This window comes from Callospermophilus lateralis, chromosome 17 (genome assembly GCF_048772815.1).
Source record: "Callospermophilus lateralis isolate mCalLat2 chromosome 17, mCalLat2.hap1, whole genome shotgun sequence".
Lineage (NCBI taxonomy): Eukaryota > Metazoa > Chordata > Mammalia > Rodentia > Sciuridae > Callospermophilus > Callospermophilus lateralis.
In genome coordinates, this window is record NC_135321.1 from 15,941,323 (window position 1) to 16,229,680 (window position 288,358).

Here is a 288,358-nt window from a genome sequence, read left to right on the forward strand (position 1 = left end):
CTCCCCTGTTGCTATTCCCTGGTTTAAGCCGCCGTCTCTCCTTACCTAAATTATTGCAATGGTCTCCTAACTCTTCCCATTTTCTGACTTCTCTTCTCTGGAAGTCTTTTTATAACACTCCTTGCTCAAAGCTTTCTAAATTCTTCCAATCTCATAATAGCAGCTGAATGACGAAGAAACTAAGTGGACAGTGAATCCCACTCTTATGCATAATCCTTTACAATGACCTTCAAGGTCATGACCTTGTCTCTGCCTGAATTGCATCTCCTTCTCAGCAGCTCTGTGGTCCCTCAAGTCTAACCACACTGACCTTTGCTGCTCCTCCAACTTACCAGGGCCTTTGCACTTGCTGTTCCTTCTGCCTGGAAATCCTCCCCCCTCTGATAGCCTACCTTGCTCCCCTACCTCCTAGCTCTTTGCTCAAATTCTTCCTTTTCAGAAAGGCTTTCTCTGTCCATCATTTTTAACATTCCAGTCCCCACAGGACTTCCTTCTTCCTCCTCTGCTTTATTTTTTCTCCATAATACTTAATGCTATCTGAAATTCCACATATTTTGCTTATTTTTCTTCCTCCCTTAAATTTTCTAATAATGTAAGTTCCAAGGACGCAGGATGTTTCTCTTTCTTGTCCACGGATCTGTTCCCAGGACATAGATCAGGGATTGGCACCCATCAAATGCTCGATGAATATTTATTGAATGAAGACATAGAACAACTGAGCCGGGAAAGACTTTAGACATCACCCATTTGGCCTCTGCTAGTCCTCAGATGACAGGAGACACCAACACATATAAGGACCACTTCTTTCATCTTGTATTTTTTTTCCTGCATGAGCATCCTGGGATCTCCTACGTTGCCAAAATATTTGGGACCTGGACCTAAAAATCTACATTTTCTTGTGTCATTTATTTTCATGAATAAAATAATGAGAACCCTTGCTCTGTGCTCTCTAGTTGAATTCAACAGCAGAAACACATGCATGCAAGGTTACCTGAAAGAAAAACCTCAGCCAGTGACTGCAAGTAATGTTCCTGGGCCAGCAATGATAGTTGTCATCATGGTACATCTCTTGAGAAACTCAAAGTGGGAAGATTCATCTTTTTGGAACGTTCCCCAAATGCTGAATGCCTTTGTGCACGGTGTAAAGTCTGGGGTTAATGTCAGTATGCCAAGGGCATCAACAGTCTGTGAGTGTGTGTGTTTAGTGATACAAATGCATTGTCAGGTGAGTCTTTGTTTAGAAAGTGGTGGGATGTGGATGTGGGGCTCTAGCCAAGGCTGGATTACTAGCTTTAATGCCTTGCATATATAACACCCAATAAAATGTTAACATTGATCAGCATCCAGCAACATTCACTCTTCACCCGACTACAATCTGCCTTCTGCCCCTGGCACTCCAAAAAAAAAAAAAAAAAAAAAAAAAAACACCCAACTCTCATTCTGGTCTCTGGTAGGAACCAAGCAAAGGTCCTTCTTTTTAACTTGACTTGCTTGCTGCGTGTGACAGCATGGGACTTTCTTTCTGACCTCCACATCAGTTTTCTGTTCTAGCTTCTTCCTGCCACTCACTCCTTGTCATGCTTTGTGAACTTCTCTACTTACTCTTTCAGTGTTGATGCTACCCAGGGTTCTGTCTTCTTTGTTTCTGGGAAATAGTAAGCTGTGTGGACAGCCCCAGTTTATTACCCCATTCAAATACCTCGTGTTCTGGGTGGTTCCACTCACTGAATATAGCAGTTTACCACATCAGAATGCATTTGGGAGGTGAGAAGTCACAATGTGCTCAACACCAGGGATCCACAACTCCCTGGGAGTTCACCACTTCTTTGGACCCTGTAAGGACCCTCTTGTCTAAACATTCCAGCTCTAGACTCTCAGTCTGAGGGAAAGTGTAGAAACATCTCCCTGTGAGCAGAATATGGTAGGAAAGACCCTCTGAGAAGCAATGGATTCAAGAATAAAACTTTGAGAATAAAATTGAAAACCACAGAGGACATTTTCCATGGAATCAACTTATGCCACTTAATTGTACTTTAATTTTTTATTGGTACACTATGATTATGCCTAATAGTGGGATTCGTTGTCCACTTAGTTTCTTTATCATCAACTTTACTTCTGGCACCTTCTAACACAGCAGGCTCCTTCCCTCCTGATGGCAGAGAGCAAAGGACAAGCAAGTACTTAGTAAGCTCCTGCCTCCTACACTCCTTCCAAGGAACTCTTTTATGGACCACCTTTTTATTTAAAAATGCTTCACAGTGGTTTATTCATTTAGTCACTAAATATTAGAAAGTAGAAAACATAACATTTAAAGCATAAGAATGTGAAAAATGATCTCTTAATGCTGTGTTTCCTCTTTGTTTCCCATGTTGATTGAAAAGGCATCAGGTCTGCACACAATGCGTGACGTACATCCATAGGCAGAGCTGGGCCCTGGCAGGGACTGAAGCATCTGATCTTAAAAATTGTTAAATTTGAGAGTGAATCATCAGGCTCACTTTGGGTCTTTAATCCACTATTGAGCTCTGAGCAACTGTTCCCTGTGCCACCAGGTAGGAGCTCTAAATGTCAGGCTGATCCTGCTACAATCTGTTTCTTCCTTTGTGAGAAGTCAGAATCTACCTGTCTGCCTGGAAGTCCACTGATCCAACCAGGAGGGCTTGAGAGTGATAACCAAGAGGGAGGGGGAATGTCTACCAGCCACAACAGGTTCACCAGATGCTGCGGAGGAAGCCAGGCGTGCCACAATGAAGCAGAGAAATAACAGAGGAAGCTCCCAGTGATCATCAGGGGAGGAAGAGATTCAGATGTTCCCACATCAGTGCACAAATCAGGAAAGGGAGGTAAAAATCGATGGGAGATTTTAATGAAGGGAAGAATTCTCTCTCACCCATGGGATTGAAGATTGGAACTTACACAGGAATACGGAGGCTGAAAGTTGTGTGATTATTTTTTTCCCAAATGTGAATACTTAGGGGAAAGTCTGCAGTCTGGTTATCAATAAAGTGATTTTAAAGATTATAAAAGAGAGGCAAAAGACCCAGAATAGACAACATGATATTAAAGGAGAAGAATGAAGCTAGAGGGCTTATCGTATCTGACTCAATGCTTACTAGAGAGGGAGGCACGGATGAAGGACTAACCAAAGTGATCAATGCAATAGCATAGAGGGCCCAGAACCAGGCCCCACGAATACAGCCAATGGCCTCTGGTGAGGAGCAAAGGCAGCACAATGGGGGAAAGATGGTACTTTCAACAAATGGTGCTGGAACTGCACATCCACCTGCCAAATACACACACACACACACACACACACACACACACGACATCTTCTACAAAAGTTAACTCAGAATGGATCCTGGACCTAAGTATAAAATGCAAAACTATAAAACTCCTAGGAAATAATGTAAGGAAAACCTAGAAGACCTTGGGCATGGCAATGGCTTTTTAGATAGTACATGAAAGGTGCAATCCATGAAAGAGTTGGTTGATGAGCTGGATTTGTTAAAATTAATAACTTCTATGTAAAAGACAATGTAGAAAATGAAAAGACTAGCCACAGACTAGGAGAAAATAATTGCCAAGGGGGGGGAGAGAGAGAGAGAGAGACAGAGACAGAGACAGAGACATCTGAGAACTCTTGAAACTCAACAGTAAGAAAGTAACCCAATTTTTAAAAATTGGGTAAAAAACCTGAAGAAACTCTTTACCAAAAAATATACAGAAAGAAAATAAATATGAAAAGACGTTCAACATCGTGTCATTAAGAATTTACAAATTTAAAATAATGAGATGCCCACTACATACCTACTAGAATGGCTAAAATCCAAAACACTGATAACAACAAATGCTGGTGAGGATGTGGGGCAACTGGAATTCTTATTCTTTGGAAGGCGATGTGACCGCTTCTTACAAAATTAAATGTCCTCTTATCATAAGATCCAGAAATCACACTCCTTGATATTTATCCAAATGAGCTGAAAACTTATGTCTATACAAAAATCTGTACATGAATGTTTACAGCAGGTTTATTCATAATTGCCAAAACTTGGAAGCAACCAAGATGTCCTTTGGTATGTGAATGGATAAACTGTGGATATCCAGACAGTGGAATATATTATTCAGCACTGAAAAAGATCAAACTATGAAAAGACACTAGGGAAACTTAAAAGCACACTGATTCAGAAAAGCCAACCTGAACCTACATACTGAGTAAGAATAGTTAATGGTCAGCAATCAGAAGTGATGGGCCCAGTTGAGGTTTTGTTCAAATGCAGAGACCACACCAGGAAGCTAATGGTAGAAATACTTTTGTGCAAGGCAAGGTCTATTTCAAATGTAAAAGACCATGGGGCTCCTCTGTGGGAACTCTCCAGCCAACTCCTTTGTCCCAGAGTGGCAGAAAAATGGAGGGTGGGAGTGAACCCAGATGGGAGCTTCAGGAAGAATTAAAACTCAGGCTAAAGGGTGCAGACAATACTTTTTCAGTGCCTGTTTAACATAGATTTTGCTCCATGCTCTGCTCAAGACCATGTAAGCCCCTAAGCTAGCACACCTAAATGGGGTTTTCTGCCCTCTGTCCCCCTCCCGCAACTCAGAAGTTCTCCCTCTTCTCACTTAAGTAAATCCTGTTCCACTTACTCTTCCCTTCCTTTATTGTCCGTGGATTTTATTCTTCAAATTTGCAAGACAAGACCCCAGAAGGAAATTGGGGAAGCAGGGAATTCGGTTTCATCTCAAAACTCCAGTTTCAATATGATTTCAACTATAATAACATTCTGGCACACCATGGGTAAGCTAGTCGGTGGTTGTCAGGGGTCGGAGGTAGGAAGAGATAAACAGGTGGAACACAGGGCATTTTAAAGGCAGCAAAACTACTATAATGGTGGATACCTGCCACTGTACAGACATTTCACCCACAGAATGTGCATTTCCAAGAGTAAAGCCTAATATAAACCATGGACTTGGAAAGATACTGATGTCTTGTCAACAGTTGTAACATATTTCTGTGCTCGTGGGATATGTTGATAATGAGAGGTGCTATGCATGTGTGGGGTCAGGTAGCACAGAGGAAAGCTACTCCCTATTCAATTTTTCTACGAATCTAAAGCTGTTCAAAAAAATAAAGTCTATAAAAAAATAAAAGCAAAATCCTGCAGCATGGAAGAAGCTACACACCTGTAGGAAAATCTTGAAACCTAGAAAGAGTCATATGGCAGAGAGTGTCTGGGTGGTAACTGAAGCGGGAGGAAGGCGGAGGGAATCCTGCAACAGAAGGCCCAGCCTCAGAGAGCATGTGGAGGAAGTGTACTGTTCTGTGCTGGCACAGAACTGGTGCAGAGGCAAGATTCAGTGTAAAAGGGGTTTCTTTTCACTTATATCATCCTAAAAATTCAAGTGGCTAAAAGTAGAAGCTCTGGGAAAAAAAATGTCCCTGCAACAGTATAGCAGAATTGAAAATTCAGAGAAAATGTAGGTGGAATTTTTTTTGGCCAAAGAATAGGAAAGAATGTTCGAGAGAATCTTGAGAAGAAATAGTAAAGCTGTGTTCACATCCAGGCATCCAATAAACTCTTGACTTTCCCTGATGCTAATTCTGGAGATAAGGAAATTGAGACCAAGTTAGTTTCAGACTACCTAGGTAGTAGGTGAAGGCAGGGCCCTATCTATCACGGGACTTAAAATCCCTCTTCCTCTCCTACCCTATCCACCCTATGCCTTTTATTTGAAATGGAAGAAGCCTGCTGAACCCAAAGAGTGGTGATGGATGAATCTTGGCCCAGAATTTCAGGAAGAGGCTAAACTGATTGTCCAGAGCCCTGGGCCAAAGGCTGCTTCATAAGATATGGTGCTCAAACAGAAACCAGATGACCACTAATAGAGAGGTGAGCATCAGTTTCGAGTAGGAAATGGTGGTGAGAAAGGGAGAGGGTGGCATGTAGACACAGTACGTTTCTGGTTTTTTCCTATCACGCAATCTGAAGATGACGTCATGAAGACGAGAAGGAAGCTATGAACAGCCAAGCATCCTAATCACATTTATTCCCAACTAATTTGTGCAGAGGTCTGTTTCTTGGTGGTTCTTCACGCTGCCTGCACATTAGCTACCTAGGGAGTTTCTGGAGAGTGGGAATGCCTGGGATTGCTTCCCTTTAAACTTAAAGATTCCCATACCTGTTTACTTAGAAAGATCAGACTTCTTCCTCTTCACATCAGGGCTTCATTTGCCTGGCTTTGCTGTGACAGAGGCAGCTCCAAAATTTTCAGTCATTTAGTGTATGCACCATTGTTGGAGTGTGTAGGCATGTACACTCGGAGTTGTGTTTTTGCATAAGATTAACACATTGATTGTCAAAAGGAAAGGGGTAGAAGGGCAGGGCTGCAGCCTGTGGGTTAGGAACTCGGAGGTCTTATCATTAACCTCTAAAAAAAAATCAAAAGCAAAATCTGAAGCTTATCCCATAGTAGACACATTGTGGTTCTGATGGAAATCTAAATAGATCTTAAACATGGTGTAGTAAATGCCATTTAATTTCTTTATATGCACCCTCTTAGAACACAGTGAGGTCTCTATGGACCATCCCTAAACCAGATGGTGTCCTGAAATGTGATTTTTATGCTTTTGTCCACTTTTCAGTGATATCACCTGTTTGGCAGGGGTCTAACAGGCAACTCACCATGATGTGTCTAAGTTGTAAAGAAGAAAAACAGTTGCCTAATTGGGTGAGAAACCGTCCCATGGCATCAAAAGCAGCCAGTAAGAGGTTTTATCTGATAGATAAATGACCAGCTGTGATATGGTTCTTGGTTGTGTTCCAGATATTGAGGCTAAACTGAGATTCCCAGAGAAAAAGAGCTTGCCTTAACCAACTCCTATCACTTCCACTTTGTAAGGACCAATAGCATCAAAGGGGTAAAAAAAGAAAATCTTTTTAATCTATTATAATCAAATGGCACCAGCCGAGCCACATTAGGACTCAGGTGTTAGGCATGTTCAAAGAATTCCCCCAAAGCTCAACCATGTTAAGAGCCCTTTTTTTATGTTAACCAACTACAGAACCCTAGATGATGATAAAATAATAAAGTATTGACCCAACATTTTAAAATTCTATTTTTAGTTAAGGGCAGAAAAAAAAAATCTATTTTTCTTAAGAAAACCGTTTATTAAAGGGCACAAGAAAATAGTGTTTTTAGAAAGTATTCTGTAAATATTTTTTTCTTTCACTTTGCTGATTTCAACAAGATGGGGCCCATTATTGTTGCAATAGCCTATTTAGTAGAGAGAAAGGATTAGAGGGCAGGCTGCCCCCAGCGGAGTGCTCCTGCTGGTCTTTTACTGAATCAGAGGCTCACTGGGGAAAGGGACTGTATGGGTGTGTAATATGCCACAGACTTACACCAAAAAGGAAAAAAGTACTCCAGGTAATATTTATTGTATGCTACGTACTTGCCAAGCACTGTGCTAGCAGTGTTCAGTGTATTATCTACTTATTATTCATGACAGTCTAGTTTGGCAAATATAGTTCTTATCCCCCATTTAAAACTAAGGGAAGGTAAGCAGCTTGCTTGAGACTGCCTAAGCAGTTGTTATGATATAGAGTGTGCCCCAGAGACTTGTGTGATGAAGGCTTAGTCCCCAGTGCAACAATGTCCAGAGGTAGATCTTTTGGAAAGGGACTGGATTGCAAGGACTCTGACTTTATCAGTGGATTAATCCACTGATACTTGACTGGACTGCTGGGAGGTGGGTGGAGATTGTAGACAGTGGGACCTGGTTCAAGGAAGTAAGTCACTGAGGACACGCCCTGGAAGGGTACTTCTTGTCCTGGGCAACTCTCCTCTGCCATGCCCCTCCACCATGATGGTCTGGTCGTCTCAGGCCCAGACAATGCAGCAAGCTGGTCATGGACTGCAACCTCTAAAACCATGAGTCAACATAAATCAATTCTCCTCCAAGTTGTTTTTCTCAGGAATTTGTCAGAGATGGAAAGCTGACTAGCACAGTAGTTGAAACTTTTACAGAGTCTAAATTTTTGAAACCGAATTAGAACCTAAAAGAATGAAGCAGCTTTGTGAGGCCTGACTGGCTGGATGTCCATGTCCTGTAGTTCAATGAAAAGAAAACATTCTTGTAAAACTAAGAAATCTATTTTAAAACACCCCTGGCCACCTTTTTATTCCCCTAGTACTTTGCGGTGTAGGCGCCAGTGGCCTTAGCATCACCCAAGAGCAAGGCAGAAATGCAGAATGGTGGCCCCTCCCCAGACCTCCTGAGCTGGAACCTACTTAGCCATTATCAAGGGATCTGCATGCTCTGGAGAGCTTGAGAGGAGCCGCTCAAGCCTGCCACCGGCTTCCCCTCTCAGGGCTCTGCCCTTGCTGGAAGGCTCTTCAGGACTGACGGGCCTCACTCTCTCTCATGTCTCTTTCCTGACCTCCATATGAAAAATGGCATCTCTGTCACCCTCTGTCTGTTTACCCCAATTACTCTTCCTTCATAGCAATGATCACTATTTAAAATCATAGATTTACTATTCCTTCCACCCACTGCACTGTGACCTGAACTAAGACTGGGACTTTGTACCTCCAACACCAAAGACAGTGAGTGGCTGGGATGTAAGTGCTTGCTAAATATTTGAATAAGAGACTATCTTAGATGCAGGACTATCTATAGTACAAATACCTAACTTACCAGCAGAGATCCCTGGGAAATGGAAAGGAAAATGCCCCTTCACCCTTTTGTAGTTTTTTTCAAAGGTGTACAAACTGCTTTTCCAATTTATTAAACACTTTCAAATAATGGAACAAACCACCTCAAGATATATCACCAGAAAATCAGAGCAGATTCCTTCCTTCTAAAAAGTTTTAGGAGTTATGGTCAAAATTACACCTTAATAAACAAGGAGCCATGTCCTTTGATGAGCCTACTTGTTTCCATCAGAAATGCCACTAGATGAAGCTGGGAATTTATTTTGAAAATCAGACATTATGACTATAGCACGTGGATTGGGCCTTGTCCCTCAAACTCGGCTTCAGGTGACTACCACAACAGTAGAGAGACTGAGCAGATTCTAATCAGAGTCCACAAAGAAAGCCATTTTCACTGATGAATCATTTATTTGGACAAGACAAAAACGTCTCCACAGGGTTTCCTTTTATACAGAAAGTGGAACATTTCAAATATATTAGTTTTTCAACAGAATTCATTTCAATCTGGTCCCAGGAACTGCTGCACACATTAGGATTCACGTTTTAGTAACACGTATGCGCCCATTACAGCCAAAAGAGCGTACTGTAAACAAAAACAAAATGGAAAATTACTGAGGTCTACAAGTAAATTTGGCCTGTGAACTTAAAAGGTAAAAACAGCTATTTTAAATAATAAAATGTATTCAGATAAAGTCTGAATAAATAATAAATGTATTCGGATAAAGTCTGTTCAATACTGGAGTGATGACAGAATCAAAAGATGACCTCTTCCCTGATGGCTTGTTCTCCAAATTAGCTGTTCAATGCATGATATGGTTAAAGGCCCCCAAACAGGTCAAACGCTCAACACACAGACAGTGCAGTGCTTGTACCAATGCAGGACTCCTATTTCTTTTCAAGTGATTTTTTTAAAAAAATAGAAATAATGTTTCTGTTGAAGGTGTTAGATAAACGTCACTGGTTTTATTGTCCTACTTTTTTGTATGTTTGAAAATTTCCATAATAATAAGTGACAACTATATAAGTGCCATTTTAGAACACACTCTGAACTTAAAAGGTAAAAGCAGTTATTTAAAATAATTAATTTAAATGTTAATTTAAGTGGTTATGTTAATTTACAGTTAATTACAAATACTCTGCAGAAAAATTAATGGCAAAATAGCTAAAGAAGATGACCTCTTTACAGTTGTACAAGTAAAAGCTCCAATATTTAAAAATGAATAGGCACAGACACACACATAAATTCCTACCTTAAATTTTGGATAGTCATTCATTATTATGGTGACCATACCAACATATGGTAAAAACCTAAGTTGTGGGAATAAAAAGGAAGAAATATATAAATTTATGTTTATAATGAGGATAGTGACAGCCTTAGGAACACATCTTCCATGGACACATCACTGACTGGAGCTGTAGGGACAGCATTCACCCCTGTCTCACATGTTTTATCAGTGAAATGCATCAGAGCTAATAGCTGGGACAACTGTCTCAAGCAAGCACAGATTTGACCTAGGAATGGCACAAGTCTTCATTTGCTACACTTAAGATCATCAGTTGAACCGTATGTTCATCCAGAATAGGCAACTTTCACAAATCTTATTTTTTCAAAGGAAAAATAAGTTTCAGGTGGCCAATATGAAAATTACTGTTAGATAAAGCTTTAAGGCACATACATAATTAGTCTGTACTTTAAAAAAATATTTTCATATTTTCAGCTGGTGATTATGCTGACCAAATTAATATCAATATGGAATCAGTTCCACCCAGTCTCATCATCCCTAATGGGAAACAAGCTAACACACATACAGTACCCTCCAGTCAAGTCAGAAGCATCCACCTCTCTCTGGTCCAGAGCCTTTCACCAGAAATACAGGGAAGATGACCTGAAATTCTCCTCATCTCCCCACAGATACTTGGTAATGCAACAGAGTGGTTAAAGGGATAGCAAGAGGTCTTAAGCCACAACCTGATTAATAAAACTACCTCTCACACAACTGTGGCCAGTGTCTCCAGCATACAGCTATGAGACCCAGAAAACAAGAACACATTTCTAACAAGGTTAAATATAAAAAGGATTATTGAAAGGGGAAAAAAAATCTCCTTTTTTTTTTAAATAAGAAGATACAACTGGGCACAGTTGTTCATGCCTGTAATCCCAGAGCCTTGGAAGGCCTAAGACTGGAGGATCACAAGTTCAAGGTCAGCCTTAGCAACTTAGCAAGGCCCTAAGCAACTCAGTGAGACCCAGTCTCTAAATAAACCTCAAAAGGGCTGGGATGTGGCTCAGTGGTTAAGTCCCCTTGGATTTAATTCCCAGTACTCCCACCCTCACCAAAAAAAAAAAAAAAAAAAAAAAAACACTTGCTGTGACAATTAGAAGCAGAACTCACTGCTGGAACAATCATATAAAATTAATATTAAAAGATTTATCAAGAACTGTTTTCAGGCTGGGCGTGGAAATCCCAGTGGCTTTGGAGGCTGAGGCAGAAGGACTGAGAGTTCAAAGCCAGCCTCAGTAAAAGCGAGATGCTAAGCAACCCAGTGAGATCCTGTCTCTAAATAAAATACAAAATAGGGCTGGGGGTGTGGCTCTGTGGAGTGCGCCTAAATTCAATCCTCAGTAAAACAAACAAACAAAAAAACTGTTTTCAGTGGGGAAAACAGATATGACATCATTTAAATGTCTGCCACACCCTAGCCCCAAAAAATGTCTACCAAAAGATGCTTGGTTATAAAAGCTACCATTATCAATAGCACAGCATGTAGCCATGTAAAAAAATGGAGTCATGGGTTTAACACAAAAAAGTTTTCCCCACTTCCTTCTAGGTAAAATTATATATGCATCCACACACACCTATTAGGCACAAAGTGTCCAGAACATTCACCAAAATGTTAAGCAGTGGTCATCTCTGGGAGGATGAATTGTAATTTAAAATTCACAAATAATCAATCTCTATGTGAGGATATGATAGAGAGTTAAACCCGTGATGAAAATAATGTACTTAGAATTCAGTTTTAGATCCTAGGGAGTTCTAAGTTTTCTTTGGTCTTCACAGACCACACCAGAACTACTAGAATGCTCCTGACACGCCATGTTTGCAATGAATGATTCTATTATCCTCTAAAGGTAGTTTCCTTCTAGATATTTCCCTGGCTCCTGAACTGTCTATACGTCTTGAAAGCTGGTGCTCACCCTCGGGCTCTTCCCACCACGTCCTTCTTTTCCAGCCAGTTCTGGCCTTCTTTGTATAAGCCTCTGTCATCAACTTCATTATTATCTCCTTTAGTCAGAAATTTGATGTCTCCATTATCTCTGAAAAGCAAAATGATGTACTCTCAAAAATTATTTTTAACACAGAACCATTAAAAAGAATTAGTTCACATACGACATTATGGTCAGACATGAGAAGCAGCTGAGGAATACTTGATCTTCCATTGATCTAAGATGACTGCTTACAGACAGACATTCAGATGAAGCACAAATATAATGACAATTCTGTGGTTTAGATTCTGAAACACTCGAGTAACCCTGACAACCAGGAAGCACGCACGGCAGAGTACCAGGGATGGGGAAGGCAAGGACTGGCTTCCAGTACAGCCACGCTAGAGCCACTTCTTGCCTCACGCCTTCTTGGAAGGAAGGAAAGGCTAGCATCTAACCTGTTTTTCAATCTGGTAATAAGGGTATTCATCGGTGAGCAAAATATGTGAACAATCTCTGTGCAATTCTTTCAAATCCAGATTCACAGCACACCGAGATGCTGCTCAGGGGGAGCTTCTCCAGGCTTGGTCCAGTCACTCATCTCGAGTCAGACTAGGTCAGAAGTCAGGACATGAGGCTGACTTAACAAAGGGGTTGTACCTGAACTGTTTCTATTTCTTCTTAGACCTCATGAGCCAATTAGTCAACATGCATTATATTATTTTTCACTCTAGACATAAATTTGGTCCCCAAAATTACTTGACTTGAGCACAAAGTAAATCTAAAAGCAACTATGCTCTTTGCTGCCCTCAAACTTTCCCTTGTCAAGCACAGGATGTATTAATGCACACTTCCTTCACCACTGAGCAAGCTGGTGTAAAGTCCTGTTGGCAAGGAAATGAGAATCACCATGGATGGGATTTGTTAGGCATTCTAAACTGGCGCTTAGGTGGCCTTGATGCTAAAACACAGAACCATACAGTCTGATGCTGTAAAGAGGCTGGTCCTTCAATAAGGCAAATGAAAAAACATACCATTATAATGAGATAAAATATTTAAAGCCCACAAAGATTTGAAACCATGTCCAAAAGAGCGTTTTGACTTACAGTCATGGTTATACAGGAAACTGAGAAGATAAACTCCTGGCACTTCTCACAATTCATGCAAATTAATTACCAGTACCATTTCCTCAACTTTGAAATGTCTCATCTTCAGAAATTATTTTTAAATCAGGTGAGAGTACTGCCACGTCATGACTGAATGTGCTTCTTCCTCAGCAAGTAATAAGTAGGCAGCACCAACCACTGAACAGCACCAGTGCAGGGACACTAATGAAAACAGAGGGTCCCGATGTTCAACACAAAGTGCACTGAACATGTTAAGTACCAATGTCTTTGGGGACACCTGGAAACAGTGAATGAAATGAGAATCTAATACCAGAAGTACACAAATAGTTTCTCTCTCTCTCTCTCTCTCTCTCTCTCTCTCTCACACACACACACACACACACACACACACACACACACAGAAATGTTCCATTATTTAAAAACACATATAAATACCTAAATATAATTCTATAAATCATGTAGATAAAAATTCTACACTAAGCTACAAAAAGGGAAATGAACAAACAAGTATATAAAATGCTACATTTTCAACTGTCTCCTGGAAACTTTCTATACTTGAACTAGAGGTAAATGTTTGGTTCCAAAAAGGAAACCAAACCTTATTAAGGTCTGAAGTCCTCCCAGCACCTTAGGGAAAGGCAAGGTTGTCTGTAGGAGAAGAATTAGTGCAGGGTGTGCCATGACCAAATAATGAGACGAGATGGGGAAAGGAATTTTTATCCATCTAGGGCTAATAATACTGCTGAAAATGCCACTTTGGCCAAATGTACAGAGAATCAGCTAGCTTTTTTGTACTTCAGAAAATAATTCTTTATCAAAAGAATCCTGTTACAATGTGATTTGATCCTGTTCAAGACTCCTTCAAATAACTAATGTAACACATTCCACCTAATATTTGTGTAGTGATTTGACTTTTTAGGTGCTTTTGTGAACATAAGTTCATTTAATTCTCATAATCACCATATGAGTTATTGTGGGCAAAATATTATCACTCTTGCCTTACAAACTGAGGCAGCTGGTCCAAAGTCATTTGGTTAGTAAATGGCAGAACTAGGAACATAATCCAATGCTTTCACTACTTTTTAATTCACCATCTACCAAAATTTACAAAAAAAAAAAAAAAGAAAGGCCTCTTTACTTTTCATGAACTTTGATTACTCTGTGAACTATTGGAATGTCTCGTCCTTCAACTTTAAAAACGACTATTTCACCAGCTCTAATGGGGTCTTCCCGGAAATTTGTGAGGAAGAGAAGGTCTCCCCGGTGAAAGGCCGGCTCCATGCTGCCACTGGAAAGAAACACAAAAGTGAACATCAGTGTCACCCAGTGTTCAAAAGGGAATGATGACAAACTTACCAGTCAGAGCCGAAATTCCCATCAACAGTCTGCAAGTCTCAGATGCTCTAAAGGGTTTCCATCCTGCTCTGGAGACAGGATAAGAGAGGAAACAGTTTCCACCTAGCTTGTGGCAGGCAAGGGTCCCAACAGGCCCCTCTGCAGTTTGCATTAGGGAAGAATGTGGACTCTGCACAGTAAAAGCTGCCAGTTTGAGCCTTTAACAAGCCCCATCTCTGCCAATCCGGGACTCCTCACTCCGAACTTCAGGCCAGGACCGCTGGCTAGTGCCCTAGGGCAATTCTTTCATTCCTTGATACCCCAGCACCCAGGACAATGTTACTTGTTTAAGAAAAGAAAAACAGAAAAGTGACTAAACCCTAGGGAGCAGGACCTGTCCTACAGCCTTGCTGAGGGTTGGAACAAAATTTGAACCCTGGTCTTGCTTATTGCAGCAGCACCCTTCCAACCAGGTCCTTCCTAAAAAGGCCCAGTGTTAATAAGGACTGACTGATTTTGATGTGGAGGTCAACAGATAATCCCCCATGCTACCTGTTCAAACTCATGCCAAAGCGTTTGGTGGATACAAAGTAAGCTTAACCTACTGGGAGCTAGAATTTAAAAACTGGATTCATTTCCACATGCTCCTGCTTTGTTTTAATGTATGAGAAAAGAATAAGACCTAGAAGTGTGCCTGGACTGGGGCAGGTGGCCAATCAGCAGACAGCAACACCGGTCTAGCTGGAAAGAAAGGGGAGGAAGCAGTGGGCTGCCAAGGCCACAGAAATGGCCTCAAAGGCAAGCGCAGCACAGGAGGCTGCCCTCCTCTCCATTCCTCCTGCCCCCTGAACTTCCAGGGGATGCAGGAGGGAGAAAGGCCTGTCACTGAGCCCCTGCAGGGAGCTTTGTTTTAAAAAGAAACTGAGGCAGGATAGAAGAAATAAAGAGAGGGGCAGAGACGAGACAAAAGGAAGGACGAAGACTATAACTTTAAAGTCCTGCGGCATACCTTTCTAGGCCTGTCTCCAAGTTAATTCTTCTCCCAGGCCTGTCGCTTCTAAAGTTCTGGGAAATCTATAAATCTTAATTACCATAAATTCACCCACTTATGAAAACTATCTTGTGTACTGTTAATTAGCTATATAGTAAATATATTAAGCAGAGAGAGACAATATTTTAAGAATCATATAATGTAGGGTACTTGCCAACATTATCTACTGATGGATAACAGAGACCATTACATGGTAGCAGGCCCCGGGGAGGAAAAGGGCACTGGCTCCTGCACTGGTCAGCTGTGACTCTGCCCACATGACTGCTGCACTCCCAGCTAGAGCAGTGAGCCCCAGTGATCTGAGATTCAGTGGACATGACTTCATAGACTGCATGAAGTTGACTGAAATATTCACTCACTCGTCTAAAATAAACACGCTGTACTTTCGTAAGCATACTAGTTTCCAGAAAATAGCAGCCATCTACAACAGTAGCACTGAAGCCTGAAAAGAGAACAGGCCCTTGCTGGGCACCAGGGAGATACACACATCCTATCCATTGCATGAAGAAGACCAAGAAACATTATTAAAATTAATCATGTTTAAAAATCAATTTGCACACCAACAAGGCACTAATACCATATTGCTAAACTGTCATTTTGAAATGGATTAAATGTACCAGCATAACATGATTAAAACTATAAAATGTCTTTTGAAAGGGATAAACATTTTCAACAAAAGTCAAGAAAAAATGAGACATTCTCAAAGCAGATATCAATAAAGAAAACTCTACTAGTTTATTAAATTAGAATCTTTAATCATAGCTGTCACACAGGTTCTCGCTCAAGGCACCCCATCCTCAGTCTTGGCTAAGCAATGTGACAGAGCCCAGGGCCAGCTGGCGGGACCTACCTCAGCACCACCACGATGGGACTCTCACTGCCCGTGAGGACGATCAAGCCTTTCCATATCATGAGTGCAGAAGACACAATCATGGCAAAGTTTAAAACCTGGTAGTAGAGCTGGAACGAGAAAAGCCAAGCTCAAAGTGAAACCAATGGCAGAATATTCATCAACCCAAAGCTGGAGACCCACTTATGAAATAAAACAAAAAAGATGTGATTTTACGACATGGAACTAATTTAAACAAGGTAAGAAATCAGGTAGCATTCCAACTTTCACCCATGAAATAAGTCCTTCAAATAGAGTCTCTCCTTCAGTGAGAAAAAAGGAAGCAAATCAGAGCTATTCATACTGAGGGCTTGCTTTTTTCAAGCCCTGGTGAGGCTCTGCTAACCACTCTCAAACCCCTCAGGGAACTTGCTATACAAATTCCACCACCAGGGCCTCCAGCTCTAGACTAGCCACAGGCCACAGTTCTCTGAAAAAAAGCATGTGCCTAACCCTCAGAGGCTGTGTGAACCCACCCAGAACTACCCTTCAGTAGCACAGCCAAAGACAGCCTCAAGTGAAAGGGTCACAGTACTTGGCAATGAGGCCTCTGCACCTGAAAATTACCTGTTGAAAGGAACAGAACCTTTAAATATCCACATGTTAAATTTTCCAGACGCATCTAAAAAGGTGAACAGCAAATATTTGGTTGAGACACCTACAAGGTGGGATGATGGAAATCAGCATGGAGGTTCCTCAAAAGAGTAGGAAGGCAACTACCATAAGACCCAGGTCTACCACCCCTTGGTATCTATCCTGAAGAATTAAAGCCAGCAGAGTACAGCAATACACGCATGCCTATGTTTATGCCAGCACAATTCACAACAGCCAAACTATGGAACCAGCCTAGGTGTCCATCAATGGATGAATAGATACAAAAAATGTAGCATATATACACAATGGAGTTTTATTCAGTCATAAAGAAAAATAAAGTTATGTCATTTGCAGGACAATGAATGGAAATTGAGAACATTATGTTAAGTGAAATAAGCAAACTCAGAAGGTCAGTGGTTGTATGTTTTCCCTCATATGCAGTAGCTGGAGAGGAAAAAGGAAAAGAAAGACGTTGGGGGGGGGGGGTCTCATGGAAATCAAAGGGAGATTAGTAGAGTAGAGGAAAGGAACCAGGAGGAGGGAGGAGCGGAAGAAAAGGGGAGATACTGGGGAATGCTGTTGGCCAAATTCTACTGTTATATCATGGGCATGCATGAATATGTAACGATGAGTCCTACCAATATGTATAATTTAATGCATCAATAAAAATATTTTTAAAAACACAGGTGAGGAAGTCACACAAGTCAATATATAATGGCCAGTTGTCAGCTAGGAGAATGATGTGTTAAGCTGCCCTTGGCCCACTTCAGACCACTTCTGAGCTTGACAACCCACAGGTCTTACTCTTGCTCCCTCCCTGCTCCACAAATGCTAAAACACAGGTGTTTCTGAAGACTGCTGCCTGCCACACCTCCCAACTCTTGGGGACTAAGGGGCAAAGCAACACTTGCACACAGCCCAACTCCCTTTGAACTGCAGCAGTATTGTCAGCCAAATGCTTATCGTCCTTCAAGATGCTAAATGACTAAGTCCTCTGTACTCGTTCTACCCAAAAGGTAAGCTCCAGAGGGCCTGGCCTTCCCCGCCCACAGGAAGGTGTCTGACTCTGGTAGCTGCTTCAGTCTTCCCACTACCAAATCCTGTGTGTGTCGCAGTGATTTGTAGAGCCATGTGGATCCAACTCAATCCCAGACCGCCTCATCTTCAGCGACCTTCTTGCCCTACACCCCGCTGGACCATGCACATGTGTAGCAACACACCTATAATGGCAACTGCTCCAAACAGATACCTCTCATTCAATGATCCCTCCCACCTGGCTGCACAGGCCTACTCTCCTGGCACCTGGGCTCACCTACATGTTAGTTCTCTGGTTCTTTCAGGACCTCCATCCCTCACGTGTGCTTTCTATTCTTGGCATACAGCATGCAAGCCGCTCAGGTACAGTGTCCACCTTCCATCAAGCCTGGAAGCCCTTACTTCCAAAGGCTTCTGTTCATCCCTCCAGCGAGTGAACTTCTAGACCCTCATCTGGAAGGAGACCTTGGAGTAGAATGGGGAGGACAGTTAGAGGGTCTCACGCTTCTGTTTTTTTAATTTACTTCAGCCCTCCCTCCCCTTCGCCTTCAGCTTCAGAGACATCTGCTGCCATCAATTCTTGAGTCTATGAGGGTTCTGCCACACAAAAAGTGAAGCACTGTTCCTCATTCTCCCCCAGGGCCACACAGGATTTTGGCTTTCTCAGGCAATGTTGGTTACCATTCCTCCATGTGTTCTGCAGCTTCTAGTATCTGGCTGATCTTCTTTCCTTGCCTGCCTCCTTATCTTGGAATAGCTGATGACTTCCAAAATCTTCTTACTGTAGTTCTAGTGGTGCTTCAGGGGAACTGAAACTAGATCAGTCAGATCCCCATCTTACCTTACACATCAGCTCTCCAGGACATCCTTTAAAACTGGGTTTGGAACTAGAACCCAATCATGTTCTGAACATTGTTTCCTCAAATACCCAAATTTAAAATCAATTGAAACAGAATGTGGGGTATGGGCTCTTTTTGAGGGTTGAATGTAGTTTAAGAATAAATTCTGGCATTCTATTGCAAAGTAGTGTGTACGGTATATTTAAAAATAACCAGAGAGAAGATTTTGAATGTTTTACTACAAAGAAATGATAAAGATTTAAGATGACAGATATGTACTTACCCTTATTTGATCATTACACAATCTATACATGTATTAAAACATCACATTGCACTCCATAAATCTGTATGATTATGTATCAATTAAAAAATTAAACTACAATTTTAAACATAGTTTAAGTGGTTTAAAATACAGTTTTAAAAATGCACAGGACTGGATAAATGTGGCTAAAGACACTCAGGAAGAGCTACTAAGGAAGTGCCATGTCATTTTTTTTCTGGATGTGTAGACCTCCCTTTATAGCAGGGGCTCTCAAACATTAGCATATACAAGAATCATCTGGATGCCTGATGACTGCATTTCCAACAAGCTCCAGGTGATGCTGAAGCTGTTTGTCTGGGACCACGGCTCTATACCATTGGTTCTCAACCTTGGCTGTACTCTAGATTCAAGTGGGAAGCCTTTCAAAAGTAGGATACCTGGCCTTCATCCCAGACCAACTGAATCAGTGATGGGGAAAGGGAACATCCATGTTTCATAAACAGCCTATCCAGTGATTCTGATGCATAGCAAAGGCAGAGCCACTGCTCCTGCCCATCAGCTTAAGTTGCTCCATCTTGAACCCTTCCTCTACTTCACATCCCCCTTCACCTTTAACACTCTTCTCTTTCACAGCCAAACTTCTCAAAAGAGCACCAAACCCAGGCAGAAATCTGAGAGTTCACTCTTTGAACACTTTCTTCTCTGTCTTCCTGCCCATTCTTCCATTTCCATCTGAACCTCCAAATGAGGCCCTAGTACCATCACACTACCAACTCCCAATCCTGAGATTCCCAGCCACCTATCTGACACTTGCATGTCTTTAAAGGTAGCTGAAACTCTACATGTCAGAACTGAATTTTCCTTTTCCAGAAAAACTTGCACGTCCAGTGTTGTCCAGTTCAATAAGTGGCATTGCCACCTAGTTGTTTGGAGACACTCCCTTTCCATCCACTCTCTGCAGTTTACCTTCTAGACATTTCCAGAATGAGTATAGTTCTCTCTATTCCCACTACCACCATTCTCATCTAAGCCACAAAGAGAGCCCATGGAGCCCCTGCAAGAGCCTGCCATGGGTCTCCAGAGATCCACACATCTCTCCCAATCTATCCTACACTTAGTACTTTTTTTCACATGTATGTCTGGTCATCTGGTCACATCAATGCTCCACTTATATCTTTTCAATTGCCTACCACAGCTCAAAGGATTAAGACCAAACCTCAATTTAAGCACAAAGGTTCTGTGTGACAGAGCTGGGAAGTACCCCTATTGTCCAGTTTCAACTCGGGAAGCTCACGATGCCCAGATGAACTTGTTTTATCTGTCAATGCTCCAAAAAGCATGTGCTTCTTCCCAGTCCAGGCTCTTTACTCAGCTCCTTCCTCTGCCCAGAAGGCTCTCACCCTGGACCCCATGGCACTCATTCATCTTTAAGTCCCACTGTAAACACCAGTGTCCATGAGAGGCCTTCCCTTATCTGCCAGACCAGGAGTCAGCAAACTTTGTGTAAAGGGCCAGACAATAAATATTTGGGGTTTACAGGCCACGTGATTATCAACCAAAACCACTTAACTCTGCCACTGTAGCCAGAAAATACCCAGAGACAATATATAAAAGAAGGAACATGGTTATGTTCCACATGACAACTTTATTTATAAAAACAGGAAGACCACTAGAGTTAGCCAATCTTTACTGTAGGTCGGCCTAGGTCTTCGTATTACATATTCTCACTGCATCCTGTACCTCCCATATTCAACACAGTTCTGGCAAAAAAATAAGTGCCAAAATTGTTGAATAAATAATGATAAAATAAAACATCTTTGATACATGGTGAACACAAATGAACCATTAGTAAGAAAAACACCATGGGGCTGGGGATATAGCTCAGTTGGTAGAGTGCCTGCTTTGCATGCACAAGGCCCTGGGTTCAATCCCCAGCACCACAAGAAAATAAATAAATAAAATAAAGGTATTGTATCCATCTACAACAAAAAATACTTAAAAAAAAAAAAAAACACAACAAAATCCCAACAGAAAGAGGTGAAAAACGTAAAACTGTACTTTTCCAAAGAGGAAATACAAATGGCAAATAAATATTTACAATGTTCAAACCAAAAATCCTGCCTGTTTCCCCTCCCACCCAACCCCACACCCCAGCAAATTTAAAGTTTTTATTTTTTTAATTGTTTTTTAAAGCTAAGACTCAGTGTGGTGGGGATGCAAGTTGTTTTAACCATTCTGAAAGCAATCTGGCACTAGAATCAGGAAGATACTCTTTTTTTTTTAATATTTATTTTTTTTTAGTTATCGGCGGACACAACATCTTTGTTTTGTATGTGGTGCTGAGGATCGAACCCGAGCCGCACGCATGCCAGGCTAGCACGCTACCGCTTGAGTCACACCCCCCAGCCCCAGGAAGTTACTCTTGACCAGGTAATCCCACTTCTGGGAATTCCATTCAAAAAGCAGAGAGGGAAGTATGACCCGAAGATGTTTATCACAGCCAACTAGCTAACTTGTTTGCTTTCTCTGCATTATTTCTGATAATGTGGAAAAGGAAATAAATTACCAACAACAGGGAAATAATTGAGTAGAAAAATGGCAGATTACTCTTCCAAATAATGCATAAATAACTTCAATGACTTGATCAAACACTTAAAGGATGTTCAGGAAAAAAATGTAGGCTTCAGTAGAATCTCAACAAACCATAAAACAAACACAAGGAAATGCTCCATGACTCTACCAGAGGCAATCTTAGCATGATAGAATTATGAGTCATTGAATTTTCTTCTTTAAACTATTCCCTATTGTTTAAAATTCCTATATGGGCAGGGATTATGTCCAAAACCTAAGGGGGGAAACGTGTTAAGAGGAAGTGCTATTTGAAAGAAATTAAAATAATCACTTTGAAGAGTGCAGCAAACACTAAGACATATTCTGATATGATGTAAAGTAGGAAAAGCAAAGCTTGAAATTGCCTCTTGCCAATATTACAACTGTGAAACATGTAATTTGAGATAGTTATGAAGGATATAACTGAAAGTGGAGACATAAAATGCAAACTAAAACAACTGTTAAGGTATTTGGGTGCAATAAATGAAAACAGGAAAGTAAATATAATCCAATATAAAACTACACCATTTTAAACTACTTGGCTACTATGTCAATAGTAAATTATGAAATTATCACTATATTTCCAGAACAAAAAATGGAAACTGAAGTGCTAAGCAGACACTGTTAAACCACCGCTTTTTAAAGTCAAATCAGCCTTGCAAGTCACATCTGTCTAAAGCAGAAGTTGTCACTGGAGTTCACATTCAAAACCTTTCCCACCTGCTGTGCTTGACTTAAAGGACTTGATAAACAATTGTTCTTTCATTATGAATTACAGGTCTGATTAGGAAAGCCCCAAACCATGGTTTTAAACAAAGATCACCATTTTTAGACAGGTTTTTCAAACCATCAGGCTCCACCTGATACAAGAAAATTATAAATACTTGCCACTTGTCTAATAAAGAACTTGTACTAAGAACATATTTTTCTAGTATCATTGTCTATGCTTGAAATTCTTTGAGAGAAAATAAAATCAATTCTTCAATAATACTTCCTTTGAACTAGGCATCTATCTGCCAAGGAAATGACCAGTAGAAAATGGCATACATAAAAACATAATAATCAAACTAAGTACAAAACCACAAATCACAATTCCAACATCCTACTTTTAACCTATGAATCTGAGTGTAGGTTTGACATCCTGGAATCTAGAAACAAAATTTTGACCAAACTACTGGCAAACTGAATGAGTTAGAAAACATACACCGCCACATTTTTGTTTGTATTCCTCTTTGGCTACCAAATTTGTATGCTTAGCACTTAACAACTCTAGCAGAGTTTAGAAGTAAGCCCATACTGAGTGGTTGCCAACCAAAGATGAAGTAGTCACTTTATGCGAGTTTTAAAAAAAACATTTCAGACCAGATATTCTGGCTACAGAGCAGCAGAAATGCCAGTAGCTGTATTTCTTTCTTTCTTCCTCACTGCAGAAACAAAGAGCCCTTGTTTTGCATGTGGCTCTTGCCTTAATTAATAGTAAGCAGGGGCAGCAGAGAAAGGAGGTCCCGATTCCAACATTGGCAAAGCATGCAGGCATGACAAGGTGTCACAAGGATGCTAATTTGAAAGGAAAAAAAGAAACAAAGAAACAAGAAAAAAAAAAAGATAAACTTTAAAACAAAAAGTACCACAAGGCAGTATATTTCAGCTTCTACATTTGAATTAGAAGATTAATAAAATAAGCAATGCAACTAGCTTAAGACAGGCCCATCCCTGAAGAGAGGGAACACCCAGGGCTTCCAAAGGGCAAACGGGGTTAGGGATTGATACACTCACTGGAAGTCTTTCTCTAATAGTCCGCAATTATAGCCATGAGTAATCAGCACCAGTTTGAGAAACATTTTTAAAAATCTAGCCAATAATCTGGATTTTAAAATACAGCTCTGTTTCCTGGAGACTCTTCCTGCAAACAGCATCAATGCTCAGATCATTAGCTTTTGGTGTTTCAAGCCAGTAGTATATTCTACAATTTCTCTTAATCACGGAAACCACAGGAGGTCATCAGCTATGCACACCTAGATACAACCAGATCCTAAACAGTTCTGAAATCCAAGTCACCAAACTCTCCCACTTTGTTACTCTGGTCTGAAATTCTACAGAAAAAAAAAAAAAAAAAAAAAAAAAAGGCGCCCAAAGGAATAAGCTGTGCCTTGCCACAGGCATCATTTTGCCATATAATAATAAATGAAACTGGATCAAAATCATGAGCATTAATACCATTTTCAAAGACAATCAAAACCCCGTAATAAAGGTTGAAGTATCTATCATGATACTGAGCGCAACAGGTCCTCCAAATTCTCTATCTAGACGCTTAAGTAATACATTTTTCCTGGCTGAGAGGGCTTCCAGTCCCTTCTCATTCTTGCCATAGGTTGAAGGGACAAGGACCCAAAGACAGTGATGATGGCCAAGAACTGGCTAAGGAGAGCAGTTTTCCTCTGAGGTCCTATCACGAAGGAATCAGAAATCAATTTCAGCTAACCAAAGACCCCCAGGTAACTGCCTCCCATATTCATGGTGCAGACAGCATGATTCAATCTGAGAGGAAAGTTAGAGAAGACGTCTGGAATTCCCTTTGGAACACTGCTCGGTCCACAATGACTGAGCAGCACCTGTGAGATCACTAGGCACGGAAAAACCTGCCCCGGCCGGGAAGAAACAGCTTTGGGAGGTATCACTGGACAGCTCCCATTGTCAAAAAGTTCTTCCCTTCTGCCTGCCTCTCTGCCACTTCCATGCGCGCGCAATCAGGCCTCTGGATGGTTACAAGGAAATGTGTTCCTCCTCACTGAGGGGCCCTTCAAATCTGCGCACAGACAGCTGTCACTCGCGCTCCAGTCATCTCTCCTCGCTTTCCCAGCGCATGTCATCCACTGCACTGGGCTTCTTCTATTCTCTTCCCCTTCCTGACCATCCTCCCCTCATTTGCTCTTATCAGTGCAAGAAAGCACACATTTGCCCACACGTGGGTCTGGGAGGATTTGAACCCAGAGGCTCTGAAAGCTTCGGGTCGCCACCGGGTCGCAGTCACCCGCAACTGCCCTTGTGCAAACCCTACTCTCCAAACCCGGACTCCCAGCTGCCGCAGCGCACCCCCGGCGAGCCCCCAGCCCGGGCATCGGTTACCTGACGCTTGTTCATCTTCCTCAGGTCCCCAAAGATGTCCAAGCCGGACGCGGGGAGGTGCGTCCCCACGGCGCCCGCGCGTACCATGGCAGGGTCTCTGGGGGCCAAAGCGCCCGCCGGCTCCGGTTGTCACAGACGGCTGCGGAGCACCGCAGGCCCCGCCCACCAGCCCCGCGTCCTTGCGGACCACGTGACCGGCTACATGCTTGGGCGTCTGGGAATCGTAGTCTCGCAAGTCTCGGCCACGGATCCGCCCGTAGGAACCAAGAGGAGAAAAACTACCATGCCCAGAATGCCGCGGGCCGACAGCCTCGGCCAGTGAAGACCCTGGGCTCCCAGAGAGGGCAGCGACTGGGCTCGGGAGCCTTCACCGACCCTTCCGAGGGACTGTGGGGCAGTGGGTGAATCCGCATGTCGTGGGGCAACTCGAGGAAGTGACTGCTCAAGAGAAACTGAATTCCCAAGACTCTGGTCAGGCGCCAAAAGGACACCTAAATATCCCTCGCAATTACCTAGCCGTGTATCTTGGCCATTGGATGACTGCGACACGGGAAGGCGGAGCTTCTGCCTGGGGTCGGACAGTGCAGAATCGGGGTGGGGCCCAAAGTGGGCACGCCTGATGAGCGGGGCCTGAAGAGGCGGGGATTTTGAAACTGCAGGACTCCGTGCGCTGAAAGACTGCAAGAGTAGGGTTTGAATGCAAAGGAGCATCTTTGAATCGTCATGACCAAAATGTGTAGAAACAGATATTAATTGAATGAATAAATAACCACCTAACTCTTATACACAAGGAGTCAGAGACTCAGAAAGGTTTAATGATATGGCCAAGTGGCAGAGTCCGAAATGGAAATCATATTATGAAATGACAAGTCCTACATTACCAAGTCCTAACTTTAGATTACCTTTGATTTATTCACTTACTCGCTTCTGCCTTATTTATTTTGTTCCTTTATTTATAAATCTTCATGGAGCTCCTAATATACACCTAGTTCAATTCTAACACTTGAGAAAAATTAGCAGAAAAATTAGCAAAAATCCTTCGCGTTTTATGAAGGCAAACATAATAAGATAAGCAGATTATAATAGTACCCGAAGGGTAGTGGTGGTGCTGTGGAAACAAACAAGCAGAGAGGCTGGATCCGGATCTCTGGAGGAAGGGAGCATGCTGCAATTTAAAATATGCCAGAACTTGACTTACCATGAAGCTAATAAAAGGTGAGCTTTTAGATGCTTCTTGCATAGATTCTTTCCTGGTAGAAATACAGCCAAAGAGCTTTGTAAAGTTTTCCAAAGAAAGGTACTCAGATTGCTGTTGATTAAGAGTTCTGGGGTTTTTGTTTGGTTGGTTTTGGTTTTTGTTTTGCATTCCAACTTTCTCTCCATCATACTTCTATGGAGGTGGGTACAGTAAGCATTTGGGGATCAAATTAAGGAGAAGTTGAGTTGGAGATACACTTAGTGGATATATTTATGTGACTCATGGTCATTTCCTGTCATCCTAGTATAGAAATGGCTTTAGAAATATTGTCACCCATTGTGCCACCTCATGACAGGAAGTTGCACTAGAGGTGGCATCTGATATGAGGCTATCCTACAACCCCTGGTCTCAGAAGTAGGAGAGGAGAAACAAAGTTTGAAATGTACAGATCCAGAAACTTAGCTGTGTTGCTGAGGGACAGAATGTGGAGCATCTATGCCCAGCCCCACCCTGGTGCAGTGTTTTCCTCTCTGGGGAAAAGGTGAAAGATGAGATGCTTACCTCTAAACAACTACCATGAGTAAAGAGACTCAACACTTGGTAGGCCTTTTTGTAATCTGGAGGCAATATAGATCTCTTTGAGTGTATATTTTAGTCTATCTACAAGTGACCCCTGAGGCTGCCAGTTTTAAGAGGTAACCATAAACCAGGCATGGTGGTGCATGCCTCCAGGGACATGGGAGGCTGAGACAGGAGGATTGAAAGTTGCCAGCCTCAGTAATTTATCAAGTCTTAGCTAATTAAGGAGACCCTGTCTCAAAAATTAAAAGGGGTGGAGCTGTAGTTCAGTGATAAAATGCCCCTGGGTTCAACTCTAGTACCAAAGAAAAGAAAAGAGGCAATCATAACAAGAAAAGGCTCTGCAGCAAATCCAGCTCTGTGCACTTAGATTTCATGATCCAACTGATGCAATAGTAACTCAAAGTGTTGTTGATAAATATGACAGATGTATCAAAACTCTAGCAAAAGAGGAACAGGACAGATTTTTAGGATAGTGAAGGAATTTGTGCCCTCTCCATAAATGACTATATTCTTTTTGAGAAACAACTTCTATTTTGCCATTGGTCCTTGGGAGACCCTGAATGCCCAGAAGTGGGATCTCAGTAGACCATGCAGCCCAAGCTTCCTATCAGGTACTAAGTGTTTTATGCCCCATGTAGCCATTAGGATGAATGGATGGATGAATGGAAGGATGGACAGATGAATGGGGCAGGAATTTATTTCCAAATGAAAATGGTACATAAGAGACCACTCTCAGGCAGATCCAGAGGAATGAGTAACTTGAGTAAGCAGGTGTCTCCAGCTCCTGCAGCCTAGTGCATTGCCTCCTCTCCTTCAATCCCTCCCTCCACTCCCCTCTTGAGGATTACCTCATGTGCAGTTAACTAAGAAAGCAAAAACTCAAGTCTCGTTTATAATTGGGTCTATAAGATATGCCAGTATTCCCAGAAAGTGAGTATTATATAACACAACAGCCCCACAGAAGTGATCCTAAAGGACACCCAAAAAGAAAATCTTCCCAGTGGACAGAACTGCAAGTAGAACACTAGATTGAAATATGGCCAGAAGTCTGGGTCTACAAGTAATTTGCGGAATTTTGTCAATGATTTGACTGGATCACTTTAGATGGGGAAGGAGCACGATTGGAATTTGGTGATGAGGATGTCTTTTTGAAAAAGTATGTGGCTAGCTAGACCTCTCAGAATGGGTACAGCCATGAAGACGGTGATATCCCAACTGAATTCCTACATCTCCTTTAAAGGAGGCACTTAATAACCAGGAAGACAGAATCACATTATCCATGAATATCAGTTTGACTCTTTGGTCATTCCAACACTTGCTCAATATTCCCATAACTTAAGTAGGCTTAATGCAAAGATAGAAGTTTTACATGGGCCAACAACATGGACTTTCCTTCCCTAAGGCTGACCTGAATAATGATTACTGATTGCCCACTGTGAAAACAGTAGAGACCAACACTGATCCCTGATGTGACATAATTTCTTGGTCACAGCAGCCCGTTGTCTGGTCCCAGATTGGTTACATTCGTTATCTTCCACAATGCAAAGGGCAGGGAATTGCACTCACTGATATAGATACATCTGTGCCTATGGACATGCCTTCCTTGCCGCTAATGCTTCTGCCAGCATCATCATTTATGAACTCACAACATGACTCACTCACCATCATGGCATCTCATCAAGGAACTCTTTTCATAGCAAAGAAACATACAGAAATTGGCATGTGGCTAAGAACAATATGTTTTTACTACATACGTTCTTGTCCATGAACAGCTAGATTGATTGAACAGGAGACTGGCTTTACTGAAGACTTGATAGTGGCACTAATTGGAGATGATACTTTGAAACATTTCCATTTTCTCTTCTGGGATACAGCATATGCTTTGAATTGATGACCATTCTATAGTGCTCTCTCTATAGCCAGGGCCCATACAGGGCCCAGAAATCAAGGGGTGGTAGTGAAATGGTTCTTCTCACTATTATACCAAATCAACCATTCTCAATGGTTTAGCTTCCCATCTTGGCAACTTTAAGCTCTGCTAGTTTGGAGGTCTTAAATCCTCAAAAAGGAATGCTCTCACCTGGAAACACAGCAACGAATCCATCAAATTGGCAGAAGAAATGGCCCTCTGATCCCTTGTGGGTCCTTTTACCACTGAACTAGAGGGTATTAAAAAACGACTGATATAATTGATCCTGATTGCCAAGAGAAAATTGGATTATTGCTACATAATGTGGCCAAGGGTGATTATATCTGGAATCTAGTCGATCTTCTGGGATACATTTTAATTTGTCCATGATCAATAGAAATTGTTAATAGAAAACTACAGCAACCCCCCCAAAAAAAATACTATTGAGGACCTATACCCTTCAGCAATTAAGATGTTGTTCCTTTAGCATATAATCCTGATTAGCCAAGGCCCGATTGGAAGTAAGGGAACTATATAGAATAAGTAGTGGAAGAAGAAAGTCATATCCTCTTGAGCTTGTGAGCAATTTTAGAAATGAGGATTATATTAGGGTTGCAAATTTTCATTTTTTTCTACTATACATACACCTTAATTTTTAATATATAACATTTTCTTCTCCCTCCTTCTTCTCATTACTAATTTACATGAAGTTGTTGGAAGTTAATTTCCCAATTTAGTCTTTAGGCAACAGAATATTCAGTGGGGCTAGGTCTGAATTTGAGAAATAATTAATAGAGCCAGTGAGGATACAATGAATGAGACTGTAAATGACCTCATTTTGGAGAAAGTGAGAACTTTGTTTTGCCTTTACAAATATTAGCTATAGCTTATTAGTTGGAAACATAGGGTATTTTTATTGTTTTCCAGAAGTTCAAGTGTGAATAGAATAATATAGATGAAGCTGAGTAGCTAAACCCCTTGCCAGTGGTTAAAAATTATAGTAATTACAAATTACTGCCTCTCTGCAAATCTACCCTTCCTCACCCTGCTTTGTGATATGGAGCCGAACCCTATAAACATTTCTCCTTTGCCTGTTGGTGCAATGCTAAACCATGCCAGTAGAGAGCGCTGGAGGGACACTGGAGGAGGGAGGGGTGCTGGTGTCCCTTTTCTTCCTTGTCCCTGAGGGATGCAGATGCCAGTAGCATTGCAAGACTTGGCGCTGCTCACCCTCCAGCAGGTTGCAATGGCACCTCAGAGACTGGCTACCATTGAGTTTTATAAGCACCTTAGCTGGCTTCTCAGTCACTCTCACTGGCTCCCCAGTGGGCAGGCTCCTCTTGCAACCTGTCACACCTCAGAGAACTTCTCCGCTACCCAGTGGGTGGCACCCTCACCCTCTAAATGGAAAACTCAGCCCCCAGGAGGCAGAGCCTCTCCCAGGCTTCTTTCCTTGGGTTCTGTGCCTCAGCCCCATAGTGATTGTTGCTTTCTGATCTGCTGTTCCTGTATTCTTGACAGTTATTTTTACCTCTTAGTAGTTAATCCACTGTTACTAATATCATTGAATCTTCCTTTTTGGGGTTTTTGTTGAGATCTGTCTCTTGACTGACATAATTAATCATTCAGGAGGCTGCTCCAACCCCCAAACAGTGTCTTACTCAACAAAGTTCGTTGTTCTAGTTATTTTAATCACAAAAGTGACAAATCCCTATTCCACTGAAAAACCAAATTATACACACAAAAAATGAAATTCTCTTCATCCCACTCAACTCAGCATAACCCCGTTCACTTCTCAAAGTTGATGTGTGTCCTTCCAGTCGTAGTCTCTCTCCTCTGATGAATTTATTTCCCTTTTTGCTTTTGAAACAATGTCACAATGGGTGGTGTGTATTATTTATGTGTGTTGGATCTATAAGATGAAATTCCTAGAAACTGAATTATCGAACCAGAGTATGAATACTGAAAATCTAGCTGTCCCTCCAGAATAGCTAAACTAATTTCTTATCCCTCACAAAAGAGGTTTGACACCATGTGATGTCAAAATTGGGAGGAACCAAAAGTCGCATGGTTAAAAACTTTTTGACCTTATTGATGACGAACCCAGGGTCCAGAGAGAGAAATGATTTTTCAGTGTCACAGAATTACTAGATCTGGACGGGGTAGGGGAACTTAAGTCCAACTAGGCTTGAAAGGATTACATTTTAAATAACAGTTAGAGGGGGACTGAGAAAATGCTTCACATAACACTCTTCTAATGATCCTACATTTCAAAAAATAGTCTGTGCTTCTTAGGCCATGGTGATTTGGCAGCCTGTGTGACCCAGCTATTGGCCAATTGTTCTGTTTAGGATTGTAACGTCTTATGCTATAAAAGGGAGTTAGAATCCTTCTGGGTCAAGTCTCTGCCCACAGTTGGCATCTCCTCTGGCAGACTAGACAATCGCAAAGCCTCTGTTGAAATGTTATTGAACAGCTCCTCAATTCCCTAGTGAAAATAGAGCAGAGGCTGACTACGTATCAAAAATCATGCTTCCCTCTCTTCCAGTTGCACCTTTTTATATAGTAGACCTTTACAAACACGGAAGGAGGCTCACCTGATGAAGGTGAACTGGCAGAAACAGGAATACCAGCCTCCCATCCTTCCAGCCTCACACGCCATCCACAGGGCAGGGAACACTCTCAGTACTGTCACTAGAACAGGTTGATGTTGGAGACCCCTCTTGGATCAATTCTTGTTGCTGCTGGGCTCCTAGTTTTGTCGGTTTGATTTGTTCCTACAAAGGAAGTCACTAAATCAAGAGAGATCTCAAAATTCCATGGGGCACCTGAAGAGCCTCTGCCCACCCTTGGCTGGCTTTCAGCCTCTCCCTGGCTCTGTCTTCGCTCCTCGTTCCTCATTCCTCCATCTTCAATTGCACTGTGATAGCAAATACAGGATTTTCACTCTTGTGGGCGGATTCCCTCCCAAGGCCCATAAAAAAGAACAGAGTTGACTTACTGTTGGCTTTACTGTCGCCATCTGGGGAGGAGCACTGGCAATCAAGCCTTCCTTTATTATTCCTTTATTTGTCTATTTGTCTTTGTAGATGGATCCTTTTCTTTATTATATGTTGGAAACCAAAACATAGTATTGTTTTATTTCTCCTTTATGAATGGAGAAGGAAACGTGTGAATTTTCCTTATGAAATTCCATAAACACAGGCTGACCCCACACGTTCTTAGTCATTCCCTGACGCTTTCGATCCCCTTGGGGGAGGGAGAGAGAGAGAGAGAGAGAGAGAGAGAGAGAGAGAGAGAGAGAGCCCAAAAGAGAATTCTAAGAGGTCTCCCATAGGACAGTTGGCTCACTCCCTTAAATATTAAACTATTTGCTCCATCAGGCACTGGGAATTCAGAGCTAAAAAAGATAGTTTTTAGGCATAGCCAATGCTGTGAATGTGTACGCACGATCACCATGCAGAATAAGAGAGGACCTCCGTAGACTCAGAGGTGTACCGTCTGGTACAGAACCCCTTAGCACAGCAGCATGACCTTTGTGAGCAGGAGGGGTGATTGCTCATGGAAATTCAAACACTGCAGAATCTTGGGGATTCTGGTCTGCTAAGGTGTGATGAGAAGATGTGGCACCCATTTAGAAATGGAGCACAAACAGGAAGACATCAGATGAATGACTTGGACTTCGGTGGGGTCCGGCACTTCTGCTGGGAAGGACTCATGATGTCTCAGATCTGAGTCAGAGGCACTTGGTTAATGGTGCCAGACACCAGCTTTTTGAGTCACTCCTGACCTTCTCCATCGGAAGGATATGCTTCAGAAGAACAGCACCTTTACCCAGGGATGTCACAATCCAGGGTAGAAAATGGAGCTGCCTGTCCCTCCTCCACAACTTCTTCTACTCCACTGCCTGAAAGACTCTGGTCAAAATAAGTCATTTCTTATATCACCACCCTCTTCTACCCCAGCTGACTGCTCTGATGACCCCTTCCTCCTTGTAGCTGCTGCAACAAGCCCCAACCAGTGTGATGCTTTGGAATGTGTCAGAAATAGTTAGGGGCGGGGAGGTGGAAAGGAACATGACATTCATTAACAAAAGATGCTCATTTTGATTTTGTGTCTCATGTTACTTGATGCTCATGAAACAATCAAGAGCTCTTAAAATTTGGCCTCAAAGTTTAACTAAATGCTGTGTGTGTGTGTGTGTGTGTGTGTGTGTGTGTGTGTGCATGCGCGTGCGCTAGGGATCTGGCACAGGACCTTGTGCATGTGAGGCCAGCACTCTACCCAATGAGCTACATCCCCAGCCCTGAATGCTTTAGTTTTAAAAATGGTAGGGAGGCATTTTCTCCCTACCTGTTGATACATCAGTAATTTCCACAGGAATTTGAATAGACACAAGAAGTCTGCATCCTGTGGTATGGATCATCCTGGAACAAGACACAGGACATCCACATTGTCCCCAGGCTGTGTTCACACAGAGCAGAGTCACCTTGAGCTACTCTGGGCCCCAGCTTCCCTACCTCTATGGAAACAAATCTGTAGCCTCTAACATTTTGTGGCAAGTTCCCCAATCATAGCCTCCAGGAAACACAAATGTTTAAATGTTATTTTCCTGAAACTCAGAAAAGTTATATTAAAGTCGTCTTCTGTCTGGTTAGCAGCAACAGAACAATCACTCTCGGTTTCATACGTGGTCAGTTTGAGGGGACGTTTAAACTCCCTGCTCTGCCCACTCTTTTCTCCCCAGATAACAGTGAGTTCAGGGAAGTGTGTGGTGACTTGCGGGGCAGATTTTTTGTCTGCTTTTCCCTCTGATCTGTCTCATTCTTGCTCCAGCATCCTTTGAAGTGGAACTTGTCTGGACTGGTCCTCAGGTGTGACCTCTCTTCATAGGGACACTGTCTGAGTCGCCGGCCTCTGTCCTCACTGCCCCACTAAAGTGTCTGAGGCACTGCCATGGCCTCTGGCCTTCCTAGCCACATGCATCATTAGCGGTCTTCTTTGAGTTCACCAGTCCTCTGCCTTTGGGGCCTTTCTTGACTAACTTCCCGAGCTCATCTCTATTCTGTTATCCTACACCTTTGCAGCTCAGGGACATGGCAAGGGAGTTGACACTCAGAGGTCCAAGTGGCACGTTTCCACTCTGGAATTATCAGTCTTGGAGAGGACATGTATTTTTATCCCTCACTCCCCCTTTGGGACTCAGCTGGAAAAGGTCAGATACCAAGATAGCCCTGTAACCTTGACTCAATTTTTTCCTTTCCATGCCTTAGCTTCGAGAGCTTTGAAGGAGGTTCAAAGGAAAATGGGTGATTCTAGACATTTTCCTCTTGAGATTTCTCTGGTCTTATATCTAAATGGTGTCTCTGGACTTAGAAGTCAAGAATTTACCACCTGAGCCTCTGGCTTTATAATAACTTCTTTTTTCACCGAAGTTGGTAACTCATGTGTGGCTGTCTTTGCTGGGACAAGGACTATGTCTTGGGATTGAAATGACACTATTAAAAGAGTGGACATGGAGATGTAAAGCAAAGCTATGGGTCCTGTACATGTCAGTATGACAATTCTATGACTGGGTGAACTAACCTAGGTTAAGAGTGCTACTCATTCAGGAAACTTCCTAAAAATCAGGAATTCACAGATCCTCACTACTTACACTGTTCTAGAATCTAAGGATTTAACAAGCACAAGACAGACAAGGTCCTTGCTTGCATGATACTTTATTCTAGTAAGGAAAGATACTAAACAAACAAACAAAAATAATTAGACTAATACAAAACATTTATAATTGTTATAAATGATGAGAAGTGTCTGGCCATTCCATATCCTAGGGGAAGTACATTTGGAACCTTGAGATCAACAATTACAAAAGCCTGAGATAGATAAGAAACTAGAGGATATGTGTAAGATGGATGTAAGAAATCTGTGCAAGGCAGGTCAAACATCAGAATAGCACAAAGGCATTATTCACATATTGAAATTTAGATAGAATAGGGTGTTTCAATGAGGAAGGGTCCCCTGAAATTGAGATGGTGGTAGGGAAGTAGGGACAAGCAGAATGTCATTTAATGATATATTTTTTCATCATTAATTCAGTTACTTATTCATTAATCCTAAAATCAGTCATGGAGAACTCTAGGGGTTATACAAACAGAAAAATCATGGTCCTGAATCTCAACCCTACAAATCAGAATTAGGGATTTAACTCAGTGGTGTAGCGTATGCTTAGCATTAATTAGGCCCTGATTTACATCCCTAGCACTGCAAAAACAAAAGGAAGAAAGGAAGAAAGAAAGAGAACCTATAAGGAAGGGAGAACCTATCAAAGAAGGAATTGGGACATATAATTAATTACATTCAGGTGCAATGCATTAAATGCACATAAACACATGCATGCACAGATCTTCAGTGCATCCTGGTCTGGAGGCAATGGAAACCCAGATAGATTGAAAGGGAACCAAAAGTGCCCATGGTTATTTGACACTTGCTTTGCAAACCAAACCTTTGGAGGGAGAAGCAATTTCTCTTTTATGGGTTCTAAGGTTCTGATTTTTTTCTTTATTTATTTTTTTTATTTTTTATTTTTTTGTAGTGCTGGGGATCAAACTGAGCCATATTGAGCCATATTCCCAGCCCTGGGTTCTGATGCTTGCAATCAAAAGTCCTGACTTTGAAAATGGTGACGTCTACAATAATTAGATGGTAGTATGAGGTGCTCCGTGGACCCATTCACTAGTGAAAAAAGCAGAACTGGTGAAATTTATTTGAAACAACCATGTGAAGTCTCTGGAAATTGTCAAAAGGAATGTACAACCGATGAAGAGGACCTTATTCAAGAGGACCTTTTAGTGCTCAATAAGAATAGTAAAAGTTAATGGTGTCTGAGCCACAACCCGGTCCCCTCTGCCCAGCTCAGCTTGACAGAAGCTCCACTTCTGGGAGGTAAAGAAGATGGGCCACATGTGGCTACTTCGGGGGGCTGAGAAGTCCCAGATGAAGGCCCCAGCAGCTAAGGGTCTTGTGAGGGTTCACTCTCTGCTTCCAAGAATGAGTCCTGGCTGCTGTCTCTTCATATGGCAGAAGGGACAGAATAGCAGAAGGGCAAAAGGGGACATGCAGGCTCCCTCAAGCCTTTTTATCTTCTCATCTGTAAAGGCAGAGCCCTCACCACCTAATCACCGGCAAAGGCACCACCTCTTAATGCTATTGTACTGGGGTCAAGTCTCAGCAAGAATTTTAGAGGGGCTCAAACATTCAAACCATCCCAGCTAGCTAGTTCACCAGCAAGAACCAGGACAACAGGCAGCTCCCAAGAGCCCTCCCAGGGTCAGAAAAACCTTCCTCTGCCCTTGGGTATATCAAATGGTGCCATCACTCTGGGAAGCATGTAGCAATCCCTCAAATGCTTAGTTTAGACATATAAGTACTGCATGAGCCAGTAATTCTACTCCTAAGTATGTGCCCAAGAGAAGTGAAAATATAAATCCATGCAAAACCATACATGTTGGTTAAATTTAATTTAATTTAATTTATAACAACAAAGAGCAGAAAAAATCCAAATTATCCATCAACTGATGAATGAACTAGTAAAATACAATATCTTGGCGAGCGCGCTTCCGGTGTGCGTGGCCATCACGCGTCGTGTGGTTGCCCCGCAGGCACTTGTCCTGTCTTGTCGACCGCTGCGCGGGCGCTGTGCTGCGTTCCGCGGCCTGCAGTCTCCGTGCGTCCCAGCGAAGGCGGCCCGACTTGAGCGGCAAAGAAGGCCCGGGCGGCTTCAGGAAGAGGAAGCACGACAACTTTCCGCACGGCCAACGCAGAGAGGGCAAGGATGTGAGCGCGTCGTCCCCCGTGATGCTGGCCTTCAAGTCGTTTCAGCAGGAACTGGATGCGCGGCATGACAAGTACGAGAGGCTGGTGAAACTCAGCCGGGACATAACCGTTGAAAGTAAAAGGACCATTTTTCTCCTCCATAGGATTACAAGTGCTCCTGATATGGAAGAAATACTCACTGAATCAGAAGTTAAATTGGATGGTGTCAGACAAAAAATATTGCAGGTAGCCCAGGAGCTGTCAGGAGAAGACATGCATCAATTCCACCGAGCCATCACCACGGGACTACAGGAATATGTGGAAGCTGTCTCTTTTCAACACTTCATCAAAACACGGTCCTTAATCAGTATGGATGAAATTAATAAAGAGTTGGTATTTACAACAGAAGACAGTGGGAAAGAAAACAAGACTCCCTCCTTGGATGCACAGGATAAGCATCTTGTCACTTGGAAACTGAAAGTCACACCTGTGGATTATCTTCTGGGAGTGGCCGATCTAACTGGAGAATTGATGCGGATGTGTATTAACAGTGTGGGGAATGGGGACATCGACACCCCCTTTGAAGTGAGCCAGTTTTTGCGCCAGGTGTACGATGGGTTCTCCTTCATGGGCAACACTGGGCCTTATGAGGTCTCCAAGAAGCTGTACACCCTGAAACAGAGTCTAGCCAAAGTGGAGAATGCTTGTTACGCCCTGAAGGTCCGGGGCTCCGAGATCCCAAAGCACATGCTGGCAGACGTGTTCTCAGTGAAGACAGAAATGCCTGATCAAGAGAAGGGCATCTCCTAGAGCATCGTCCCTGGCTGATCCCAAGAGACCAGTTTGTAAGACTGTCACTTAGCATTTCACTGGACTTTGTTGTGGCATTGGCCTTGAAGTGTTTTCAGTTGTTTGTCTTCTCAGTTGTACGCACACTGTACATACAGTTTTCAGCTGAGGCCCTCTTATCATTTGTGCAAGTGTGGGCACAAGCGTTTGCATGTGTGCCTGTTTGAGGTCTCTGCTGGCTGACCTTCACCATTTATCTGTGCTAGGTAAACATGCTTTGTATTGCTTTTTCTGCGGTACCCCTTTTAATGTACTTGGTGTGAATGTTGTGGTGGTCATTTTTAGTGGCAGCCATTGTAAGTTGGTGGTTTTGTTTTAGATAGAAAAGATTTCTTAGTTGCACTTCTGGACCTGAACTTCCACACCTCCAGAACTGGCTTTGTCCATGGAGCAAGGAGTAAAAACTAAAACCTGTCAACATTTTAAAATTATAAGTTTTGAGGTATTTTTGTGAGAATTTGTATAAAGTTCTGGCTAATTTTAGGCCATTTTGAGTTTATAGCCTTCCAGAAAAAAATGGACAAATGCCCAGATATTAGTGTCTTCACTGTTTTGTTTTCTGCCGTGCTGGGGATGGAACCTAGGGTTGTCGTGACAGGCCAGTGCTCCACCACTGAGCTACATCTCCAGCCCCTCCTCATTTTTTTTCCTTTTGTTGTAGAAGATATGGTGGGGAATTGGAGCTAATATTTTAATGTTTTCAGCGGTTAAGCTGAATTATGTATGTGTATGTAACTAACAATCTTTTAGTGAGTATTTAGCGGGATTTCCCCCCTTGCCATTATTAGAGGCATGTTTGAAGGCTTTCCTGTTCTAGTATCTATTAGAAATTACATTTAGGTAATTGCAATGAAATATTGAAACACTCGAATTGATCCCAACTTTTAAGAGTTGTCTGTGGCATTGGTAAAGTTGCCAAAGAAGATGCATGGTGCACAGTTGGGCAGCTGAGAATGGCGGTGTGGTCTCCGGTGCTCCTCAGAGTGGAACTGCCCTATGGGTGAAGTGACTGCAGCGCTGGCTTAAGATCTAGTTACTCGGTTTTGTTTTGGGAAAGGTCATCTCCGCTGGTAAGAGCTAATCCTTGATAGTGTCCCTTTTCAAACAGTGTCACCTAAATGGATGGTGCAGAGGCTGCTACGAGGTGGGTGGTCCTGCGCCAGGGCACCATTGTATGGGATCAGCTCCTCTGCACACTCTTGTTACTTCTGCCATTTGAATTTAAATAAAAATAAAATGGTAATGGATTGATGAATGTTTTGCAGATGTTTAAAATAAATCTTTTGAATAAAATAAAAAAAATACAATATCTTCATACAATGAAATATTTGACAATAAAAGAGAAATATAATACTGATACATGCTACAACATGGATGAACCTTGGAAAGTATTATGCTAAGCAAAAGAATCAATGTACAGGAGACCACATATTGTATGTCTACATTTATATGAAATATCCAGAATAAGTAAATCTTATATATAGAGAGATCTATAGAGACAGAACTGGTGTGTATGGAGACAGGACAGGGAGTGATGGGAAGCGTGGGAAGTGACAGGGAGAGTGATAGATGAAGAATATAGGGTTTCTTTTAGGGGTGATGAAAATACCCTAAAATTATGTTCATGGTTGCACATCTCCATGAATACACTAAAAGCCAATGAATTGTGCTCTTAAAGTGGGTAAGTTATGCAGCATGTTAACTATACCTCAATAAAGCTGTTTTTTTTTTAAGAGTTCTATAATGCTTTGATTCTCTGTTATTGGCTATGGCCGCATAGAGAAAACCATCACTGCTCCAAGAAGATTGGGTGCAGGGTCCTGGTTAGGGTGCCATAGGAATAGGAAGAAAGCAAGTCACAAGGCAGCCCTGATACCAGGGGTAGGAAAAAAGATTCTTCCCCATTATTAGAGCAGTAAAGAATAATGTGCATTTTTACAATAAACCACACATACCTTAACTTGTGCACTGCAGGTTTCTTCTTAAATTTTCCTTGATTTCATAACAGAATTTTCTTTGGGGAAGTTTTAGAATTTGAATGTACATCTACTCCCTGGGGAAGGACGGTTTTTGGGCCATTAGTCCTCAAAGCAGGTTTTGGGGGTCAGTGCAGGGAGGTGTAGAAAATCCAATGCCCCAAGAGGTAGAAGAGGGAGCCGCAGGTGTGTCCTGGAGTCCTCTGCTTTGGGAGGACAAAGTCTAGAATGGAGCATCCAAACAGGCAGGAGTGCTAGGGAAGAACCTTCTCGGGTGACAGGGGATCCTGCAGGCTGGCTGACCCCAGGCAGCCAGCCATGTGTCAGCAGCAGAACACCCCCACCTGCCAGAGCTGTGGGATGTTAATCCGGGACCAGGATCTTAAGATGTTTCCATAACAACAACGAAGTTGTTCTTGTGAGTCTAGACCAAGTCCCTGATACCAGGCAGAAGGCAATTCCCAGGACAGGGGCTGGGATCAACCAGCAGCAGACCTGGGAAGAAGGGCTTCTCCTGCCTTTGCTCAGGATGAATTCCGGATCCAGCAGCAGGGATGAGCCAGACAGCTCTGAGAGGAAGAAGTCGGACAGAGGCCGGCCCCCCGTGCTGGACCCTGGACTAAGGCCTAGAACTAAGGGAATTTTCCCAGACTAAAAATTGAAAGTAATCATGAGCGTGATGAAAGAGGAGGCCCCAAGTGAGAGTAATAAGTGGAAACGTGAGCTCCAGAGTGTCTGTGCTCATTTTTCTCTGGGCTGAGGAGGGCCCCCTGGAGCAAGGTTTCTATGCTGATCAAGATTCCTTAAGAGGATCCTTAACAAACAACAGCATGTCAAGAGAAGAGCTTTGAAATTGGGGAGAGAAGACTGAAGTGCCATAGCACGTTAGAGATGGATGAGAAAAAAAAAGAAATGAAGGCTCATTTGGGTCGTAAACAAGAAGAGGGGCAGAAGAGGGGAGTAGGGACGGAATTACAAGTGCCTTAAACTAGATGGGGGGCGGGGGGACAGACTTTAGATCTCAGAAGGAAAAGCCAGGGGTAATGAGTTCCTGGTCCCTGGAGGTATACAAGCAGAGATTGTTGGGAAACTATAGAAGAAATTTGTGCATTTGATAAAGAGAAAATCAGGATGAACTCTAAATATCTTATGATCAGAGATTCTAAGTCTCTGAGACCTAACTGGAGGCGCAGTGAGAGCAGTAAACATAGTTAGCAGGAGTCCTTTATGGAGAATGGATTTCAGGAAGAGCAGTTAATCAGTAAGTAAAACAGATTGGAGAGTGTGGGGGCTGGGGGTGGTGGCCAGTTGGCAGAACAGTGGACATCCCTAAGATGGGGTTCCTGCTGCTCCTCTTTTCCTAGGAACTGGCCCCTCTGCTCACTAGCCACAGGCTGCGGAAGCGTCCTCTGTGTTGAATAAGATCCTGACCTCAGCCATATACCTGACCACAACTGACCAGCCCCAGTGTCTACTCCAGTGGACTTCCTGGGCCCTGCCCAGAATGGGCTTCTGCCTGAGCTTACTCAGTAATCCCTTCTCCTGCAATTTTAGATCTGGAAGTCTTTCCCTTGGTGGCCAAGACTACCCACTGCTATGTGTGCTTCATGAACCAGACAAGAAGAGACAATGTGTTTACAGACAGGGAGAAGGAGCCCTGCAGGGATGCCCAGGAAGACAGAGGTTGGAGGTGGAACAAGCCCTGCTCACCAAGTTCCACTGTTTCCCAGCATAACCTTGTTCCCACCCTGGATTTCTAGAGATCCCCTGGTCCTCATAATAAAGTCCCTTTTGGTTTAAGTTGGATAAAGAGCAGTTTCTGTCGCTTGCTACCAAGAAAGTCTTAACCAATTCAAAGCGTTTTTAACAACAGCATAAGAGGAACAGTCGGAACAGAAGGGGGGTGCTGACTTCAGTCACAGACGGAAGTGATGGGCCGTCACACTTCCTGTCTGACTCCCCACAGAGGCTCTGAGGCTGATGCCTGAGAACATGCTCAAGTGCCAATTTACTGTGAAGCTGGTAAATTGGCCATGGAACAGATGCTGTGCAGAATGTGACTTAATTTCATTAGCAACTTTGCATTTGCCAAACAATGTTTTTGCCAGAAGTGCCGGCACATCAGGGTTGTGTGTTTGTTAAAATTAAGCAAGATCCCAGGGAGCCCTGGAGAGGGTCATAGGCTGCCTGGCAGATTGTCTCCCGGCTTCCTGCAGCAGACCCACAGAGCTGAGTTTCCCAGGAGCCTCTGTTGCTCGCTGCCCCCAGCTGGACTGGGATGGACCACAGGGGAGGTTTTCCACCCGAGCATCACTCCGTCCAGAAGGCTCGCTAAGAGCTTCCTAACACCCACGTTTTTCCACAAGTGGCACCGCTCACGCCCACCCCCTACCCCAGAGGGACAGCCATCGCCTCTGCAGTTGGTAGTCAGTTTGCAGTCATTAGAGTGCCTTTCCTCTCCCCTTAACTGCTTCCAGTGGTGTTCAAGCAACTACGCCCTCCCCTCACACAGAGTGGATGAGCCTTAGTTGACTTCTCTCCCTGGTAGCAATCCTTCTTTCCTTTGAAGCAAATGCTCTTTTTCTTTAGGGCCTAATGATAATGGCTTTGGATTTGCCAGAAGGACTGTCTCAGCCACCCACACCTCACCTTTGGGGCGAGACCCCAGTCCCCATCACCAGTTTCACCATCAACAGCTCATGCTCCTCAAGGAACGTGGTCTCAACAAGTTCAAGGCTCTTTATAAGACATCTTCGGGTTGTTCTCTCACCAGCAAACATGCTCACTGCGGCTATTTTTCATCCACTGTGGACTATGAGCATGTATTCACACACGACTAAACATTGTAGGTCACATGTCTCAGTATTGGCCTTATCCCTGAGCACAGAATACCTTCACAATAATTTTGTCATGAATCTGCACTAATAGTATGTTTAGCTTAACAGATTTACATGATCTTTGGTCTAGAAATAATTCCTAGGGTCAGGACTTGCCAGAATTCTTTGGATGGTAAGTGACTCAAGGCAGATTTACCTTTTAAGGAAAGGCAGGTTGTTGAACCTCAGGACTCACATTTCCTATTTTTTTCTCTCTTCCTCTTATGAACACGTTAGTTTCATTCTCCCAGGCTGACTTTTTTCCATGGGGCCAAAATCTAGCTACCTTCCCTGCTTCACCTCCAAAGAGGAAAAAAAATCACCTAATCCAGAGGAGAAGCTCTGGAGTCTTCTACCAGGTTTACTTACCCCTTACTCCAGCCAGGGGTAAGAGGAACCATGACTGGAGCCTCCTCCCCAGCGCCATGATTGGGAGGCTACAGATCCTGGGAGGGGGCTGTTTCCCAAACAACCACATAGTCCCCCACAAGATGGAGGAGGTTCCGGGTAGGACCAGACAACAAAGAGCCACTCTGGGGGTGTCCGTACCATTTCCAGAAGAGGAAGCAGAGGTCGAGAGGCTGGGTGATTTGTCCATCCAAATCCCAGACTGGAGGGACAGTTATAGTTTCCAATCCAAGAGTGAGACAGAGTTCTGACAACTGTTGTTCAATATTAGGGGTTGAATATTTGAGATCACAGCAGTCTTGGAAACTCTGGATTTTTTAAAGAGCCAAATACTCCCAGGACAAAACTTCACATGTGGTAGATGCTCAAATGCACTGAATTCTACAACGTGTCAGCACTTAATTATTTTCTTCTTATTCCAAGTCTCTTGTCCTCTCTTCCCTGGCGTCTATGACGTCATGAGAGGGGAAAATGAAAGACTCAGAGCCCCCCTGGTATAACCAGAATGGCAACTCAGTCCTAGAGCTTTTTACCTTCTCTCAAGCTGCTTGTCACACTCAACTCCCCAAATGCTGAGGAGCAAGCAGGATTCCGGAACAGTGCAGGTGAATCTGCTGTTTCAATGCAAAGCAATCGGGGAAAGAGCCCTGTAGCTGGGGCACAGCAGTGGAACCCATTGCCAGCCTGATAGTTAAGGGGACAGCAGGTATTCTGCTGATGGTCTTCTGAGTGATCTTCCTCTTTGCCTTTGAAGAGGTCCAGTCACATGGCAGTTGTAAGCTTCCCTACAGGACAGACCTTGGGCTTGGGTAGGAAATGCCCAACCTTCCTGTAATTCTATCGTCCTTCTTTTGTCTCTCCTCCCAGACTCCAGTGCCCCAAATTCTCCCCTTGTACCAGACCCAGCCTCAGAATGGGCCCATGTTTCTCTTTCCTATCCCAGCCTTCCTCCCATCCATGACGACCTTGCGATAATCTGGAGATTTTTGATGGGAAACCCGCAGAGACATTATCCTTATCCAAGTCTTTGATTTGCAAAACATCATGAGTGCTTAACTGCTAAAAAGTCAATTGGAAGGACTTCCATTTTGAACAATATGGCAGACTAGCTTTCAGAGACTCAATACAGCACACAAAACTATGCTTTAGCAATGGAATGCACAGTTGAACTGTCAGGAAAATAAAGGAATTATAGATATGTATAAGATGTAGATTCCTAGCAGCATAGAACCTGGATTTTAATGGGCCACATGCACAGGGACCATGAATATCCCAATTTACTTTTCAAAATGTTTAAAAATATAAAATTCTCATACAGTGAGAACAAATCAAAGTTTTATTTAACTCAGTAATGAGAGAAGCAGAAGATGGCAAAACTAGTTCGAGGGGGAGATACCAGAAATCCATGTGCAAAATGGTTCAGGGACACTGGTTACACAACTCTGAAGTCAAACAGAAAGAGGGGAGTGGGGCTCCCAGAGAGTCAAGGATCTATCTTGGGAGTGTTCTAGTTCTTAAATTGGTGGTGGGTATATATTTACTTATTTATTTTTACTGAAACTAGGAAGACAAATTAAATAACTTCTTGTAGGCATGATTTATTTATGATATATTACACAAACACACGTGCACACGCGCACACACACAGTCAATTGGTATGAAAACCAGCAAACCAAAAGAGAGTGAGAGAGCAGAGGAGCTTCCTGGATGCCTGGATGTCCCTTAGATTGTTTAGGGAAACACCTCCTGTCCATCTTCTGCATGCCAGGAACTGCACTGACCTGCTCTGACACCTCCATCCCTCCACATCCTCTTGTGGATGTTCCGAGTCCACGCCTCCCCTGGCTGGCTGTCCTACCCATGAAGGAGACTCTGTCACAGAGACTTGCTCCTGTTACGATTCCTTTGTCCCCCTTACTAGACCAAATAGCTTCTGAGGGTTAGGTCTATGTTTCGTTCAGATCCTTTATCTCTTCAGTGACAAGAACACAAAAATAAATAAATACACACACACACACACACACACACACACACTTTCCTGATTTTTTTCCCCCTCTAAACTGGGAGGACTGTGATTTGGGGAAGAATGGACTTAGGCATGTAATGGTTTGGATCTGGAATGTCTTCCAAAGGTTTGTGTGTTGAAAACTCGGTCCCCAGGGCAGCAATGCTTAAAGGTGGGGCCCTTGAAAAATGTTTGGAGCAGAGGACTCTGACCTCATCCATGGATTCATCCATTGAAGGATTCATAGGTGAGTCGACTCTTGAGAGGTGATGGAAACAGAAGGTGGGATCTAACTGAAGGAATTTGGTTCCTGGTGGCATGCTCTTGGGGACTAAAACTTGTCCTTGGCTGCCTCCCCCCACCCCAACTCTCTTTCCTGTTTGCCATGAGGCTAGAAGCTTTCCTCCACCAAATCCTTCTGCCATGATACTACTACTTTCTACAAGCCTAAATGCAATGGAGCCAGCTGACTCTGGACTGAAACTATGAGCCAAAATAAACCTTTCCTCCTTTAAGTTGGTTTTCTCAGGTATCTCATCACAGCAACAAAAAAAATCTGACCCACATTTTTATTAAACTAATAGCTCATTAGATGCTGCTATTAGTAATAATAGAAGTTCTATCACTGAGCAATCTACAGGGCACAGAGAACCTTCAGGTCCTCCAAAGGAGCCCTCATTGGGGAATACACTGGACCCAGCCTTGGCTTGAGGCAGGCCATGGCATATCCTACCCCTCTGCCCAGGATGAGTCCTCAGCACCATCATTAATTAGCAGCCTTCCTTTTAGCACACCCTAGATTTTATATAACAAATAAAGGAATGAAAGTATACTTAAGTCTTCTTAAAATAAGCCTTATTCTTGGGTGGAGCCATAGGTCTCTCATCATATGCTAAATGTTGTCATGTCAGGAGGCGATATCTGGAATTGTTACAGTCATATTTGTGACTAATCTGAAAATGAAACTAATTCCAAGGATGACAAACTATAGAGATGACCTATCAGTCAGCTGGAGGTAAGTTATGCTGCAGTATCAAAACATCTACAAACCTCAGAAGTTAACAACAATATGGGCTTATTTCTTGCTAACATGACATGTCCAATATGGATGGGCTTTGCCTGGATCTTTTTTCTGGGATCACTTTGTACAGACATCTCCTATCTGGAACCTGTAGATCTCATGATAGAAGGAAAAGAGAAATAACAAAACCTTCCAAGATAGCATTTAATGCTTCTGGTTAGAACTGGATTATCTCCCTAAGCTCACATTTTGTTCACCGAAGGACATCATATGGCAAGCCTGAAGTGAATGGAGTGGCATGGCATAATCTTAACTGAAGGGGTGTGGCAAATATTTTGGAACAATCATTCAAACTCCCTAGGTTGGTGAGAGCCTAAGAATCTGGTCCTTATTGACATCACTGAGTTACACTCTGTTACCTTATAATTTGCCACATCTCTGGACTTACTTGGGAGATATTTTTAATTGTCTTCTTCACCTCTTCATCGTTTAAGCCATAGTTGGTATAGTCCACAGAGATTGCCTCTTCCAAGGACATTGGTTATTCACACATTTTTGTCCTTTAAGCAAGAAAGCTCAAGATTTCTGATTATTTGACCCCACAAACATGACATAGTGGCCCTTAAGTAGCCTCAAAGAAGTCAGGGGATTTTGTGGAGCAAGGCCAGACAGCAGAATTTTCAGACTCATAATTCAGCTAATTTGCTGTACCTGCATTCAGATAGTTGTAGAGGTGTGTGATGAATTTTATTTACCCAGCAAATAATCCCCACCCCCCACACACATTTTTCTAATGCTGAGGACTTACCCTAGGGGTGCTCTAACACTGTGCTATATCCCTTTTTATTCTTAATTTTTGAGACAGGGTCTCATCAAGTTTCTGAGGCTGGCCTCAAATTTGTGATCCTGCTGCCTCAGCCTACTGGGATTACAGGCAAGTGCCACCACTTCCGGCTCAAACCACTCCTGCCCCCTTTAGTTGGCACAGTATAATTATATATAATAGTGGGATTTATCATGCATATATGCATATAATTTGTCAAACAGCCCCTTTTGAAGCACTCCTACCCCACCTCTTCTATGCAGATGCCTGTTCCTTTCAACGTGTGCCTCAAGCTGACTCTGACTAGTGACTGTTCTTCAACTTTCGTGGCCACAGAGAGCCTCCCTGGAGTCTCCAAATGGCTAAAACACCCACCTCCAGCACACCAAGAAACAGAATTACTGTAAGCAGGCTACAGAGATGGGACCCAGAATTGAACCACCTGCTTCCCCCGGAACCTTGACCAGGGGAGAGGTGCAGCCTGGCTTCTGAGTTAAGCCTGAGAATGACACACACGCTCTCTCATCTCTGCCTCCGTGTGTGTGTGTGTGTGTGTGTGTGTGTGTGTCGATTAGCTTCCTCCACATGACACAAAGGTATCTGTTGAGAACTCTCAAGTTTTAGGTTTTTCTGACTCCCCCAGTTCAAGTCCTATATCCCAGGGAAAGCCCGGCTTGGCCTGGCTTGGGGCAGAGACCAAGCCCCAGTCAACTAACCTAGATCAGGGTCTTATGATTGGCCCAGTGGGGTCAGGGGCCAGGTGTGCAAGGATCCAGCAGCTTCTGTGTGAACCACCAGGTTGGAAAGCGGAAAGGAGCAGTTCCCAAAACATCGGGGGAGCTGCCCTTAGCGGATGGGCAGGAGATGCTGGGCAGACACAGGACAGACATCCACTCTGCCTTCCACAGCACCCCAAGCTTTGTGATGTGACTGCATGTCTGCTCACGCCCCAACTAAGCTGGGTCTTGGAGTAGAAAGCGGGTTTTCCCCAGTGAAGACACACCTCAGGCAATGGGGTGCAGTGGAATGACCTCTGACACCTGGTCTAGGCCTGATCCTATCAGTGTGACCTCAGATAACATCCTCATCTCTAGGTGACAATATGCAGAGTGGTGCCAACCAGGAAGCTTGACCAAGCCTCAAGGCTTAGCATTTTATTGAAAGTCCATCACATAGACATCTGCAGAGCTGCCTCCAGCCCCTCCAGAGTTCGATCTAATACCAGGTGATCCAAAACCTCCCCCTCAAGTTAGACTATGTGCTGTCACCCCAAGCCCCTAAGGAACCACACCCTTGCTGGGCATGGAGATCCCAGGAGTTGGAAATCACCTCTTCGGAGTCACAAAGAGGAGACTGCTCTTGGTTAAGGCTGATTCCTCATTGCATCGTCATAAATTTCTTATTAGGTATAAATAGTGCCTCAATCAACCCTGCACCTTTTCTTATCTTACCTTTACATCATGCATCTAACTGGGGATGGAGCCCTTGGCAATCGTAGAACAAATAATTGTACCAGGTCAGTTGAAGACTGACACACTTTAGCACATACTGAGAAGTGGACACTACTGTGCCAGGAATGGCGCAAACGAAAGAGAGAGGCTGGGTATGAAGGGACCTTTCCCGGAATTTTCTCTCGAAAAATTCTGGGAAAAGCAGCCAGTAGTGCATTTCAATTTTGCAGGCAATTTAAAAACAAAACATCTTCGTCCAATTTGCTTTTTTAGTAAGTCTATAGTCATATATTCAAGTTCAAAAAGTACAAAGTGTGTGTAATGAGAAGTCCTCCCTCTCGGGCAGGCAACTCCAAGTGGAATTTGAACTGTTGGAAACATCTGCTTATTTGCTATCCCCACCCTTGTGTCCCTGGAAATATTCTGCTTTCAAGAATGATTTGAGGGAACTTCATTCAGGTTTTGTTTGGACCAAATGAGCCGCATATACAAACGACAGTCTTCATCTGAGTTGTGTGTCCTGCTCTCTGCCAGGCAGGCATGGGGTAGAATTCATTAGAAAATCCTGTCGTTCTATTGTGACCTGGTCACCTTGCTCTGAGACTCTTTCCTGCGTATTTTTGCAAACTCGGGGCAGCTTCCCCGGGATGATAAAAGATGATCTGTCCATGGAGTGAGGGTCTAAACCTGCACATCCCCTTTGCATTCAACACATGGATCTCCTCCTGTCTCTAGCCAGGTGAACTTTATTTTACTTTGCTAAATAACGTGTTTTCCATCTTTTTGCCTTGCCAACTCGAGGCCCTGAGACCAACACATACTTTCAGCTATTCACCTGGAAAATAAAGCAACAGTATTCTAGGTCTGTTCATCTCCAGGAAGCCTGCTGAAGCACCATGCGTCAGGCGGGCATGCTGCCGAGCACACAGGTTAATAGGGACCAGCTTTGCAAACAGCAAAGCCCAGCTGGTGAAAACCAGGGAGAAATGACATTTGCAATTACCTGTTTGTCGGAAGCCGTGTGGAGAGTGTCTGGGGAGCATTTCATTTTGAAAGCACTCCCCGCACGCCCACTGTACTTCTTGGCATCCATTATCAGAGTTGGCAGCAACTGGGCATCTCTTCCCTGTTTCTCACCGTTTGTGCCAAGAGAGCAGAAGACAGGGAAAACAAAGCCCTGAGGGTCGGTTACCTGAACACTGCCAGCTCTCTTTCCCAGCAGAGCTTCTAAAACCCTCAGAATTGTCTTTTTGGAATGCTGCTTGGGACCTTGACCCTACCTAATGCACTGATGCCATAACTTGACCTTACAGTCTTCAAGGGGGATTCGGAAACCTGGCCTGGGTGTCCCTCCTGGCTCCATGGTTTGACTGTACTGATCTGCTAGGGCTTCCATCATGAAGTACCAACTGGGCTGCCTGGGCAACAGACATCTATTGTCTGGATTCCCTGGAGGCTGGAAGAGTGAGATCGAGGTGTCCACAGGTTGGTTCCTTCTGAGAGTATGCGGGAAAATCTGCTCCAGGTCTCTTGCCTAGCTTTTGCCAGCTGTGAACACTCTTTGGCCTCCCTAGGCTTATAGGTGTATTAGTACGTGCATCTTTCATGGCATCCTCCCTGCACGCATATCTGTGCCCCCATTTATAAGGCATGGCCGTGTTGGAACAGGGCCCCCCTTCTCCAGTGTGCCCTCACCTTCCCTAGGTACATCTGCAGTGACCCTGTGTCTACTGTTGTCACATCCTGAGGTACTAGACATTAGGACTTCAACGTTGGAACTTGGGGGAGACACAGTTGGATTGGTAACACCAGGTGAGTGACCTGGACAGGTTTCTCAACCGCAGGTCCTCTACTTCCTTAAAAGTAGGAGCCTGCCTTCCAGTGGACACCTGTGAGCTGCGCATTTGATAGTTCTGCACAGAACCTGCCACATAAAGTCCATCCGGTCTCTTCAAATAATCACAAGGGCTTCCAGATTCATACTCTGTTGTTGTCTGATCAGTTTGGTCTTCAAAAGGTCTTATTTATTGGGTTCTACTTCTGTTTAGAGAGAAATCTCTACTGCTTAAAAACAAACCGATGATCTAAAAACAGCAGCACTTGAGGATGCAGAGTAGTACCGAGGCCAGAAGAGGGGGACCCAAGCTCACCCAGCCCTGTACTGGGCCACAGGTGATGGTGAACAGTGGGCCCCTCACGTGGAGACAGGATGACCCTCCCAGCCCTCTCACTCTAGGGGAGAGCAAGCAAAAGAACTTCCGGGAAAGCCCTCTGTGAATTGTATACTGGAGAAACAGAAATACGAGAGGGAGTCGCTTCTCACCCACACCAGTTGAGAGAACTGTTTGCCAACTCCGCATCCTATTGATCCCAGTAATCGCTGTCTCCATCGCTGCCCACTGATTTATGGGGTAAGAGGCACATGTAATGTCAACATCATTCATTAGATCTCACGCCACCCCCAAAATCAATATCAACGTTTCAGGATGGAACAAGTCTTCAGAATTTGCACCACGCCCATAAATTAAGCAAAGTTCTGGGCTTTGTCATTTCATGCAGCTGAGTGTTGGCAAAAGAGAGAAGAGATGGAGAGAAAAGGAAGGAACAGGTCCAAGGAAATCAGGATCCCATATGTAAGACTTCGGGACTCCATGGCTCCAGTGGGCGCTGGCACTAGGCCGAGAGCTAGTTTTGTGGCCCCTGATCAACCACACCTCCTGATTGACACCTTCACAATCCTCCCAACTTCTTGCCACCGGTTCATGCAGATTCCACTCGCCAGCCCCCTGAGGCTTTGGGTTCAGGTTTTTCTCCCACTTAGGACTGTGCCATTTCTTCAGCTCAGGCTTCACCGTGGCCTGACAGCATTCCTTCCTCGCAGACCCTGCAGGCTCATTCGCCCCTCTCCTTCTGTCCCCTCACTTAGGTCTGACGTCTACACTGTCTCCTGTCCCTAGCTTTAATGTTCTTGGAAACAGGGCCATTGCAGATGTAACTTGTTAGGAGGGGGTCATCCTGGAGTAGGGTGGGCCCCTTTTTCAACATGACTGATGTCCTTATAAAAAGGGGACTTTGCAGACAGAAACATAATCAAGGGGAATGCCATAGGCATTTGTGCATCAAAATGTGGATCTAAAGCCAAGGAACTCCAAAGTTGGCCAGCACACCTCTGGAAGCTCAAGTAAGACCTGGGGAATTCTCCCTCACAGTTCTCCGAAGAGCCAGCCCTGCCAGTGCCTTGACCTTGAACTTCTAGCCTCCAGAACTGTGGGACAGTCATTTCAGCCACCTACTTGGTGGTACTTTACTATCATAGCCCTAAAATCCTCATACCAAAGGCACAGCAGTGGATATGAAAGATAAAGGACAATTTGAACAAAACTGTCTATTGCTGTGTAAGGAATTCAATAGAATCCAGGCGTTGGGGGAAGCTGAGGAGCACATAGTTCAAGAGAAGATTATTTTGCTCTCCAGGAAAGTATTCTCTGCTAGAGAACCAACACACTCATTTGGAAATCAAGCCTTGGGGTTTTAACCAAATTCTAACTCTTACTTCCTTTTGTTAAAAGTAGCATCATAGCTGGGCATGATGGTGCATGCCTGTAATCCCAATAACTTGGAGGCTGAAGCAGGAGGATCAAAGTTCAAGGCCAGCCTCAACAACTTGGAAAGGCCCTAAGTAATTTAATGAGATTCTGTCTCAAAATATAAAGAGTTGGGGATGTGGCTCAGTGGTGAAGTGCTCCTGGTTTCAATCCTGGTATCAAAAAAAAAGTAATATCATCATGTGATCTCAGGTTTCAGTTCCAGTTCCTAGTTCTTCCCTGTATGTGGGATAAATCCCTGGTCAAGCACAGTGGCCAGGTGTCTCAGCCGATAAGACATGAACAGTCCCTGGGCCTGCCAACTAGAGGTTCCCTGTCCTTCTTGTCCTCTTAGAGAGATTTGGCAAGAAAGGGAGAGCTCAAGTGCTTGCCTTGTGTCCCCCAGTTGGTCAAGCCCCAGGGGTCTGGTCACTAGCTCTTGGTCTTCTCCAGGGAACAGTGACTGGAGGATCAGGCCATGGAAAGGAGGAGTGGGGAGGGGTGGGCAGAGCCCTGTAAGCCTCTGCAGAGGGAAGTAGGGAAGGTCTCATCCTGCAGCCAAGGGACAGGTGCCAGCAGAGGATAAGGCCAAGTGGAGGAGCTGCCCACAGTCCGCAGCCTCTGTGCATTCAACCCAATGAGCACCTTTGTCCTCAGGCCTGGAATCTGCTGCCCAGGATTGTCTCCTGGTCCTTAAAGAGTGCTGAGAGAGGGCAAAGCCCGGGGAACTGACTGGCCTTGGTTCAACCTTCCTCTGTCAGTTAAGAGCTGTGGGCCTTGGGCAAGTTACTTAACCTCGGAGTCTCACTGTCCTTGACGGTATTATGGAAACAATAGATCACATTAATTATGAAGTGAATGAGGCAAAATAATCTATCTAAAGGGATTGGCACATCGTCCAGTGTCTGGCTGTCACAATGCACAGACTCCCCCTCCCCCTCTTCTCTCCTCCTTCACACACACATCCTCCTCCTCTGACTGGCAGATCCAGCAGACCCCTAGGCACTGACCTCAGGCGTTGATTTGACTCATTCTATTAGTGCAGTGAGAGAACATGGTTTCTCTGTCCCCATTGCTAAGTTCCAGGGGCAGGGGCCGTGCTGCCTGTGGTTAGAGAATGAGGCAGATCTTCCTGCTGCACATAAGAGGACACTTTTTCCACTTTAACAAAGAGCCACGGAGAGGTGATGTTGTAAGGGTCCGGCGAAGCGTCAGAGGAAGAGACCACCAAGAGACTGATTTTATGCAATAGGCAAGAGGGAGTTTATTGGATCCGGTTCAGCGCGCTGAGGCCCCAGGCCGGTTCGCACAAAAAGGGAGAGCAGCCCAGAGCTCAGAGCAGAGGTTAAGCAGAGCTTAAGTACACCTTTTGGAGAGGGCGGGGGGGGGGGGGGGGGGGGGGCTTTGCATACATCAGAACAAATCATCATGAGGTGCGGGAAAATTGAACAACAACTCTGAGTCATGATTAGTACATTCATTGGCGGGAACAGATTGGACGGGGGTGATTGGTTACTTCTAAGCGGGGTGAACATTTAAACTGATTGATTCTGGGGCCTGAGGTGCCTATGTGCCGGGCTACTCAGAGTCCCAAGTTATTAGACCACCAGAGGAGCCAGTGAGAAAGTTTACTGGGCAGTTCGGGTATTGTCCTAACAGCTACAGAGATTACAGGTTCCGGGGGTAGCAGAGGAATTTAACAATAATAAACATAACAATGGTCTTTTACTTTACAACCCAAGCCTTGCAGTTTAGAAACTTCACAATGTCCGATCTTTTACACTTTAACTCAGGCTCTGGGCTTAGAATCAGCTTAAAAATTTCACCTTTACAATGTGAGTACCCTGGTGACCAGGCAAAGAAACTGCATCCTTTCAGGGCCAGATTGCACCTCAGCTGGGAGTAGGAGAGTGACAGAGAGTGGAGGAAACTGGCCCTCCTGCCTTCCTGAGTGGGTGGCACATCTCTGCTCAGGAGGCCAGCGTCAGGCGGACCCCACCTGGATTACACAGAGTGAAGGCATCTGCCTCTGACAGTTGGGTTTTGGATTATTAAGAACTTACACTGAAGTGTATATTATGGACATGAATTTCAAATATACTAAAAGAGTTTTTAAGACATTAAGTCTTAATTTTCTTATGTTTATGCTATTATTGAAAGAAAAAAATAATTTTTTTTATATCAAAGATTGACCCCAGGGGTGCTTTCCCAGGGAGCCACAACCCCAGTCCTTTTTATTTTGAGACAGGGTCTCTCTACATTGCTTAGGGCTTTGCTAAGTTGCTGAGACTGGCCTTGAATTTTCAATCCTCCTGCTTCAGCCTCCCAAGTTGCCGGGATTATGGCTCCAAATTTTTCTTTTTAATGGAATACCAAAAAAAAAAAAAAAAAAGTTTAGAGTCAATCGTTTTGTGATTTCAAAATCAAAAGTAAAATGTGGATATGGTAAGACATGAACTGACAAAGTGACTGGAATTCAATTCAAACAGACATTTAAATTTGTTTAGAGGGAAAAATGAGTGCATGGGAAAACACTCCTGTAATTGTACACACACATGAACAGCCATCTGTCCCCTCTCTGGGGCAGTAAAATTGTGAGTGATTTTATTTCTTCAGGTTCATTTCTTTTCCTTTTGCTCCCATTGGGCTCTGCAAGTTTTCTGAATTGAGAATGTGTTTCTTTCATAATCAGAAAGAAAAAAGTCATTTTCAAGAGATGTTTGAGGTTGGCCGTCTAAGATGGGGGCAATTAGGCTCACATTCTCCTATCTTTCTACTAATGAAGGCAAGGAGAGCTCCGGGGGGTGTGTGAGTGCTGAAGAATCCCTAGTAGAGAACATTCTGGAAACTTGCGGGTGGACAGACGGTGAGAGGCAAGAGGTGAGAGGCAAGAGTTTGAATGAGCCGAGGGAGGACAGGGCCATCATGGTCAGGGGTGGGTCTCCACCACGTTGGAGTTCCAGCTGTGGGAAGAAGGACGAGCCCCAGGAGCCAGCAATCCCGACCTTCCTCCAGGTGGAGCCATCCACTGGTGGAGCTTGGTCACAAGGCGTCCCTGCAAGGGAGCCGGGCCGTGGTGCCTGCTGGGCGGCCACCTGCCTGGCTAGGAGTCTGCTGTTAGGAAAGGAGAAAATGGATGCTGGGCTCAAACAGCAGCCTCTCGCACAAAGATGGCAAAAAAGGAGAAGATGCAGGGACTGGAAAGTGAGAACAGAGGAAAAGGAAGACTCTAAGTGGAAGGGAAACCTCCATTTGCTGCGGGAAAGCCCTGGGCTAGGTTTCCGCCAGCCCCTGCAGCATCAGCAGGCCCCTGGGAGCTCTTTTGTGCTGGGGATGGGGGTCTGTGGCTGCCCCAGGGAAGGAGGCTGTCCTAACCTGTGGGGACTTACCCAGCTGCACTTCAGACTCAGTGGCTTCTGTTTATGAATCATTGCTTCAGATTTTGTAAAACCATTTTTTCTTTTCCTTCTTATGAGTCCACTCTGCTTAAACAACTTGACCAGACCACTTGAGTGGACTGGACAGGGGTGATGGAAAGTTGGGGACCATCCCCTACTAGCTTGAAAAATACAGCAGACTTTGCTCCCTTTATATAGTGCTTTCTCTTTTTCAAAAGGTTCTTACAGGTGTCTCACTTCCCTCCTTTAACAGAACTGCAAGGAGGAAGAGCCACTGTAATACTAAGAATTATGGAGAGCCAATCCTCTGGGGTCAGACTTCCTGTCTGTCATCCCAGCTCTGCCATTGACAAGCTGTGTGACCTTGGTGACTCACTCAACCCCTATGAGCTTCCCTTTTCTCAAGTGTTAAATAGGACTCTAAGTAGTGTCTACTTGAAAAAATTATTTAGTAAGTATTTCTAACAGTTGCTATAAGGATTAAATGAGATAATCCTATCTGGTATAGGGTATGATGGGGAAACTGAGATTGATTCCAGTGGTTTGCTCCTAGATTCAAATCTGTCTTTTAACTTCTAAAAATTCTACTCTACCTCAAGGCATGGATTCGGGGAGCTCAACAAAACAGGTGAGTGGCTTGCCAGATTTAAAAAAAAAAAAAAACTGATTTAAGATAATGAAGTAAACACAAAACACGTGGATCAGAAAAGAAATCCAAGGAGTGGAGATACCTGTAGCACAGAAAAGAGCCCAGAAGAATGAGACATGGGCAGAAGGGTACAAATGCCTGGACTTCATGTCTCAAACAGGGAAACTGAGGCATGAGGCAGTTGCATGCAACTCCAGAAACTGGGCTGCATGGAGTCAGATCCTCAGGTGGATGCTGGAGAACTTTCTCACTCTGGAAAGTTCCACCCAGCCATCCACCTGGGCTTCAGCCTCCCAGCTCCTGTGGAATTAATTGTCGGGAAGGACTTGGGAGGCTTCTCCCTGGCTCTGCTCAGTGCAGTCAGACAGGCATGGCTGGCGGAGGGAGGAAGGCACACATCACAGTGTGCTCTCCTTCCCATTTCATTGTAATCCCCTCTGGGGGCAGGAGACAGATAACCTTTCAATAATCTGAAATTCTAATAAAAAGAAACCCTCTCTGAAAAGTACACAGTGTTTGGGAGGCTTTGGTATTTAGTAGACTTTAAGGATTTTCATCAGCCCTCCAACTCCTCTGTGTGCTTTGGAGGCATGGAGGAGACTCATATTAGCTGAATCAAAGGTCACTACCACAGAGTTGTTTTTTAGCAAAATAAATTTGACACAGCAAAGTGGAAAGCTGTAGATAGATACGGAGCTGCTCCTAACACCCCCAGGGCAGGTGCAGCTATCATTTCTCACACCCCGCAGGTGCAGAGGAAGGTCTTTCCACAGGTGCTTGTAAATTTTTTTCTTCTCAGTTTTTATTCTTTTTCTACCTTCTCACTCTTATTTCCTCTCTACCCCAAGATTCACCTGGCTTTGCCACCATGCACATCTCCACTCAAGTAATCCCTTGCTGGTTCTCAAACTTGAGAATATATCAGAATTACCTGGAGAGTCTATGGAGGGGGACCCCAGAGTTTCTGATGCCAGAAGTCAGGGAGGTATGGAGCACTGGCATTCCTAAGGAGTTCCCAGGGATGTGCTGATGGTGACGGAGGGACCAGGAATGACTTGCTTAGATAACCTTCCTTCAACGTGTCCCTGGGCCCTGGCTCAGCCAGTGCTTCCAGATATCTCTACACTCTCTTCTTACTGTGGTTATAAGGAGACCTTCATTGTCACTATCACAGCGCTCCGATCAAGACTCCAAGATACACCAGTGCAGCTTCCAGAAGGATCTGTGGAAGCTAGCCTGAGAGCCTGGCAAAGCCAGAGGCAGGAGGAAGTCCTAGCCCCAAAGCCATTCCAGAGAGCGCTTTGACCTTCCTTAACTCCAAAAGTAGTCGCTGGTCCCATGTTTCTCCCTAGTTTGTGACATCTCTGGACTGGCCCTCGACGCTGGTTAGGATCCGAGGTCCTGGCAGCTGGAGCTGAGCAGGAGTCCCAGCCATCCTCTGACCCAGGAATGCCAGAGGCCTCTAAGGGATCTCCACCACCAGGAGCCAACATCCTCCCTCAGTCCTGGTGGGGGTAGAGGGTAGGAGGACACAGCAGGGCACTTGACTGATGCATTGGGCATTAAGGACCCAGGGACACTGATAGGCAGTCCTCATCATGAAAAATGAAAAATAAATAAGACATCAGGTTTTGTTTCAAGCGCCTCGGAGGGAAGGTAGTGGAAGTCACTGAAAGATAGGTTGTTTTCTGATGGAAGTAATATATATTGAAATAATAGCTGTTTCCAAAAGGATTAGGTGCAAACCTTATTTGGGCATTCTATTTTTCACTGGGCTTTCCATTTGAAAGGAAACCACCAATCTCCTTTGACTATCCTATTCCGATTAACAAGTTTTCCTAGGAACCTTCTGATGCATTTCCAGAAGGCTGTGAGGGCCCTCTGCAGGTTCCTCAGCTGCTGCCCTCTTGTGGTCACCTAAGCACATGCCACTAAAGCACCCGTTTGTTCCAGCCCACAGGCGCAGACAGGGCCCAGCACTTGAGTGTGCTCAGTGTTCTCTCTCTCTCTCTCTCTCTCTCTCTCTCTCTCTCTCTCTCTCTCTCCTTCCCTAGTGACTGACCCTCAGTACCTTCTCACCTTAGTGGCAGTAGCCCCCTTACCTGCAAGGTGAAGCTTTATTTATTTATTTATTTTTTAATATTTATTTTTTAGTTGTAGTTGTCAACTTTTTTTTTTTTAAAGAGAGAGTGAGAGAGGGGAGAGAGAGAGAGAGAGAATTTTAATATTTATTTTTTAGTTATCGGCGATACAACATCTTTGTTTGTATGTGGTGCTGAGGATCCAACCCAGGCCGCACGCATGCCAGGCGAGCGCGCTACCGCTTGAGCCACATCCCCAGCCCAAGGTGAAGCTTTAAACCTCATGAAGTTCTGAGGAATACCCAGAGGCCAGCTGAGCAAGGAGAACAGTTTCTAGGTTTGGTCCTGGCAGGAAGTGCCCACCGTCTTTTCCAGCCCAGAAGTTATCACAGTGGAAAATGGGCAGCGGGAAAGCAGCTCCCGTGCTGATGGCTTCTGGATGCACTTCTCACTGGGAGGGGTTGAGACCCACAGTGGTCCTAAAAGGGGACGTGACTCTGAGACTGGCAGTTGGGAAGGCACAGTCAGGGGAAAGGACAAGTTTCACTGCAAATCATTTGCCAAGTGCAGAGAGCCTCCTCCTGTCCCTCTGCGGCTACCTCTTCCCTGGCTTCCTGCAGCCACTCAGGCAGAAACTGTCTCTGATGTTCCCATCTGCCCTGGTCCCTGTCACCACTGACCCACCTGCCCCTGGGTGAAGTCCTACCAATGATCGCTTAATCCTAGAAACTCTTAACCTCTATCTTCTCCATCATGGTCATTACAACCTGCCTATGTGCTTTGTACAAAATTGCAACTGAGAAACCAAATTTCTGCAGCTGGGCATGGTTGACTTCACCACCCAGATGTCTACAGGTCAGACAGTGATGAAGCCAATATTTTGCATTTTTAAAATTTAGTTACAGTTCAACAGTGTTTCTCCAACACTCCCCACAGTTTTGGAAGAAGAGGAGAATCTCTAGACTCTTAACAGTCTCCTGCTGCCCCTCACAGTGGTTGTATAAAAGAAGACCAGGAGGCACAGTTGCCCTCCAGCCTAGAGATGGTAGTGGGGATCCATTCAGGGTAAAACAAAGTCCCCACGGGACTTGGGTTCTGTTGATCATGCTGGACACTGGATTTGCTGTGTAACTTAAAGCATGTTTGTCTCAAGTTCACTCTTTAATAGCATAAGGCAATCTTAAGAAGGGTTTTTTTAAATGTCATAAATCTTTTTTTCCTATTTTTATTGGTGCATCATAGTTGTACATATGGTGGGATTTGTTGTTGCATGTCTGCACACAATATAACAGTATAATTTGGCCAATATTGTTTTCAGTATTTCCCCTTCCTTCTCCTCTCCCCTCCCTCTGGTCTATTTTCTCTGTTCTACTGTTCTCCCTTCAGTTTTCATGAGATTCCCCAGCACCACCACCTTTCTTTTCCTTTTTTCTCTGTAGCTCCCACATCTGAGAGAAAACAGACAACACTTTACCTTCTGAGTTTGGCCACTTTCACTTAACATAATGTTCTCTAGTTCTAACCATTTTCCTGCAAATGACATAATTTCATTTTTCTTTATGACTGACTAAAACTCCATTGTGTATACACCACATTTCTAAGAAGGGGTTTCTACATATCTCAGAAGGTTTTATGAGGCCAAAGGAAGCTATTTCCTGCTCCATCCATTCCCAGTGTGGAGCTGGAGGCCACAGTGTTCCAGGCTCTCCAAGGGCCCTGTGGGGTTTCTGGCCTAGCTAAACCCACAAAGAGTCCTACCATGTTTGCAACATCCGGGACAACAGGGGGCGCCTCCTGGGAAATGTTAGGAGACCGAATGTCATGGAGAAGAAGGTAACATGCTTGGAGGAGCTGTAGGTCCCTCAGGTCTCCCTTAAGCCTCCTTGGCCCTTGTTACCCTTCAGGTACTGAGGAAACAAACCTCTTTGCAGAATCCTCAATGCAGACATATTAGATCATTCCCATCTTTGAAGCCCCCCTCCCACTCCAGCTTCCAGCTCTCCCTCCTGCCTGCCTCAGCCAAACTTCTGGAAAGAATTTTTCACAACCCCCCTACCCCTGCCGCCTGGTTAATCTGCTCATCCCCAAAGCCACCAGAACCTGGAGACTGGGGGGGGGGGCTCTAGAGGCAACCCACATAGTGCCCCACCTTGCACAAGCGACTTCTCCTGTGCCCCAGTTCCTCCAGATGTAAACCAGGATGGTGAGAGCACTTGCCTGGGAGTGAGCTGCAGTTTCTGCAAAGTGCTAGATGAGCCCTCCACATACATTAGCCTTCATTGTCCTTCAAGTCTCAGTTGAAAACTAGTTTCTCAGAAATTCCATCTCTGGCCTCTCAATTCGGATCACGCCGTCATAGTTCTCTGCTAAGTTGTAAACATGGATTTTGGGTATGATTGTTGTTATCCTCACCCAGGGCACTAGAAGATCAAAGAGAGTAGAAATGGCACATTTTCCATATTATATTCCCCACAGTTTGGCACAGTACCCAGCATGTAGCAGGAACAAATAAATATCTGTTGAACATACAAAGGAATGAATGAATGAAAGCTCAGTCCAAAGAATTTGTGCCCCAAGTTCCTGGATGAATTCACCATGGAAGAAATCTTTGGTCACAGGATCCCTGGTGGCTGAAACATCCACTGCGGCTCCCAATGTGAGCCTGTCAGGGACTTCGCTTCTGCATGAGAAAGCTCACTTTGAGCCACAGCCTGTGCAGGTCTCGGAGAAGTTGCTATTTGCATTTAAACATTATACATTCAGACTCAGAGATGTAGAACAGGTTTGTTTTAGTCAGCTACTCCGCCACTGTGACTAAAAGACCCAACCAGCACAATTTTAAAAAAAATTTAAAAATGTAGAGAAGGAAAGGATTATTTGAGGGCTCTCAGTTTCAAAGGTCTCAATCCATAGACAGAAGGCTCCATTCCTCTCCTCGGGGTTCACAGTGAGGCAGAACATTGTGACAGAAGAATGTGGCAGAGGGAAGCGACTCACATGGTGATCAGGAAGCAGAGAGACAGAAATCTATTCTCCAGATACAAATATACCCCCAAACCACACCTCAATCCCTCCTCCTCCAGCCACACCCTACCACCTGTAATTTTGCCTGCATTAAAGTGTAAAATGGTCACAGAAGAGACATCACATATGAAGTTTCAGCAGACCAGAAGAAACTCTTTGCAACTCAAATAATTGACAAAGGATTAATTTTCAGAAAACATAACAGATATCTCAAAATCAGGAATAAAAAGACAAGCACCCAATAAAAATATAGGCAACGGAAATGGTAGGCTATCGGTGAACAGGTAACCAAATGGTCAAAGCACACACGGAAAGGACCAGCCTCCTTGGTGGACAGGCAAATGCAAATTGAAATACTCATAGGCTCCCTTACACAAAGTACCGGGGAGGCAGGAAATGAACAAGGTAACAGAGCCAAGTGGTGGGAAGGCACCTAGGCACTGGCATCTACTATCACACATTACTAGTGAAGGCAAAAACTGCTTTAAAAGAATCCCTTCAGAACATTGTCTGTCATTATTGGTAAGGCTGACTCTGCCATTACTCTCCGTTGCAGTAATTCACTTGCAGGTCAGCATGGGAAAAGAAAGAAGAAGAAGAAGCATAGCAAGCGAAGCAGCAGCAGAAAAAAAAGTCCTTTATTGTGTACAAGCAATCTTTTTATAGTATTGTGAACAAAGAAGGCAGCCTTCCAACATCAATAAATCAGGTCTTTCAGCTAATTAAACATAGCATACGGAAGTTTTACTTTCTAATCAGAAGTGACCCGCTTCTCATGGCTAATCTACTTTCGGCCCGGAGCATGTTGAGCTCTGCTCTTTGTTAAGAACAGATAATAAAATTTTTCTCAGCGCCCTCCTAGCCCACTTGGCAGAACATCCCGTTTGCAGGCAAGTCCTCCCAAGGACAGCAGACACCTCGTTTTCAAGCATGTCCGCTGTTACCTATCTATACCTTGACAGAATATCCCGTTTGCAGGCAGACTCCATCAAGGACAGTAATAGTAACACAGTCACATCTGATTCTCTACAACTCTCCTAAGACACCTCCACAAAGATACAGCCAAGTTTGCAACCGTGTAAAACTGAAGACAATCCAAATGTCTGTCTACCAACTGGTGAATGGGTAAACAATTAAAATGCACATGCACACAATGGAATAGTATTAGCATTAAAAATTAATGGACTGGCTCTATGAACCCTGTTTAATGGTTAAAAAAAAAACACATTTTTGAAAGGACGATCCAGCATGGATCAATTACACAGAGCTTAAAAGCTAAAGAGTGCTACATACCATTTGTAGACATATGCATGTTGTTAAAAAAAAATTCAGAACATGGATGAAACTTAGATAAAAGGGAGGAAAGAAATGGCATGCAGGGGTTCTACAACTGTGTTTATGATATTTTATTTTTTTAACAAAAATGCATTGAGAGGAAACACAGTGGTATGCTAACCTGTATTTAATTAGGATGACAGGGATGTGAGGTATCAATTATGTCATTCTCTAGATTTATTTGAATGTCTGAAATATTTTATGTACTGAAAAATAACTATGTCTGGAAGAAGCAAAACTACAGGGATTGAAAACAGGTGGTTGCCAACAGCTAAGGAGGAGGGTCGGGGTTAACTATAAAGGGGCCCAGAGAATTTTCACAGATGAGGGGACCATTGTATATTTGCTGTGGTGGCGACGAGTTTGTTAAAACTCACAGATAGTACACTTTCTTAAAGGCGAATTTCATTGTATGTGAGTTATGTGTTAATAAAATCAAAAATGAAAAATATCTGCTGACAATGGTAGGAATAGGAGGTGCAGAATCAGACATCAATTAATGTATAAGTTATGGAAAAAGAAATGCTATGAACAATTCGTTGTTACTTGAGATGAACACATTCCTCCTTGTAAGCAATGCATCCTCTAAAAATCCACATTGGAAATGTCGGGAGTCGGTACATCTGTCTATACTGCAGGATGTGCTGAAATGACCAGTGCTTTGTCCATCCAGAGCAAAACACACTTTGGGGCTGGGGATATAGCTCAGTTGGTAGAGTGCTTGCCTCACATGTACAAGGCCCTGGGTTCAATCCCCAGCACCACACACACACACGCATACACACGCATACACACACTTCGAGTCCTTTTCTCCTGCTCAGGTCACCCAAATAGATATGAAGATCCTTCAAGACAGGATTCCCAACACTTATTAATTTCCTGATGTCCTTACAACTAGGTGGCTTTCAGAAATATTGGCTTTGCCTGAATGAATGACTGAAGGAAAAAGATCACTTCTGGCCTTGGCATCTGCTTCTGTGTTATGGGAAGTGATGTCTTCTCCTTCCTCCCTGACAGAGCGATGGTTTTGTTGATTGCTCTCCTTCCTACATGATCGCTTCTCTGCAAATCCCTCTTACTCTCACCCTTCCAGACGTCAGAGCTGTTCTCAGGTTTGTGGTTGCCCTTGGCTGTCCTTCTCATGATCAAGAGTGAGCCACTGAAAAGGAGGGGAAGCTTTCTTAGGGTCAGCAGCCTCCCTGTCTATCTAGGGGTCCCAGAATAGGGACCAAGAAGGTTCTAGGAAAATCAGGCTGCGTCAGTCCCCCTTCTCAGTGTGCACGGTTTGAGCTAGTCCACTTTCAGCTCCACTGGAGAGGGTGTGGCTGGAACGTTTTTGGAACAGCCTCTTAGGTCAGTATGTTGGGCTTTCATCTTGGGCTAGACCTCCCTGGAGAAACTTCCAGCCTCCTGCCTGAGGAGCCAAGGCCTGTCGAGCCAGGGTTCTGGCAGCCTGCAGGACGGGGTATCCATACAGTCTTTTCCTTCTTGAGATTTCAGTGCAGTGCCCACATCCTCCCTTGTGCCTGGCAGCCTCTGTCCAGAGTCCTGCTCTGTTGGCTCAGCGCATCGGCCTTGCCCACCCTCATGATTATAAGATGCTGCTGCAAGTCTAGAGACCTGGTCTGACGAGACTGAGGGTGGCAAGGACGAGGACTCACCCTGATGTCTGCCCCTTCCCTTCAGCCAAGCCAGGACCATCTTTCCCAGAAGTCCCAGGGCACGTGTCCTTGTGTCTCATTGACTTATATTCTATTTGGGGTCGGGGGAATAAAGCTGTAAAGGCTTCCCACCCTTCCAGGTGCCCTTTGACCTCCCAACTTTGAACATTACTGACAGGGGACCAGGTGGGCATTTGGGGAATGATTCCTATAAAATGGATGATACTAAGACCTGGCTGAGAGGGGCCTGCCTATCTGATGAGAAGCTTCCTGGATTAGACTCATGGAAAAGAAGGAAGGGTGGCCTCCATCCCTTTGTCGGCTAATGTCTATTTAGCACTGACTGTGAGCTCATTGGGGCGCTAAGAGGTACAGACACAGCCGTGAACAGGAAGATGGGGGAGAGAAAGTGATCATCACCCAGATCACCTGACCACCCTCCACCCCAGAGCCTAGACTCCCGCTGCACCCAGGGGAGATGGGCCTGTGTCAGGATGGCTGAAAACTACAAGAGCAATTTTCGTCAAGATGCTAACCCTAACCCTAACCTTAACCCTAACCCTAACCAGTGCTGCTCTAAGGCCTGGCTGAGGAGGCACACAGGGCGCGAGTAGGGGCAGAGAGTGCTCTTCTACTTGTGGCATTTGTGCTCTGAATGCACACCGCAGTGGGAGCACCCGCCAGCTCAGCCCACGTGAAGGCTTGGGAGAGAGGCAAGGGGACATCAGCAGGTGTGGGAGGCATTGCCTACCCCTGGTCTATTTGTCTCCACAGGTTGGTACTTGGGGATAAAACGTGGGTGTCAGAATTTAGAAGAATTGGAGGAGGCACCTATCAATTTGTACCTACTCTGCTCTGAAAATGTTATTTTGGTAGATTTTTTCCCTCTGTCATTATATGAATTTCAAACACATACAAAAATGGAGAAAATTGTATAATGAGGTAACATGTACCCATCACCCACCCAGCTTCAAAAATTAATTACATGAGGCAGGGGTGGTGGAACACACCAGCTACTCAGGAAGCTGAGGCAGGACGATCTCAAGTTTGAGGCCAACCTGTGCAACTCAAAATGAGTTACTTTTTAGATTTAAAAAAAAAAAATGTGGCTCAGAGGTAGAGCACTCACCTAGCGAGGCCCTGGGTTTGATCCTCAGCACCATGTATAAAAAAATAAATAGATAGATAGATATTGATAGATAAATAAAGGTATTGTGTCAACTACAACTAAAAAATATTTTTAAAAAATTAAAAGGGGCTGTGAAGGTAGGTCAGTGGTAGAGCACTTCCTTAGCATGCATGGATTCCACCCCTAGTATTGCAACAATAAAACAATTACCCACCTCAGTACTCATTTCTGCCAGTTTCTCCCAAAATTATTTTGAGGCAAGAACCAGATTTTGAATCATTTTGTATATAATTATTTAAAGATGCATCCAAAAAATTAAGAACTTAAAATATATATAACCATAATACCATTACTGCATGAAACATTTGATAAGTCCTTAATATCATCAAATACAATTACGTATTTGATCAATGTTCAAATTCCAATTGTCTGATAAATGTCATATGCCTTTTTACAATTTATTTTAGCATCCAAATAAGGTTCACAGTTCTATAAATTTTAAACTTCCAGGGAATTCTGGTTGAAAGAACAGAATTACACTTCTCTAACACCAAGTTTTACATAACCACAATAGGAGGGAAGGTTTTTTTTTTTTTTCTCCTTCCTTATTTAAAAAAAAAAAAAAAAAATCATTGCAAGGCTGTCAATGGAAAATCATTTCCCCAGGCCCAGGTTTCCAGCCTCATAACTAGAAGCATTTAGCAATTTGGCAGCAGAACAAAGTTGGCAGGTGAGTCATTTCCCCCACGTTGCCAGGTTACCTGGTCAGTGCCACTGGCCCTTAGAACTCCTCTGAGGTCTAATTAAGTTAGAGCGCTCAGGTGCCCGTGGAGCCACCAGGGGGCGCCCAAGGAACTCGATGAACTTCACCATTATCTTAAACCCAAAGTGGCTGCTTTATTATAGACAGAAGAGACAGAAGATGCCAAGTGAAGATTGATCCTCCCTCCTTCAGGTCAGATTTCAGCAGCCAAAGACCAGCTCTCAGGGAAATGTGGTGCTCATTCCCTATGCGGCCTGGAAAAGGCCAAGGTAGCTGTCAATCGCCTTGTCGGAGGATTTGAAGTTTCCAGACCTCCCCACACAGCGGTGGCCTTTCTCTTCAATCTACTTGACAGCAAAGTGCACACCAGTGGCCCATCCCATGTAGAGGAGCACCTGGTAGCTCCACGACTATTAATATGTACATTGATTACCAAGTAAACCAAGAGCTGTATTCTCAGTAATGTTAAACATCTGTATTAAGGATGTAGTTCAATGGTGGAATGCTACCTTAGCATGTGCAAGACCCTGGGTTCAACCCCAAGCACCACCAGAAGAAAGAGATATTCCTAAGTGTAGATAGTTGAGGTGAAGCTAAAAACTCAAGGCCGAGAGCCTGGTCCTCCGGCCTTATGAGTCCTAGAGTGGTTATCACAGAGCACCACAAACTAGGTGACTTAAGACAACAGAAACATATCCTTCCCTCACAGTTCTAAAGGCTTCAAGTTAGAAAGCAAGGTATCAACAGGGCCACACTCTCTGACAGCTCTAGGGAGAGCCCATCCTGCCTCTTCCCTGGTGTTCACCAGCGTGCTTGGTGTTCCTTGGCTTGTACACAGTCATCTTCTCCCTGTGGGTCTTACATTGTCCTCCCTCTCTGTGTGTGTCTGCCTCTGGGTCCAAATCTCCTCTTTCTATAAGTTCACCACTAGGTTAGATTAGTCTTTCAGCCTCATTTAAACTTAATTACCCCTGTAAAGATGATCTCCAAATAAGGGCACATTCTGAGGAACTGGGGGTTAGGACTTGGGCATATCTTTTTGGAGGGACACAATTCAATCCACGACAGGAACCCTGTTGTAGAAAAGATCATGTTCAAGAAGACAGTGATCAGAAACCCCATGAATCATGTGTGCTAATGGGTCATACCACCCAGAAGTCCCAGAGTAAAAGATGTCGTAAAAAAATGTCGTAACAACACACAAATGATCATGGTGTGGAAAGCTACATGTGATTTTACTGAGAAGAGCACGCATCAGAGCCCAAGTGAGCCTCACAAGTCAAATTACAATCAATTCACTACATTGGATCATTTTCTTTTGTAAAAAAGAAAATTGAAGCACGATAACATTTTAGAGCCATTTGAGCAAATAACAATCACGAATCAAGCAGCCCCAAGGCACAAGTGGTCCAGGAGCTCCCGAGGAGGGAGTGCGAGGGGAACAGGCACAGGAGGGAAGCAAACGCAACATGTGATTGGTGACAGTTACAGAGCTGCCTTATTTAGTCTCTGGCATTGGAAAGTCCCTGGTTATATAAGTTCATTGGCTGCTCTGGGTTGATTAAGTTCTGTTTTTCTTTATTATAAATATTTACAAGAAATAGCTCAAGTTAAGTTTTGCTTACATCTGCCAATCCGGCAAGGTTCAAGGTCACTTAGGAAGGTTAACTGGCTTTGTCTACTCTGGACCCTCCAAGCCTGGCTCCATTTTAATTTTACACTATGATCATTGATACAAAAAAAAAAAAAAAAATCAAAGGCAAGCCAAGACCCAAAAAAAGAAATCCAGATTTTTGTTAAAATGATTCAGCCGAGGGCGATTATTGTGCTCCTACAAAAATTATCATAGAACACTCTTTTATTTTAAACACAGAGAACTTGTATGTATTAAATATTCACAAAATCAGATTCACAGCTCTTCTCAGGAACACAGGCATTCTTTGCTTAATGAGGACATCAGGGCCTCTGCTCGTCACCACCAACAAAGGGCCATCCATTCTTCTGGGGTTTAGTTAGAGTGTTCATGGCTCTGCAGGCACCCGGCCACACAGGCTCCACTGCAGTTCCTGCCACGGCCTCTCAATGAACAGTGTCAGGGCCAGCCCAGAGACGAAGGTCAGCACACAGTGTCCAGAGAAAAGATAGAACTGTAAGGGAAAAGGGTACAGCGGATGCAGCTTTACTGTCCAATTCCCTCATGTTTGGATCTTAGAATGTGTCATCCTGGTTATATAAAATGGCTCCGTAGAACAGACAGTCCCAGACATTAAAAACTAAAATAAAGATGTCACCCTGTGTAAAGCCCTTCCTCTTTCTCCCCCAAGTAAAACAGAACAATCAGTCTCTTTGGAAAACCAAACAGGCTTCTCACAAAGCCGACACTTTGCTGTGTCACTGAAGAGAAGAAAAAAAAAAAAAAAACTGTGGTTCTGTGACAGAACTGGGGACTGGGGGCCGGGGGCTAACTCACCATGTTGGAATCAGTGTAGTGAATAAGAGTCTCCTGAAGTGCATTGTGCAGGATGATCAGAACCGGGTGCACCAGGTAGCAAGCGTAACTGATGCCGGCCAGGAAACTCCAGATGTCACAAGAAAGCACCCTTTTCACCAGACCTGGAGGGGACACGCACTGCCTCATGAAGCCACAAGCCCCACTCTGAGATCTTTGGGGGGCCCTTATTCAGCCTACAGAGTCTCTAGGCTCCCCACTACCCCCACCCTATTGGGTTTTTTTTCCTTCCCTGTTGCTATATCCCCAGCATCTAGAACATCACTTGGCATAAAAACAAGTATACAAAAGTACTTTTTGTAATTAAGTGAATAAAAAAACAAGATGGATTCAGAGATAAAAGAATGGATTTGCTCTGAGCAGAATCCAAATTAAGGTGATCCAAGATATCACCAGGCAACAAAACAAAAAACAGTTGGAGGAAAATTAAGTCATCAAAGAACCTAATCTCAGAGAGGTACGCCAAGCACACAAGAAGGCCCCGTGAAGCCAAGAATCTCACACACAGCGGTGAGCCACAACGGACACCAGCAAATTGTTATCACTTTGTTAATGGAGCTAATGCAGATTTTATTGGTTTTGTAGTTTTATGGTTATTTTATAAATTTTTTGAGGCTTTATAAATGTATGTGCTATAAGAACTTGTATCCAGATTTATGTTCGTTTGCATTTAGGTAAAATTAGGATAAAAATAACTGAGGCCAACATGAAAGATCCAAAGAATTTATAGCCCTTTAGAATAAGTCCAAACATAAGTTCAGGGGCCACAGCTAAAAGTGACAGGATTTCAGCCAAAGGAGTAACATGGTCAGGAGATGAGTGGTCATCTAAGGGGACAATATACAGGCTAATGGGACCTGCATGGTCTATGTTGGTACCACCTAAAAATGATTGAAACGATCATTTGAAAATATAGATCCTCCCTCATCCTGAGAGTCTCAATTAGACACTCCTTCAAATGTCACCTAAAGGTCATCAGGAATATACATTTTCTCAAAACTTATCTGAACACTTAGATCTCCTGCATTCACTTACTGATCAATATTTTTTTTTCCTGGTAGTGAGGATTGAACTCAGGGGCACTCAACCACTGAGCCACATCCCCAGCCCTGTTTTGTATTTTATTAAGAGATAGAGTCTGAGGCTGGTTTTGAACTTGCAATCCTCCTGCCTCAGCCTCCTGAGCCAGAGGCAAGTGCCACCGCGCCCGGCCTGACAAATCTTGATACCTTGTAAATAGTGTTGGAGACATGAACCCAGGATAACCATCACACCTGTACCTGTGGATTGACTCGTGCCAGCCCCCTTTGATACAACATTCAGGAATAAACAAAAGGGCTCATTTGGCACCTGGAGGAAGAGAGATGTCACCTTACTCACACTAATGACTGAGAAAAGTCACTAGCGCCACTGTAAAACATAGCTGCAGATTTGTTCAGTCTTCTAACAAGCAAAGTCATTTTTCTCTCATCATCATTTGCATCAGCTAGTCATTCTTGATATAGCAGCAGTACACAGCAGACAGGAATCCCGTGACATTTGCCACAGTACTGTGAACGGCCAGGGCTGGGCCAGGGGCAGTTGCTGCTCACATTCTGAGGTTCTGGGAACTATTCAGGGACATTGTTCCAGAATGGGGAAGGACCTACTGCTGTGGTCAGGGGATCTGAAGTTTACCATAAATGAAGACAAAATAGACAGCAAGAACACAACCCTCTTCCTCTTCAATACCACCTTCATATTTAAGGGAAAGCTTCTAAAATTGGGACATTGGCCTGGGGAAATGGCTCAGTGTTAGACATTTACCTATCAAGCATGAGGCCTTGGGTTCAAGCCCCAGTGCTGTAAAGTGTGTGTGTATGTGTGTGTGTGTGTGTGTGTGTGTATGTATGTGTGTCTTACAGCCAGGCATGGCAGTGCACACCTGTAATCCAACACACACAGGAGGCTGAGACAGGAGGTTTGCAAGTTCAAGGTTAGCCTCAGCAACTTAATGAGATCCTGTCTCGATAGAGAATTAAAAGGGCTGAGGATGTGGCTCAGTGTAGAGTACTTGCCTTGCATGTGCAAGACCCTCGTTTCAATCCTTAGTACTGAAAGATAAAATAAAATGGAATATAACAGAACAAATTATCACTAGATTAAAATTCTCAAAAATTCAAGAATTATTCTAATCAACATCCAAAAGGGAAACTGTTGCTCAGTATCGAAGTGCATCAGCCTTTGACGTTATACTGCCTTGGGTGCTCCTTCTAGCTCGGCCACTTCCCAGCTGTGTGGCTTTCACTTCATGCATTGTGTTCTCCTAGAGAAACAGAGCTCATTATAGGTCTGCCTCTTAGGGGCATGACCAGCGGTACCTGGGGCACCACAGGTGACATTTCCACAGGACCTGGTGCACATCCAGGGCTCCATCAGCCATGTTAGAATCACACCATGCTTCCGGCCCCTTGGCCGAGGCTGATAGGTTTGGGTTCCCAGGTGGGGTCTAACCTCATCCCAGAGATGTTCCCAGAGGTGAAGCTGTCGTGGCTCTGCTGGCCCTGGCTCTTCATCCTCAGGGATTCTGGAAAGTTCAGGGCTGCAACTTTTTGTGGACACTGCCTACCAGCCTCAGTCTTGCCATCTGCTGACCCCATGCCCTCTCTCCCTTCCTATCTCATGCCAAATAGAGAAGAAAGGGAGGAAAACATTAGAGATCTCTAACCTGGAGATTCTTCTTTCCATTTTCACCTTTATCTGCTTGACTCCAGCACCTCAAAAGCTGATTTGACAGCAGTAGTTTCCCGGTTATGGAAGGGGGTCTTGGAAACTTTGACTTTACCTCCTCAGAGGAAGAGGTGAAGGTTCAGGGTGGGTTGACCAGAAGTCTTATCCCCTGGCACTAAGTTTCTGTTTTCTCAGTGCATTTCTCTACCTGAATTCTTTCCAACTTCTAAACTAGCTTTACTGTCTCCAGTAACAACTTTGTCCTCAGAATTACATTTGTACACAGACCAACATAAAATCTAAAACAGTATGTGGGGTGTTTTCTCCAAGGATATACACAAATGGATGTTTCTGAGTCAGTAGGAGCCATTCATCAACCACTCCGGTACAGAGAAGTCTCTCTGGGTACACACGCTGTGGTTTAGATTTGCCACCCTCTGTGAGCGCCAGAGCAGAGCCCAGGGCCACCTCCTACCTCCATAGCCTTCCTGGCATGCAAAGATGACCCAGCCCACGGCGGCAGCCCACAGGGTCCGGTGGAGGGCTTGGTAGACTGCAGCAGCCACCCAAGTCTCAGTGGAGAGATCGTCCAGCACGTATGCCAGAGTGACAACTGTGAACAGGGTCAGCAGGGAGCAAGTCCACCCCAACAGGGCCTGCACCTACAGGGAAAGGAGAAGTGGTTCACAGCCCATTGAAACCATTGTGCATTCATGTCTGCTTGTACAGACTCACTTTTTTTTTTTTTTTTGGTGTTATTTCTGTTGCTTCAGAAACCTCAACTGTGTAAATTGACTCAGGTAGAGGACTCAGCCTGCCAGTTGCCACAGGTGAGCAATGGGTGGGCAGAGAGGTGTGTCTGACTGTAAAGGGGTGGGATGAGAAGGTGACGCCGTGTGGTGATGAAGAGTTGTGCCTTGACTGCGGTGGTGGTTACTCAGATCACCACAGGGGACAACATGGCCCAGAACTACATGTTCATAAATGAATAGAGGTAAAATGGGTGGGTCTATGGATTGTGCCTATGTCAATTCCTGGGTGTGGAAATACACCCTTAGCTGTCACTTGGTACCTGGCTGACGGCTGCACAGGACCTTTCTGTATCCTGTGAATCTACAACCATCTCAAAATGAAGGTTAAAAGAGAAAAAGTCAATTAGGTCATGCTCTAACCTGCTCCTACCACTCCTGACCTCCCATTCTGCCTCTTAACCAGAGGTGGCTCATTGCTGAATCCTGCCCCACCTAAGTGGGAGAGCCCACAGGCCACCTTGCCTGCCTGGACTATGCGCTAGACACCAGGACACAAAATGTTGGAAGGGAGAGTGGGAAGTTCTCAGCTCCGACAGCTCCCTGACTTAAATGCGACTGCTCAGTCTGAGATCATGGATCTTATGGCACCTTTCTTGACCTTTTTACTTCCAAATCATCTTCCACGGCTCTGTCTTGCTTCTCCATGTTCTAGTTCTCCAGCTTCTGTGATGATATCTACAGAATGGAGCCAACTTCAGATCAGTCCACCATCTAGTCTCTTAGACCTTCTAGGGTCTCCGCCTCTTGCCCTAGTTTCCAGCTACAGGGAAGGAGAGGCAAACCCTCAGGGGCTCTGAGCTCTGTCAGCCTAGGATCCCCTGCAGCCCACTGCTAAGTCCTTGGCCTTGACCGCCCTGCAGCCTTATAAAGTGCATCCCAGCTGCGTGCTCTCTCCCTGTCCTTTCTTCTACCAGTAGTGCATCCTGCCTGAACTCATCCCAGGACATGGTGCATGCCCAGCTCCTTCCAGCTTGCACTCGGTCCTTATTTAAACATTCTTAAGCTTGAGTTTGTTCCACCTAACGTGTCCCTGTTGTTCTTCCGCTGTGCCCTAGTTCCACACTCCCTGTTCCTGACACTGGCCCTTGAAGTGGTTCCCCAATACTCTGTCTTCATCTTAACCTTTCCCCTTTTCTCACACTCATCTTCACACCCCACGTAACCTGGACTATGTTTCAACAAGCCTTCAATGGTGCTCTGTTATAATCTACAACTGAATACTCTATCTCTATGGAATATCATATACCCAACCTATTAAAAAGTCACATGGCCGCTTTACTTCTGGTTAAATCCTATCTCTTGTTCCTGCCATGATCAACACAAGAAGATTTTTACAAAGACCAATGTAAAAATGTCTGTGAGGTACACACACAACCGAGGCAAACAAAAGGAGGGTCTTACAGAAGCATTTGGGCAGGAGTTGTATCGTGCTAGTGCAATGGAACTCCTTGCTTCCGCTGGAAAGCAAGTTCTCTTTCATTCATTCATTTATTGAATGGCTTCAGTGAGTTAAGATCTCAGAACCAGGCGCCATAGATTCAGAGGTGAGTAAGAGATGCTGTGCCCTCAAGGAGGAGAAAGACATTGGCCAAATTATATTACTATGTGGTGAGCATGTAGGAACATGTAACAATGAATCCCACCATTATGTATAATTATATGCACCAATAAAAAATATTGTTCAACATACCTCAACATTGTAAAAGCAATCTATGCTAAGCCTCAGGCTAGCATCATTCTGAATGGAGAAAAACTGAAGGCATTCCCTCTAAAATCTGGAACAAGACAGGGATGCCCTCTCTCACCACTTCTGTTCAACATAGTTCTCGAATCACTGGCCAGAGCAATTAGACAGACGAAAGAAATTAAAGGCATAAAAATAGGAAAAGAAGAACTCAAATTATCACTATTTGCAGATGACATGATTCTATACCTAGCAGACCCAAAAGGGTCTACAAAGAAACTATTAGAGCTAATAAATGAATTCAGCAAAGTGGCAGGCTATAAAATCAACACGCATAAATCAAAGGCATTCCTGTATATCAGCAACAAATCCTCTGAAATGGAAATGAGGACAACCACCCCATTCACAATATCCTCAAAGAAAATAAAATACTTGGGAATCAACCTAACAAAAGAGGTGAAAGACTTATACAATGAAAACTACAGAACCCTAAAGAGAGAAATAGAAGAAGATCTTAGAAGATGGAAAAATATACCCTGTTCATGGATAGGTAGAAGTAACATCATCAAAATGGCGATATTACCAAAAGTTCTCTATAGGTTTAATGCAATGCCAATCAAAATCCCAACGGCATTTCTTGTAGAAATAGAGAAAGCAATCATGAAATTCATATGGAAAAATAAAAGACCCAGAATAGCAAAAACAATTCTAAGCAGGAAATGTGAATCAGGCGGTATAGCTATACCAGACTTCAAACTATACTACAGAGCAATAGTAACAAAAACAGCATGGTACTGGTACCAAAACAGGCAGGTGGACCAATGGTACAGAATAGAGGACACAGAAACCAATCCACAAAACTACAACTATCTTATATTTGATAAAGGGGCTAAAAGCATGAAATGGAAGAAGGATAGCATCTTCAACAAATGGTGTTGGGAAAACTGGAAATCCATATGCAACAAAATGAAACTGAATCCCTTTCTCTCGCCATGCACAAAAGTTAACTCAAAGTGGATCAAGGAACTTGATATCAAATCAGAGACATGGCGTCTGATAGAAGAAAAAGTTGGCTATGATCTACATACTGTGGGGTCGGGCTCCAAATTCCTCAATAGGACACCCATAGCACAAAAGTTAATAACTAGAATCAACAAATGGGACTTACTCAAACTAAAAAGTTTTTTCTCAGCAAAAGAAACAATAAGAGAGGTAAATAGGGAGCCTACGTCCTGGGAACAAATCTTTACTCCTCACACTTCAGACAGAGCCCTAATATCCAGAATATACAAAGAACTAAAAAAATTAGACAATGAAATAACGAATAACCCAATCAACAAATGGGCCAAGGACCTGAACAGAAATTTCTCAGAGGAGGACATACAATCAATCAACAAGTATATGAAAAAATGCTCACCATCTCTAGCAGTCAGAGAAATGCAAATCAAAACCACCCTAAGATACCATCTCACTCCAGTAAGATTGGCAGCCATTAGGAAGTCAAACAGCAACAAGTGCTGGCGAGGATGTGGGGAAAAGGGTACTCTTGTACATTGCTGGTGGGACTGCAAATTGGTGCGGCCAATTTGGAAAGCAGTATGGAGATTTCTTGGAAAGCTCGGAATGGAACCACCATTTGATCCAGCTATTCCACTACTCGGTCTATTCCCTAAAGACCTAAAAAGAGCACACTATAGGGACACTGCTACATCCATGTTCATAGCAGCACAATTCCCAATAGCAAGACTGTGGAACCAACCTAGATGCCCTTCAATAGACGAATGGATTAAAAAAATGTGGCATTTATACACAATGGAGTATTACTCTGCATTAAGAAATGACAAAATCATAGAATTTGGAGGGAAATGGATGGCATTAGAGCAGATTATGCTAAGTGAAGCTAGCCAATCCCTTAAAAACAAATGCCAAATGTCTTCTTTGATATAAGGAGAGTAACTAAGAACAGAGTAGGGAAGAAGAGCATGAGAAGAAGATTAACATTAAACAGGGATGAGAGGTGGGAGGGAAAGGGAGAGAGAAGGGAAATTGCATGTAAATGGAAGGAGACCCTCAGGGGTATACAAAATTACATACAAGAGGAAGTGAGGGGAAAGGAAGGAAAATATAAGGGGGAGAAATGAATTACAGTAGAGGGGGTAGAGAGAGAAGAGGGGAGGGGAGGGGGGAGGGGGGATAGTAGAGGATAGGAAAGGCAGCAGAATACAACAGACTCCAGAATGGCAATATGTAAATCAATGGTTGTGCAACTGAAGTGATTCTGCAATCTGTATATGGGGTAAAAATGGGAGTTCATATCCCACTTGAATCAAAGTGTGAAATATGATATATCAAGAACTATGTAATGTTTTGAACAACCTACAATAAAAATTAATTAAAAAAAATATTGTTCAAAAATAAATTAGAAAGATAAGAAGAGACAGAACCAGGCAATGTGCAGGGAGGGATCCAACCCAGCCTGGAGGAATAAGTGAAGGTGACCTATCTGAAAACCTTAAAGGAGCCTTTGAGGATAAACAGGAGTTAAATCAGGTGAAAGGGAGAGGCAGTGGGGGAAGTTGGAGGGTGGAAAAGCACGTTCCCAGCAGAGAAGGAAGCATGAGCATCCACACAGATCAAGAAAGAGCAGATCTGGGATCAGCACACCCAGAGGCAAGAAAACTAGAGAAGAAATCTAGGGAAGAGATAACAGCTTCAACAAAGTTGGCTGCAGAGGTCCTGAAAGCACAGCAAGAGAAATAGTCTGCAGGCTGAGGCGGTTGGCTGGAGCTGGAGGCATGGTCTGTGACCAGGAGGCATCCATGCAAGCCCAGGTTTCCAGCTTGAGCAGTGAGCTTGAGTGGTGAGCCAGAATCACTGCCCACAAGAGAGCCAGGGAAGGAAATATGGACTCAGGGCCCACGGGGAAGGCAAAGGAACAGACTCCCCCTGTCTAGACACCTCCCATCTTGATTCCCAGATGGAACCATCAAACCTGACCAGGAATCCTGTCTATAGAAACTGCAGGGATTTAAAAATCCAACCCACTCTGTCCCCTCCCATGAGGGCCTTGCCATGATAATCTCATGGGCATGCATTCCCAGATCATTGTCTGAACCAAAGTTCTAATGGAGGGGACTCCATTGAGCTCTAAATTGGAAGCTTGGTAACAGAAACTCCTTGAAGAGAATTGGGATCTGGCAAGAAAATCAACTCCTTCCTATCTTTTAGCACAAAGATACATCCACAACACACAGCAGCACAGTAACTTACCCTATAGTCTGATTCCCCCTGCCCATGGCTAGGATGAGTGTGAACAGATGGCTGCACCAACCCAACCAACCCAGTGCCCTTACAGAGAGGCATGGGAAAACCATACCTTGGTCTTGAGAATATTTGACTGATGGTTTTGGTGCATGAAAATGCTCAGAAAGAGGCCCACAAGGAATGGTCCATATCGGCAGTAGGGCTTGGTGTAGTATTCCAAGAAATACATTACAGTCTCATTTTCACTGAAAAAAATACAAGAAAATAAAATAAAAGGTTACGTTTCTTCTAGATATAGAACTGGGAATCTCTGAGATGTCCATTGAGGTAACCAGCAAAACCAAAGGTACATTTGGCCACCTTTGTTCATTTATCCACCAATAGTGACCTGCCTTGAGCTGCAGTTGGCTTGTCCAAATTCCATGCCCAATTCCTAGGATACAGAATGACATCGTTCACTTTAAATAATTGTTTCTGGTGGCTGATACTCCAGGATAGCTCTGAGAAGAGACTAATATGAGGGAAAAGCGTTCTGAGAGGTCCAAGCTGGGCTCTTGAGAAGATACCAAAGAGTATTCTTGGATGCTGTGATTTCCAAGGTATGGTCCCCTGACATTAACAGCAGCATCATGTTTAGAACTTATTAGGAAGTCAAATTCCTGCCTTCCCCTCCCCTGACCTACTGAATAGGAGGAAACTGGTAGAGGAGCCGGCCATCTTGCAATAAGAAGCCTTCCAGGGGACCCTGATACCCGTGAAGTTCGAGAAGCACTACCTATGGAGTGTCTGTCACAGGAAATGTCCAGGTTACACTCAGGCTCATTAAATAAGAAACTCTGGGCATGATACCCAGAGAGGAAGATGGTCAAAGCTCATCTGGGCTGGCAAAGCGCAGCCTCGATTGGGAACCGTGCTTTAAATGTATCCCTGTTCCCCCACCGAAGCTAAACATGCTCTCAGCTCGGACTCCCCTCCCCGCCCATGCACACTAAAATACCTGGGGAGGGCTTAGGAAAGTCAGTTGTCTGGGCTCCATCTCCAGAGATTCCCAAACAATTGGCCCAAGGTAGGGCGAGAAGCGCCAGTAGGATCTAAAACTTCCCAGGGGACTCTAAAGCGCATCCCGCAGAGGGAACCACAGCGGTAGGCATGAGTAAGCCTCCTTTCTCCATCACCTGGACACACCCACAGAGGCAGATGACATTTATGGGAAGGGCATGGCTCTCCTGGTCAGGAGGCTTGCTGTGTAGTCATTCATCCATTCATTTAGCAACACGTCCCGCCCACTCACAAATACACAGGGAGCACTTATGTACCAGGCCTGTTCTGGACCATTTTATATGGGGACGCCCATGAAGGGGACGCTGGGAATGTGACATTTGCACAGACATCTGAAAGAGGTGAAGGAGAAAGCCCTATAGAGATCTTAGATCCTATAGAAGAGCGTTCTAGACAGGGTGTAGGACAAGTGTGAAGGCCCTGTGCCAGGAGTGTGCTGTGTGGTGGAGGTGAGGTCAGTGTGGGTCTGGAGGCAGCAGGCAGGAGGGTGACAGATGAAGCCAGTCACTGGAGGTATCAGCCCAGATGGCTGACCTGCCTGATGCTCTTCTGTGTCACTCTGCTGAATTGAGAATAGATGAGCTGGTGATTCCACAGCGTGGTTATAAGGAAGAATCATACACGTTGCTCATCGGAGAGGAAAAATAGCATCGTGGGTAAGGTCCTAGGTTCAATCACATCCAGGCCATCTGGTAGTAGCCTTGTCACCTCCAAGAGTTAGCCCTTAATTCCTAAGTTCCGGTCCTTCCATCCAACAATAGAGATTCGGAGCAGCCATTCACACACTAGAGGAGAAGCACCTTTTCGCCACGCGGGGGCGCTCCTTCCCTCTGAGAAGCAATTCCATGGGCGGCGGCGTGAGTTCAAGAGCACCCCTCGAGGCAAGTTGAAAGGTTCAGAAGTTTGGAAGCAAAAACGCAACCGGCTTTCTCAAGCAGATGGAAAATTTCCCACCCAGCTTTCCCACGAGCCGAGCCGGTGGACACAGAGCAAGCAGCCTGGCATTCAGCCGCCCTCCCTGGGAGGTCTGGCATGGGCAGGAGAGGGACAGAGGGACAGTCTGGGAACCCTTACCTGGCTGCCGATGGAGACGACACGGGAAGTTTGTAAGCCAGTGTGAGCAGAGCAGTGGCAGTGAAAGATGCCAAGAACAGCAGGGCCCCAAGGAGCACGAGCACACGTTTGCTTCTGCAAAGAAGAGAAGACATGAGGAGGAGGGCCCTGCAGGACCTTGCACCACCCCGTTTATAAAGCCTGACAACCCAGGAGCTCCTGCTGGCCTTGCTTTACCAGGGGGTGGGGGTGGGGAGAACCAGCGGACCAGGAGCTGGGCTGAGGTGGGAGGACCTTTACTAACTGTGTGACCCCGGACAGGGCCTTCAACTCGAGTTTCCTTGTCTAGAAGCTTATGGTGCCGCTCAAAATGAGGCCATGCCAGGGAAAGTCCTTTGTCATCTACACAATACTATACGGATGTAAATGGTTGATTAAAGAGAGAAATGAATTGCTCAAGGCACGTAAGGTGGACACAGACACTCACTCCAAGGACATGGGAGGGGGACAGAGCAGGAAGGGGATCCTGGTGTCCCCCTGCCAATCTGGAAGCAGGCCAGAGATCAATGGGTCTGCACAGTTCTTGTGGAAGTAGGATTGGGGATAGGGAAGAAGAACAAGAAAGCAGGGAAAGCCAGTACAAGGTTTTGTGCTATCAAGGTGCTCAGTTCTTCCAGAATGTTCTTCAGAGCCTCATGAAATGTCTCTCAGAACTGTCCTGGGGATGAAAGAGGGAAGCATTTTCCCAATGTATTTTATTTCCCAGGGGTCAAGGGTGGCCTCAAACAAATTAGTGCTTGTGCACTTTGGGATTTTGCATGTGTAAGACCAGAGGGTCCCTGGAGTCCCAGCTATAATACTGAGAGGTTCTGGTAGGAAAGAAGAGCTTTGAGAACCCAGGCTCTGAGCAAGGTGGAGTCTGTACTGGTTCATAGTAGTAAAGGTTGGGACTAAGAGGCTCTGCAGTTTTGTAGAAATGTCAAACACAGGTGTCTCGATTTTTAAAAAGTAATTCATCATTCTGATTCAAGAGCCCCAAAGACATTCATACCCTTTGGCCCAGTAATTCCTCCTAAGGATATGCTTTCTAAAGAAATATTGGAGTTGGAGGTAAATGATTGCCATGAATATATGCATCAGGCCATTATTTATAAAAGCATAAAATTGGAAAGAATCCAAGTATTTAACAATGGGAGAAGGTATAAGTAAATTACAGTTCATTCAGGAAATGGAATGTTATACAGGCTTTATGATTATGTTTTCTAAAAGCAAAATAGTACAGGGAAATGTGTGGGTCACAAGCTCTTAAATAAAAGATAGAAACATATTTATACAGAACATTTTCATGTATATAATGCTGGGCAGAAAAAAAATATCAGTAGCATAATCACCAAAATATTAACAGTGATTTTGCCTCACCTTCAGTGATGAGAGACTGGGTGACTGTATCTCCCTCTCTTAATCCTAATATTTTCCAATATTTCTTAAATTGAACAAGTACTTGGACAAAAAAAAAAGAATAATAAATCTCTTAAAATATGGCATGAGTAGTCCACAAACTATAAATCTCCTCATGAATTATTGAGGCCATAAAGTATTTCTAAAACTAACAAAAATTAAGATGATAAATATCCAATGTGGGGAAGCAGGTACCCTGATACATTGCTGAGTGTGCTGTAAATTTCTTTTCTTTCCAGAGAGCAATCTACAGTAGGTAACGAGCAGCACAGAATTGCTCCTACCCTTTGACCTAGTAATTCCACTTGGAAATCTGCCCCCATGGAAATAACCAGGAGAAGAAGTAGTGTGTTCAAAGACATTCATTGCTGTGCCATTTATAATCAGGAAAAACTGGGCTCAATCTAGATGCCCAGCCACAAAAATGACATATAAATCCTAAAACTGACAGGTATGCAGGTTCTGTCAATACGTGGAAGTGTTTATAAGAAGAGTTGACGTGGAAAAACCTGAATGGTACATATTACTACATGCTAATTATAACTCTGCAAAAACGTACTGACCTGGGCCATAAAAAGAGAATGTGGAAGAAGGTAAATACAGAGGACATGGGACCTGCATTTCTGAAAAGCTCATTTTATCAATTTAAAAAATCTGCTCTACACACAGCTAGAGCACTTTCTTTAGAGTTTCAAGGGGAAGTTATCCCAGTTAGACTCACTTTCTGTAGACAAGGACAATCACCGGTGTGGTGAGATGGAACTGGAAGTCGTTGGCAAGGTACCAGGTCCAGCCATTACACTGCAAAGAGAAGCCAAAGTGACCTCTTGCCTTCAGGTCTTGCCTGCCACTCCACATCTCCCACCTGCCTGAACTTGGAGGAAGAGCTCAGTAGGTGGTTGGGATGAGGAGCTGGTTGGGGAAGAGAAGGAAATTTGAGCAAGCGCTATTTCACATACCTTGGTCCATGGATCCTTGGAACAAATCTGGATAGTACATTTTACAACATGGAGATTCTGGCAGTTTTCTCTTTGGTTTTTTAAAAAACAGTAGTCGTCTCTTTGAACAGTTGTGGGAACTGAAGTCCATCATGTTAGAGGAATGTGTAAGGTAATTATCAAAGCAGTGCAGTTGGAACTCAGCAGTTGGTGTTATTTTCTTTCCCTTGCCTGGACTTCGCCCCCAACTTTAGGTGGCAAAACTGTGCTCATTTGGAACCACAGCGTGGCTCCAGATGCACTCGGGTGGAAGCCCCTGTGTTCCCATACAGGGTCCACGTGGGATCGTCTAGGCAAAACCACATGGTAGGAACTGTCCCTGGATATTGAGAAATCAGGTAGCTACCTCCACTTTTCCTTCAATGTGAGGAAATCACTGGGGACAGTTTTCCTGTGCCTTGGACCCCAGGGTCCCAGGGTGCTCAGACTTCTGCCAAGGAAGGGGCATCTTTGTCCACAGCTGAAGACAAGCTTTCATGGTGGGGAAAAGCATGAGTAGCAGTCTTGAGGGCCCTGGCACCCTAGCTTCCGGGTATCTAAGGTGGACTTCACTCAAAGAGGTAACTGGCTTCTGTCCTTGTCCCTGGTTCCCATAAATGGTCCAAGGCAGTCTGCTGGGAAGACAGACTGTCTCCCAGGACCCCTGTCACCGATGGACTGCTCATCAAAGCTGCTGGGCATTGGCCATTTTACTAGTAAGTGGTTATGTACAATAATTAGGGACCTGCCACACTTCGGAATTTCTCTATTTTTTTGTTCCACTTTCAAGACATTGGAGGAATTGGTGACATGATTTAATTACAGCTATTTCAGTTTTTTTTTTCATTCCACATTTATTATGAGGACTTCGGGGCTTTGGGGCAGCCACAGCATGTACGGATCTTGTAGTTCTGAACAAGCTCTTTCAGGTCTGGCTAGAAATTGAGTAGAATTTCCGATGGTGAGGGTGTGGTGGGAGGTTCCACCCCAGGATAGGCTCTTGGCGCATATGGTGAAGATGGTGTCCCTTCCTTCGGGGTGAAGGACATGCACTGGTACAGGACCCAGGATGGGGTTGGGGCTGTCACCTTGGGACATGGACCTTGGCGGTCACCCCTCACTAACACTACTATGCCCTCCTCTGCTTCTCACAGCAGCTGCCCCTGTTTAGACTGACACAGCTCCACACCCCCGCCCCCCCGGGAGATGGGACTCAGGTTGGCCCTACCCCGTGACTGAGACACCGGTGACCCACTTGCCCTTACAAAGCCAACAACTCGAGACTCACCGCATTCTGAACAGACACAAAGTTATTTAGCAACAGCAGATTGGTCCACCAAGCTTGCCGGCAGTTATCCCAGTGGAATTTGGGTACTTCCCAGACAGGTCCCCAGGGAACGACAGGGAACAATCCAACCAACAAGCACACTGAGTACAGGTGAAGAGGCTGCAGCCTGGCAGGAAAGAGCAGGAGAGAGGAGGTGACTCTCCAGAGGTCCGCTCAGCCCCGTGGTGGGCGCCTGGGGGACGGAGGGTAGGTGCTCTACAACAGACTGTGTCGGAGGCCAGCCTCCTGCCAGCACACCCCAGCATTCAGGCATCCAGGGGTCCAGAATCACTGCTAAGCTGCTCCCACGTGCCGTGTCAGTGCTACCTCCTGACACAAAATCACTGTCATTTACTCAGCAAGTCGTGGATATCAGCCTCTGTGACTGAAGGTTTTTAGATATTTCTAAACCTCAGACAATCCAGTCCGGTAGCCCTTTCCTCCATTTTACTGATGAGGAGATTAGGGTGACTTGCCCAGGGTCACCCAACCACACAGCAGTGCTGAGATCTGACACGGGTTCGTGTTCTTTCCGCAGGGCCTCATGCAATAACTATCTCCTTCCTCGCTCTCTCTTTCCCTCTCCCCTTCTGGGGCTTCATCTCTTCCTTCCTTCATACCCCTCCTGCTCCCGTGCAGGACCCAAAGTAGTTACGAAGGTGAAGCATAAGACTCCAGCTGTCTAGATCAGTGTGGCTTCAGTGGAACTGGAACGTGACCCCGTCTAACACCCCCCCCCCATTTGGCATTTTCTAGTAGCTGCACTTCACAGAGTAAAAAAAAAGGCACAATTAATTTTAAGATCACTTATTTAGCCCAAAATATTATCATTTCAAACATGTAACCAACATAAAAATGTATTAGCAAGCTACTTTATATTCTTTTTTCTTTTTACTAAATCTTCAGAACCCAGCACATACTTTGCACCTAAGGGACGTCTCAGTTGGCCACTGGTGTCTGGCGCAGTTGGGAGTGAGGTGTGACAGGACATCACATACAGTTCTGGAAGGGATTCTGGGTACACTGAGGTCAGATCACTCTTTTTAAAAAATACATTCTGGGCTGAGAGTATAGATAGTAGTAGGATGAATATTTAGCAAGGCCCTGGGTTCAATCCCTAGCACCACAAAAAATAAAAATGAAAGAATACATATGCAAATGCTAATTCACAATAAGGCAGTGGGCACTAGGGAAGAATAGCGTTACCTTAGATTAGGTAGAGGGAAGTGATGGGAGGGGAGGGGATGTGGGATTGGAAAGATAGTAGAAGGAAACAGGCATTATTACTGTATGTATATATGTGATTGCATGACGAATATGATTCTGCAACATGTACACTCAGAAAAATGAAATTATATCCCATCTAGGTATGATATATCAAAGTGCATAAATGCGTTCTACTGTCATATATAACTAATTAATAAAAAATAAATTAATACAAAAAAATACATCTTGATATTCAGTGTAGTTTTTCTCGGGTAGAGCAAGTAGACCTCACAGAAGCTCTGTTATGGTTTAGATATGAGCTGTCCCCCAAAATCTCACTGTTAGACAATGCAAGAAGGTTCAGAGGAGAAATGACTAGGTTGTAAAAGTCTTAAACCAATCAATGATTTAATCCCCTGGTAGGGATTAACTGAGTGGTAACTGAAGTGGCAGGGTGTGGCTGGAGGAGGTGGGAATTGGGGCGTGGCTTTGGATATATATTTGTGTCAATCAAGTGGAGTCTCTGTCTCAGCTTTCAGTTCACCATGATGTGAGCTGCTTCCCTCGGCCCCTCTCCCCCGCCATGATGTTCAGCCTCACCTTGAGCCTTGAGAAATGGAGCCAGCCTTCTATGGACTAAGACCTCTGGAACCCTAAGCCCTAAAATAAACTCTTCTTCCTCTATAATTGTGCTGGTCAGGTCCTTTAGTCACAGCATTGAAAAAGCCAACTAACACAACCTCAGATCATCTGGGTGCTGCATCAGGGCTGGGTGTGGTGCAGGCAGGACTTGGAGCATCTCCACCCACAGCTGCAGGACGGTGAATCAGTACCAAGCATCAGATCTGTACTGAGACCAGGCCCATTGAGCTCCCGGGCCTCTGGGCAATGAGAGCATCCTACACAATGTCCACTGGGCATGCGAGGAACAGAGATGGAATTGTTGATCAAAGAGAGAAAAAGCAGGTGAGATGTCAAGCACAGACATCTCAGATCAGCTCACCTCAGTGTCTGCTTGGGCAGCAGCCTCCCTGGGGCCTGGGCCTGCCCTGCCAGCCATCTGACCAGAGGCACTGCAGCTGCTCCTCCGGGCCTCTGGCTCCCACCTCCCTGGACGCCCTTCCCACCATCTGCCACCTCCCTCTCCCTGGGGAGAGTGTCCACCGTGCTCCCCTCAGAAGCAGCATTCAGGACAGATGCAGTCAGCGGGGACATCCCTCCTGCCCCACCCCTGCAGTGCGCTCACCCCTTCTCCATCTACCTCCCCTGGTACTTGTGAAAATGAAGGCTCAGAATCAGTGGGTCTCAGGGGGATGGGCCAACACTGCTGGGGGAGGGCAGCTACAGGAAAAGAACCAGAGCATGACTTCTAGTTTTGCCTTAAGTCTTCACATCTGACTTCTCTTCTTCCTTCTTCTTTAAAAGAAGGATGATGCTTTCTGCCTCCTAAGCTTTTTTGAGAATGCAATGAGATAAATACAAAGACAGTTTGACACATAGGACCATAGAAATAAATATGTGCTGCTGCTGCTGTTCCCCCCCCCCCACACTTTGGTACAGGGAATTGAACCCAGGGGCATTTAATCTCTGAACCACATCTCCAGCCCTCTTTATTTTTTATTTTGACACAAGGCCTCACTAAGTTGTTAAGGATGGCTTTGAACTTGTGATCCTCCTGCCTCAACCTCCAAGTCCCTGGGATTAAAGGCGTGTGCTACCACACCTGGAGTAGTGCATTTTTATCCAAGCTTCCAAGAGTTAAAGTCAAAGTGGGTTTGAAAAGTGGGATCCTTGGACCAGGGTGTAGCTTAGCAGTAGTGCACATTGCCTAGCATGCATGAGGCCCTGGGTTCAATCCCCAGTACTCCAAAATAAATTAATCAATTAAATAAATAAAAATAAAGAAAGAAAAAATTTAGATGCATCAAATCACCAACTCCACTTGAAGGAATTTAAACCACAAACATACCCACCCAAGTGCACAATAACATATATACATTGTCTTCTTGCCTAAGACAAGAAGCTTATAAATTACCTCCTTCCCCTCAATGGAACAGGCTAAATGCGTAATGGCTTCCTACAACATAATGCCATGCAAGTGACCTCTAACATCAGCGACACCAAATCATTAAGTAAAAAAGCCACGTGCAAAACTGAACAACATGTAGGACAATGCTCTTAGTGGTGGGGAGCAGGGGGCAGTGCTTACAAATACAAGGAAAGTCTCCACTAGAATTCAACTGTTAACAAGTGTGTGCTGTGGGGAGTGAGGCTGGAAGGGGACCCCCTTATTTTAGTTATAACCTTCGACTAAAGTTAGACATTGTTCATCAGAAGCTATAATATAAAACAATTTTTTAAATGTGACTCTTAGTTGGAATTATCCTGCAGCTCTCCGGTGTCTATGCCCTTCATTTCCCAGTAGATGATCTTTTTCTGATTTGCCCCCAGCAGTGGGGTTTTTTAATTTTCTTATAACTTGCAATAGCTCCCAACTGGTCTCCCCACTCCAGCCCTGCCCCCTCACGTCCAGCTCGCTGTGCTGCAGCCAGGGTGAATCTTGTAATCTGACTGGACCGCTCCCCTGCAGACCCCTTCGAAGGCTTCCATCTTAAAACAACGTGGAAATTGCTCCCCCAGGGCCCCATTTAACATGCCCTCTGACCTCATTCCCTACTGCCCTCCAGGTGCTAGCTCTGCTCCCAGGAGCGTGTCTGGGCTCCTTGAAGTCCTTCCAACACACCAACTGCACCCCTTCTCAGGACTTTTGCACTTGGTTCTCCCTGAGCAATTCTTTGCTTAGAACATTCCTTTTCTTCTTTCAAAGTCACCTTCTCTGACTACCCTTCCAGAAGAGGACCCCACCTCACTTTCCTCTCCAAATGACCACTTTGTGGCCCTCGTCACCACTGACCCGTTCTCCATTGACTGGTATGCTGTAACTTAATGTTGAATATCTATGTGTTGAGTGTGCTCCTCAACGCTGGGAGGAGTTCATTAAAACACTGAATCCAGAACAGCGCCTGGCACACAGTGGACCGCCAATGAGTGAGTGGACGAAGGATCTAGCCTCCTGTCCTCTTGGAGTACTACATCCCAACCAGGTAGAATCAGGGAGTTCTGCTGGCATAAATGACAACACCTGAATGTCCCAGCTCATGGTGGTTTTGTCCCTGGGGACCTCACAGGCTGTGAGTTCATTGGTGTCAGGTTGGAGTCATCTTCTTCCTAGTCTCACTGCAATCTGCCACTTTTCTGGAGTTCTCTGTCCGAGAATACTTCCATCAGGCACCGTGTTGCCCAGCCAGGAGATTCTAGATTTCTCCAGTCCTTACTCCATGTGCCAATCACCAGTCCAAACCCTGCTCTCCTCCCTGGATACTGCAGTAATTTACCCACAAGTTCTCACCACTACTCCACTCCCACTGGGGCTCCTCCTATCCCACTTCTTTATCTGCTTGTAAAAACCCTCCTGGATTCCTCTATCCTAGCTCCAGATTTTTTCTTCTGAAGCAGGTTTCCCAGAGAAACCTGCCAGATAATGGGATCTAATCCCTAATGGTCTCCAACTTTGGCCTTTAAGCCAGTCCCTCTCCTTCAGGAATCCTCAGGGGAAGAACAGGCTGCTAACCCAGAGCCTGTCACCCAAAAGACATTGTGCATTCTGTCCTTCCCAGGAGGAGAGCTAGATTTGATAGCGCGTTGGAAAAAACCACAAGGACCAGGGTAAAAAGCCAACAGAGGTCTACTCCTGAGCTCATCCTCATACTTAACAAATAGGAAGGAAAAAGGAAAAGAAATAAATAACAACAATAACAATGGTAGCTTAAACTTACTGAGGGCTTACTACCCACCAAGCATTTTCTAAATTCTTTACATGCATTATCTCACTTAATCCTTGCAAGAGTCCTACAAAGTTAAGTGGCATTATTTGACCCATTTCAGAGATGAGAAAACTCAAGCAGAAAGGCTGAGATGCTTGCTCAGTCCCACAGCAGTGTCTGAGCCAGAATGCAAGCTCAGCAGTGTGCTATGGCCTCTGCTCTTGCCCACTTCATTTAACTAGCCCTGAAGATGGCTTTCACTATTTTGTGGACAATGTGGTTACCAAGATGGGACTGGAACAGGAGTCCTGAAAGTGGGGTTCCAGCTCAACTCTAAGCAGGACTGAGAAGATGTATAAGTGGAAGGGTTGAAGTACAGATGTTGAAGTCTCCTTTTCCCCTTAACTTTAGCATCGCATTCTATCACCGCCACTTTGCCATCACTGGTTCTGTATTGTGTCAGTCTTGGAATCCTTTCTGCTTCAACCAATCCCCTTCCCACAGGAAGCCATATTTCCCGCCTCCCTCTCAGCAGAATGGCCATTGAGCTGAGCTTCACCCAGTTCCCTTCCTGACTGTGTCTTCTTTTATTTTTATCATTACTGTTCATACTCTGATTTACAAGGTCCAATGTCGGCCAACTCGCAGTCACACTGATTCTCCAGTATCATATAGATATCATGGAAATTGGTAGTACTTTTATCAAAATCTGCTTTCATTAGTTGAGGAATAAGGGTGCTTTTGCCAGTGAAAGATACAAATTTCATGGCATTTGTTCTTCTAGACACACACAAATACACACACACACACACACACTTTTTGTATAGGGGATTGAGTTCAGGGGCACTCGACCACTGAACCACATCCCCAGTTCTATTTTGTATTTTATTTAGAGATAGGGTCTCATTGTATTGCTTAGTGCCTCACTTTTACTGAGGTTGACTTTGAACTCGCCACTCTCCTGCCTCAGCCTCCTGAGCCATTGGGATTACTGGCGTGCACCACCACACCCGGCTAGAACTTGAACCATATTAAACCATCAAAACCCAACTGTATTTAAGGAAGAAAATTATTTTTCTTAGTATATTTTGCTTTGGAAATTCTTTCAAAAGAGGATTAAACACTGAAAAAAAATTAAGAACTTATTATATAGCTACAATAAAGTGAGAAATTATATAAATAAACCTACCTTATAAGACGATTAAGAAAGTATCTGAGTATGACTTTAGGGGTTAGTCCTTTGTCTGAATTCTGTTGAATCTTTAGAAATGACCTTGCACTTAACCAACCACTAAGAGAAAGAAAAGAGGAATTACTTATCAATAATATAGTTCATTTGTTGATAAATTGTCATGACAGTCAGGATAGACTAAGTGATACTGCAGTAACAAAGCAGCTCCAAACCTTAAAGCAACAGTTGTTTGGTTTGTTTTATTTTGTTTTGTTTTGCTCATGAAACATACAACCGATTGCCTGGGTCTTGATATCGCCTTGCTTTGGAACTTAGGCTGATGGAGTTGCTGCTGTCTGAAAGTTCACCAGTGACCTTAGCAGAGAACAAGAGTTCTGGAGGATCTTAACTCATCAGTTCAGTTCTAGTCTAAAGCTGACACGTTTAAAGTTTTCGGCATAGGATATAAAGCACTTTGCCTAACGGCAATACGAGGTGCTACTTGTTAGTCAGAACTAGTGATGTGGCCCACCCAGGCCCAGTGGGGCTTGGAGAGTGAAATGTTGCCAAGTTCCTGGAGGGTGGAGTTCCAGAAATACTTGGTCAACAATACTGATAGCTACCATGTTGGTCTTTTCAAGTAGAAACATCAAGGACTTCCATTTCTACAGTATGGCATCACCTTCAAAGTACTTTCTCCAACGAGATTGCCTTTGCTTCTACATCCACACCAAGAACTACTTCCAATAAATGTTTATTGAGTGAATGAACTCACAGGTCTATTAAGTCAAAGGGAAGACATTATCATTCCTCATCCCTAACAGGAAAAGTGAGATTCAAAGATGATTAAGTGGGTTGCTCAAGATCACAGTTAGAATTCCTAACCGACACGTCCCAGTGGCAAACTCATGACAGACAGAATGTTCAGCAAGAGGAACGGAGGTGGTAGGTCATGGTGCTGAGTTATAACTTTTAGGTGAGCAAGTGCGTGAGTGAGTTGCCCAACCCTGTGGCATTTAGACCCATGACCTTTGTGGGTGTTTCTCTAAGGATCAAATTTATTTCCTATTGCAAAACAAGGCTGCGTGTGTTGGGCCCAACTTGGAAGGGATCCTGGAGGGCTGGAGAATGTCTTCATTCTCTTCCTGCTAGATTTGCCTTTGAAAAGCAAGTTGGATTCAATATAATAGGAACAAAATTTATAGAGACATGTAAGAAAGAGTGCTGCAGGGTGGAAGTAGGACAGCCAATTCTGATTCCGGCTTCCTCTTCATTTCAGAAAAGGATAAATCAGGGCCATCCTTTCTTTTCAGAGAGACTGGGCACTCCTCTCTACAGCCTGGTTGCTAAGCAAAGCCTGGGTCTCACTCTGCGTGTGGGTGTGTGCCACCCAGCCTTCAGGTTCATAAGCAGAGGGCACTGAGAAGCCTGGCAGGAAAACAGGCTGTGGGCAGGATGATGGGCTGCAAAAGGCTACGTCCCAGAGTCCTGAGCAGGATGGGAATGGAGATGTGTGAGGCCAACTGGCGAGGTAGGAAAGGATCCCAAACAGTCATCCACTAGTCACTTTTTTTTTTTTTTTTTTTTTACAGTGCTAGGGATTGAACCCAGATGTCCTCTAGAACTGAGCTACAATCCCCAGTCCTTTTATTTTTAATTTTAAGACAGTGTCTCATTAGATTGAGGATGGCCTCCTCCTCCCGCCAAGCCTCCCAAGTATCTGGGCTCCATTAGTTATTCTTTTCTTTAAAGATATTTCTTAAGTTATAGTTAGGCACAATACCTTTATTTTATTTGTTTATTTTTATGTGGTGCTGAGGATTGAACCCAGCGCCTCACACGTGCTAGGCGAGCGAGCGCTCTACCGCTGAGCCACAACCCCAGGCCCTTCCATTAGTTATTCTGAAAGACAATCCGCAGTCTTTGGTTCTGATGCATAAATATTAGTGACGTGGCAATTAAAACACAGCTTCCATGTAAAACATATTAGAGATTGAATATCTGAAATACTTGGGACAAGGAGTGTTTTCAGGTTTTGAAACATTTGTACATAATGAGTTATCTTGGAAAAGGAATCCAAGTCTAAACACAAAATCCATTCATTTCACACACACGTAGCACATGTAGCTTTGAGGCAGCAACATGTTTAGTGTGCTTGCATTTTGTCTGCAACCTGTCACACGAGGCCGGAGTGGAGATTTCCACTTGTGGCATCATGTTGGTCCTCGAAGGTTTGAGAACAGTTTAGATTTCAGATTTTCAGATTTGGCATGCTCAACCTGCATTCTTAGGTTCTGATTGACACCTTACTTGCTGGGGAGATGTGGACAAATCAGTTCATCTCCAAATACTGAATTTCTCATCTGTAAAAATGTAGATGATATTGTTCCATTGTTCAAATAAAAATTTTAAATAAAGGCAAATGGGACCCTTCTAAAGGAATAAAATACATACTGAAGAAAAAAAGTCACAGAGACAGGCAGTAAAAAAATAGAAACAAAGAAGGACAAAGAAGAAAGAAATGTCTTTCTTTGACTCTAGACGGGAATCGGGATCTACCTCGTTCCCCCATCTGTCATCCCCAGCTCTTCCCCCACCCGCCCTGGGCTCATATGGGGCTTGACCTTAGCAGGTATCAGGATCATTTGGGGGGGGGGGTCTGTGACAGCCCAGACTGCTGGTCCCACCCCCTGTGGGAGTGGGGTTGGGTTGGGCTGGGCCTGAGAATCTGCATTGCTACCAAGCTTCCAGGTGATGCTGATCTGAGCATCGCTGGTAAAAGGCTCAGCTCTCTTCCGCCCAGACCGGTCCTCATGTGAGGAAGGCAGTCCCCACATATTTGGAGTATTCGTGGATGTTTGGCAGTTCAACAACTTTGGCCTGTGGATATACGGATACATGAGGCTACTCGGTGGCTCCTCTGGTGTCTGAGATTCCCACTGATGGCACAAGGATGGCCAGTGGCTTTTCATGCCCTTCATCCTTCCTTCCTACTGGCTGCTTTCCCAGTCTCCAGATTGGTTCTGGCCATCTTGGTTTGTCCTTGCCAGCTTTCCTCCCAGGGTTCAGGCCTGCCAGTCAAACCCGTTCCAGCCTATGGCATGGGTGGGTGTGTGGGTGTGCGTGTGTGATGTGCATGTGCATGTGTGCATGCCTGGTTTTTCCCTTTCAGGGAAAAGAGTTCTGGTGTCTGATGCTGTCTCACAGGCAGACCTCCCCATCCTCCAGGGATCCATCACAGGTGTCCTGTAACTGTGTGTGCTCACCTGTCTGTCCAGACCCCACTGTGCTCTCTGGAAAAGTCTAGTGCCCAGTGACTCCTGTATCAATATTAGATTTTTTGCAGAGAGTTCTGAACCCTGACTGACTGGGCTGCTCTCTCTTGTCACCTCGGCCATCTTCTAGCCTGAGCCATTGCCCTCACAGGTAGGTCTCAGCTCATTCTGCACCCCACTTGCTCTGCATTATAAAGAATTATCACAGCAGAGTCTTGAGATAAAAACAATGAAGAAATGATTCATTTCAATGATTGAGCGGCATTCTATGGCCAGCCTTGCTCCAGGCCCTGGTGACACAGCAGCACACAGCACAGAAAAAAAGTCCTACTGTACATTCCAGTGGAAAAAGAAAGAGAACAAGCAATCAACCAATCAATAGTATGTAACATAAAGAAAATCTCAGGGAAAATGAGTAGAGAATGCTGGAGGGGTTCATTTTAAATGGGGGACAGGGACAAGAAACACTTGGCTGTGAGGGTGACATTTGAGAAGACATCGATGGAGAAGAGAGGGCAAGCCACCGGGAGAGTAGGGAGGTAGGTGTTGCAAGGCTGGATGGGGATTAGTAATCCCTTACTAGTGCTTTGCCCGGCTGGGAGCTAGTTCTCTCCTAACGCCATGGTTCATATACTTTTGAATTTCCTGGGCTTGGAAAAAAAAAATTTTTTTAATGTGGAAACATTGCTCTGTTGCTATGGTTATTTGGCATCTCCATCATGTACCCATGTGTCCCTTTCTCTTCAGTCATTCCCAACACACTATAGCTATGCCCTGAAGCATTCTGTGGATGACCAACCCCCCTGTGTCCCCCACAAATCATACGGCCCGCTCCATTCCTTTTCTCCCTTAAACAGCAAGATGTCTCAAAAGAGCTCTCCACAGTAAGTGCCTCTGCCTCCCCCCATCTTTACCCTACCCTGATGGGCTTCCATTTCCACCACTTCACTGGCCATGCTCCGTATGAGGATACCCAAAGTCTCCAGCTGCCAAGTCCAGGGATCACTTCTCTACATATTCAACTCCCAGTGCTAGGTCCCTCTGACCACACCCCCACCTTGAGCAGCTTTCTTCTCTGGACTTTCTGGTGTCCACAGGGTCTACCTTGTGCCCCCTTTCACAGTCAGTCATTCTCAAACTCCTTTGTGGGCTCCTCCTCTTCTTCCCGGCTTCTAAGGGTTAGGACACCAGAGACCCTGGTATTCAGTCCAGATCTGTCTTTCTATTACCCTCCTAGCGTGATCAGTTTCAATACTATGGCTTTAAACCCCCTCCATCCCAAGGATTCCAAAATCTATGCCTCCAGCCTCGACATTTCCACCCATCCCCATAGTCATATAATGTCAGTCACAGTCTCATGACATCTCCATGTGCATGTCCCAAGGGCCCATGTCCCAAACAGAAGTCTTATCCTTCCCCTCCCTGCTTCTCCTCCAGTGTCACCCATCTCAGTGAATGAGTCACCACAGACTCAGTAACTGAAACCAAAACTTAGAAATGGTCCCCAGCTCCCCTGTTCTCACACTTCACATCCAATCCATCAGCAGGTCCTACCAATTCCACCTCTAACACCGATCTTGACATGACCTTCTCCCGCCCCAGCCTTATTAATTCTTATCTGAAATATGATGAAGTTCATATAATTGACCTCCCCGCCTCCACTCCTGCCCTTCTTGAGTTTATCATTCAAATACACAGGAGCCAGAGTGATGGTTTTTAAAAATAAATAAAACCATATCACTTTCTGAATTAAAACAACCAACTTCCTGATCCACCAACACAAAATCAAACTCCTTGGTGTTCCCATCAGGTCCTCATGGTCTGGCCTGGTCCGTGGTTCATCTTCACCTCCCCCTCCCCTCCCCTCCCCTCTCCCTCACCTCCCCCCAACCTCCACCTCTTCCCCCCTCCCCCTCACTCCCTCCACCTCCCCCTTCCCCCTCCCTCTCCACCTCCCCCTCTGCTCCCTCCACCTCCCCCCAACCTCCACCTCTTCCCCCCTCCCCCTCACTCCCTCCACCTCCCCCTTCCCCCTCCCTCTCCACCTCCCCCTCTGCTCCCTCCACCTCCCCCCCACCTCCCCCTCACCTCCCCCTCTGCCCCCCTCCCCCCCTCCCCCCCACCTCCCCACATGGGCTATGCTCCAGCCTCCTTTCCTCTCCTTCACAGGGTCTCCTCGCTCTTACCCTAGCTCTTCTGCACTAGTTGATCCCTCAGCCTGAAACCTTCTCCTCTGCTTAGCTTTTCCCAAATCTGTCTCCTTCCTGCCATTTTGGTCTCAGCTTCAACAGCACCTCGCCAGGTAGCCTCCTCAGACCTACTCTAAACAGCTACCCACTCCCTCTCCTCCACGGCCCCTGTTCTGGTTTTTTCCTGATATTTACTTAGACTATTTTTTCTTTTGTTAATTACCCCCCACCCCCTCCACACTCACTAATGGAAGCACCAAGCAAGATCCTCATTTTACCATGAAGTAACCTTGGGGCATGGAACAATGTCTGACAGAGGGCATTCAGTCCATAGTGGGTGGTGACTGAATGCACACCCTCCACTGTCACCATCTCCCTGGGAAAGAGGTGAGGACATGGAAAAACACAGAACATGAACTCTGGAGTCAGATTGCCTGGGTTCAGACCCCGTGTCCACTAGAACTCTCTCCCTCAGTCTCAGCCTCCCTATCTTCAAGTGGGGATCTTTAGTGCATGCCTAATGGCTATTACAGAGTCCTCCAACGGGATGGGGTGCTGATCCATGCTACAGCGTGGTCTACCTCAAAAACCTCATGTTAAGTGAAAGAAGGCAGGCACAAGGGCTGTGTGTTGCATGACTGCACACACATGAATTCTCTAGAAAGGGTCAATCCATGCAGACAAAAAGCAGACAGGTGGTCTCCAGGATCTGAGCAGGAGGGACTGGGGAGTAACTGCTTCGTGGGCATGCGGGGTGTTGAAAACGTTTAGGAGCTAGATAGGGGTCATTGCCAACATTACTGAGTGTGCTGAACACCACTGGGTTTTACGCTTTGGTTAATTTTATGTTATATGAATCGCATCTCAGGAAAAGGAGGAAAGAAGGAAACAATCCCTTTATTACACAGGGATATCGAGAGGATTAAGTGAGGTAATGCTTCCAAGTACTTAATACAATGCCTGCCATTTGTTGAACAATTAGGAAATTTTAACTTTGCATTAGTTTAAATAAACACAATTTTAGGAAACATCACATCATTTTCTTCATTTTTCACATTTCACTGTAGTGAGAATTAGAAACTTCATCATGAATCTGCACTAATCTATGGACCAGATTTTGAGAACCAATGAAATAAACAATTTTGATAAAGAAAATTGACTTTTTTTTGTCAAAGGCCCAATTCTTAGAGTCATCCTAACTTGTTCAATGAACCACGGATACTGAAGGGAGTAGCCTGTGACAGCAGCACCATCTATAAAAGGACAGAAGCAAAGGCCCAGGCAGGTAAGTGTGGAAGATCCGCCTTGCTCACTAAGGTGAGAACGGCGATGTGCGTGCACACGGCCCAGAACCAGCAAAACAGAGGCAAATGCAGTTCAACTTGACTACCTGATCAGGAAGAAGGTATCAACCCCAAGATAGAAGGGGCCACTCCGAGAATAAAGGTACAGTGGGTTTTTAAGCACTCTGGTTTTCCATTCAAGCACGTTATCTGTAAAAAACATGAAAAAGCAGGGGGTTTTTTTGTTCGTTTGTTTAATGGAGGAAAGTCACATGATTTCTCATTTCAGAAAAGCAAGAGGAACACCATCAACAGTCAGTGCATTGGGAGGCCCTATGAGCCACTGTCCTTCACTAAGAGAACTTAGACTGGGAACAAAGGTGTTGACTGAAGTCACCGTCACTCAGGCTGTGACCTCCCTTGTGCTCTCATGGACTCTAGCAACGTCAGTCCAGGTGAAGGTCACCTAGGAGACTCCTTCAGTCTGCCCTGGACCAGCCCCCTCTAGGATTCTGATTCATGTGTGGTCCCCTGCTAGAGAGCAGCATGGTTGTGGTAGAGAGTGGCAGCAGAGGGCTGTCAAGAAAGGCTGATTCGATGCCAGCAAATCAGGTTTACTTATGCTTGCCTGTTTTCAGGTAGGAAAAAAAAAAAAAAAGAAGTTACTTTCTGACTATATCAACCATGTCCCAGAGGAAACCCAGCCCTCTGACTGATGAATATATAACACCCAGGACTCACTATGTTTCTGATTATATATAGTCTTTATACCTAGGAGTGGCTCCTCTGAGCCACTCACTACAGAGGTCACAGGCTGTGTCTCTAAAGCAGGGAGCTGCCATGCTCATGTCCCATGGCCCAACTCCATCTCACATGGAAGGTTCTCTCCTCCCTGACAACTCTCAGAGGGAAGGCAGACAGCTCTCCGCACCCAAAGACAGCCACGCGGTCATCTGGCTGGTGTGTCCTGAGATGATCCAGAGGAGACTTAAGACACGGATGCCATTCAGTGCAGGGCAGGTGCCTCCTGGCATCTCTGTAGTCCAGATGGCCGGCATGTTCCTCTGCCAAGAAAAGCACTGCAGAGCATGATCCACGGCTCCTAGAAACCCTGGGCCAGAGCAAAGTTGTTACTGTCCACCCCGAAGGCCAGCCCTATCCACACGGCACCCCTTAACAGGAGCCAAAACACACAGAGATCTTGGCAGCCACCTGAAGCTCTCATTCCAACCCTGGACTGCTCCACTCAGATCTCCGTGGTCCCCACTAGACCCATCTGCCGACTCCTGCACACCTCCCCACCCCCGAACCTTGATCCTCCCTAACAAGTCTGACCCGAGGTTGGTGCCCCACAGAGCCCTGTACAGAATGCACTGTCCAGATGAGGCCCCAGGATGCCAGTCCCTGTCCCCAGGCCTTTACGAAGGTTGGGGGAAGAAGGAAGACATCAGTAAGTAATCCCCTGATCCACAGAACCTGTATTCCACTTGAAGTGGCATAGCTGGTGCTCACACCTTAACTCTGACCTAGGACCGGCATGGAGACAAGAGAGGTGGCACAGTAACAAAGGTACAGGCCTTATAGGTGCTCCTGGCTCTGAATCTGGCTGTCATTTATTAGCTCTGGGATCTCTGGAAAGAGAATTAACTTCTCTGTGTCTGTCTCCACACCTGCAAAATGGGACTCAGAGTAGATCTTACAATCCCAGGATCATCATGAAGAACAAAGGAGCTAATACTCTGAAGAGAGATCAATCCATAGAAAACATGACATCCCAGGTACTGTTATCACTGTTTTAAGCCTTATTGCTTTAGGAATGAACACTCACTCCTAGTTAATTTATTTCCTGCATTTTTTAAGATTTAATTTGACCTACCTTAAGAGCAGATTAGTGGCTGTAATTGTGAAATAGGAATCCCTGATGCTCAAAACAACTTCAAATGACTCTCAGTTTTTCCTGTACAGAATTTAGTGCCTTAAATTGAACATCAATGTGTCTTTGCAGAATTAGAACTTATTCACGAATGAGACCTGGCTTATAACCCAGCTCTGGAAATCTAAATCAATTTCTTAAACGAAAAAAACTTAATTACCTAGCATTTGAGGTTCTAGGGGTAAATCTGAGTTTTCCACGAAGCCACTCACTGTGCAGTACCTCTGCCCAGAGGCCCAGCACTCGCCCTTTCATTTAGGAAAATCATCCTGCACCAAGACTTGGCGATTAACTGCACTCAGCCAGCAGCTTTCTACACCTGGTGTCACCTGACTCCTTCTCGGTTTCCTGAGAAGACCGTGCTGTGATACCGACACAGGACCAGGGCCTGCCAGGTTCCCACAAGTGCTCTAACCTCTTTGATCCTAGTTTCCTCACTTTTAGAATGGACAGTTTGGGTAAGATTCTAGAACAATGCCAAAGGTCTGGCTCAGTCCACCTGGGTGAGCAGGTACTCAATACGTTGTTGTTGTTGTTGTTGTTGTTATTATTATTTTTATTATCTCTAATTCTATTTGGGGATGAACTTAACCATCAGGGTCATAAAAATCATCTGAAAATAACTGGTCGGTAGGGAAGACAGCTTCTCTGATTCCCGTTTGGCTCATTTGTAAATGGAAAGTTCTGTAAACCACAGGGACATGGGGAGGACTGGATGAAATAATGCATGTGGTCACTGGTTCTCAAAATGGGAGTCCCCAGACCAGTGATCAGAACTGTCACAAGTCCTCCAGGTGATTCGGATGCACACTGAGGTTTGACAACCACTGGGTTTCTCTGGTCACCGAGTTTCAATTCAGGTGAGGAACCTCAAGTTTCAGCGGTGGACCGCCTGACACCACGCCAGGTGTGTCTGCCCTAAACCCTGCCGTCTGGTCTGAACCGAGGTCTCTGGGGGCTGGCGAAGTGCTGATGAGAGCCATGCAGGATTCTTCAGTTCCCTTCACTCTGAAATCCAGCTGACCCTGCTGCCTACTCAGCAAGGTCAACGCAGTCCAAGCAGAAGGTCTGAGTAAATCAACATCCTAACCTGTCCCTCTCCTGGTTTAACTGAAGAGAATAAGGGAAAGGGGGATGAATTCAGAGGAGGTAAATTCACATAATCTCATTTAATTCCTTCAACAAGTCCCATCTTGTGCCCCTATTTACACATGTAGAATCTGAGGCTCGTAGAGGTCAAACAATCTGACCAAGGTCACAGTCAGCAATTAAGGCAGGCTTAACTGGGGATCTCTGAGCCTGTACTTTCTGCTATGCTGACCATGCCACCCAACGAAGAGCAGAGAAAAGTCTGGAACCTCATCGTGCAAGAAGTCATCGAGGGATTCCAAACCTGGGCAGTCACCATAATTGCTCTCAAGATCTGACGGGATCATCAGGAGAGTTGATCTTCCGGGTTGATCTTCCAGGGCCCAGCAGGCAAAACCAGACCCATGTGTAGATGTTGCAGGGCAGCAGGACCCTTGCTCAGGAGCTAAACAATCTGCCCTCCATCACAGCTGCATCCTGGGGAGCAGCCAACTGCTTCTGACTTGGCGAACAAGTGGGTACCAGTGACCTTGAGGTCCCTCTCAGCCCCCCTTGGACTATCTCCAGCTTAACACAAATATGTTTTGTTTTTTTTCTCCTTGCTGTGGTTTTTGTTTAAAATGCAAATAGGGGTCAGGAAAAAACCATTGCTATGCTTTCCACCATGGACATGTTCCCTGAAGCCACTTTATCCCATATCATTTTCTTCTGGCCCATTCACTGATTTTTTTTTTTTTTTTTAATTTCTTTTGCCCTCATTCAAGTTAAGGAAGAACACTTGTGTAGCCCTAAAGAGAATCTGCCCAAATGACTCCACGTGTCCTAGAGGCCTTTGCCTGGTGAGGCAGTTCTTGTGCACAGTGTGTGCATGGGTGCTCCCCCCTGCAGATGGACAGGTGCACATGAAGTCAGTGCCCGTGGCTTCCCACTAAAACAAAACACAGAGCATCCCTCTCGAGTCCAGCCTCATGCGACATCTGTCTCCGGCTCAGATCCACTAATCAGCTTGTGTTGCACACTCACCCCTACCCGGGCTTCAGGTTGTGTGTAAATCATGTATTCACCTGAGTGATGGCAGAAGCACCTCTGAACCCTGTTGAGTTGTCCTGAGACTGACCACAGCACAGCCCTGAGCTCGGTCCTGACCTAGTCTTTGATGAGCACAAAAACACACTGGATAATTGTACCCAAGAAATAAAGCGGCCTTTTTGGTGACCTTGCTTTGCCTGGGCACCCGGGTGGGAAACAAAGGCGGACTTGTGAGCAGCAGGGAGCTGGCCTCCTCAGTGACATTTAGAAGCTGCTGAGCATTCACTAGAACCCAGAGGTGGAGGGGTCATTTTCCGACCAAGTCACCTCTCTTGGGTGGTCTTAGGTTCATGAAAATGCAAAATGCCTACCTTTTCCTCCACTCGTGGCTCCTGGGGGAGAGAGACAGGTGGGGCAAGTCGTCCATCGGAACCCGCTTCTTGGCCCCTGGCTCTCTGCCTCTCTCAAAGGCACACTCCCATATCGGGTGGAAGGTGCCCCGGGTGTTGGTGAAGTCCCAGGGACAGGGCCCTGTCCCCTGGCCGCCACGAGGATGGTTCCAGCCAGAGGGAGTGCCAGGCCCAGCAAGGTAAGAAAGCTGCAGGAGAAGACACAGGGCTGGGCCTTACCTCCTGTGACCCCCAAAGGGAGGGTCAAGGAAGGAGCCGACAAACACACCCACTGAGTATTCATAACAAGTATTTTAATAGTGGGGAATGACATTCTAAAGATAGCAAATAATGAAAAAATGACAAGGAGAAGATTAATGAGTTTCACTTAACTCCTTATTATCACTGGAAAAATTATCATAAGCAAACCAAACACGGAGGAAGATATTTGCAGCGATATGACTAAGGATTAATATACTTTATAAATGTAAGAAACTTTAAAAATCAATAAGAACCCAACTAATGCGCACAGGAAAGGGTGAGGAAAATAATAAAAGAGAAAAATACAGCAGTGGATAAACTCAGGGGAAAAAAATCTTCCTCACCAGTTTTTGTTTTTTTTTTTTATGTCATTTAAACCAATTTATTCATTTATCAGATTGATGTCAGTTTTTATAAAGGTGGTTTTCCATGCTGGTGAGATGGGAACAAAGAAGACATGGTCATTCCCACTGGGACAGTAGGAATGAACTGTTCAGGAAAACATGGTCAAATGAGTCCGTTGTTAGGACCTGACAATTCCACATCTTTCTGCTTTGTCCTCAGGAACAATTAAAAATGCAAACAAGAAGGAAAGGGGAAGATACTCACAGGAGAGGCAACACCTCCAAGCAAAGAGGTGCTAAGCTCTGGACTATTCTGGGACAGGACTTGTTTCTCAGTGGTTCTGAAACCCAGCCATGTATGGGTGTGGTCAGCCTTTCCCTGGTACATGTTTGCTTCTTCTTGTGAAGATTAACGGAGACCTCCCTATTCCTTATCCCACTCAGGATACTGTGAAAAAGTGCCACAGATCTGGTGGCTTATGAACCATAGAACTTGATTTCTCCCAGTTCTGGAGGCTGGGAAGAGCAAGACCAAGGAGCCAGTGGATTCAGGATCTGGTAGGGCCAGCTCTAGTTCCTGGCACCTTCTAGCTGCGCTCACATGGCAGAAGGGGCTAGGGAGCTCTCTGGGGTCCCTTATATAAGGGCACTAATCCCACTCATGAGGGCTCCATCCCACGACCTCCTCACCGCCCGAGGCCCTACAGGGTACTGATTTAACATCTGAGCAGCATTCTTAAATGTTGACCACCATCTTATGAGGTAAGTTTCACTTTCCTGTACTTCTTACCCGAACTCCCCCCACCCCCATTAGTGACCTACCCCATGGTACCATAACCCTAAGCCAATCCCAGAAGGAAACCACCCCTTGACTCTGGAAAGCCCCATTATGCCCCAATCCCATGCTCTTCCCACCGGCCTAGCTCTGATGTAACACCCCCGAGCCTATCCCACAGCGCCACAGCTACAACTCCAGACCCCTACCCCACAAAAGCGGAACACCCGAACATCCTGGGGCCTCTCTCCTCTCTATAGACAGGTGGCCTTTACGTGTCAGCTTTGACAAATAAACTTCCGTGGATCCCTGGTCTCCGTCCTTCTCCCCAAACCACTACATTGGGGTTAAGTTCCAACACAGGGGTTTGGGGGACAAACATCCAGGCAAGGCACATTGGCCAGACATGGTTCCGTGAAGGAAATTAGGTAACTAAATGCAGTGGGGGAGGGGAAGTTGATAAAGGGGTCCCAACAAGACCACCGGGCCAGGAGCCTTGGACGCCTCTACTCACAGACACAGGGCAGCAAACGTGTCCAGGGGGAACATTCCAGAAGCACATCTGGCCACACTCCCGGCCGACAAGGAGGAAGAATTTGCTGTAAAGATGGAGAGGGAAGGAGCCAAGAACGAAGTGTTTCTGAACCTCAAAATGTCTACCAAGAGAGAAGAAGAGGCTGTGTTAATACCTGAGTTTACTACGATCCTTTGCACTTTCACAAGTACTTTCTATTATTTTAAAATGAAAGTCTGACATTAGAAAGGGAAGATGGCCTTTGTATACAGATCTTTCATTTCCCTGGATGGATCCAACCTCAAACCAAAAATATACATATTTTTAAATCCTATCTGTAATGAGCACAGACAGACTCTCTTCCTTCTCATTATTTCCTAAACAATACAGTATTATTTATGCAGCATTCACCTGAGATGCTAGGCATCGTAAGTAACCTAGAGATGATTCAAAGCATACGGGAAGATGTGCGCAGTTTCTACGCAAGCACCACGCGGTTTCATCTAAGGGACTTGGGCACCCATGGAGCTGGGGATCCTCGGGTGTCTTGGAACCACTGTGTGTGCTGTAGGGAGAGGGTAGGGGAACCAGGGCACACATATGCTGGAAGCCACAGAGCTTGGCCCTCGGCCCAGCTGGAAGTGGACCGCGTGTCCTGAATACGCAGCCTGTCTGCTCTCCTGCATCCTTTCCTAGCACACCACCCTGGGAATGAGAGCCTAATAATGAGCCATTTCTGGTTCAGATCTCTCTCTGTGAACAGGTCGCCACAAGAGAGAGGAACAAATGCAATATTAGATGAAAAAATACAAAAGGAAGCTGGAAGTCTGGGGGAGGGAACCATCCCAAATGGAAGCTGAGAAGCATTGGCTTAGGACACAGTTAATGAGTCTCTGGAAGAAATCATAAAGATCTTACTAGAAGACAAGCACCAGTGTCTAAAACGTTACTGAGTCTTTAAATCACCTGGCAAGCCTACTAAGGGTCACTCTCCGCCTCCCCTTCCTACAGGCTTCTGATGCAGAGGTCCAGGAGAGACCCAAGAATCTGCATTCCTGCAAGCTCTCAGGCAGCACTTTCCAAGGCTCAGCAAAGGGTGAGGATGTGGTGGGTTTCATACAGCCACGGGGCCAATCATGAATAACAACACATGCTGCTGTTGGTTAAGTGCCTACTAGATGTCAGGCATGTTTTGTTCATTATTTCTAATCTTACAACAACCCTACAAGGGATTACTACATTCCTTATTTTACAGACAAGGAGAATCGGCCTCTGATAAATTCATAAATTGAGCATAGTGATTAAGAACAGGTTCTGCTGGGTGTGTACATCTGGAGTTCCAGCAGCTCGGGAGGCTAAGACAGGAGGATTGCAGCTTCAAGGCCAGCCTCAGCAACTTTCTCAGACACTGCCTCAAAATGAAACTTTAAAAAGGGCTGGGGATGTAGCACAGAGTGCAAAAAGAACGTCCTAGGTTTGGGATCCTGGGTCTATCTGTACTATGTGACCTTGGGCAAATTACATAATCTCTCCTTGACTTAGATCCCCATTCTTGGTAAAATTGGGATAATAATAGTACCTCCCTTCCAGTGTTGTGAATTCACACCCAGCTCTAAATTCTGCCACAGTGGACAAAATCAATGCTTCCGGTGCACATTCCATCAGCCTTAAGTGTCTGTGCCATCCCGGGTTCCAGACCAACACAGGAGACTGTGAAGCCTTTACTAGAAACTTCATTGATCTGTTTCCCACTGACCTCCCACCCAACCCACCTTGCCTCTTCCTTTCCACGGACAGACCAAGCCCTCTCCATGAAGTTTCCTTCCCCCTGTCCACTGCACTCCCCACCGCCCCTCAGGTTGATGCTCACCCTGAGCACTAAGGGTAGGATCAACATTCATTTCTTAATAGTGTCTCCTAATAGCTCAGGTCCACATATGTTCCTGGCTAACTTGCAGGTTTCCCAAAATGAGTAACACTGAGTTGATTTGGTACCCCCAGCACACATGTGCGACATCTCATAAGGCCAGCTATAAAATTGCTCAAGAAATTACTTTCTGGATTAAACTAAGAACAGAAGATGACATTCTGTGAAATATTTTAGATTCCTTTTGAATTCCTCACCAGACAGGGACTTCTGGGGATAATTTAAGGAGTTGCTCACAGCTCCAGTTTCTCAGTCGGCACTGGGGAACCCATTCTGTGCAGCGCTGCTGGTTGGTCTACTAATTCTAATCATAATAGGCAAAGCAAGATGAAATCGGCTTAATAAGGTGCAGGAAAGAAGACAGTTTAAAGTGTATTGTAAAGAGGCCTTAAGCACCGATTCCAAGCCACTAAGAACTCAGTGCTTTTGGCAGAAAGCAGAACAGTGTGATCATTATAAAATGATATAAAATTTCCGACCAGACAGACTTCTAGCAAACCCCTGAGAGTAGAAATCTGTAGCCCTCTGGTGTTGCCTCTGGAATTTGCTGTTTGCTAAACAGACCCTTAGAACAAGGCTCTTCTGTTTCAGCTCTTGTGCTGTCCGCATGACAGGTAGAGTGGCTGGCTTCACACTTACACTTCAGTAGTAACATTTGCAAGTGTTCTGAGTGCAGGGCCCTGGGCTAAGAGGACTAGGAGTCCTACACCACATGACCAACGCCCTGTTGCACTTAAGGGAACTCAGATAATGGAACCAGTCCAGCAAGTCCATGTTAGGTAGTGTTCTAGGTTGAATTAAGTCTCTTCAAAAAGGTGAGTCCAGAATTGGGTGTGATGGCACACATGGGTAGTTCCAGCAACTCTGGAGGCTAATGCAGGAGGATCAAAAGTTGGAGACCAGCCTCAGCAACCTAGCAAGGCCCTCAACCACTTAGTGAGATTCTGTCTTAAAAAAAATAAAAAGTGTTGGGGATGTGGCTCAGTGGTAAATCACCTCTGGGTTCAATTCCCAGTTCCAAAAAATAAAAATAAAATAAACCAAAAAGGTTCAAGCCCTAATCCCTGGTCTCTGGGAATGTAACCTTATTTGGAAATAGGATCATCTTAGATGTACTCAACCTAAAATGAGGTCAAACAAGGTTAGGGTGGGCCCTGAATCCAGTATGCCCGGGAAAATGGGGGACAGAGAGACACACAGGGAGGACCCTCACATGACAACAGAGTTGGAGATTGAAATGGTGTGTCCACCGGCCAAGGAGTGCCCAGGATGGCTGGTGACTACCAGGAGCTAGCAGGGAAGCAGGGGACAGGCTCTCCCAGAGCTTCCAAGAAGCTCAGCGACTCCTTGATTTCAGATTTCTAGTCTCCAGATCTGCCCCAAGCCACCCAACATTCCACACACTGGTCCTGGGAGCCCTGAGAAAGGAATAGAGAAAGTGATACTGGCAGTCCCGGGTCTGAATCTTTGGGAACCGCCCAGAGCTGGGTCTCCCAGTCATCACGTTCAAGTTGGAGCTGGACTCTCCACACCTGGTGCTGTGTATTTTTATTCTCAGGGACTCACGGTAAGTCTGTTGGGTAAAATTGTATAACATCTTATGACAACCACTACACAGTGCTTTATCCCAGCCTGTGGCCACAGCTGTCCTTTCCACCTGCCCTGCATCTCAACCCCCGTAGTACTGTGATCATCTTCAACTTGGCCTTTCTCCTACAGTGGCCCCTCAGCTGGGCATTGCTAAGCTGGTTGTCCCCACATCTGTAGAGGGAACCTTGGCAGCTCCATCAAAAAGCTTCAAGGCAGACCTGACAATCCCTTCCGGATAGGGACCTTCCCTGGGCCAGAGATGCTCTCGTCCCTACCCTGGCCTCTGTGCCAAAGCTGGAGAAAGCCCTTAACCCCAAAGACTAGCTCCCACCAATCCCCACAATCCCCAGGTCGACTCCGCTCACCCAAACCAGGGCCTTCCAGTTCATCAAAGAGGACCTTCTCATCTTTCTCGGGGTGTGAATTTCTCAAAACACCTTTTTTCATTGATAGAAGTTTTCCAAATGTTTCATTTTATTCCAAAGGCGACTCTGGCAGGTAAGCTTAACATGAGCCAGAGAAATTAAATCTCTCAATAAGAAAGATGACTTACTCATTAGATTTAGGGAGTCACTCGCTCACTTGAAATGCATCTTTGCTTCTAGGATACTTAGGGCCTATCCAATAAGAATTGAATTGACTCTTAACAAATTGGGGCTTTGGGAGTTGGTTTTTCTGATGACTCTGGGGACCAAATCCAGGGCCTCACATGTTCTAGGCAAGAACTTTACCACTAAACTACACTTACCAGCTCTTGTTTGTTTTAAAAAAAAAAAAAAAATTACTAGACTAGATAGACAGTGAACCCAAAGCTGTAGGGACAAGTTAGGTTTACCAAAAACTTAGCTGCCATATCAACGTTTTAAAGGAGAACTCTTAATAATGTGTCCCATTAGTTCTCTCTTAGATGACCACAATCAATACAAAAGACATGAGTGGGAAAAGAATTTAGGCTTTCAAGCTCTTGCTCAGAAAAGTCTGAAAGACTTAGAGGAAGTCAAGCCAATTCCTATACAGAGACTAAACTTTATTCTTTCTCCATAGCCAAGGTCAGGAGTAATTATAAGGCCACAGAAAACTAGAGCTAGGTCAACCAGAGAGCCCACCCACTTGCTGCACGGGAGGAAGAGACTGAGCCTGTGGAGATTAAGTGATTTGCCCAGGATCACGTAGCTGGGAGGTGACAACCAGGACCAAAGGCTGGGCTCTTAACACTGCAATGCTCTGGCCTCCCCAGTCCTGGTTCAGGAGCGCCTTCTGATGAAGCGGGTGCCAAACATATGCCCCCCTCCCCACAGCAGAGTGCACACACTGTGTAACCCAAGGCCACCCACCTCCTATCTCGGGCCTGACAGGCAGCAGTGTGAAGCACGACGGTTCAACTCCACATTGTTATTACATGAATGTTCAGCTCCTGTCTCCTCCTCTTCCTTTCTCTTTGCCTCCTGCCTACTCCACGACAATCACTTCTGCTCCCAGCCCTCAGCTCTTTCCTCTCAGTTGAGAGGATTGATTGGGCTGGAAGGTTGGCTCCCTCCCTGGGAACCACTCGTCTTGCCTCTAAGGAGTTGGGGATGTTCAAACTTGATACTGAAATAATAGTTCCTCTTGGACCTACCCAGCCGAGACATCGTCGTCACATCCTCTTCAGCACAGGAATCAGGGACACATATGCCCACACTATAATCGGCTCCATCCTGAGAAACAAACGACACAAAGCTCTTTAATTTTAGTGTTCGCAGCATGTATGCATGATCATTTCCAAGTAATGCTGCCACCACACACCACCCATAAATTCAGCAGATTGGGAGAAGGATAGAAGGGTGTTGGAAGGAGAAAGTTTTCTCACTTAAGACATGGATTTTCCATCACAGAGTGATTCCAGTGAATGTCTACATCATCGGATGCACATATATTTAAATTAAAATGTATCTCCAGATTTAATGGAGCCGATTATTTAAGAAGCAGCCACCGACGGGTTTTGGGTAATCTGACCCAATGAATCTCTCCTCCAGATTAGAAGTCATTAAGTGCTGATTCCCCTATCATTTTCAACACAATTGATAAGTTGCCATTTCAGGGTAGCAGGACACAAGAATCTAGTAAAGATCTCATTAATCAATCAATCTGATAATTAGAATGCCTGCCCCAATAAAGAGAAGATCAAATTATAAGTAAATTCTGGAATGCTTCTTCTAAATGTATAACATTCCTGATTAGGCCTGACCTTTTTGCTGTGATATCAAAACCATTAATCTGCTTTGAAAATGACGTTTGTACACACTGATTAAAGTCTCAAGCAATCATTATCCCAATCCTCAGCAAGACAAATGAGGCTGACTGATAATATCCCTGTCTCCATGGTTAACCACTGCAAGCATTTTATAAGCTTTAATATCAGAGAGCTTGCATTTCTTATTGTTATTTCAGATAATTGGTTTTAGCCACCTAGTAATGTTTCTTTTTTAGTCTTGTGTGACAAGTATAAAAAAACTATCCTGTATTTAATAAAAGGCTGTGCTATTCCTAGGGTTTTTTCCCTGAGCTGTGAAAGGATTAACATGTTTTGAAGGCAGTGAGCCCCACATCATTGGTCAACTGATTTAGCAATGTATTCATAAAGTCAAGACCCATCTGCTAGGATAACCTCAAATTGGTGTTTAGAGCTATGTTTCTGGGAAAAAGGGTTATAGGTAAAGGAAAGTCTATCCTCCTCTGGTATTCCAAAAATTGATAGGGATTCAGGAGCTAGTGCTTAGAACTGTGTTCCAAGCTCCTGGATTTGATACACACCATACCAAGCGGTGTCATATCCCTTGAGAGTAAGGATGTCGAGGAGGGACGTGGGGAGAATGGTGAAAGCCCTAAGAACCCCAAGAATAGAAGACTGAGCTTAGAAAGAACATCCAACAAACCCAAAGAACATGTACAGGATTTTGCTAGCAAGGGTGCTGGCCAGGACTTGAACTTGGATTCCCTATGAAGGCCCTCCAGAGGTCTTGCCCCACACCATGTGGTAGGAGGAATATGTCAAGATCCATGTGGTTTGGGGACAAGTGCCTCAAATAATTCCCCACACTCAGAAGAGGCTGAGCAAGTCTCCAGCAGCTATTTAAATAGTTTTGACTTTTTTGCAAAACATGGCAATAATTTTTGATGTTTTTAATTAAGAAAAGCAATCCGTAGAGTTGTATTGTTTTCTGTATCTTGGTACTCACTTGACCTTCAAGAGCAAGCAGTCCCCGACACTCACCTGCTGTACATAAAGCTTGCAGTACTGCCCTTGGAAGCTCCCTGCTGGGCCCCGGGCGGAGAGGCACTCACTGTATGATCCCAGCCTGTCCACGTTTCCATTAAGAACGTTGCTCCCAAGCTTCCCCACAGAGTCATACACTGAATTTCAAAGCAGAAAAGGTTTGCAAAATTAGCAACCTTATGTCACTTTCAAATGAATTTATAGGAACTTGGCTTCACCTTCTAAACCTATCAGACACTTGTTTGACCAAAAAAGGAGGAGAGACAGATTCACACAGCCTCGCTTATCACCAGGACAGAATGGTGAAGTGCATTCTCTTGCCATTACAGGACCTGTCAGCAGCTGAAAAGATTTTAAAAAAAGAAAGAAAGAAAAGAAAAGAAATCAAACTCTTTAATAAATGCTTTCTGAGGAATGAAAAAAACGTAACTACAATCTGGTAGCTTTTCTTTCTCCACTCACATACTCATGAGAGAATACTCATGTCTTAAAACAAATAAATAAATATGTGTGTCTGATTTTGTGGGATCTTATTTTTGGAGAGAGCTAATTTTTTTTTTTAAACCTTAGAGCAGAAGGGACGAGGGATCAAGCTGCACAGTCAATGCCATTCTCAGCCCTCGTCTTGCAGAGGTCCTCTTTTGCTTGGGTTATTTTTTTTTTCTTTCATTTAAACAATTTATGTCCTTTCATATTTCTTCATCTATTCCTTTCCCTTCCCCAATTTCCCGTATGTTGGAAGTATATGTTTGATGCCTTGTGTTTGAAGCGTATCCTCTCATTTGTAGGTGTTCTTGTTTTGTGTATGTGCGTTTGCCACTTACATGAACAGTTGTGGGTTCCAATATCCTTCTATTTATTCACATGTTGTTCAGTGCTTCATTTTAGTGCAGAGTTTCTAATTGATGTATAGTAATCCATCACTAAGTTTGATTTAGCTATTCTTCAGGTGATGGACACATAGATGGCCCCCACCTATGCAAACACATGGTGATCAATTCCTTGCACCTGTGCAGGCACTCACACACAAACATGTATACACACACACTCAGACCCTAAGTAACAGCCAAATCTATCACACTGTGGGAGCAACAACCAACATGAAGCTGGAATGTGTCAGGCACAGCTTTGAGCACCTTCTGTGCACTCTCTCCCTTGACCCTGGGAGATAACAAGAGAAGGAACCATTGTAATCCCCATTTTTCAGATGTGGACACTGAGGGAAGTCAAGTCCCTCACCCAAGGTCGCGTTACTAGTAAGCGGTGGGGCAGGTAGGAAAACTGAGGCCCAGAGGTGATGGGCAACGTGCACATCATGTAAACGTGCCTCTTAGTGGTTTTTCTTTTCCTTCAATTTTTATTGTTTTCTTTTATATTGTCAATCTACCTTTTTTTTTTTTTTTAAGAGATAGCAAAAACCAGAGCTATGTGTTCAAACTAACTGGTCAAGACTGGAGGTGGGTGTTTAACCCAGTTTAACCTGAACCCTCTGAAATAGACAAAAAGGCCCTATTTTTACTTGTCAGTTTGGAAGATAACTTCTTGTACATAACTAAAAATAATGATATTCCTTAGAGTGAGCAGAGAGAAAACCCCAAATATAGCTCCTCAGATTACCGAGCTCCTCTCACACGGCTGTCTTTCTCCTCACAACCATGACTGAGCTCCTGATGTTTAACCCATTTTGTCCCATGGTCCCTGGTGTTGCACACCCATAAAAACTTAAATATTGGTTTTAAATATAGTATCAATACATAATATAATCATGTAAACTATAATAATAATATAAGAAGAAGAATATGATTATATTAATGCATAAGTTCTACAGTATGATTTCCAGCCTATTTTAACATGCCTGTGTCAAATTTGTTGAAACATCCACACACCTGAAAATGTGGAACTTAATGGATTTTAATTTCGATATCAGGTTGAGATAACTGCATTTTGTTTGCATGTATGCTTTTTTCAAAAAAGTGCTATGCTATTTTGAAAACCTCCTGGCCATAATTGGGCCAAAAAAAAAAAAAAAAAAAATCCCCTTGGCCATTTGTAGCCAGCAGTCATTTTTTAAGCTAAAACTGAATAAAAATGATGAACCATGTCCTTCCCCTCTTTTATTTTTTATTTTATCTTTGTGTGTGTGTGTGTGTGTGTGTGTGTGTGTGTTTTGTGTACCAGGGATTGAGCCCAGGGGCACTTAACCACTGAGCCACATCCTCAGCCCTTTTTATTTTTTATTTTGAGACAGGGTATTTTAGTCACTTTTTTTTTGCTGCTGTAACTGAGAAACCCGACCAAAACAACTGTAGAGGAGGAGAGTTTATTTAGGGGCTCATGGTTTCAGAGGTCTCAATCCATAGACAGCAGACTCCATTCCCCAGGGCTCCAGGTGAGGCAGGACATCATGGCGGAGAGTATGGTGGAGGGAAGCGGCTCACATGATGATCAGGAAACAGAGATAGACTCCACTCTCCAGATACAAAATATATACCCCATAGTCACGCCTCCAATGAACCACTTCCTCCAGCCATAACCTGTCTCCTGTTACCACTCGGTTAATCCCATGGGGATTAATTCACTGATTAGGTTGAGGCTATAACCCAATTATTTCTCTCTCCATATCATGGTGACATCAGGTCTACTGTTTCCCAAGATTTGGATGGAGTAAAACAAGGAACAAACCAATGTGGTCTCCATCCACCCACCAGTGCTCCACTGAGAGACTGTGGAGTGGATATTGCCATTGAGACTGTTTGGTCCTTACGAGTCCAAAGGCCAGGCTTTTGTCCTTCCTCTCCTATGAGCTGCCCCACAGCCTGCCAATAGCTGCTCTTTATGTTGAAGTTTACCAGAGTTGGTACCTGGAGTTTAACCCAAGATTCCTTCCTAACTGATATGCCCAGTGACCAGAAGTTCAATGTCTTAGAATCTGCCCAGGGAAATATGTGAGCATACATTGCAAGATGCTTGTGGTGGTAATGCTTGTAAAGGCCATAAAAATAGGTTGAACCAAGTGAAAGTACCATATTATAGGACAAAACTAGCTTAGTGTTGGCAGTTCAAATAGTTCTCCCTCTCAGGAAATAGTTCAATGAGCATTAGGACTTTTGTGTTTCACAATACCATGCAAAAACAACAACAAAAAAAAAAACAGATAAACATATTATTATGTGGGGGAAAAGATAGTTCAAGAACATCTGCAATCCTGGCTACTCAGAAGTCTGAGGCAGGAGGATCACAAGTTCAAGGCCAGCCTCTGCAACTTAGTGAGGCCCTAAGAAACTTAGCAAGACCCTGTCTCAAAATGAAAAATAAAAAGGACTGGGGTGTAGCTCAGTGATAGAGCACCTGTGGGCTCAATCCCAGTATAGGAAAAAAAAAAGGACAAACTATAAATATACTAAAGAGACTCATTTTTCTATTAGATGTATATATTAAAAAAAAAAAAAAACAAGCAAGAAGAAGGTTCTTGGAAGTTCTACAAAAACATACACCATTGTAACACTTTGTTATCCAGGAAGGGGTCTGGTATTTGAATGACAGAATTAAAAAAACAAAACAAAAACACAAAAACCTTGGAGTTTGTATTGTTTAGATTCCTTTACAGTGTGGGTAGATTCATATATTACTTATATGTCATAAAATATAACTGCAATTTCAAATTAGTGCATTTTTTTACCTTCAATCGCTCCCCGTTGTCTAGAGCGGGGCTTGGTAGAGCACACCCCACCGTTTGTCAGTAGGCTCTGCGGCACACAGCCATAGTCATTTGTTTTCCTATTGTCAGGGCTTTTGTGTTCACAGGGACAGAACAGCAGGCTTGAGTAGTTGCCCCAGAGGATATCTGGCCCACAGAGCTGAAATTCTTTACTATTTGATCCTTTAGAGAAAAATTTTCAACTTCTTATTTAGAGCTGTGATTCTCAATCCTGGGATTTTTTTTTTTTTTTTTTTTTTTTTTTTAATACTAGTGCCCTGGCTCTATCTTTGCAAAGGATGCAATGTGGGCTCGGGCATTGATTGTTTTTCAGTTCCCCAGGTGATTCCCAAGAGCAGCCAGGCCTGCCTACTCTGACCTTTAGGATGAAGTCTGGATTCCCAAGACCAGGCGCTTCCTCAGCTCCATGGTAAGGACGCACCAGGCTGCCACTTGTCTTTCTGCCTGGGTTGTCCCGCCTTCCCCTCTACTGGCACATGGTGAATCATCCTTATCCCGTCTCACCCAGGAAATACTCCAGACTCTTGCTCAATGCATCACACCGTAAGGTATGTCACTGTGTACCTGTCCCCCAAAAAGGCAGGGTCACACCATGTCTTAGTTAATGCATAGCTCAGAGAAGGAGCCCAATAAACACTTGCTGAATTGAATTAATAACTGAATTGATAAAGTTGGTTCAAATGCCCCAAATCCAACTGGGCACACTTGTATTCCCAGCTGTTCTGGGGGCTGAGGCCAGAGTATCACAAGTTCAAGGCCAACCTAAGCAATTTAGCCAGACCCTGTCTCAAAATAAAATTTATAATTCTGGGTATGTAAATCAGAAGTACAGCATGTGTACTTGCCATGTGAGATGCCCTGAGTTCCATTCCCAGTACTGAAAAGAAAAAAAAAAAGAAAAAAAACAAAGGAAAATCCTAAATCCAGCTTCACTGTCCCATAAAACAAAACAAACAAAATGATCATTGGATGCATTTATTAGAAATAGACGAGTGATTTTCTAGGTACCTTCTCCATCACTGATGGGGTATCCCACACTCTTCAACCCAGAGTTTAAGGGTCTGGAACTGTAAGGGTTGAGGGGACAGAAACAAGAGAGGTGTCAACACTGAGCATGCCTTCCCCTGGGGTAAACTCTCGAGGGTGCTTATAGAGGGTACCCAATTCCTCATCTGAGAACAGTAAATTTTAGTTTTTTCTTCCACTTGGCATTTTGCTTTGCAAACTGGTTGCACTTGTGGTTTTTCAGCTCGGTGTGTTTTGTGTGCTATACAAAATTTCAAATTTCAATGACTTCTTTCCTGATGATGAACTCAAATGGACAAGTCGCCCTTTTCCAGCCTCATCCCTAATTAGTTTCTGTCAAGAACCTAAGAGATAACCAGGGCATGGCCACCATCTAAATCAAAATGCACTGTGTCGTCGGGGGAGGGAGGAACAGAATAAACTAATGATTAATCACACCTGCTACTTCAGATCACATGGTAGTTATTCCAGATTTTCATTTTCAAAAGATTAAAAAAACAGCTTGTTTCAATTCTGCAGGCCTAATTGGCAGACGAATCTTTCTCATAAGGTGGCAATGATATGTGGATATTAAAACACGCAGCCAATGTGTTTTGGTTGGATTTGAATGGCAGAAAGAAAGACCTGGGTCGACTGACTTAAATTTTGAAATGTGATGGGGTCTGGGTGTGTGGCTCAGTGCTAGAGTGCTTGGCTAGCATGCACATCATGGTTGGGTTTCATCCCCTGCACCACAAAAAAATCAAGAAGTAAAATGTGACACATTTACACAATGAAGTTAAAGGCAATAGAAGCTTCTGGAATGCTAAGCCAGAAATAAATCCTGAAAGAAATAATCACCTTCAGCATTAACAGCAAATATTTATTTAGCATCTAACAGATTTTTTTTCACTACAATGAAGATTTTTTTAAAACTAGAATGCATAGTTGTTGCCCTATAGTTGATGATACAGGGCACACTCATAAAATGCTGACCATCCTGTGCTGGGGATTTCCTTGTGGTGAGAAAGAGATCTGAACATACTATCAATTTCATGTCCAATTCCCAAGTCAGGCTCTTTGCAAACACTCCCTGGCTGCTCCCTTTGTGTCTGGTCAATGATTAATCTTAGACCTGCAGAAAAGAACAGCATGTATTTTCATTTCCTGTAGCTACCATAACAAATTACCACAAGCCTCATGGCTTAAAACAACAAAAGTTTATTTTCTCACAGATCTAAAAAGCCAGAAGTCTAAAATCTCTATCACTGTGACAAAATCAAGGTGTTAACAGGGCAGCTCTCCTTCCAGAGGCTCAAAGGGAGAATTTATTCATTGCTTCTTTCAACTTCTGGTGACTGCCAGCCTGCTTTGGCTTGCAGCCACATCAGTCTCTGCCTCTGTGGCCACATCAACTTTGTGTGTGTGTCTGTGTCACATCTCCTTATGCCTTCCTCTCTTAGAATACATGTGGTTATATACATGACCCAACTGAATAATCTAGCACAATCTCCCCATTTTAAGACCTTAACTTTATTTGGGGGTTGGGGTACCAGCGATTGATCTCAGGGGCACTCAACCACTGAGCCACATCCCCAGACCTATATTGATTTTATTTAGAGACAGGGTCTCACTGAGTTGCTTAGAACCTCAATGTTGCTGAGGCTGGCTTTGAACTCGTGATCCTCCTGTCTCAGTCTCTCAAACTGCTGTGATTACAGACATGTGCCAGCGTGCCCAGTGGTCCTTAACTTAATCACATTTATAAAGACCCTGTTTTCATATCAAGTAAAATTCATAGATTCCCCAATTAGGATGTAGATAGCTTTGGGGGAACAGTGCACTGCAGCCTACCACAGCAAGAATATCTGATATCCAGCAAACCCAGGAGTTCCATGGAGCCCACTATGTCACCCCCCCCCCCCCCGCTCTAATGGATTTTCTGATTTCTGCATCTATTCTGTTCCAAACTCCAGCACCAGCAGAGGGTCTGGCACTGAGTAAAATACCTTCCAGATTGCAATCTGGGTGGGAGAAGAGGCAACATCCAAAGACTAAAAAACCAAATAACCCATTCCTCCTCTCTTGATGATGAAGAGCAATGGCTAGGGTGGAGCGCTGGTGGCCGGTGCCCACCTATGCAGTGGCCACTTACCGACCACCTCCCCTGACATGGTAATCTCATTATCCCTTTAAGCACCAATGATGAAGGACCCAGATGAGGCATAAAATAATCTCTCCAGGAGATCAACTGTGAAGCCCGAGGAAGCCAGCCATTGGCATAGGAAGCAAGGCATCCTGGCCTCAGGGACTTCATGTAGGAACCAGGGAGGAAAAGGGTTAAGAAAAACTGAGAGCAAAAGTAGCCACTTGGGGAAGATTTTGAGGATGTTAAGAGATGAGAGAAAACAGGAAATGAACAGCCCTGCAGACTGCTTGGGAACCAGTAGGATCCCCTCCTCCATCACTCTGTCCAGAGGGATAAAGTCCAGGAAAATGCAGAAGTCATGGAAGCCAGGGCCCAGTGCAGAGCAGACTTAGAATTCCATGTGAGCAGCTTCTCCAAAAGCCTCGGCCGCAGACAGTGTCAGGAGCGGTCAGCCTGGATTTGATAAACGGCTTCCCACGGGTCAGCGGCATCTCAGGGAAGGGGAGGCCCAGGCCCTACCCAAGATGGATTGGCTTGTTTCTTTTTTTTCCGACCCAGATGATAAATGTGAGCTTTTAATTCTAGAGAGTGCGTTTGACAAGCCGCAGTGAGCTGCATTCATTTCTGTATTCATTTTCTAGAGTTGACCTAACAGATCTCCAAACAGACTGGCGGCTTAGACAAGGGGAATGGATTCTCCCGTGGCTGCGGAGACAAGAAGTCTGAGATCACACGCTGGCAGGCTTGGCTCCTTCTGGAAGCTCCGAGGGAGAGTCTGTCCTGTCCTCTCTCCTGGCTCCCATGGTTGCCAGCCTTCCCTGGCGTTCCTGTGCTTCCAGATGCAGCGCTCCTGTCTACGCCTCCACCACTGCACAGCGTCTCCCTGTGGGTGTCTGTGTCTGAACCGTCCTCATTTAAGGATGCCAAGCGTTGGGGGCCCACCCTCACCCAGTATCACCTCATCTTGACTGCCTGCAAAATCTTGACCCCCATCTCCAAGGAACCAGAGAGTTAAGGCATCATCATATCTTTTTGGTGACAAAATTCTGCCCTCAACACTCTCCAAGTGGGTGGTTTTATAATTGTACTGACATAAAGGACGTGTGGCATGTATTAGTTTGCTAGCATTGCTAAAACAAAATGCCTCAGACTGGGTGCTTTAAAAAACAAGAATTCATTGTCTCACAGTTCTGCAGCCTGTTGTGTCCAAGACCTGGCTGTTGGTAGAGTTGGTCTCTTCCAAGGCCTCTCTCAGCCAGATGGCTGCTTTCATGCTGTGTCCTCAAGCCGGCTCTCCTCTAAGCATGTCTGTCCTAATCCCTCCTCTCTACAAGGGCGCCTGTTGTTGGATGGAGACGTTCTAGTCATCTCATGGTTGTCTCGTTATGTCTTTGAGCACCAATCTCCACATATAGTCACCAGCTGACTTCCTGAGGTTAGGATTTCAACACACGAATATGGGGGAACACAACTCAACACATAACAAACACAAATGACAAGTAATAATGAAATCCACAATATTTCTTAGCATAATTCCACATATAGCCAATTGATCTTCATAGAATCCTTGACTGACTTTTTTCCCCCTCCAAACTCTTGTATCCATAGCCAATCTATGGTTTTCGTTGACCAAAAAGGATTATCCTGACATGAATATTGGTTAGTATTTCTGTTCATCTTAATGAGTCATATGAATATGAAATAAGAAAGCTGTGTGTCAAAACTGCACTCATGTGTCCGAGACGTGCTGAATTAGATGATGGACTGAGTGTTAAAGAATATTACCTCACCTTTCTGTGGTGTTGATGATGGGAGGGCTCAATGCTCTACACATCTTTCAGTCAATCTGCCTTCCTAACCATGCCTCCATCAATTTCTTAAATGGAGACAATCAATGAAACCAGAAAGTGAACTCTAACTTGTAGCACTTACTGACCTCTGTGGTGAAGATACTCCCTCCATGACTGATTCTACCTCCCAACACCATGTCCTGACTGTGGAGACAGAAGGCCGCGAGCAGCAGTGTAGCAGCAATTCAGACAGAAGCAATGTGAGTCGCTTCAAAAGAACTGATGACAGAGGGTGGGGGATGTGGCCCAGAGGTCCAGCACTTGCCCAGCATGTGTGAGGCCCTGGGGTCCATCCCCAGCTCCCCCCTCCACACACACATACACCCAAATAATAAAATGTAGTCCAATAACCAGAGAGTGATGGACGTTGAGCACTTTTTCCTTTTGTTCTGAACAACTTAATTGTGAATTTACATGATTTAACCCTTAAAAACAACGGTTTGACAACCAGCTTGACCATTTAGCAGTTGACTCTGGCAAGCCAGCCAGATGGGCTGTCGCATACTGCTGGACCTAGAAGTTGAAATTTTTTAAGAGCTGCTATAGACTTCCAGAATGAGGGACACACAGCCCGGCCATTTCACAGGTGAGGAAACTCGTGGAGCAAACTGACAGGGCTTGGGTGCAGTCACAGCTTAGCACAGTTCACAGGACTCGAGGACTCTACCTCCAGTCACTAAAGCTTGATTCATTTACAAGAAACAATGGGAAAAGGGACCAAGTACCTTGGAAAAGTTCTAGAGGTCAGATAGAGAAAAGGAATGAGGAAGAAGGCCAGTCAGCAAGTCAGGACGTCCCAGAGGGCACAGTCCCCGGCATGGAAAGAGGTGAAAGTCAAGAAAAAGGGGGCAGCTAACACTACACTGGTCAGAGAGAAAGACAACTGAGAAGACAGTCAGCAGGGAGGACGCCAGGGTTCTTGAACTTGTGAGACTCTGGCCTCAGCCTCCAGAATAGCTGGGAATACTGGGTGCCTGGTTGGATTTGGGGCATTTGAACCAACTTTATCAAAGATGCAGTTTCTATATGTGATAAGACATTTCTGTGGATTATGGAGTTTAAAACAACAAAGTCAAAGAGGAAGACAACTGAGAACTAAAGGGACCAGAACGTTCACTCCAGGGCTCAACAGTAAACAGATATTAAATAGGACACCAGATCCCACGGGGCACCAAAATCAACGCACACGAGAGTATTTGGTGCATTTCTTTCCCATTTAAGATGGTAAACCTGAATCTGCTAAAAAGCAAATGGGAGGGGGCTGGGGATGTGGCTCAAGCCGTAGCGCTCGCCTGGCAGCCCAGGTTTGATCCTTAGCACCACATACAAACAGAGATGTTGTGCCCACCGAAAACTAAAAAAAATAAATAAATATTAAAAAAAAATTCTCTCTCTCTCTCTCTCTCTCTCTCTCTCAAAAAAAAAAAAAAAAAAAAAAAACCAAAGCAAATGGGAGGCATAGTGAAATAGTGAAAAGGAAGACACACAGCCTCGTTTTAGAGATGTAGGCTGAGTCTTCTGTCTACCCCTGAGACCATCCTCTCTGCTCAGATTGAGTCTCTAGACTTCAGTCTTTTGCTCTAGGGCAGCCACGACTCCAGTTGCCCTCTGCAAGACCAAACATCCCTGCATGTAGTCCATGGGCCTTCTTTCCACCGTACTCCTCAGTACCCACCCATTACCCAGAGCCAACACCAGGTACCATCTCTGCACCACTGGGAATGATGTTTTAAAATGTAATTATGTGATATTTAATACATTTAGAAGGGGGTTGTGGTTCAGTTGTAGAGCGTTTACTTTGCACGTGTGAGGCACTGGGTTTGATCCTCAGCACCATATGAAAATAAATAAATATATAAAATAAAGACATTGTGTTTAGAAAAATTTAAAAAATATTTAAAAGGCATAAAAAAAACCCAGACATCTATATTCTTATCACTTATCTTAAAACAAAACTTGACCACTCATTTGAAATCTCATATGCGCCCCATGTATCTCCACCCTTACCACCCCTCCAGGCCTGCCTCGGACTGAATCTGGAAGTTGGTCTCATGTTTTCCTTAACATTTATACTTTGGACACCCAGCCACAGAGAGCCTTCATTTGCATCAGTTTAAACTTATATACTGTATATAATCTTCTGCAACTTGTTTTCTTCCTTCTTGATGTTATTTCTGTGTATCCGTGGGCTGATACATATACCTCTCGTCCCTTTTTGCTGCTGGATCTTTTGTTTTTGGTTATTTCAGGCAAGGATGGAAAGCAGGGCTCCGGAATCTGACGACTGTGGGCTGTGATAATGTGGGCTCAAGGCTTGTCTCTACCCCTTGCTGCAAGTCAGATCGTTGACATCTCTGTGGCTTGGTTTCCTCATTTATAAGTCAATGCTAATAATCCTCTCCCCCTCCTTAAGGGGGGCTTTGGGGACTAAAAGGGACAACTGCACAGGGAGCAGAAGGGGGTCTGCTCTGTCCAAGTGCTCACTAACTCGTTCTCTTCCCTCCACGTGACTGTCAGGAAAACCATGCTGAGAACCAAGGTCAGAAACACACGCTGTGCTCAAAAAATATCAGCAAAATGTCAGAGAGACGATGCCAAGTATTTTCTGGTACATTAGAATGAAAATCGGTCAAAACAACTACAGATAGATGTGTTCATCTATTAGCATAAATTAACAGTCACCTAGGCCACTGATGTTCATCATTCAATTCTCTCGACCACTTATCTTGGGCAATGTTTTTAACTAAAAAAAAAAAAAAAAATGGTTTTCACATATCAGACTCCCACAGATGGAACATGGTTGGTGTATGAGGAGCGTAACTTGTGACTGTGACTAATGATGACAATATGTGCCACCACCTCGTCACCAGAAATCTGAGCCAGCCACCGCACTTTCTGGGCTCTCTTGGCTGGCTTATTTGGCCAGTGTTTGTCACAATGTTCCCTATCAATATCACCAAGTGTTGTAGCAAAACATGATCAATTCCAAAATGAGACTTGAAGAATGGCTACTGGACTTAATTGGGTTTATATTTTATCACCATTTCATTGGATACCAGGACATCTGAACACTATAGAATAGCAACTGTTTCAAATCATGTGTGATTTTGAGTTACCCTACATTCTATCAAAATGCTTTTCCTTATGATATATATTATGCTACTAAGTGGTTTTTCAATACAAAATAAACTAGTTGTGAATTCTCCACGGAAGTGGAAATTGCTATGTTGGTTTATCTGGCTCTAGAAAGAAGGAGTTTTTACATTTTTCTTTGTTAGCGGTTTTCATCAGCCACAGGGAATCTTGCTCCTGGGACAGAGTTATCCCACTAAAAATGAATCCGATTTCCTGACCCTTTAGCTGCAAGAATAACTTTGGGAAATATACACACAAAAAAGAAAAACCAAAACACAAATTGTAGCTGCTTGAAGTCCATACATATCACATGCAAAGAGGCTGGGCTATAAATTCACTTCTGGCCCAAGGTCAGCGCATATTTCAACACACTCATTAGAATCTAGTATCAAGGGCATACATAATGAACAAGAACTTTTTCCCCTAAATAACAAAGCAACTCATTATCTACAGCAGACTAAACATCTAGAAAAAGAAATAAACTAAGCTATGCCTTGGGACAGTAAAATGTTATCAACTTCAATAACAGTAATCAGTAACACAGTTTATAAGCAATTCTCTTCTCATTTGAAGTTGGTTCTCCTGAGAGTTCTCTGATGAGACAGGCAACCGAGCTTTCTGCAATAAAGTCTCCTCCCTCTTTGATTCCTGGTGCCATTTGTAAGCTAAGCCTCTCTTCACTTCTTTATTTGTTCCTGTGTTTTTCATTCTTATGAGTTTGTTCACCATCCTTCTAGCACAAACCTCAGACTGCCCTGCGTCCACCTCCCCAATGGTCCAGGGAAGCCTACTTACTTCTCAGAGCGTATTCTTTGGGCTTCACTGAATTCAAATCAGAAAGGAATTCGTCAGTATCTTGCATGCACTTGAGAGAAATGTTTCTTGCAGAAAAGACAAATGATAATTGAAAAGAGAGCAGGCAAAACAGTAAAGTTGAAGCCATTATGATCTCTCAACCCGTCAGGATAAACCTTCCTTCTTAGACAAAGAGCCTTATATTTAGGAAGCACTTGTCTATGATGTGTTGGGGGTAAATGTGACATTGCTCGCTCCTTAACAAGCAGAGACAAACCCGTCTCTTCAGCCACCTGCAGAGATGAACAAACCATGGAAACCAATTTATACACAACTTGTTATTGTTGAGTAAAATAACTGCTACGCATGTGGGCACCGCTGACCACCTGGCTTCCTTTAGTTATGCAGATTAACCTTTCCAGCTAACGTGGATAAGACTTGATTTTCTCCAGTTAGATGATGTGGTGTATTGTATCTCTCTGGGTTTAAAAATATACCAATGATGTTAAGTGGCAATATTTGGGTTTTGCCCAGGAACGATGATTAAATCCAACCTATGACATGTTTGGACAGATGATAAGCAGAGAAGGGCTTTTCCGTGATCCGGACAGATCATGCATCTGTTGATGGCTCTGCTGGACTTTGAAAGTGGTATCAGCCCTGGAGTGAAGCACTCCCCCACAGGAAGGAGAAGCTATGGCAATAGGACAGATGGACACACATCCACACAAGCGGATTTAGAGCACACATCCTGGGAAGGAAGTGTTGCTGACGAAAGACGGGGTACCTGTGTCCACCAGCCTCAAGGAAACATAGAAAGTGTCGATTGAGATCGCTCTTGATGTAAACATTCGTTCCAGAAAGGCTTTCTTTAAATAGCAACCTCTAGATCTCCATTTAAAAGGTGACGCAATGTCTGGGAATCTTGTTGACAGTGCTGGTTATACATCTGCTCATGGGGGCGGTTGCGACTTGGTGCCACTTCCTGCTGCCTGTGGGTTTCAGAGCGTCTTCCAGCATCCCAAGCCACTGCCTCTCTCCTGGCATGTGCTCTGCTCTCTTCTCTTGGTTCTTGTTCCTACTACGCTCCTGTCCAGCATGCCCTTCTCTGTCCATCCTCATCTGGAGCCGTACCATCCATTCCTATTTATTCTCAGTAGGTGTTGACTCCTCTGGCACGTCCTCCCTGCAGGGAACAGGCAGGGGAACACCCTGTGCTCTGGCTGCCTGGCTGAGTACTCCTGGCTTAAGTACTGCCTGGCTGAGTACTCCTGGCTTAAGTACAGCCTGGCTGAGTACTCCTGGCTTAAGTACTGCCTGGCTTGAGTACTCCTGGCTTAAGTACTGCCTGGCTTGAGTACTCCTTTATGTGCTCACATTGGAGGCATCTTCTGACTGGAAGCTCCAGTAGGGCAGATGCCATCCTCCTTTTATTTTCCTGGACTTCTTTCAGAGGCAATTCATGCCATGATTAAAAGTCAAACCTGTCACTACCCATGTGACCTCTGCAATTAGGCTGTCTCATTGAACTCATCTGGGAAATGAGGATAATGATGGTCTCAACATCCTGAAACCATGAGATTTAAATAACATTTTTAAGCTACTAAAAGAATACTTAACCTACCGAATACTCAAGCAATATTAGCTGTAGTTTTTATATTCTAAATGTCTACTATTTTTTGCATCTGGCTATGTGTTTACATCAGACATCTAGAAAATGTACACTCAAGGGGACCTTGAAGTCATAGCCCTGTCATAGATCCTCAGTGAACAGCAGCTATTGCACTGATGTGTTATTTTTTGTTATCAGGTTAAATTTAAAACAAACATCCAAATACTACAGGCTGAATTGTTAAGGCCCTATTGGGTGGGTAGTTTTCTGAAAAACAAACAAACAAACAAACAAAACCAGATCATTAGATCCAAGTTGTAAAGGTGAGAGTTTCAAAACATTAGAAAAGAACTTTCTAGCCATCAAAATAAGAAGCCAGGCATGGTGGCAAATGCTTGTAGTCACAGACACTTGGGAGGCTGAGGCAGGCAGATCCCCTGTGCTCACCAACTCAAGATCAAGCCTGGGCAGCATGTGAAACCCTGTCTCAAATAAATAAATAAAAGCCTCAAAGATGAACGGGGGTCTTTCAATTGGAGCAGAGGGCTCCAACCTTGGAGGGCTTCTGTTACTGGCTGAACACTGGACCAGGGTGTTAAGAGAAGAGATTCAAGGACTGAATGACCCTTGTGGAAGGGAGGTCTCCCATGACTGAAATCCTCTGTGTTCCCTTCAGGAGTATCTCCTGCTATATTGGTCCATCGGTTGGAGGATGTTGTCAAAATTAAGTAGAATATTTCAGTGCAAAAAGCAAGATAGCATCCAGCCCAGAACTATACCCCAAACAGCAACTTGTGTTGAATAGGGAACCTAGCGAGAAGGGGAAGCTCTGGGAGTGAGATGCAGCAAATTATGTGATGTGCCTGCACGACTATGTCACAATAAACTCCACGATTATGAATAATTACGATGCAATAATCAAAACATAATGAAAAAAAAAAAAAAAGAAAGAAAAGAAAAGGAACCTAATTTGACCACAAACCAGGGTTTATGTTTTGGCTCTTGGAATCTGGTTCAGTCTGGTTCAGTTTCACTGACTGTAAAGTCATTAATGATCCTACCACTCAAATGTTTGTAGTATTAATTTGGAGCTCATAACACAAAAACATTAGACTCTTGTCATGAACGAATGTGTCACCATTAGAGTTCCTTTACTAAGCCCTCTTCCTATCTTAAAAAATGTGTAGAAGAAGGGCATTGGAAAAAACTAGAAGCTTACATAATTTGCATGTTTATGAATCAGAAAAATTTCAATCTGGATTTACTTACAAGACAGTTGCTGACATAGAGTCATTAAAAATAAGAATGATATTGCTTTTAGGATTCAGTGTTAAATACCCCATCTTTTGTCAAATAGGGAAAAAAATATGAGCACAACTCACAAGCACAGATTAGTCATTAGCAGTTCAAACCACTTAAAATGGTTTTAAGACATCATCTAGATAAAAGGGAAAAAGAAAATTTTGCTTTCGGGTAATTAATAGTTCAAGACCCTTCTAATGTTTGCCCCTCACCAAGAAATAAAATTATGACTGGTCAAGGTTCAAGAATACTCAGTCATTTTACCAAGATATGCTAGGCCTCTGTTTTTTGCAGGGCAGTGTACTGAAGGAAAACAGGACAGGAAGATAAATAATGCCTTCCTTCCCTGAAAGCAGCCTTTATCATGTCCTGAAGCAGAAGCCATCAGCTGGCCCATGCTGTTGTGAACACCAGTCGCTTAATTCAGGGGACCAGCTGTGGAAAGGACAGGGCCTAAAGCCTTATCATTTGGCAGTGAGTTTGAGAAAACAAGGATCTGTCTTTGCTGACAAGAATCAAGATCATCTTGATGGAAAAAATGTAATATCTGCTGTTCTCAGGCTGCAGAATGAAAAATGCCTCTTGCACTGAGAAGAAATGGCGACTGCAGATTAGGAAGCAAGCAGAGTTCATGGAAAAGCTTAGAACATTCTTCCAGAGGACGGCAGGCAGCAAACAGGCATATAACACCAGGCAGGGCCGAGGGCCGGGAAGAGCCCCGGGGAGCAGGTGCGTGCTGCTGGCCGGTGAATCATCTGGACAAAGGAACTGGAAATGGTTTTCTGAGCAGGAAGTTTCTGAGCCGACCAGAAAGAAATGAAACAGGCCACATGGGAATAACTGGAGGAAGAGGCCACCAGAAAAAGGAGCGGTGAGGGCCAAGGTCCTGGGATGGGAATGTGAACAGTACATGGGAACAGAAAAGAGGGGGAGGTGACAGGATGTGGCCGAGGCAGATCTGGGATTAGGTCCCACGGCTACTGAAAAGCACACATTTATGTTGGTAAATCTCTTCTAAAATAGCTGATATTGTCATGTCTGCATGGTGGCTTATTCAGAGGGCAGCAAGCCTCTCAGCTTCACGCTGTCCCACCTTGGCCTGGGCACTCCTTGCATTCTAGATGGCTCAGAAGCTCCTTTAAGGCAGCCTAGCTTTCCTCCCTGTGATCAAACAGGTGCAATTCACTCGTCACCACCGTGCTACCATCATGCTGTCACCATGTCACCAGAAGGAACATGTTCAACTGTCTCTGCTTCTCTTTTTTCCCCATATTAAAAAATATATATTTTTTAATATATTAAAAATATATATTTTTTAATATATTATCATAGTCGTAGATGGACACAATACCTTTGTTTTACTTGTTTATTTTTATGTGGTGCCAGGGATCAAACCCAGTGCCTCCCACACGCTAGGCAGGCCCTCTACCACTGAGCCACAACCCTGGTCCCTTCCCCACGTTTCTATTAGTGCATTACAGTTGTACAGAATGGTGGGATTTGTTCTTACATATTCACACATGCACACGATGTAACAGTGTAGTTTGGCCAGTATCATGCCCAGTATCCCCCTTCCTCCCTCCCTCAGTCCCTTTCCTCGATTCCGTTGCTCTTCCCTTGATTTTCATGAGACCTGCCCTCCTTTTTTCTTCCTTTTCCCTCTCTAACTCTCACCTGTAGGTCTCTGTTCTTTGTGCCACCTACTCCAGAGTCAAGTCAGGAGCATGGTTTTGGTTCAGGGTTGGTCTTCATCCCAGGCCAGAGGTTAGGCTGCCAGGGCTCAGGCATGTGACCTTCTGGCCTCCACAGCAGGAGGTTAGATGGGTCTCTGGCCATGATTCATACAACAGCAGATCCCCCAGCACTGGAAGGGAAAGTTCAGGTGCTCAACTGGCAAAACCAAGATGAGTATTGATTCCCCTGCTTACAAAGACACCTTACAGCCTCCACACCGTGGCAGCAGAGGCAGTTCTGTTTCCGACTGACTCAGCCTCAGCCTCCTCTCCCATCAGCAAATCTGCGCCTTACTTGTCCATTTTCACAAGTGACGTCTATTCTCCAGAAATAACTAGTCCAATTAAGCCTGACTCGACCCAAAATTCAGAAAATTACTTGTGGGTAAAACCCTCAATTTCTGCAGCTGAGTTGGAGGTGTGCTGTAGAGTGCTCTAATCCTAGTCTTTTTCTAACATGGTCTTGCAGACGTGGCCTTCCTTGTGTTTAGAAACAGATCTGCCGCGGAGTGTAATTTACAATTATAACTTTGAGAAAAAGCTTGGGGAGAAGCAGCTTGCCATAAAATAGCAAAGCAAATTGAATAATCAGCTCCCTTAAATACCATAGAACACTAGAAATAGTGCTTTATTGCGACTCAGAACTAACCTCACAAGTTGGATTTAGAAACTAGTAAAAACTATGTTCTGGGGAATGCTATTCTGTGTCCTTGATTAAAAATGATCCCTGGGGATAGGGGATAGGATGAACCTGGTGAGGCGACCAGAAAGAAAAGGAAAATGTCGACTCTCCCTAAGCACCCTGTTTGTTCAGACAGCCTACCTGGGAGGTGGCATGCACGTAGGTCTCTCATCCACCCTTCCCTGTTCCGCTGTGCCCAGCGTGCTGGTCTCTATGGGCTATTACCATGGCTTCCTTGTCCTCTTAGTTTTGGTCAGTGGGAAGTGCAGGCAGGAATATTTATGAGGAGACGGCTCCCTGGACTTGTCACCGTGGCCCTGCGGTGGCTGTGCTCTGCCCTGGCCATGGCTGCTGTTGGATTCATAGCTCTCTCACGTCTACTTAGGGTTTTAGACCTGAGGGTTACAACCCAAGCTTCTTTAAAGCATGCTGTTTCCAGATGGGACCCTAAATAAACAAAATCAAATGTGGGGCCCCCCTAGATCTACCCTTTCAAAGAAGGCAGCAAATATAAATAAGCAAATTCCCAGGAAAACAGGCTGATTATGAAGCTTTTATCATCTGAAAGTATTTTTTACTAAAATGTTCACCCAAATCCACCAGGATGGGAAAGTGGGACAATGAGTGAGAAAAGAGAATCCTCAGGGGAAACTGGCAGTATGGTGACACACAACTCAACCAGTCAGGGTCACCACGGGTGAACTAATCACACAGAGACAGAGAAAGGCCTTTTTCTTTGAGTTCTGTGACAGCTCCTCTGACCCAGCTCTCACAAAGGAGGCAAGGCCGGCAAGAAAGAGAAAGAGCAGGCCTGAACCCGGTTTTATTGGGGAGAAGCCATTTAAATGGGGCGAGGGGTCAGTTTTCAGGAGGTTGAGTCTAGCTTCCTGATGTCTTGCCGGTCAGCAGGTTGACTGACATCTTGGAAGGCCACGCCCATCTCATGTGCGGTGTGATGATCAAAGGCAGAGCGAGCGAAAGGGACACCTACGTGCATGGTCCAGAAAGAGCTGCGTTGTCAGTCCAGTCCGCTTTGTCCGCTTGAGATGCTCACAGCTCACACACACAGCCCACAGCTGGCTCGCCCCATCTCCACATTCCCATCGCTCAAAGTTAGGGGGCGCTCATCTCCTATGTGGCAGCTCCGGACATGGCAGTCAATGTGAAGAGAACACAATAGCCAAGTCTCAAATTCAGCCTCACACCCAAACCACGTTGACTGAGGCTGGACTGTTCAGAATGAGTGATTTAGGGGTAATGGTGACTACAGGATTACAACTGGCTAGCCTCAAAACTTCTGGTAGCAGAGAGGCTCTTTGCAGAGATATAGGAAGTTAGGGCTATTAATTTCCCTCTTTGTAGTACTTTTGCTGCATCCCATAATCTTGGTATGTTGTGTTTCTGTTTTCATTTGTTCCAAGACTTTTTTATTTCTTATTGAGTCATTCTTTTTTTTTTTTTTTTTTTTTTTTTTTTTTTTTTTTTTGGCAGCATGTTCAATTTCCATATACTTGAAAAATTTCCAAGATTTCTATTATTACTAGTTTCATATCCATTGTGGTCAGAAAAGACATTGATATAATTTCAATACTATTAAATTTGTTCAGATTTGTTTTGTGGTCTAAACAAATGATCAATTCTGGAGAAATTTCCTGTGTTCTTAAAAACCATGTTTATTCTGATGGTCATGTTGCTCATCTCAAAATGAAAAAGGGGCTGAGTATATAACTCAGTGGTGAGCACTTGCCTAGCACATGTGAAGCCCTCAGTTCAATCCCCATTCTCTCTCTCTCTCTCTCTCTCTCACACACACACACACACACACACACACACAAATTATACAATGATAAAGGAGACAGTTCATCAAGAGGTTATACCAATTGTAAATATATATGCACCAACATCTAAATATATAAAGAAAATATTAATAGATTTGGAGAGAAAGATAAACTAATACTGAAATAGTAGAGGACTTTAACACCCCACTTTCAACAATGAATACAGCCAACAGGAAATGAATAAGGAAACATTGGACTTTAACTACACTTCATTTTTTATTTTTACTTGGGATTGAACCCAGAGGTGCTTTACCACCAGTTACATCCTTGGCTAATTTTTTTTTTTTTTTTTTTTTTTTTTTGGCAGGGGGGCATGAGTACTGAGGATTGAACTCAGCCATTAAGCCACATCCCCAGCCCTATTTTGTATTTTATTTAGAGACAGGGTCTCATTGAGTTGCTTAGCGCCTCACTTTCCCTGGCATTGAACCAGCAATCCTCCTGCCTCAGCCTCCCGAGCTGTTGGGATTATAGGCATGCACCACTGTACCAGCATTAGCTAAATTTTTAATTGAAAAACACTTTAAACAGTTCTTGCTAAATCACCCAGGTTGTCCTCGAACTTGTGTTCCTCCTTCCTCAAGTCTCTCAAGATGCTAGGATTATAGGTATGTGCCACCATGCCCAGTTTCCTCCCCCTCTCCTAAAACTTTTGGCTTTAAGTCCATCTTGGTTAAATAAAAAGCTTAAAGCTCTCTTTTGGTTTCCATTGGCACTGAATATCTTTTCCCATCCCTTCACTTTCAGTCTCTGTGTATCCTTATAAAAGTGAGGAGAGTCAGTTTCCTAAAACAGAGCATTTTGAGACAGGATCACAATAAATTGCTTTAGTTGACCTTGAACTTGCAATCCTTTGGTCTCAGTCTCTGGAGTCAGTGGGATTACAGGTGTGTGCCCCTACACCTGGCTTTTTTTTTTTTTAACTTAATCACTATCTTTTAATTGGGAAATATAATCCATTCACATTCAAAAGTAGTTACTTGTCACTAAGAGATAAGGACTTGCTGCCATTTTGTAATTTATTTTGTGATTTTATGGGCTATACTTTGTTTATTCTCTGCTATCTTCCCTTTTGGTCTTATGGATTTCTGACGCACTGTGCTTCAAATCCTTTCTGTTTAGTGTATCTACTATAGTTTTTTGCTTTACAGAGAAGTTCATATAGTCGTGTCCCAGTGGCTTACAATTTCAATGAGGATGTGAGGTTCATAATTGAAAAAAAAATCATTTTAAAAAAACTACTTCAGTAAAAACAAGAACAGTGGGGAATTAATTTAAACAAAAGAACAAATTATGCCTGAGAAGGGGCCAAGTTTTTAAGGTAACTAAGTGTACGGTTTCTCATTTTAGAAAATTTATGCTAAAATTAAGAATCACAATCTGGAATCTTTACAGCACCTTAAGTTTGCAGGGTCTCTGTATCTGCGTGTGTGCGTGCAAACTAAATGGCATGGATAGCATTGCCCATCTAGCATATCCCTGTTTATTTGCAGACTACCCTTTGGGGTAGGTCAAGTGTTCCTCCAAGTCATATTTTATAAAGTTCTTCAGGCATATCTCCCTCTTTTTCTCTTTCCAAGTATGTATTTGTTTTTTTTTTAAGTACTTTCAGCATGCATATATTAATGTGAATTTTTATATTAATATTGGCTGCCCTAAGTTTTCAAGAGGAAATTTCACTATTGATCAAATATTCTGGGGTGAATCACACTGGTGAAAAGCACCCACCAGACCTTTGGGATGGGACAGTTGTTCTTTGGACTACTTAGTGTGGTAGGAGTTAGGAAATTTGCAGAAAATGTGTTTTGGAAAAAGAAGTGGTCTATGCCATGTAATCTAAGCCTATGTTTTCCCTTTTCTCACTTTTGTTAGGTATCATTTTGCTGCTATTCTTTCTGGAACTCCAGATGTTTTTAGAGACTTTCATGTACCAGGCATGGTATTTCAGAATAGAAAGACTTTCAGGTTATCTTATAAAAGCCACAGTGCCAAAAACAAAAGCTCTAGTATCGTGTTTTGCACATACTTTTTATTTGTTGAATAAATGAATATTTGTCAATATGTACATAACCACATAGAGCGAGCACTAGATTTAGAGCAAAATATTTGGGTTCTACTATGCAAAGCCACTTACCAGCTATGAGGGCTTAGGCAAAGAAGTTAATCTGAGCTCAGCTTCCTCAACTGTAAAACTAGGCTATACAGACCTGTGCAGCCCATCACACAGGTTTATTGCAAGGTTCAAATGCAGAAACATGTGAAAGTGCTATGAATACAACTTAGAGCAATACAAATATAACCATAACAAGTAACAGCAATTGAATTTCAAGTTGAGGAATACTTAATCACACCCTTGGATTGTACCGATGTACTGATGGAGTCAACAAGAAAGTGACAAAATAGCTGATCACCAATGAGAACAAATACGCTGTTCTTCTGAGTGGAAGAATTCTGCAATATCCTGTAGCCTGTCCCAGCAATTAATCACTTCCTAAACTTCATGAAGATGTCAGAGACCCACCATCAATAACTCTCTCACAGAAGCACAAGGGCCAAATGTCCCACGTTTATTTACATATGAAATGTGTGTAATACAGTTATGATGGATGTAGTCATAACACCTGACAGCAGCAAGACCTTTTGAGGAACCGAACGTTGGCTACAGTCTATCATGCAAGTATCTATATATACACAAAAGAATTTCTTTTCTTAGAAAAAAAAAAAAAATACAAAACATGTTCAGGGATAAATATAAAATGCAAAGGAAAACACAAAACAAAACCCAAAAAATGATAACTCCCAGAGAACTATAAACGGAAGGGACAGAAGAGTACCTCTGCAGCGCTTCAATAAAGCAGAACTACGGATGAGAGCTGTACTTATTGAAATGACTGAACAAACCCAGGTGGCTCAGTGCTTCATCTAATGGCCAATTGCAATATGTAGGCTGCTGCGTTGCCAAGTCGGTGGTTGAAGTTGTGCATCCCAACTCTAAGTACCAGAACGTTTGGCAGTAGCACCCAGAACAGGAAACACCAACTGTTTAGACAGCTAAAGGGTTAAGTCAACTGCGACTTTTTTCTCCCTGTCAAGAGTCAGAGAAATACTTGATATTCTTAGTTGTGTCTGTGTGATAGTTAATAAGTTATGTGACAAAAACCTGACTAGACATCTACTGATCTAACTACGGATTTGTAACTTTTACAGTAGTCCAGCCCTTTCGTAGCTTGATCTCCTTGTGCTCTTTAAATCAGCCTTGGACATTTCCCTAGAGAACAATGAACCCCATATTTTCCCCCGTTAGAATTAATTCCTTTCTTCCCCATTCCTCAAAATGGAATTAAGGAAACCCACCACGCTTACAGGATTCTTGGCCTGCTCGGCCACTGCTGGGAAAGAAGGGACCACAAGGCTGCTTTGATCAAGCTGGTGGCTCTGACCGAGCCTTGCCACTCTGAGCTGGAGTGCGGGTGTCCAGCCGCGCCCTGGCCCACTTGGGGCAGGCACGCTGAGGATAGTGCTAAGACACTTAGAAGTTTCTAGTGTTTTTGAGACCCACGATCACCTACAATTTATGTAGTGAATTCTAAAAATTAAAAACACTAAAAAAAGGCATTATGTTAGCCTGTAATTTGTTAACCCATTCAAATGTGTAACATACAAAATGGTCTTTTTGAATTCAGGAACTGCCCCTGTTACTAAGAACTCTGTTTTAAAGAAACAGTACAAAAAAGAAAAATTTTAACCCAAAAAAACTCAAAAAACATTTTCCACTAAATACTGATACAAACATGTAACAAAGAGTATAAAAAGTTATTCATTTAAATATATACAAACTCTTTTAAACTCAAATACTGTTGTAATACTTATCGAGGATATATCCAAGGAGGTGAGGAAGGTACATTGAAAGAGAATATATTGCAACAGCCTAGACAGTACTGTTAACTCTATTATACTGCAAACTTTTTGTAACAAAAAATGTCCTTTTTCTGTCTTTTGAATTCCAATGTGGACAGGGGTTTTCCGGGGAGTGCCTGCGCTATTTCTCGGCGGAGCTCATTCTTTTGGATTTGATGAAGGCCATGCCGTGTGTCCGCATGTGCGTGTTTAAGGCAGCTTCCGTCTCAAAGGTCTTGGCGCACACTTTGCACTTGCGGTCGGACGCCACGCCGTCCGCGGCCTCGTCCTCGGGGTTGGGCTTGTTCTCCTGCTGGCTGTCTTCCCCGGCCCCGTTCTGCTTGGACACGGGCTGCGGCTCCTTGAGCTTGTGCACGATGAAGAGGTGCCGGGACAGGGACACGTGCGACGTGTAGCACAGGCCGCACTCGCGGCACTGGTAGGAGGAGCCGTCCGACTTGTGCTGGGGGATGTGCTCGTGGAACTGCAGCAGGTTCTCGGTGGTGAAGCCGCACACGGCGCACTTGTGCACCTTGAAGACGTTGATCTTGAGCTTTTTCAGGGGTTGAGTGATGGCGCCTCTGGGAGGCCTGAACTCTAAAACCGGCTCTTCCAACTTCCGCTTGGGGCTGGGAACCTGTGAGGAAAAACACAAGTCAGAGCACACAACCGAAAACGCCCTGCTGGGCGGCGGATCAACGCCTTTGGAGCTGCCAGCATACTGTGTGCTGTGGGCTTGGGGACCCTACAAGGTTCCTTCACCCCTAACAGGATGGAGTTCCCAAATTCCCAGGCATTGCTCCACTTGGGGTGGAGGGGGGACGGCAGGGAACAAACAAGTCGCTGCTACTGTGGCACTTCTGATCCAGTGGTGCAGGTCAACCCCAAACAGAACAAGGAATCTAGGAGGAGTCACACCCAGGACGACAAAACAGGGGGTGGAGCGGACATGCAGGGAGTGTTAGGTGAGGGGGGCTGGTTAAGTGAGCCAGGGGAGGCCATGGTGACAAGTGACAGGCAAACAGGGACCTGACACAGGGAAGGGCAGAGGCCCAGATCCACGAAGCTGAGGGTAAAGGTGCTAGGGGGAAACAGGCCTGAGTGCTCAGGTGTCCACTGTGGATGAAGTCAGGGAGGGAAGGGGGACTGTAGAGGACCCTGTGGGAGACAGAATGCTGGGGCTCTTGCTTTCACTATGTGAAGCTGAGGAGCCACTGCAGGGTCCACCTGGCCAGCACCTGCTCCACCACCGGCAATAGCCCTCCATGTCCTCACTCAACTTCCTGCTGGATCTATCTTTTCCCTCCATTCCAACTTCTAAATCCCTGCCTACATCATATCCCTTCACTGCCACAAACCCAAAACCAAGAGGTACTTCCTCCTGAGGCCCAGTGGCCTTTGCCCTATTCCCAGGGCACTTCTCTCACACTACCTTGACCCAAAGCTCCTTCTGCATGTGCATTCTTTAACTTCCTGGGGGAAGGCCAGCGTCTTGTTGCAACCCTACTCTGACTGGTATTCTGATGAGGTTTATCTCAACAATTAACTGACTGAAAGCACTTTGGGGTAAACTGCTTTTGGCAGTACCCAGACTCAGCTGGGTGCCAGGGCCAGTAATGGCTGCTGAACAGTCATCCCTCGATTTCAGGACCACTTGGCACAGCACAATGCCTTGCACGCAGGCTTGTGTACGGGTATGCACTGCAGGCTGACTGAAGTCCACTACCTACTAATGTAAGAACAAGGCACAAATTTGTGATCTTATCTTTTATCCATTCTAAAGAGAGTTAAGGAATTGCTTTATTTGTTATGAGGAATGATACACTGCCAAAAAAAAAAAAAAAAAAAGAATCTAGCTTTAACATATTCCTCTAAAAGACAACTGTTGTAAGTCAACATAAAATTTGGCAAGTTATCTATGCAAGTAGATCCCTCAAGCTGTTTTCCAGAAGGATACAGAGGAACAAAGGTTATCTTTCAGGAGAAGCTGAGGGGTTAAATTAGCCATTATTTTACACCTTTACACATAGTGTAGGTTTTTTAAATCGTGAAACTGTACACACAAATGGAGATTTAGAGACAGAATAGGGAAAGCCAGCCACACAAGAGCCAGCAGCAATGTCTGACCTTGGTGTCTTCCTTTATTTCCGTCTCCTCCTCGTTGGTGGCTTCCGTCATTTCTTTCAGGTCAGGGTCCTTGATCCCGTGCATCAGCTGGATATGCTTCTCCAGCATCAGCCGCTTGGTGAAGGTCCGCCGCGAGTCCGGGCAGTGCCTGCGGAGCACAGGGAGAGAGGCCGCCGCTGAGGAGCGGCACTTGGCACCGGAGGGCTGCACCACCAACCGCACACACACACACACACCTCCCGAGGGGCTGCACCGCACCAGGGGCTCAAAGCAAGATGAGCAGTGCTGCTCTGCATAGTGGGGGCTCCTGGACACTGGGAAAGTTTTGGTTTTTTTCTTTCCTTACCGGACCAGCCCAATTTGTTTCAGACAGAGTATTTATTTCGTAGGTTTGGTCAAAGTAGGACTTAGTTTGTTAATTCTAAATGGTCTTGATTTTTAAATTTTTATTTATTTATTTATTTATTTTTGGAGTTTAGATGGACACAATACCTTTTTTTATTTATTTATCTTTATGTGGTGCTGAGGATGGAACCCGGTACCTCACAATTGCCTAGGCGAGCGCTCTACCACTGAGCGACAACCCCAACCCTAAATGATCTTAATTTTAAAATGTAGAATTTAAAATTTCCAAGTTTCCTTTACAATGATTCAGAGAGTCCCTTCAGAATTTACATCACAATAGATGTGTCAGCCTAAAGACAGTCCCTCTTGGACCCTGTCCTGCTGATATCAATTCTCCCAGGCTACTCTGCTGTGACAAGATGGAACATGTGGCCCAGCCTCCTCATCAAAACAGAGGCAGCGCGTTCACAATCACAGCACCAAATGGGTTGTACATCAGTAGATCAGGACGAAGAAAACTGAACAGATATCCAGGGTAGCTAATTTACTTACGTTCTCATTTAATTTTGGGGAAAAAAATACTAGATTAAAAAGATCCTTTCTTTGAAAGATATGAATTACTGTCATCTTAATGAAACAGGCCAAAAACAGGTTTAAGAAAGGTTAAGGGCCCTGGTGACTATGGATAACATATGTCAAACACCAAGAATACCACAGCAGGGAAGGGGGATGAAAGGCACCGGGGTCTTATTGAGCACCAAATCTGCCTCCTTTGAAAAGGTTTCTGAGGATTTCGCAAGGACAGGACTCAAACCCTGATGATTCCAGCAGCATCAGGAGCTGGCCAGCACCATGAGCAAGCACTATGTGTTATGAAGGGATTTGCTGGCAGTAAATCAGCTGGAGAATCCCAGCCTTTCACCACCTTGGGGTGACATCACCAGGATGGAAACAAAGTAATTGTAAAGGAGACCAGGGCATCCCTCCAGATTCTGACCAAGTGTGTCATCTCCCCCGCCCCCCATGCTGGGGATTGAACCCAGGCCCTCACACACACTAGGCAAGAGCTCTGTGCTACATCCCCAGACTTTTTTATTTTGAGACGGAGTCTCACGAAGTTGCTGAGGCTAGCCTCAAACTTGTGATCCTCCTGCCTCAGCCTCAGAGTATCTGGGATCACAGTCCTGTGCCACATACCCAGCTAGATTCTGATTCTTTTGGCTCAGTCTTGAAACACAGTATTTGTAGAACATTCTCACCTCACCAAGACCACTCCCCGCTTCAATTTCCTTCCTGTGTTTTGCTACCCAGGAAACTTTCCCTCACTCACCAAGTCCCAGCAAACTCCTGCTGATCTGAGAGCCAACCTCACGACTGCCTTCATCACGAGGCCAGCCACCCTCCTGGCTCACGTTCCTGCTGCATTACACACTGGCTCTCTGTCTTCAGGGTCCCCGAGTGCCCTCTCTAGTGAGAAGTGCCGTGTTCTCTCAGCTCACTTCACACATGTTCTGGTGCAGTGTGTGAGGAAGACTCTCCTCTAACAATGTGACGCAGCCTGGTCTTCACATACAAAGCAGTTTCTGACCAGCCACTGACGTGGGATTTGCGTTGGCCACTCCGTGCCTCACATCAGTTTGATCCCAGCCAAGGGTGTGTGCTGGGAAAAGGCTACTTGCCCTAGTGGCAGATGGTAGCCAAAGTGCCCAAGACCTGGTCCAGTACTGAATCCATGACTGGCCCTCTTTGGGCCTCCTCTGATCCCAAGTAAACCACCCCACCAAATCAACGTGGCAAGACCAACCACTTCATAGGAACCAGAGTTAGGTGGCTCATTCATCGCAGGCCAAAAAAACCAACCCCTTTCCCCAAATCCTCAGTAATAAAAATATATGCCAAACAAGCCAGACTCTGAAAATCAAGGGTTGAATGTTTCCTCTCATATATGGAAGCAACAGCAAAATATGGGGAGGAGGTGGAGAGGTGGCTGGATGTCATAGGGTATAGGGAAGAGCAGTGGAGCAGATGAAGGAGGTGGATGGGAGGAGGGAGGGAATGGGAAAGGGGAGGAAACGCAGAATGAACCCAACAAAACCACACTCTGTGCACATATAAATACGCCATAGTGAATTCCACCTTTATGTATAAATCAAAAATAAATAAACAAGAGGAAGATCAGTAGAGGAGAGGAAAGAGAACAGGGAGAGGAAGGGAGGGAAATGGTGGGGGATTGGGATCTGAAATGGAGTAAATCAAGTTCCATGCATGTATGATTTTGTCAAAATGACCCAACTATTATGTATGCCTATAATGCTCTAATAATACATACATGCCACTGAATAACGTGAGCATATACACGGGGTGTGCAAGAAAGTATTCCAGTATTGTTAAGCATGACTAGTGAGGGTCTTCTCGCAGGCGTTGTTCTGTTGAAATTTCAATTAAAAAACCCAATTGAAACACCCAAGGCCAAAACAGAATATAGCTAAGACAGGAATTTAGAAACTGGCGCAGAAGAGGAGGAATCAAAAGTTCCTGGTGAAATATGAAACCCTTCAGGACAGTCCCTCCCTGTGCTTTAGTGGCAGCGACAGCGACTTACGAGCAGGTGTACACCTTCCTGATGCCTTTGTGCTTGATCCGATTGTGGCGGCACAGGCTGTGCGAGGAGCTGAAAGACTTGTCACACTGGCGGCACGGGTGCTTCTTCATTTGCTGCATCAGGAGAGAAGAGAAGGTCACTGGAGACAGGGACGACAGGAACATGCTAGAGGCAAGGGCTCTTCCAGGGGTGCGGGTTCAACAACCAGTACGTGGGAGTACAATAGCAAAATTTCAACAGAACAGTGCTTGCGAGGAGACCCTCGGTGGCGGGAGGGAGGAGCAGCCAGGCTAGGTCTCTTCTCAGAGAGCTGATGATGTCAAAGGCAGTGCATCCCCCTTTCCTGGTCTTTATGAAAACATGCAGAAATGAAGCCCAAACAGAGCACAGCTTCAGATCACTAGTGACAAGATGAGAAGTTTAAGCACTAGCACCCAGATCAAGCCTGTAGGTTCCTACGACCCAACAAAACAAATGGCTCTCTTTCTTTCTGGTGCTCTAGGGCCTCAGCACGCTAAGTAAGTGTGCTAAAGCTGACTTTCTTCTTCTCCGTTAAATCTTTTTTTTTTTTTTTTAACACAACACCTTTATTTTATTTATTTATATTTATATGGTGCTGAGGATCAAACCCAGTGCCTCACACATGCTAGGCAAGCACTCTACCACTGAGCTACAACCCCTGCCCTAATATTAGTTTATTCAAGGTGCTCTAATTGTATTCATAACTTCTATATTCAAATTTTATGAGTTCATTATGGCTACTCAGTGACACTGGGAACAACAAAAATGGAAAAATGATGTGAAGAAAATGCAAAGTAGGTAATTCTGTTTCTGAGATTTTTCTTCCCACTTCTGGGGATTGAAACCAGGGTCTCCTGCATGATATGCAAGCACTCTATCACTGAGTTACACCTCCACTGTTTTGATTTTGAGACAAGTTCTTGCTAAGTTGCTGAGTCTGGCCTTGAACTTGCAATCCTCCTGCCTCAGCCTCCTGCAGCAGCAGTGGTAGCAGCAACTGTTTCTTTGATTTTAAGGCCATACTCGTCCTATTTCCAATGCAGTGAAAGCAGATACTGAGGGAACCAAGGCTTTGAGTGGACTTTGTATAGTTAACTACAGTCAGAGAAAAGGACCAAGTTTTCCTGCTCAATTCTGAGTTAGTTTTATTTTTAAATCTTTAAAGAAACAGCTAATTTATAACCTGGCAAGGTCCCCAAAATGTTCACATAAAACTTTAGTCAAATAACAAATGCAGCAAACATGTGGGAGCCCTTCCTAAGCTTCCTCTCCAACCTCTCCCTTATCTTGGCATCTTTCAGAACAGAAAGCCTTTCTCCTTTGGCCAGAGCCCTCTGCTGAGTCCCCAGCACGGGCCCATTCTGGGCCCTGGGGTGCAGACTCTGACGGCCACTACTTCCAGATGGCTCTTGAGAGTGTGTCCTGGCTCACTGTGGACTCTCCCACAATTGGACATTCCCACTCTGATAACAGGTTTCTTCTTGTTTCTTCTTTTCCAGGTCTTTTTCTTTTGCAGGTGACTCTGAAGAGGTTTGAGGAAAGCCACAATGTCACACCACCTGGAGAAATAGCTGCTTCACCTTTTCCTGAGAGTTCCACCTTACCCCCAAGAGGCATCTGCCTCACACCATCATGCAAAGAGCCTCCTCAACAGCCATCACACTTCAGAAACACCCACAAACCCAAGGTTAAAGGCTGTACAGATCAACCTCAAGTCATGCTGATCCACCTCCTTCAGCTCTATCCTAACACTTTTTTTTATGAAAAAAGAAAAGCCAAACCAATTCTACATTTTAATTCTACAATTTAATTTTATAATTTACCACAGCAGCAGTTCCTTTAGACGTTAACTCCTAAACTCCAAACCCTTCCACAGGGACTCTGTTCTGCAGATACACAGCCTCTACCCCCCACTTTGTTGCCAGGGACATGTTCCAAGTTTCCCAACAGGTGTCTTAAAGCCTCAGGTAGCACCAAACCCCACAGATATCACATCTTTTCCTATACAGAGGTTCCTTGACTTAGAAAGGGGCTATATCCCCATAAACCGATAGGTGGAAAATGCATTTAATACCTCAATAAACCCACTAGAAAGCTGAAATGTAAGTCAAACCATCTCAAGTGGGAGACAATCTGTAAATACATACCTATGAGAGTTTAATTAATAAATGAGTCACAGTGAAAAATTCAACAACAAAATATACAATTATAACAATTTAACATACTGAAAGTTATGTGCATGTAGTCAGTCTCTCAAAAGATCTCATAGTATTTTCACCTTTTCACTTGCATGAAGCATTCTGGCATACCTGAACTGCTGGCGTCACTTATTCTCACACTTTGGGGCCATTACTAGTAAAATAAAGGTTACTTGAACACAAGCCCTACAACCACAATAGTCAATCTGATAACCAAGATGGCTACAAAGTGACAGTTCAATTCCTGGGTGAGATGGAGCTGCCATGACAATCAAAATATGTAACAGATGTAATGGACCTCTAAAACTCCCGCGTGGTAAGGCCCCTCCGACACCTGGGCTCTTAGCAACCATGACCTGTTTTCCAGCCCCCTAGCCTTGTTCACCAGAGCCTGCGTGAACGACTCTTCTCTGTAGCACATTAAATAGTCAGTAAATACTGTGAATGAAAGGATAATGAAGAATAATTCTCCATCAGAAGAAAATAAGGAGGTCTACAAAGTAATCACAAGCTGATAAGGTTAGGACTAAGCACCAAACACAGCCCAAGCACTGCCTATTTTTCAGAGGGCAGGTGAGACATAAGCATGTTTAAGTACTGATGACAAAAAGACTGAAAGAGGACAGGCCAGGAGTCAAGGGCAGGGAGGCGGGAGAGCTCCGGCAGAAGGAAGAGCAGCTCTTCCTGTGGCCTGAGCAGAGGCCCACCCCGAGACAGGTGCAAAGCCTGATAGAGTAAGTAGCGGGTCGGGGAGAAAGAGACCAGGAAATTGAGGGAATTCCTGCCCAGCAGCTTCCAGTTCCAACCTAAAATATATAAGGCACTTTTAAATACTGTGGCCTTCCTTTACTGTAAAAGTAAAAAATGCGTATTTCAAAATGAGAGAATAAAGATGGCCACCCAACCATTGTCAATTTCTAGTAATAGATCCTTCCCATTTCTATTCTGAATATATATACTCATCAGTATTTATAAAAATGAGCTGACGTTAGTTTTTTCCATCTGATCATTTTCACTGATGAAGGACACACATCTACATATATTTTAACATGTTTGCATTCTTTTTAATGAGTGCAGTGTATTACATTGTATAAATGGACATCATTTATTTAACTAATGTCTAACGATGGTTTAGGTGTTTCAACTTCTTCCTGAGAGTCTCTAATCCCAGCTCATTGTTGTTCAACTCTGCCCAAGTGATCCGTAAAATATATTTCCCTTTTTCTTCAAGGCAAGTGATGCTGAACTCCCTCTGTGTACTCTCTGGTCTCTATTTCTTTAGTGACTTACCCAGTCATGTCTTTTATTCAGTTTTCTATGGAGCAAGGACAGGGGAGAAAGGAGGTCAGAGAACAGATTGGAAGATCCATGGTCTACGGTGAGGCCGGGAGATGGTCATGGAGAAGACACTGGAGAGACTGAGTGGAGGAGTCATATGACCTACATGTTTGATGTGCCATTCTAGCTGTCAAGTGCGGCTTCTGAGAAACCAGTGAGGAGGCAGTGAAGCTCAATGGCTAGAAGGTAGCAAGCTGCAGAATTTGTGGATAGGGGAATGGGAGTGACAGAGGGGAGAGCAGAAGGGACAAAGGATCGTTCCAAATTTTTTGACCCAGATCTCTGTTAGAAGAATGTTGCTGGTTACCAAGTAGCAAAGAGTAAGGCGTGGAAGTCACTGGAGACCTCCTCAGTGTGTTGGTCAACAGGGAAGATCAGAGTCTAGCTGGGAAGACACAGGGGAGTGCAAGGACAGAAAACTGCTTCAGGGAGACGTGGTAAAGGGAAGCGGAGGAGAAAAATGGCAGCAGGGAAGGTGGGGTTGGATAATTGTGCTTTATCTACTGTGGTAAGAGGTACCTTGGCATGCTTCATGATTTTGAAAACTATTGAGAAAAGCTGAAGATACTCCTGAGTGGTCCAAAAAGGGGCTGGAGATGGAGGGACACAGAGTCCCCACGGAATGGAAGAGCACAGAGTATGTAAATTCAGATGCAAGAGAGTCTTCACAGCCACTGCTACTTAAGTGTTCCACAAAATCAACTTCCTGGCCTCTGCAACTGTCCACAATCTAAAGAAGACAAGGACATTAAAGAAGACTACTTTTCTGACAGTGGATTAATATCTAGAATACATAAAGAATCAAAAAGCTTAACAAAAAAATTTAAAAACCCAATTGAGAAACGTGCAAATGACACTTTTCAAAAGAAGAAATACAAATGGCCAACAACCATGAAAAAATGTCCAACATCATTACAACTAGGGAAATGCAAAGCAAAACTACACTGAGATTTCATCTCACTCCAGTCAGAGGGCAGTCATCAAGAATAAAAACACTAATAAATGCTGGAGAGGATACAGAGAAAAAGGAACTTTTACACTGTTGGTGGAACTGTAAATTAGTGCAACCCCGATGGAAATCAATATGGAGTTTCCTTAAAAGATGGGGCATGGAACCATCAGGTGTCTGAGTTATTCCATTCCCCAGTATTTATCCTGAAGAATAAAGCCATCATACTAGTGATACATGCAAACCCATGTTTATAGTAGCACAATTCACAACAGCCAAACTATGGAACCAGCCTAGATATTAGTGGATGAATGAATAAAGAAAATGTGAGATAGATACATATACTCACAATGAAATTTTATTCAACCATAAAGAAAAATGAAGTTATATCATTTCCAAGAAAATGGATAGAACCACTGACCATTATTTCAAGTGAAATAAGTCAAACCCAGAAGGTCAAGGGTCATATGTTTTCTCTCATATGTGGAAGGTAGAGAGGAAAAAGGAATTTAAAAGGTGGGGGCTGGGTAGGGATCTCAAAAGAAATCAAAGAGAGATCAGAACAGGAAAGGGACGGGGGATTGAGAGGAGGAAAAGAATGGGAGAAGTGCTAGGGAGTGATACTGGTCAAACTACACTGTCATATTGTGTGTATGTACAGATATGTAAACAGTAAATCCCACCATTACGTACAATTATAATGCACCAATAAAAACATGTGGAAAGAGGTGTGGGGGTGGGGGCAGCTTTTGATCTCCCTGAGGTCCATTCAAACCCTTCCTGACCTCTCCAGCCACCCATGGTCTTCTCTTCCTCCCATCCACATCCCATACACCTACCAGAGCAAACCACTGGGATTGCACATTGTGAGGGTCACTCCTCTGCCTGACACCCATATAACAGGAGTGAGATCTGAGGCCTTGGACTTGACCGCTCCCCAATCCCAACCTCCCTCCACATGCTTTTGCTCAAAATGCTCAGAACTAGGTGTCTACAGGCACTGATCATGTAGCATGCTGTTTGTACCAACCAGATCTATCCTCCTTCTGACTGCTCAGCTCATGGACAAATACCTCCTGTATATTCTTCGAACACCATTCCGGGTAGTCTCTTCTGTGAAGCTTTCCCTGGCATCTCCCATCCCCTGCCAATCTCCCATGAAAGAGTGGCCCTTAAGTCTTTGCTTCTTTGGATCCTAGATATAAGTTTGAGCCCTCTCTTCTACACATCATGCTGAGCTTCAATTTTTAATTCATTTCTATCCTCTAACCTTTTCCAGTGTGGGACTGTATTTCATTGTTCACTCCAGTCACTGGGCCTCAATAAGCACCGAGCTGAAATCTGAATTCAAAGGTCTCATTTAGTAACTAAATATTCCCTTGCGATTCCTCTTAGACACCCAACTCTTACACTAACTTTTGCTTTTAAAACATTTCTCTCTTCTCTTTCTATCAAACCAAAAGCATCTGTAAGGCATAGTTTCATATACATTGTTCATATCAAATTATATGCAATTTGGAAAGTATTTTTTTAAATTAAGGAGAGAGGTACATATAGAAGAACAAACACATTCCCCGGGTTCAGCATGCCAGAGTGTGAATGATGACCTGTTTTCAGTTTCAGAAGTGCACGTCATACCTGTGATATGCAAGTGCCCAGAAGGGAGAAAGAAGAAAGGAAAGGGAAAGAGAAAAAGGAAGACAGGTTGAACATCCCTAATCTGAAAACAAATGAGTGAAAGTCTATGCAAATATTTCAAATTCCAAAAATATCCAAAATCTGAAACACTTTTGATCCCAAACACTTTGGGTTAGAGATGCTCAACCTATAGTACAGACTGATAAATCTGAACAAGTTTTTCAAAAAATCTACAATCTAATCTGTCTCCTATAAAATAAATGAGCTTTTCTACAAAATGGAAATACACTGATTATATGTTATACTTTAATAAAGTTGACTTTTTTTAAAAAATCACTTAACATGAAATATTAGTATACATATAGTAAATGGAAGTTCTAATTTTAATTCAGGTTTAAGCTTTTCATCAGGATAAATAAAAACCAATACTTTGTAGGGAGTAAAGTTTCTCATTTACTCCTATTAGATCAGGATATGGTCACTATGTAGCCACAAAGTGGAAAGATTTCACTCCTGCTATATAAATATGACCTCCAGTTATACCAGGTAAATTACAGGAAATAAACCTGCTTATCCAAGCCACTGTGCTCCCTGAGCAAGTGGTCCTTAACACAGACATGAAGTAGCCTTCTCCTGATATTTGAAATACTGTGAGTCATAAATTCTAAAGTCCTTACTGAGAAAATTCACCGTCTGGGGCACTAGTGAGGTTTTTCAGTTCCAATTTTACTACATCTAAGAATAGACAAAGAAAGGGGTATTTTGATGCACACAGTACAGGAAACTTAAACTGCCTACATGTAAAAAAGCTTGGAGAAATATAATTGTTGCATGCTAAAATTAACTACGCCATCCGGGTTGCTACAAATTGGAACTGAGTAGCTTGGGTAAAATACCTAGGCACACAATATAAATTTAGACCATGGGTCAGTCAACTTTTTCTATTCAGGGATGAAGAATAAACATATTAGGGGGTTGGAGTCATAGCTCAGTGGTAGAACTCTTGCCTCGCATGTGTGAGGCCCTGGGTTCAATCCTCAGCATTACATTGAAAAATACATACAAACATACATATATACATATATAATAAACATCTTGTGTCTATCTACAACTAAAAAAAGATTAACAAAAAACACATTAGGGGCTGGGGTTGTGGCTCAGTGGTAGAGCACTCGCCTAGCATGTGTGAGGCCCTGGGTTCGATCCTCAGCACCACATGAAAATGAATATTTTGTGTCCAACTACAACTAAAAAATTAAAAACCAAAATAAATAAATAAATAAATGCAATCATTTAAACACACACACACACACACACACACACACACACACACACATTAGGCTTTGAAGGCCATAAAATTTCTGCTGCAACTACTCAATTTTGCTCTTGTAGTTTGAAACCAGACACAGCCAATAGTACATGAATGAATGGGCATGACTGTGGTTCAATAAATTATTTACAAAAAGGGATGGCAGGACCATGAAATGTAGTTTGCTAATCCCTGATTTAGCCCATTGTCTCACACTCAATAGATAAGACAGACAAACCACAAAGATGTCGGGGCCTGTCTATTTAACATAGTGGATAATCGATCTAGGTAATCTATTCAACAACGTGGATATCAGTCTAGGTAAACCAAGTCATAACTTACAAAGCAAGGGGAATGCTTTTGTTTCATGGAACATGCTTTGCACAAGTTCTGAGTACCAGCAATACCATTGTCATGTACCTAGACTATTGAGGTAAAAACTTTGAAATGAACATTTTTCATAAGCATGAGTGTTTGTTGCTATGCTTATTTAAAAGAACAAAGCAAAAACAAGTCTCCCAACTTTCTAATTATAAGAATATCGGTTTGCTCATGACATCATACAATTTAAAACGTGGTGACACAGACGAGTAATAAATACACAGTAACGCAAGGCCAAATCCAGAGCCGATGAGAAATAAACACGTGCTGCTCCACAGCGTCCATGTCCAGAACACATCCAGACACTGGGATATGGAAAGTTCTGGAATGGAAGGCTCACTTCCTAACAAAGCTGCAGAAACCAGGGCAATGAAACTCAGCAATGCCTGCCAGGTTTGGTGGGGCTGCCTGGGATGTCCCACGTCTGTCCCCACTGAGCAGTGGCCCTCTACAGTAGAGGTTTGGGGTTCCCACTAGAGATGCTGAACAGCCCACATCTGAGGCCCTCACACAATAGATCCTGACTAACCCTTCCTCCTCCTCCTCCTCCTCCTCCTCCCCACAATCAACATTCAAAAGAGAGGCTGGAGCTGAGTGGTACAGCACCTGCTTACCCGGGGCAAGATCCTGAGTTCAGGCTCCAGGAGAGAGGGGCGGGGGAGGAAGAGAGAAGACAGACAGGGCCTCTGTGGCTTAGGCTGCAGCCTCCTGAGCTCTGGAGCATCTGCCAGGGACTGCGTGATGTGAAGCTCACCCCAGCTGCCCAATCCTCTGCATCTGGTCAGTTTCGTTCCCCCTTCTACTTACAGGGGTTGGTCCTATCTCCAAAATCTCCCTGCTGCCTCTGGGTGCTGCCTATAGAGGAGACCTGGCATCGCCCATCTTCAGAGAATCCAGGCTTTAAGGAGGGCCCGCTGTAGGGTATATGGAACATTGCCTTCTCATATGACTCTTCATAGAATCTTTTTGCCCTTTTTAATTAAAAAAAAAAAATGATCTAAATAGGAAAAGGTCATTGTCAAAGTTTTTTCCCTATCATCAATAGTATTTTATAAAAGGACTGCTATGGGATATTTTTTTAAAAGTAGACTCTTTCTAAATATTATTCATCTCCACAAATAAAAAGACAAAAAAATGAATCATTTCTTTTAAAGATAATTATTTTTTTTTTACCAAATGATCTGCAAGGCATCTGTTAATAACTTTAAAAAGTGAAAAAAAGCACAATTAAACATTCCAAAAGCGAACATTAAAATTCATGAACTGGTTACTTTCTGCATGACGTAGTCCTAACCCTGCATCACACAGGATTTTTCCATTGGTCTAAATAAGTCATTTTAATGAAGAGCTGCTGCTAGGTACAATCAACCAACAAATCCAAAGGGGTAAGGAAAAAAAGGGCTGATGCCCCAGAGACCCCTGGAGTGTTCCCAGGGAGGCGTCCTGTGTGCTGTATGAAAATAAGCTCATAGACAGCTGGGCAGAGGCTCCTCCGTGCTCCTTGACTTGGTGTTGAGCTCCGTTCCAATTCCTTGGTTTGGGGCATGAGACTCTGAGTTCCCCTTCTCTTCCCTGAACCAGCCTGCTAGCTTGTTTCATGTTCTGCAGTGTCATCCACGCACTCCCAGGCATTTCTGGGGACTTGCTGAAGCTGACTGCTCTGAGCCTTTCTCCACGCCCGCATCTCACCCTAGGGTCTGGCTCTTCTGCCAAACAATAAGAATTTGTTCTCCCTCAAAACCTGAGGTGGCTACTTTAAAGCCACACCTGTAAGCTTTGGCACAGGGGCTAAACTCTGAAAAAAAGTCCTGCTGTCCTCCTGGGTCTGAAGTTTGCCCTATCCCCATAAACCAAAGAGAGTAGGAATCCATGACCCTTGTTACTTCCAGGGCCCTGTTTTACAATTCCTTATTAACTCTGTCCCAAATGACCTTTTATTTCCTTTGACACTCCCCACTTGTGGCATGTTAATTTATTTTCTGGCTTTTGAGGGGTTTTTCAAGGTAATGTCAATCAGCAAGCAGTCATGGGTTAAATTCTGAAAAGCTAAAAATCTAACTTGCCAGTTGAATTTAGGAACACTTGCCTTAACAAATTACAAAGGATGGTTGCATTCTTCTACAAGTCCGTGACAGCCTCACGTACGTGGTAGAACCTCAATCCCGTAACAGTATCAGGAGTCTGACCACACGGTCAGCACTGCTTCCATCAGGAAACAGAATCCCAGACCAACCTGGGCCCTCGAGACATGAAGAAATGACTCCCTGTCCCCACAAGACTTGCAGCCACCCTCTATTGCCAGGGATCCCAGAGAGGAAGGGAGCCTGAGGCACAGGAAAATTGGACAGATGGATGATGAGAGGCATCACAGGAAGGGACTCCAGACTGGAGAGATGGATGGAACCAGGGCAGGTAGCAGAGGGAGAAGCCAAGGCTTTGCTATCTAGTAAGTTCCCCTGGGGTAGAGAGCTGCACAGAGAGAAAACTCCAACCTCAAAAAAGGGGAAAGAACCAGGAGGGAAAGAACCAGGAGCTAGGCCCACTGTAGCTGCATGCAATGGAAGCAGAGCAGTGCTGTCTGGGGCCGTGTGAAAACTTGGCCTCTGGCTGTGGTGGTATTTTTAATAAGAAATGTTCTAAGCCAGCAAGTCCTGGTACATTCACCCAAAGCAGACTGTGACGGGAACGAGGCTCATGTTTTTCCTGTCTCGGAAACAGTGCCAGCCCGGCGTCAAGGAAGCCTCCACCTTTTGAGCATCCTAGAAATAAACAGGAAAGGCTGGGGGCAGGAAGCATCTTCCAAAATAACAACAGCCCTGCAGGCAACATACTACATGTGTCTGGATGTCGGTAAACATCTTAGTCACTGTGTTTTTTAAGCACCCAACCTGAACCAGCCACGCTGCCCGCGCCTTGTGGGGAATGAACTCTTTGAGACACGCCATATGAACTGTACTTTGTGTGCAAAGATCCAACCCGATATCCCCAGCCCCAGTGCTCTCAGTGACTGTCCCACCCCTGTTTAGTGAGCCTGCACAGATCCATGCCCTTGTGGGGATAATTCTGGCCAAAGGCTTGCCTCTGCCGGGGGGCAAGGTAAAACCAAAGATGCAAATCTGTGGTTATGAAAAGGAGTGAGCACAGGGCCACCGTCAGCCCTCAGCCACACTGCAAGCCTGACCCAGCCTCACTAGCCCAGCATACCACAAGGGCGACCACTGTGAGCACTGACTCCTTTCTTCTCATCCACTGAGCTCTGGCATTAAAGTGCCAGGATCTTTCTGCCCTTGAGGACATTATGATCTGTTGAAGAAGGAAGACAAAATACAAAGAGGTCATTCCAGATGCAAGAGGGCCACAGCAGGGAATAAGGGAGCCTGGGTGCAATGAGGCAAGGAAGGAGATTTTTGGCAGAAGGTACTGAAGGAGCAATGACAAGGGAGAATATGGCACATGCCAAGCAGCTACAACCGTACTATATTGCTGGAACAAGAACAGGCAACAGGGGACATGAAAGAGGCAGAGCCAGTATGCTCAGGGCTTCAACGCTCCACGTTAAAACATGCAGGAGGGCCCCCCCCCCCCCCTAGTACAGGCAGACCTCTGCTTACAAGAGAGGACCCTGGCAGCTGTGAGGATCTGCCAGGGTGAGTGCTGTTATGGGGGGGTCTAATCTATAGTCAGCTCTCCACATCCATGGGTGCTGCATCCCCAGATTCAACCAAACACAGAATGAGAATACTTGAAAACATGACTGCATCTGTACTGAACATGTATAGACTTTTAACGACAATTTGCAGAGCATTTGCAATGTATCAGGTAATCTAGAGATGAAGTCCACTGAGTACACAGGAGGATGAATGTCAATTACACACAACCACTGTGCCATTTTACATAAGGGACTTGAGCATCCTGAAATTTTTGGTATGGGGGCAGGGAATAGCAGCAGTTCTGGAACCTACCCCTGTGATACTGAGGGATAACTATAGGGGTTCTAATCACTGGGGTCTGGCTCTTTTGGGGGATTGGGCCCCCCAGCTACTCTAGCACTACAAAATAAACAAACAAACAAAAGTAAGCTTATATTAGCTCCTGAAATGCAAGTTATTCTTCAGCATCATCTTCCTGCTAGGGCAGCTTTTACAAGCTCTCCAGCATGGAGAGCTAGTACCCTAAATAGCTTTTCTCTCAGCTGTCAACTGACTTAATTCCTTTACAGCAAACTTCTCCGAGGGCAGGAGAGTAGGAAGGAAGGCGTGTGAGTGTGAAGGTATCACCATTAACCAGGAGAATCTAAAAATAGACTTCACTCCCACCCAGGTCCTGCTCACCTCCCCAGTCCCAACCCAGACAACAGAGCCAGAAAAGAAAGCTCCCTGTCTCCAATGGTGACCAGAGGACCTCTGTTCTGACACCCACTGACAGGCAGGGGCCTCTCCAGTGCACCTCTCCATGTCCTGAAATTCCTCCAGAAACCACTCAAAACCTCTGCCAGGGTCCAAGTCTGGCTATAATCCATTCAGGGCCCAAATACCTTCTAGGTGATCACTAAGAAATAAAATGCAGGCTACTCTAAAATATGTCACGACTTTTCAAGACACCTGCCCCATGCACTTACGATTCCACAGTGCTACTAATCTCAACTGTGACTGAGTCCACTGAAGTGAGGGATCCCAGCCAGGACTCCGACTAGAACATGCAAACCTGCTACCCACACTGCAACACACTCACAGGATGCGGGGAGCCAGCTTCCACTTCCACCTGACACTCCACTGAAACCACTGAACGTACAACAGAAGGAAAAACTTGATGGAAAGGTGCACCTGTATCGAAAAGACTGAATGAAATGAAAATTAGGCCGTTTGTGAAATGGCAGCTGCTGTGTCATGCAAACACCACTGCTAGGCACAGCACCAGACCTCTGAGCTCTCAGCCTGAACCCAGTCCTGGAGGGTCCCTGAGCCTCGCTGCTCTCTCTCAGGGGCCTATTTCAAGGTCCAAAGGAGATAACAGATAACACCACCCAGAAAAGTCCTTGATCTATTAGCCCCTGTCACCGTCACCATCCCATTTTCAAATTTAGCCACAAGTTAACAAAATCATCAACAGTTAGATCTATGTTTCAATGGTCTTCGAACTAAAAAGTTTCAACATCATTTGACAAGTCATTTATGTCCGTACATTAAGTTTTTCATTAAGTCACAAATTAGGACTTGGATAAAACTAGATAAACTATACCATTATAATATCCAATAAAGTAAAAGCAAACCTAATATATATAAATTACAATAATTAACTTTTATTACAATGAAATTATGAAATATATAAGAGGCAAGGTCTAAAAATATCTAAACTATGACAATAAAAAATACTGATGAAATATTAATTTTGGTGGTCAAAATTAGCAAGTTTCATAAAGACAGCAGTGATGAACATTTCTAACACAAAGCATTAACAGATGAACTCTAATTTATGTTTTCTAAGCCCTTGGATTTCATATCTGATCCAAATGTAGAACCAAGTAAGAAGCCACACTTTTCCAACAATTGAACAGGAAACAGAATATTCAACTGCTTTTTCTTTTTGCAGTGCTGGGGATGAACCTGGGGCTTTGTGCATTTATACATGCTACACAGCACTCTACTAGTGGCTTTCAGCCTCCGAAGATGCAACTGATTTAAATACATCTCTCCGAAAACCTTGAGTGATCACAAATAAGCTCGGTACTAAAAAAAAAAAAAAAAAGATAGGAAAAATGGTTTTCCACCTCTTGCTGGAGTAATATGATTTTGGCAGAAAGTAAATATCCCCACAGCTAGAAGATGGCTTAAGAAGAATAAAAATCTCTCATCTTCCCACACTTAGATTAAATAAAAGATCTCTTAGTATTCAGAGTAACACACAACTCACGGCAACAGTAGGAACTATAATGGTTAAAAAAAAAAATGAAAATGAAACCATCCGGCTAAACCATGCAAACTAGACGCTATTTTCATAACCTTAATTAACTGTCATCACCAGGGTAAAGGAAGAGGATAGAAACAAAAGGAAGGGGTGATACTTTCAGTTTCACAAAGATTGGGGGAGGAAATTATGCCCTCCAGATAAATATGAGTAGGATCCAGGTGGAGTAGGGGGGTACTTTAAAAAAAAATTATGTGCAAAAAATACTGTGCAAGTGCAAGACTCTGCAAAGCCCCACAGTCCACCTGTCCCTGACTAGGCTGCCCCGAGCTGGGGAACTAACCCGGCCACCACCTGGGCATCAATGGCTCCACTAAAGCTCCAGGGCTCCTGTTCATTCTCCCCTCTCCTTTTCTGCTACTGCCCTTTTCTTTAATGAACAGCAGGCATTCCAAGTCCCCTGCACCTATAGGAAAAGCAGGAGGTAGGGTCTGTGGCTTTACCTTGAAGGGGTTACAAACTCTTTAGGAACAAAACACCAATACATCCTAAGACCAGGCATTAAATTATACCAAACAGACTTTGAGCTTAACTGCCCCTCTACTTAATAAAGCTGAAATCTCCTACTTCTACAGAGTTGTCCCTTAAATTCACCACCGGGAGAGAACACTGGGTGGAGTCATGTGAACAACAGCACCTGGGATCAACCCTTCTCAAACATAAACCAGCAAAGGAACACAGCCAAGTCACAAAAGAGGGCCACAGCAACACGCTGTATTGGCAGACCCCGGTGACAGTTTCCAGCCCTGGCTACACACTGGAATTAGCTTCACAAATGCTAGAGTGGGGTCCCAACAAGGCCAACTAACTGATGTGGAGAGCAGCTCCCCTGGGAGATTCTAGGGCGTGGCCCTGTGTTCCACACATGACCCCACAGCAGGCAGTGACTTCTTCCTGGAAGTTGTTTCCATCCTGAAATCAGATCAACTGTGCAAAGAAGTGCTTTTTACTGGCTTTGGTTAGTTCAAGGAAGGACTTTGGGACAGTGACTGGTTTAAAACAGCCCCCTCAGATCTCCACCCAGTGTTCTTTCCCTCAGATTGGCTATGGCTCTACTCCATGTGCCACTGCACAGTAGGTGGTCTCACTTCATTCCTATGTCAGAGACTGGAAGGCCACTTTAGCCCTGGGGTCCTTCCGGTTTCATGTATTTACAGGTGGGCATTTGGCCACTGCCTGAATAATTCTAGTGACAGGTGGACATTTCACCCATCCTCGGCTCTAGCTGGCCTGTAATTACCCTGCGCCAGACCTCTGAAGACATATTTCAAAACTCCCTTTGACCCCGAGTTCTCCATTATTCCAGGCACTGTCTCCAGTCTCTCATCAACCTGGTCACCCTCCCCAAGGCCTAGTTTGTTGGCCTGTACCATCTTGGATTCAGTGAGGCAGCTTGCTGCGGGTGGAATATGCTACTTGTCATTCCTTCTCCCTCAGGGCACACAGAAGAATACACTCCTCAGTCTCCTTCAATTGGGCTCTCCTGTGATTGCTTTGGCTAATGACATGTGTGGTGCATCACATCAGAGTAAGAGAGGATGAGTATCAGGTATGGTTCTCCAGTGCCCATCTGCCAATTGGGTACCTATGTTCAAAGAGTGAGGTTTAAAGAAATAGCCTTGACCACTGAGTTTCTAGTGGAAGAGCTGGCTCCCCCAGAGAAGAGGTCAAACCCATGGCAACCCCAGCATGAGCAAACTTTTATTGTATTAATCAATGGGCTTCGGAGGATTATACTGCCACTTAGACTAAGCCAGGGGTTCTGAAAGTACAGTCCCAAGTGTAGCATCACCCGTCATGTGGAACTCACAGGAAGGCAAAGGATTAGGTTCCAATCCAGACCTGCTGAATCACAAACTCTGGGGGTGGTGACAATCAGGAGTTTAACAAGCTCCAGGGGATTTGGAGGTATGTTCAAGTTCTGAGAAGCAACGACTAGGTGACAGTGCCAAATCAGGAAAGGGTACTGGCCTCCTGGATATGACGCCATCTCTGCAGCTGCAAAAATGATGGGCAGTGTCGACAAGACACAAAGACAAAATGTTTTCTCACATAACTTAGCTAAGTCACATCTACCTCACATAATATCTGTGTGCTTGGCTTTTCTTTAGTGAAAAGCTCTTGATCAAATTAACAACTATCTTGTAAAATCCCTCCCAGCTCCATTCCCTATCACGTTGCTCATAGAAAGCTTAGGCAGAACCTGATCCCAGGTGGAAGCTCTCTCCAGCACAGCTTCCACGATCAGCAGTGTATTCAACACTCCATTCAGGCCCTTTTGCATTGTGCTAGGCAGACTAATATCCAGGGAGAAAGTCTGTCGAAAGTTATGCTGACTCCAACTTTCTGGCTTTGGGGTCATTCTATCGACCACCTCTGAGAAGCAAACAAGATTAATTAGATGTTCTTAGTCTCCATCACATTCTTTTTCCCAGTGCTCAGGCAGGACCCAACTACTTTATAATTCTGCGTCCCCCACAGTCAGGCAGACTTTGTACTCTTGTGAATCCACAGGAACTCCTCGTATTAGATGAGCAGACTATTCGGGTAGACCTCATGTTCCATGACACCATGTGACAATGGAGAAGTGGACATCCTTACACCAGCTAGACCACTTGTCAGGGCCTTGGCTCTCTTTCTGGGCATCTGCCCCTTATGAACACTGGTTCTATTTAAAGAAGCAAGTGGAGTTGTGCAGTCTTTTCTGTCTCTTATCAACTGTGAATGTCACATCATTTCCCTCAACAACAGTCCATGTTTGTCCTGCCCCTTCAGTTCACAAAACATGTCCATCAAATATTCCTTCCAGTAGCTTATTCTAATTATAACTGAAAGCATCTGATAAGAGCCTACAAATTGCCAGATATATCACTGCCTCACATTACATAACTGGGAAGTCACTTTGAGGCTTATTACCTTTTCCACCCACACGGTTTCCCCAGTTACAACTTCCCATGCTCAGCAGGAATCAAAATACAAATCTAGTCTCTTAAAATTGTGTTTGCTACCAGGAATGATAGTGTAACCCCAGTGTCTTGGGAAGCTGAGGCAGGAGGATCACACGTTCAAGGCCAGCCTGGGTAATTTAGTGAGATTCTGTCTCAAAATAAAAAGGCCTGGGGTCACAGTCCAAAGGGACAACATCCTCTGGGTTCTATCCCTGCAAAAAGAACTAGATCTGAAAAACAAAAAAACAACAAAAAAAAAAAGTTTACTATCATTCTCAATTGAAGGATCTCTGGGCTCCCAAAAGAAATGGATGACTGTAGGGCTGGGGAAGGGAAAATAACAAATGAGCCATGCACATACTGTGACACCAGAGAGATGTCCTACAAAGGGGTTTGTCAAGAAGTCATGGGAGGGAGGGAGGGGGGAGGGGGGATAGTAGAGGATAGGAAAGGCAGCAGAATACAACAGACACTAGTATGGCAATATGTAAATCAATGGATGTGCAACTGATGTGATTCTGCAATCTGTATACGGGGTAAAAATGGGAGTTCATATCCCACTTGAATCAAAGTGTGAAATATGATATATCAAGAACTATGTAATGTTTTGAACAACCAACAATAAAAATTAATTAAAAAAATTACAATTATAAAAAAATTAAATAAAATAAAAAAAGAAGTCATGGGAGCTGGGAAAGGAACACCCTCTGGTCATTTCTGGGGCCACTTGAGCAAAAGTATAAAAAACAAAAGCAATTGGTTCTGTATCACTGGGGAAAATAATTATTTTTAAGTCTATACAGTTCTTAATAAAAACTGAGCTCATCCTTACAACAGAGTTTCAACGAATAAACACAGAAGCAGGGATGGAAGCAGAAAGTGACCAGGAGGCAAACACCACAGTGGTCACTGTGGAGGGTGGATGTTCAAAGCAGCAGGTGAGAGGATGATGAGAAACCGTTATGTTCTGCAGAGTCTCAAAGTATCTCCCCACGCGGTAATTATTAATAGCAATTTTCAGTACAGAAACCTGTTAGAAACCACCACTACCAAGTGTTCAGGAGCTGAGTCATGTAGTCACCAGGCACAGCTAGTCAGGTTGCACTGAGAAGGGACAGCACTATTTCTGTGATATCCCAAGCAAAACAGACAGCCAGAACTAGTCACGAGAAACAGCAGACAAATCCAATGGCAGGGCATATATCCAATAACTATCATGCTCAAGCACCCGTACTGTTGAGAGATGAGGAAGAAAACTGTCATGGAGGAGACTCAGGATACAGGCAGCTGAATGCAAAGCTGCATCCTAGGCTGGATCCCAGACAGGAAGAGGGACAACTGGTCAAAATGGAATGAGGTCTTGAGTTTTGTTAATAGTACCTACTGATGTTCAGGGTAGCTGCTGCGCTGTGAGCATGTAAGGCGTCAGCAGCAGGAAAGCTGGGTGACAGCTCTACGTACAGAAGCCATTCACCATCTCTGCAATTTCTTCTGTGAGTCTAAAATCACCCCAAAATGAAAAGATTTAAAAATACATTTACATGTTGTGAATTTAGAAAGTCTAAAACATTTATCCTGAAGAGCTTCTTTCATGGAAAATTTAATTTTTTAAAATGTTAGCCTTTGGAGAGGAAATACATAGAGAAAGTGGCTACCTCCTAAGACATTTGATCTTGCGGTTTAAAAGACACTTCTTGGTGAGTATTATTATTTCTACTCTAGAACTATGTAGGATGAAGCTGGACAGGTACTTTCTTATAAAGTCACTACAGGTTATGGTGCCAGAACTCAAACCCAAGTCTGTCCGGCTCCAGAACCCCAGGCTGCTCCCAAGTTACAACACAAAATTGATCCACACCCACACGAGGAAGACCTCAAACGGTGGTAAGATTCCTCTGGTTGCACCTGAGCTCCATAATTCAGTACATGCCACTCTGCTTTAGACTCTTCCGATGAACAAGTTTAGGAATAGTTTCTTCACGAATAGGGGTGGGGTGACCAGGCGGCGAATGAGAAAAGGACTACAATTATCAGATTTCACAAATACAAGTAATTTTTACTTTTTTATTTTACTACCAGCACCGATAATTGCAGAAAGTTTGATCTATCTATAAGAATGACTTCAGATGTTATTTCTTCCGGAGGATCTTAATTTGAGGTTTCTGGAAAGGGTTAATGGTCTGGTGAGTTCATCAAGTTAACGACACAGATGAGCCCATTTTATGGCTAAGAGCAGAGATTTCAAATTTGAAAGAATTTCTGTAGTTAGTAAAATGATCAGATGTCTGAACCTAGCCCTCTGCTGGCATGGGCATGGACTTGTGGCTCAAATAGAGCCCCTTCCCATGGATGCCTGCGACAATCCACAGAAAACTGCTTTCAATGAGTCCCTCCAGGGGCTCCTTCAGCAAGCACAATGCTATAAGCCAGAGAGGGCATGGTAATAAAACAGACTCAGAGGCTGCCTGCCAGAGCTCATCACTAAAAAGAACACCTGAACCTGGCCACAACAACAGAGGATAAAACCAGCTTCACTAAGTGATCCATTTTATTAGTGGTTTTAAGAAATTTCTGTAACCATAACTATTTTAAATGCTCATGTTTTATATATTTTTCTTTTTTAAATGCTAAATAATTCAGCAAGTTATAGGTTTTTAAAATTACACCTTTAGTAAATGTATCTGGCTTATTGTCAAAAAATGTGTTTTGACATGATATCATATTACAACAAATTACTGGAAAAAATTATGAACCACTGAAAGCGGTACCGGGTTAGTAGTTTAAAAATGCCTTAGAGACACAGAGAAGCTAGTCACTGAATATTTTTTAAAATATTAAAGACAAAGTTACAGAATTTTTTCCTGTAATAAGTGAAGCTCTATACAAAATATCTTTTATGAAGATTTCTTGGTTGGGAACTGAGAAGAGGAAGATGGTCAAAAGTAACCAATGAAACCAAAAAAGCCAATGAGAAGCAATGATTTATCTTAACATAAAACTTACACCAGTTGGGCTTAACCTTAAATCTTTTCTCCAACCTATGCCCAAGTAATAATCATACTTAATAGTAGAAATAACAGTGTATTATGGTTAGCAGAAAATGTCTAGATTATTCCAAATTATTCTATACACATATTTATTTTTAAGTCATTATTATGGTATTGAAATCAAGTACATCTTCACAGTTCATTGGTTCAGAATATTTTACATACTTACCCTGATATATAGTAATATTTTATCAGCTAATCCGATAAATATTATGAGCTCCTGAGACCTTCAGCCAAATAGAGTTTTCAATGTCCTACATGTGTACAGCATAGTTCATGTTTACATCTCACCTTAAAGGACTGGAGGATGCTCACCACCTGACATATAGATCTTTCTAGGTCCCTACAACACTAGAAACTGGGAGGTCACTGAAGCCCATGGAACTGCCATTCTAAAGAGGAAGGTAAGCCCAGGGATTAGATGTTTGCCAAATCAGAACACAATCTAGATACATTAATTCAAAAAAAATTTTTTTCAACTTACTACAACGTAGGTGCTGTCTAGCAACTGAAGAAAGGAGGGAAACACAAAGTCTAATGAGAGAAAGAGATAAGGGACGTGCTTTGTCCAGTCTGTTCTGATAAGGGAAGTGTTGTCATGGAAACATTCAGGCAATTGGTTTCATTGGTTGCTTTTGACCCTCTTCCTCTTCCCATTCAGTCTTGGGACCTGTGAGGAATTTCCAGCGGAGGTTGTGGTCCATACTGAGACCTAAAGGACTAAGAAGTTAGCCACCAGAGATTGATCTTTCAAATTAATGAAACATCACCTGAGAAGCTCTACAGGCCCATGAGCAAATGTTGCTAGAAACACTGAAGGTAGTTTGGGAGGGGTGCACCATATGAAGACAGGGTGAGAGGAGGGTGGAAAAATTAGACCTAGCACACCATGTTAGGAAGGCTAGACTCTTCTAGGGTGATGGCAGCACAACACTTTATGTAACAACATGACATAATCAGATCTGTACCTCAGAAAATACTCACTGCCTACAGTGACAGTAATAATCCAGGCAAGAACTGATAAAAGAGGTAGTGGCTATGAGAACGGATAAATGGCTGGAGAAAAGGGTACCAAAGAGATGGCTGGGAGCTTTGAAGAAAGGAGGAATCAATCATCAAACCAGTAAGACACAAAGCTCTTGTGAAAGCTAGGGGTAGGTGAATAGGTGGGTTCTCTGTTGAAGAGCTTCCAGGTAGTTTCTGTGAGTTATGCAAGAAGTTATAACACTTCCTAAGTGGTCGGATTTGAAAACTGGAATTCATGCAAGAAACCACGGCTGGAGACACAGATTTGGATGGTTGAGGTAGAGATGAAGCTGAACTTCCCAGAGGAGTTAAAAAGTTCCTAGGACAGAAGCGTGGTGGGTGTTCCAGCAACTGTGAGAAAACCCAAGAGAGTGGAATTCAATAAGAGCAGAAAATGAGTTTCTGAAAGAGCTGCCCATCATGTGAAACACAAGTCAACAGAAATAAGGACTGGAACGTGTCCAGTGGACTCGAGGAGGAGATCTGAGCAAGACGGTCGGGCGACACGGTGGCGTTGACACACACAGGTGTGACGGCGCATTCCACAGAAAGGGAAGGAAGCTTGACACCTTGCAGGAGGTCTGAGACGGCACAGGCAACTGGACGCTTGGTGTTTAGAGGGAAGAGAGGGGTGTTCTGTCAGAAAGAAGAAAAGAACTGGAGTAGACATGAATGTGCTTGCAAGGGTTCTAGTTGGACACAGGGGTGCAGAACGTGAGCCCTGGTGTGACACATAACACTCTGCGTTTGCACCCAAAGACAAACAGATCTCTCCTTCCCCCTCTACTGTCCCTTTGTTCTTTCAGGATTGGAACTGCAAATTAATGTGATGTTCCTCGTTCTGAAAGGCAGGCTCCCCAGCCCTCCAGAGGCCAACCCCACCTGTTCCCCTCTGCGGACCCGCACACCCAGCCCAAGTGCTCCCAAGTGCTCCACGGAACATGCATACACGTGGGTACACCCCAGGCGAACTCCATGGTTTCAGCGAATGCCAACTTTCACCTCTCTTTTCCAGAGCCATCTCCTCATCTTATTTTCTAGATCTGGCAACTATTAGATGTGCAAGAGAAGGTTTCTTTGGTTTTGTTCTTGTTTTTAATAAAAAGAAAGAATTTGGAAATATTACACACTTGACAGAACATGTACAAGCAGTGAAAGCACTGAACCACAAGTAAATATTAAGGTTGTTCCTGTTTTAACACTGATGAAATCCAACTTGGCACCAAGTGAAGAAGATCTCCCTGAATCACCACAGCAGGCTCTAGAGAGTCACAGTGGGGCATTTACGGAGGGTGGGCAGGAACTGCTCCAAAAGAACCACCCAGTATGTACAATGAATGTGTAAGGTCCTACATTAGGGAAGCCTAAAATCAAGACAATTAAATAAGTGATGTGCCACTAAAGCCAAATATATGCTATAAGTAATATTTTTAATATGATAGAGCTACTGTAGTTAGAACACATACAACAAAAATACTTCTTTGCAATCTTCGATCACTGTGAGGTTCAATAGCATTATCCCACTTGAATGGTTAACAAGGTAACATGTTAGTTAACTTCCTTAGTAGCTCAAATAAATATAAATAAATTAGATCAATAAACGTAATTAACACATAATATAACAAACTTTAAGGAACTATTACAAATTAACTCCCATGTACTCTTGACACAGTACTGTTGTTCTACTGCTAAAGCAACTTTCTTTAAAAATATTATGTATCTGAACCCACTAACCAATTTTAGTGTCCCTAAAGATGGGATAAGATGGTATTATGTTCCTTATGACATGATACAAAAAGAATACACCACCTATAACATATTCTTACCTAAAAACCTCAACCTGGATCTAATCATAATTCTCAGTTATGGGATAATAAAGAGGAACAAGTTAACCAGTGTAAAAAAGAAGCAATTACCCCAAACCAGTATTGTGAGGGATAATTTAAGGAACAAATAACCCAATTTTTCCAACAAGTCAATGGCACATTAAAAATAAAAATAAAGCAGAAGGATTGCTTAAAGAGATTTAAATTATACAACAGCCAAATGCAATATGCAGAGTTTCTGGATCCTGACCAGACAATCAGAAAATGTGAGCACAGTCTACTATCAATATGTAAGTACAGTATTAGATGACACTGAAGATAACTGCTGATTTTCATTAGGTCTAACAAGGGGTGTTTTAAAAATTTCATATCAGTTGGAGATAAATACTAATCATTTAAAAAAAAAAAAAAAAGAAAGAAAGAATGTGAGTATTGCGACTCCGATTTTTCAAGATTTTGAGTTGCAGGACTTCTCCTAGGAGTCAGGGATGAGGGTTTCTCTTCCCACTACAAAGGAAGAACCATGTCAAGTCACACGCACGCCACCAGCGGTTCTCAGCACGTCCACTGCCTGCCTTCCTCCTCTCCCTGGTCGGTCACAGAGCTGAGAGGTAAATCCAGATGCCTGTGACTCTGGTTTACCTGGTTCAGCTTCCTCAGCTGTAAACACGACGTAGTGCACAACTTACTCCTCGTCTTGGGGTGTGCAAGTGAAGGCAGTTAGCAAAAATCACAGAATGAGCCTGGGAGGATTTGAAAATGTCCATTTTACAGATAAAAGAACCGAGGCACAGAGACATGGAGTGATTTTCAAGGTCACGCTACAAATTGCTGACAGAGCCAAGCCAAGAACTGAGTCTTGGAAGGTCGCCAGCTCGCGCTCCTCCTTGTGCTCTTCCCTCTCACTGACCTTCCCGTGTTCCTTCCTCACGTGGGAGATGTACACATCCCTCTGCGTGAACAGGCGGTCACACTCCCAGCACGTCCACCCGGGACTGGCCACTTTCTTGCTTTCCATTGACTTTTTCACAGGAGATGGAGATTTCTTTTCCGATTTCTCTTTCCCATTCATGGACTTGGTGTCCTCTTTGTTCTGGTTTGCTGAATTTTGAGTTGCAGGCTTAATGCTCAAAGGCAAGTTTATGCCCAAGTTTGGAGGCCCTTCAATGCTTTTCAATGTTCCATGCATAGACTGCATTATAAAAAGAAAAGAAATATCATCACAAATCACACTACCAAAGGAAAACGTGTGTAGACTACGCCAATGCTTTACAGACACTTCACCTCCTAATATATAAAGGAGCAAACCTGAGCTAAAAAGACACATTTTAAAAATGTTTATAAAGGAGCATTACCTTTTATGGTTATTGTAAGTTATATATTTCTACTTCAAGGAATTTTTAAAAGTTTACATATCTGTGCCATTTTAAAACTCTTTAAAGATAGACCTCTGAAATGAATCAAATTAATCCTGGTACTCTGTCCTCCCCCATGTTCCAGAGTAAGTCCTTCCTACAACAGACTATTTCTACAGAGCATTTTACTTCCCTTTCTGCAGAAACGTTTAAACAGGCTAATATACCAGTATGCATCCACAAGCTTCAGCTCAGCTTGAACCTGCACTGGAGAGCTAAAGTTAATAGGAACCTTTCTCGTCTTTCCTGGTTTTCACATTCTTGAGATATTTGCAGGTTGGGTTTTTCGGGTACCTATCCTGATCCATCCCTTATTACTAATAGCACTCAGATTTGCAAACTGTACATGATTGTACTCAAAAAGCCTTTTGAAGTCACATAGTTTATTAACATAATAGCAAAATAATCATCTTAACTCACAGGATTTCAAATGTGAGTTAGGTAAAATTAGTGCAATTTGATCTACAGACCAACTCACTTTAGTTTTCAAGTCTGCTCTGAAGACATGGAGTCCAGAGAGAAAAGGAAACAAATCTGAATCTCAGATACAATCTCTTCAGGAGGACTTCCTCTTCCCATCAGGACTTGGGCAAGCACCTCTCCACTCCTGAACCTCTTGGTTACAGAGACTGGCGGTGTGGAAGTGCTCCATGCTCCTCAGCAAGTGTGCATTGAAGACGCCATTCCTTCTGCCTGCTCCAGCACACTCTCAAGGGAAGGTCTTCTCTAAATAGCACCAAGAAGTAGCCTCCTTTATCTAGCACCATCTTTCCCCAGGAGGAAAAGGGGTTCTACTGACTTCCTCATCAGCAGAGGTTACAAGGTTTACTCCCCAACAGACAGCCAGTCTAAGGGTAGCAGAGAAGTCTACTCACGCTCCTCTGGGAGACAAGGTTTCCAGCAGACACAAACCACTCCTGCTGCTTCCCACCATGTGAGCAGAAGATTTGTGTATCTGAATGGCTGTTTTCAAATCAGATTCTGATTTTTTACCTTTCTTAAGCATTTTAAACCCAAAGAAACAAAACTCAAAACCTTCTAAAAAAGGTTTTCCTGAGTTCTTAGGCAAATACATTTTTACTAACTGAAAAGCTGAAGAGAGGGTAAAGTAATAAAATAACATCAAAACCAAAATGTCTTTTTTTTTTTTTAACAATACTGGGGTTTGAACCTAGGAGTGCTCTGCCATTGAACTACACCCCTGGACCTTTTTATTTTGAGACAATCTAAGTTGCTGAGGCTGGCCTCAAATTTGCGCTCCTCTTGCCTCAGCCTGCCTCGTAACTGGGATCATAGAAATGTACCACCACACCCAGCGCAAATGTCTTTTTTTAATAAAAGAAATTCACCTTGGGATGGGGGTGTTGTTCAGTGGTAGAGCATTTGCCTAGTATGTGCAAGGTCCTGGATTTGATCTCCAGAACCTAAAAAAAAAAAAAGAAGAAGAAGAAGAAAAGAAAGAAAGGAAAAAGAACTATAATTTAATTTCTTTAGAATTGATTTTTTCTTTGCTCTTATAACAAAAAAATAACTTGAATGACTGTAACAAAAAGATTACTTCAAATGTGAATGTCAACATGAAGTTGACTACAAAGTCAATGAATCTATATTTGTTAGAACAAAAGAAATAATAAACAGGGTGCAGTGGCACATGTCTGTAATCCCAGCTACTCGGGGGGCGGAGGTAGGAGGATGACAAGTGTGAGGCCAGCCTGGACAACTTATCAAGACCCTGTTTCAAAATAAAATATAAAAGGTGCTGGGAATGTAGCTCTGTAGCAGAGTATCCCTGGATTCAATCAAAGAAGGAAAAAAGGAAAGGCAGGAAGAAATGAAGGGAGGGAGGGAGGGAACAAACAGGGTCAAGTTGGGCAAATAAAGAGTCACCTATAAATGAGTGTGTGGAATGTCCCCACCCACTTCTTTCCTTCCTCACAGACACCAGGCAAAATAATGAATGACACAGCAAAACCTAGACAACGTCATCTTAAAAAGCAGGGCACCCCTACAACTTTATCTTTACCCCAAACATAGACATGCAGAACATTTTAAGATGCACTGAATATACTTGAGAACATCAGTGAACATTCCCACTGGTTTTGTTTCATGCAGACTTGTAAAGGTTTAGATTTTTTTTTTAAATCCTGTCCTTGTGGCCATAGGCCTTTACCACCCCTCTCAATCTCTACTCCTTGGAACCTCATCCACCTCCAAACCTGCTATTAACACAAGGAAGACCCTAACCAAAAAGCCTACAGCCCCACCTGCAGATGCAAAGACAGTCCCAGACAGCAGATCGCTTAGAAAACTCCTTGGAGGCAACGTGTCTCCTCTTTTTCTCTTTCTTTTCTTTCTTTGATTGGTCTCATACATGGTTTGTTAAAATATTTTGTTCTAATTTCAATGACCCCATGTTTTTATCAGTAGCTTCTATTTTCCTGTCTTTGTTAGTATTTATTATTGGAACATTCTTTTATAATGTGTAAAATATCTTAAAAGGATTTTATTGGACTCCCACATACTTCTCGTGCATTTTACTCACAACAGTAAAACCGCCACAACTACCTACACCTGCCTGCAGGAGCAGTCTCTTCTACCAGCAGTGGATTGCTGGTAGAAGTTGACTCTGTATAAACTCACACACAATCAAGACAGGGATCTGCAAGGACTCGCAGTCCATTCACTGACCTGATACAAGACTAGAATAATTTACAGACTTTATTTACTCTCTAACTGACTTTTTATTTTTGGTATTTTAAAAAGAAAACAACTAAAAGAAAAGAAATTGAGTTTATGATGGCATTGGATAGTGCCACTGGGTAGCACTTCCTAGGTGCACACAGAGTGAGCTGCCACCCACCATGGTGACAGTCAAGCAACAAAGGTGAAGCATAGCCTCAGAGACTTAGAAGGCTGAAAACAGATCTCAGTGCCCTTTTGGGAAATAGAGAGCAGATAATCCAACAGAATATTTATTTACTTCATTAGTTGAACTCTTAATAGGTGCCAGGTACCTGCTACATCCTGAACATTTAAGAGTCAATTCACAGGGCTGGGGATGTGGCTCAAACGGTAGCGCGCTCGCCTGGCATGCGTGCGGCCTGGGTTCGATCCTCAGCACCACATACAAACAAAGATGTTGTGTCCGCCGAGAACTAAAAAATAAATATTAAAAAATTCTCTCTCTCTCTCTCTCTCTCTCTCTCTCTCTCTCTCTCTCTTTTTCTCTCTCCCTCTCCCTCTCTCTCACCCCCCTTTAAAAAAAAAAAGAGTCAATTCACATGCAACTTTTATTTGGGGGTGGTGGTAGAGGGGTGGAGAGGACAAAAAGACCCAAGAACATCAAATAGGAAGCAAACTTCTTAAATGCTTAAAACTTGAGCGCTTAAACAATTTCAAGGGGAAACAATCATTTATCTAAATATACCAATATTTGAATGAAGTGATATAATTCATCAGAGCCCCTATTTCTAAATCTCATACAACACAGAGATCTCAAAACCGTAAACTTCACAGTCATCATTTTAGAGACATAAAGAGGAAAACTAATACTTTATCATTCTTATTATTCTTTTAAAATCAGGGCACATTTGCTCCTTTTCATGTTTTTTATGGCGGGCAGATCAGGACTCAGTGAAGTGGACACACGATGACGGCATGTAGGTTACTCATGACAATGACCAGCATCCCCTTCCCTGGACAGTGCGGCATGCTTTACAGCAATCTGCAGTTCAGCTGGGGCTGATGACCAAAGCAAGAATCTGCAATTCACTTAGAGGAGAGGAGAGATGCTCACACACCTTGATATGATCCATCATAAGTTGCTTCTGTGCATATAAAAGAGAACAGTCTGGACACTTGAAAACAGACACCTTCTGGTTTTCAATGTGCTGGTCAAAGTGGCGGTACAGCAAGGTTTGCAGGGTGAACACAGTGTCGCACATGGAACACTTATAGATTATTCTAAAATAGAAGAAGCGCAGCAAAATAAGGTCAGTCAACCTCATCGCTCAAGTCAAAGGAGCTGCTACTTGACATCTGAAGAACTCAGGAGGCAGAAGCACACATACAAACACAATTAAAAGAACATTTTAGCTTTGAAACAAACTTTTCAAGACAACTGGCATCACTCAATCACAGATCTTAACATTTGAGTAAAGATGTATTTGCTACATTTGTTTATAAGTGTAAATTAGTGGCTATTTTACTACTCACAAATCTACAGCTGACATGCAAAAAAAAAAGCATTCTTTTTTTTTTCCTTTTCTTTTTTTAAGGAACTTTTTAGTATCAGACAGGGCAATACAGCTCAAAGGTAGTACCCTGGCTTAGAAAACAGCTTGTTTGATTAAGAGTTAAGCAGCCCACTCAATTCTAATGCCAGAATGAATTGTTACTTGTTACAAGTTTTTAAGTCAGCAGTAATTTTACACTTAAGTGTGAACATTTCTATACCAGTTCTTAACACAGGAAACCCTATGCCAGTAAACAACTATACACTGAGACAAGAAGACAAAAAAGGAAACCCAGGGCTGGGCATGTAGTTCTGTGGTAGAGCACTTGTCTAGCATGTATGAGGACCTGGCTTCTGCAAATAAAGAAAAAAAGAAAAGAAAATTAAGAAAGAAAACCCATGCCACAAGAAAGTTCAGTGTTTCTTGTGCTTTAAATGGCGTGGGTACTCCCTTGGCCACTTCAACCATTTCCACATCTGTCACATTACACCCAGCTCATGCAGCAGACTGAGTCTTCTGCACAGAATCCTTTCTACCTGTCCACATGCTTCACTCAAACTTGGGCAAGACAGGCCACCCCATCCTCCACCTCAACTGACCAGGAACTCCAGCCACAGTAGATCATCCCTTCTGGGTGACTGCTGTGGGTCATCCCGGCCCTCAGAGGAGGCCCTGTGGGAATCTGCTTGTCCTCCAAAGAATGTGCGAACAGGGTACAAAAAAAATCTAGGGAGCAGCTTGGAAAAATGTCAGAGGAAAACTGGCAAACGTAAAGGCCAGGGAGGAGTGAGGAGCAAGGCAAGGCCGCTGCAGAGCTAGAGGAAGGAATGCCCCCTAAGGCCACTCAGGGTCCTTCTTAACACAATGCTTCTCAAGATAGCTTCACACTTCACTGTGCAGTGTGCTGCCAAAACAATTACAGATTTTACTTTTTTCTACACAAGATTTAAAAATTTAAGGGGAGTGGCATATGCTTTCCCAAAGTCCTGCCTGATGTTTTCCCTTCCACCTCTGACTGGGGGTGGGGGGTGAAGACCAGAAGAGACCAGAGGATTTGCAAGACCTTAAATACAGTCCAATAATGGTCCCTATGATCAACTGTCACAAGTGTGACGAGAATTATCTCTTTACTGATGGAATCACTCGGGACTGTGACAGCCCCAATGTTCAATGAGATAAGTGCTTAAATGCAGCGACTACATGGAGATCTTTTTTAAACACTATATTGTAATATGTCAAAATACATTCTACTGTCATGTATAATGAAAAAGAATAAGAAAATAAAACTTTTTAAAAAGATATCACATACAAATACCAATGATATAGAGAGATTTTAACAAAAAGTAAAATAAAAAACACTAGATAACAAGACAGTTATATGATCACATTTTTTTAAAGGTGCAGAAAATAGAAGGCATATAATTATCATCATCTCTGTTGGGTGACAGCATGTGTTCTTTTTACTGTTCTGCTTTGCTTGTTCATATTTCCTTGCCCCCCGCCGCCCGTAATTAGGGTATAAACATTAAAAGAAGAAGAGCTTCAAGAAAAGAACTAAAACTTATCAGCTGGACTGAGAATTTTCTCAGGATTCTATTCTCCCATTTTCAGAAATAACTGTTCCATGAAAAGCAGCACCGCTCTCAGGTTACTTGCTCCGCATTCCTTTGGGGAGGGTTGGTCTGTTCCGTTGTTGTCTCATACTTACTAACAGGGAAAGTATAAAATGAGGTCATTCACTTAGCATATTTCTGAGTCACCTGAGGATCAAGTGGTCAGGATGATACTATAATACCTCCCACAAAATACTACTGAGCACAGAGAGAGATGTGGTGACATGACAGTGGAGGGGCCGGGAGACGGGGAAGGCCACATCACCACTAAGGAGCAGGACAGGTGAACGTGGCCTGCGCAGGCGAGCACAGAATCCCTTCTGAGGCATTCCTGCAAGAGTGCACGTCCTGGGTCAGCTGTGAGAAAACAGCCAAGGGCCGGCAGGTCATTCCCAGGACGACAGGCAGGACTATGATCCCTTTTGGATGGCCATGGCATGGGGCCAGTAGGAGGGTATCTGAGCAACTATTCCAGATGGAGGCCGGGGAAGAAACAGGACAACTAAATCCAAAAGGCGTACCCAGATTAGGATCTTGGACATGAAAAGAAAAATACACTGACGGCCATCTAAGAACTGGAAGACACTGTAATCAACACCTGCTTCCTGAGAGAGGCTTGTGAAAAAGGCTGACATGAGTGTCCTTTCCAGGGGGAGGAATAGAACACAAAGAAGCATTTAGGTCATGATGCCCAACCTCCTAAACATGAGGGGTGACAGGATACGAGAACAATGGGAAGGACCAAATACTGTAAATGAAAACAACCAAGGAACCTGGGTGAAGGGGATGCATAAGTTCTAGTAAATTCTCCCCACGCTGTTGCAGGACTGAGACTATTACCAACTGCTGCTAACATTTAGAAAAATAAATAAAGGTACCACAAAGCTCACAGGCATGATTTTTAGGGATGGACCATAAAGATGGAGCCAACTTTCCAACAATAACCAAGAAGCCCCAGAGAGACAGTCTGCCAGGCAAGGGTGGGAAAGGCTTTAAGACAGGTTAGGTCTCCTTGGTGCCAAGGGAACTCTGTACCTGCGCAGCATGAGGGGACAGAGAGAACCCTGTGTGACGGGTCCCCAGAGTGAAAGGGGGGGTGCTACTGAGTTGTGAAGAGCTTGGGAAGCCAACCGTAAAATTAATCCCGTGTGTAAACCATGCAAATGGCAGGATTAACTATACCATAACACAGAGGGGAGGAAAGAGGAGAAAAGGAGAGAAGAAAGGGAGGCGGGGGGGGGGGGGGGAAGAAAAGAACAGAAAGCTAAACCCAAATGTTCTCATTCAGGTCAAATTTACAATAGCCCAAACTCCCTGGAACACTGTTACACTTGAACTAGGTGTAAAGACATAAATGCATAAAGGACTCTAAGCCTTGAAACTGTTGCCATAAACCCCACATTACCATTGACCCACCAGATGGGAAGTGCACATCACACACCTAACCCCCATACCCAGGCTAGGTGGATTTATACTCGTGCCAGTTCCCAGGTGGCATGCTGACACTTAGATTAGATAGTTTGCTTCATGTTAAATAAACCCAGGGCCATGGTTCAAATTCAGCTGTTCCTGAGACCTGCGTAGTCCTCTACCATGCTGATATCCTAACCTGACATGTCTTTATGTCTTAGGAACTTGGTAAAAATTCTGTCTCTTACATAATTCTAAACTTTGGAGTTCTCATTTCTCCACTGATATACATTTAGAAATAGCAAATAAAAGGAAAGCACAGCAAAAGAAACTGCAGTTAATCAGATGTCAAGGAAAAATTAAAAGACAAAATTTTATCCCTACAAAATACAGAGGTCAACACTGAAAATGCATCTTGAATAATCCAGAGAAGATTAAGGGGTGTCCAAATGTTCCTTTTAGAAAACAGAGACATACACCTGCCCATAAACTGAAAAGAAGCAACAGGCTTCCAGCAGTCCTGGCACTCAGTAAACACTATGCAAGTGTGGTGAGGTCAAAATCCTGCAGGAAGGGGATGGAGGGGAAGGAAGGGGGCATGGGGTTAGAAAGACAGTGGAATGTGATGGTTATCATTACCCTAAGTACATGTATGAAGCCACAAAGAATGTGACTCTACTTTGTGTACAACCAGAGATAAAAAAAAAAAAATTGTGCTCTATACATGTAATATGTATTTGAAGGCATTCTGTTGTTATATATAACAAATTAAATTTAAAAAATAAATAAAAATAAAATCCTAAATTGTGCTTTTCAAATTGAGGTGCTAGGGTTGCAGGCTTTTATGGTGTATTTTCAAATACCCATGTATTCACTAAATATAGTAGGAATTATTTCAGAACTAATCATTAAGAAATAGTGCAAATTGTGTGTGATTTTAGATCATTTGCATAACCACCTGTCAACTAAACACTGCTGGAAGATTTCAGGCTCAAATTTCCTTTGGAGTAGGGACTACTTACTCATTTTGAACTTAATGCCAAAATAAAGCTTTTGGGTCAAATGTAGGCCAAGCAACTACAGGATGAGAAGTTTCGGTGGCTGGAACTGGGGCAGGTGGCAAGGGAAGCACTGTCTCAGGCTCTGGTCACACAGGCCCACAAGCCCCTCGGAGCTACATCAGCAGCACCCTTTGCTATAGACAGGCTGCAAGCAAAGACAACAGCCCAGCCAGGCCACACATCAAACTAATACTAACTTACACTTCATTGGTGTGTGAGTTTTGTTTGCCATTTCATCTGCAAATTTGTTTTAGTTTTATAGTTTAAACCACAATAGTTTATAATCAATTTTAGGCCTGTACTTATTAAAGTATCATGGTAGTAAATCTATTTAAGAAAATATGGGAATAATTTCTTCCTAAGCAATACAGTAGCCTCCTCCCTTTACCCACCAGGTACAATGTTCCAAGATGCCTGGTGGATGCCTGAAAGCCTCAGATAGTACCAAGCCCTATAGTTTATTGCTTTTCTCTCTTAACAGTGCTTATCACACATTGTAGCTATAACGTTTGATGGACAACAGCAAAACTAGCACTAATACGTTTTTTCTTCATAATTTCACAAATAGAAGATTTGTTCTTATGGTAGACCTTAGCAACCTCAACTTAAGATTTTTATTTTCTTTCCCTATTAAGGTCAAAAACTTTCACCCCTTTTTATTTAAAGGTAGCACTTTATGGCTTCTCTTTGGCATATCTGAATTGCCAGTATCACTATATCTGGGCTTTAGGTCCATTATTAAGAAAAACAAAGGTTACCTGGCCACAAAGGTACCTAATTGTGGTGCCTTCCACCAAAGTCCATCTACCAACCAAGTTTGTCACCAGTGACAAACAGGCCAGCAGCATACACGGTGTGGACACAATGAATAAAAGGATGATTTGTGTCCTGACAAAGCAGGATGATGGGAGAGTTTTTATAAATTGTTTATTTCTAGAATTTCCATTTAATATTTTTAGACCATGGCTGTTACTAAGACCAAAGAAAATAAAATGGCAGATGCAGGAAGTAGAGTGACTACTGTAATATCTGCTGCCCTGTATTTTCAGATTAAAACTACTGTGCCAGATTTCAAACAACAAAGTTTCATTTATTTGAAAAGAGAATCAAATAACTATATTCACGTGAGAAAAAGGTTACATTAGTGCCCAGAAGTTTTATTTTTATCAACACCGAAGACGCTAACATTCACTAATCCCCATCTTCATAGTCAACATCTCAAGGTGCACACAGATCCTCGAATTTGCAATTGATTTCACTCTGAGAATCAATATACAAAAGATCAAAGTAAAAGTCCTATTACTATAAAATCAGATTTTAATATTTTTTAGCAAACAGTTATTTCTAAGTATTCAATAACATTTTCCCAAAACTAAATACTATAATAAAAACTAGATATAATAGCGAGAGAAAAAAAATACAGATATTATATCACATACCTGCATTTTCTCCTCAATAATTCCTTGATAAGCAGTTATGGGCAAAAATACACCAATGGGGGGTGGGGTGTAGCTCAATGGTAGAGCATTTGCCAAGCATGTCTGAGGCACTGAGTTCAATTCTCAGCACCAAATACATACAAATAAGTAAATAAATAAATAAAATAAAGGTTCATTAACAACTAAAAAAATATTTTAAAAAAACTTATTTGAACAGCAAATCCAGCCTCATATAATTAGCAAACTCTACATTGCAAATGAATTCAGGAATAAAATGAACACAACCAGAAGCATGTAATCCAGTGCCGTGTCCACAAGTGGCAGAGCCATGAAGGAAGGAACAAATGCTTAGAGCCTACTGCAATCGCCACACAGGACCCGTGAGTTACACTTTTTTTTTTTTTTTTTTTTTTTAATTCTTATATAGTACTGAGGCTTAGAACCCAGTGCCTCATACATGCTGGGCAAGCGCTCTACCACCGAGCTATAACCACAGCTTCAAGCTACACATTTTTCAGATATATCATCTCATCTTCTTCTACAGACCCTGGGATGTAAGCATTACCCCCACTTCAGAGGAGAGAAAATAACAATCAAGACAAGTAATGCACAGTCAAAAGCTATGCAGCCGGCCCATGGTAGAATTCCTTCTCTCCTGTGGGCAAAGGCCCCCTCTGATGAAGGCCACTCCACTATTACTCCACAAAGCAACGATCAGTAAAATGAAGAGTGAGGTGAAGGCAAAAACAAACTTTAATTCTACTCATCAAGGACTTATGCTGGCTCTGTAATTAAGTTCAGTAACCAATGTCTTCTGTTGATTTCATTTTATAAACATTATTGGGAAAAGTGTATCCTATAGAAACTATGTAAAATTTTAAAGTGGAGATGTTGGTGGTGGTGTTACTATTTTCCTAGAAGTTGAAATCATCTTAAGAATAAAATAAATATTTGCTTGTTCAGCAAAAATTTGTGAATGAACATGAATAGTAAGTGACATTTTTGGACAAGGACTTTACCTGGAAAAAACAGAAAAGTTTGGGTGAGCTATGATTTGTATTCATAGAGCATCAAAATCAGCATTGCTGAATAAATGTTTATATCTTAAATGTCATTGAGAGAACAATCACCTCCTCTAAATGACTATTTCAGCAGCGGAGTAAACATGAGAAGCCAGCGTGACTTACTTTGGTTCTCCTATCTTGATGCCAGGATGCTGTGTATAGGAGTGGGAATGTGTACTCGGGGCAGACTTAAACGCCATTGGGCAGATAGGGCACTTGTAGAAGACTTCACAGTGAGAGCCTTGAATGTGAGACTTCAGTGCAGCCACATCAGAGTACACAACATTGCAATGTACACATCTGTCAGAAAAACAACACAGTCGTTAGCACAGAGCACTAAACACACGTGACTTTGCTGTCGAAGAACTGGGTAAAAGGAACCTATTTTATGGCCCCTTTGGGTTTCCAATGGCTTTTTGGAGGTATTTTGTTTTTCTGTTTTCACCAGATTAAACTTATTTCTACATGATTAAGAGGGAAGATCATGAAAAAAAAAAAAAAAACAAACTCAAGTGAGTTTTTTGAGCATCTTTACAATTTCTAGAAATGATGTCCCTACTCCAGACTATTTTGAGACTAACAGACTATGACAACCAGGTCAAGACCCAGGAACACAGCAAGATGCCATGACTCCTGCCTTTGAGGAGGACTTCCAAGGCACCAGGGACTAGGGTTTCCCATCCTTCCCAATATCTAGTGGAAGATACCTCCACAGTCTAAACTGCACACCTTGACAGAGGCCAGAGGCGACAATGAACACTGGTCCCAAAGCCATAGGCCACTGTCTCCCAGTGCACACGGTATAGTTAATGGATGGTAACCCATAGGGTTACATAGGGTGGAGGTCAACCGCCTAGAATTTCTGTCTCCTGAAAATAAATGAACACACCTGCATTTGTTATTAAAATTACATGAGTTATAAGCTTCTGAAAAATCAGCATTTCTTAAAAAAAATTGCCTCCTAGATAATCTTCTTATTTGTTTGTTTGTTTATTTACTTATTTATTTATTTTGGGGGTAGTGAGAAGTGAACTCAGGGGCACTCTACCAGAGCTATATCCCAGGTCCTTTATTGTGAGACAGTGTCTCATTAAATTGCGCAGGCGGCCTTTGAACTTGCAATCCTCCCACTTAAGCCTCCCAAAGTAGATGGTTTTATAGGCATACAACAACTGTGCCTGGCTTTACTTCTTGAATTTCTAAATAATTTGACAACTAGCTCATTCCCTGCTCAATTTAACCCCACAGAAACAAACTATAAAATTAAGAAACATTTCTCCCTTACCTCATCTTTTTCACACAAGAACTCTCAACAACACTTACAACTCCTCCCACATGATGGCAGAGTCTTCTTTGTTCATAACTGGAAACCAGTTAAGAGTGGTCTCGCTGTAGACCCTTAGGAATCTCCAAAGACATACCTCAAATGCAACTGAACACGTGTTCCTGGACATGTGTACGTGAGTCACCTGGGGGGAGGAAGGCTCAGATAGGGCCCACCATCCAAGAAGCAGTGCCCAGGGACTTCTAATAACCTAAGACATCTCTATTCTTAGAAGCTCCCTTCCAAATCGAGGAAAATGTTTCTAAAGTCACACAGACGTGGCATGGTGTGAATTACACGTGTTCAATAAATCATGCCATATTGGTTTTACAAGAATTTTTTTAAGTTGTAATTAATGCATTAGCATTTTCAATGTCTTAAGGCATAATGTGCAGCAACACAGGCACTAAAAACATTACTAACAACAGGAGAATAGAAGAAAAGCTTCGCTATGCTATCTACTGGAACTGTAATTTTAAGCAAAAGAGGAGTCACCCAACATACTCAAATTCTTTTGGGTTAACTTACTGTGTTATCTTGAATAAGTTAATGTTCCTCTGTGGGCCAGTTGCTCATGTGTTAAATGACAAGCATTGGAATATGTCAGTCTTACTTCTTACCTACTCTAGAAGTCTATGATCCCAAGGAAAGGGGGAGACTGTCAAACAGGAAGATGGGTTACTAATGAAAACCAAGAATACACTATGCCATAAACCTCAAATAAAGATCTTCCCATCAGATGCAGGAAGGTGGTGTTCAAAATGCAAAACACCAAGGAAAGACAAAAAGGAGCAAAGATAAAAGCTTAATCCCATGAAGTCAGTGGGACTAGAAGGTTTAATTCATAGAAAGTATGAAGAAGTTAAAGTATCTAAACTACAGGTGGCATTTTTTGAGACAGGAGAAAGTGGCAATGACTCAGTCCAAAAAGTATTATAGAGGTGAAGGGGAAGTCTTCCTTAAGAAAAGAAAGCAGGGCATGTTTAAAGTCCTAAGAAAGGACAATGTTGTAAAGCCTCTGCCCAGAGAGGACAGAGAGGTTCAGGGCAAGGGAAATCAATAGGGAATGCAAATGAGACAGGCTCAGAATTTAAAGGGCTCATAGTTTTACAACGCTACTAAAAATCCTATCTATTGAGAAATATTTGTATACCCGACGTCTTTTATATGCTGGGTACCAATCACGGTTCTTTACTTTTTGAATATTTTTTAAATGTTTATAGTATGCAATCCTATAATAATCCCCTTGTAAGATGTAGAGCCAATGTTTGGGAGGCAGAAAAATTCAGAAAAATACTTGACTTTTATCCATATTCAATATTTTATCAAGTTACCAGGAGCCAGGGTGACCCCCTCAGTATTCAGGAGACGCAACACGAGCAAGAAGAGAGGAAGTGAGGCGGGGGTGCCTGCAGGCCTTCATCCAGGGAGGGAAAACAAACAAAGGAAGGCCTGGGAACCCAGTGAGCGGCTTCTCTGGCTACAGATAACAAGTTGAAAACAATTAACCCTGGAGCCAAAAAGGAGAGAGAGGCACAGCAGGGCCAACCCAGCCAAACATCAAAATGGACCATTATGTACAACAGCAAGAAAAGAAACTTTATTTCTCTTCTAGAGAAGAAATAAACACAAATTAAACTTCAAAATAAACAAACAGAATATTTTTACAGTTCACAAATCCTCAAGTCCAGGGTAGAGGAAAGGTCTTCTATACTTTTTTTTTTTTTTTTTTAAAGAGAGAGTGAGAGAGGGGGAGAGAGAGAGAGAGAATTTTAATATTTATTTTTTAGTTATCGGTGGACACAACATCTTTGTTTTGTATGTGGTGCTGAGGATCGAACCCGGGCCGCACGCATGCCAGGCGAGCGTGCTACCGCTTGAGCCACATCCCCAGCCCCATGGTCATCTATACTTAACACAAACTTTTAATAAAAATTGGAACTCTGTTATTCAAAGCACCACATTTAAACAACTTTGAAGATGGGGCAAAAGCAAAGCTGGATATCTTTTCCAGAACAAGTGACTGCTTTCAGGCTGCATGAGGAGCATTTTAACTTACAAAACATACAAGCAGCAGCTCCTTCCTTGTCTGCTCCACCTAGGTTTGCTTTCATAATATCAGAGGGAGAAGGGAAAAGTTTGAGAGGAGTCTAGACGAGAGAACCAACAGCACCCGTAGAAATGGCAGAAGTAGCGGGGTGCTTTCTACTCTCACATGCAGGGTCCACTAAGAGTTTCAAAACGTGATGATAAGGACAAAGGGTTAGCCTGCGTGGACTTGTGGAAACAGGGACCTGAGTATCTTATTTAGCTCTATAAAATCCCGAGCCACTAAAGGCAGGTACTCCCCCAGTTTGTTCTATGCAGCACAGAGAGAATAAATGAATTTCTATACAATCAGTTATGGACAAAACTGATACAAAAAAAAAGATAAAGAAAAACCCTGGTTTCTGATTTCTAAACCAAAAATTTCCTAACAGGATAGATCCAATCAATAAAATATTTGTGCACTAAAAATCTGAAGGCATGAGCTGAAAATGGAAAGTCAGCCTCGTATTTTAGTATTAGAAAATATGGGGAAAGCCACCCAGGAACCAATGATACCATAACCCAAGTTTAAATAAAGTAAAATCATAAAATCATACCAACTAGACCTTGTTTCTATAAAATACAACTGGATTACAACTAAAAAAAAAACAAAAAAACTACCGCATATTAACAGTCCATTATTAAAGCTACCAAATAACCAATGTTAAGATAAACATACAATACAGTAATACCTCTATTAACAAAGACACTTATCAATGACAAGTTCACTTGGGAAATTTTAATCAAATTGAAATAAAATATAGCACATGAATGCATTTTAGGAGGTCATGAAGTAGAGAATAAAGTACCTCATCACTCAACGCTAACTAAACTAGCCTTGAATTTGCCAGATGTTGTAAAATACACATCTGGGAATCTTCAGAGACACTGAAAGGGACCATAGTTATGATACATAAAAGAGACAAAGGAAAAACCTAGACTCAGGTAAAAGAGAAGGAAGGGAAGAGAAGGTCATTTGAAATGGAAATCCCTTCCAAAAAGAGCAATGTTAGAAAAGGACGTAAACCGGATCCTTCAATGTGGATAAAGTAACCAACCATCATACCATTTCTATCTTCACTAGCAAAGCAGAAGTGTTTAGAGATGCAGAAATGTATATTTTTGCAGGGGTTAAAATGTGAGGAATGTGACAATGAAAGTATGTTTAAAGGGTGCAGAAAGAAAGTCAATCAAAGCCAAACCTCCATACGTGTGCATTTTGGTTACAAGACGTGCACTTTGGCTACAAGACGGGCCCTCTTCCTCAGCTTTGTGTGGAGCAGAAGGGCCAATGTTGAAAGGATTTAAACAGACCAACTCTACTACAAACCAACTAGGACCTGTTAATCGAGGTATCACCACACCACCCTGAGAACTGTGAGCTCAGACCACTCAAACAACAGTGTAGTTATAAGTGTACGAGCTGAACTTGCACATAAGTGAACAATATACTAACCGAAAACCAACTCTCCGCGTGTAGTGCAGACAGTTCTTGGTGACGTGGGTCTGGAAGTGCACCGACCTGCAGATGGCCCCACACTCAGGGCAGGTGTAGGGAGATTTGTGCTGATGGATTCTCTGGTGTGATGCGTAACTGCACTGGTTAGGAAGCAGCATCTGGCAGATAGTGCAAGTCTTCTAAATAAACCAAAGGGGGAAACAGGGTTGGTCCTGCTAAGTTTCTTCTAATACGCAAAGAACCTTGGTTAAACCTCACAGTAATTACACTTCTCTCATTTCAAACACTACTGCAATTGATTCTAAGCCAAAGGGAAATGCAATGGAAAATTCTTTACCCTGTAAAAGAAAAATAATCTCTACTATGCAGTCAGGTTTGTCTCAAAATAGGAGTTCCAATTTTATTATTTTTAATTTGTTTAGCGTGAAGAAAAGTTATTAGGAAAGCTGTTCCTGTGAATTATGTTAGCAATTCAACTTTCATGTAAAATAATAAGTTCATGGGTATGTGTATCTTGACGGTAGTCACAGTTTCCATAGTTCATAAATTTTCTTCAAAATTACAAAAATTAAACAGAGGCTAATCCAGTTTCTTTTTTTCTCCCCGTCACTTCAGTTATTTAAAATCTGAAATACAGGAATGCAAAAGGATGGCCATTAGTTTTCTCTTTGCACTTAAATTCGTCTTAAATGGATGAACTGGCCATAATATGATTTATAATTAAAACCAATAAACTCAAGCCTCAACATGAGTTTAGATATTAAATTGAAATTTTATAGCTTAAGATCTGATTACATATAAAATAAAATGAAAACTGAAATCCTTTTTGTAAAAGGTTTTATCATTAACTATCCATGAAAAACCAAGATCACTATTTTTCTTCCCTTTATATGTAAGTACCAAACATAGTCTATTTTAAATACATAAAAGAAAAAACCTTAAAATGTAAACTAAAGACTTATTACTTCCACCCTAAAAATACACCCAGCATAGCATATAAGATAAAATGTGCTTGAATACTTTTAAACACTCATGCAAAAACAAGTATCTACTATCTTCTAAAATATACAACTTGAATTAAAGTCAAAGTCTCAAAATTTATAGATTTTGCTAAGATTTAAAACACTCTTAATATATTAACAACAGAGCTAGAAAATTTTTAAAGGCTTTTTTGATGCCCTAGGTTTAATCCCCCATAAACCCCTCCCTCCAAAAACAAAAACAAACAAACAAAAAAAACCCTCATATCCTTCTAGCTTTTGAATCAAGCCCAAAACTTAAGATTTAAAATTTAAACTACAGAGTGACTTAGACCAAGAAAAATAGGAAACTCACTTGAAAATTCTCTCTTGGTTTTCTCCTGAAAGGACTAAAGTACAAATTTTATCCCATAAAATGTTTATTATAATCATAAAATAAGAACATTACAGGCAGCTTTGATGAGGTTAATGTCATTTAAAAATAGCATTCCTTTTCTAATAACATATTTCAAAGGTTAAACAAGCCACAACAAGGAAAACCAATCAACAGATTCATTAATTACAACATTCTGTTAATGTCTACATTATCACCAGTAATCATTTGTTTCTTTGAACTAAAGTCTTCTATCTACCTTCATACAGTCATTAATACCAGGCATCTAATTATGATGACTAGTTTTCCACAGGCATCTTAAAATGTCTTGAATTTACTTGGGAATAGAACTCAGATTTTTCAATTTTAAAAAAGTCAAAAGACATTATTTATCTACACATATACACATTTATGCATATATACATACACATAAATTATATGAATGTGTGTATATATAAAATATAGACTGTCCCATTTCACCATGCGCCAAGTGGCAAATTGGGTACATAAATAAGTTTAAATACACCATCTCATTTATTTTTCATAATAATTTGTGAAGTAGATAATATCTCCATTTTACAGGTGAGGAAATGAGGCTTTGCAAAGTTAAGAGACTTCCCTAAGGCCCCCAGCTTTAAGTGCAAGAATCAGCATTTGAACCAGGCTCTATCAATCCGGAGGCATCTTGATGGAGGGGTAGGGAAGAAGTAGGATGGAGGTCACAAGAAATAAACAACAAAAAATGCACATCATTAAAAAACTATTAGCAAATATACTCAGTGCCAAAGATGACCATGTTATGTTAGGATCAGAAATTATTCGTCTTCCCCCAAAGACTCTGTTATGAAAGTAATGTGATTATACTATTTTTATAATAGGAACAAATAACACCTAAAAGGGAAGAAGGTGTGTTTCCTAAAAGCTGAAAAAACTTTTCATCAGGATATAATTTCAACTGGTTACCCCACACAACACAAAAAATTCACAATGTACCACTGAGGTCCTTCACCACCATCATCATCGTCACCACCCTGCCTCCCACCTCCCACGCAGGAGGAACCTGCACTCATCCATTTCCACCAGCTGAGGCTTTTCACTCACTGGGTACAGAAGGCCTGGGAGAAAGGGGGCCAGGAGGACTACAGCCTCAAATCAAAGTGCTTTCACATTCACAATGGCTGAAACAGGAGCATGTGGTCATCTGGGAATCGTGCTGGGACTCAGGGACCTTACCTGTACTTCACACAGACCTATGTGTATTCTTGTGCATACACTGCTTTTACTCCTGAAAGGGGGCAGGGTGGTCTTTTGGTTGTAGACATTCTCCTCCTCCATGCTCACTCAGTACCAGTACTTTCAAACTGATATGACACCATTTACTTAACTGTACTCCCTCCTGTTATGTAAGTGCACCTGTTACAGAAAACATGTCATCCCAGCTCCCGAGACAGTGGTGATGGGTTTTCACAGCACAAAGGGGATATATTCCACTGCTTTTCTGGAAGCTCTGAATTCATGACAAAAATGCACATTCTCTAGATTTAGGGAATACATTTGAGCAGAGAGACAGACAAGGATTTCTCCACAGACTATAAGAATATGGCTTTCCCTTTCTTCTTTAATCAAGGAAAATAAAATATATCTGAAAAGTCTAACTCTTCATTGCACAAAATTGAGACTACTTTACTAGAAGAAAGCAGTTCACCCTGACAGTTCCTGTCTTTTGAAAAGAAGAAAGCGTTTCATGTGTCTCTTGACATTTAATTTACACTATTAGAAAAATGGATATTTTCAATACCTAAATAATAAATAGCTAATTTCTACTTGGGGCAGGTTCATTTGCTCAGGGAACTGTTAAAAGTAGACATTACTTTTCAACAGCATCACATAGTCCTAGAAAGCTATACGAAAACAAGGCTGAAAAGTAATTATGTTCTGTGCTTCATAGTTACTCTTCTTAAGCCTTTTTTAGCCCAATTGTGGCACTAAAACTGATGGCAGGCTTGCAAATACAGGCTGGGGAAAGGGAAGGGGCCGTAATGGCCTGGGAGTCAGAATGTGGAGCTTGGCATTCTCTTCCAATAAGTGAGGAATTGTCTGAGTAACAAGGAAAATAATTCTACATATTTCAATTCATACTTCAGGCAGAAAAACAGCCTCAGGAAGGTACAAAGAGAGGGTGAGAAAGGCTAGAGAAACATGAGCCAACATATCTAATATTTACGCTCAACTTCAAATGGACCAACGCCTGCAACAGCATGAAACATGGATCCAAAGGCCCAACACTGCCAGCTCAGCAGTCAGCCAGATGCTAAGTAAATTACTCTGCCTCATTAGCAGCAGTTCCATGATCTCTGTCTACAATATAATTACCAAAAAAATAGTAATAACAAAGCATACTAGTTTGCTTTCTGGCCTTCGTTTTCATCCAACTTCACAAAAAGAACACAAAGAAAACATTCTGTTTCAGATCTCACTTAAATGGGAATAGCGCTTGCTGCATATACCATTGTTCCCCAAATACCTCTGTCTTCAAGTCAGTGGCCACAATCAAAATCCCTAATAAGAGTTCACTGTTAAAAATGAGCAAATTTACAGAAAGCGTGTATCTGACTAAGATGATCATTTAGGTACACTGAGCTGGTAACACTAAAATACAAACTGGGACAGGACTAGTCAGATCAAAATAAAACTTCAGTATTTCAGAAAGCAGGATCCAATACAAAGAGTCAAGAGTCTTTAGCTCATAATGTCATCAGGGAGGAGCTGGGGTCCTCAGTTTTCAAAAGAAACTGCCTGAGTAGAGTATACCTGGAAAGTCGAACTGGCAAAGACTGCTCAAAACACTTGCTCTGTTGTGTTAATGACACCTCAAACTAAAATGAATGAGCAATCTGAAAATGAGGACCACTGATGATATGTAATTTTATCTGTACTCTTAAAGCTCATGTGGCGTAACCCCAAAGTCTGTTCTTACATGATTCCTAAGCTCCCACCAGCTGTAAAATTCTATGCTTCTATATCCTAAGGAAACTGTGCAAAGTGGGAAGACTCAGAAGCAGCAGTAAGAAACCCTGCTCTGAAACCCTGGTTCTGCCGCTAATTGGACATTTGTTTTTCCAATTGTAAAGAGTAGACCAAAGGGCCTAGCACATGTGGCTGGTGTAGATTCCATAGAAAGAAAACAGATTTTAATGATTAACAGGGTACCACATCCATTTCCAGTCTGTACTTGGCTAAATTCAGTCATGGTTTTATTAAGAGGTAAAGCAATGACATTCCAATGTTTAAATATCAATTATGAAAGCAACAAAAAACTAGAGCCATCAGCTCCTGCCTAGCTCAGGAAGAGGCACAGGCCCCTCCAGCCTCAGTCTGCTGCTCACTCTCTCAAGGTGCCCCACAGCAGAGATTACAAATCAGACAGGTCAGAACAGAGACCCACAACAGGGACAGATTTATTGTTCACTGCCCTGAAGGGCTGAGACCCACCCCTCGGTGCCATCACCTCCTCTGTGTAAATGCACATGGGCAGGCCTGTTTAACCTCAGCCTGTGCATGCTTTAGGTTCCTGGACCACATCACCTGCCATGTGTGATAAAATTCCAAGACTCAGATACAGGCTTGGGAAATGTCTGCGAAGAGGGCTGGGGCCAAGCCCTGTGCTTCAGCCCAGCTCTCCCCAGAGACCTGGGCCAGGGTGCCGCTGAGCACAGAGACGATGCTCTAGGCATTGCTATTTCTGTACAGATGAGCCGCAGAGCATCAGGGGAAGAAGAGCAGGTGGCAAGCAGAACTCAGCAAATGCCACCAAAGCCTTCCTTCAGGCCGTAACCGATGGGCACGCCCTTGGAAGGCTGAGCACCCAGGCAAGGGAGGTGGTTCGGGAAGATGGACAAGCAGAGCCACAACCCACGTTCGCGGAATGGAAGCCCTCACCAGGTTCACTGGGTCTGAAGAAGTACGGGGGAAATAGGACACGTGGCAAAACGGGAGAGAGAAGATTGAAGTAAGAAGGGAGGCGTGCAGGCTTCTTGCAGCTTGGTGTAGAGCACTTGTTTGCCCATAGTCCCTGAGATCCATCGCTAGCACCAGAAAAAGATGGGCCTTGAGTAGCCAGCAAAAGGCTGCCCTCTGGGCTCACCAGAGGAAGAAAGAGGAAGACCCTCCTTCCTTCCTGACTGCTGTGATAGAGGAGGCCGAGGACAAGGAGGCCGACACTGGGCAATTGAGACAAAATCCCAGAGAGTCATACTGAACAGGAAGGAAGCCTAACTCCAAAAACCAGCCCAGAAAAGCCCCAGGTGAGGACATGGTGGACAGGATTCATCCCTGAAGACAGAACCACACTGGACCTCTAAAAAAGGGTGTAGAACTTCTAATTCCGGGAAAGGGGAATGAAAGCACCTTTCCCTATCCTTCCCACTGAGGACTACTAGAAACCCTGAGCACCCACAAAAGGACTCTGGAAGCGGGGAGCAAGAAGGCAGACTGGCAAGGGACCTGGGATGGAGGAGTGCCAGGCTGGGGTTCCCCCATTTCTTCCAGCCTCACATGTCCCAGACTAGAGTGAAGAAGCTGGCAGCCCAGACATGCCAGAGGATAGAGACAAAGCCCAAGGAACAGGAAAGGGCAGCCTCAGAAGAGAAGAAATGCTGAGACAACTGCTCTGCTCCAGCCAAATCCCACAGAAACACTGTGGCCCCACCAAGCTGTGCCAGGCTCCTGCCCCCTGAGACTGCTATGAGCTGGTCCCAATAGCCCTGCCCAGAGGGTGTCAGAGGCGCAGAGGGAAGGGGCCTTGATAATGAGCCTCCACCAGCTCAGGGAGTATTAAAAAAGTGCCCCCAAAGAAATCTCGGGGCCCAAATGATTTCATGGAGAATTCATCAAATGTTGAATTAAACACACTCTCATCCAGAAAACAGAAAACGAAGGATCACTTCTCAATTCATTATATAAAACTAGTATCAAACTACCCCAAACCAGACAAGGACAGGAGGAAAAAAGAAACACTCATGAATACAGATGCAAAACTCCTTCGCAATGCCAGGTGCAGTGCACATCTATAATCCCAGCTACTCAGGAGGCTGGGGCAGGAGGATCACAAGTTCAAGGCCAGCCCGGGCAACATACTTAGTGAGACCCTGTTTCAAAATAAAATATATATTCTTTTCAATCAGTGTGTGCTGGGGGATGTAGCTCATTAATAGAGTTCTCCTAGTCTAAATCCCCAGTATTACCCAAAAAAAAAAGAAAAAATTCATAACAAAATATTAGCAAATTAATTCACAATATAGAAAAATAATAATGTAGCTTGACCAAGTGGGATTCATTCCAGGGATGCAAGGCTGTTTCAACATCTGAAAAATCAATACAATTTACCCCTAAAATATTCTGAAACCAATAAATAAGTTTAAAAGAATCAGAGAATACACAATAAATATACGAAAACAGATAGCATATCTACATGTTTGCAATGAATATACGTACACCAAAAATATGAATGTGTACTTCCAAGAAACAATTTGGCTGGTACATGTAACTCAATGGCAGAGTACATGTCAAGCATGCATAGGACCCTGGGTACTATCCCCAGCATAGCAAACTTTTTTAAAAAAGGAGGAAAAGGAAACCAATAGAACATGAACAGAATTTATATAACCAAAATAAACAAAAAGAGCTAAATACATGGACAGCCTGAATTCACAGACTGAAAAAGTTAACACAATGAAAATTGTTTCTCTCCCAAATTGACATAAAAGTTTAATGCAAGTCCTGTCTAAATCCCAGAAAGACAGAAAGATTTTGGAAGACATAGCCAAGATTATTCTAAAACTAATATGGAAAGGCAAAAAAATGAGAACAGCGGAAATGATTCTGAGAAAGAACAAAGTCTACTGGGTGTGAAGATATCACATGGTCACAGCACTCAGGGCTGGTGGCAGTGCTAGAGGGCAGACAGATGTAGGCTGGGCAGAACAAAAAAGCCAGAGACCACCCGACACAAGCACACCTGTCTGACCAACCCCTGGCACCTGCCAAAGGCACACAGGTAGTTCACTGGAGGAGAGAGCCTTTTCAATAAATGGTGTTGGAGGAAGTAGACATGAAAGAGCAGAAAAAGAAACTTGCTAAGTTTACATCAGATGCGAAAATTAACTCCAGCAGGCTTAATGTAAAACACAAAACTAAAACCCTTTAGAAGCCCAGGAGAAATTCTTCAGGATTTAGAAATTCTTCAGGATCTTGAGTTTCTTGGCACCAAGAGCATAAGCCATAAAAGATAAAAGGGAAAATTAACAAACTGAGCCTCATCATAATTTTTTTTTTTTGCTTGGCCAGGGACTTGTTAGGAGGGTAAGGAGATATGCTACCAACTGGGAGAAAAGACTTACAACCACATATTCAACTAAGGACTAATATCTGGACTCTATCAAGAACTCATGCCAGATGTGGTGGCATACTCCTATAATTCTAGTGGCTCAGGAGGCTGAGGCAGGAGGATCACAGGTTCAAAGCCAGTCTCAGCAACTTAGTGAGGCACTTAGGAACTCAGCAAGACCCTGTCTCTAAATAAAATACAAAAAAGGGCTGGAGATATAGCCAAGTGGTTAAGCATCCCAGTACAAAAAAAAAAAAGAACTCATAAACCTAGTTTAAAAAAAAAATCTAATTAGAAAATAGGCAAAAGATATGAAGAGATTTCACATAAAAGGATATATCGCAAACCCATAAGAAGACATTTACCATCAGTCAATGGGGAACTAAAACCACAATGAAATAACACTATATACCTACTAGATGAGCAAAAATAAAATTTAAAATGGTACCATATCAAATGCTGGCAAAGATGCAGAGAATGGGATGATTCGCACAATTTACGGGAATAGCCACTCTGGAAAATAGTTTCTTAAAAATCTAATGTGATCTGGGTTGTGGATGTAGCTCAGTTGGTAGAGTGCTTGCCTCACATGCACGAGGCCCTGGGTTCAATCCTCAGTACCGCAAATAATAATAATAATAATAATAATAATAATAATAATAATAAAATGTAATCTAATGGCCACTACCACACACGCCAGTAATTACACCCCTGGGCATTTATCCCAGAAAAATAAAAACCTATGTTCACACAAAAACCTGCACACAAATGTTCACAGCAGCTGTGTTCTGAGAACCCCAAACTGGAAACAATGCAGGTGTTCTTCAAAGAGTGATTGATTATGTAAACAAACTGGTACAACCTCATAATACATACCACACAGCAATAAAAAGGGACAAATGGCGGAGGGTCCCCAATTTGCAATGGTTTGATGTATGATTTTTTTGATGTCTAAAAGCGATACACATTCAGTAGAGCCATACCAGGGAGTTTTGAATCTTTTATCTTTTCCCAGGATACACACACACACACACACACACACACACACACACACAGTCTGATATTCTCTCAAAACGCTGGTAGTGGCGGCCAACGTGTCACAGCTAACAGTTAGCCATGCCATCGCAAAAGGAAACCCTCTACAGCACCCTGCTGCTAAGCTAGGACGTTAGGCAGATCAGGAGAATTCTGTACATTTTTGACTTACGCGATATTTTCAACATGATAGGTTTATGGAGAACATAACCCCATCATAAGTCAAGGAGCATCTGGACTGATATAGGCAACAAGCTGGATGAATCTCCAGGGAATTGTGCTGAGGGAAAAGAGAGTCATATACCCATATGGTTCCATCTATATGACATTTCTAAAATGACAAAATACAGAAATGAAACAAATAGTGATCACTAGGCATTAAGGTTGGGGTGGCAACTGGAGTAACTCTTACGGTGATGAAACGGTTCCATTTCTTGACTCATCAGTGTCCACATCCTGTTGTGATACTGTTCTACAGCTCTGTGAGATGTTACCATCAGGGGAACCTGATGAAGGGTACATGAGCCCTCTCTATATTAATGATTCCATGAATCTAAAATATCTCAAAATAAAAGAAAAGAAGGGACAAAGATCCCTGCTGCCAGTGAACTAGCACCCCTTTCTCCAGGCCTGTTAACTCAAGCTCCAAGGCGCCAGCGAAGGGTGGTGGTCTTACTGGTCTAGCCAGGACCCATGGTCATTCCCTTCCAACCCTCGGAACCGTAACAGAGGTGGCCAGGCCAGTTCAGGAAACTACTATGGATGGTTCTCTGAGATGAGTGTGCAGACTGAGGGAACGCTGCCTCCAGACAGATCTCCCAAGAGCCATGAGCTGTGGGAACAAGGCTTTGCTCATAGGGGCCCTACCTCTAAGGGCAGCTGCAGTGAGGCTATGGGGAAGTCCTTACAAATGTAGGTAAGGAGCCCTGAGTCTCTCAATTCACCAATAAGTTACCAAGAGCAGGGAGTTCAATGGAAGATGGAAGGCAACATTTCAAATTCACAGACACAGGAGGCAACACCGCAAAGAAGGGGCTCGGCCAAGGTTAGGGTACTGGAGATGCCACTCAACTCCTAAATTCTGTGAAAAGACAAAAGTATTCTAAGTGCCAATCTCAGGAAATTTTCTTTTTCTTTTTTTTTTTTTACATTTTATTTAGTTGTAGATAGACACAACACCTTTATTTTATTTATTGATTTTATATGGTGCTGAGGATTGAACCCAGTGCCTCACAGGTGCTAGGCAAGCACTCCATCACTGAGCTATACCCCCACCCATCAGAAAGGAAATATTTCTATAGGAAGATTTTTTTTCCCAACTAAGTTTAAGTTCACAGACTGTAAATTGGTCAAGGGCCATGTGATGAGCAGACTGGAAAGACGGACTATGGACTGATCCCCATTCATCTGGTCCTTCTGTCTTACTGCAGCCCTACCGCCCGCTACCACACTTACCCCATGCCACACCTGGTGGCAGCAAGGGTGAGGAGGCCCCAGCTCCCGCATTACAAAGCCAACGTTTCCAGCTTGCCTCCCAGGCAAGCCTAACTGCGAGTGCAGAAGGAGAAGCAGCCTCTCCACGCAGAGCTGGTGCAGCCCAGGCTGCTGAGGCAGAACCAGACTCCCCATCCATCCACGTGAGAACCACAGCTGTGTCTGAGGCAAACAAGAGGTCGTGGGGGGTCTTCTGGGGCATGACTGCAGTGAGTGCTGGGGCACCAAACACCAGAAGAAGGTGACAGGGGCACTTCTGTCTCCCGCCCTGGCTATACAGTCGGATGAAGCTCTACCTGTAAATCCTCTTCTTGGGGGTGCTGAGGCGGTGACTTAGGCAGGCTTAACTGGAGAAAAGAAATGGAATGATGGTCCATATTTTGCTTGATGTTTACCTAACCTTAGAGTTAAAACAGAGTAAGGCAGTTGCTTATTCCTTAGGATTCCAGGTGACATAGGGGACCTTCATGTTTTACCTGTCCCAGCAAAATACAAAAATTTACAGTAAAGCAACCACACACAGGACAGACAGCCATACCCTTTTGATCCCAGCCTAATGCTGAGCTAAAAGGTCAATAGACAACAGGAACGGGGAAATACAAGACCAAGGAAAATGTCTGCATCTTTGCCCATGTCCTTCCATGTTCCTGGAGAAGAAGGGGGTCCCAGAAAAAACAGCCACATCTGAGGACAGTGCCAAACTGAGGACCTGAAAACTAGGGACCTGTGGGAACCTCCAAGGCCAGCAGGGAGCCCACTAACCAGAAACAGGGCTTGGGACAAACACTGTAAACAAACGGCTTTGAGGTTTTCCTTGGCTTCTTTTACTGCATTCTTTTAAGATGAAAACAAATACTACCCTTTTGATGAAGAGGCAACAAGATAAGGGGGCATCCAGATAGAACCCAAGCATCATCGCTAGGCTCCACTAAGTTCCAGCAATCACTCCTGACTACAGAGCTGCTTCTCTTCTGACGCACTCGACAGTCGGAGCCAGGGACACATTCAACATGCAAACCCGCAGGAACACTGTCAAAACTCTCATCACATCTGTTGCCACTAAACTGAAAATCACTGGAAAAATACTGAGGCATTCTCGATCTTTGTTCCCCAAATTCTAAATCCTACAAATAATAACCCAGTAGTTGCCCTTGAAGAACCAATCACCCAAACTACCAGACCACAGCAAATGCCTCCTGATGAACTAGATACCTGAGAAAGACCACCTCCCCGCTGGATCTCCATAAAGACAGGCAGAGTATTAACTCAAACTGGCACCCTTCCCCCTTCAAATTCCACTCATTTGCTGATTTGGACAGTATTATACATTTCTCTAGCTGGAAAGTATTTCTGCATGTGAAATTATTTTCGAATAGTAGGTATATTTGTTAAACATTTAACATTTAACTAAAAGTTGTCTCAGAGAGAGAAGCAAATGACAGAGATAAAAGATGAGGTCCACTGTGAAAGATATTTTACCAATATGGATCTGTACTTCACTACAAAATCACAAAAGCTGCAAACACACACAAAGGTATTCCATGTACACAGTAATGGGTTTTGTCATTTGTGGCTTCCACTCACTGTAGTAAAGAACATTACAGAACACACTGTTGAACCTTCTTAAGTAGACATGCCATAAAAGTACGTATGCATTGGGTATGTTTATGAAAGCCATTTCAGTATTATAAATAATAACAAGTAATTTTTAAATTCCAAAATTGTCACTAGTAACTCAGGAACTGATGACATAACCCAACTTGACCACTTAACACAATGGGATGACAGTATAATTTTATAGCTAAATCCAGACTCCCAACATATATTCCAATGACCAATTACTTAAACCTAACTACCGTAACTAAGCCATCACATACACTTTTTATCTAGCTAAAAGAACCATCTTTATGGTACAACATTGCTTCTATTCTATAGAAACAATCCTTGCTCTCTCCAGTGCTTACCTGCACACGCGCGCGCGCATCCCTGTCCACGTAACTGCACCACCCCTAAAATCAAGCCATCTTATTGAGCACTCACAGCTACAGACCCATCACTGAAACACCAAAATTTAAATGATACTCTACTTGTCCACTCGTATCTGCAGCCTGCTGGAAATGTGTGGCCAGCGACGTCTCGTCCTGGAAGACTTCGTTACACTCCAAACATTTGAGACTGTGTCTACAGAGTTTGGAGGGGTCTTCATCTAGGGGCATAGCTGGGGTGATGGGTGTGCTTGAAGGAGCGGATATGACGGTCCCAGTTATGCCAGACTGGATTTTTGTTACAGTGTGTGTGCCAGCTCCCACAGAACTCGGCGGAGTGGAGGATGAAGCGGGAGTATTGCTAGACGGAGAAACTATCATTTGATCTGCTGGGACTGGCTTTAAAATTAAATGGGAGCACTGCATTACCACTCCTTTCTCCTTATGCCCACGAGCATGGGAAAGGAGGCTGCATTTGTTGTAAAAAACAAGGTTCTTTGTACAATGGTTGCACGTTACTTCGATGCGCACACTACGCCTGTCGTAGTGCTGGGTCAGGCTCTTTTCCAGTGCGAAGGAGTCCCCACACTCCAAGCACTTGTACCCACGCGTCGGTAACGTGATCCCTGCATTGGCGGGAGGACTGAGGTTTGGGATGTAAACTGGGACTGGATTGACACTGCTCAGCACCTTGTTGAAAGCTTCCACCACAGAACTCTGCAAGGACGACACCACCTGGACCCGAGACACCTTTTTGGGTGGTTGTGAGGCCGCTGCATTGATTATTGCCTGCTTTATTTGTTGCTGAGGTTTGGTTAGCACTTGGCGGAGTTCAGAGGTGGCCTGGGCACCCTGAGGCAGAAGGTTAAGGTTGGCAAGGTGCACAGTCTTTGGCACGAGTTTGGCGTTGGCCAGGCTGGATGCCGGGACCACGACAGTTTGCTGCTGGATGGCGTTGGCGGCTTTAATGATGGCACTGCTGGCACTCTGAACAGAGGCAGCAGATATGACTGTGGCTTTCACTGTGGTGTTATTAGCGAGCTTCAAATTGATGACCTGGGACCCTGCCGTCTTGACAGCAGACACAGGGAGGAAAGCAGTGGCCACAGGCTTGATGGTGACCTGTTTAGGGGTCAGCTCTGCAGGGGAAACTGCATTGGTAACAACAGCTGACTGGAGAGGCGCCCTGGGCGGGGAGGAAAGGACAGCAGCAGATGCTGGAGATGAGAGGAGGGATGTCACAGAGGCCATCACGGATGCTGTCTGCTCAGAAGGCTTCTTCACAGAGTCGAGATCGACTTCCGGCAACACCCTGGTCACAGTTCTCTTGATCTCGCCGGAAGACGTCTTGATGGTTTTGATGCGGACCTTGGGGATGGCCGGTGTGGGTCCTGCGGGGGAGGATGGGGAGCCTTTGCTGCTGTTCTCGCTAGACACGCTCCGGGGACTGTCCGGTGGCTTTAGGGAGGCTTTCTTGGTGCCATCAATAAGACTCTGGGATTCGGGAGACTTGTCGGTGGCCCTCGGGCTATCGTGCGCGTCTTTTGGTAACGGAGAGGGTTCCCTGGAGTTGGCCACTGGCTCTTTGCTGCAGTCCGAGGCTGCCTTCTTGGCACTCAGGGCTGCGATGGCTGCTATGCACGAGGACAGCTTGGAGGAAGACTTGGTCTTAGGCGGGGCGACACCAACAAGGCTCACATCACTCTTCTCGGAGCTCAGCTTCCCATCCAGGACCCTGTTCTCAAGCACCTTTTCCGAATTCTCCTTCAACTTATCCTCCACTTTTCTGACTTTAAAAGGTTCATAAACACTCAGATTTATGGAGTTGGTTTCTGTTTCTCTCTTAACTTTGTTTTTTTCTACGCTGCCTGAAGTAGAGATTCCAGTTTTGCTGGAGTTTTCCCCTGCAAGAGCCTTCAGTTTGTCGTAGTCCTGCTGGGGTACGGACCCCGCCAGCACATTCGGTCTGAAGCCTGAACGCACGTCCTCCTTATCAGGGGGGTCGTCCACCTCAATTTTCTCGTCGTCATCAAACTCTTCAGCACTTGAGATGGGGCTGAACTGGCTGAACGTGGAGTCTTTCAGAGTCCCCTCGGAGGCAGGTGCGTCCCCTTTCAAGGACTTCGCTCCATCTTTACTGTAATTGTCCAGCGAGGACGCAGTGAGAAACCCGTTATGCAAGCCATTGCCTGTGGGGTTGTGTCCGTCCTTCTCAGGGCCCTCCGAGGAGTCGATGTTGCGAACATTCTTAACGATCACGCTGACACCCACGTCGGAAGAGGATGGCGTGTGAGAGTCCTCGTCCCCATGGGCGTTCTGCTTGATGTGGCTTTCGTGGTCATCGTGTCCAGACTCAATAGCTGCTTTGGGATCGACCATATCTGGGATGTCAAATGCTGCCAGGAGGTCATCAAAGTCTGGGGTCTTCATATCCCCCATGGTCATGAATTTGATCAGATGTTCTGTTAAAGGAAGATAAAAGAATTCCATCAACTGATGAGGTCACTCTCCCTGTGGGGTTTATACCAACACACTGACGATCACCAAGGAAGCACAAGTTGGCAAAGGCACTTGGTGTAACATTCAGAGAATAGGTACAAGATCCATATTTACAGCTTCAAAAGTAACCTCTCCAAAATGCTACCCGATATCACCAGTGTGACTCCTATCTCAGGAAAAGTCAGCCAGTCAACACTGCATAGGTCAGAAAGGCGGGTTTGGTGTAGCAACTAAAGAGCTGTCACATATAACTGAATTTATCACATTGTTTTCATACACGCTGACTTCCAAACATATTTTGAACTTGAAAGCATTTAATTCCACAGCAAAATTTTCAGTATTCTAGTCACCATCAGACTTGGAATACTATAATAAAGCAAATAGATTATGATCAAAAAACCAATTATAAATTTTAATATTCATCCATCAGAAGAAAGAAATGGGCACTCAAACCCACCACAGGATATCCACTACTAAGTTCCACGTGGGACTTTTTTAAAAACCCTTAAGGAGCTGATTCCATCCATATTTATTTAACCCTAATTTTCCCTATTATGTTAAAAGAGAAATAGTCCTGGTCAGGTACAGTGGTGCATGCTTATAATCCCAGTGGCTGGGGGGTGGGGGCACTGTGGCAAAAGGATACCAAGTTCAAGACCAGCCTCAGCAACTTAGAAAATCCCCAAGCAGCTTAGTGAGATCTGATATCAAAATAAGAAATGAAAAGGACTTGGATGTAGTTCAGGGGTTAAGTGACTCTGGGTTCAATTCCTAGTATCAAATAAATAAGTGAATGAATCAATGAATCAATCAATCAATCAAAGAAGCACTCCTGGATGGAAGGATAGTTAGTTTTAGGAAAATGGACAGTTATAGCCATTACCAAAGGTGAAAGGGAAATGCATGCAGTACTTGGGGTCTTCAAAGGGGGCCCTTCATCCCACCTGCAGAAGACAAGTAATAGTAAGGATCAGATACAATTTCCACTTTAGGAGAGATCATTCTGCTCTCTGAACCCCATACTGCTCATCATCAGATTCTATTATTTCCTGGCATGTCCTCCAGGGTGTGTGTGCTTGTCTCTTCTCACCCCCTGGCCTGTAAACTGCCTGAGGACAATGTGCCACTCCTCTGTACACTACCCACACAGAGCATTACTGGGTCTAAGTCAAGGCCAGAGGCTGGATTTATAACAGAAGAACAGGTGTGGGCCCAGCTTTGTCACTAGGGCTGAGACCCTCGGGAAGCAGCACAATCTCCTTGGACTTGGTCCTTCTTTCTGCATTGGAGGCAAGCAGCCAGAAAGAGAAGGAAAGGAAAGAGGGAAAAAGAAATGAGAATGGAAGATAGGAAAGGGAGAGAAAGAGAAAAGGGTCGGGGAGAAGAGACTAAAAGGAAAGGAAGAGCCGGGCGCTGTGGCCACACACCTGTAATCCCAGCTGCTCAGGAGACCGAGGCAGGAGATCTCGAGTTCACAGTCAGCTTCAGCAACAGCAAGGCACTAAGCAACTCATGAAACCCTGTCGCTAAATAAAATATAAAATAGGGCTGGGGATGTGGCCCATGAGTTCAATCCTCAGTACCAAAAGAAGGGCAGGTGGAAAAAAAGAGGCATCGAACAAGCGACAAAGTCGAAAGGGAGGAGGGTTACCACTGACACAGGCAACTGCAAAGGAAGAATGCGCCTAACCAGATGCACACACATACCAGCTCTCCAGGATTTACTACGCTATACCTCCTCTAACCTATTCAGTGGCTCCCAGGATGCTGTCTTCCACATTTTCCTCAAGTACTTGTGCATTCTTGTACAATCTGTAAAAGATGGAGCATTCCTGGTGAAACTAGCAACACAGGGGTCAGGGATCTGTCCCTGAATATGCATCCCTGTGAAAACTGATAAACCACAAATGCACAACTCTCTCTGGGAAGACAAACCCGTTGAGGATGAAATACATACCTTAAGTATTAATCACCTTCCATTCACACATCTCAGCCACACAGAGCTGGAGAAATCTTGGTATAATTTTCTCCCAGTGGTTTGCTTAGCTTGAAGCAAACCACTACTAAGATAAAAGATGCTTAGAAGGGGCTGGGGCTGTGGCTCAGCAGTAGAGCACTTGGCTAGCACATGCAAGGCCCTGTGTTCAATCCTCAGCACCACATAAAAATAAATAAAATGAAGGTATTGTATCCAACTACAACTAAAAAATAAATATTTTTTGAAAAGAAAATATTAATATTTTACTGATGTGAAAATATCCATGAGAAGTCATACCCAGGAGGAAAATGTAACTAAACATTTAAACTGCAAAATGTGGAGAATAAAAAATCCATCTGTCAGATCCTATATCCACACAGGAATCCACCCACGAATGAATAGCCCTTGAATGCCACCACTTTCACTTTTAAGCCTCACTCTGCTGTTGTGAAATGAATGCCCACAATAAGCTGCCTAAGCAGAGCTGCCCTGCAGTCTGTCTTTACCAACCACAGGGCCCTAGGTTATAGGCCACCATATTTTGAAAACTTACGATAATGAATCACGACTCACTCCCTGCCCCAGTACCAGGGTGGGAAAGTGAATCTTTCACCCAGCTCCCAGACGACCCCAGTGGTAACTGGGCCCTGCCTATGTCCTCCTAGCCTATCCTTACAGCTGCATAGGACTTTTGTCACTAACCATGTCTTTGTGATTTGGTAAGCAAAACACATCACACTGTTCCTACCAAAGCACAGTCAGTTCAGGTACAAAATGATGGAAAAGATAACTCAAATATCTGTTGGTCATGAGAACCAGGACATACCACCGCAAGAAATGACAAAAGGTCACCATGCGACACAAAACTTGAGCAACTGGCAATTCAGATGGCAGTGCAGTGGGTGGGTATTCCCATGAACACTTGCAAGATTAAAATGCGATTTTGAACACCTTCCATTCCTGCTGAACCACAGGCTGCAGCATTAGACCCTTCAGTCGGGGCTGACTTGTTGCACCCACACCAGCACATCCTTTGCTATCCACCCAGCAGGGTATATGCATGGGTGCCTGGCCTGCAAAGCCCAGGGGTCAACGAGGCACTCAGAAGATGCTCCAGCAGTTGCTCCTCCATCGGGACTGAGTGTGCCCAGCCTCCCATTTCTTAACTCCACCCAAAGTTTACCTTCCTTTTTTCTTGCAAGGTATGAGAAAGCCAAGGGTAAAACAGTGAAGCGCCCTGAAGATGTGAAAGTGAATTACCAGATTAAAAAATATGAACCAGCAGAGCCCAGGGGCACATGCCTATAATCTCACCAGCTCAGGAGACTGAGGCAGGGGATCTCGAGTTCAAAGCCAGCCTCAGCAACGGCAAAGTGCTAAGCAACTCAGTGAGACCCTGTCTCTAAATAAAATACAAAATAGGATGGGAGATGTGGCTCAGTGGTTGAGTGCCCCTGAGTTCAAACCCTGGCACCATAAATAAATAAATAAATAAATAAAGTGAAGCAGCTGTCCTCTTCCCCTGAAGGAAGGAAGCCTCACATAAGCTCAAGAGGCATCATGAGTGAGTGGCCGATGGGAGGCCCGTCACGTGGTCTGAAACTTGAGGTCACTGCGGCAGGTGGGCTCATCTGTGCCATGTAGTCAAGGTAATAAACACCCTGTTGGGTAACTTCACACTCCACCTCTACACCCACCGGCACACTGGCCTGTCACTGCCTCCCCTTCCCACACTCTGGAAGGCAGAAGCTAATGTTCCCGGTGGAGGGAGAAACCCACTCCACTCCCACTGCATTTCTCAGTTACACTGAGCACAAAGAGAACGACTGTATCTGGAAGTTTCCCTCTATCCCACCCAATCCCTAGTACTACCATCTTAAAAATAGATTCTTGTTCTTAAAAACATTACAAAAATAAACTTCAGTCTTCTCTTTTTAAAAGATAATATAGAACAAGCACCCTTGCTTTATATTCCCTTTCACTTGACAGTTTGATTTCCAAACAGAATAATCTTTGCTTACTGTAACTATGACTTTCATTTCATTTACACCCTACAAAATATATCTTCTTTGAAAGGTTATCAATGGTGTTTTAATTTAAACCAAACCCCATATCAATAACTAATAATTCACTAATGGCAATTGTGCTTAATGTATAGCATCCTTTCCCACCAAAGACACTGAAAGTATCTGGAGGAAAAAAATACTAGGCCCATTTACAAAAAAAGGAAATCAAAAGAACTAAAGTCTGTCACATGGCTGCTGCATTCCATCCTATAAGACAGATGGACAAAACACTTCTTTTCCTACCAAAGTTTCTTAAAATTACAGAAAGATATTTCACCTTTGTTGACAGAAACCAAAATTTATCAAGTCGAGAAAAAATTGAGGAAAACCTATTTACTACTTAATTATATACTTCTTATCCTTTGCAATTAAAAAAAACGTTCAGGGGCTGGGGATGTGGCTCAAGCGGTAGCGCGCTCGCCTGGCATGCGTGTGGCCCAGGTTCGGTCCTCAACACCACATACAAACAAAGATGTTGTGTCCGCCAAAAACTAAAAAATAAAATATTAAAATTAAAAAAAAAAAAAAAGTTCAATAAAAAATAGTGTTCTTCTCAGTAATAAAACAGGATGGGTGGCTTCCCAATTTCCAACCAGAGAAGTCAGTGTTAAAACCACTGAGTCCTGACTACAATGATTCCCACAGGGGAGACTCGGGCCTAATCATCCCCAACTCTACCTCCAAGACACAGAGAGGTTAATCCAACCAGTGAAAGCATGAGATGCCCCATTTAAAAGAAGAAACTAGCATTCCCCTTAATGAAAATCAATAAAACTCTAAATCATAACAGTCCTATTTAAAGAAAAACAAATGAGTCTAATGACTATCTTGACAGTATTCTACAAACATCCCATTAAACAACTAGATCTGTCATTCTCTTTTGGGACTTCCTGTTGCTATTCTAGACAATCTGGTCATTGTGATTTTTTTTTTTTAATGCCATTGAATTTTTTACAGAAATAATTTAACAGATTAATGGATCTAATGCATGTTCTTATATCCTTCTTATCCTTCTTTCAAATATAAAATGTTCTTATAATACGTTTACATTATGCAATGTTTCAAATTTAATTTGTACCTTGTGGCAAATGAAGCAAGCATCCCCAGTCTTCAAGGGAGCACACAGGGATGGGCTTCCTCTGGCTGCCTACATCACATTCTACCTTCTCCCACAGCCCACGATCCAAACTTCAGCTCTTCCTCCATTCCCAATCTCTTCTACCTGGAGGAGTTTCAGGACCCTCCACAGTACAGTTCTTCAACCCACTGACCTTCTGCTTCTATCCCCCTCCAATCTGAACTGCTTATCAAAAGACAACAAAAAAAACCTTCCTCCCTACAATTCCATTCCCAGCACCCACTCAGTCCAGTTATGCAGTCAGCCTCATGCTTCTTCACTGTTCCTAAACAGCAATGGCCAAAAAAAAAAAAAACCAAAAAAATTAAAAAACCTAATCATTGGCACCTCTGGAGCAGCCGTGAAGGATCCCTGGCTTCCTCAGTAGAGGAAGGTGCGGGGGACACACTGGGCCTCAAAATGTGAAGTTACCCCAATTTTAGAAAACCATACACATGCATGCATATATGAATACTTAAGTGCATAGAGTTTGAGGGAAAATAAGCACTAATAAAAGGAGCTATGTGATCTCTTAAAAATTCAAACCCTGAGTAACTCTCAACCATAGGCCAGAGCACCATATAGGTCTATGTTACTTTCAGCCACAGAGAAGAAAGGTGACATATAGGAACACTGAGTCCCCTCGATCCTCTCCCCTTGCAGCACTGATGAGGGTCGGATGGCAAAGCCATGTTGAAGGCAGAACTTCATTTTCTAGAAAAACAGCCTACTCTGGGGTGACACTGCAACAGCAGAGTTTATTATATGCAGGTGAGAACAGACTACACATTTGGTTAATTCTGTACACCTGTTAACACAGTTCTGTCAAATATAGTTGCTATTATCCAGGACAGATAGACATATATACTGGCTTCATTAATCCTGACGATATCAATTACGAATCTACAAATTGATATTTGGCCAAGACAATATGTTTTCTTCTTCAGCTAACAATATTTCTGATTTGAAATACAACAGATGTGAACATTCAAACTACTTCTGAAAATATAAACATGAAGCTGCTCACTAATGCCATTAATCAGGACATGGTCTTGGGAAATACAGAAATAAACCTAGCTAGGGCCCTTGCTTTCAGTATTCTACACTTTCCCCTCAAGGGTCTAAACACAGGGTCCACCCTATCCATTTTCCCTCAGTCCTGCAGAAGCAGCTAAAGGAACTTGCCACCCACGTGGGCAAAGATGCCCACAAACCTCGGTCCTCCCCAGAAGCTCAGCTTGCTCCCCTTACTCCCAGAACTCCTGGCCCAAAAGCTCAGTGAAAACTGGCTTCTTTGCCTTTTCCAATTGTTAAGGGAAGTTCCTGAGAAAGACCTGACTGTGCAAGTCTCTGCGTCTACCCTGATGTGGTCAGGCCGCAATGTCAATAGGCACTGAAATTTCCCCCTCTTGCCTTTCTTATGAATGCCCACTCTGCAAGGGGAGAGTAGCTCTTTCCAGTTTTCCCTCCTGGACTCCACCTCTGTTTATTTTTCTGCAGTTAACGTAAAGAAAACAGTCACAAGGCTGCCCAGGGCCTTTCTTCACAGTCCTCCATTGGTCACCACCCTTCCACTCTGAGTCACACGTATCACTTCTGCCTGCTGGCATGGAGGCTCCCCAGCCTTACCCACGGGACCCTGGGTGCTTCTGTCCCCATTCATGTGCCTCCACTGCTCAAGTTTCCCAGTACTGGGACAAACCCTCACTTCCCAGACCTCGGCAATCCACTCTCTGGAAACCACTGTCAAAATTTAGGAGGACTCAGGGGAGAATCTGGGGAATGATGGAACTATTCTGTATCACAAATTTGGCGAGAGAGACATACTTCTATGTACCTGTCAAAACCCTGAGAATTTTAAGGTATCTGTGGGAAGGGATACATACATTTTTTTTTTTTTAATATTCTCTGTTCTGGGCTTGTCTTTTCATATTCTTTTTTTTTTAATTTTTTTTCATTTTTTAGTTTTCGGCGGACACAACATCTTTGTTTGTATGTGGTGCTGAGGATCGAACCCAGGCCGCACGCATCCCAGGCAAGCGCGCTACCGCTTGAGCTACATCTCCAGCCCCAGGACACATATATTTTATATGTAAATATAAACTATAAAAAATGCTAGATGCTGTGGCCCACACCTGTAATCTCAGCTACTAAGGAGGCTGAGGTAGGAGGATCACAAGTTCAAGGCAAGCCTCAGTAACTTAGCAAGATCCTGTCTCAAAAAAAAAAAGGCTAGGGATGTGGCTCAGTGGCAGAGGGCCCCTGAGTTGAATCCCAAGTATTGCCAAAAATAGAAACAAAATATTAAAATGTTTGAAAATCAACTAAGAATGGAAGGGGAAGACCAAAACAAAAGACCAACTTTAACAAGAACCAAATCATACACCATAAGGCCAAAAAAGAAAGGAACTGTCCTCTGATTAGTTAACAACAACAACAACAAAGACTGCTGAAATCTGAATAAAGGCTCTAGCCTCATTAGCAATATTGAACCAACTTTTTGTTTTTTTACTTTTGATAAGTGTGTTATAATTAATGCAAAACATTAACCTAAAGGAAAGTTGAGTAAACAGTACATGAAAACTCTACTATTTTTGCAACTTTTTTATAAGTAAAAATTATTTTAGATAAAAAGTTAAAAAGGAAAACACAGGCTTTGTGATATAACAGAAAGAAGACAGGCCTGGAAATGAATTCTTGCTGCACTACTCACTATTGCTAGCCAGGAGCCCAAGGCAGTCCCCTCGCCTCTGAGCATCCCCTCCTCACAGGTACAAATGAAGGGGCACACTGTCACTAAACAAGGTCAGGCATCCCCAATCTGGAAATTCAAAACCTGAAATGCTCCCAAATTACAAGCTTTTTGAACATCATGAAGGTACTAAAAAGTTTTGCTTTTTAGAGCGCTTTGAATTTTCAAATTAGGGATGCTCAACCAGCAAAGTCTAGGGGAATATCCCAAAAACCTGAAAACTCCAAAATCTGAAATACTTCTGATCCCAACAATTTCAAATAAGGGTTACTCAACCTACAGCACAGGGCTACTATGAAACAACGCAAGTTTCTCACAGCTAGAAAACACTCCAGCAGGGCTGGGGTGCAGCTCATGGTAGAGCACTTGGCCTACATGTGCAAGGCCCTGGGTTCAATCCCCATGATTACCGGCCAAAAAAATACTCCAAAAGCAATCCATTCCCAATCTTTGTTCCCTTGTCCCTGTTCTTGTTGCCCGTGACTTTTCTGCAGAATTTCATTTTCCAGTCGTCCTTTCTTCTTGCGGACATCAGGGCACTGCCAAGGGCCTGCTTGGCTTCTCTGATTTACTGGGAACGTTTGCTCCTCACCCTTCAAGGGTCCCTTCAGACTTGGTCATCTACCTTTGTTCAATGCCAATCTCAACAACTCCCACGGTGCCTTCCAAGAATGCCCAGGTTTCTGCACTCACCAGGTTCACCCTTAGGGGCCATCCAGCCAACGGTCAATATGATATTCTGTCTGGCTCTCCCAACAGGATGCCAAACTTCAATGCAGCCCTGGTGTTCCTACAACCTGCTCCTCCTCCAAACCCTGACCATGTTTTGCTCATGACAATCGCCTTCTCTATGAAACAATAAAACTCCTCAGGCATCCTTTCAACTCTGATACTGGTTCTGTAGTGTGTTACCAAGTTTTGAACAGAGACAAGACAGAAATACATATAACCAATGCTAGATTTTTCTAAGTTAGGCAGATTTCCTACACAGACTCTATTATGCTAATGAATACCATAAATCTCTAAACTGCAATGTCAATAGTTTTCCAATTTTGATCTACCAACAGGTCATCTTTCCTGCTCTGAACACAGATGTCAACATAGTCTGCCAAAGGATACAAACGTTTTTACTACTACCAGTTATGCATTATTACAGTTTTTAGTGTATCTTGTCCCCTAACTCTGTAAATACCTATTAGCTAATGTCAAAGGCAACCAAATGATGCTTTACAATACTTCAATTTCCACATTATTAGAAAGTTCATACCTTTTCCCCTGTGGTTTGTTTACTAGTAATAATAGAACTATTTGTTCGATGAATACTGAATGAAACAATGAAAAAACATGAATTTCCTATTTGCTTCTCTGCAGCTCCAGAGAGTTAAGTCAGTGTCTAAGGACAAACCCAGGAAAAGGGAACAAACATTAAGCTCCTAACTGCCAACACACAGCAGCAGGTGGGAGGGCACAGGGCCCTCCAGCTCGACTCCACTCTAACACTAAAGGATCCCTGGCTGTTTTGCATCCCCAAATTTTCCACCTAACTGAGGGTACCAACACACACAGGGGTATGTAGAGGGAATCTCATCATAATCAAACCCGTGGCACAGAACATTAAGCACAGAATTCAAATCACAAGGAATCAGGAGTCAGAGAATTTCAAGCATTCCCTTCCCTTTCCATCAATCGAGCATAGACAGACTTACTTGGCTGACAGCTGGGAACCCTCAGCTAAGGAGTACAGAACGAGGGTCAGAGGGGGTTAGCCTTGTCAAACCCAGAACCAGGGGATGCAAACAAATGACTCCCCCCAGATCTGAAACAGGGAGGCAGGCAGAAGAGCTGCTCAGACAGGAGGCTTGATCGCACGTGACATGCTCACCTGAGCCCCCAAGCCACAACACCACCACAGACACCAATGTGGCACTGCCCAGTTCATAAAACGTCCCAGGAGCAGCCGTCACATCTGAAAGGCACTCAGCTCCTCTGTGGTGCAGGATGCAGGGGTCTCCCCTCTATGCCGGGTGGGAGGTCAGCAAGGCGAGTCCTGAGAGCCCTCCTTCTCCAGGTGTCAGGACCCCACCAGGAGTGCTGCCCAAAGCAGCCGAGGATTTGTAGAAACTGAGTTGAAGATCTCAACTAATTAAAAAATTAATCAATAATGACTGCAGCATGAGGAGGAGAAAAAGAAAAAACATAACGATCTGTTTTGAGAAAAAGAGTATATTTAGTTTACAGTTTATTCCCTTAGCAGTGAGAAAGTATTTCTCAGAAAGGGTTTCCTATAAAGGGCAAACACAGAGAACAGACGACATCCTCAAGATGTGAGTCTGCACTGTGCCACTTGTCCAGACTTTAATTAGCCTCCTTCATGGAACTCTCTGCCAATCCTGGACATCCTACACAGTGCAGCTGCACCTTCAACTGGGAATACCACAAAGGTACTACTTCTTGGGACCATGTTATTTAAATTATTTATTTTTGTCTTGACAAAACCAGATACTCAAAATATAACTTTCCTAAATTTTTAACTAACTCATGAATCTGTAAAATTCTTAGAAAACTGTAATAAAAGATACAAGATTACAAAGCAAAAATACCATCACCCAAATTCTATCTTTATAGCCAGGTTTCTATAGAGTATCAACACTGGAATCCAGATCACATAAACAAGCGGCTAATTCCTTATCTGAGTAATAATATTTTTGTTATTAGTCTGGCATTCTAAATTTGACAACTATTAAAATTGAAACTGGGCAAGCCTGCCTGCCTGCCTACCTGCCTTCCTTTCTTTGTATCTCTCTGTTTCTTTTTATTATTTTGCAGTACTAGGGATTGAACCCAGGGGCATTCTATCCCTAAGCAACATTCCCATCCCTCTTTTTAATTTTTTTATTGTGGGGCAATACCTACCAACTAACTACCAACACACAGCAGCAGGTGGGGGGGCACAGGGCCCTGCAGCGCAACTCCACTCCAACATTAAAGGCTCCCTGGCTGTTTTGCATCCCCAAATTTTCAACACAAACAATGAGGGTACAAACACACACAGGGGTATGTAGAGGGAGCTCGTCATAATCAAACCCGTGGCCCAGAGGCTAGCCTGAAATTTGTGATCCTCCTGCCTCAGTCTCTGAGCAGCTAGGATTACAGGCATGCACCACCACACCCAGCTCAAAGCTGGGCAATCTTATAGGAAGATTAGATAGGAAAAAGTGAGGCCAGGAAAGGTGAATCCTGGCACAGATACCTCAGTGACCAAAAGTGAGGAAGCCATCTTGGACCCAAGATAAGTCGCTTCTAACACAGCCCATTCCTTTGAGTAATGGCTGATTCTAGGACCAGGGAGAAAAATGCATCAGAAGATTTTGGAGCATCTTGCAATGCCCGAAAGTAAAACTCACCTCCCAAGATGTAAGAACTACACAGATGGGTCGTGTCAAAGGGATACAGAAGCCAGTGGAAAGCTGAAATCATGAGTGGTAAAATAAATAAAGTAGGAATAATTACAACTCAAAATATAAAATAAATAGCCACAGGTCCACATTGATATAAATGATAAATAAGTAGATAAATGGGGAAAAGTACACAAATCTCCTGTGCAGAATTCCAACAATTTATGAACCCCCCCCATGTTAAACTGGGGCCCCAGGATTTGACCCCCAGCACGGGGGAAAGAATCTAAAAGAAAGAAAAAAAATTACCCCCCCACCCTTAAGGAAGTAAACAGCAACTCCCCACCTCTTAAGTAACCTTCTTCCAAAGAATGCAAAATGGAAAGGGACAACAAAAGTAACAGCAAAGAGACCTGTCCACTCTACCTTGCCTAGTGACCAGGGACAAGAGCACCATGATAAATCACGCTTGACAGTACGTCCCCTTGATGTAAAAAGAACAAGCATGTCAGTCTGAGCTCTCCTTCCAGAAACACAGTGCCCAGCTAAACATCAGATCACTCCTCAGGGGGAGCCTAAAAAATCTCCACCTGTCCTCCTCAAAACTGCCAAGGTCACAGCAAAGGAGGCCAAGGGGCACAGCAAGCTGCCTGAGTCAAGGGCAGCCAAGGGAGATACCTTGGCTAAATGAAGCATGATGTTCTGGGAGGCCCCTGGGACAGAACAGGACATTAAGTAAAAACTCAGGATCCCTGAATCGCGCTTTATAAAACAAGGTGGACTCTGGCCTTATAAAACAAGGTGGAGAGCACAATAGTCAACAGGGGTATGAACATGCAAGGTGGTGTAGGGAGCAGAAGCTGTGAACCCCAGCCCTTCCACTGCAAAGGGGCCACAGAGAGAGAAATCACTCCTAATGTGCTAAATAACAGCTCAGACATGGGGTGATTAAGTTTCTATTTTATCCTCTTACCAATACACTGCCTCAAGGTCAGTCACTGACTAAACAAAATGACTTAGCAACTTCTAAATCAGAGTTCATTAGAAATAGAATTTTCAAAAGTGCATTTTCCATGCTTTCAGTACCCAGTGATGGAGCTGATCAAAGCTGATCTTCCATGGCTTCCCAGCCCCAGTCTGCGGCCAGAGGTGATAAATTGTTTACCTGGTTTATTTTGTGGACCAGTAGCAGACAGGCCACCTGACAACGGAGTCACTGATAACCTAACATACAGAACTAACAGCTTTAAAAAGCAAGACAGGGCCTTCCTAAAGATCTCATGGAAAGAAATGGACTCTGTCCCCTTTACCATCCCTCAGCAGACCAGGCCAGCCTGTTCTTCCACAGAAACATAACCAGGTCTTATGATTCCAAAAGCTAACAGCCATAAATGGGAACTACTGTTTCCCTTTAAATAACTTATGTACAGTATAGTTTCCCAACCACTCATGAAATCAAGTATGAAAATTCACATATACCACAAAGCCAATATATTTACATTAATAGCCAACACACAGGAAAAGAGAACAATATATACATTTAAGTTTTTTTAACTATTGTGAAATACATACAAGAGAATTTCATCTTAAGAATAGATATTTAATTTTTATATAAGAGTCTATAAAATAGCAAAAGCAAAACTGCTACCTATTTATTATTAAGGGAAGACACATAGAAAAAGAAAAAAAATTATTTGATCTGTCCTCAAGGTAGGCTGAAAATTTCTTTAAAACCTCTAACAGGCAATTTAATAAATGCACACACTCTACAATGCTTGGACTTCAGTTTTCTAAAAACATATTTGCTAAACACCCCACATGATATACTAGTCACTCCCCTTCAGAAGTTAGACCATAGCTCTATATTTTCTTGAGCTACCTGGGCGAAGAGGGATTTATAATCAGATACCTCACAATCCTTTCAAATAAATTTAAGAGGAATCCATCATCTATTTCTCAAAATTAGACTCCTCTCTTTCTACACTATTAATTCCTCAGACTAGAGTTTCACCTCCTATTACTCTTTCTCACCAGGCCCTGTGCACGCTCCTTTGGTAATGTGGTTTACACGCATCCTTTTTAGAAACCATGTCACTTCTCTCTCACACAACTTGTCTTATGCCTGGACAAATAATGGGCTACTCCATTTCCCCACCCTCTCATTAGAACTGACAGATTCATCTTCCCAAACACTCTTTTAAATTTTATCATTCCGCCTGTTAAAATTACTTAAATCTCTTTCCAAACTACATCTAAACTCCTTGGCCTCCCACCCAACACCCTGTTCCATCTGATCCCTGCCCACTGCCCACATTGCAGGCCTGGGTGTGTTCACTGCCCCGCCCTTCCTTCTTGATTCAAGCTTCTCCCTGACGTTGTGTGCCTACACACACACACACACACACACACACACCTCTCCAGTGTGCAGAACCCATTCCTCAGCTTCTGAAAGGAGAGACTAAAATTTTCTCATCTTTAAAACGGGAACTAATAACAACCCTATCACAGGGAGCAGGAATACTGTGCATATGAAAACATACAGAAAGCACTGAGCACACAGACCTTAAAATACTATTTTCTTCCTTTCTTTGTTAGTTCTAACTAAACAATGTAGAAAAAAAAAATAGAAACCTGTATTAACAGATAATGAAGAAGTTCTAAGGTGACGGAGTTTGGAGGAAGAGGAGGAGGCGGGCTCCTGGGCACTCTGCAGAGGGCAGCACAGCCTCCCCAGCACACTACACCTCAGCTTCGAACGAGGACACGCCTCCTTATCTAATCTGGGGATTGGTCATTAGGAGAGTCACCTGGAGTTTACAAGTAGAAAAGATACAGCATTTGTTCTTAAAAGGAAGCAAAATTTCATCAATTCTCAAAACACATTATCTCAGTGTTTTTCTCTGACTCTTGGGACATGTCTTCACAGTTGACCACTATCCAAGAATGGGCTGGGATCTCAGCCCACCCTGCCTAACCCACCTCTGCCGCTGGACACCTGGAGCCCACGTCCAAACCAGTCCAAACCCACACTGCTAAGGCCGACACACACTCGTCACAGAGCTCAGTCGATGTCTCCTCTATGTTAAATTTGAAATGTGGCAAGGACTGGCCACAAAACAAGCAGAATGAATTATGAGTTTCTATCCCTTTCCTCCTGAAGTCTCACAAAGATGGCATTAGAAGTGTTCTGTTAAAGGTATAAACAAGCAAGTACAGGGAAGGGTGGGTACAGCCCAGCACCAGGGTACTTGCCTCACAAGTGCAAAGCCCTGGGTTCAATCCCCAGCACTATTTTTTCTAAAAAAGCAAATACAAAGACACAGAAATATATTAGTAGTTGCTTAGGGCCAGGGGTTTGGGGAGAACCAGGGAGAGACAGCTAAAGGGACAAGTTTCTTTATGAGATGACTAAAAAGTCTTACTACTGATGTGACGCTGATGAACACAAAAACAACATCAAATGGTACACTTTACACGGGTGAGTCATGTGGCATGTGAACTACAGCTCAATAACTGTCACCAAAATTACACGTGCCCAAGGACACGGCATTAAGAATGGGGTCAAAACTGAGGTAAGCCTGGGCAAAGGAAGAGGACAGAGAGAGAAAGATGCCTCCACAAGTGGACAAGTTCCATGCCAAGCTCTGGGGAGTCTGCAGTGTAGGTGGAGGATGCTCAGCCGGAGGATCTCCAGGACACTCAGAGCCCGGAATCAGCAGACAAGGGGCCAAGCATGGAGGAAGCGGATGCGGCCTAAAGCAGGGCCAGATAGAAGTGAGTTCACCCAGCCTTTGGCTCCTGCTCAATGGGCAGAGAGAAAAGGAAGAGGAGGCTTCCCTAGGTTATCAAAACTTTGGAGGCTCTGCAAGGAGGATGAGACAGGAGGCAGCACAGAGAGCCATTCACTTCCTTCACCCCTAAGGCCAAGGCCACGCCTACTCCCCAGCAAGAGCCCAAAGGAATGTGCAGGAAATTGGCTCCAGATGCTGGCCTGAGGGGTCCCCTCCAGAGAAGAGTTCAGCTCCCTAAGGTATCTGAGAAGCCCCCTGGGGACAGCCCCCCCCCCAGGCACAGCTCCCAAGCAGCTATTAATAGCTGCATCTCCAAAGCCGATCTATCACCAGGCCTATGATCACAGGCCTATGCCTCTAGCACAAGAAATCTAAGGTGAAAAACAAAAGGTAAAAAAAGTAAGACTCCACAAGGAGTTAAGAGAAGAATATCATATACATACATTAGAAGCCTCAGAGAAAAACAAAGTTATAAATATTTTTTAGAAATTATAAATATTCATAACCAAAGTAAAAGATAAAAGTAAAAAACAGTTAAGGAAACCAGGATATCTCTCAGAGAGTAGAACTAGAAAAAAATAAAGATAATAGGAGGAAAAAATAAACATGAAAATCGAAAGTTCAATCCCATTGGTCCAACATCTGACTAATAAGAGTGTTCCAGAGGGTTAGGCACGTGGCTCAGTGATAGAGTGATGGCCTGACTCATATTTCCAAGGTAAGGGGGTGGGGATGGGGGCGCAGAAAAAGAAAATGCAGAAAGAATATTATCTAAGAAATAAAAGAACCTCACCCAAGACCAAAGGAGCCAACTTGAAAGGACTCTCACAGAACCACCAGACAACATACCCAGATAAACAACAGACCATCTCTTCATGTAAGTCTCAGTCCATTGTTTATCTGAGCATCCTGCACTTTCATTTGCCACATCCAATAACCCTCTACCTCTGACAGCTCAGCATACCACGTGGAAAGGTCCAGAGTGCAGAGAAAATCAGAGCACCAGAAGCTCAGCAGCAGCCCAGCAAACCGGGGCGCAGGTTCGCAGGGTGGGTGAAGTGGGGTGCTGGGTGCAGGTGTTGTCGTGAGCGCCCACAGCAATCAGTGGGGCACTTGGTACCTTCAGAGGAAAGGGCCTCTGCCTAGGCCTGTGCGCTGGACTACCCATTGATCTCAAGAACTAACAGAGTCTGGTTTTTTTCAGTCTCATAGGAAAGTTTGGCTCAGTTTTAATTTTGGAAACTGGCTAAGCAGATGGGAATTCTGGGAGAGAGCTAGATGTGGGGGTAGGCGATAGCCTATGTGCACGGTCATAGCCTCTGCCCTTGACAGCCTGGGAATCCCAGTTAACTTCCCCTCTGCAGGAGCAGAAGTTTGAGGAGGTGAAAGGCAGGGGAAAATAAAAGAGTTATCTTGGACAGAAAATCCCTCCGAAGCTTCCACTGCTAAGACACCCCGGGGCCCAGAGGATCCCCGTTATAGGCCACTTCCACCCTGTGTTCCCTGCAGATCCAACTGTCACTCCAGCTCTGGCCATCCAAGCACGCAGGCATGTTAAACCCCAGTGTGGAGGCAGATGCCCGAGAAGCCAGCTGCAGGCTTTGGATGGACATTAAGGGCCAGGCCACAGAAAGAGCTTGATTTAAACCTTTTAAATATTTAGGCATATAGTACAGCTTTTTAAATATTTAAATGCACCTTTTAAATATTTAATTATATCTTTTAAATATTTAGCCATCTGGACTCCATTTAGATTCTTGCCCCAGGTCCTACAAACATTAAGAGCAGACTTTGGACGATTATTATTATCATCACTATTATTCCTATTGTATACGTCTAGTAAGAAAGTTTATGTATCTTTCTCAAGGACATATGGTCAGTAAGTGAGAGAAGGTGGTGAGAATCCAGGCCCCATACTCCAGGCTTATAACCTTCTCTATGACCACAGACAGCTAAAATGAAGTCATCCAAATTTAGCAGTATAAGCATATTATTTAGAAATAAGAAAGTCAATAACAACAGATCAAAAACTTCAAATTAACTGCCTACAGGAATTATGACTGGAAAATTCTATTTGATTTTTTAAAGTACGTGTGTACACATACACACACACACACACACACACACACACACACCAAAAAATCCCAGCAGCTTGAGAGGCTGAGGCAGGAGGATCATGAGTTCAAAACCAGCCTCAGGCATTAAGCAACTCAGTAAGATCCTGTCTCTAAATAAAATACAAAATAGGGCTGGGAATGTAGCTCAGTAGTTGAGTGACCCTTTCAATCCCCAGTACCAAAAAAAAGCTTAAAATTTTTGAAAACAGTTAAAAACTAACTTCATGTCTCTTACCTCAATGTAAGCAACTTAAAAATCACAGCTCCTCCAGCCTCATTCCTCCCAAAACACAAAATATGGGAATTGTGGTTTTTCTAATGGGAAAGCGCATCTAACACAGTAGGAAAATGTTTCTCGGTAACCATTAAAGAGTCCTCCTGCATTCGGTGTGCTCTCAAAACTGTTTACAGTAAAATATGGCAAATCTGTATCATTCTCACAAAATGTTAAGTAAATGAAAACTCAGGTAGCAATTTTAAATTGCAAAATTACATTTCATGAATATGCAGGAAGGATTATTCAATGTATTTTTCTTTTTGAACACCAACCTCTCAATCTCAATAAATTTAACACCCTCAGACAGTGAGAAGTTTTTTCTTTTTTAAATTAAGGAGAAGGGGGAGGGCAGAAAAGCTCTCAGTGTTGGACTACATTTAGATTTACATTCCAAAAAACTGTATAGCTTATAAAATTATTTGTTAATTTAGACACAGAGGACTGTCATGTCAAACTTAAAATTTAAGAGTTCACATAATGAAATGTTATTAACAATCTCCTCTTAGACCAAGACCCATATCAAAGAGAAATTCTAACCCAGAGAATGTTGTGTATGTATCTGTTCAAGCCCTAGGGGAAAAACAGAAAGAAAAAAGAAAAAGACTTACAACCCAAGACCTGACCCCAAACAAGCCAGGGCTCTTTGAAGAGCCAGGTCATAGGGCCTTTCATGCCTCCTCCACCCTGCCAGGCTGCCCACTTTAAAACCACAGTCCCTAAGTCCCCAGGGACTGGGATTTGTCTCTCCCGCACTTTGCTTCTTTATCTTCATGAGCTCCATGTGTCAGCCTGGCCTGGCTGTCTGTCCTCCTCCCTCCCAGAGCCCCTGACAATACCTCCATCTAAGTGTTCAAGCTCAACTTCACATCCTTCCTATGTATTGGTCTTTTCAATATTATGTACATGCTGTGTTGTCACTTTATTTATTAAATACCGCCAAAGAAGGAGTTGAGGTAGCTGAAAGAAATACATATATAAGACCCAAAGACTTATACATATATAAGTCAAAGACAGAAGGACACGAAGCTATCATATTCCTGTATGGAGGTAAACACATGGATGGAGACGGCATGTGCAGGAAATCTCCTTCCCTTCACTAGCTTCCTCTCCTGTGGCCTGGCCAGGTCACAGGACACTCGCCAAACAGAGCTGCAGCCTGCACTTACTTGAGGGCCTAGATCAGGAAAATCAGGGACAGAAAGCAGAACTGCAGTTACCAGAGGCTGGGGAAGGTGAGAAGGGAGAGTGTTCTTCATCTGGTTCAGCCTATGTTAGAGATGATGAAAAAGTTTAATAGAAATACCACAGTTCACTATATTTTCATGAATGGTTAAGACGAAAAGCATGTTATGCACGTTTTACAACAACTGAAAAAAAAAAAGTTCCGCTGATTTAAAAACTAAAAATTTTAATAATGTATTCTAATGTCTGCAGTCTTTGTGACATCATCAAGGAAATGGTCAGATAAACACCAAGAGTACGTTAGTTAACACCAGCACTGAAAAGGGTAAGAAGCCCTGGTTATCCACATTTGTCCATTTCTGTGATTTTATACTCCCACCATGTAGGTTCCAGGCAACAAGTAAGACGTCACATGTGCAGCTGTAAAGAAAGATACACAACAGGCTGGTGAGCTGACCAGAGCTCTGACATTTCCCCAAAGGCATTGTATGCACAGATCTAGGAGCAAAGAAACATCAGGGTCAGACCGCTACACAAAGTTTAAAACTGGTTTCTTAACCACAAACCTTTCCCAAATCTTTATTCCCACTCCTCCTTTGCGAACTTCAATATACTTGTGCACATTCTACTTGCAGTATAGAATGTTTTCTAAATCTACCTGACCTCCGAACCCTCTTGCCCCTAAAAGCATCTCAGGGGTGTGCTGTTCCTTTCTGGGAAACACCGACTTTTGAGAAATGGGTCTGCTGGTTTGCAGCCAAGCACAGAGCAGCAACAGCCAGGCCTGCAGGAAGAGCTGGCCACCTTCAGCACAGGGCCATGAGACCTTTGGTGACTGGCACCTTGGTGGACAGTCCAAGTTGGGCAAGCTGATTTGGGGTCAACCTATAGCAATAATTTACAGTAAAAGCCCAACTAGAGCCTCTGCCAATGACCCCATGCCACAGGGATGGGAGGAAAGGAAAGGGAAGGTTTGGACACGTTTCCTTTGTCTTTTCTTCTAGGATAGCAACTTTTCTCTCAGTTCCACATGCTTACAATGCCACAAAGCCCTTATGATTCCAGTAGCCCCCCAATATCTTACTATTCACATTAGTCTCTAAAACATTCCAGGCAGGAAACATTAAGAAAAAGTGCTAAAATATCTAGAAAAAAAGCAGAGAAAAACTCTGTTCGTAAAATGCCCAGGAATGCCCCCAAATCAAGGACTTCTCATCTAATGAAATCGAAGGGAGTCAAAGGGAGAAGAAAGCTGCACACAGGGAAGCTACAAGGAGGAAAGACTGAGGCCCACGCCCAGCCCAGCCCTGTACTAGTTTGGGTTAGTAAGAATGTTACTTTCACTTATTTTATTATTTAAAGCCTTTCTAGACAGAGGAAGTCTTTCTACTTTCAATGGAAAGATGAAATCACATATGCACGCTTTGGAAAAGTGCTCTGACGAACGGCAAGACCAATGAGGGTCCCCAGGAACAAGACAGGAACTGGCCACAGGAGGCCTGGGAGACTGAGAGCTTGGCTCTTCTCTCAGTGGTGAGTCTAGAACCAGAAGAAAAATGCTTCTTCTTACTATCAAAGGTGAAAAATATGAGACAGGAAAAAGCCACAGTAAATACACTGAACATTTTTTTTTTTTTTTTTTTTAGCTTTTTGAACTATTGGAAACTCAGGAACCACCCAGGAGATCTACAGCTTAGGTAAATACATGGTCATTCTCCCCACATCCATCATGGCTCTCTGTGGCTTATACCATGGGAAACATAAGGAAAACCCTTTGCAGATAAAATTCAAGCCAACCATTCACAGGTAGAGCGAGATCTCCAAGCAGGACCAACACACTGCATACTAACTGCTTGGGCCCAAAAATTTATGCAGCTTCCCAATTATCTTATTTCTAAAAGCCAACTATTAACTTAATAATAGGGAAACTGTCATTGATGTCTAAAGCAATTCACAGAAACTTCTAAATATTCTTCTTTTTCCTTTGAACTACAAATCAGAAAGAACTGAGTTGATAATCTAGAATAACTTGCTTTCAGTTAATTGATGAGCATATTCCTTAAGACTCTACATACACAGAGCACTACAGAAACTAGTCAAGAGCCTCATGTCACCTGCCAGCAGCATCACCTGCAGTGATGGCAGGCCCATCCTGTGCCTTCCACACCATTCCATCCAGGGACCTTCCAGCCAAAAACACTGCTTCTTCACTAGAACCACTCCAACTTGAATGCCCAAGTAGTATCTTTGCAAAGAGTTGTATTTAAGGGTGAGATAAAGCTCAGTGGTGGAGGGCTTGCCTACCTAGCATGCATGAGGACCTGGGTTCAATCCCTCATGTATTTAGCTCACAGGCTGCCATCTATTCAAATGTACCTCTTTCACTGCTGGACTGTATTATCAGAGCAGTACCTGCTCCACCACTCTAAAACCCAGAGGTACAAACAGAAGGCAAAAGCCTCTGGGAGACCAACCCACCAGAGTGCAACTCTGATAACATTTGGAACAGAGACTTCAAACACATTCATAAGCACAAATACACATACATACACCACTTCCACATAATAGCCTCTTCTATTCAACAATATATAACAGACATCATTCCATGTCTATGCATGTTTCCATCATATCACAGGCATGTTTCTAAGCCAACATGAAACACAAAGTCGTTTAAGAGTATCCTTTTAAATTTAGATTATGGTATTTTTTAAAGAGAGTTCAAATCCAAAGCAAGGAACCTCAAAAGATCTTTCTTCACTAATCTTTGAGAAATAAAATACTATTACTACTAATAATAATAATATGTAAGACAGTGTCAAGTTTCACTCATTTGCTTTAAAATCCTAAAGAGATATTTTAAACTCACATGGTAAAATTAAAGATGAGGGAAACATATATTAAAATAATTTACTCGTGCCAGGAGCGTTGGCTGACACCTATAATCCCAGCAACTGGGAGGCTGACGCAGGAGGATTGCACGTTCAAGGTCAACCTCAGCAACTTAGTAAGACCCTGTCTCAAAATAAAAAATAAAAAGGGTTGGGAATATAACTCAGTGGTAGAGCACCCCTGGGTTCAATCTTCAAAACTAAAACAAATAAAAAATAAAATAAAATAATTTACTCATGCTCTTAACTCAGAAGAGTTAGGGCTGGGGTTAGAAGTGCTTGCCTAGCATGCACAAGGCCCTGGGTCCTATCACTAGCATACACACACAAAAAAAAATTTTTTTTTTAATTTTTTTTTTTTTAAATAAATCATAGCCTTTAAGTTCAACATGTCTCAAAGAACACCTGGTCATTCCATCCATCAAGATGTGTACTCCTTGGGGCTGGGGATGTAGCTCAGTGGTAGAGCACTTCCTCGCACCTGTAAGGCACTGGGTTCGATCCTCAGCACCACATAAACATAAATAAATAAAGGTACTCTGTCCATCTACAACTAAAAAATATTTAAAAAAGAAAAAAAGGTGTGTACTCCTGATTTCTGGGTTAACCAGGCCTGCTGTAGGCAAGTGGTACCTGGCACATCAGCACTTTCACTTTCCTAAAGCATCTTAGCCTAAAGGAAATCTTCTAGGACACACAAAAAACTACTTCCCCCAACTCAAGAAGAACACAACTCAGAAGTTCTAGTCTTAAAGACTAGAAGTCATTAAGGAGATAATAACTACCCTGTACAGAGGGCAAACTAGACAACAGAGGCCCTTAACATCATACCAGATGAAAAGGGCACAGTCCATCCCAAGGAAGGCTGCGCAGGAGCAGACAGCCAATTTTTGCAGGCATGTAGCTCAGTGACAGAGAACATGACTAGCATGCACAAGGCCCTGGTTCCATTCCCTGAATCAAAAAGAGAAAGTCAGGCATGGTTGCACACCCCTGTAATCCCAGCAACTTGGGAAGCTAAGGCAGGAAGATCCCAAATTCAAGGCCTATCTCTGCAACTTAGCAAGGCCCAAACAATTTAGTCTCTAAATAAAAAATGAAAAGAGCTGGGAATGTGGCTTGGTGGTTAAGTGCTCCCGAGTTCAATCCCTGGTACCAAAAAACAAAAGAAAAAGAGAAAGAGATGGCCAACTTTCTAAGACACCTTTAGTCAAACTCATCATCAATAAATTTCTATTTTAAATTTATAACATACAAAAACACAAACCAAAGCCAAGTATAAGAAATCTTTTTAACCCCACTTACAAAGCCTGATCCATTTTATCTACTGCTTTTTAAATGTCCATAAGTACAGGGTCCCAGGAGGGGAGCCATTTACCTACTGGGAGAGCTGGAGAGGCAGGAGGTAGAAGAGCGGAGAGAGAAAGGAGGGAAGAGGCAAACAAAGAAGGGAGAAAAAGGGAATAGTACAACCTTAAGAAGAAGAGACACCCACTGGTTCACAGCAGCTGGTGAGAACACAGGCAGCACCTGGTAAGTAGTTCATTTGCTCTTCCTTCCAAAGTGAATTTCTCAATAACAAAAACACAAACAAAAAATGGGTTGGGGAGCCAGGCGTGGTGCACATGCCTGTAATCCCAGTTACACAGCAACTCAGAAGACTGAGACAGGAGGATCGCAAGTTCCAGGGCAGCCTCACCAACTTAACAAAGCCCTAAGCACCTTACTGAGACCCTGTCTCAAAATAAAAAATAAAAAAGGGCTGGGGATGTGGCTCTGTAGTAAAGGGCCTCAGCTCAATCTCCAGGGCCCCCAAAAAATGGCTAGGGGAGAAGAAAAGAAAAAAGTATTCCTTTAATAGGGCATATTGGAACCAGGAAATTTTGCTGAGTAGATACCTACAGTTGAAGGTTAGAAAAAAGACTAGAAGTCATTAAGGAGATAATAACTACCCTGTCAGCAAAAAAGAGCCAGGAACAACCCGCAGCCATAGGCAGTTAACTGCCCTCCCCATGAAAGCAAAGCAAATGTTTGGATAAGCTCAGATCGTAACAGGAGAGTAAGGAGGGTACTTAATTTACTCAAAAGTTTATATTTCTTAAGCACCTGCTCCACTTCTGGAAAAATGTCCTTTTAAATAGAATGTACAAGTTACCATGAGTAGCATAGATTTAGTATTAACTATATTTTATTTAAAAAGATGAGCTTGTCTGTTACTCGCTGTAGGAGGACGAGCTGGTGGAGCGCAGGTAAGCCTGAACAAGCACCTTCTATACCTGGGGCAGCAACAGGGAGCCAATAGGGTGAGGGCTAGTCACCTCTGCCTAGCAAACTCCAGAGCATTTAACACCTGTGTGTTAACTGTGAAGCAAACACACCTCAAATGCTTGGGAGCAGGGCACGCATGTGCAGGCCTGTAATCCCAGCAACTCTAGAGAGCATCCCTGGGTTCAAGACCTGCCTCAAAATAAAAAAGAACTGGGGGGGGCTGGGGATGTGGCTCAAGCGGTAGCGCGCTCCCCTGGCGTGCGTGCGGCCCAGGTTCGATCCTCAGCACCACATACAAACAAAGATGTTGTGTCCGCCGATAACTAAAAAAATAAATATTAAAATTCTTTTTCTTTCTCTCCCTCTCTCACTCTCTCTCAAAGAAAAAAAAAGAACTGGGAATATAGGTTAGTGGTTAAGCACCCCTAAGTTCAATCCCCGGTACCAAAAAGTAAAATAGATAAAATGAAATGCTTGTAAAATCAGGGAAACAGAGAATATGAGCAGCAATATGCTTCAGATGGAAAAAAGAAAATTATGAATCACATGCATTTCTATTTTTAAAAAGAAATTTCAAAATGAAAATATTTGATTTCATGTTTGTAAAATTAGAATATATGTGAAATTGAGCCATGATAGGGTACACTGTGATTCTTTACTTTCACATGGAGTTAACTGATTCAAAACTTGACTTTGATTGTAAAATTTGTTAAAATTTCATGCAGGTTCCAAAATGCTCAATTTCCTTATTAATGAACAACCTAAGGATTTTCTCCTGACTCTGCTTATGTAAAATTCTCCATGAAGATTGTTTTACTATTCAACTGAGTCGATTCCATTAAAATATTAAATTTTCATCATTTATATCAGAGCATAATCCTAGAGACCCTTTAGAGAAAGACATAAAGTTCTGTTCTTTCAACTGTCTCGAGAACTAGAATAGAAACAGTTAAGGAATAATTTATGAAGGCAAAGGACTGACCTAACGGAAGATTGTTGGAGGGGGGCCTCTTTAATACCAAGCCCCTGCGCTGAAGAAAATCCATCTGCAGGGACCTGTACTCCCCAGGGCTGGCCCAGCAGGTCCTCCCGGGGAAAAGCCACTTTCACAACCCCCAGGGCCGTGGGGCTTCCTCAGGAAGTGGCAGGAACCACAGCAGCTCCCCCCAGACTCCGGAGGCCTCCACTCCTGAGAGGCACCAGGACTGGGAAGAGGACCCGTAACCACAACCAGCAATACTGCAACCCCCCGTGACAGACTGCGGTGAGCCCAGCGGCCGGTCCTGTTCTGGTTTGCGGCCTTGGTAGAGCAGGGTGAGAGATGACAAGATCTGAATGACACCACTGCGCAGCTCTCTCACCTCTTCCCCAGCAGACCAGCTCGCCTACCCGAGGTAGCTGAGTGGCAGGGTGCTGCACCACCCTGGGACTAAATCTGTACCAAACAATATCCACATTAAGCAAACCCACATGACCCCTTGTCATCTTCTTGCTCAAGAGTCAAAAATAAAATGGTGCTGACCTGCCGTGAGATGAAGGTTCTTAAACAGTGGAATATCTACTTAGTGAATATACGAAGCTTCCAAAAATACCTGCCTGGTGTTTTTCTGTAGAAAACAAAATGTGAATTTTAAAGGGCAAGACTGCCCAAAGGTTAGCATTTCAAAATGATGGGTCTCCAGGAAAAACTTATACACAGAAAACTTACTAAATGCCAAACCCATGCATGGAAACAGGAACAGCCCAAGAGGGCCTCAGTCTCTGTGAGCCCCTGAATTACTGTGCATGAGCCACTAACCCAGCGATCAGAGACAGTTATTTGGCTGTGTTCTCCCTCAAGGGCTCCTTCATTTCACCTCCTAAGTGCCTCTGGGGACCAGGTAAGCTACCTGGGTGACCATGCCTGCCTGTAAATATCTGGTACTGAAGCAGTCAAAAAAGTGAAATGATCGCCCACGTACCTGCTGAACTATGGGCTAATGAAAGAAAACTCTCAGCTGAGCTACACCTCCAGCTCCATCTTAACCATTTGTTAAGTGTACAGTACAGTAGTGTTAAGTACACTCACATTGGCTTGGGTATAGTTATTTTGTTGCTGTTTTTGTGGTACTGAGGCTTGAACCCAGGGATGCTCTCCCACTAAGTTACAACCCCAACTCTTTTTATTTTTCATTTTGAGATAGAGTCTCACTAAGTTATCCAGGCTAGCCCAGAACTTGTGATCTTCCTGCCTCAGCCTCATGAGTCATTGGAATTATAGGCATATGGAACATACCCAGGGCCAAGTGTCCCTGAGCTCACACCCCAGTACCCCCCAAATAAATAAATAAATAAAGCATAAATAGGACTGGGGAGGCTCAGGTTGTGGCTCAGCAGTACAGTGCTCGCCTAGCACGTGCGGGGCCCTGGGTTTGATCCTCAGCACCACATAAAAATAAATAAACAAAATAAGGGTATTTGTCCATCTACAACTTAAAAAAAAAAAAAAAGGACTGGGGATGTAGCTCTGTGGTAAAATGGTAAAGTTCAAACTCCAATACCAAAAAAAAAAAAAAAAAAAAATCCTAGAAAGGTTTAGAAGGTTGCACAGAGATATTTTGACCCTTGATCTAGAAAGGGCAGTGGGACAGAGGGCAGGGGTGGGGAGTGTAGCAAGACTTTGAACTTTTATTCCATACTTCTATTTATATTCTCTTAAAACTAAAGAAAAAAAATTCAAGTTTCACCCACATAAACATACATTTGAATTTTCAAAATCTCCCATCTATACACAAGGAAGCAGGGAGAAGTTTAAAATTTCCCACAAATTTAAGACCTGTCAAAATATAAACCCTGACAATCTGTGGAAGGAACTGTTGTATAAACTTTATTTCCCAATGGATCCACTACGTTCTTTTAACTCCAAGATGTCATCTAGATACCAGAAGCTTTCTTTTGGCGTTTTGTAAATACCATGCTTTTAAGAAGCATCTCCACAATTCCAGTTTGAAACAAAATATAGATTTCCTAGATTACAAGTGATGTTTTGAATACAAAAAAGAAAGCTTCAAAATAATTTTCCTTTGTCACCTAAATAAATAAGCCTTTACATTTCTGCACCAAGGTCCTAAACCCTGCACAGCAAGCCTTTGTCCCTGCAATGCTCCAAACCCTCAGCCACATTCCCTCAGTTGTTTTTTCTTTCTTTCTTTCTTTCTTTCTTTTTAATTTTAAGTACTAAATAAAAAATATTTGCAAACATTTTGAAACTCCCAGCATTAGAAAACATGGAAGAAAACCAGGCATGGTGGTGCAGTCTATAATCCCAGCAGTGAAGGATCCCAAGTTCAAGGCCAGGCTCAGAAACTTTGTGAGACCCTGTCTCAAAATATAAAACAAAAAGGTCTGGGGATGTAGCTCAGAGGTAGAGCGCCCCTGGGTTCAATATCCAGTACAAAAAGAAAAAAAAAAAAAAAAAAAAGGGAGAGAGAGAAAACCAGTAGCTGCAGGGACCTGCACTTCTGTGAAGACTTGACCATGTACAGGCTGCTTCCCTCATCAGAGGTCTTCCTTTTGGAATTTTCACCTCCCAAAGTTTGGAAGTATTGTTTTTTGCAAGGTTTGAAGTCAGTGGCTGGTGGTGGGAAGTCAGTTCCCGACATTTAACAAAAGCCAGAGATATTCGGGTGTCATAACTTGGGGCGGAGGCGTGCTACTAGCATGCAGTGGGGAGAGGCTGAGGATGCAGTTAAACATCTCCCACAGCACAAGACAGCTCCCCACAATAAACAATGTCAACAGTCCAGGGCTGGGAACACAGTACAGTGGAAGAGTGCTTGCCTAGAATGTACAGGGCCTTAGTTTCAGTTCCCAGCATCACCAAAAAAGAGAAAAGGATGTCAACAGTCAATAGTGCCGAGATTCAAAAACCCTAGTCCACAGCACACACCTATAATCCCAGCAACTCAGGAGGCTGAAGCAGGAGAATCACAAGTTGGAGGCCAGCCTCAGTAACTTAATAAGGCCCTAAGCAATTTAGAGAGACCCTGTCTCAAAAGAAAAAAAGGGGGTACTGGGAACGTATTTCAGTAAAGCACCCTGGGTTTAATCCATAGTACCAAAAAAAGAGTTTAAAAAAAAAAAAGAAAAAATCCTGCCCCATGAAAGCACAGACACTTTCCTTATATGACCTCCTCCCACCAACACCGAATCCTGCTGAAATCATGACAAATTCACTTCCCCGGGTCTTCCAAGCCAGAATGCAGGCAGCAGCAAGCCACTGCTCCAGCCAGCCCTGGCCCTCATCTCTCACCAGTCTGAGGGACGAGGTGGGGGGAGCAGCTCCCAGCACAGTTATCACCATGCTTCCTACATTCCCAAAGGACACCTTGGCCAGCCATGAAACAGTTCTCACTAGACACCAAATTCACTACAAACATTTTCTGAATTATGAATCACAGTACTTTCATCTGTAAAAACATGACTTGAGTTCATCCCTGAAGTTACCGTTCACAGCATGCCTACCACCATTGATTTTAAAAATAAGCTCATTTAAAAGCTCTTTTCCAGAGTAGACAAAAAAAAAAAGGAAAAAAGAAAACTAATTACATCATTTCATCAATCACTGTTATATTAATAGGAGGGGAAGGGACAGAGCTAAGTATCCTCACAAGTCCCGCCCTCATCTTTCATTCATTTAATCAAAGACAACCAACAGCGCAAAATAATATTCATCCAGACATGCACCTTTCCACCAAAAAAGGCGGAAAAAGAGGCCTTATAGTCTAGGAATCTAGGAAACACTAGGTTAAATACACATATAATTTTCTTTTCTCTCAAGGTGTCTCAAAAAACTTTCTGGTGCTGACTGTGTACCTACAGTGCAAGTCTTCAAAATGGATCACAACATCGAGGTCAATTTAGCGAGACTCTATCTCAAAATAAGAAATAGGCTGGGGATGTAGCTCAGTGATAGAGTACCCCTGGTTTTAATCTCTAGTACCAAATTAAACAAATCAAGAAAAAAAATAAAAAGACTTTTCTTTGATTTCAGACATAGAAATGATTACTAAAAACCTGGCCTGGCTGGCTCTGTAAGAGCTGACAGAAGCAGGCTATCTGGGTTGGTGAAAGTCACATGCACCTACAAGAAGGCACACGCAGGTATGGAAAAGGAAGACAGGCTGGGAAGGCAGCGTGCTGTCCCTTCAGCAGCCACAACTATCACTGGGGTCAGGCAGGAAGCAAGAAACACCGCTTGAACAAGGTGGCAGGAGAAACACTGGCTGGCTTTGAACCTCAAAGACATTTGAGCCTGCTACCAATTAGCTGCAAAATGACACCTATAGACCACAGCACACTGTAGTGGTCATAGCCTCAGCTGTGGAGCAAGACAAACTGAGGTGAGCCCTGGCTTTTCCCTTTAAAAGTCACAAAATTCAAGTCAATCACATAATTTCTTTAGGATTCTATTCCCACAGATGTAGAGATGAGAAGATCAACCCCCTGGAGGGACTGTGAGGATTAAATGAAACAATCCATGTAGGTTCTTACTCCAGTACCCAGTATTTACCCGTATTTACCAAATGTGAGTTATTTTAAACAAGGTGAGTGATAGGATGCTATCACAAAGAAAGTGCAGAAGAAATTAAGCCACACACTGGTGCTCCCCGACAAGCAAAACCAAGACAGCTGTCCTCAGATTTTCCAACATTCATGGAGGGTAACAAAGCATCCTCAAGTGCCCCTTGCAGTCAGGCTGCTCAGCAAGGTCTTCTAAGAAGCCAAACAGATGCAGAAAAGATGTTTCCTATCCTCGATGACCTGCAAGTACAGCACTGTGTAACCAAAGACATTACAGCCACATCTGAAATTCCAACCGAGTCAACACTATCTTAATGCTCCAGATCAGAGGAATAATTTTTTTTTAATTCTGAGTCATCTAAATCAAAACCCCTAAGTAGGCTACTGTTATGTCAACTGTTAAACTACATGTTTAATCTTTCCCAAAATGAACACTGGCCAGCTAAACCAGACTCATATTTTGCCAAATACTACATACACCTCCAAGGGGCCTCAAACATACACACACACACACACACACACACACACACACACACCCCTAAGAGAAACCTCAAATACAAATCCCTGTGTGCCATGAAAGACCCTAAACACTAGGCATGAACAAGTCCTCTAGACTCTCAGCCAAGCTTCCTAGCTCAGTGTCGCAGTCCAGTGCATTACTCAGACAACCAGCAAAAGCTATGCATTTATGGAGTAAATACTACAGGCCAAACACTGTTTCTGTGATTTTGAGTAAATACAAATAGAAAACAGATTCACTTTCTATACTTGAAAGAGCTCATGCACCCTGGCCCCTACGCTGAAGAGTGAGGCAGAAGGTAGCTGAGGGCCTGAAAGACACAGTTATGAATGCCAACTTGACCCACCCTTGGCAAATTCCTTAGGTTCTCTGAGCCTCAATTCCTCAGACGCAGTTTTCTTGGCTGCCTTTCCCAAGGTGACCAAGTTCCCCCGTCAGCTCATGTTCTGGGCAACTCGTTGCTCATCATTTCCTAGTAAACTTCCCTCCAGCCAGGGGAGAGGTTCAGGGGCCTCTGCAGACATTTTCTTCTCATGGCAACCGTGGACAGTCCCCTTCATTTCTCTCTCTGGACTGTCCCTGCCTTTATGTCATACTCTCTCCTTCATCTTCTTTACAATTCCACCAAGACTTAAATCTCTCAGAACCTTCTCTGAAATCCAACCCTTTCCTCTTCTCATATTCTTCCCAGCCCTGCCCTAGAATCCAGTAACTGTGTCGGTAAGTGTGAAAATGAAGTGCACAAATTCAATTCACTTATGGCTAAGTTGCCACTGTGACAACACAGTGATAAATTAAGGCAAAGCCTCAAAGCACCCCTAAAACAGAACAGTCATGGAACAACTCTGCGCTGGAGGCTACAGGAACAGATGAAGAATGTAATGAACCCAGGAACTTCATCCTTATCATTGAAAAGACTAACGGTTGGCCAACAATGCCATTTGTATATATGAACAAACGATATTCTACATGAAAAGGCAGCCCCCACTTTCACTGCCTTTTTGCCTCCAGCGTATTAAATTTACCTAATAAATACACGTAGCACACTTCTGACTTGACTCATTCAGTTGATGCAGATCCTGCTCCCCTGGTCACACTCTCTAGAAGGCACAGCATTTTGAAATGAGGAAGGAATACTTTGACTATACAGGAGAGAAGGCCAACGTTGCAGCAATTTTACTTTTATGATTTTTACTGTGGTTGAGCACTGGGTGTCTCAGTAGCCCACTGGCCACCTTCACTGACAATGACCGTCAGCAAAGACCCTGCCCTCCCAGGCACTGCCAATGACACCATGTCTGGTCTTGAAAAGAGGAAGTAGGACTGAGGAACACAGATTACATCCACTAGTATTTTAAATGCAGACATGGAAATATAGGAGCTTTGGGGAAGTCACATTTGGCCACATACACAGGAAAGAAGAAAATGCAGTTCAACCAAGGGCAGGGCACAATGGACAACCGAGCACATGTGGCCTGGAGAAGAACGAAGCGTAAGCTTAGTGCAAGATGGGGGCCAACCAAGTTCCTGGACTTGGGTCCTGGCAGTTGCTGTGGCAGGGCCTTTAAAGAGCTCCCTTTTCATTATGTTAAAGGATGGCTCTGTCTTCGCCCCATATCCTCCATGCCATGCAAACTCCAAACAATCTAGTCTTTCAATGCCTCCCACAGGAATCCAGCCTACAAGGAGCCACTGCTTCTGACCCACATGCCTCACTCCTGCCACCTGGGCCACCAGATGGCCTCCATCACCATCCCACATGAGGGCTGCCAGGTAAGGTCGGTTCCCACTCAGTTCTGCAGTAATCCCGGGTATGGCATCGCATACTAGCCTCCCTCATTCACCTATTTACTCATATTCCAGGTCATCCAATGGCCTTTCCTGCCAGCACCATCCATCATTCAGAGAGCCTGATTCTCGCCGTCTTGTACTTTCAAGTATCCATCTGTTCTGCACCCACGTGCCCTCCTGGTCTTGCCCATTTTGTTGTACTTGTGACCACCCATCCCCGTTCCACCTTCTGATGTCCTCCACAGATCTGGTCCCAGTCTTTGATTCCTACTTCACCCACTCTTGGCATGTGACAGCCAAGCTTCTGACTTCTACCTCAGCTACTTTCTAAACTCACCTCTAAATCTGATGGATACCCACAGTTCCATTCCCTTTCTTCAAGTCTGGCCCCAAGTCTTGCCTGTCCTAACACCCAACCTTGTCCCTGTTCTTCCAAACCCCATCACACTCCCCTTCTAGCCACAACCATTGGCCCTGAGCAGAGGTTCCCACAGTGCCAGGTACAGGATTCTGCACTCAATAGGGAGAGATAATGGGTTTAGCTAACAACTAATAATCATATTCAATGTCTCAGATTCATTTCACAGAACTCTTGGTGTTGAAATATTCAATAAGATCTAAAACTCAGCTAAGAATTCTATGAAACAGTGGGCTTTTGCAGAGATGGGGTGGTAAACAATCTCGTGTGACAGACATAATTTTATTGCCATAGTTGATTTATTCAATGTGCCTTCCCACAGGAAGAAACCCACTAAACTCTTCCAGTCTCTTATAGTTCAAGCACTTAATACATCAACGCCTTCTTGAGACTCAACTTTGCCTTTGGCGAGGGCCCTATGGTGACCTCCCCAGGAGAGGTGGGCCCAAGAACTCAATGGTGGTTGTCTTCATCATGTGCTAGAGAAACAGTGTCATTAGCCACTTTCCAACAGACCTCTGTGAGGTGTTCTTTTGTGACTTTCATCCTGAGGAAAAGTCACAAGTCACCTCAATTCCCTGTCAGGCATTTTGGCAGCAACAGGGGGTGGGCTACCAGTATGGAGTCTTCATCTCTCATTGGGCACTAAATATCTGAACCAACCACACATGGCACAGTCACTCTTACATGCCGCGGGCCTGACAGTCTGCACGACAATGAGTTATAACAGGAACCCCTACCACACATCTCCTGGATCTAATGTTAACATTAAAATTACCTTCCGTTTAGTTGGTATCAAGGAAATAACCAATGATCCAGTCAGATCCTGAATACTTAGAAGTCAATGTTCACGCCAGAACTGAACATCTATGACCAAAAATCAGTTCTGGCCCCATTTGCACTTACTGATGCCATCACATGCCAAGCCAGAAGGTGAGTCCTTGTGGAGTCCGGCAAGAATTAGAGAATCAGATGGTTCTGGAAGCAGAGAAGCAGCATGTCTAAGACCAAGGAAAAGAGACACCACTCAAAGTGTGGTCCACAGACCAGCAGTGTCAACATTAAGCCACTTAGAAATGCAGAAGCTTGGGGCCACCCGGGTCCTACTGAATCACTATCAGCATTTTAACAAGACCCCCACCCCATGACCTACATGCAAATTAAAATGTGATAAATGCAATCTAGGCAACAAGAGTAACCCAGGACACCCTGGGTGACAGGTACAGAACATCAGCAGCTCAAGGAGCTTTTACATGGCAAGCAGTAGGAAGGGCTGGAATCAGGGGAAGAACCTGACCATGGTTCAAATCTAGGGCCAATTGTTCACCAGCGGAGCAATATTCAGCTGGTCACTTCCTCCCTCTGACTCTTAAGGGGGATATTAAGTATACCTTACAGGATACAATCTAATGCATAGGAATCTAACACACACACACAGTAACCAGCAGGAAACACTGCTTCCTTCCCATTCAGAAGCACACACCACCCAGCATGGCTGTGTGTACCCTGTGATAGAGAGCAACAAGTTAGGAATATTCAGGAGACAAAAAGAGCCCAACCAGGGGAGGATGAGTTTCTCCAATAAGGAGACACCAAAACAGTTATTACACTTTTTTCCAACCTAAGGAGGGCCTCAATGACATCAATAAACATGAATACTGCCATGCACCAGAGATTACACTGCTAAATTTATTTAAACATCCAGACCAGCACTGTTCAATACAAATACATGAAAGTCACATATATAGTTTTAAATTTTCTAATAGCCACATTTTAGAAAGAGAAAAGAGAGGGATGAGATAAATTTTAATAATAAAGTATAAGGGCTAGGGATAGCTCAGTGGTAAATCAAGTGCTTAGCATATGCAAAGTCCTAAGTTCAATTCCCAGCACAAAAATAATAATAAAAGGTGTTTAACCAAAATATTATCAGTTCAATATATATTTGATATAAAAAAAAACCTGTTATATATCTTATACTTACAGCTCACCTCAGTCAGGAATAGACACAGCTCAAGTGCTCAGTAGCCATTTGAATAAATAAATCATTGGGAACCCCTGGATCCCTTCTCCTCTCAACCCCCCATTACCCCCAAGCCCAGAATGCAGGACATAAACATCTAGTCATTGTCATATCACATGAGAAGAAAGCACTGGGGATGGCTTTTGCTAACCTGTCATATTTTCACAGACAAGTTTTGTCTTAAACTTTGATCAATATAAAATTTTATCAATAGAAAACCTTGACTACAGTCAGGCATTGATTGGGCTGAATTTTTCTGGAAACCAAAACAGTTGAAGTACAAGATAATAATGAAAAAGTTTGGGCAAGATTTTCAACTGAATGAAAGCACTGTCAAGTTGGGACATGTATACTGCCTTCTTGCCTAGATTTCACCCACTTTTAACCAGATATTGGGCAGCTATATCTGAAGTCCTACAGAGAGACAGGAGACATACCTTCTATGTATTTTCATGGTCAAAAACAAACACTACTCACAAATAAGGTTAAACCAGGACAGGAGACAATACTCTCCAAGACAGGGAAAAAAAGACAAGTCATTCTCCTAAAACATGCAGACCAAGAAACACAGAATGACAGCTACAATTTTAGAAAGGATACATTAGCATACACTCTGCAAAGCACTGTGTATGTATTTAATCCTCAAATCCTTAAGAAAAGTATGGTTTGGAATTTAAGAAGCTTTCTCCAGGTCTCAGTGCTAGTAAGCAGCAGAGCACAGGTTTATAACATTGAGGGTTAAGCAAACAGATTGATGTCACTGAGACCTGGGAATGGCATCTGGAAATCTCCATGGCTTTATCACACAGATTTAACTAGAACGCTAAGAATAAGCAGTTCTCCAACTTCCTCTCCTGTTCCTGCTATGTAAAATCAGTAAAACTGTTAAGGATCAGCTTATTAATTAAAGGTGAGTCTTAATTTGATTAACTCATGCTTTCAGGCTCATCAGATAAAAGGATTATAAAAATGAATAGGATTATATACCACCAAGGCACATATGATAAATGTTGGAAGGCAAGAAAAAGCCATGATGGTGGCCATACTGGACCACAAGTCCAGATGCTGGGCTCCAGCTCAGACTGCTGTTAATGACCTATCCCCCTGCCCTATTCAGGCTCACTGCAGAAAATGAGGAGGAGATCATAAATATCTGAAGCATTTCAGCTACATGCTCCTTTAAAATAGAGGGCTTTTAATTTTCTGACCTGTTAAGTTGTTCAACAACCTATTTCTTACTATTCAGATCCCTAGAAAGAATCTGTTCCTTCCAGAAGAAAATTATAAAATCAATACCCATTACCAGCCCCAAGAATCAGCTTCCAAAAGGAGTTTGTATCCCACAAAGAAAGGCTGATGATGAGAACAGTCAAGAACTACAACACCCCGGTTATCTTTAGATCCCTATGGATGAGTCCAGATGCCTGGAAGCTCTAATTATGTAAAGTTATGATAACTGAAAAGGAAACCATACAAAACCGACATTTTCCATCCCTTGAGCCCATGGAGGAAAGGCTCTTTAGTAGGGAATATGTGGGGCAGCTAAGAAACCACACGGAATTTGTCTAAAATTACTTATTTTTCTGTCTCCAGATGTAGATGAAACAGAATCTGCTCTCACTGTTCATTCTAAAACACCAGAATTTAGAACTTCCTGCCTGGAGGAAATGATTTCAAAGAATTCTTTAAACTATGTTTGTTTATCGTGGGATTTTTCTCAGCACTTTCAATTTACTTCGCTTTTCTCCTTTTCAACGAGAATGTGAAACAAAAGCATTTCTCTAGCCCTTCTCCCTTTCAATTTGTATACTCACCCTAGTGCCCGGCAAAAATTGTTTAAGACTTTTCAATGTGCTATTTCTAGAGACGTCTCTGGTGCCAATAACAGATTCTCTTCTGTCTATGCTAACCACGGTCAAGAAAAGCTGGCTAACTATGAAGGCCCTTAGTGTACCTCAAGAATCCAGAGGCACTTAACCACTGAGCTACATCCCCAGCCCTTTTTATTTTGAGACAGGGTCTCGCTAAGTTGCTTAGGGCCTTGTTAAGTTGCTACAGCTGCTTTGAACTTGCAATCCTCCTGCCTCAGTCTCCGAAGTGCTGGGATTACAGGCGTGCCGACCATTTCCCCAATACACATTCTCACAGGACAGTCATCAACCAATCTGTGTGCCATTGCTGGCAGTATCTCTGCTGCTTGGCAATGCTATGCCCTATGGGCTCCTCCTCCAGGTTGCCACACCTCTAAACCAGGCTCCCCCAAGACAGAACCGCCCAGTGAAAGGGAGCATGAGCAAATCCGGCCTCCACTACCAGGTATGACCTAAAAGACCTTGGCCAGTGTCTCTGCCTCAATTCCCCCCCACTGGTACTATGTGGATAATAATACACAGCCCATTCCCCTGTTCCAGAATTAACGAGATAGCATAAGTGAAGGGCTGCCACATACAGATGCTAGCTACTAACAACATTTTCTACCTTTCTGAAAATGTTCTGTCCTCCAAATTGCTTTTGTATGTGTGTGCCAGGCTGGGAATAAAACCTAGAGCTTTGCACATGCTAGAAAAACACTCTACAACTGAGCCACACTCCTAGCCCTCTCCCAACTTTCTAAAGCATGCATTTTAAGTTCTTCAACTACCCATCCCTCTTCATGTATGGGTTTTTACTATATAAGCCATTATTTTAGGGGACCCCAAACTCAATCCTTTTTTACACCTTTCTTCTATCATCTCTGTCCTTTGCTAATTATAGCTCACCACAGCAGTCTTCCCTTATCTGTGACTTTACTTTCCAAGGTTTCAGTTACCCGAGGTCAACAGCAGTCTGAAAACATTAAATGGAAAATTCCAGAGGTAATTAATAGCCAGGCATGGTGGAACCTGTACCAACAGGCCTGTAATCCCAGTTACTCAGGAAGCTAAGGCAGGAGGACAACAAGTTCAAGACCAGCCTCATAAACTTAGTGAGATCCTGTCTCAAAATAAAAGATAAAAAGGGCTGGGGGTATAGCTTAGTGGTAAACCATCCCTTAGCATTTCAATCCCCAGGATCCCCCACAAAACATTAAATTTTTTTTTTGAGAATTTTAATATTTATTTTTTAGTTATCGGCGGATACAACATCCTTGTTTGTATGTGGTGCTGAGGATCGAACCCGGGCCACACGCATGCCAGGCGAGCGCGCTACCGCTTGAGCCACATCCCCAGCCCCAAAACATTAAATTTAACATAATTTATTTTAGTATATTATAATTGCTGTCTTTTGTTATTGTTAATCTCTTACTATGCCTAATTTACAAGTTAAATTTTCCACAGTTATGCATGTATAGGAAAAAAATAGCACAGGTAGGGTTCAGTCATTGCAAGGTTTCAGGAACTCACCGAAAGTCTCAGAACCTGTTCCCATGGATTAGGGGATACTACAGGGCTCAAACCTAAACCTCTAGACCAAACAACACTACTGAATCCCAGATCGAAGAGCCTGGAGGCAAAGGGTGCCTCCAAGGGCAAAGAATCCAAATCTGAACTCACCACATTCACCCCCTCCCACCTCCATTCTCCCAGCCTCTTCTGCCTTCTCACCCTGCCATCTCATAGAAAGGACCAGCTGCCAAATAACCACAGGGGATATCTTGGCAGCATCCTCCATCCCTCCTTCCCCCATCACTCCCAACATCTAGTTGGGTACCACCACACGCTCCTGGCCCCTTGTGCAGCCAAAACCTACCCCACAAGCAACACCCCAGATCTTTGTGGTTTCTCTCTCCCAAACTCCTGCAGTGGTCCCCTCATCTGACTTCCCTGCCTCGAGCCTCTGCAGCCTCCACTCCATCTTCCAATGTGCTGCCACAGGACCTTTGTGATGAAGGATGTCCTCCTGCCAATACTAGCTATATAAAGAAATCCACACTGGAAGGGACTGTACACAGAAACCTTCTTCAGTCTGTCCCTTGACTGCCTCCAGATGCACTGACTGTGGGACCCAAACCCAACTGGTAGACCAAGCCCTTCCCTCCCCCTGGCTACTCCCTCCACTCACATGCTCTGCCCAGCATATTATTCCCAGAGCTGTGGCCTTGCTGGTCTCACTGGTCCTGCCTGGTTCAGCTGAGAAGCGGCTTCTTCAGAGGTCCTCCCCTGACCCTTGGCACTGGACTGCCATTCACATTACTATCTGTAAGTTACTTCCCACACTAGATTTTTCTCCATTGTTCCTTTTCCCTTTGTATTCCCAAGACCTAACCAACGCTTGGTGCTCAGTAAACACTCAGGAAGCGTCTGTTAAACGGATGAAAGCATCCTCAAATTAACATTGCTTGCTGCTTCCCTCCTTGCTCTACCAGCACCTCTATTTGCTCTTCTTGATCCTAAAAGTTGTTTTATCACCTTTCAAATCTCCCCTCTTCATTGCTTTGATAGTGCCTAAATATTTTTACTTCCTTACAAGGTATCAAAGCAGAATAATGATTTCAAATTTTAGAATGCCACCAATATTTTAGCTGTAGTCTAAATCAAATTATAATTAAGTAGTTGTTTACACACAACCAAGATCTCAACAAAAATCTTTGGCATCACTTTCCAAAATTTCAACTCTATTATTGAGTTGTATTTTATGGAACCTAAAGACAAATGTAAAAATTAAACTGCCAAGTGTTTCTGAAGAGATTAAAAACAATTGCTGGAGGAAATAAAGGATATTTTACCACTTGGAGTTTTGTGTTTCCACTTTTGGCTAATTCCGATTAGTTCAGGGTTATAAAGCATGTCATCCTATTAAAGAGTGTTCTCTCAGGATCATCTCTTGAATGTCTTTAATGTTTACCACCATCTCTTTCTTAGAAATCTTAACTGCAGCTGTCAAGGCCAGATCTTTTCTGTGAGTTATGATGAGCTGAATTTATTTTCATCCAAACCTCTCTCTTATATCTATACCATATGACCCAACCAGGTATTTACAGAAGAGAAAGAGAAACTATTCGCGTGGCTAGGATGTGGCTCAGTGGTAGAGCAATTGCCTAGCTGCCTAGCATGTGCAAAGCTCTGGGTTCAATAACCCCACACTGGAAAAAAAAATTAGAAAAGAAAAGAAAAAGAAACTATTTTTATGCTCAGCAATCTGAGGCAGGAGGAGCACCTGAGCTCAGGGACTTCAAGACCAGCTTAGGCAATATAGTAAGAACCAGTCTCAAAAGAAGCAAACAATGTTCACATGAAAACCTATACACAAATGATTACAAGAGCTGCTTTTTTTTCCCCCCCACAATCACCAAAAACTGGAAACAACTCTGATGTCCTTCAACCAGTGAATGGATAAATATACTGTGGTACATCCATACAGCGGAACGCTACTCGGCAATCAAAATGCATCTTGCTAAGTCAAAGAAGCTATTTATATGACATTCTGGAAAAGACCAAAAATGGGGACAGAGAACAACAATGATTACAGGGACAGAGGTGGAAGAAGTCTGGTTACAAATGGATGGGCAACAGAAGGAAATTTTGGTGTGATGGGATTATTTTGCATTGATTGCAGTGGTACATACATAATTCCATACATGTCAAAACCCAAAGAGTTACAATGGATTTCACTGTATGTAAATTAAAAATGTAAAGTTTATTCTTTTCTTTTTCTTTTTTTTAAGTACACTGGGGACTAAACCCAGGGCCTCACTAGAGCATACTAGGCAAGTGCTCTACCACTGAGCTACATCCCCATCACTTTTTAAAAATTATTGTTTTGGGACAGGATCTCAATAGATTGCCCAGGCTGGCCTTGAACTTGCAATCCTCCTTCCTTGGCCTCAGGAACAGCTGGGATTACAGGCATGTACCACCATGCCTAGTAAGAGTTAACTCTTTAATCATGACTTGGTTAAAGATCATCCCTAAAATATAATTAACACAAAGGTGTGGATTTCTGTAAGGTCCATCATGGCTGCTGCTTTTCTCATCTTGCCATACAGGATTAGGAAGGGATCTCAAGGGATGAGGAAGGCGCCACCCCTAATGTCTTGCAGATCTTTTCAGTTTCCCTTGCACTGGCATCCTTTATAAGGTTCCTCATCAAAGGCAACCTCCGTGTCAGCTGTGTGCTGTGAGGTGGCGGTCTACCAAGAACATGGGAAAGGTTGCTCAAAACCTGCAGACAAACTGCACTCCGGAGCAAAGCCCCGGGAGTGCAGTTCAAGGGAAGAAATAGAGGGGGGTGGAGAACACAGATTCTAACATTCCAACCTGTCCAAGCAAAGGTAGGAGCAAAAAAATTCCACTTACATGCTGGTTCCTCCTTCCTAGACCTCCCTTAAAAATGACTGGGGGTGGGGAGTCTGAATGAGGAAGAGAGACAGTGTTCCTGAACCAGGTTAGCTGAGAGTTCTAAAAGTCCTGGATCCAGTGTTCTTTAACTTGGAAAATGTGACTCTAAATTTCACTCAGATGATAAAAATAATCAAGGATTCAACACCCAGTTACACATTTTTTCCAGTGTATGGCTGGGCCCACCCCACACAGCCCTGCTGCAAGGAGATGGCCCAAAGGTCCTCCTGGGAGACTGCCGCAGGCAACCCCAACCAGGGATCAGGCTTGGGCTCCAGCTCCAGCACAGGCCCCGCCCCCAGTGTGGGTGCCTGGGTGTTCCCTCCTGGCTCTCCCAGGAAGGAACATGCCCTTACATATTCTCCAAAGCATGCTGGGAACCTCTCCCTGGAGGCCTGGGCCTGCTAGGTTGTTATACCCCAGCCTGAGATCAACACCTGAGGCAAGCCCCGTCCATGATGAGCTCATGAACACTGCCCTGGAGAACCAGCTCTCCAACCTTAAGCAGCATTTGCAGCTGGAAAGACTGGCCTAAATGCAAAACAAATGCTATTTTCAGGAGACTTCTGGGGGGAGGGGAGGAACAAAGCTAAAAACCACTAAGAGAGTAAACCAGAACATTCCACGACATGCAGTGCCCAAAAAAGGTTTTTTAAATATATTCTCAAGAAACAGCCACTGCAAGGAGTGAGTTATCAAAGTTAAATAAAAATCACTGACTCCAGAAAGACAGGAATGAAGGACTAAATGATAAAACAGCTTATTGTATTAAGCTAATTAAGGTTTATCATATTAGCCATCTGAGTTTTAGTTGGCACCAGAAACGCAGGAACAGCATATCATGCAACATGGATTCGGATCTGCTTTGCAAGCATATTTCTGCCACAGTCATCCACAGAACCTCTGGCAGTCCAAAATGAGGTAGAACTGAAAACCAATTTTAGCACAGTGATTTGCAAAGAATTTTGTTCCATCGTGTAAGCTATTTGCTGGTATATCTGTCCGAGATTACATTCATCTGTATTAAATACTGCATAAAGTATTCCAAGCTAACCATGCACTCCTGTTTCCCCTTTTGCCAGTTTTATCAGACAGGCAATGTTGTGCAGCCAAATGAAAAACATTTCAACAATAAAAACCCTTGCATACTGAACACCCTCACTGCAGATATGCTGCCCACCAACTGCCAGCACACAACTTAACCAATTCTAAGATTCTCGGCATTTCTGAAAATACTGCTCTGCTGAACACGGAGAGGAACGAGATACCCACTTCAAAATGAGGGAGAAATGTATTTGCAATGTCTCCTATGGGCTCCTCTTGACTGTACTTTTACCAGACCAGCCGAAAGGCAGAACCAGTTCTGTTGCTGAGATCATGTCGGATCCAACTCTGGAGCGACTGGTTTCCTGTTTGGGGAAGTTGCAGTTCTTTTCACAAGGAACCCCAAGGCAAAATGTTTAGTGTTCCCCTCACAGCCTTTGTTCTTCTCTTTGCTACACTCCTTACTGCTCTCTCCTCTTCTCTCCTCTCCTCTCCTCTCCCCTCCTCTCCCACCTCTGGTTTGGGAAGGTGCATGAAAATGCCAGCTCAAATCTAACTGCAATCTTTTTAAGGCATGAGACATTTTCCACCACCCATTCCAGTAGAGCTGAGAGTTAACAGGCATCTTTGCACAGATGAAGGCAGACTACCCGGTCTCCCCCTGGTCTTGCATTAGTATTCCACATTAAAATGTATGCCACAAATAATCCAATGGCGAACTCACCGTAGACAGCCCCCAAAATCAATAAGACATTCCACCACTTGACTCGGAGTGAAAAATCTTTCAGGTTAACACTGAGAGCATGGTAAAAGAAAGGTGATGAATGAACAAAAGGAGAATCTACCTCCAGGCTCCTCAAATCCTAGAAAGGTAGCCAGGCTGCCTCGATTTGGTGAAGCCCTTCCTTTTCTTATCATCATCAGGAAAATGCTACATGTGTACTGCTTCAGTCTAATGCAAAACAGCGCATTCTCCACAAGGCCCTGCCGCCTACCATTCTCTAAACTTGCCTCTTTCCAGGCCTGATTGTTCCAAATGCCCAGGGCACATGAGATTTAATGAAGGCAATCAGATTTCACCTTGATAGCAATACCATCAAAAAGTCACTCGGATCCCATCAAATGTGGATAACATTAAGAGTATTTCTTCTCCACCATGAACCCCATTTTATCTCCAGGGTACCAGTTCACTGTCAGTCTGTGTTTGAATGGATCTGTAAATTAATATTTAAATTCATGCTCAAAACAGCACATCTCACCTTGTGAACCTTGACCTTTTGGAAAGACTTTGGACCAGTGCTCAGTTACTGTCACACGGTTGCATTCTCTGCAAATATGAAAGGGTTAAAAGCAGCCCCAGTCAACAGGCCTACAAGGAAAAAAAAAGACAGCATGTATGGCTAACAGCATCACTGGAAGGCATTTATGCTCATTTCCTAGAACAATATTGTTACCTTTTGGCCTTCATAATAGTCAGAAGTATCCCCAACACCCTTTAGTAGCTTCTAAAAGGAAAAGCACAAAACAGAACATACCCTGCAAGAGAAAAAAGGCATGCAAAGTAGCATTCTCCAGCAACAAACAAACTACCATTACAAATCCATCAGTTCACTCTGGTTTTGTTTTGTTAAAAACACAGAGAAGAGACTGCACAAACCAAGTGTCCCCACCCTAGCAAGGCACATTTTTTTCTTTAATAAGGGTCATAAATCTCAGCTCCTTGTCCATCCCTTAAGCAAAAGAAAAAGGCAGGAAAAGCCCAAGTAATCTCAGACCCTGCAAACCTGCACCTTTTTTTCCATCGTCTCTACACAGGATCTTTTAGGGCTCCATTAGTCACGTACCAGTGCTGTGTGGTGTCTAAGTGTGCATTCACATACTGTGTTGGGATGGCACCTTCCTGCAAGCTCCTCTGCTTTTGGCTGCCATGAAGGGAGGAAGCTGCTATCCTACTGTAGTAGCTCAGTGACTGCATTGTGTTCAGGAGCTGATCTGCCTCAAACCAGTTTCAGCCGGTTCTGGTCACCCTACATAAAAAAGCTATGGCAACCCTCGCTGAGTTGCCAACAAGTCCCTGAAAATCATCAGCACAGGGGGGATCTCGCTGGGGGTTGCCTCTCCCTTTTAGGTCTTCCTGAGGAGGGGAAGGTCATCGTGTGTCCCCCCGCACCACACAAGCACACAGCCTTGGAAATGCTCACCTCACAAGCCCCCCAGAGCCCCTGAGGGCTCTTTCCCCCTCCCCTTCACCCCGAAGCCCACCGCAGACACTGTTTCCCCCTCCTTCTCCTTCCCCCACTTACCTCCCACAACCTGGCTCAGATCTTTGTGTACGTGTGTGTCAGTGTGTGTTCTCTGTGTTGGTGGCTGACAAAGAGCCCCCAAGAAAGCAATCTATGTGTGTCTCCTCACACAGGATGCGTCGGCTGCAGGAGCCGGCCTGGCCTCCTAGCAGAGTGGTGCTGGCTTGTTGACCAGGCTCCTCTCTGCCTGTCACCCCCACCCCACCCAGCCCCCTCCTCCCTTCCGTCCCTCTCCTCTCTCTCCCAGCCCTGTCACCATCACCAGCAGCCCCCCCAGTCTCCTCCTCCTCCTCCAACCTTCTCTTCTTTCAAGCACCTGGGGGGAGAAGTCCAAATCCCTTCACCTCAGGGTAGAACTCTGGGGATGTCTGAGGAGGGCGGTGGGGGGGGGGGGAGCAAATGAAGGGGCAGTGGGGGAGAGGGGACACAGAGGCCTTGGAAAAATCATCTGTGCACAGCCAGCGCTGGGTAGGTGGGGGGAGCGCCGCGCTCACGTGGCCCCCTCTCTGAGCCGGTGGGGCCTAGCAAAACCGGCCCTTCCTCGGCCCCCCAAGGAAGCTGGCGGGGCGCGAAGGCCAGCTGTCCCTAGGGCGAGGGTGGGACAGGCCACTGCAGTCAGGCCAAGGGGCCTGAGCCTCGCGCGCTCACCCCGACCCGCTGGGGTGGCACGAGGGGCGGCTCCCCCGCCTCTCCCGGCGCCCACCCGCGCCCCTGGCTCGCCCCGGCCGCCCCCTGGTCGCCCCCGCCGCAGAGGCGCACACCCACCCCCGGCCCGGGGTTGGCCTTCGCAGCGGTCAAGCCCGGGCGTCTGGGCCGCAGCTCGGATGACCTTTGTTCTGCGCGGCGCCGCCGGCGGCTGCTGCTGCTGTGGCTGCTGCTGCTGTCGTCGGAGCGGCGGCGGCGGCTTCCATGTTACGGGCGTGTCATCCGCATTCCCGCAGCCGGGGTCTGAGTGTGCGTGTGCGGTGCAGCGGCCTCGCCGCCGCCCCGGCTGCCGGGCTCCCGGGCCGCCGCCGCCGCCGCGGCCTCGCCGTGCGCCCGGCCGGCCCCGCGCCTCCCCGGGCGCCGCGCTCTAGGCCGCGCGGCGGCGGCGGCGGCCGGCCCGCCACGCCGGGGCCTACGGCTTGGGGTGCGGGCCCGGGCGGCGGCGGCGGCGGCTCGGCCCGGGCGGCGAGCGAACAAAAGGGAGCGCGGGCGAGGGGGAGGGGGCGTGGGGGAAGGGAGACTCGGGAGCCAGGCGGCGGCGGGAGCGCGAAGCCCCGCGGCCGGCGGGCGCCGACGCCCGGCCGCTGCGGAGCCCGAGCCCCGCGGCGGCGGAGAGGCGCCCCGCAGACCTGCCAAGTCTCGCCCCTACGGGCTGCCGCCTCGCAGCTTGGCCCCGGAGAGCAGAGCGGGTGGTGGTGGTGGTGGTGAGGGGCCGGAGGGAGGGCTGCTTTTTTTTTCAAACGACATTTCAGACTCTCACCCAGTCCTTTCCATGGCCCCAAGCCGCAACTTACTCGAGTGGAAGGAAGCAAGGCCTCGCCAAAGATGGTTGAAAAAGACCGTGAGCCTCTCTCTACCCAGGATCTTGAAGCCAAGGTGGTGTTCTGTTCTCCTCGTAATGGTGGCAAATAAGTAAGAAGAGAGCACGCTATCTTCGGATAAATTGAGTCTGAAATCCTCCCTGGAGGTGAAGGAAGGGGCTCTCCTCTGGTTAGTTAGTGGTTTGGAGCCCTTTTCGCCTTAAACTGAGCCACAAAAGAATGGAAGACACCCCCTGGGGTGGGGAGAAAGCCCTGGTGTAAAAGACACACGTTTTGCTTTCAGAGAAAAAGCCACTGGGGCCAGATTGAAACATGGCATGTTCAGTTCATGTAGGTTTTTTTTTTTTTTTTTTAAATGGGGGAATGATATTGAGTAAACAAGATGTAATAGCTGGATCTTTAAATTCTCGAAGGGAGATGGGGCTCAAATGTAACAAGCACATATTGTACATACAGCAGGTGCTCATAGCTTACAGAACACAAAACGATACATACATAAACCCACCAAAGGCCACGAGGGGTATACTCGGAGCCCATCCGAGAGCGAGACAATGTATTTCCATTCCAGATGAAGTGTGCTGTTTCCAGCCCCGTGCCCTGGTTCCTACATTGTTCACAGACGTGTACTCCATTGAAAGGATTTTAAAATGAGAGACAAACCCCCATGTCAAAGTAATTGTGCTGAACGCTGGAAATAGGACAAAATGGAAGGAGCTGAAAAAATGTCACCATTACCTTCCAAAAGGCTCACTCCTGTTTGATCCGACTCTGAAGACACTAATAGACTGGAGTAGCAGGGACGACTCCCAGCATAGAAAGTATTCCTATATGTTTTATTTTAAATTATATTGATTGGCTAATGTCTGCAAAGTGTGCACAAAAGTTTCATTCTAAATGTCAGTATTCCCCTCTTGCATTAACTCTCATGGAGGAAGCCATTGTTCTCTAACACTGAAGTAAATTTCAAGTAGTATTTTTGCTCTTTAGGACTTCTCATGCAAACAACCCAGATTATTGTCTCACAGAAGAGTTGTCTTTAATTTCAAACAGCAAATTGGAGTTGCACAGAAGTTGGAATACACAGCTACATATTTACACACGTTTAGAAAGACCTATGTACAATCTGCAAATTTTGCCAGCACATTTATCATTGTTCCAAGATGATGAAATTGAAACTCTCATCTTTTAGCTGGAAAACAATGCCACTACTCTGTGTGTTGAGTTTCAACTTTACCTGGGCTTGATTTCATTTGAAAAGAAGGCTTTTTTTCTTCTCCCAAAGGTGGGCCCTTATTAATATACATGTAAAAAACATTATGTGCACTAAAGAGCATACAAGGACCTGCTCATTTGAAATCTTGATGCGCTGGGGATATTACAATGTATGGAATTTCATAATTTACGTGCCATAGTAAATCCTAGCTTTCATGGATTTGAAATCTTTGTTTACTTAAAACTCTGTTGCCCCTCCCCCATTCTCTTAGAGGGGAAAGCACAGCAAAGCAGCATTTGAATGGTGACAAGAGTTGTACTCCCAAAATCAAAGTCTGAATTGCTTATCATTAGGAGTCTTCTACAGTCTTCTACAACTGCCTCGTGGCTTCAAAATGTCAAATACTGTATGAGCAGAGCTCTATATAACCCAACCATAGTCTGGAGGAAATTTGATTTAAAAGCACAATTCTTCATTTGCACAAACAGCAACTGATAACACTGCCTCTGCTTTTCAGTTCCACAAACAACCAAAAAGTAAAAGATAATCATTTCTAGCAGATTATCTCAGTTCTATCTTTACAAGGATTTCAGAGATGTTCCTTTGCCAGGTTGACTCAACAGTTAAAAGCAAAGCATCCATCTTAGTCCATTCTGCAAAAATCATCGAATTTCTCAGCTGAAGAAGCTTTTATTCCAAGTTTTAAAAAAAGACACTACCACTCTTCCATAAAAAATATTTTAAAAAATTAAGGTTCATTGTATTGTTCTACATATGCAAAGCTATCTTGTGTACCAGTATACTTTGAACAACAATAAAACAGTAATTTGACTACAAAAATGAAATATAACTATTATCTTAATGTAGCAGATAGGGAAGGGCAGAACAAAGAAACCATATGATTCACATGCCAAATAGAAACTAAAGGAATTCCAAACCCTTTGGGATTTTGTTGTTGCTGTTTTTATTGCTAACTATCAATGTCTTGGTTATTCCTCCAATCAGTGTATTGCAAAATCCCAGATTCTTTTTTTTTTTTTTTTAAGTCTTTTGTGGTTGGAAGCCGGCTTTGTAGAAGCATGTCGATATCATTCTTTCCCTCCAAATTCCACTATGAAATTGGGAAATTCCTTTGTCAAGCAGAGCACACAAAAGGTGTGTTCCTGAAGGGGAGTGGGGGGGGGGGTCGAGTGGAGAAAGAAAAGGCTTTTCTTTATCTCACCATCAAAGGCCTTGCAAAGAACTCCTGAACTGAGCAGCCTCAAGACTTGAGCTGCACATTTTTTAGCTAAAAATCAAGCTAGGCCTAGGTATTTATAGAGAGGTTAACATGTAAAATTTGTTAGCATATTTCTAAAGGAATTATTACAATGTTTGACCGTAGAATAATAATTTCAAGATTTGCAGCAGAGTGGCTTTTTAAACATCAACCTATTGAAAGAATTAGGATTTTTTTTTTTAATTTCCAAAAACATACCCTTGAAAGAAATCATAACCAGGTTTAATTTATTACCGGCCTGCCAGAAATAGACTGAGGAAAGAATTTGCCTTATCCTTTGTTAGTGATTTCATAAATAGACTTTCTATAGCAAAACTGCCTCTCCTTTTCTGAGCCTCAATTTGGAAACCCCACAAAGGACTTTTTCTGGGAGACCTGCAGGGGTGGGGGTTGGGCTCAGAGTTGGGCATTATTTAGGAGGCCCCTGGATATTTGAATGACCTCCTAGGTCCTGGCTACTGGCTGGATCCATTCATTCTTACTTCCTGCTGTCTCTTTAGGCCTAAATGCTGGAAAGCTGGCCTTGTCCAAGGAAAGAGAGGGTAGAGACAAAGGAAAGTGGATAGTTTCCATAAGCAAAACCTTCGGGAATTAAAGGAAAGCCAGAAGTACCAGGTTTGGGATAGCAGTTAAGAGTCATCTTCAGAAACTATTGCCCAAAGAAAGAGTCTGTTGAGAACCTTGTAAGACTTATTAACCCTTGTAAAATTTCACATCACAGCTGGGCTTCCCTAAAAGGAATGGGTTTGGATTTGTTTCCCAGCCTCTAAATCCAAGAGGAGGGACAGAGAAAGAAGCAGTTAGGAAGGTGTCTGAGAAACAGAAGAGCCATCAGGCTTAATCCTTTGAGGACCAACCAGAAAAAGAAGAGGACCCACAGCACTTGGGGATTGAGTTCCTCTTGAGAAGGGATCTCAAGGATCTTATGGGGTTCAGAGACCACCTGGACACATGCATGTGTCTTAGCATCCCAACAGCTCCATCCATACACAATGCTTTGCACATCCCATTGTTGACAGGAGCTAAGCAAACCCACAGGAACCTGAAAGTAAATGTCCTAAATTAAACTTAAGATCTTCGCCATGATATCAGATACTGTAGTTTTCTGACCTGGGTCTCTCTTCAAGGAATTCACCTCCAACTCTAAGCTACTGGAAAAGATAGTTTCTGACCACTCACAGCTGAGTCTCCCACTGCACAGGGCTTTGGCCACTTTCTTATGACAGCTCTTGGGATCTGCCCCACCCAGCAGTGCACCCCTTCCCAAAAAGCAGCCAACCTCTGTATTAGCACAAATGAGGCACCATGATGAAGGAGATGAGCAGCAAACTTCAGGTCAGCAAGCTTTTCTTTATTCAGGATTGAGTGAGGAATCAATGGGTTGAATGCCTGGCATGGCTCATTTTGGGGACAGAAAACTGCGGTAGCCTTAAGCAAGATCTGGGTCATATAGGCCTGCCTCCTTCAGGGTGGGAAAGAACGGGGTTCATTCCTGGGGTTCACTGTATTGGGGTCCCCACAGATCCATTAGGATGGGACAAGAATGTGAATAGGAAATTACCTGGGGCTTATAGTATTGAGGTCAGATGACGCATAAGGGTGTGTGTGTGTGGGGGGGGGGATCCAGGTGCCAGTCATTTCCTTTGGTGTTCCTTAACTCTGGTTGAGGTCTGGACCTTTAAATGATAAAAACTTCAATTTTACCCCCATAAAGCAGGTGGGGGAACAGCTATGGATGCAGGGAAAGTCCTTGGGCTTATTTTCCACATCCTTCACTCTGGCTGAAACAGAGATAGAAAGCCTTGCCCCTCTTCCCTGAATTTGGGCCAACCCTAAGGAGCCACCCACTCTCCACAGCTCCTCATCCACTGGCTCTGGCCTTAGTCACCATAGCATTGTGTCTGTCAACTTCTTTCTAAACCTGCCTCCTCACTCCCTCACAGGTTTATCTCCAGAGATTTCTCAGTCTACTTGGCAATTCAGCCTGACGCACTCACCTAACCAGATCTCCCATCTCAGCTACTGCCTTCTCTGAAAATGGTACTTATTTCCTCTCATCTACCCCCATCAGCATGTGCTGGGCAGACTCTACTTCCCTTGCATTGATCCCAATCCCTCCTTCTCCACAGCTGTCACCCAATCTGAAACTCAGTCCCGTCACCTCAGTTTAGAATTTGTCCCTGTGGGGCTAGGGTTGTGGCTCAGTGGTAGAGTGCTTGCCTAGCATGTGTGAGGCATTGGGTTCGATTCTCAGCACCACATATAAATAAATGAATAAAATAAAGGCCCATCAATGTCTAATAAATAAATTTTAAAAACCTTAAAAAAAAAAAAATTTGCCCCTAAGTGGTCTCCTCCTGTCTCCAACCTGGCTAACTTCCACTGAATCCTCTGCCCTGAAACTCGAATAAGAATCTTTCCAAAGGTGCTCAGATCTTTGCCTACCTCCCCAAAGACCTCAGAATGAGGTCCAGAAGGTATAATGTGACTGGGAAGGCTCTTCCCGACTCCACCCATTCCCCATCCCCCTCCCTTGCCTCTTCCTGCTCACATTCCCAGATCCAGACTTGCTGAACTTTCTGTTCCCTTGCCTGTGGCCTGTTTCCTCCTCCTCTGTCAAGCCTGCACAGAAGTTGTTCCCTCTTTCTGAATGAGTCTCTCCACCTTCCCCACCTCCTCCACCTACTGCCTGCAAACCTTCAGGTCTAAATGTCTGTCACTCATGCAGAGAAGTCTCCCTCACTCACCTCCCCACACATACAAACCGGGTTTGGGTGCCCTGACATGTGTTCCTAGGTTGCTTTTTTTCACCTGAAACCTGAGATTTAGCTGACTCTGTCTTCCAAAGGACAAGAAGCCTGTGAGGGCAAGGACAATGACACTCAGGCCCACTGGGGTCTCCACTGTACCATCATTATTAGCAAGATATTTAAAAATTAAGTGATTGGAACATCAGTTTTAGCAGGAACAGGGTTTTTTTGTTTGTTTTAATGACATTTAAAGATAAAATACGATCAAATACTTTACAATTCTCTGCTAAACTTAGTAATAAATATTTTGAAGCTTTTTTGAGGTTTCTTATTTAATACCAAAAGACCAAAAGCCACGTTGGTTATTCCTGGAAAAGTTTTTAAAATATATATAAAATGCAAAGTAAAGTAGATTCATTTGTCAGCAAACAGTTGAAAGATGCTTAGAAAATATTGCTGTAGATTTAAAGAAACATGTATTAGAATAAATTACAGAGTGTGGGAGGTTTGCTCAACTGTTTAAAGAAAAATACAACTATTTCTAACATGCTGCTGCTCAGGGTAAGTGCTTGATACTGTTCCAATGCTAACATACCTGGAAATGCTTTTTTTTTTTTTTTTTTTTAATGAACTGCTAAATAAAAAGTTTAGCAGAGGTGGGCACAGGAATATCACAAGTTCAAGACTAGTCTGGGCAACTTAGTAAGACCCTATCTCAAAATAATAAATTAAAAAAAAAAATGGGGATGAACTCTGCAGTAAAACACCCCTAGTTTCAATCCCCAGTGCCCCACCCCCCCCACAAAAAAAGAAAAAAACAGAGCAGACTTTTGAATTTGCTGATTTTTTTCTTCAGTAAGTGTGGTCCATAATCCATAATGTGCTGCCAGGTGGGTTTTGTTTTGTTTTTTGTGTGATCAAAAACGTTAAAGCTGTCCCTTTGAGGTAAAAATAATATCTTTACCACCACAAAGAAGAAATTACCTTTAGGAAGAAACTCATGCTGTTGAAAGAGAATTTTACAGATGTTGCTGAGACAAGAGGATCACAGGTTCAAGGTCCTCCTGGGTGACCCAGTCTCAAAATAAAAATGAAAAGGGCTGAAGGTATAGTTCAGCGGTAAAGCATCCCTGGTTTGATCCTCAGTACCAGATTTAAAAAAAAACAAAACACTGAATGCAATTTACATTGCAAAAATACTTGATTAATATCAGGAAACACCAACTTACCAGTCAAAACTCAACTAAACCTTTTGCATAGTTGGTAGATGAGATTGAAAAGTTAGTATTACATTAAGTAAATGGTAAAAATAATCCATCTCTTCCAAAACTTTAATACAAAACTTCATGAGACATCTTTTCTCATGACAGTTTTTAAAACAAGCCAGGTTGAGATCTTCAAATCGTTTTACCACAATGCGTTATACAAAGATTTCCGAAGAAGAAGCATGTTCAATCATACTGAGTCCAAAATATTAAGATCTTTGAGAGCAAAATACTTTGTATTGATAAAAATTAACTTTTAATGATATTTAATCCATCATAATTTCAATTTTAATCTTCTTTATTTTTACTTATTTATTTATTTATTTTGGGGGGCTTAGGATCAAACCCAGGGCCTGGTAGATATAAAGCATGTGTACTGAGCTATTCCTCCAGCTTTACTTTCTATTTTTGTGTCTATTTTGCACATATTAGGCTAGTACTACCAGTATTTAATGTATAAGAAATCTTATTTTATAAGTGAGTAAATAAGTGAGAAATTTAGATGAATAGTGAATTTTTTTTTTTTTTACTAAAGTCATGATGTACCATAAAAAAGGTAAAGGCCACACATTAGAAAAATTGCCTGGGTAGACAAGTTTAACTCTGCTCTGCATAGTGAAACCTAAACTATACTTTCATTTCTCCAGCAGTCTAAATTTGAGGAAATTAAATGCATATGGCCCTAAATACGTTCATTCTGCTTTAAAAAAAAAAAAGGAGAAAAAAAATCCATCATGTTGATGCTGTGTTTGAAAAGGCCCTGAGAACAGTCCAGGTTTGTGTTTCCACGTCAGCCTTGGAACAGATGGACCCGGAGTCTAGATTTTGCCACGTTACAGAGAGCTCCCGCATCCTCCCTCTCCAGCAGCGTGGCTCCTCTCCCCTTTCTTCTGACATGTCCATCCCAGATGGTGAGTGTTAAGTCGACTTGATGGTAACATAATAAAAAAATTTAGAGCATAAACCACACCAGTGCCTTGTCCAGGCACGCTGTTCCCCACGCCACCCCTCAGGGGCTTTGTCTGGAAGCACTGACCTGAAGGTGCTGCCTGTCTGTCCACTCTCATCGAGTCCATCCTCCTCCTACCATCCCCAAAGCAAATTAAGTTAAAGGGAATACAAATCCTTCCCCTCAGGGCCCTCCATGGCACCTCGCTCAATGAATTCTGCATAACCCTCTCTCGGAGAGGCTGTCCACTTTAGTTCTGCGTGGGGCACTCTGCAACAGCCCCTTCGGATGTTTCTTTAAGAAATGCAGATTTGGACATGAAGAGGGCCAAAGATAGAACCTTGAGACAAACCCCTATTTCAGAGAGAAAGGCAGAAAAATCACTGAGGAAGAAAGAGTGAGAAGAAATAGCTTTATGGAAAGAGGGCAAGAGCTAGCTTCCATGACAAGAGCTAGCTTCCTCTTCCCTTAGCTTCCATGACATCTCCCTAATGTCTGTCTGTCTGTCTGTCTTCCTTTCCTTCTCTCTCTCTTTTATAGCACTATAGGAGATTGAACCCAGGGGTCGCTCTAACACTAAGCTGTATTCCCCATCACTTTTTTTTAAATTTTTTATTTTGGGACAGAGTCTCACTTGGTTGTCCAGGCTGACCTTGAATCTGTGACCCTCCTGCCTCAATCTCCAGAGCAGCTGGGATTATAGGCGGACACCCCCCACACCTAGCTCTTGCCCTCTTTCCATAAAGCCATTCCTTCTCACTCTTTCTTCCCTAATGATTTCTCTGCATTTCTCTCTGAAATAGGGATTTGTCTCAAGGTTCTATCTTTGGCCCTCTTCATGCCCAAACCTGCCATTTCCCAAAGAAATGTGTTTGCTCTCAGGGCTTCAGTTCTTCTCCCCAGCCCCACCCCCACTCCAGTACTGGGGATTGAACTCAGGGGCACTTTGCCACTGAACTACATCCCAGCCATTTTTAATTTTATTTTCAGACAGGGTCTCACTAAATTGCTGAGACTGGCCACGAACTTGCAATCCTCCTGCTTAGCCTAACTGCTGGGATTCCAGATGTGTGCCACCCTGCCCAGCAAGCCTTCAAATGTATTCAAGTGATCCCCAAATCTGTGTTTCTATGTCTGCTCTCTCCCCTAATTCCAGATCATGATGAGTTCACAAAAAACAGACAGATTAAAACCTCTCCAACCCAGGAGGCCCAAAATTTACCTCCTCCTCCACTCCATGTCATTTAATGTGATTTAATGCCATTCATGCACTCCTTCCATTCCTGCTTCCTCACTTTCTGCTCCTCCCCCCACATCCAAGAAAGGGGCCTTCCTACAGCCCTAGCCCTGTCAAGTCAACACCTCAGTTGAAGCAGTTATCTATTATTGAAGCAGTTATCTATATCTGATCTATTACAGAGACTTCATAACTAATCACTCTTTTTAACAGTCTTTGGACAACCAAGGTTTATCTAGTAAGTACAAGCTGGGGTTGTATCTCAGTGGTATAGTTGGGCTCAGCCTGCCAGAGGTTCAGGCATTAGCACCACATACGGGGCGGGGGGGCTGCCATATTAAAGGCATGTAAACCCCCCATGGTCTTCTTGCTCTAAAAGAGCAAAGGTCCTTCTGTCAAAAGGTGTGTCCCTTGGGGCTGGAGGTATATAGAGCTCAGTGGTAAAGCCCTAAATTCATTCCCAGTGAGAGAAAGGGGAGGGGAGAAGGATGAAGAGAAGGGGACTGGGGGTGAGGGGAGAGATATTGATTGATTCTGCTACAATATCACAAAATAAAAATTTTTACTATCCTAGTTAAGATGTAAATATGCCCTTACAATCAAATAGGAAAAGCTCATTGACAAATATGAAACAGGGAAGGCCTCCCTTTGCCTTAGAGCTGTACATCTCCACATTCATTGGAAAACCAACAGCATTGGAAAACCATTCTTTTTTTTTTTTTAATATTTTTAGTTGTAGATGGACACAATATCTTTAATTTATTTATTTATTTATTTTTATGTGGTGCTGAAGATTGAACCCAGTGCCTCACGCATGCCAGGCAAGCGCTTTACCACTGAGCTACAGCCCCAGCCCTGGAAAACCATTCTTTATCTGTTGTCCAGAGCATTTTGGGGGAAATTGGGATGATCATGACAATAGATCCTCCGGTTGTGGAGCAATCATGTTCTCAAAATGATGATAGAGTTGCTCACACTATCAAACTAGGGTGGGATTTAAAGCAGCCCTTCCATCCAATGTCCCTTCCTGCTTTCAGATCTCATGTGTTCTCTAGCATAGAGCAAGGTGCTAGCACAGTGTCCCAGAGGGGCCCTTCACAGCCTCCAGCAGGGACTGAGACTGAACTCCATTCTCATGCCACACTCAGCAAGCTCCCATCTACCTGTTTCCTTCCCGTGCTTCTTCCTTTTCCACCTCCAAACCTTAGACTTAGAAAAGCTCTTCATATAATCAGAATAAAATATGAATGGCTAATGAAACCGTGGGCCCAGCTCAGAATCAGACCAAAGCATTTCAGTTATTATGTGCTTCCTGGGCACAGACCCACTTCCTGACACCAGAATTGGAATTCAGGGTGTCTACAAAGCTGCCCCTGCTCTCCAGAATACTACTAGGCTTTGAATGTGTCCCCCCCAAAAGTTCTTGTGTTGGAAACTTAATTTCCAATGCAGCAAGTTGGGAGGTGGAACCTCACAGGAGGGGTTTAATTAGGGCTTCCTCAGCTTTCTCTGCTGCGCAGAACCACTTGCCCTTCAGCTTTTTGCAAGATGAGGATGCAACACAAGGCTCTTGCCAGATGCATCAACACTTGTGAGTGCCTACTGCCTAATCTTGGACTTCCAGCCTCCATAACCATGAGTCAAATAAATCTCTTTCCTTTATAAATCACAGTCTCAGCTATTCAGTTATAGTCACAGAAAATGAAGTGCCCCCAACCCCCACCGGCCCCTGCCAGCCAATACCTGCCTGGCTCCCTTCCTCATTTCATTAATGTTTCTGCTCTATTGTAACTTTCCAGAAGAGCATCCATGACTACCCTAACTAACATTGTACCTTTTCATTTCTAGCTAGCCCTTTTCTCTGCTTTATTTGTCCCTTAGCACTTTCTATTATCAGATACTATATGTTTAAGGTTGCCAGACAAAATACATATAGTCTTGGGGGCTGGGAATGTAGTTCAGTGTTGGAGTATATGCATAGCATGCACAAGGCTCTGGGTTCAATCCTTGGCACTGGACATACTTATACTAAAAATTATTCGATGATTATCTGAAATCCATTTTAACTGATCATTTTGCTTTTTATTTGCTAAATATGCAACCCTAATTATATTGCTTATTTATTAATTATTTTATTTACACTCAGGATTGAACCCAGGACCTCTTTACCACTGAGCAATATCGCCAGACCTTTTTATATTCTATTTTGAGATAGGGTCTTGCTAAGTTGCTGAGGACCTCAGTAAGTTTCTGATGCTGACCTTGAACTTGCAATCCTCCTGTTGAGACATTGGGATTACTGGCAGGGGCCTCCACTCCCAGCTATATTGCATATTTAATTCCTTTCTTTCACATGCAAACTCCATGAGGCACAGATATGTCTATTGGATCCATTGTTCCAAATCCCCAATATCTGACGTCAGGGCCTTGTGAGGCTTGGCATACAGTAGGTACTCACAGGGGTTCAAAAATGATGAGGAAAAAAAGCACAGACTCATTCAGCACTGGCTGAGGATTTCCATGCTCACTGGGCAATTCATGCCACATTCCCATCTGGCTTCCACTACCTCCTCGGAAAATCTTCAATTGTAACGGGGATTCCGAGGATGCAAATATTTACTTTCTGGTCCAGATATTGGATTAAGACCACTACGTACCAAACTACCAAACCCCATGCAAAAAAAAAGCAGCTTACAAATCCAACTAACACAAATCAGAACTGAGCTATAAATCTGGCAGGAAAACAATCCCCCCTTTTCTAACGGACCCCCATCCGTTCCTTGTCCTCCTAAGTATCCCCTCCTACAACTCTACCCTTCCTTCTCAACCTGCATTTACTCTCACTGTCCAGTGAGCTCTGATTCTATACACAGGAAGACAAAACTCTGTCCATCAAATTCTGTTCTCCACTGCGGATCTTTAACGTACTTGCACACTTGGAAGGTGCTCGCTGGGGTAGCCTCACCGGATGTTCTGACAGTTGATCACTGTTAGTTCTGACTCAGTTACTTAGACAATACTTTCTCATTCTCTCCCAATCACTGGTGTATTTACTTAACTAAGTAACTCCTGTGACCCGTGGCATTCTTCTCACGGGCATTTTCCAGAGGCAGGAAGCCAGAAAACAGGTTAAAGTCCCAAAGACACACCTTTGTATTCAGCAGCAGAATAATAAATGCCTCTTGCCACAGCTGGAACTTTAAGAGTTCTCACTCAGAAGGAAATCACATTTTCTTTTTCTTCTTCTTCTTGTTCCATATCCCTACAGGGAGAAACACATGCACACGACAACATCAACACACATAATGACATTATGCAAATAAATTGTCATTCGTGCTTTTTTCCCCTTAAAAATTCCTTTAAGCTCTGCTGTAACTTAGCCATATTAGTTTTTAGTCATGTTTTGGTTGTTGTTATTTGTTTGTTTTCGGTACTGGGGATTGAATCCGGGGCCTGGCACATGCTAGACAAGCACTCTATCACTGAACTACATTCCCAGCCCTTTTTATTTTAATTTGAAACACAGTCTCCTCAGTTGCCCAGGCTGACTCTGAACTTGTAATCCGCCCGCCTCAGCTGCCCAGAGTATCTGGGCTTACAGGTGTGCGCCAGCATGCCTGGCACATCTCGGGATATCCTGAAGTAAATGTCCAAATACCAAGAATACAGGAAGACAAGGAGGTTAACTGGGAAGAATAACTACTGGAAATCTGCCAAGAAAATTTCAAGGATCTCAGAAACAACCCTCCCTACAAAGAAAAAAGAAAAAGTCAAAACAGGAGCAAGATCTAGGCAGCTAGGCAGGCTGGCACTGCAATTTAGAGCTCTCAAGCACTGGGCTGTTCCACCCTGGGCCTCTTGTGAATCCACTGTGATGGTCTGATAGCACATTACTTCAAAAGGTTCTAAACCATTCTCCTATTTTAATGGGCAAGCTATATTCTAAACAGAGCCTTATACTTCCAATAATTCTTCTAGAATACAACAAAATCTTCAGTACATATTAGGTTTAGGTAGTAGGGATTGAACCCAAGGGAACATTTGCAATCCTTTTTATTTTGAGATAGGATCTCTCAAGTTGGCCAGGCTGGCCTTGAACTTGTGATCCTCCTGCACCACCACGCCCGGCCTTTTAGGATGTTTTAGATGCTCAGGACTTCTGTTCAATGTTTTTATTTATTTATTTTTTAGACATTGATGGGCCTTTATTTTGTTCATTTATTTACATAGGGTGCTGATAATCAAACCCAGTACCTCACACATGCTAGGCAAGTGTTCTACCACTGAGCCACAACCCCAGCTCCCTGTCCAATGTTTTAAATGACCAGAGGCCTATTGGCTGTTTCTGCCTGTGTTGCATCTATTTCTCACAGGACTACTACAGTCTTCCTTGTACTGTATCCTAGGAGTTATTCCTGCCTTTCCAGGAGAACTGCTTTCAGTAGCAGCTCCTTTTCCAATCAGTCATTGACATATGGTGACCAAATTTGCAAGCACTATGACTAAACTAAAAAGAGGCGTTGACCTTCTGGGAGTTTCCATCTTCTACAGTTGATGGGCTTTTCCCTCTCCACATTCCTCAGATGCACATTAGATGATAGCTGGCTTTGCAGGATCCTTGACTTCTGGGGGTTGTAGGAGCAAGGATAATACCAGTGTTTATGGAGAGCCCCTCTGGACCGAGCATTGTTCTTAGCATTTTACTCTGTGAGCAGTGTCTCCTTTCACAAAAGCCTCTGAGTTGGATCTTTTTATCATCTCAGAATACAAATAAGATTAGGAAACTACAATGATTTGGATGTGAATAATGTACTTCTGTAAGAGAGTAGGTTGCTATCAAGTGTCTGGCCCCTTTTATCTTCCCTTTCTTTGCACCCCCCCACCCCGCCCTCCCCAATTTTCCCTCAGGCATGTAGCATGAGACCCTCAATTTTAGATTCCCAGCCTTACAAACTAAAAGCTAAATTAACCTCTTTCATTTATAAATGCTCAGTCTCAGGTGTTCTGTTATGGCAACAGAAAATGGACTAAAATAACAAACATCTCAAGCATGCAGCCATGGGCAATTAAGCCCTTGGCAGTCTGGAGCCATATTCTTGGACTCCAAGTTTAAAAGCTCTGAGTCATCTGCAACCTTGTAGCTCAATTCTGTGCTCCAATTTTTATCAAGTCTGCGAATCAGAGTCTCCTAAACACTCCAAATCTCTTAAGAGAAGATCCTAAGATTTTTAGGATTCTCTTCAGAATCCAATCCTAGCTTACTTCCCCAGCCTTCTGGCCCAAATCCCTGGCAAGGAACACTCTTGTATCCGTCAGTGTCTCATTGTTGGAAGTCTTTCTTGCCTTGAGTACTTTGCATCAAGACAGTCCCTTAAACCAGGTGCAGTGGCAGAAGCCTATAATCCCAGCAGCTGAGGAGGCTGCTGAGGCACGAGGATCCAGAGTTCAAAGCCTGCAGCAGCAAGTTACTGAGGCCCTAAGTAACTCAATGAGACCCTGTCTTAAAATATTAAAAAAAAAAAAAAAAAAAAAAAAAAAAAGAAGAAGAAGAAGAAGAAGAAGAAGAAAAAGGGCTGGAGATGCATCCCTGGGTTAAGCATCCCTGGGTTCAGTCTCCAGTGCCAAAAACAAAGACAGTCCCTTAACCTCTGTGTGCCACCAAGTCTTACGGATCTGGCCATAACTTGGATCCACCTCCTCCAGGGACCCACAAAGGCCTTGTCACTGGGTTAGGTCTTCCAGCCAGTTCCGTATCTGCTCACTTATTCCATTTTTTTCTGAAGCACGGATCCTTTCAGTCCCTGATAGAATGTAGGCTTCCTTGAGAGCTCGACCTCGGGTCTACCATTGAACACCCAAAAAGTAGCTGGGCTTGGTGCCGGGCACTTATGGTCCCAGCTACCAGCTACCGTGGAGGTTGATGCAGACTAATTGGCCGATAGGCTCAGGACCCATGAAAGAACTTGAAAACTAGGTTCAAAATGTGCCCAAAAATCTAACCTGCAGGAGATAGGCAAGTTCCCCTTAAGAGCCAGAGCCTGTGGGCCAAACCTACTAGACAATTATCTAACTGAGGGTATACCCCATACCCAGAGAAAGAATGTGTCCATCAGAGGAGGGGGAGTGGGTTAGATTAGAACCTGGGGAAAAGAATTCCAGGGGGAGTCCTGCTTGGGCAGCGTTCACCCAGAACCTTTCCGGGTGGGAGGTGCCAGCTGAGGCAGCAGGTGTGGCCTGGCGCGGGAAGGATGCAGCGACAGCTGAGTCACCGGCCTGCCTCCCCCGCTCCAGTTCCTGCGGAGTTGGCAACCCGAATGCAATTCCGCTTCCGCCTTCAGGGATCGCCTAATAATAGCTGCCACGTGTTGGTCTGCACCGGTGCTAGGCGCCTGCCTACGCCCCTTGCTGCATTTGGGCCTCAAGCGCCCCAGCTTCCAGCAGCGGAAGCCTGGCAGGCTGGAGGGCTGGTCCAAGGTCAATCTGCAGATCCCTAAAAGAGGAAGAGCTGCCCTTTTGACCCAGGCTCCCCAGCTACAGGCTCAAGATGACCTCGCCTGTCCTTTGCAGGTACCGCCCACACGGGCATGCCTGGACTCTGAGAAAATAACTAATTTGGTCTCTGGTTGGTGCTTTTGCTGGCTGGTTTCATGTCTGCTTCCCTGTTCGGTACCTGGAGATTGAAATTGCTCCACTCTCCTTACCCGCAGCTGCTCCCTGCCCCAGAACAACTCACAAGAACACACTGAGGTTCTGTCCCTCTGCCCTCCTGCCTTCTCTTCCTCAGAACCACCCCTACCATTTACTGGCACAGAACATTCTCCTAGGAACTGAGAGTGCAAGGAGTAAATGGGGGCTTTCCTCTAACCACTGAACAAAACAAACCACTGGACATCTCCACAGTTGCACTTTTTTGAGTGACTGGAGCAGCCCATTAATAATTATGGCAAGATAATTGGCATAGCCCAGAACTGACCCCAGCATAGGGGACAGAGTTCACCTCAGGCACTTGGGAGAGACCTGAGAGATGGATCTGTAGGCTGGGTTCAGTCATTATCTAGTGTGTGACCTTGGAAAAGTCACTTAATGTTCCTGAAATTCAGTTGCATAATTTTGGAAACTAAGGACTGAAAACTGTCCAGATGTCTTTCTCTTCAAGGTTAGAGCAACTTTAGAAGAAACAGTGACCTGTTTTAGCCTATGCACTGATAGACACGCAGTGCATGATTTTAGACACTTGCCCCCTATTTCTAAATTGACAGGACTGCAGTACCATGAGAAAAACGTGCCTATGGGTGGTGACCCAAATCGCTCATTCCCCCTTTCCTCTCTCTTTCTCTCCCTTGCTCTTCAAACACGTGCCAAAGCCTCATTAAAGACCGAAAAGCAGTCCATTAGGTGCAAATGCATGGAAACATATTCATGATTATTCAAATGAAGCCCTGTAAAATAATCAGCGCTGCCTTCATGCATATTCATCATCACCATGCTAATCACTCAGTAATCTCACAAGAGGGTGTGCCCCTCTAATCCGGCTCCCTTTCCCCTCTCCCTGCTCCTCCCTTTGTCTGAGACTTTTTTTCTGCGCTCCTAAGCCTCCCAAGGTCTTCTTAGGTCTTCACAATCTCATTCAGGGGAAAGATATTTCTGGTTCCGAGCTAAAGGTTGCTTTATTTATCTCCATCGGAAAATGATTCTACCAGAAGGTTACCCTTCTTCTGTGGAGCATGCCTGGTTGTGGTTCAACAGCATCCGTACTTCCTGATGCTTCCTGCGATGGAGAAGAGGTTCTCTTCATCATATGGGCACTGGGCAGAGCACCGTGCTGGGCTGAGGGGATCACCCACAAGGACACTTCACAGTCAAGGGCAGGATGAAGACAAGGGAAATGATGCTATAAAAACCCGAGGAAGGGAAATGAAAGGAACAGAGGGGGATAGGGAAAAAAGAGAGTGGAATGAAGCTGACATCACTTTCCTATATTGTGTACAAGCACAAGAAATTAATGAAAAAAAAAAACAAACTATGGGTAAATGGCAGAAAATCAATAGAGGGAAGGAAGCAGCAGGTAGGGAAGGGGAAAGAGGTACTGGGGTCCTACTTAGAATAAAATATATTCCCTGTTCATGTAATCATATCAAAATGGATTTAACTGTCCTGTATGACTAAAAAGAGCCAATAAAATAACAAAATAAAATAGCACATCAGAAGTACCAGGCCAGGCCAGGTGTGGTGGCGCACACCTTAATCCCAGTGACTTGAAGGCGAAGGCAGGAGGATCCTGAGTTCAAAGTCACCCTCAGCAACAGCCAGGCGCTAAGCAGCTCAGTGACCTTGTCTCCATTAAATTACAAAATAGGGTTGGAGTGTGGCTCAGTGGTGAATGCTTCTGAGTTCAATCCCTGCTACCCACACCCCCCCAAAAAGAGAACAATAGTACCAGGCCAGAGCCTTGGAAGTATGTAGGGGGCAGCATTCACCATGGGGAGCCTGAAGATGTGGAGATGGGTGGGGATACTCAGGGCTGAGGGTGGCAGACAGAGTCTTTATGCCAACTCTACATGCTGGCCACTTACACTTTTGATCTCCCCACCCCCTCACCCACACAGAGCCTCCCACATGGTTGGCAAGCATTGTACAACTGAGCCACACCCCCAGATCTATTTGTGTTCTTTGTTTTTTTGTTTGTTTGTTTGTTTTGATGGGGGGGATTGAATCCAGGGGTGCTTAACCACTGAGTTACATTCCCAGTCCCACTCCCCATCCCCTTTCTTTTGAATTTTGAATCAGAGTCTCACTAAATTGCCCAGACTAGCCTCAAATTTGTGATCCTCCTGGCTTAGCCTCCTGAGTTGCTGGGAATATAGTCGAACATGCCACAGAGCCCAACTCCATTCATGGTCTCTTATCCTTCTCTTGGTCCTCTCTCTGTCTTTCAATACTTGATCACGTGTCATTGATTGCAGCAATCATGTTCTAAGTTAGAAAATAAGCATGAATGTGGGTGAGACAGGGTACAAGGCAGATCCCTATAATAATGATATGTCACTAAAACTTAATCCCTTTAGTGAAGCCCTCCAGTAGCCTGTTGCAGTTACAAAGACTAAGCACCTTGTCAAGAAAGGGGCCTCGTTCTTGCAAAGAAAGGGGCCTAGTATGTGCACTTAGAAACCTAGGGGGTTGTCCCATTGCCCTTTTTGGTAGTAGCCAGAACAGTATCTAAAGTACTTTTGGTATTTAATGGTAAGGGAGGGGTTTTGTTTTGTACTGGGTATTTGGAACCCAGGGGCACTTAACCACTGAACCACACCCGCATCCCTTTCTTAATATTTTATTAAGAGACAGGGTCTCGCTAAACTGCCTAGAGCTTTGCTAAGTTGCTGAGGCTGGCTTTGAGCTCAGGATCTTCCTGATTCCGCCTCCTGGGCCACTAAGATTATAGATGTGCACCACCAAGCCCGGCAAGAGAGAGTCTTAAGCCATTTCTATCCTTTGATGGAAAAAGATAGCAGAGAATAGGAACCCTCATAGTTAGGGTCTTTGAAAATTCTAGAATGGAAATAAAAATAACAAAATTAAAGGGGGAGGGGTGATAATAGCTACTACAACATCTAGGGCCAAATAAAATGTCTGAGCACTCTGTAAAATACAGATGGATCTCTTTGTTATCTCTAATTCTATACAAGAAATATTTTACTTCTTGAGCTTTTCAGGGTGTAAAGAAAACCTAGTGTTGCTTTGGTTTTGAATAAAATCATTTTTCTTTTCTTTTTTAAAAAAGTACAATTAGTGCTTATTAATTGTACAAAATAATGGTTTTCATTGTGATATTTTGTACATACATGTAATTCACTTTGATCCTACCTACCTACCTACCTTCCTATTGCTCTGTCTTACCTTCCTCCCCTCTTCCCCTGGAAGCATCATTTTTCTTATCAAATGAGAAGCAAATTGTTCCTAAGTACCAAAAATATATAGGATGAAAAAGAATTGAAAATAGTTTCTACAGCAATACTTTCAGGAGTTTCATTTTGCTCCTTAAAGGCCTGAGAATAAAATAGCTCATCAAAGCGAGCCGTCGGTTTCTCTTTTCTATGAAGTGTAAAGAATACTACCAGGGATGTTGGGTGACAAAAACCATTATCAATTTTTCATGGTTGATTTGTTAGTGGTTGCAGAGAGGGAAATAATATTACTTTCTAATCCAAAGAGGGCTCATATCTAATATTTGCAACATTATTTCTGAACGTAGCTCTCTCTTCCTAGAAATTGTCGCCCCAAACAGGAGTCCCTGGTTTGATTTAATGAGATTTACACAAAAGGAGTTGTCAGTAACCACAGAAACAGGGCAGGGTTTTCATAATGATTGTGCCTGAATTGTATTCCAGTCTGAAAAGAGCCTTTTTAATTATAGGGTTTGGGGACTGGGCGGGGAGCAGGTTGTGCCAGAATAGAAGGGGCAGTGGGGTAGATGTAGTTTTTCTTGGTAAGAAACTGGGAAGTTCTTTTATCTGTTTACAAGGAGAACAGGGGTCTCCACTAACAAGTCTTAACCCCAGGACTTGGCTTAACCTGGGGGAAACGTTGGTCATGTTCAACCCCATGTATTTGCTGGTTCCTCCCTTCTTAAATTGCAAGTTCTTCAAAAGGCTCAGAAGGCCTGGGGAGGGGTAGCTGAAGGGTCAGTCCAGGAGAGTTCAAAGGTTAAGAATACCTGTGCAGACTCAGGTCCTGGAGATCTTGAGTTGGAGCACAGGTTGCCCTGAATCAGAAGCTCCCAGGCAACACTGACTAGAGCCATTTTGAAGTTGGTGACATTGCAATTTGCCTCCTGATTTCACAGAACAGGAGATGGGATTTTTACAGTTTTAGGCAATTCCCTCCCCTCTGAATTTCTCTATTTCAGTTTCTCACGTCAAGCTGAAAGCAGCAGCAGAACTCATTATAGAAAGTGGTACCAAAAAAAAAAAAAAGAAGAAGAAGAAGAAGAAAGAAAGAAAGAAAGCAGCACAATCCAGTTAATGTCACCAACCTGTGGCACAGGACTGTGCCTTTTGCATGGATACACAAAAGGCTAGAACTCAGAGCCCTCTCCCCGGGTGAGCCCATGTGGGTGGCTCTACCGTCTCTGGGTTCTATCTTGTCAGGCTCTACCCCTCCTCTACCATTCTTTTAATTCATTATTTATTTAGCAGCACTGGGGATTGAACTCAGGGTCTTGCATGTGTTAAGCAAGTACTCTATCACTCAGCTACATCCCCAGCCCTTTTTATTTTATTTTTAATTTTAAGACAGGGTCTCAATAAGTTGCCGAGACTAGCATGGAACTTTCCATCCTCCTGCCCTAGCCTCTGGAGACACTGGGATTATAAGTATGTGTCCATGTGTCTGGCTTCTTTGTATTTTTTAATTAGGTTTATTGAGGCATAATTTACAGGTGATTTGTAAGCTCAACCCCAGCATGGATGGAACCAACATGGAGTGGTATGGATCCACAATTATAGTATCATACAGGATCATTCCAGGGCCCTAAAAACCCTCTATGCTCCACCTACTCATCCTTAACCCCCAACAACCTCTGATCTTTTTACCGTCTCCACAGTTTTTCCTTTTCCTGAATGTCACATGATTGGAATTACAATATGCAGCATTTTTGGATTGACTTCTTTCACTTAGTAATATGCGCTTACATTTCCTTCATATCTTTGCATAGCTTGGTATCGCATTGTATTCTGGTTGTACCACAGTTTATTCACTTGCCTGTAGATGATAACATAAATTTTAAGGTAAATTACAAACAAAACTGTTCAGTATGTCGACTATGGTAGTGGACACAGGAGCCTACACAGGAATAGAGTTGTATAAACTTAATTCCTACACACACACACACACACACAGAGATGAATACAAGTCATAATGAGGAAACCTAAGTATGATCATTGAACTGTATCAATGCCAATATCCTGAGATATCACGGTACAGTTTTGCAAAATGTTACCATGGGGATTTGGGCAAAAACATACAAAGGATCCCTCTGTGTCATTTCTTACAGCTGTATGTGAATCTATAATTATCTCAGTAAAATTCAATTAAAAGAAGAATTATAAAAGTACTTTGCTTAATGATATCAATACTGAAGTGTGCAGGGTGAAATATTCTTAGGAAATGCACAATGGGTGATTGATGGATGGTAAGAGGGATGTTTAGATGGATAGACATGTAATAAAGCACAGATCATAAAATTAATCACAGAAGCTAGGTGATGGGTGTTCACTGTGTAATTCTTCAAACTTCTCTGTATGCTTGAAATTCTTCATAATAAAATGTCAGAGGAAAAAAGCTGGAAAATTACTTGCTTTGGTATAGATTTTCATTGATGCCAACAGAGAGCCATCAATCCTACCTACCAAGTTGGTTTCAACTTGTCCAGCTCATGGTTGCAAGGTAGCTGCCATAGCTGCAGACATCACATCAGCATTAGAGAGAGGGGCAAAAGGGAAAGGGTTGGACTGCTGCCACAGTCCTCTTTCATCAGGAAATGAAAAGCTTTCCCAGAAATATCCCAGCAGATTTCCGCTTACCTATCATTGTTCTGAACTATCTAAGGTGGATGAGAGGTTGGGAAAGTGATTAGTTAGCACTGCCATTGTCAACCTCTCCCACTCCCAAATTTGGTTCATTAACAAGGAGGGCAGAGGCTGGGGATATGGCTCAAGCGGTAGCGTGCTCGCGTGCGGCCTGGGTTCAATCCTCAGCACCACATACAAACAAAGATGTTGTGTCCGCCGAAAGCTAAAAAAAAAAATAAATATTAAAATTCTCTCTCTCTAAAAAATAAAAATATTAAAAAAAAAAAAAAACAAAGGCGGCAGTATGGACAATGAGCGAGCGAGTATTTTGTAGATATCTATAACTCCTATGATTGGCCACACTGCCTGGGTAATATGGCTTAAAATTAAAATTAACCCAGTCAAGAAGCTAGCAATATTCCAGAAATGAGAAGCCTTGAATTTCCTCTAATTTGAAATGACATCTATATATAGCTTATTTATAAGTAGGGCACTAACTAGTTGGGTACAGTAGCACATGCCTGACTGTAATCCCAGCCACTCAGGATGCTGAGGCAGGAAGATCGCAAATTAGAGGCCGGCCTCATCAATTTAGTGAGACCCTGTCTCAAAATTAAAATATAAGAAGGGCTGGGACTGTAGCTCAGTGGTAAAGTGCCCCTGAGTTCCCAGTACCAAACAAACAAACAGACCCCATCAGATCTAAATATGCGTTCTTTGTGTAGCAAGCAAATAATGTGAAAATTCCAAAGCTACTACTCAGTACATCCCACACATCTGTTTATTTCAACTTGGTAGAAACTGGTGTGAATGACCTTGGGCCTGAGATGTGGTAGCCACGTACAAGTCTATTAACTTTGGCACCAGCAGGTATTTTATTAACTTGGAGCAATACCTACCTTGAAGGTTTACATTCCTTCTCTTCCACACATAATTTGTTATTGGATGGAACCCTTAATTTTTTAGATCCAAAGTAAAACACATAACCTTAAAATAAAACAAAAATCTTTACTCGGCTCTTGCTTTCCTTTTTCTTGGTGCTGGGCACTGAACCCAGGGCCTCCCACACACTAGACAAGTGTTCTACAACTGAGGTGCGCTACCAGCCCTGTGAACTGGACTTGTAAAACTTGGTTGGGGTAATTTTATAAGTCAAGTAATGATCAGCGATGTGGCCACCTCTGGATAACTTGATAGAATTCCTCGACCTCTGAAGTTGAGAGCTGTGTAGATTTTTGAGGAAATCTCCCACCCTCTATCCTTCAGCTTGGTTCTGGGGCTGGCCCAGCCCCAGGTTGGCTGTATTAATGAGTCCTCCAGCTACACAGGTGAATCAGTGTTCCCTGCCTCTTCTTCAGACACGAAACCATGTTAGGAGCAGGGACAAATGTGGGCAGACTTCGTCTTTGTGTATTTTGTATTTTGCCAAAGGTCTGGCACCAGAGCTAATAAATAATCTTGGCCCTTTCTTTTGAGTAGCCTGCTATTGTTCTCTGCTCATGAGGCATTTTGTGCCCGGTTCCTGTGTGGAAAGGTCTTGGTTCTAATCAAAGGTGTTACCCAGTGAAAGGCAATTGGACGGCTCAATTATTTACCGAGTACCCATAAGTACCTACCATGCTAGGGGTTGGAAATATCTATAGTAATGCACGCATTATTAGGGCAAACTATAGAGAACATAAAATTACCATTTTAATAATTTTAAGTATAAAATTCAGCAACATGAAATATGTTCACAGGGTTGTATGACCATCATTACTCTAGCCCCAGAATCTTCTGATCGTCCCAAATAGGAACTCTGTCCCCATTCAGCAGTAACACCCCATCCCCTCTCCTGAGCCCCCACCACTTCCTGTGTCTATGGATTTGACTCTTCTGGGCACCTCAGACAAATGGAGCCACACACTATCTGTCCTTTTCTGTCTGACTTATTTCTCTTAGCCTCGCTGTCCTCGGGTTCATCCATGGGTGGCTAGTCTCACTGCAGCCTTCCTTTTGAAATCTGAGTAATATTTCACCATGTGTCTAGGCCACAGTTCATTATCCATTTATCTGTGGGTGGACATTGGGTTGTTTCTACCCCTTGCCTTCTGTGAATAATGCTGCTATAAACATTTGTGTACAAAATGCCAGGTGTGGTGGCGTAAGCCTGTAACCCAGCAGCTTGGGAGGCTGAGGCAGGAGGATCACGAGTTCAAAGCCAATCTCAGCAAAAGTGAGGCGCTAAGCAACACCGTGAATCCCTGTCTCTAAATGAAATACTAAATAGGGCTGGGGATGTGGCTCAGTGGTCGAGTGCCCCCGAGATCAATCCCTGGTACCAAAAACAAAACAAAACAAAAAGCAAACATTTGTGTACAAGGATCTGCTTATGTCCCTGTTTGAGTCCCTTTTCTGATTTCTCTTGGGTATGTAGTAGCAAAAGAATTGCAGGGATATATGGTAGTTCTGTTTAACTCTGTTAAGGAAATGTCACACCCTCATATAATTCTTGTGTGTAGCTATCCTGTTTCCTAGTTTCCATTTTATATTTTCACCAGCAGTGCACCAGAGTTCCAATTTCACCACATCCTCTCCAATAATTGTTATTTTCTGTTTGTTTGTTATCCTGGGACTAGAGTGCGGGATCTTTTATGTAGTGGACAAGCACACACCATTTTTTTTTTTTTTTTTTTTTTTATACTGGGGATTGAACTCAGGGGCACTGGACTACTGAGCCACACCCCCAGCCCTACTTTGTATTTTATTTAAAGACAGGGTCTCACTGAGTTGCCAAGCACCTCATTGTTGCTGAGGCTGGCTTTGAACTCACCATCCTTCCGTCTCAGCCACCCCAGCCACTGGGATTACAGGTGTGCACCACCGTGTTGGGCAAGCACACACCATTGAGCTACATGCTCATACTGTTTTGTTTTTTAAATAACAATCGTCCTCTCAAGAGTGAGGTGGTTTTAATTGGCATTTCCTTAGTATTGAAACATATACATGCCTATATATAATTCAAGGACATTACATTTTCCACTCCATTTTATGGATATGGAAGTTGAGGTTCAGAGTTTGCCCTGCTCTTAAGTGGGGGATGCTGATTTAATTCAAGGTGTGTTGGTCCGATTCCAACTCTGCTATGCTGACTCCCCATGTGCTTTGTAAAGTAATAGGTGCTTTGACTTTCAATAAACATGTACTGTATTAAACATTGAATCTAGAAATGTGGCTGGGGTTCAAAAAATAATTCCTTGACTCCGTCTATCAGAAACTATTTAAAACCCAAAATAGGTTCACTGTGTCACTTTTGCTCTCTGCTAAATGCAGAGTATTCCAGCCAAAAGCAGTAGTTGCTTTGAGAGTGAACAAATCTAGGAAAACTTGGTGCCAATTTTCTTTCTAATGGAAGGAAGTGGAATAGAGGCATGCCCCAGAAGTCTTCGACACAACAAAAGGCTTAGAAACATTGCCATTTCCTCCATATTGGTGGGTACACTGCTAATAGCCTTGTAACCGGACTCGAAGGGAGTTTTTGACAAGTGAAGAAGTTTCCTGGGGATAAACACAATAGGCCTTTTTCCTAGGCAGAGAAATATTCTTCAGCAGCCAAAGAAAATCACCCCTATGGATGTCTAAAATTTTATCTCGCTAGGCTCACGCAAATTATCCTAAAAGTAAACCTCTAGAAGGGCAAAAAATGGGCTTCTTAGCATCCCAATTCCACCCTTTAGATTGCTGAGAGGAAATGTGGATGATGAGGCACCAACCAGGGGTGGAGGGATGGTGGCTTGGCCCAGGGTGGTGGCAGTGGAAAGAAACTAAATGATTCCGAGAAAACTTCAAGCTGTGTTGGACTGGGGAAGGGTTTAGCTGCATTGCAATTTCTGTCATGCTAGCGTAGGAGATGCTGGTGATGTCTCCCCATAACCCGTCAGTCCACCTTGAACTCACCTGCCGCTTTGAAAAACAGCACCCTCATGCACCCTGATGGCATCTGGGCTCAGGTCCTTTTGTCCCCTGCCCGCGGGCCTTCCTTGGCAGCAGAAGTGTGTTTACCAGCAGGCACCCAGCTGGAAATGTTGCCCAGTGAAAGCTCCCAGAAGCAACTGTGGGTCAACAGGCCCTAGGGGGCCAGAGGTGAAGCCCGGTGGTACTCAGCATGCGTGAGGGTTCAACCCCCAGCACCGCCCCCAAACCCCCACAAACCAAACAGGCTATGGGAGCTGGTAAGTCCCCCAGCTCCCTCTCTTTTCAGTGGGACTCTGGTGGGGTGTGTCCTTTACAGTCTCTCCGATGGTAACGAACCAGCTCAAAGCCAGTTGTCTAAAGGGGTAACCCACTCCTTAGCACCCAACAGATGCACCTTCACTCCCTTTTCCATCTCATTTCTCCATTGGCTCAGAGAACTTCCTGGAATCCCAAATAAACCACTAGCACCCAGGGGAATCCAAAACTAAGGCACCTCCCGGCAGGCCACCCAACAGATCACTTAGGTTGGTATTTACTTGCTCAAACCCAGCTTCCCTTCCTACCCATCTTACCCAGGATATGAGTTGCCCATGTCAGGAGGTGGGGTAGGTCACTTGGTGCGGGGTAGGCCACTTGGTGGGGGGTGGGGGGTTGAAAAAGAGGGAGGGGACCTAGGTTTTAGACCTACAGGCTTGGAAGGATGGTGATACCATCCACAGAGCTAGGGGATGCTGGACCGGTTGAGGGTAAAGATCCCGTGTGAGCCGATTTCCTTGCAGAGAGAGCCAGCCCATGCCTCTCCTCAATCACTGAGTGTTTATTGCCTGGCTAAGCAGAGGCCAGGACTGGCTGTAAGGTCCAGCACGAAAAGAAAAGGCAGGGCCTTTGTTCCAAAGCGAAGAATTTCAAGACGGCAAACAGAGCATTAAATCCAGCAGGGGCCCCTTCTGAGGGCTGGGCCTGTGCTCTGCTCAGGTTGCCCTGGCTAGGGCCCCAGCTAGAGCTGCGGGGCATTGGGGTGGGGTGGGGAGACAAAGAGGAGGAGGAGGAGAACCCTGGTTGTCACAGAGCTCAGAGGCTACCGGGGTCAGAAACAAGTAAACAAATAGTTATAAGAATTGTCCTTACCTTTTAGAGACCCATGATAAAATATTTGCAGATGAAATGATATGATATCTGGGATTGCTTTAAATAATTCTGGAGATAAGAGAAAGTGGGTGGGGAGTACACTGCCACAGGTTAATCATTGTTGAAGCAGAGATGGGTCCATGACTGTTCAATGTAATATGCCTTATGACAGATACACACACATAGGTTTGACGTATATATGTATGATATGCTTTATACTTTATATGTTTGGTATTTTCCATAGTTTGAAAAATTTTAAACAAAAACAAGCAGGAACAATGATATATGGAAAATGATGGTATAGATGCTGGAATTTGGAGATTATTTACATACCACATCCAGTCCACCCTGTTCCTGATTAACAGTATTTTTGAGATTTATATATTTCAATTTGGAATTTAAATATTTACATACAGCCTCCCAAAAGAGCAGAGTAGATTGTTTTGTTTTTGTTTTTGAGACAGATGTCAGTGTTGCCCAGGCTGGTCTCCAGTTCCTGGGGTCAATCTATCCTCTTGTCTCAGCCGGCCAAGTAGCTGGGACTACGGCACATGCCACTAAGCCTAGCTTCCAAAACAGTTTCTAGACATGAAAACCCCTGACCTATTGAATGATTGCTCTTCATCCTCCACCCTCTGCCCAGCCTTCTTCTAACCCTGTCAACTACTGATCTGCTTTCTGTCTCTGTATCTGCCCATTCTGGATACTTCATATGGATGGAATAATACAATATGGGACATTTTGTATCTGCCTTCTTTCACTCACTTCGTTTTCAAGTTTCATCCACATTGTAACATGTCAGTACTTTAGTCCTTTACATGGGTCAATAATATTCCATGCTATGACTACCATATTGTGACTATCCAGTCAATAGTTGATATACCTTTGGGTTGTTTCCACCTTTGTCTACTGTGAATAATGCTGCTGTGAACATTCAAGTGCAAATATTTGCTTGAATTATCTGATATTAACTCTTTTGAGTACACACAGAAGTGAAATTGCTGGGTCCTGTGGTAAATCTATTGAACCCTGAGGAATTGCTGTACTGATTCCATGGTATTTATATTCCCACTAGCAATGTCTGAGAGCTTCAGCTTCTGCACATCCTCACCAATACTTGGGTTATTTATCATTTTTAAAAAATTATAGTCACCCTAAACCGGGCGCGGTGGCACACGCCTGTAATCCCAGCGGCTCTGGAGGCTGAGGCAGGAGGATCACGAGTTCAAAGCCAGCCTCAGCAACAGCGAGGTGCTTGGTAACTCAGCGAGACCCTGTCTCTAAATAAAATATGAAATAGGGCTGGGGATGCGGCTCAGTGGTGGAGTCCCCCTGAGTTTGATCCCCAGTACCAAAGAACGAAAAATCTAGTCTTCCTGGTGGGTGTGAAGTGCTGTCTTGGGGGTCCTTCCGTGTTTGGCTCCCTTTTCCTTTCAGATGCTTTTCCTTCCTTTCAAAACCATCTTGATTATAACCATTTCCATATATAAAATCTTCCCACTGGGTGTGATGGCAGACCCCTTAATCCCAGCTCCTTGGGAGGCTTGATTGCAAGTTTGAGGTCAGCCTGGGCACTTTAGTGAGACCCTGTCTCAAAGTAAAAAATGAAAACGGCTGGAGATGGAGCTCAGTGGTGGAGTGCTCACCTAGCAGGTCTAAGGCTTGGGTTCAATCATCGTATCTCAAGAGACAGATAAACCCACATCTGATGGTTAATAGTCAGATAAAGCATCTCCTGTGTCCAGGCCTACTCTTGGCGGTGCTGACTGCCCCAACATCTAAGTGACAGGATGTGGCCTTGGGAGTTGGGAGGTTTGTCTTGACGCCCTGAGGAAGCAAACTGGGCTCCGGGAAGATCCCGGTGGGGAGGTGGAAAGCGGAGGCCTCCATCTCCCCGTGGCATCAATCAGTTCCTGTGTTAGTTGAGGCTGCCATACACAGTGTGGCACAGACGAAATGTTGAATGACTGCTCTTCACAGTGCTGGGGTTGGCATGTGTGGGTCTTCCTGGGGCCTCTCTCCTTGCCCGGCCAATGGCCTTTTCTCTCTGTGTGTGTACACATCCCTGGTCTCTTTCTCTTCTTTTATGGTCTCCAGTCATATTGGTTTAGGGTTCCACACTTAAGACCTCATGTAACTTTAATTACCTCTTTAAAGCCTTATCTCTAAACAGTCACCTTGAATAGTAGGACTTTGAAACATGAATTTTGCAGGGACATAATTCAGCCCCTCTGAGTTTTGACTTTGTCATCACCTTAAAGGAAACAGAAAGCAACTTGAGAAGCTCATTGACACTAACAAGTAAAACCCTGGCCCTCCACCACACCACTAATTGGCTCATTGAGCCAGGCCAGGTGGAGATCTACAGCAGAAACGGCTCTGCCCTCAGGCCAGGAGAGGATGGCTTCTAGTTTAGAGGCCACCACTAAAGCCCTTTTATTTCTCTGGCCAGGTAGTTATTACAGGGATCAAAAGAGAAAATGCATTTGAAAGTGTGTTGAAATTTTAAAGCACTATATAAGGAGGGGAGGGGAGGGGAGGGAGGATAGTGGAGGATAGGAAAGGTAGCAGAATACAACAGTTACGGATAGGGCATTATGTAAAAATGTGGATGTGTAACCGATGTGATTCTGCAATCTGTATTGGGGGTAAAAATGGGAGTTCATAATCCACTTGAATCTAATATATGTAATATGAGATGTCAAGAGCTTTGTAATTTTTTGAACAACCAATAATAATAATAATAAAAAAAGCCATTAGCATTATTTTGTTTTGTTTTGGTGGGCTTAGGTGGGGGTGGGGTGAGATGGGTTGGGGGCTTGAACCCAGGGCTTTGTGTATGCATTCTAGCCAAGTGCTCTGCCACTGAACTACACCCAAGTCGTCTTATTGCTTTTGTTGTCCGTATGATGCAATCTCAGCTAAGTTGGGAAGTTATTAATTTTGTCACTAGGGTGCTACTTCTTTCAGTGTTTTTTTTTTTAATATTTATTGTAAAAAAAATAAATATTAAATAAATATTGTGTAGGTGGACACAATATCTTTATTTCATTTTTATGTGGTGCTGAGGATGGAACCCAGTGCCTCACGTGAGCTAGGCGAGCGCTCTACCTCTGAGCCTCAACGCCAGCCCCCCTTTCAGTGTTTTGCTTATACCATTTGCCACTGAATTAGTAATGATTTGGCTTGGCTCTGAGTGACAGAAAACCCCAAATAACAGTTGCTTCATGAGACAGACTAATTGAAAAGCAAGCAGTCTGCTCCAAGAAGTCTTCAGGGACGGTTCTAATGGTCCAAGTGGGCAACACCGGCATTCCAAGCGTCAGGATAGGAAAAGGAACAGGGAGAGAAGTAAAGGGCTGTGAGCCTCACAGACTTTACATCATCCATCCTATGGGTCAGGATGTGTCAACTAGCCACGCTTGCTTGCAAGGGAGGCCCGCAGATATAATATCAATTCTGGGTGGCCATGCGTTCCACTAAAATTTTTATTCCTAGGAAAGATGAGAAAAAACAAATATTGCCGAGAACTGGGAATCTCTGTCTTACACTCTGCTCCTGAGGTTCTCTGGACTTCAGTGGGTACATGAGCCGACCAAGAAAATGGGGAATGAGCCAAGAAATATAGTGGGAATTACTTTGATGGGTGTAGTTTGATTTTAATACCTGGTTTCAGAATCTACAGATTCCTTAGGTGAGCTGAAATAGGTAAACTCGTGCATGTTATTATGAAAATGTTACTAAGACAGAATAAAAAATGGCTGTGGAAAGCATCATTGACTCAGTTCTGCGGGTGGCCTCCCATGTCACTTTCTTCCTGGATCGACTGAGGGTGTCCAGAGCTTAGAGATTGGTACCCAGGGGATTATAATTTATGGAGATGACCAAGAGATGATAGAGAGAAGTAAGTACCATGGAAAGATTTTTCATGACTTACACTTTCCAAGAGAAGGGGCACACTGTGCCACACAAGGTTAAGGAGGGACACCAAGGATTGTTCTGGAGATGGAAGCAGGAACCAGGGGAAAGTTGAAGTAGAACATGTATTGGGGTATCTGAGTGAAAGGCGAGGCAGGGCCCAGCAAATGACTTAGGCTTGGATAGTTCAAATTATTCCAGTGGGCTTTGGGCTACAGAGGTGGATCCAATCGGTACCTAGCACCAGGATGATTTAGGGCCAAAGTGACATTGGCTTAGTGAGTTGGTCAGGAGGCTATAGACCTTGGGGTTGGTTTGCATGTGAGGGGCCTGCTCTAGGCAACTTGTTTTTACCCTCAGGAATTAGCTCCCCAGAAGTGTAGTCCATTCCTGGGTCTGGAACATCCCCTCCCCTCCAGATGTCAAAACATTACAAGAGTCAGAAAATAAAATACATGGTTAACACAGAGACAGAACACGTGGAATTTTTATCACCAAGAATCGTGCTTCACCCAACAAAGATTAGTGGAGGCTCTGTCTGGAGCAGTGATTTCCAAGCCTTAGTCTCCAAGTTGCTGGGATTCCGGGGGTGTGCCACCACACTCAATTACAAACTTTCTTTTAGGCAGGGAGACCACACTGAATGACTTTAAGGCTTTGGAGTCAGGCCTGACTGTGTGTTTGCAACCATGAGCCTTGGGAGAAATGCATGCTATCTCTACAGCTTGATTTCTTCATCTATAGGACAAGAAAACCAGTAATATCTATGCAGAACAGTTGTGAGAATTAAGTAAGTAATGTGTGTCCCTCTGACTTGGAGGAATGTTACACATCATCATGGATCTCTTCTGGGTTGGTCAGGATGCCTCTTGGAGAACCTCTCCCAGAGTGTTTGGCCTTGAAAATCCATTATGAGACTTTGCCTCCACAGCAGCCTGCTTCTATCCTAACTGAGAGGCTAGACTTCAGTAATTGTTCTCTAAGTTGTAACTCACTATGTGGTTAAGGTACTTGGTCCAGCAAGTGTATTTCCTGTGAGTGTATTTTTTGTTCTTTCCAATTTAATCATTATGAAAAAGAAAAAAAAATTGTACGACAATAAACCATGTGATTTGTGAATTCATACTTTGTCTCTTTGTTTTAACCATACAAAGAATTGTTATTGATATTATTATTAGTAGTAGTAGTAGTAGCAGCAGCAGCAGCACGTCTACACAATGATCTAGAAGTATATGGAACATGAGCAACTTATTTATCCAGCAGGTACTCTGTGATAGTCGCTCAGGCCAGAGATACACAAGTAAACAGAGGATTCCGTTGGCACAGAGTTCACACTCTAGCAGGGGGACAAGCCTTAAGCACAGGGATGAACAGAGTCCAGGAAGCTCGGGGGAGAGTGGATGGTCATGGAAACAGCCTCTGTGTTCTCACTGTGTGGCCGGCTCTGTGCTGAGGGCTCTCCATGCAGGGGCCTATTTATTTAATCCTCAGAACAACCCTAGGAGGCAGGCTATTATTATTGCCACCATTTTACAGATGAGCAAAGTGAAGCTCAGAGAACTTATGGTGCCAATGAAGGGCAGAAGCAGGACTCTGACCTCTTCATAACTATGACATATGGGCTGCCAGTTTTCTGCCATTTTGATTACAGCCTCTGGCCGATAGGAGTAAAATTGCATATAAATCAAGGAATGTTCAAAGTGCAGCTCTTGAGCTGAGGATGTAGCTCAATGGTAGCACACTTGCCCAGCACAGGCAAGATCCTGGGTTCAATTCCCAGCACCACCACAATAGACAAATAAATAAACGCTGCTCTTTGTAGTAATTCATAGGGTTCATGTTCTTAAACATAGAATATTCCTGAAAGTGCACTTTATCTGCATTAGTTCTATCCCTGGGAAAACTACTTAATCACCTATTTTGTCAGGAAGCCAAAAGCTCAGAGGCAGACTGCAGCAAAGCCTGGTCCATCACTGTTCTGTCTTATTTATTTATTTTTGAACTGAAGTTCTTTGGCAGAAGACTTGGGAAAATCTCATACTTCACAGGCTGGGAACTTCTGAGCTCAGAGCCTTGGAAAACATACAGAGGCACAGCTGACCGTTGAGATTTAGAGGGGTACGTGCAGATACTGACGCAGGGCTTCACAATGTGCACTCCTCCTTCTAGCTGGGGACGGACCCAGGGCTTTGCACATGCAAGGCAAGCACTCTGCACTGAGCTATGCCCCCACCCCTTTTCTTGGCTCCTTCTCCTTCTCTCTCTCTCTCTCTCTCTTTTCCCCCCAATAAGAACTTTACTTTACATCCCCAATTTCTCTTCACTTCCAGAACATAAACTTGGCTTTCGATTGAAGACTATTGCTCAGAGTTGACGTGTTTATCTCAGTGCATGAGCTACTGTGTGGCTAGTTACAAGCAGGAACCACAGGCTGGCTGAGTCAAGGATGCTGGGAGACCCCCAAGGCTCCTTCCCCAACAGGAATGCAGCTCCTCACTGCTCTGTGAGCAAAGGGGACTTCATGGCTTGGTGAAGTTGGAAATAACTACACATGTTTGTATTTGAACTGTTGATGAAAAATTAAAACTAGTAATCTACAATGCCCAGCACATAGTTAGCATATTTTTTTAAAATATGTAACTTTTTGGTTGAAGGTGAACACAATAGCTTTATTTTATTTTTATGTGGTGCTGAGGATCGAACCCAGTGCCTCACGCATGCCGGGCAAGCATGTTACCACTGAGCCCCAGCCCCAGCCCCAGAGTTGGTATATTCATTAGCTATTACTGAATAAGAAATAACTCCAAAACATAATAGCTTATAACAAAATAAAAGTCATTTATTATCTCCCTTGGTTTCTGTGGGTTAAGAATACAGAGAGGGCAGAGCAGGGGTAATTAATCTCTGTTCCACAGTGTTTGGGCCCCTGCTGGGAGACTTGGAGGCTCTGGGCTGAGATCATCTGAAGCCTCATCCACCCCCACAAGGGGGGGGTGCACTCAGTGTATGACTGGCTGTTGGCTGGGGGTCGAGGCATGCTGCTTGGACATCCCATGTGTTCTCTCCATGTAGCCTGGGCTTCCTCACAAAATGGTGCTTCAGGTCAAAGGGCAGGCACTTTGGGAGAGGGAGGAAGAAGGAGAGCTAGACACCGGCACCGTAACCTTTTGACTGCCCAGCCTCTGAAGTCACATGCGACATGTCTGCTGTGCTTCATCTGTCAGGGCAGTCACCACTCAGACACCACGGCTGGGGAAACCTACACTTCCACCCCCAGGAAAGGCATCAGTGCCATTGTGGGGGGAGCACATGAGGTGGGATAAACACTCGGAGGTTATCTCTGGGAGATAACATCTGCCACCCATGGTTCTGCACTAATACTTACAGGGTACCTCTGTGAGGCCCACTACCTGCTCTGGAAGAAATTACAGTCTAGCCAATGAGGTAAACCACAGAATCATGGAGCTCTTGATAAATGGCCCCTAAGTTAGGGAGTTATATGCAGCTTAGTTGCCATCACCAGTGGGGTCCGGAGGTAGTCTTGCTAGGTCCTGGACTATCAGGACCATGAACAAGCATTTCTGTCCCCCGGATTTCTACGTGTGCACACACAGTGAGACATGTCCTCTGCTCACTCCACATGCTGGGTCACCCAGCTTTGGCTCTGAAATGTGCCTTAGGAGACGCACTGAGCAAAAGCCAGGCAGAGCTTCTTCCCCGTCATGTGATCTTGAACAAGCAAAGTCACCTCTCTAAACTTCTGTTTACACTTGTAACATGGGGTGATTGACTCAGTCAAGAAAAGGTCTCTGAAGGCCTGGGTATAAGGTAGAGGATTGGTGTATGCTCTTTCCTGTCATCCTGGAGCATCGTCCAGCCCAGGGCCCACCTGAGGGCGATCTCCCAGTTCTCTAGACGATGAGGCTTTGTCTGTTTTGCTGTTTACTTCTAACTAAGGTCCAGGTTTTCTGAAGTTAAGTGTTGATCATTAGATTTTCTTAGAGTGGTGAAGATGATTCCTAAAGTTGTGGGTCTCGATGCTCCTAGGGCCATTGATGATTTTTCTGGAATTGAGAACAGTTCAAGGATGCTTTTCCTGTCCGGCTGTGTGGACCTCTGTTGATTAATTTCTCCTCTGTCCCAGTCTTACCATCCTCCTGGCGCTCCCAGGAATGAGTCACTTACACAGTGCACATAAGTTCATTCTGCATTTGTATGAGAGTCAGGTTTGTGACTTTTAGAAAAATATGCATTGATACCCACCAAGTCCTATTGAAGCCAGATTTAAAATTAGGTAGTCAGTGTAGTTAGGTAAATCGGGTCTAATATCGAGTAAGATTTAAAATGGAGGCCATGCAGGCCATGCTGAGAATGAATTCCCGGGAAACTCTTGGAATGTTAATGAAATCCTGAGAAAAGCCCTGGGCCCTAAGTCCATCCCAAAGAAATGTTAATGAACAGCCCCAGCAGATTTAAAGATAGCTCATCTCAAAGAAGTGTTAATGAACACTTCCTGCCCAGATTTCTTCTTTGGCCCACCTGTGTCCCACCCCTCGGGCCTTCCCACCTACATTCCATCACCCAAAACTATAAAATGGAGAGACAACCGCACTTCCACGGATTCCACCTTTTGGATCCCATTCTTCCTTCGGGAGAAGTCTTTTCTACTGTCCTTTAATAAACTTCTAATTTCTACTCTGACCTTGCCTCGGCGTCACTGGTCAACAGCGGTAACACTATGTGTCACAGGGAAAAAGAAAGTAATTAGCTGTCACTGTGCCACCCATCTGTAACCCCAGTTACTCCGGAGGCCGAGGCAGGAGGATCGAAAGCTCAAGCCCAACCTGAGCACTCAATAGTTGTAGAGGACAGTTTCACAACCGGAGAGGGCCTTTGAGGGGTGGGAGGCCATCTGCACAGAAGAGGGGCCACATAATGGAGAGAAGTCAACTGAATAAACCAGAAAGCCACGGTCTGGAGATGATAATACATAATATTTTGAAACTAACCACATGAAAGACGACAGATAAGCTACCACCTCATCGGTTGTGAGTTATCAAGATGCAAACCAGCAGTTGGTATGTGTTTGAATTGTGTTTGTTTTTGTCTTTCCTGGTCGCTTTGCTTTCCCAACACGGAGGAGAGAGAAATGGGCTCAGGACGGTGCTGTCCGGCTCGCATCTGCATGGGTGGCCTCTCGTGGGTTTCATTTAGAAAGGAAATGAAATAGTGCTGTTGGTCGTAAAGTTTTTATTTTTTTTCCCCTGGGCTCAGCAGAGCGGCCCTGGGAGGAAAGCTGTGTGCCTGCTGGAGGGGTTCCCAGGACCAGCCTGAATTTGTAACAGGTATGAAAAAGAAGTGGTTTCCTGGCTTTGAAATGTTTCTCGAGAACTCGTGAATTTTTAATTCTGTAAATAAAAGAATAACCAAGTAGGACCCTTGGAATCAGCCAAGCCAATCCAATTCAGAGAGCTAATTATTTATTATCCCTGACTGAAAATAAAGTCTTTTCACCTCTCCTCTCCTTTATGACCTTCCTTTGTTGAACAGCAGGAATCTCTACTACGTTTTGTTTTTTGGATGTTGTGATAAACTATACAGAACATAAAGTTTACTATTTTCCCCTTGCAATTTCTAGGATTGCACCCAGGTATGCTGCACACTAAGCATGCAACCCACCACCAAGCTATACCCTAGTCTCTTTTTACCTTTTTTTTTTTTTTTTTTGATACTGGGAGTTGAACCCAGGGGTGCTGCACTACTGAGCAACATCCCCAACCCTTTTTATTTTTTGTTTTGAGACAGGATTTCACTAAGTCGCTCAGTTTGACCTTGAATTTAAGATCCTCCAACCTCGGCCCCCTGAGTCGATGGGATGACAGGCATGCACCTCTGCACCCAGCTAGAAGTTCCTTATAATCTTCTACCCCTGAGCTTCCCAGGCTTGTCCTGGTTCCTGCTCTTAATTCTGTGAGCTGCTCAGTATCACTGAAATAACCTTTTGGGTCTTAACATTTATAAATCAATTTCTTTTGCTTTCTATCAAAGACCTTTAAGTGATAACGATTCCAAGTCCAATTCTTGAATTTCTTCAAGAAATACAGGAATACCCTAAAACTCACTCGACTTGAAAATGATCTATTTTATTATGGTCCATTTCTCTCGGCATGTCTTGACAGCTATTTTTAAAACATGTCATAGGCAAAAGAAAATCTGTTCTGTTTCCCTCTGTGTCCCCATGTTCCTGTCTTTGGGTCTGCCTCTCTCTCAGAGGGGGAGGAGGAGGAGAAAGAAGGGAGCAGAGAGAGGAATGTTAATATGGAGTAGAACCTTCAATTGTATAAAATGTGGAAACTTCCAAAAGCGTGTCTGTTCCGCTGCTAGGAGTCTCCGCCTTTGTACAAAGAGTGTTTCTAATTCAGGGCTTGATTTACTGTCTCCAGATCTTGGCGTAGCCTCAAAGTAAAGATGCACTTGGGTTGGATAGTTATTCCCATCTGAGTGAGAAAAAAATTGTGTCTGCATTTTCCATTATTTGCTTTGTGTTTTCTTAAATGAGAGAAATCCTCTAGAGTCAGAAACTCTCCAAGTTCTCTAAAAACTCGCCTCATTTGGGCCACTGCTCTGTGAGCCCTTTTTTCTAAAGAGCTGCTTCTGGTCTGGATGCTTCTCCACAAAGCGTTTCAGAATGTGTTGGTCTCTTTTTTTCTGAACCACATCAAAGAGCACAGATTGTTTCCTTTCTGAGAACAAAACTCTTTAATGACAAGAAAGAACAAGAAACTGAGCAGCCAATCATCCCTATCAGGAAAGACACCCGTAACCCTAACAATGACAAATGATCCACTTTGGCAATCTCTAACCTCTTTTTGAAATTTAATCCCAAGTACAGTAATAATGACCTAGTATGTGTCTCTCACATGCAATCACATCTTTCTACTCTAAAACTTTTCTTGAACCTGGGTTAATGATTCATTTTCATAGGGCAGTTTAGTAAAAACCGTCCAATATTTAACAAAACATTTTTAAAAGCTACAAGTAGTTAGCAAAATGAAGAATGAAATTGAAAATATTTACCAAAATTATAAGTATCCCCACTGCACCATACTGAGGATTGAATACAGGGTCTCATGTGTGCTAGGCAAGTGCTACACTACTGAGCTACATCCTCAGCCCTAAAACAACAAGTATTTTTTTATTTTTATTTTTATTTATTTATTTTTTAGTCATACATGACATTTTGAAAAAATTTTAATAACAACAAGTATTCTTGTTATTTGACTCAGCAAAGATATTTATAGGACTTGATCTTATAGATACATACATACGTGAAATAATATGCATATGTGAAAATAATAGCCTGCCTGTCTGGTGGAGTAGCATGTAGCTGTTAGAAAAGGGTATATTCATGGGGCATGATGGGGTACACTTTTAAACCCAGGTACCCAGAAGACTGAGGCAGGTGGATTACAAGTTTGGGACCAGCCTTGGCAACTTAGTGAATCCTGTCTCAAAAATAAAAATAAAATGAAAAGGACTGGGCTTCTAAGTCACTGAGAGCACTTGCCTGGTATGTGTGAAGCCCTAGTTCCATCCCTAGAACAATGCCCTTCATGCAAGAGAACGCAGTCTTTTTTTTTTTTTTTTTAATTTTAAATTTTTTTTAGTGGTCAATAGACCTTTATTTATTTATTTATTGTTTACTTATATGTGGTGCTGAGAATCAAACCCAGTGCCTCACACATGCTAGGCAAGTGCTCTACCACTGAGCCACAAACCCAGCGCACAAAAGAACTTCTAAGAATCTCTAGTATAATCTGTTAAAAACCAAACAACAATAACAACAACAACAAAAACAAAAACCAAAAAAGCAAAACAAAATCAACAAGGTACAGAACAATGTGTACACAGTAGTTATTGACTGTGGATGCATATTAGAATCACCTGTGAATTTGTTGTTGTTGTTGAGGGGGGATACCAGGGATTGAACCCAGGGTCTCACACCTACTAGGCAAGAGCTCCATCACTGAGTGACATCCCTAGCCCTTCTATTTTGAGAGAGGGTCTCACTATGTTGCCCAGGCAGACCTCAATTTGTGATCCTCCTGTCTCAGCCTCCTACATCTCTGGGATTATCGGTATGTGCCACCATACTTGGCCATCTGGGAAAAATTTTTAAAAACTGTCATCTGGACCCTTCCCCAGAGATTATGATTTATGTTTTCTGAAAAAAAACTCTCCCAAGTGATTCTAATGTACAGCCAAGGTCGAGATAAACTGGTAAATGATATACTTTTATTAGCTTAAAAAAAGATTAAAATGCATTCACATTTATAAGCTGAGATATCTCTAGATACCTACCCCAGGAAGTACTATCAATGGCTATGTTCGGATGGGAACTGGGCATAACTCCATTTGTATACTCTTTCAACCATTTGAATTTTAAATCTTGGGAATTTTTTTTCTTTTTTCTGGGATCAAACCCAGGACCTCCCACATGGTAGGCAGCCACTCTGCCACTGAGCTGAGCCTCAAAAAAAAAAAAAAAAAAAAACCAGATTGAGACAGTGTCTTGCTAAGTTGCTAAGGCTGGCCTCAAGCAGCCTTGTGATCCCCTCCTTAGCCCTGGGTGGCTGAACAGGTGAGCGCCACCACACCTGGCTCCGAACATATTACCTATTCAAAACTATGTAAGTGAATTAGAATTTTAGAAATAATCTTCTCAAGTGCTACTTTGAAAAGAGCAGGTGAAAACTATTAAGCAATATGATCTCCTCCTCCCCCTTTTCTTCCATCCTCACAGTTCAAGAGACAGAAGCAGGAGGCAGGTGACTGTGAAATGGATCAGAATATCATTTTTCAGGCAGCCCCTCCTTTCTGGTTGGCCTGGAAATGGAGCTATCATTCTGACCATAGGGAGGAAAGAAAGACAGTGGCTCCTATCAACTGCTTTCTGTCCGTCCATGCATCCATGCAAAACATCAATAAAACATGTGTGGACTGCTTAACAGGCACAGGGTCCCTGCTCTTATGGAGCTCAAACTGGGGAGAAAGAAATTTTTAGCAATAACGATAATGATATTGTTAATAAGAGCAATTCATAGTGATGAGGGCTAACATAGAAATGCATACAGATGATTTTGTGTTCTTAAATACTTGGGATTCTCTATGGCATGTAAAAGTGAAAAATTCTTGGACAAGGAATTTCAACCTTACTGACATCTGTGTTATCCTCCCTGGGATCAAAACATGGGAGTGGGTAGAGGTGGGAAGGGAATGCCAACAATAGGCAAGAACAGGCTGCAAAGTCTTTCCCAACATAGCCATTAAACTTTTTTTGCATGCTGACAAGACTTCTACATTCATAAATATGAATTAACTGAAGCTGGGCACAGTGGCACATGCCTATAAACTCACCTACTTGGGAGGCTGAGGCAGGAGGATCCCAGGTTAGAGGCCAGCCTGGGCAATTTTGTGAGATCCTGAATCAAAAATAAAAAAGTATTGGGATTGTGGCTCAGTCATAGAGCACACCTGGGTTCAATCCCCAGTACCAAAATAAATAAATATAAGAAAACAATTAAACAATATGAATTAAACTTATTGTTGATTTCAATACAATGTTACCCAGGCTGGCCTGGAACTTGCAATCCTTCTGCCTCAGCCTCCCAAGTAGCTGGGACTACAGGTGTGTCTCACCACATTCTGCCAGATGCAGATATTTTAAAGAAAGCTTGGTTGGCATAAAGAAAGCAAGGTGTAATTGTAGTTTTCAGGGAAGGTAAGGCTGCAGAAAATATGCACAAGTTATAGACAAAAGTAGGTACCAGTGAGAAGCATGTGGTTGGAAGAGAGTTTAATAAATGAAACAGCCTCAGAAGAGATAGATGTGAGTGTGATTATAGGAAAGACGGTGTCTGCAAGCTTCCTGGGTCACAGGGATTACCTAGGGCACTGGGTAACAATAGATTGCTCTGTATCTTCCCAGGAAAGTCTGATTCGTGAGGTCTAGGTTTGGGGCCCTGGAATTCGTATTTTCAGCAAGTTCTCCTTGATGATTAGTAAAGAACTCTCATCTTTAGAAATCTGGGGATCCGATGATTGGAAACTCATCAGTGACAGCCCAGTGGAAGCAGAACCCATTCTAGGTATTCATCCACCCGAGTCTTCTGCTGCACGAGCTGAGCTGTTGAAGCCCCCCGCCCCCCACTCTCTAGGTATCTCAGAGGAACCTAATACCAGGAAGCAGATCTGTAGTGGAAGCAGCCAAGCCTCCCACCAGTGACAACAGAAACCACAGAAGCATCGTCATAGCCAGCAACGCCTGGAGGAACCTGAATGTCCATCAGTGTAAGAATGGATGAGGAGCCAGCATGGTGGGCTACACCTGTAATCCCAGGGGCTAGGTGGGCTGAGGCAGGAGGATCACGAGTTCAAAACCAGCCTCAGCAAAACGAGGTGTTAAGCAACTCAGTGAGACCCTGTCTCTAAATAATATACAAAATAGGGCTGGGGATGTGGCTCAATGGAAGAGCACCCCCAGTACCAGGAAAAAAAAAAGGGGGTGGATGAAGAGTTGCCATATGTTCATAAAATCGACTGCCTCCCGGGTATCAAACAGAGGGACTACTGCTTCACACAGCGGGAGGACTGGGGAAGCAGAGCATTGAGCAGAAGCAGCTCGACGCAGCATGGCTCTGTCTACACAAAGTCCCCAGACAGTAAAACTAAACTGTATTATTTAGCATGTCTACCAAGGAGAAAAGGAAGAGGTGATTCTGAAGCTCAAGATAGTGGTGAGCTGTGTTGAAGAAGAAAATAGGTTATAACATTATATTAAACATAATGTATGTATACAGTGTGTGTGTGCGTGTGTGTGTGTGTGCGCGCACATGCAGGCAAGGGGCTGGGTCCTGGTGTTCAGGGAACAATGTATGTCCTGGCTGGATGATGCTCACTGAGTGTTTGTTCTATAATTAGTCATAGAATGATGCGCGTATCTTATCTCCTTTTCTCTATGTGTGTTATGTCGTTTCACAGTAACCTCCCCTCCCCCCCACCCCCATGTCCTGGGCATTGAACTCAGGACCTCAAGTGTGCTCGGCAAGCACTCTACCACTGAGCTACCTCCCCTCCTAAAATGTCATCTTTTCTTTCCTTGTTTTTTTTTTTTCTTTTTTGTGGTGCTAGGGATCAAATTCAAGCCCTCACACATGCTAGGCAAGCACTGTACCACTGAACTACATCCCAGCCACAGAAACATACTTCAAAAAAAAGTACTAAGGATTACTCCCTGGCCAATGAGGAAACTCCTCTGAAATATGGCAGGGAGGCAGGGAGGCTGGGAGGCTGGGAGGCAGGGAGGCTGGGAGGCAGGGAGGCGTGCAGCGGGCTTTGTGTTTGTGACCATCGCCCTCTACCCAGTCAATGGCTGTTCACCCCTGCAGAGAGGGCCCCCCAGCCTAGGCCTTTCTTCGAGGCCTTTCATTCCTACGTGGCCCCCATCTGAACACACTTGCTTCTTGCCTTCCCAGCTCGTGGCAGATTTAAAAATAAAACAGCAAAATTGCAAGGAAATGCCCAGTTGCTGAGTGCAGGGCACCAGGGACGAGATGGAAGACAACCAGAAGGTGACAAAGCACAGAGAGCCAGGTGTGAGGCCCTGTGGGGACCTCGGGCCAGCAACCTCAGAGGCCTCCCTACTTTCAGCCTTGCTGCTGGGCTGGTCCTGGTCCTCTGGAAATGTGTAGGTGACAATCGGTCTGCTCTAAGAAAGCAGGGGTACGTGTCATTTATTGGAGAAAATTTCCATTAAAACAAAATTTTTTTGAGGTTTGGCACTTAAAGAGGTAGGCTGAAAAAATTTTTAATTTTTAAAAATTGCGCCATAATATATAGAGAGAGTAAAATTGACCATTTTAGCTATTTTTATACAGTTCTCTGGCATGAATTATATCCCCATGGTTGTGCAACTATTACTAGTATCCACCCTCAGAATTTTTTCATCTTTACAAACAGAGACTCTGTACTTTTTTTTTTTTTTTTTTTTTTTGGTGGTGCTGGCGATTGAACCCAGGGCCTTGTGCATTTGAGGCAAGTACTCTACCAACTGAGCTATGTCCCCAGCCCCCCACCTCTGTACCCACTAAGCCACAGCTGCCCACTCTCCCCACCACTCACCCCTGGCACTCACCATTCTACTTGCTATCTCTGTGAATTTGCATACTCTTGGTCTCTGGGTGCCTCACTACAATTCTTATCTTTGGCTTATTTCACTTAGCCTAACATCTTCAAGGTTAAGTGTATCCATGTTGTAGCGTGTGTCAGAATTTCTTTCCTTTTGAAGGCTGAATGATAATCTATTTTAAATCTATGCCACAGCTTGTTCATCTGTCAGCGGGCACTTGAGACTGGAGTTGGTTCCATCTTTCGTCCATTGTGAATAGTGCTGCTATCCATGAACTCGGATATACAAATGTCTGAATCCCTGGTTTAATTTCAATTGAGTATAGACCCAGAAGTCGAATTTCTGGATTATATGGTAATTCTATGGTGAATCTTTTTTTTTTTTTTTTTTTTTGGTATTGGGGATTGAACCCATGGCCACTTAACCACTGAGTCATATCCTCAGCCCTTTTTTGTATTTTATTTAGAGATAGGGTCTTGCTGAGTTGCTAAATTGCTGCGGCTGGCTTTGAACTCTGATTTGCAATCCTCTTGCCTCAGCCTCCCGAGCAGCTGAGGTCATAGGCATGTACCACCATGCTCGGCTCTGGTTGATCTTTTGACTACTGTTTCCCATAATGGAAAGTGCCATTTCACATTCCTATCAGCAATTTCCTCACATCCTCAACAACACTTACTGTTTTGTTTGTTTTGAAAATAGCTTCTCCCTAATGGGAGAAGCTGAAACTTTATTTACATGAAGAAACTCATTCTCCAATGATACCCAATAAAAGAAAGGAGACTTTTCTATATATGGCCAAGGTGGGTATTTTCTTATCTCTAGAGGAGTGTTCTAGAGGTTTCCCTTGGAGGTAGGCACCTGCCTCCCTTCTTCTATTCAAGAGAACTTCTGGAATCCCTTCTGCCACTCTGGGAACTGTGATGCATACAGATAGATGGGAAGGTGCATACAGAAAAAGCTGAGAACCAGTTTAGAAAGATGCTCAATAGTTGGTTGATTTTACATTTCCACCTGATTTCTGTGGACTTTCCCCCCACTCTCTTTTTGCCCTATTATTTTCCACCTAATCTCTAAACACCAATCTTGCCTTTGCTATCGGTATGCTTGTGCACTAACTAATTAGATATGGTCTTCTACTCTTTACTCTAAATGGCCTATTCCTATGGTGAATTACACCATTCATAATTTCCAGTTTATTGCTTTCCTCCAAACACTTTTGCTTTCATTACAAGTTCATAAATTAAAAGTCAACTGCCCAAAGATTAAAAAGAGAAAAATCTGCAATACAGGGGAGACCCCCTTCCAAATATGTATGTTACATGAGAGAACAGACTTTGAAGGGTTGCAATCTACTCCAGCAAGAAGGGTTAGTGAAGGAAGGAAGAACTCCAAGCCATGGGGATTCTGAGCTCAATAGTTCATTAGCGCCAGTGCAACCAAGAATCCAAGACCAAACAGGAGCACCCAAGGAGGGTGGTAGAATGTGAGCTGCACAGTAATTGGCCAGATGATTCCCAAGTCACAGATATCAATCGTTTTTTAGATAACAACCAAAATGAAACACATTTGTGTGTGTTGTGTTTTGTGTGTGTGTGTGTGTGTGTGTGTGTGTGTTGGGGAAAAACACAAAAACTTTAAAACTCTCAAAGGATATTTGTGGCCCTTAGTGGAGAAACTGCCCTATGGGACAGCGAGCTGTGAATTCTGTCACCCTCTGGGGCCACAGTTCAGTCTTCTGCCGATGTCTGGTTATGATAATGCCACCTCTTACATTGCCTTAAAACAGCTGTGCTCTAGACAAGGAGCTGACCGGACAAAGAGCGGCAAACATGTAAATTGGTAAAGGACAAAGTTGAGATGGCAGGTGTGAGAGTAAATGCTTGCAAACGTGGATGATATTCCAAAGGATGGAGGGACACGTTTGCTTAAAAAGAAACTGGGGGGCTGGGACTGTGACTCAGCGGTAGTGTACTTGCCTGGCATGTTGTGAGGCACTGGGTTCAATTCTCAGCACCACATATAAATAAATAAAAAAAAGTCTAACAACAACTAAAAATATATTAAAAAAAAAAAAAAAAAGAAGAAGAAAAGAAATACGTGAACCTATTAGTTCAAGATGTTTGGGGAGGAACAATTGAAAGAGAGAAGCCGGAATAAGGTTACTGATGGTTAGGTGCTATGGGGCACACCTGTAATCCCAGCCACTCAGGAGGCTGAGGCAGGAGGATCTCAAGTTTGGGGCCAGCCCTGGTAATTTTTTTAGACCCTGTCTCAAAAAATAAAAAGAACTGGAGATGTGACTCAGTGCTAAAGTGCCCCTAGATTCAATCCCAAGTAGAAATTAATTAATTAAAGGCTGCCAGTGTTTCATTAGTGTAACTGACTGTCTTCAAAATCGACCTTTTTCACCAAATGACCTTGGTCAAAAGGACATGCTCATCATCTTCTCCTAGCTAGATACCAGAAGAACATCAGAATGAAAATTGATAAAATTAACTTTTAATTAATTCAAAAAATTATTACCCTGTCATGAGAGGTTTATTTTTTTTTTTTTAAGAAATGTTTATTCTTAAGTTTTAGGTGGACACAATATCTTTATTTTACACTTATGTGGTGCTGAGGATGGAACCCAGTGCCTCGTGGATGCTAGGTGAGCCTCTACCACTGAGCCACACCCCCAGCCACACCCCCAACGTGTCAGGAGAAGTTTCTACAGACTCAGTCTGAGGCACAGTTGGATTCAATCAAATCTATTTTATTAATGCTCATCACACTTCAGACATATCCTAATTCTAAGTCCTAACTGAGTCTACACCTAAGGGTCCCACAGGCTCACCTGTGGATGTGTTTTAAGTTTGGTGGCTGGAACTTGATCTGGGCCAGAGGAGTCTGGTACGGGGGGGACAATAGCGGTGGAGGTCCCTGTCTTTCTGTTTGGGTCCTGTTAGTCCTGCTGGCCCCCAAAAGACTGGGTTTTTAAGTCCCAGTTCAGTTGTGCTTGCAGCTGGTAATGGGGTGAGTTGTGGGGTATACGCCCAGGGTGTAGACTCTTACCTCACTCACTTAAGTCTAAGTTCTGCAGTTATCCAAGTTTTGCAGTTCACATTGCATCATGAGCATATTGCATATAGTTTTTTATCCAACACACACACTAATAGAATCAACAGTCAATAATCTATAGTATTTCTGGTACTCATGTCACCTACACGTGTTCTTCCTGCTTCCTTTCCTGTCTTTTTGTCATTTTGCTACTGGTCTACTGTGAGAAGTGGTGGGGGAAAAAAATGTACACCAGTGAGGTCATTTGAGCTTTTTACTAGTGTTTTCGTTTTTGTTTTTGTACCAGGGATTGAGCTCGGGGGCACTCGACCACTGAGCCCCATCCCCAGCCCTATTTCGTATTTTATTTAGAGACAGGGTCTCACTGAGTTGCCAAGCACCTCGTTGTTGCTGAGGCTGGCTTTGAACTTGCGATCCTCCTGTCTCAGCCTCCCTAGCTGCTGGGATTACAGGAGTGCACCACTGTGCCCGGCTTTACTAGTGGTTTTTGAGGAAAAAAAAAAAAATGATGAAAGAAGTTTGAAAAGTGGTTTGTGGATGATCTGTGGGTCTTAATGAGCCAAGAAATGTTGTGAAGGGAAGGCTATAATAATAATGAAGTCAGAATTAAGCAATCTAGCTCAATAAACAGCATATCCAAATATTCACACAGGGGAATTTGTTTTTAATTTCAATTCCAAAACCCTTTCTCTGCCTGGGCGAACTTGACCCATTGTCATCAGAGAACAGTTTCTCTGGGCAGGCCTGCAACGTGTCTGGACCTTCAAGGGAACCCTAGAACTGGGCTCCACGATGCTTACCTGTGATCCCCACTATTGGGGAAGCTGGGGAAGGATTGCAAGTTCAAAGCCAGTTTCACCAACTTAACAAGGCTCTAAGCAACTTAGCACGACCCTGAATAAAAATAAAACATTAAAAGGGCCGAGGGTGTTGCTCAGTGGTAGAGCTCTTACCTAGCATGCACACAGCCTGGGTTTGATCCTCAGAACTGGGGGGAAAATCCCCTCTTTTATTTTCTCTTTAATATCTGTAAGCTCTGCAAGAATGGATCCACATTGATTTTCTTTTTCCTCCTTCCTTTAGACTAAGGTGGCTCTGTGGATGATTACCAGAAAGACTTTAGGAGTGAGCTGAAATCTGTGGAGAGATCCATGCCTGAACTGGAAACAGCTGACCACTAACAGTCAGCCACAGGCACTGCCCATTTCCCCCTGCTGTGTGCTAAGCACCTCCCAGCTCCCCATGCCCTTCCTCCTCCTTCCTGGCTCCCTTTGGAGGTCCCCGCAGCAGACTCTAAGCATTGCTGTTCCTTAGAGTTACTTCCCCTTTCAGGTCTCCTGTTGGAGTAGCAGCTCAGGGACAGGCTTCAGGTGGAGCTCTTGTTTGGCTACGTGTGTCACAGAGCCCTGCACAGAAAGCTTCATGCCTAAAATCCTTACCTGTTTGCACCATATACTCCTCACTTGATTTTCATTCTCAGACCCACACTCTCTAATCAAAACCATATGGTCTTCATGCCATTGTATATATTGTTTTCCTTTTCTGAAAATAATTCCCTTTTAAAAAATTGTAGCAAAATACACATAACATAGCCTACGAGGTAGTACACGCCTATAATCCCAGGAACTCCAGAAGCTGGGGCAGAAGGATTGCAAGTTTGAGGCTAGCCTCAGCGATTTAGCAAGACTCTGTCTCAAAATTAAAAAAATAAAAAGGACTGAGGACATTGCTCTGTGGTAAAGCACTCCTGGGTTTAATCCCCAATACAGAGTAACCAAAAAAAAAAAAAAAAAGTAAAATTCACCATCTTTTAAGGGTGCTTAACCACTGAGCCACATTCCCAGCACTTTTTTATATTTTATTTAGAGATAGTGTCTCTCTGAGTTGCTCAGGATATCAGATGTCAGGAAAAACCACTCAGGATTCGAAGTACTGGTACAGGGAAACACAGTACCATGATTCTCTTAAGTTTGGGGGGGATTTGGTAGACAGCAAAGTTATTTTGGAACAGAACCCAGCAAAATCTCCCACATGAAGTGAAAGGTACAAAATGGTAGGAGTTGAGACCAAAAGATTGGAGTCGGGTTGGCACTGACTGTTAACGGAACAAAACTCGGTTTTAATCTTGGCTCCACTGCCTACTCGTGTAGCTTTGTGGTTGGACAAACTCCTTAACTTCTCTAAGTCCTAGCTGCCCATTTGCAGCTGAGGATGACAATACTACCACTTCATAAGCCCTTAATGTTGACTTGGACAATGCCCACAGTCAGGGAATGCTGGCTGTCTACCCTACTTCCCAGATTCTTTTTTTGTGTTAATCAGCTTTCCATCACTATAATGAAATACCTGAGATAATCAACTTATAAAGAGAACAGGTTTTTGGCTTACAGTTTGGATCACAATCCATGGTCTGTAGGCCCTGTTGCTTTGGGCCTATGGTGAGGCAGAGCATCATGGCGGGAACAACAGGCAGAATGAAACTAATCACTTGTGGCCAGGAATCTAAAATAGTGAGGATCCACAATAGCCAGGATCCACAATTACCTTCTAGGGCATGCCCGCAGAGACCTCAAGACCTCCCACTAGACCTTACCCCTTTGAGGTTTCATGTCCTCCCAGTAATAGTATCTAGGTACCAAGCCTTTAGCATATGGGCCTTTGAGGGACACTCAAGATCCAAACTGTAGCATCCTGTCCGTCTTCTAGATCAAACTGTTCGTCACAAGGGTTAGTCTTTTTTTTTTTGGAACTGGGGATTGAATGCAGGGCCACTTAACCACAGAGCCCTATTTGTTTTTTATTTAGAGTCAGGGTCTCATGAGTTGCTTAGCGTCTCACTTTTGCTGAGGCTGGTTTTGAACTTGGGATCCTCCTGCCTCAGCCTCCCGAGCTGCTGGGATTACAGGTGTGTGTCACCAGGTTTTTAGTCTTCTTCCTCTTTCTTACTTTCTGGAAGTGGGTCTGAGAGCAGAGTTGGTGTTTTAAAATACAGGCTTTATAATTATTCAAGTTTGGGGATACCAATCCATCAGGAGGCAACTGAAAAGACGGTTTTTATACACACACTTCCCTAGAAACAGACAGCACAGTAAGCCAGAGCTATGAGCAGCCCTGGGGTTGGCTGAAGGCAGAGGGCGGTGGGGTGGGAGAGCTTCACAGGGTGAGCGAAGCTGGGCAAGCACAGTGGACAGGCTCAGGATGGGCTAGTCTGAGCAGGTGAGTAGTTCTGTGGGCTCTGGACGCAGGGGTCTCGGTTGTTTTGAAAGACCCACCGATTCCCTGTCCAAGAAAGACGCACGAGGCACTGGCTGCAAACGCAAGAGGTTTATTCAGACACAGACGCCTGTGGGTGCTCAGCAAAACCTCAGCCGGAGCTTTGGTGAACTGGCACACCGGGCTTTGGGGTACAGGTCTTTTATAGGATAATGGGGCAGGTTTCGCGCGCGCGGTAAGCAACAGGTTTCTTATTGGTTATTTTGAACCCAGCATATAGATTAGCTAAAGGGCAAAGTTGTTCTTCACTTTATGTTATCAGTTCCTATTTGCCTAAGAATGCCCTGGGACCTGTTTTTTTTTTTTTGTTCTTTTTCCAACCATCCTGTCCTTTCACAATAGACTACCCTTAACTGATTAACAGATAGACCTCTCCGGTGTTTAGTGGGTTAGCAACACGCCCTGATGGTTTCACAATGGGGCCTGGGGTTTCTGGGCTGGGGTCTTTCATTCCCCCCTTTGTCTGGAAACTTGGGAACCAATCATGGTTCCCTCAGTTGGGGGCCTATTTAGGCAGACTCTACATCTTGGTAAACAGTAATCCTCAGGGGACAGTCTTTAACTTTCCAGACTTACTTAAAATTGGCCTCCTAGATCCAACCTGACTCGATTTACCTATCTACACTGCCTTTCCATTTTTGGCTTTGTTTCCCCCTAATTTTAGAAACTTGTGTGGAGAAGGGGCGATGACTCGTTCTGGCTGCTTCAGAGCTGAAAAGGGGTGTCGAACATGAGGGGGGCTTGAAGACGTGGGGGGCGAATTGGGGGACGTGAGTTCCCATTTAGAAGTCAGTTCCATTTGAGATCTGGTTGGGGAAAAACAGGTTGTCATCTGGGGATGGGTGTTTCTATGAGAGAAACAAAAACCATGAGTACTGAATAAGTGTTGCAAAAGCTGGAACATGTCACTATACATAAGTTCCCTCATCAGGCTTTAACATCCTCAGTTACCAGGACTGTAAACATAACATTTAACTTTTAGGGTTACAGATGTCCTTTCCCTTAAGACACAGTTTAATAATTTAATGTCATCTGATCTTGCAAAATCCTTTTACTAGTTTGACCTCTGTGTCTAATAGAGAAATCTTTAATTCTGTTACTCAGGGCTGGATAACCATACTAGCAAACACCATGCCTACCTGTGTAGGTTAGAAATAAAGGCCTTGAACTAAAAACTACTCTGGCAGTTCCTTTTGATAGTTATCAGGCATTCCTGTCTGAGAATCTCTTTTGAAGCCTCCAGTTTACTTATTTATGGAAGTTACATTTAACTATTATTTTATTTAAAAATGCCCAGGAATAGCTGTGTTTTGGCTTTGACTGTCTTTGCTAAGTGTTTAAGATGAAGCAAGTCAAACTGACTTTTGTTTCTATCTATTGTTAACAGTCAGCTGAGTTTCCTTGGGAGTCCTCGGGAACTTTACAGCAGCTTTTCAGATCTGCTAGTGCCATTTGCGCTAGGATGGGTCCAGGCCTTGCTTGACCATGTGGCTTCCCTCGGAAGCATCAGGGGTGTCTCCCTTTTCTGATGACCCTCCTCTTCACAGCAAATGCACTGATTGGCTTTCTGTACTCCACTGGTCTCATTAATCTCCCTGTTCAGGAGGTTATGTGGCCTAGAGTTGCAGAGCCCTTAGGAAAAGTCCCCTATCCCCTGACTCAGACTGACTCAGAGGGCAAGAGCCAAATTTTTAATTTTAAAACTTAATCTTAAACATCCAGCAAATAAGTTTTAACAGCCTTATATTAAGAGCACTGGGCTTTAATGTCTATCTCTCTATCCTGTAGGTGATAACTCCTTATCTTACATTAACCCAGGTTGTGAGTTCTTAAATCAGTACCTCTGCAAAACATTAACAGGCAATCTTTAAGCCATTTTGAAAACTACAAGATAAAATTATCAAGAGTAAAAACATATTTAGTTCATGTAATAGCTACCTTGAATTTTGGTGGAGTTATACATTATATCCCCTGTTTGAGATCCTAGTAATCTTGACAAAAAACAACTTTTGGGCACAACTTTAAATGTACTGAAATCTAGCCTACTTCTTTCATAGTCACTTTCACATGCAGTGAGATGGGACACAGAGCCTTATCTCAAGTAAGGTGGGGCTCTTCATAGATCTTAAATACTATAGTTCTGAAACTGATCTTTGCTTTTTAAACATTATTTTACAAAGCCTACATAAATTGTTGTGAACTTGAGCAAACACAACATAATATCACATCTAAAACATGAATTAAAGAAAGGTTGAAAACTTTTAACCTTTTGTAGAAAAGTAGTAAAGTACTTTTGTGTTTTACAATAAAACCTTTACACAGATTAAGCCCTCATTAACTTAAAAATACACTTGTTGTATCTCAGTGTAAAAAGGTAACATAGAACTGTACATCTTATTGATAACAAGTCCAGTTATAGAACACAAATGATTTAATTATATCTTCAACATGTCTTTCTTTTAAGCCTAAAATTACCATATAACTTTAGAACACCAGCTTGATATAATGCTCTTTCTAAGGCTTCTACCTAACAGACTTGTATACCTGGAAGATGTGAACATATTAATAGCACCAATTACATTGATGTTTATATTAACCAAGTTTAGCTTTTAAAGAGATAACATAGCACAATTCTCTAAAACAATAGCACTTGTTTAACCAGCTGTTTAATTTCTTTAAGATTACTTGCTCAAAAACTTATACTTGTAAGCAACTTACACAGACCTT

At 43.7% G+C, this 288,358-nt stretch overlaps 4 protein-coding genes and 1 non-coding gene across 20 annotated transcripts; 2 read left to right on the top strand and 3 right to left on the bottom strand.

Annotated features, from left to right (window-relative positions):
- Nucleotides 1–9,097: 9,097 nt before the first annotated feature.
- Sec11c (SEC11 homolog C, signal peptidase complex subunit) lies at nucleotides 9,098–24,955 on the bottom strand. The gene is made up of 6 exons (XM_076837020.1): nucleotides 24,783–24,955; nucleotides 16,278–16,387; nucleotides 14,180–14,329; nucleotides 11,906–12,025; nucleotides 9,960–10,017; nucleotides 9,098–9,292 (listed from the first exon to the last, which is right to left on the bottom strand). Exons 1-6 carry the CDS (start codon nucleotides 24,867–24,869, stop codon nucleotides 9,239–9,241), a joined length of 579 nt encoding a protein of 192 aa, XP_076693135.1. The 5' UTR covers nucleotides 24,870–24,955; the 3' UTR covers nucleotides 9,098–9,238.
- On the top strand, nucleotides 24,868–37,531 carry LOC143382986 (translin-associated protein X). Its single transcript, XM_076837333.2, has 2 exons — nucleotides 24,868–25,096; nucleotides 36,081–37,531. The coding sequence occupies exons 1-2, from the start codon at nucleotides 24,868–24,870 to the stop codon at nucleotides 37,091–37,093; spliced, it is 1,242 nt and encodes a 413-aa protein (XP_076693448.1). The 3' UTR covers nucleotides 37,094–37,531.
- Nucleotides 37,532–67,254: 29,723 nt separating this feature from the next.
- On the bottom strand, nucleotides 67,255–122,263 carry LOC143382987 (O-acyltransferase like protein-like). Its single transcript, XM_076837335.2, has 16 exons — nucleotides 122,253–122,263; nucleotides 120,876–120,961; nucleotides 108,221–108,360; nucleotides 106,586–106,664; nucleotides 101,451–101,592; nucleotides 99,539–99,765; nucleotides 96,048–96,227; nucleotides 95,224–95,326; nucleotides 88,388–88,489; nucleotides 82,130–82,295; nucleotides 80,586–80,665; nucleotides 78,428–78,541; nucleotides 76,407–76,539; nucleotides 71,010–71,196; nucleotides 67,787–67,929; nucleotides 67,255–67,463 (listed from the first exon to the last, which is right to left on the bottom strand). Exons 1-16 carry the CDS (start codon nucleotides 122,261–122,263, stop codon nucleotides 67,338–67,340), a joined length of 2,019 nt encoding a protein of 672 aa, XP_076693450.2. The 3' UTR covers nucleotides 67,255–67,337.
- Nucleotides 122,264–130,595: 8,332 nt separating this feature from the next.
- Znf532 (zinc finger protein 532) lies at nucleotides 130,596–237,082 on the bottom strand. Of its 16 annotated transcripts, none has more exons than XM_076837306.2 (12): nucleotides 236,092–236,324; nucleotides 234,478–234,559; nucleotides 234,283–234,392; nucleotides 224,546–224,617; nucleotides 189,121–191,480; nucleotides 176,764–176,945; nucleotides 172,019–172,195; nucleotides 164,874–165,036; nucleotides 160,569–160,850; nucleotides 137,014–137,126; nucleotides 134,067–134,214; nucleotides 130,596–132,576 (listed from the first exon to the last, which is right to left on the bottom strand). In XM_076837306.2, the coding sequence occupies exons 5-12, from the start codon at nucleotides 191,461–191,463 to the stop codon at nucleotides 132,082–132,084; spliced, it is 3,903 nt and encodes a 1,300-aa protein (XP_076693421.1). In that variant the 5' UTR covers nucleotides 191,464–191,480; nucleotides 224,546–224,617; nucleotides 234,283–234,392; nucleotides 234,478–234,559; nucleotides 236,092–236,324; the 3' UTR covers nucleotides 130,596–132,081. The 16 variants fall into 16 exon arrangements, with proteins under 16 accessions (XP_076693421.1, XP_076693419.1, XP_076693424.1 ...); XM_076837304.2 differs by having other exon boundaries at nucleotides 224,546–224,640; XM_076837309.2 differs by lacking the exons at nucleotides 224,546–224,617; nucleotides 236,092–236,324 and adding an exon at nucleotides 236,826–237,082.
- On the top strand, nucleotides 185,057–185,130 carry Trnav-cac (transfer RNA valine (anticodon CAC)). The gene has a single exon. It is a non-coding gene; the product is annotated as a tRNA-Val (tRNA).
- Nucleotides 237,083–288,358: the final 51,276 nt, after the last annotated feature.

Bases quoted from the DNA above. Each gene is read 5' to 3' on its own strand.
- LOC143382986 (XM_076837333.2), top strand. From the start codon at position 24,868: ATGGCAGGGTCTCTGGGGGCCAAAGCGCCCGCCGGCTCCGGTTGTCAC. The intron at 25,097-36,080 runs GCCAGTGAAGAC...TATCTTGGCGAG, and splicing joins GCCGCGGGCCGACAGCCTCG to CGCGCTTCCGGTGTGCGTGG.
- LOC143382987 (XM_076837335.2), bottom strand. The intron at 80,666-82,129 runs GTGAGTCTCGAG...TTCTCTTTGCAG, and splicing joins TTGTGTCTGTTCAGAATGCG to TGTAATGGCTGGACCTGGTA. The intron at 76,540-78,427 runs GTAAGGGTTCCC...TATTTTTTTCAG, and splicing joins TCGTCTCCATCGGCAGCCAG to TGAAAATGAGACTGTAATGT.
- Sec11c (XM_076837020.1), bottom strand. From the start codon at position 24,869: ATGGTACGCGCGGGCGCCGTGGGGACGCACCTCCCCGCGTCCGGCTTG. The intron at 14,330-16,277 runs GTAGGTCCCGCC...GTTTCTTTCCAG, and splicing joins CCCATCGTGGTGGTGCTGAG to TGGCAGCATGGAGCCGGCCT. The intron at 9,293-9,959 runs GTAGGAATTTAT...TTTTGTTTACAG, and splicing joins ATGACTATCCAAAATTTAAG to TACGCTCTTTTGGCTGTAAT.
- Znf532 (XM_076837313.2), bottom strand. From the start codon at position 191,463: ATGACCATGGGGGATATGAAGACCCCAGACTTTGATGACCTCCTGGCA. The intron at 172,196-176,763 runs GTTAGTATATTG...TTTTTCTGACAG, and splicing joins ACGCGGAGAGTTGGTTTTCG to ATGTGTACATTGCAATGTTG. The intron at 137,127-160,568 runs GTCAGTGAGAGG...CTCCTGATGCAG, and splicing joins TGAGGAAGGAACACGGGAAG to CAAATGAAGAAGCACCCGTG.